Below are 243793 nucleotides of genomic sequence, written 5' to 3'. Positions count from 1 at the left end.
TCGGGGGCCACTTTTGTGGGACCGGAGGTTAGCGGAGGGCCGCACCTTTTAAAATGATTGTATTCATTAGTTAACTTTGCATTTCAGAAAAGGTATAAATTGTATCATAAAAATCAATAAATATAAATTAAATAAAATAGTGGTAGTTTTATTCAATTTATTGTGCTAATTTCATATCATCTATAGCTCGGTTCAAGGCGGGTTTTTCTGACAGTCTTGGTGGGCCACAAAAAACTCTGTAGTGGGCTGCATGTGGCCCGCGGGCCACAATTTGCCCACCCCTGGGCTAGAGGATGCCCTGTCACATATTTTCTTCCCACTAAAAATATTGCAGATATTTATTGACATAACATTTTAAATCAAAATCCATTTTTTTAAAAAAAAGTTTAATAATGAAAGAGTTCGAAGAATGTAAATTCATCATGAGATGCTTATAAAATTCTTGTGGTTTTATGCAAAGGATCTTGCCGACGAGAAGACAAAACACAGCAAATGAATGTTGACAGATTAAGACACTGTACATTTCATTAACGCCCGACATGTCTTTATTGGAATAACTATAACTAAAGAGAATATGGCACTTCAGTTTTCACAACACAAAAAAATATTCACAAGGCCACTAAGCAACTGAAATTGATACAAAACTTAACACTTTTGTTCTCTGTGTGGTTATTTTAAACAGCTTTAAAACTGATTTACGTATGCTGTACTAATGTGCCTTTGAGCAAAAAAAAAAAAGTAGAAATGGTACACAATATATACATTCTACACTTTGTCTATGCATGGTCATATCAGAAGTTGAGTCAAAGCAATAAGTTCAATTTCATATGTCTATTTCACATTTTCAGAAAAAAAAAACCTTTCCCTCTCTGAAGCACGGGGAGTCTACTGAGCCATCTGAGCTTCCATTGCCTGTGCTGTCCATTCTGGGGCAGTCTGGCTAATCTTCTCCAAAAGATTGTTAACTTGGAAGCAAAGCGACTGGATCTGTTTGTCCCATGTTGGCAACGCTTCACGAGCTAAAAGACACAATTAATAACGGATAATAGCAGAACTCATCCTCACACTATGATATTTCTGCTAAGTTTACGTACTGCCATAGATCCAAAGGAAAAAAAAAATTAGTTTCCTCTGTTATCAGGTCTACTCAGTACAGGTATTCCAGATTATTAAAAAAATCATGCAGATGGACAGTACTGCATAGCACAGTAATTTCCTTGGACATCACTGCCATCTGGTGACTATACCAAGAACAACCAAACTATTTTATGCTGATCTTTGCATATCTTTCCCTCGCTCATCTACATAGAAAGGAAAAGAAAACCTCTAATCAAACTTACTTTCAAAGTGAACGATTCCATCTATCTGATCAATAAATCCATTCATGCGGCCTTCTGTTATCATCTGAGAGGCTATTTTTTCTGCCTGAAAAAAACCAAAATGAGTTCCAAAAGTGTCACCACGACGACATTTCAAACATACATGCACGATAGTGGCAGAGAAAAGTTATATAAATCCATGTTCACCCAGAGATTTTTGCATGGGTTAATTATAGAAGTATGAGATTAACCTAGGGATGTGTTGGTCTGATCTCAATATTAAGGGTGAAAGGTAGCATAACTTCATGATTGGCAGAATGTCAGAAAACTCAAAGCGGTGCCACTACCTTCTGATGCCGTTCACGGGGAAAGTGGGCAGGATTATCACAACTGAAAAAGGAGGAAGATTGGAAACAGGACCAATCTATTCTCACTCAGAGGAGAACATCGGGCAGCGTGTGATCCCTTTGATCTATTTTTCACACAAACTATTCCATATGCAAGTGAAGTGGCTCTTAAAAGGAAAGAAAAGATTCGTGGCTCCAAATATATTACTACAAGTGATTATATGTCACATATCCTGCCGTTCCTGTACAGAGACCAGAGGCAGCTTTACAGAAGTCCTGTAAATAAAGCTGAGAAATGTTGAAGTGCATGCAATGAGCCTCAGAGCCAAGCAGGTATTTGAATCTAAGGCTGATTCCGCACACATTGGATAATGCACTTTCAATGCACTTTATCAATCGTTTGAGGTGGATTTTTTGTTCCGCACATGAAAAAATCCATTCCAATTGATCTATAAAGAGGATTGGAAGTGCATTATCCAATGTGTGCGGAATCACTATAAGTCTCCCTAGCCGAAATCAAACACACCGATGTTCAAACTACTGGGCAAGCCCTGCTTGGGGTACCTAGAGGAAGGTGGGTGGGTGCCCAAACAGCAAGGCAGGCAAAGGATCCAGAGTTACATGGAAACTTCCACTCCTACCACGTAAGAGCAGGGTGATTTAATGCCATCAAGCAGAAGGCCCTAAACAATGTACCTTGGCTGCAGGAATTTCTAATAACGCTCCAAGTTCTTCAAAAGTAATATTGTTATACAGCTTGCTTGCAGATAACAAATTATGTTCAATCACAGCTCTGTCCAAGATACTAGAACCTGATGAGAAAAACCAACAGTTTGACATTCAATTCATGCCTGGCTATAAGTCAAACACATATTTGGAATACGATGTATGCCACGCATACCTGCCCCTTTCAAAAACAATCCACTACAAAACAAGAGAAAAACATAAAAAAGCATACTGTCATTAATTTAGAAAGAGCATGATTGTTTAGATAAAAATAAACTACAATTATTGTTTGGATAAAAGTAGACTACAGTAACAATTCTCTCTTTCTACGAATCTGTCTACATGAGACGCCTTGGCACATATTTGTCAAATACAGGGAGATGCAATGTTAGCCAGGAAGCGTAGTTTAAAAAGACAGACCGGCAGAAATTGCTCCTTAAAGTGTTTGTTAATTTCACCTCTCCAGTTTAAAACTGTGTGGGATCACAACCAGAGAGCAGTGAGGAATGGAAATGGACTGGAGCTGCCTTCCAGAGCCAGGCTTGGACCTGGAGAGGTTATAACGGGCTGAAGTTTCCTTTCTGACATTTCATAGCCCCTTCACACAGCTCCAGTTTAGCAAATCCTTTGCCATGCCGCTGTCTCTGCTTTTTTAAACTACCCTTCCCGACTACCACTGCATCTCCTGAGATGTGGTATTTTATTTAGTCTCACTCATGTAGTGAGACTCTAAATAAAATGGTGGTACAAAGCTGGCATTGTTGATGGCAGCACAGAAACAATTAAATTGTACATGATACTCGCTTGAGAAATTGGTAGATATTTAGCCATACCACACCCAGAGGTATAAACAGATAAAAGGCATTACAACAAGTGCAGAAAGTCTCAAGTTCAGTCCCTGGCATCTCCACTTAAAAGAGTCTGGCAGTAGATGATGTGAAAGACCTCTTCCCTGAGACCTGGAAAGCCGCTGCCAGTCACGAGTAGGCAATACTGATCTCGATGGACCAAAAGTAAGGTATATTCATATGTGATGGCTAAGGAAAGCGTTCACAAACTTTGAGTGGCAATCCAAAAGCAGGCTGACGATTCTTCCGTCAAGGGGAAATGATGCCAGGAGAGGAGGAGGAACAGAGTAAGCTAGGAGCTGGGCCTGCCTCCTCTCAGTGGAAAGAATAAGCCAAGAGAGGAAGGATCGGCCATGTCCCTTCATGGGCTTTCAGAGACAGCTCAGCCTCCCAGCTGCCAAACGCAAGTTGAGTTGTTCCACATGCAGGATCCCTAAGCAAGCCAGGTCCTGGTAACACGAGAAGGGACTGCTGTGGTTGTTTATGTTGACTGCCACTCAAGTCCAGGTCACTGCTGGCTGATAACTGTGGGGGAATCAACACAGACAGCCAACGTCCAGTGCTCCTCAGTCAAGCCCCAGCAACGGTGCTGTCACCCTCTCTCAGGAGAGGAAGAACTACGTGCGCTTCCCTGACGGGAGAGGGATATCAAGTGATAGGATGGTCAGCCCTCGCTAGGAGTTGTTGAAGACGATTAGCTCACCTATCCTGCATTCTTTCAACACCGGCATTCAGGTGTAAGTCAACGAAAAACCCTTCCTAATCTTGGCTTCCCACCAAATGGCAATGTGCTCTGCCCCTTGGTCCTTCATTTCCCATGCAAAATCCTATTTCTTCATCCAAGATAGTGGGAGCGACTTCATTAAACCATTTAGATGTACACCTAACCATATAAAATGTGGCTTGCATTCACACATTCTGTAAATCTGAGCACTGGACGGCACAGGAAGGTGTGACTGGCTGCCACTCCTGTTCAGTACATACTTCATGGCAAATGTGGGTTTTAAGATGCGTAAGTGAGATCTAGATCACAACAAGCCCGAATTCTCCCTAGAAGCTAAAATGATGAATCTGAGGCTATTGTTCTTTAGACACATCATGAGAAGACAAGACTCAATGGAAGAGACAGTCATAGTAGGAAAAGCTAAAGGCAATAGGAAAAGAAGAAGATCTAACATCAGATGGATTGACTCAATAAAGGAAGTCACAGCTTTCACTTTGCAAGACCTGAGCAAGGCTGAGCAATGACAGGATATTTTGGAGGTCAATCATTCATAGGGTTGCCATAAGTTGGAAACAACTTGACAACACGTAACACGTACGCATAATGTGTGGAATTATCACAAAACCTTTCTGGCTCAATACTGCTATACAGAAGGTGTGAAGGAAAGAATGCGTAACTTTGTGAAGAAAAAGGAAAAATGGATGCATTCCCCGAGAAATTCAGGGTAGGGCACACCCACAATTTAAGAGTCACACGTACCATCCGCAGTCGTTGCTTTCTGATGTGGCATGAGCATCGCGGCAAATTCTTGTAACTGATTCCCTCGGATAATCCTGTCCAGATACATTTTCTCCAGGATCCCATAGGCCGCTAGCTGCTGGCACCGCTCATCCTTGAAAAGAGTGGCAAGCATACGAGAACGCTGCTGTCCTGGAGAAAATAAGAATGCTCAATTTAATACTTTCGGGTGGGTAGCTATGTTGCTGTGCAGTAGATGATCAAGGTTAGAGTCCAGTGGAACCTTACAGATCAAGTCTTCCTGCTCTTTAAGGTGCTACTGGACTCAAACCTTGCTCAATTCAGTACTGTTCACTTTGGCCTATGATGCACATAGCCGACATGCCAATTCTTCATACATGATGGTGTGCGGAAAGGGTGGGTTTCTTCCTATCAGTTCTCAGGAATGAATTCAAACCATCTGTATGCTGAAACCTCTACACTGTCCTCTCTGGCTCATTAATGAAAGGCTGACCATGTTTCTTCCCCCTACAAAGGAGGAATTAAGACAGTGGCCATTTCCACACACGTTGAATAATGCACTTTCAATGCACTTTTGCAATCCTTTAGAAGTGGATTTTTTGTTCCACACATGGAAAATCAGTTTCAAATGTTCACTAAAGAGTATTGAAAGTGGATTATCCAATGTGTGTGGAAGCAACCACAGAGAACCAGACAAATCCAAATCAAAACCCATCATTCTGACAAGTTGTGTGAATACTACTGACAGTCCTGACCTCCTTCCATTTTGCACTGTCTTGCTGGACTTCTGTTTTCTCAGTATCGTCCCATCTCCTTTGATGCAAGTGTGCTCTGATGTCAGAGAGAGGCTATCCAGCTAAAGAACCTTAGATCTGGACTCTAAATTCCAGGATAAATGTTTATCAAACTGAAGCATACAAGAGCCTTTTGGGTGCAGATTGCTTAAGCAGAGACTTTTTATGGAAACAGACAATATTTTCTGCTTATATATATGATAACCTTGAAGAATGACACCGTACAGTGATTTGCAGTGGAATCCTAAGCAGAGTTACTCCAGTCTAAGCCCATCAAAATCAATGGGCTTAGACTGGAGTAACTCTGCTTAGGATTCCACTGTTGGTTTCAGTAATCATAAGGATTAATCTGAGTATAAAACCTTCCACTGAAAAGAGATCTATACTGCAGCTTATATATCTAACAGATGAATATTTTGTCACTGGAAATACATATTGCTGTTCTAAAGAGACAAAAAAGCAAACTACTCCTTGCCGCATTTCTTTTTAACCTGTTAACAATTTTGGATATTTGTCCAAACAGAGCTTTAAGAATTGATTAGTGCTTTAAAAATATATCAAAGAGGACTTACTGGATCTGCTTAGAAAAGTACTAAAATTAATTTCTCTCTGTTTAGATACAGAGTATGATTAAGGCTGTTAAGTACCCTTGAGAAGCCAGAACTTGCAAGAAGACTTACTCCTAAGAAACATGCATATGGACAAATTAAAATGCTTGGTTATCAACCACAAAGCCCTTCGTGGTGTGGCCTGTGCCCACAAACGCTACGTGCCAAAAGCTCGTAATGCTCTGCAGAGACAGCTCAGGGTCCCCCTTTCCGAAAGGCAGCTGCCCGTACCTGAGCATTCTCTGCTGTGGCTTGCACCTGATGGAATGGCCTGGCCTTACAAGGTAAGATAGGCTCCCACACTATCTATTGTTTTAAAGAATTTATAAAATGCATCTATTCATCATGGCTTTTTATGAACTGTACAGGGATGTCGTAAAACAGAATTATGCAGGAGGGCACTTTTTATAGCAGAAATAGGGATTTGGTTGTCTGTGGACATTTTAGACAGTTCCCCCCTCATACTACATTGCTTTTGAGATGTATTATACTTGTGGAACCCAGTTTTCATAGCATGGTTTGTATTATACGGTGTCATTTTTGTAACTCTGTAATCCACCTGAAGTCTCAATGGGAAAGGTACTCAATAAATAAACTGGCGAAATTCCATAGCATGCAGCCAGCCTGAGCCTGTGAGTCACACTCTCAAAGTTTGCATGAAGAGACCCAAACTAATTTCTGTCTAGTGTCAGGGTAATAAATAGCTTCCGTGGCTTGTCCAAAACTACGGCTATTCACCCAAAAGATTACAAATGCCTTGATCCGGGGTCATACCTGCGGATGCTAAGATCGTGCAGTGCAAGGCATGCTTCAGAGCCTCCAATCTCTCACTTTCGTGGACTATGCTCTTGTATGAGAGTTCATTGTATCTCTGAGCAGCTTCAATGAACTTCCTTCTGTAGTCGAGAACACGAGCGTAGCACACCTGAAGCAGGAAAACAATACAATGGAAATAATTTAAGACAGTATTTAAGGCTGAGAAGACAACAGCATCTTGTTTAAAAAACCACGCACACACTCCTTGGCTTCCGCTTGTGCTGGTTCTCCATTTCAGAGCATGGTCTTCCAAGCTTGTGCTTTCCACTTACACGAAGGCAGCATCATGCAAGAGTGGAAAGTGCCCAGGACTACAGAAACCTGCTTTGCAATGGAGAATCACTCCTGCACAAGCAGAGGGAAGGTACAGGCATCAAGCCAGTGTGCCATATCTGCATATCTAACAGCCAAGGACTAGCCTCTATGCAAACAGGCAAATCTGCAGAATGGGACCGCTACAGCTACGACAGTGTGTTCTGTAAATGTACAGAAAAAAGGTTTTTTTAAACAAAACTATTTCTGGTGTAACCCCAAGTTAATAAGTGTGGAATTTGGGCAGCATTTTAAGTTGCCTTAACACCAGACGCAGGAGACGAGGGGAAGCTGGAATGGATTCCAACTTGCCTCGCCCTGCCTGCTCTCTCCCCTCAGCCCCAGTTGGCAGGGAAGGGGCAAACAAATAGGCAGGAGCAAGTAGAGAAGCCAAAGTAAGCAGAGGGAGGGGAAGGAAGCTGGAGCATTAAGGGGGAAGGAAAGGAAATGGGATTTCACTTCTTATAACACTCATCAATTTTAAACTGGCAAGCTGCAGGCCAGTGTATCAAGTTATGGGTTAGCAAACAGCAGTCCCTAAGCTAAATCTGGCCCCTGCAGGGATACAGTATGTTCCCAATCCTAAATAATTTCCTAACCCCAATGTAAAGAAAAGTGAAGCAATGGGACTTGTCAACAGGACACTTTGAGTGAGCTGAATCTATGCCATTTAGTTTGACCAACACCTTCTCAAAGTTGACCCGAGGTGGTGGGAGGGGAACTGGGTTCTGGCTTTCCTCCTAGAAGATACGTCTCCAAACCCCAGCTATTTTAATGTGATGCATGGCTTGGGGCACTTGCTTAGATGCAAAGTCTGAGGAACAAAGACACAATCTGTTTTCTAGTTCACTGAGCTGCTGTGAAGGCCAATGAGACAGGTGGTAGTTAGTAACTTCATCATCCAGAAGCCGTAATACTCTTAACTAACTTCTCTGTCCACAGACCAAAAATTGATACAAACAATGTCACCTTATAGTGGATCTGTAGCTGCTCATTGGTTGATTCATTCTGCAGAAGGGAGGCTCTGTTGATATACGCCTCTGCCTGAACGGGATCATCGTCTTCCAGATAGAGCCGGGCAATTTTCAGATAGGTTTCCAGTTTATAGTCTACATTGTATTGCCTAGAATGGAGACAGGAGGAAAAGGCAAAGTCTGACACATGATACTTACTTCTTTAAATATCTAGAAGTGGCCAACATGAATTTACAACACACTGCAGCTGTGTAATGTTTACCCCTGACAATTATAATAACAACTGTGCTTATTATACTGCTCTTCTAGACAGATTTGGGCCACATGCAGAGCGGTGAACAACGTCAATGTTATTATTATCCCCACAATACAGCTAAAGAACTGGGGATGAGAGGAATGGCTTACCCAAGGCCACCTGCTGAGCTCACAGGAGTACTAGGATTGGAACCAGCAAAGTGCTGATGTACAACCCAACCACTTTACCACTATGCTATAGCAGAATGGCCTGAATATCCACCAAGAAATTAAGGTGTGGCCCATTTTCCACAATGGCCCCATTTCATCACAAAAGGAGACATGTTAAAGCTGGTTGAAATAATGGCTTTTAAGCTACATTTTTTACCCTGCCACTTCTTCTGAGCCTTAATGCCCCGTTAAACAAGGAAGACCTGTTTCAGGGAAACGAACTCTTTCCTTCCACACAGTTGAAAGGAATGCTCGCTTCCTTGTCAAATCATAGAGGAATGAGTATAAACCCTGTGAGGCTGTTCAGGAACCCTTCTCTTTCTCCTTCAGTATTTGTTCATTTTATTTATTTACATTATTTACATTCTGTCTTTCTCAATGAGACTCAATGGGTTATACAGAGTAATTCAATGTGATCAACAACTGGGATATTCAAGAAACAATATAGTAGGGTATACATTGCAGAAATCTGATACGGAGCTGAAACAACATTGAAACAAACATAATTTCTCATGATATAATAATTGATAGTTACAGACAGTGCATAGTAGTATAGTCTACAGTCCCTATCCCTTTATCAAAGCATCTTTTTGAACCATTTCCTTGCAGAATGGTGCTATTAACCCATGTAACAAAGCCCCCTCCTGAATAATTGAGTTTTGCAGAGTTTGTGGTACGCTAGGAGAGTAGAAGCTTTCTGACCTCATTAGGCATAAGGTAGGGGCCACTTTAGAGAATGCTTGTGTATAGGCAGCTGTTGATTTTGCCCATTTGCGGGGTGATATCTGCAGAAGGCCCTGCTGAGATGAGTGAAGCTGCTCTAGCAGATCACAGGGGGAGAGGCACTCCCATATATAGGAAGAGCAAAGGCCATGAAAGGCCTTTTATGTGATAGCCAAAACCTTGAAATGAGCCTGGTAACTGATAGTAGTTAGTTGGTCTGCAGTAGAACAGCAGGATTTGAGTCCACTGGCACCTTAGAGACCAACAAGAGTTTCAGAGTATAAGCTTTTGAGAGCCAGAGCTCCCTTCTTTAGACATGAGTCTGGTAACTGATGGGTAGCCAATGGAGTGGCGGAAGAATGGGAGAATATTTTTAAATTAAAATATTTATACGCCTCCTTTCCCACTAACTGTGGCAGCTGAAGATGGAATAAAAAGGCAATGCGGAAGAATTAGTCAAAATAAGCCATATTTCTATACAAATTTTTGTAAAGCTACGCAATTGCCCATGAAAGAAGAAAAATTTCATTTCATCTTTACTCAAATAGTTTCCCTCCTTTTCCCAAACTTCTGTGCTGTCATCATAACTGAAAATAACAATACAGACTGATTGACAGTATGATCTTAATCAGAGTTAAATCATTCTAAGTCCAATGATTTCAATGACATTCAAAGGATGAAATTCTGTTTAGGATTACATTGTTAGACAAGTAACGCGAAGTGAATCCAATACAAAACTATGAGCAATTTTGTCATTTAAAAAAGGCAAAAGCTTCAGGCTTTATTGACAAAGAAACAGGAAGTAAAACTTTAAAAGAAAAAAAACCCTTTGAGAGGTTCACAAGCTAATCTTATTGCTTAATTAAAACTAAATGCAGCCCATTACTAAAGGAAAACTAGTGACAAGGTATATCTCGGTTTTTAAGAGTCAAATGTGCAAGACAACCAAGATAGTAAACAGCCTTCTGCTCTGCCATACAGCGGTTAGAAAAGAATGCAAGAGTCCTAGTTAGTGTCTGACAATGCGGGGGGGGGGGGGCATACTCCGCTGCAAGAAGAGTGATAAGAAATACTCTAAAAGGATCCTGTTTGAACAGGCAGGAGAGAAGTGTCCAGAGACAGACAAAATCTCTGTATGGCTGCCACTGCATAAGATAAATCAAACTCCTGGCTGCCCAAGAAGTTAGACTCTAGATACATCAAAATGGAACATTTTCCTCCAACACATATATTAAGGGGGGGGGGAGAGAAAATAAAATAGTAAATTACAACTCTTCTAATCATGGTATTTACTTCTGGCCTGTTTCCAAAGGAATCCCCACCAACACTTGCGCTGCATTCCTCCAATCTTCTTCCTTCTCATAAATCGATGCAAGGTGTTGCCTTATAGAAGCGACCTGGAAAAGAGGGCTTGGTATGAAACATAAATACAGCGAAGCTACCTGGTTGGCACAAATCAGTGAAGGTTCAAAGACTAGGTGGCTAGGAATGCACATACCCTATTGTGATTAAGTCAGTGACTGATGGTTGCTGTTTTGATAGTGGGAAAATGCAATATTAACCATGACTGTGGATGCTGTCCTTAAAGGAGAGTAAGCACAATATTAACCAAGAATGTCTCTGATGGCTGCTATTGTCAGAGGGGAAAAGAGCAAAGCTAACTGAAAGAGAGCATAAAGGATAAGAGCATTAGAGACAGTTATAAATTAAGGATAAAGGCAATGAGTTAGGTATTTAGTTAGAGTTCAGTAATGTCGTGAGTGTGTGGCCAGCTAAAAATAAGGTGAATAAAGGTGGAATGTATTTGAGCTACATCAGGTTATCCCTCAGGTTATCCCTATGGAACTGAGAAATGGGGAAGAGTCTGGATCAAAAACTTTACTTACTTAAATGGGACCTAAGAAGGAGAACAACCTCCTCCTACTTTAGCAACATGCTACCCAGATACCATCAGGAAAATACTTAGTAAAGAATCGATAACATCAGGAGACAGAGGAAAGGAAATGGAAGGAATGCAGGATGGAAGAAAAAGGTTCGAGAAAATTTCAGAGGCGAAAAAGCTAGATATTGGATGTTATGCAGGTGTTGCCAGTCTCAGTTAGCTAGTGCTGCAAAACTTCTGCTTAATTGCATTTCATGGTTTTAAATGCAGCAAGAACAACTTTTTTACTGTTTTCTTTATTGTGAAAGTTGTATATTGGTTATTGTAAATTCTACAATACAATTGTCATGGCTAATCCGCTCTCTCCCCAATATACATTCCTATTGCTCTATTCTTACCTGCTCCTCAAAGGAAATTACACGAGGTTGGATCTTTTCCAAAGTGAAGTGGTAAATTTCTTTGGCTGTGCTGTCTGGAAGGCTTGGAAGATGAGTACAGAAGTCTGTCAGCAACTGCCGCGAAATGACTAAACTGACATTTTCATTCACCACTAGTTTAAAAGAAATAAACCAACAAAACAAAAATCAGAATCAAGGCTGTCACTCTAACCAGAATTCAGCCAAGAACCACAGTTATTTTTAAGGCAAATCAAGGATTAAACCCTATGGATAGACAGCCAGTGTGGCACAGCGGTTAGACTGTCAGACTAGAATCTGGGAGAGCCAAGCTCAAACGCCCACTCAGCCCTGGACGCCATCTGGGTGATCTTGGGCCAGTCACACATGCGCAGCCTAACCTCTCTCATAGGGTTGCTGTAAGGATGAAATGGAGAATAGGAAAACAATGTAAGCCACTCTGGGTCCCCATTAGGGATATAAATGAAGTAAAATAAAAACAAAAGTTGCCAGAATTTCTTTCTAAAATACAAATTCTTATGACTGAGGCCTCAAGGTATTTTGTGCTAATGCCCAAACATTGCACTGAGATCTATTTTTACAAGACAAAATCGGCATACAATTTCTCTGAGAGCATTCATATACTTTGCCTGGCTGCAATTCACCACTTACGAAGCCATCATTCAGCAATCCCTGAATGCCGAGATGTATACTCACTTGCTTCTACGAAAGCTTTCAATGCTTCCAGTTGTTCAGCTCCCGACAGCTGGATGGCTTTTTCCAATATCTGTCGATACCTACCAGAAAATTAAAAAGATACAGATTACTCTTAAATCTGCTTACAACACCACCAAATGTGAGTGTTTTTAAAGTTAATTTTATAGTGTGTGTTTCATATAAACAAAAGCAGTATTTAATCTAACCCAAATCTACCTGTGTTGAAAAGATAAAAGAGTGAACGAGAGAGGAAATGACATATACCTCTATAAGTGTCTGAGAGAAAAGGCGAGAAAAAAATATAATAAATAGTGCCTGCTTCAATTCCCCTCCTTTTTCCCTTCTGGCCATTCTGTTTGACCAACAAATCCCCCCCAACACACATAAACTAGTGCTTGCTTCTCTCACCATTTTTCTGATACCAAGTACATTCTGTATTCCACATTCATGTTATGATCCTGAACATATTCACGTAAGAGTTACACTGATTTCAGTAACATTTAGATGCAGGTCAGTATTACATAGAAATGTAGCCTTAATTAAAATTCTAAAGGAAGATTTTATATTTTTAAGTTAAGTTGGAATGTCTAGGTGCTGCTTAAAATGCTAGCTTTGTTTCTGAATAAAGAATATTGTCCAGCATACCAATTAAGACCCCCTTTTCAAGCTTTGGTCACTATGCCCATGCTTGCTGAGTGAAGCAGATGGCAATGCGAGGGATTTTTCAGTAGTGGCACCTTGGCTTTGGAATGCCCACCCCACTTGCCTGGCACATACCTTTAAGTGCTTTCCTTTAAGTGCCAGGCCAAAATCTCTTTTTCAGTATTGCTTTATGATCTGTTTCTAGCCTGACAGCTAGGTATTATTAAAGGCTATTTAATAATGTTGTCTTTAATGCTTACTTTATACATTGATGGTTTTATGGTTGTTGCTTTTAGGATTTTTTTTGGTATTGGTTTTTCTTTGTTGGTTACCTCAAGCTGGCCTCTGGAGGGCAGCATGTAATTCCTCTACATAATGGAAGCCTGCCTTGTAGGAACAGTTCTGTGCGCAGGGGGGGAAAGCTTCACTTCAACAGCTGCATGACAAAAAGCCATCAGAAGACTGAGTTCCTAATAGGGCAATAGAATGATTTTAAGCTACATTTGTTTAATTTATCTTTAATAGCTGCCCAACAGGCAGACATTCAACAGGGCTCCTGTAGCACCTTAAAGACTGACTTTTTAATCCTAGCACTCGTTTTTGTAAACTAGATCATCAATGTATGTAGTGGACCCAAGCTAAGCAAGCAAGCAAGACTTGAAGCAAAAATGTAAGCAGCAGGGTCAAAGGGCAATGAAATGAAGGAAGTGTGTGGTAAGCGATAATTATGTAAAATTCAAATGTTAAGCCGAGACCATTCATGCAATAACCATCATTGATCAGCTCTGGGTTTTGCTATATACCTAGCACTTTTAACAGCTCAAGAGTCCCAGGATTTGCTAAGCTAGTTAACACCTGAGAAATTTAAAGTCCTTATAGACAAGGATCTAACTTAGTAAGGAATTCTACCTCAGCACTGTCTCCAGTACGACTAACAAGGTTTTATTCCTGCACAAGACTCCATAGGCTTACAGCTACTTTTCAGATGCATGTACAACATGCCATTTTGTAGTGGTTAAGAGCAGCAGGACTCTAATCTGGAGAGCCAGGTTTGATTCCCCACTCTTCCACTTGTAGCCAGCTGGGTGACCTTGGCTCAGTCACAAGAACTCTCTCAGCCCCACCCACCTCACATGGTGATTTTGGTGGGGATAGTAACAACACACTTTGTAAACCACTCTGAGTGGGTGTTAAGTTGTCCTGAAGGGCAGTATATAAATTGAATTTTGTTATTGTTATTATTAATATACAAGGTGATGGGGAAAAGTAGAAAAAGCAGGGTTAAAGGGTCATGAAATGCATAAAGTACAATTGTGTAAAATTCAAATCTTTATAGCAACCATTCACAATAGCAAGACTGGTGTCCAGTAGCACCTTAAAGACCAACAAGATTTCCCAGGGGGTATACACCGTTGAGAATTAAACCTCCATTGGTCAAATATAAGGAGAAATGGAGAAGCCTGAATTTTATCTCCCAGCCAGAAGGCAGAAGTGGTGCAGCAAAGAAGGGAGTCAGGATGCGAAGGCAGCAAGCAGCTTTAATAGGAGGGAAGGACGTAGCAAAGTAGGGAGTCAGGATGCGATGCCAGTCCCTGGCTTGCTTCACTGTTGTTCAGCTAGTCAGCACCTGCGACGTCCTAAGAGTCACAAGGGTCGCCTACTGATTTCTGCAGGGAAAGTGCCTATTAAAGCCTCAAGTGCAAAACCGGACCCTTCTCCCTCCAACGCCCCAATGCCTACTCCTGCCTACAGTTCTGTCATCGCCGTTACTATTAGCAACACAGATAGTACAGCTGCCAACTCCGGGTTGGGAAACTCCTGGAGATTTGGGTGGGCTGGGAAAGACAGGGTTTGGGGAGGGAAGGGACCTCGGGGGGGGGATGCCATGGAATAACCCTCTAAAGCAGCAATTTTCTCCAGGGGAGCTGATCTTTGTCGCCTGGAGATCAGCTGTCATTCCGGGAGATCTCCAGGCCCCATCTGGAGGTTGGCAACCCGACGAGAGCCACTCACTTCCCCGCCAGATCCTTGTGGGAGCCGCTGGAGCTCATGAGCTGGGTCAGCTCCTGCCTCACGGCCGACGACATTTTCCCTTCTCCTCCCCACCGGTCTCTAGTCCCGTCCGGAGGGGAGCGAGGCAGGCAGACGACCAACCGCTCTTCAGCACAGAGCGAGGCGACCAGGCCGCGGCGCGAACCATAGAGAGCCCCAGGGCTAGAAGGACGCGCGCACGCTCCTGCGTCGTGGCGTCACCAACCCGGAAGCTCCCTGCCGACGGGAGCGGGCGGGGGAGGGAGAGCGGAAGTGGCCGCGAAGCTTTGAGGAGGGAAGGCGGGAGAATGGAGCCCGAGGAGTGAAGGCTTCTCGCAGGTTGCCAGGGCGGCGCTGCGGGGCTATTATGGGCTGCGGCGGCCGCGGCGGCGGGGCAATGGCGCTGGGCGCGTGATTTTGAACGGGCGCGGGACCCGCGGCGGCCGGCAGGTGGGAGGCCGCCCGACTGGCACCCCGCGCGGGCGACGCGGAGGCGGTTGGGACCGGCAGGTGAGCGAGGGGCGGGCCGAGGGGGGGGGCGGCTCCCTGAGGGGAAAGCCGGGGGGGGGGGGCTGCGGTGAGGGTGGCGGAGGACAGAGGACAGGGGCAGCCGCGAACCGCCGCCTTCGCCCTCAACTGCCACGGCTGGCTCGGGGTGGGCAAAGCGGATCTCAGTTTCCGCCTCCGTCCTGTCTCCTTTTATTATGGTCGCTCTGTGCGAGCCTTAGAGAGATCAAGATGGGTCGCCGTGTTAGTCTCTCCGTAGCAGTAAAAAAGAGCAAGAGTCCAGTAGCACCTACAAGACTGACAACATTTGTGGTCGGGTAGGAGCTTTCGTGAACCACAGCTCACTTCTTCAGATACCTGAGGTATCTGACTCGCGAAAGCTCCTACCCGACCATAAATGTTGTCAGTCTTATAGGTGCTACTGGACTCTTGCGGGTATCTGAAGAAGTGAGCTGTGACTCACGAAAGCTCATACTCTACCACAAATTTTGTCAGTCTTATGCTACTGGATTCTTGCTCTTCTCTACAGCCTTAGAGAGGCGGCTTTAAAAAGAAAAATGGCCTGCCTCGGTTAGGGGGGTGAAGATTTTAGGCTGGTCCAGATAGGTTAAATGCAGATGGGAAGCCCTGTGGGTCAGTAGTAGAGGAGCCAGGTTCAAGTCCGCTAGCACCTTTGCAAGACAAACATATTTTTCAGCCTGGTGGGAGTCCAGCGGTATCTTCAAGACCCACAAGATATTCAGGGTGTAAGCTAATGACAGCCAGAGCTCCCTTATTCAGATATGAGGAGATCCCTGAGCCTTTCTAACCTGGTTAGGTTGGGAAGGGTAAAGTAAAGAAGGGAGTCAGGATGTCAGGGGGCAAGTTTGTTGCGGAATAGGTCTGTCTTAGAATTGCTTATGCTCTCTTGTAGTATTTCTTCCACTCTGTATTGGATTCTTGCTAATTTTGAATCTTTCCAAATTTGCATTTCAGCACCCTGTTACATTGTTTATTGGCATGTCTTTGAAATGGACTGAACTGGCTAGCACTGTGTAATCTAGGTGAGAAAGACAGGCTACAAATAATAAATAAATACAAATTTCGTAAGGTTGGTAGATTTGCATTCCATGTGGCTTAATGTGGTGCATTCCATGAATATAGTTTCAGGAGGGTAGCCGTGTGAGTCTGCACTAGAATAGTAGCGTTTTAAGTCCTGTGGTACCTTAGAGCCCAACAAGATTTTCAGGGTATGAACTTTTGAAACTCAGAGCTGCCTTCTTCACATGAAGCTTCTTCAGATATTGTTATCTGAAGAAAGATAGAAAGAATGTAAGCTTTTTAGAGTCAAAGCTCCTTCTGTATCTGAAGAAGAGAGCTTTGACTCTAAAAAGCTTACACTCTTGAAAAATCTTGATGGGTTCTAAGGTGCTGCTGGACTCTAATCCTACAGTTGTACTGCAGATCCACACAGCCATCTATACCAAACAATATAAACTTTCTTGGTGACGTTTTGGCTTGCCTGCTTGCTTCCCGTAGAACTGGGTAACAGAGGGTGATGGGGAGTAGGATGGGATGGGAGGGGGCGGTAAACAGGCAAGCCATACTTTTGCAGACCAGTGGAAGGACTTTAGCATCAGTGGCTTATATTGTGTGAAAGAAGGAATTAAGATATTACACACATGTTCTGCTGATCTTTCTTGCAATATGTGGGTGCATATTTGCCATAATTTTTAAGTCATCTTTCACTTGTAAAAAAGCCGCTCCAAAGTGGAAGTACGTAGACATCAATTATTTGTGTGTGTACAGGTGGGGGGAGATGAGGAGTGAATCATTTTTAAGTGTCACAAAAGGGAATTGGATATTTATTCACAAAATTTGTACCTTGTCTTTCTGCCCTCATCAAGGCCACTAAGGTCCTTATACAATCTAATGATTGTCACCTAGGTGACATCCCACCCACCCACCCCGCCTTGAAAAGGGAAAATTTTAAAAAAATGTTTATAACTCCTGGGTAGAGACATTCATTTTCCATATAATAAACACAAAGATTGTGTTTTTGTTTCTGTTATTTTCTTGCAATGAAAAGGAAATAGGATAATGCTATTAAGATTAATCATCTCTCTTTGATACATCGTAACAAAAAGCAAACAGTGATTTAATGTAGTTTCAACCTTTCATACTGTCAATTGAATTGCTTGTGGCCATAGTAAGTGAGGGTACTGGGAAGTTGTTTGTGCATTTCAGCAATGTTTTTCAGACAAAGTTCAGTGGTGAAATTAGCAAGTTGGTGAATTGTCATTACCTGATGGCGTGATAGTATATGTTTTCTTCTCCGGATGCTAACATAGCTTGTCAATCCTGGTTTGTAAGAAAATGGAGTCTGTTATATGCTACTTGATTTGGTTATCTCCCATCTTAACAGATGATATTTATTTTGTTTACTAGTCCTTTGGTTTTATGCAGTATATAGTATTTTTCCTGTCAACAGAATATAGAAAAACTCAAGCAAATTCTTTATTTTTGGTCTTTGAACTGGATCTTAATTAAAACATGTCCTCTATCTTTAAGTATCCTGGTGAGCCCTGATTTTGCAAGTGTTTATACACAAATTAATTTGAAACTGGTGAAACTAAAATTACTTTCAGAATGTGCTCATTTCCTCACAGAGGAAAATCCAGTCATTAGAAGAATAATTTTATGTGAGTGCTTTGTCTTGTACTATGTACAAAAAACTAAGTTATCTTCACCTGTGTTAGCTGTCTAATGTCATGCTAGCAATTGCTTTTCATGTTGATTATGGTACAACTGAAAGAAATGCTGTAGGGAGGGCAGAACTGAATGTGTTTTCCAGTGAGGGTCAGTTTATGCCAAGAAATCAATTCTGTAGAAGCAAAAGTACAAATCAATGTTCTCACTGAGTGTGCTGTTGTCAGATGAGAACCAGTTAAGAACATGTTCTGGAACTATTAACCTTGATACCATCTGTGCAACTTGTTGTGGGGCTTGTCTGATTTGCACTGTTTTATTCCACTGAAGTTCTGATGGTACAAATCTTCCTAGAGGCTGCTTTCTGTGATACAGTTTCTGTGCATGGAGGGATTCAACAGGAGAAAATCTATGGTTGAAAGCTATATTGTATATGAAAGATGCAACACCATGTCTGCTTTTGACACAGTGGATACAGGGATAACTCCTTCCAATATTTTGACTTTCCTCATGGGAATGTCTTGCAAAAGCACGTCAGTGAATTTAACTTGTAATGTGGGAAATTACTCCTAAATGGATAGAATGTTAATCATATTAAGATTTCCAGACTCTTCATCTACTCTGCAACATCAAGCACCTGTATAAACTTTTATGCATTACTTTCTTTTTCATCGAATTGCAAAATGGATTTACAGTACCTGTTAAAATAGTTAATTCCTGTGGGGATCTTAGAATCCATTTTGACCAGCCACACTTTTTGGTAGTTGAAATTGGGGGGATATCCATCCATAAAAGCGTATTTGGGGTGTTACTGTACTATCAGTGTAGTCCTAAACAGAGTTACTCCCTTTTAAGTCCATTCAAGTCAGTTGGCTTAGAAGGGTATAATTTTGTTTAGAATGCTGTTTATAAATTTGTTTTCATTAAAAAAGACATCCTAAGCAAAGTTACACCCTTCTAAGGAAACTGACTTCAATGGACTTAGAAGGGTGTAACTTTGTTTATGATTCCATAATGAAAGCAAATAGTCATTATTTTGTCTAGCACTATAGCCCTTTCCCCTTCAGCTTTGTGTGTTGTGCTATTTGAAGATATATAGGTCCTGTGTATAGTTGGTTTCATATTAACTTGAAGCTTTCTCTTTGCTTCCAGATTGAGGCTGGTTGAAAACTTTATTCTCCTCCCTCCACCCCCGCTCCTGCGTGTGCCTTTTTATATTCAAGTGTCATGAGAGACTTGGATATGGTCATGGCATGAGCTGTTTCTCATACCCCAACCCCCTTGTCTGCCGACAAGATCTTAATCTGCAATAAACTTGAGTCCAGTTGTACCTTAGAGACCAACTAGGTTTCCAGGGTGTATGAGCTTGGAGAGTCATCTGACTCTCTGACATGGGGTATCTTTGAGAAGTTACCATTTTATTATAACCTCTGATGAAGAATTGTATAGACTAAGAAGGGGCTGAGGAGAGGGGGGAGGGTTGTGCCTGATGTGTTTATGCAATGAAAAGAAACATTGCATTCAAAGTTTTAGGTGGGTAGCCATGTTGTTCTATGGTGGTAGAGCAAGATTTGGGTCCAGTAGCACCTTAAAGACCAATGAGATTTCAAGAGAGTAAGATTTCAAGAGTCAGTTCCCTTCCTCAGATACAAATGAATTCAGGATTTAAGTCCAATAGTATAAGTTGCCCAAGTCATCTAGAAGGTTTTATAGCTTAGTTGTCAAACACAGCCTCGCTTTTCCAAACCTGCTATTCACAATACAAGCTATTCAATGTATTGTCGAAGGCTTTCACGGCCGGAGAACGATGGTTGTTGTGGGTTTTCCGGGCTGTATTGTCGTGGTCTTGGCATTGTAGTTCCTGACGTTTCGGCAGCAGCTGTGGCTGGCATCTTCAGAGGTGTGTCACTGACACTAAGAGATCTCTGTCTTTTGGTGCTACACCTCTGAAGATGCCAGCCACAGCTGCTGGCGAAATGTCAGGAACTACAATGCCAAGACCACGGCAATACAGCCCAGAAAAACCACAACAACCACAAGCTATTCAAATAATCCCCATGTGTAATTCATTCGTACTAAGAAAAACACCGCCTTTGTAAGTCTGCCCATTTTCAGCATCTTTTTAGGTGGGTAGCTGTGTAGGTCTGCAGTAGAACTGCAGGATTTGTGTCCAGTGGCACCTCTGAGACCAACAAGATTTTTAGTGTATGACCTTTCAAGATTCAGAGCTCCCTACTGAAGAAGGGGGTTTTGATTCGTGAAGGCTCCGGTTCTGGAAAATCTGGTTGGGGTTTCAGGTGCCGCTGGACTGGGATCTTGCTCTTCTACTGCAGACCAACATGGCTGCCCACCGGAAACCTTGCAATAAACTAAGATGGGTAGCCGTGTTAGTCTGTCTGTAGCAGTAGAAAAGAGCAAAAGTCCAGTAGCACCTATAAAACTAACAACATTTGTGGCAGGGTATGGGCTTCCATGAGTCACAGCTCACTTCTTCAGATAGGGCTAGAAAGTGAGTTGCAAACTGTATCTGAAGAATAGTAAAGAGTCTAGTAGCGCCCTTATGACTAACCAACTTTACTGTAGCATAAGCTTTCGAGAACCACAGTTCTCTTCCTCAGATGCCTCTGCCTTAGAGACCATCTGATGAAGAGAGCTATGGTTCTCGAAAGTTTATGCTACAATAAAGTTGGTTAGCCTTAAAGGGGCTACTGGACTCTTTACTATTTTGCTACTACGGACTAACACGGCTGACTCCTCTGGATCTATGCATCCGAAGAAGTGAGCTGTGAGGCATGGAAGCTCATACCCTGCCACAAACGTCGTCAGTCTCATAGGCGCTGCGGGACTCTTCTACTGCATTAAGCCAGGTCCAGGTGGGCAGCCGAGGCCAGATCCCCCCAGCTCCGCAGCGTGAACTTCCCTCTCCGCCCGCTCTCCCCTGGGCCGGGCAGGGGCGGAGAGAGGCGCCGGGGGAGAGCCGGGCGGGCTCCCCTCTTGCCTCTTCCCTGCCTGCAGGGGGAGGGCCTCCAGCCGGGCCGGAGGCGGGGGCTGCCGCCGAGCCGGGGACGCGCTGCTGGTGATGACGGAGTGAAAATGGCGGATCTTTCGAAATCCTATCCCGGCCCCTGACATACCAGAGGCGGCAGCGCAGCCGCCCGGAGAGGCGCCCGCCGCCCCGCGCTGCCCTCGGGCGGGAAGCCCCCTCGCTCGCTCGCCCCCTCCCTCCCTCCCTCCCTCGCTCAGGCTGGAGCGGCTGAGGGCTCCTGGCCGCGGCCCGCCCGGGAGAGGTACCAGGCCGGGGCGAAAGGAGCGCGGGGAAGGGGGGCCCTGCCGGGGCGCCTTGGGGAGCCCGGCGCGCAGAGGCCAGCTGGCCAGGCCGGACTGGTTCTGCGAGTCGGAAACGCGCCCGGGGTGGCCGGCCAGGGCTTGGGGGTGGCTGTCGCTGATCTTTCCACTCAGCGCAGGGGAAGAAGTTTATTCGGCTCGATTTTCGCTTCTGCGTTGCTTCCGGATCTGTGTTGGAGTTCTGCTGGTTTTCAGCAGGATGCGAGTCCAGCGGCACCTTGGAGACCAACAAGATTTTGGAGAGTCCGAGCTCTCTTCGTCGGATGCATTTGGGTTTGTAGTTTTAGGCGGGTAGCTGTGTTGGTCTGCAGTAGAACAGCAGGATTTGAGTCCAGTGGCAGCTTGCAGACCAACGAGATTTTCAGAGCGTAAGCATCAGAGAATCCGAACTCCCTCCGGGGAATCAATCGGCCTTCAGGGAGAGACCTTGGTTGATAAGCATGCCTGCAGGCATATTTCGGTAGCAAAGTAAAGCCTTCCAGCTAGCCACCCTGACTTCAGTCAAAAGTATCTGAAGAAGGGAGCTCTGACTGTCAGAAGCTCCTACCCTGAAAATCTTGTTGGTCTCTGAGGTGCCACTGGACTCAAATCCTGCTGTTCTACCTCAGACTAACTCGGCTACCTGACTAAAACTATACTGCTGGTTTTCAGTCTTTGCAAATTTGCATGTATATACCACATTGCATTGTTTATTGAAATGGCTTTGGCATTTACTGGACTGACTCAATCTCACCTTGAATCTCAGTGAGAAAGGCAGATTGTAAATAACAAATAAAGAGCAGAGCACTGAGCTTATCCACTGCGAAGAATAATAGCACATAAAAGTGCTTTAGGGTCACTAATGACCGTGGTCACATTCATTATTTTGGTATTAATTCTTAATGTTTTTAAAACAGTTTCACTTTTGGTTTGGTTTGCTAATTATGTCTTCATAGCATGCTCAGTTCTTGATGAGACAAAAACTTGATGAGACAAAAGTTTTACATGAGTTTGTAAGCTTGTTGCATTTAACCTTTGAAAAGGGACAAGAGGATCTAATTGTGGGTTTTTAAAAAAAAATCCAGATTGTTTAAAAAGTTTTAAAGGAACATCTTTTTATGTGAAATGCTATGCTATGGTAGGACCTCATTTGGAATACTGAGTGCAGTTCCAGTTGCTGTATCTTTCTTAATAATTCCTAGCGTGGAGCTTGTCTTTTCCACCTCTCCTTAACCATGAGTTGACATTTTCATTGATCTTTCCATGACAGCCCCAAGATCTCTCTTAATCTCAGTCTCAGCCAGTTCAAACCCGCATCAACATATATTTAAGATCAGGATCTTTTGTTTCAATATGCATCACCTTATATTGAACTTCATTTGCCAGGTTGTTAGAGAGCTGTAGCTCTTCACAATCCGCTTTTGTTTTCATCTTCCTGAATAATTTGGCATCATCTGCAAACCTGGGTCCTGTGCTGCTCAGCCTCAGTTCCAAATAATTTATGAACAAATTAAATAGCTCCGGTCCCAATACTGTACCTTCTAGGACCTACTGCTCACTTCCTTCCATTGCAATTGCTGTTCATTTATTCCTACTCTCTGCTTCCTGCCATTTAACCAGCTTTTTATCCATAAGAGGGCTCATCCTCTCATCCCTTGACTGTTAAGTTTACTGAGGGGTCTTTGGTGAGGTATCTTGTCACAGGCCTTTTGGAGCTCCAAGGATATGATGTCTACTGGATTGTCCATAACCATATGCTTCCTCACTTGATCAAAGAACTCCAAGAGATTGGTGAGGCAGGACTTCCTTTTGCAGAAACCATGGTTTGCTTTCCTGCTCCAGTGACTTGCTCTTGTGCCCATTTGAACTGGTAACTTGCTGAGCTAGAAGTATTGAAGCCTGAGATGATTGCATGTGAGCAGTTCTTAGTTAAGTGTGTGATGTAAGCCCAGAGCATCAGTGGGAGCTGTCAGAATATGGCATGTTACTCGCATTTATTAAATTCAGATTGCCACAAGACTGACATTGTACGCTACTCATCCTTTTTCAATATCATGCCCTTTAAGAAGAAGAAAAAACACTATAGTAATATAAAATACTGAGTATCCAAGGACTTGTTATGCTGTTATTAGTTTATCAGCCTTGTATTCTTATTGCCTAGCGTTAATCAAATTAAGAAGTGGCATTTGGGGACCAAGACTTCCTGTCTGACTCCATGTGAGGTGGGCGAAATTGAGAAATTCGACTTCATGGCCTGGCTCCAAGCCCGTTGTCAAACTTAGTAAAAGGCCACAGATGAAGTCCACAGTTTCTTAACAGTGCAATCTTGTCTACAGTTACAATAGTCTAAGCCCATTAATTTCAATAGGCTTAGACTGGAGTAGCTGAAAGGATTACACAGTTAGCTGAAAGGAGTTTGAATTGAACAAAAGTTTGGTGCGGAGATATCGACTTCTTAATTTTGAAGCTGATGTGCAAAATCTTAGTTAGTGGAAGGAGTATTTGTGAGGGAGAAGAGTGGTAAGGGAGCCTGCCAAACACTTCTGATCATTTAACCAATAGTCAAGACATCAGGAAACATTGCTTCTGTAGTGGACCAAAGAGATTTCTGGATAGCATTCCACATATAACTAGAACAGACAACTAATTTTTAATTGCTTTGGAGGCAGCTATTCCCAAAGCTGCAAGATCTTTAATATTTTCTTAGTGCTTAAGTAATTTCTGCTTGTATTATGTTTCACACTTTAAGTTTAAACTTCCCCATTTCTAATGGTATGAGGCTTTGGGAGGGGCATATTGGTTAGAGATGATGAAGCAATAAGAGCCCACTAAATAGAGAGAGAGTGAGAGAGATTCTTAAGGTGAGGTTTTTCATACTCAGTTTTCCAGTGGGAGAATCGGAACATTTGAGGGGATTCTGAAAGAGCCTCCTGTGATTCTCCCTCCCCCCCTTTTTTTTGGAAAGAGTGAAATGGAGGCCAAGGTTTTAAAACGTGTAGTATGAAATTTTTATGTAAGGCGATCTACATCATTAGATAATCATTCTTAAGTATACTGTAGACATACACATTTTCATGATTTTAAAAAACGTAATAATTTTGGCAATAATTAATGTGTTCTGTGTTTAATGATAATGCATGATTAAAGAGTTCGGTGTTTTCAGGGCTTACTCATTATTACTGTATGAGAGTGTTTCTGTTCAAATAATATACTTTTCGTTTACTACAGAATTTATTTTCTACCTTCAAGTTTTATTTCTTCCTATCTCTCAGCTGCTGCTTACTATGAGGAATGGTAGTATAGGATGTAGTAGTTTGCCGTTCTTTCTCAAGTATGGAGCGTACTTGCAATTTTTCTTATAAAAGATGAAGACACTTAATGGTTTTAAATTCCATAAATATGCCACATAGTACAATTTTAGAATCTAAGTTACACATTTTGCTTTTTATGTTGTTAAATCAGAAGCTTAGGTGTGTCAGGAAAGTATTACATATATTTCAGTTTTTCCTCAAATCACCATTTTTTCATGGGAGGGGGGTATAGTTGTCTTTCCCCATCACTGTGTATGGGGGTGGTGGGGTGCTGCTGCCCCTGCCTAAGAATAAATCTTGTCAAGAGCGTGAGTGAGTGTGGTAGGACTGGAGCCCATACTTCAGTAAGGGCTGCTTTGGTGTATCATGTTCAGTGCACCAGGATGTTTCCCTATGTCTCAGCCGCTATAAATAGTGCTTTTGTGTAGGACGTTCATGCTGAATTAAAATGGGCTTTTGTAAGCTCAAAGGGTGCACCAGCTGTTGTCTCTGGCAGAGCCTTGTGCCAGTGGAAATCAAACAGCAGCAGCTATTACTGGTACAAGGGAATTTTAAGAATTTCAAGGATTATGTTGAGAGATTAACATACACCTTTTAGCTCTTTCACCTGATTACATTGTTGAAGTTAAACATTCGTGCAAAGGGCGTCAGTGGTTTATTGATGAACACTGCTTTCAAGTGTTGGTCTGTAGTAGAAGAACAAGATTCAGGTCCAATAGCACCTTAAAGACCAACCAGATTTCAAGGTTATGAGCTTTCAAAACAAAGAGATCTTTGTTTGTTCGCATTGAATCTAATTCAGAAATGTTTATTTGAGATGCAACAAAATTGCCTGAAACCGATCTGAAATCTGTTTTCAAGTCCTTTCATCTCTTTCTACATATATAAATAAAATATTTTGCATCCTAAATTTGTTACAGCAAGAAAGTGGTCCAGGTCTATTAATGGTGGGTTTTGTTTATGTAGGTTACTTGCAGTCTTACTATACATCATGAATTTATTGAAAGAGGGAATAATAATGGCAACTGCACTTATAACCACTCAGGAAGAATAAAATAAAAAGAAATCAAATGTTAAGTGTAAAGAAGTCTTATCAAATAATAGAAAAGTCACATATTTTCATTTAAACTAATATATCAAAATTATAAAGAATCTCAAATCAGAAGTCTGATCCTGAAAAGGTTATTAGTGCATAAGTCTCTATATAAGAATGTTTTAGAATGAATTGCGCCTGTCGCTAGATCTATTAAGAAATGCCAGGTAGTGGCTGCAAATCAGATTTCCCCAAATATAAGATTATATCCAACCAATGACATTGGTAGATGTTTGGAATTTGAAGATCCAGAGGAGTTAGCCATGTTAGTCCGCAGTAGCAAAATAGCAAAGAGTCCTGTAGCACCTTTAAGACTAACCAACTTTATTGCAGCATAAGCTGTCAAGAGCCACAGCTCTCTTTGTCAGATGCATCTGACAAAGACAGCTGTGGCTCTCGAAAGCTTATGCTACCATAAAGTTGGTTAGTCTTAAAGGTGCTACTGGACTCTTGCTATTTTGGAATTTGAAGAGATTGCTTTTACCCGAGTTGGCCGTTGCTTACTTTTGGATAAACCAGTAAGTTGACGTGAGACAGACTGGAGTACACACAACACTTTCCCTCTCCAACTAAATTACTATTCTATATAGTTTGTTTTTTCCTGAAAAGTTTGTTGATCACTGAATGATACTGGCTTGCCCTTGACTGTTTTAAAGCATTTGCTGCTAGTGAGGTTTATCATTGCTTGGTGCTATGTTATTTGATTATCATATTCTGGAGGAAGAAAATGGCTAGACTGGAAAGCCAGCTTTGTCAAATAAGTACAATACTTCATCTGTTTACGGTACTCCCATTTTTTTAACCAAATATATGAATATAAATGTGTACTTCAGTAGTGACAGCTAGTCTCAAATAAGCTGCTCATAAACCTTGGTTGGCTTAACCAACTTGTGTAAGCGTTACGTCTGATCTGAGGCCCGGAATTGTTTTGCCTTGATCAGATCAGCCACTGAATCTGGGATAAGTTTTTTAAAAGCCACCTTCAAGTCAAGAGCTTTTGGGGGTTTTATCTGTCAAAGGTCCTGAGTTATCTCATTAAACTTAAAATTATCTGTATCTCTTGATCCTGTGTGCGGTGGTGATTGTTCAGTTTGTCTGGGAAAATTCATCCCCCTTCTCTTGTGCTTCATGGGTGAATAAGCTCCACTTATTCTGTGGTCTGTTCTGCCTGTTAGTCATAAAATGATACAAATTGAGACTTGAAACAGCTTTGTAATCAATGAACAAAACCCGCAGTATTTCATTAATGCATAATAATACCTTCTAAAGTGGTAATCCTTTAATTATGCATGCGGATCTTGGATAAATGGTCTGACTGTGGCCTGTTCAGGTACTTAGCATTCCAGGCTTTGAAGAGCTAAGCGCCGCTGTTGCTGGCACCCAGCATCAGTGCTCTGTACAGTTAGTGGGTGCAGAAGTAGCCCTGCATGGAATAAAACTGCTGATGGAATGAGGCAAGTGGGGGGAGGAAGGGGGGCCTGGCCCCAAGGCTCCTCTCTTGTTGAGTGGCACTAAATTGCTGTTTTCTAGTGTAGAAAGCTTTCCAGCTGGCAAGGTTGTGTTATATTCCGCCATAACCCTGTTGCATTGCTTCTAAACTAGTAATTCCAAAACTGTCGGAGCACCTTTGTGTGCCACAAGAGGCACATTAAACAGTCCAAAGCTCCTTTATATCCAAGGTACGTGCTGGTAGGAAGGCTGCCCATTGCGTCTGCATGATTTATTTGGCCTTGCCTCCTTCCGCTCAGTCTCTTCTGCGGGCAGGTGATTCTGCTGGAAGCCTGCATAGAGGCTTCTTAAATGATTAAAATCCTTGATGTTAAAGTTGCAGCCGAAGTAACTTTTCTCAAAGGAGGCCTCCTTTGCTGTCTCTGCATGAGTCACACTCCCTTCTCTTGTATCCTCCACGTTTCTTGACTGTCATCGTTTGTTGATAACTAGGAATCGTTAAAGGCCGGGGGGGGGGGGGGAGGCAGAGGCCTGTTCATAAAAAACGTGGGTTGAAATTACTCCAAGCCACTCTAAACACTCTAAAATGCAACATTTTTCAAGTGTAAAAGTGAAATATGTCTCTGATTAGAATTCAGATAAAATTTGTGCCTCTTATCAAACAGTTGGTAAACTTGGGTTGTAACTCTCTGCTAACAGAAGGCATTTCTATTATTGTAGTGGGGCTTTTTCACCTCCCTCTTCCTGCTACAGAATGAAATGCTGCTCCAGGGGTAAGGACAATGAAAAGGGGAGGAAAAACAACTCTGCAAATGAAAGGTAACCAAGGAGGTTGAGACAAAAGAAAGAAATACATGACCATGATTGTAAGAGAAAAGATTAAAAACACAGGTATATAAATTAATTAGCTAAAATACATAAGTTAGATTAAAAAACATCTGCAATATGGTTCAACATATAAGTACTAAGTACACACACAATAAAATCACTCATTTACAAGTGTATTACAACATTTCATCTCCATATGCGCAGAATCCAAAACCAGATGCATTTCGGCCCCAAAGTCTTCCTCAGTGGTATATATATATCTCATAAACAGCGCTCCATCAATATAATAAATACATCACAAATGCATGACCTAGCACAATATAGACACTGAGATGTAATATAGAACAGCATAGAGTGAATTCATTGATGCTCAGATGGCTCACTGAAGATGTTAACCAGTTAGCCAAGTAAGTCACTGAGTTGTGCTCTTCACACAGTGTTCTTGCAATAACTAGTACTGTTCTTATCCTCTGCTGAACTAATGGTACATTCTTTACTTGGAACGTTTCTCAGTTCATGAAAATTCTTGTTTTGATACTTGTAGCTCTGGAAACATATTTTGGAAATGATTTTCATGTATTGATACTTGCTAGAAACCACATATTGGTAAGCTTAAAGGTGGAAAAGGCTTGAGTTTATTAACAGCAGTTCTTCGGAAATTAATTCTTCATCTTTGCTCTCAACAGATGGTGCCCTGCTATAATGCTCGTGGAGGTGATCTGATGTGAAACCGGGTTTAAAAGAAATTCAGGTGATTATATTAAATGGAACTCATTGTTTTCAAATTTCAGTGTTTGTGGAGCCATAAGCCAGGCAGTCTGTTGTCTGAAAGAGGTGTCAGCATCAGGTATTCTTCAAGAAGCTTTCTGTGGCTGAGATATTTTAGAACTCAGTTGAGAGGTTTAGTGACAAATGTCAGTCGCTGTTAACTTCTGGTCTCCTAGCCACTCTTGATGGGCATAGTGGAGGATCTGTGTTTGTCCTGGCATATTTTGGCCACAACTGATATTTCCACAGTGATGTGGTCTCCTGCAGTGTTGTGTGACGCCTATTCGAGTTGAGAAAACAATTTTCCTTTAAAATGTCGTTGCAGTGCCTCATCTTTGGCTCTCTGTCAACATTTTCAGTATGGAGGTGGTGTCAGCAGAGGTGAACAGCTTGCTCCCAGAGGAGATAATGGACACCGGTGTAACGCTGGAGGACGATGAGAACATCGAGGCTGTTATTGTGTCCTCTCCCATGGGTGACTCCATTCCCATGGAAACGGAACTTGAAGAAGTGGCAAATATCAGCTCAGTGAGCGACCCTGCAACAACTGCCGCATCATCCGTCACCACAGAGACTGTCACGGTGCCCAGCAACTGCATGAGCCTTGTCATGGGCAATACTGCCACAGCAAAAATTGACACTGGCGCGGCTCTGCAATCTTCTTTTCCAAGTGGCCTCCAAAAGCTAGGTGCTCAAACTCCTGTCACCATATCAGCCAATCAGATAATTTTGAACAAGGCAACGGACCTGAAAATTGGTAATCAGACAATAAAACAGGAAGGGCAGAAGCTCATTGTAACAACTCTGGGGAAGCCTGGGCAACCCATTGTCTTGGCACTGCCCCACAACCAGCTGCCCCAGACACAGAAAGTCACATCACAGGTGCAAGCAAGTGACTCCAAAGTTCCCACCCAGCAGTTCAAAGTGGTGACTATTGGAGGAAGGCCAGAGGTAAAGCCCGTCATTGGTGTCTCGTCCTTGACTCCAGGAAGCCAGCTGGGAAATAGCTCTGCCCAGTCGTCAGTGTTGCAGACCCAGCAGTTAAAGGCGGTGCAGGTAAGAGTGGGTTGTGCTAATTGAAATTTGTGATACAATTGCTCTCATATTGAAGGTTCTGTTTTTGGACAGCGTGCATGGAACAGGGCTAGGAGAAGCAACCCCAACAAAGTAGTTCAGGTAGTAATTAGCAAACCAAATAAAATGGCAATTGCCATAGTGGTCAAGGTAGAAAATATCGTGGCTAGGTAGAGTTGCCATACTTAAATGAAGGTCTTGCCAAGGTTCTTGCTTTTATCCATGGCTGTACCACGAAAATCACCACTGTCATGTCTAAAAAAGGAAAGCAACTAATGTTTAATAAATGTATATGATGCAAAGACAGTCCTAGGGCAAAACAAAACAAATTCTTCAAACCTCAAAAGGGACTGGAGGATTAGCTGCACCAAATATATACAATTATTATATAGCATATATGATGAAGGTTATTCTGGAATGATTTTGAAATAATTAGAGGAAACATCTAGGATACTGGATGCTGTGAAACTGAAATATTGTTATGTTTATGGGTATGATTTAAGAAGAAAGATTCAGAACTCGTAAGAGAAACTATGATTCTGTCAGCAGTGGGAAATAAATGAGATAAAATGTACGTTGAAATTTTTTGTCCTTTTCCCACTGATACAAAGTAAGGAGTTCCAAACAAAGGCACTGGGCGGTTTTTAAATCCTGGCTTAATGCTAATGTTTTGAGATACATTGATTTTTGTGATCAGGAAAGATTTAAATATTGGATATAGCTTAGCTTGTTGGTACTATTGCAGTAAGGCAATTTCAGTACTTTCTATTTCCAAATATAATGATAGAGTCATAAGGTTGCACCCACCTAGTGGAATGGCCTACCTGATGAGTTCAGGAAAGCTCCCACTCTCCTGGCTTTCACTAAACTATTCAGAACCTAAATTTTTTAAGAGTGCTTTTCTACACAAGCGGTAGAGTTGTACTGTACAGAATGATTTAGACATACTTGGATAAAGGTTTATACTACTGTTCTAGCTTATGCTGCTGGTTGCTGTAAGTAGGACCCCAATGCGGTATTTTCCACAACATTTAATACGACATGTTAATATTTATGTTCCACTTCAGTTCTGTTTTCAAAATTCTGGATGATTCCAGATTACTAAAATACATACCGTGTTGCATTGTTTATTGGATGTCCCATTCTGTTGATTATATTGGCTTGCTCTGCGTAATCCGCCTTGAGTCCCAGTAAGAAAGGTGGACTACAAATAAGATAAATAAACATATATTAAACGTAGAAGAATTAATGTGAGAAACACCTAATGAACCAGACTTGCTGTCTAAACTACAAGCCTTCTTTCAAGATACTGAAACAATAGGTAATAAGTGTAGAAGTAAATGGCTACTCGATCGATACACATCTGAAAATCTCATAAAAAGCTTATATATAGCTCTTTAAAAGGTCAAGATAATAGAATGATTCTGCAAAGTTGACTGCTCCTACCCACTGGGTCTTCCCGCAGGGCTCTACTTGAGTTCAGAAGTTACTGCTGTGAACTTAACTGATTCCCTGCTAGTTGACTGTCACTCAGCTTTTAAAGATGCAGAACAACTTAATGACATTATAACACTGCATGTAACCTATTAGGTTCTGTGATCGTGAGCTTGTTTAAGTTAAATCAAGCTCTTCATTTTCATGTCCATTCCTTGTTACTCCTCCCCCTCCCCAAATAACAAAAGTACAGTCTAAATTTAGACTTGCAGGGTCCTTGGGCCAGTGATATGAAGAAGAAGCTGGTGCACAGGAGTAGAGAACAGTGCACGAGCAGTATAAAATATACAGTGATGGCTGCCTTTAGTTGTGCAAACACTGCAGCCTTCTTTACAATGGCTCAACCGCTTTTTGTTACAGCAGTTTAAAAACAGATCTATGGTGGCATAAGCTTCTCTGGGCTACAGCCTATTTCATCAGATGCAGGAAGTGTATCCTGAGGTGGCACACATGCACACACACATGGCACACATACACATACATTTATACATGTGGTTAGAAGAAGTAAAACGTAAACAGTGGGGTCAAAAGCTATGCAATGCAAGAGTTACAAGCTGTGACGTCTGATGAAGTGGGTTCTCTAGTCCATGAAGGTTTACGCTGCAGTAAATCTGTCTGTAAGATGCCACAATGCTTTTTAGTGTTTGCCATAACAGACTGACACAGCCCTATAAATGCAACATTTCACTGAATGATTTTGCTCCGGAGTGGTGCTGGCCAGGCCAAAGGTTGTATAGGCATTCCTCTCCACTGGCTGGTGCTTCTCCCAGTGGTAAATGAAGGGGCATCTCAGAAACTTCTGGAGTATTTTCTTAGTTCTTGTGTTGCAGTTCTTCACCGGGGTATACTGAGCAGCTTGGCTTTGGAGGGCCCAGCCTCACTAGCTACAGGCACTGGCCTTCACCGACTGGAAGAAAAATTAAGGAAGGAATGAGTGGGAAGCGGCTTACCAGTGTTAATAGGTGAGAATAGTTTCTGCTCTAAATAAATGAAGTGATTTTTGGATTTTCTTTCAGATTGCTAAGAAAACCAGAACACCAACCTCGGCACCGGTGATCACAAAGTTGATCTTCACAAAACCAATCAACAGCAAAGCAGTTACAGGGCAGACAACTCAAGTGTCGCCAGTCATTGCAGGTTATATATATATTTGTGGCTTCTTAAATCGTGTTGTTTTTAAGGGGTGAAATGTGAATTGCGTCATGGATACGAACCAGGAGCCAAAAGGAAGCATGGCCATGAGGGCTTTTCATTGCTGCCTTTTGGTTCCTCCCAAAAGCTGGTTTCGGAAGGTATGGGGAATTCTCCGGATGTGGTGCAAAGATCTCTACTGTTAGAGGGGACAGTGACAGCTCTCCTTCATGTGCGCCGAAGAGCTTACCATACTATACACAAATGTTTCTATCCTAGTCAGGGTCTTAATCTTCTACTGTACATCTGAGACATGACTCAGGGCACATGAAATGTGTGTCAAATATAATCTCAATAGAAAGGTGATTTTTGAATGGCTAAAATATTCTCAAAATGTCAAGGAAGTTGTCTTTCCTTCAGATGTTCAGATTATGGGCTGACTTTATTGTGCTCCAGTGTGTGTATGTGGCGGGGGGTGGGTGGGTGGGGAGGAGAGATTATAGCATAGTGATATACTGCTTCCTTTTTTTTCTGCAAGTGAACTTAGCCAAAACTGTATTTAGATTTTTAAGCTAAACATTTGTGCTTGTATTTAACTGCCTTTTTATTTTTGTATCTTCAGTTCTTTTATTCTTATGTACAGTCTTTCTCATATGCCTTCATCACAATGCTATGCAAATTCATCAGGGCAGAATTATTCTTAAGATTTTCTTAGCATTTTTAAGAACTTAGCATCTCTCTTGCAGTCAGCAGTGCACACACATAAAATGATAACTAATTCTGCTTTTCTAGAAGAAAGGATCTTAATTCAACCTAGTTGTATCTGCTAAAAAATATAAATGCCCTTTCTCTAATCACCTGAAAGAAATGAAAAAAGTATTATGAAATGTCTTATCTGATGGATCACTGACTGGCTTTTGCCTTCTTTACTACGTTCTAATTTTGTTTTAACAGTTCATGCTATAGTTCAAAATGCTTCAGGTGTTGAAAAAAAGCACCCGTGTTAAATAAAAAAAACACTTAAGTGACTTTTTTTAGTTTGTTTTAATTTATACTCTGTATATCCCAAATGCTCTGGAAACCTTGCAGTTGTGTTAAACTGTAGATTTCACATACACCATGGCACAGCTTTAAGGATCACTGTGATTGATGTAACTTTTAATTAAAAATACAGTGAGAGATTACTAGAAAGCTTTAATGCCTCTGGAATTTCTGGTAGTACCTGCTTTCTGCTCCATCTATGGGAGAAAAATATAAACATGTTAAGAAAGGTACAAACATAAACAATCAAGAAGTATTCATTGACTTAGGTAGCAGTGTCTTTTGCAGCCACTGTGGAAATGTGATGGAAGTTTGTGATGTGGATCCAGCAGTAATTTCTGCAGATGGGAGGGATTTCTGTCTGCATAGCGTGACTTCCTCTCCTTTGCCCTCCCATTGCAGTCCAGTGCTGTTCCTGAGGGACAGGGGACTAGGTGTCACGTCTGTGCTGGTGATCTGCAGCGGGAGTGAGTAATTGGTAAAAATTGCCCACCCCTCTTTGTGTCTGTGTAAATCTCTATTGGATCCAAGCCTGTATCTAAATGTGCATTTATTCATATTTAATAAGTATGAATATGCATCAGACTGCACCTAGTACCTTGCTAACTTTTGAGAGACTCGTCAGAAGACAAAAAAGATTGTTTTTCAGATGTTCAGAAAACAAACATGAGCTAATTCTCATTTACATTTTATGTTCAGAAATGCAGATGCTTTTTTTCTTAATGTGTCAGGTATAACTTCCTGAAACATCTTTAATCTATTATGATAAAAACCCCAAGTTCTATATATATTAAAATCATCCGTTCCAGATGCATGCATTAACCTATTCGTTCAGTATAACACCTTTCAAAGTATGTCAGTGTGACTCATAACAGTTGGATGATCATGACCATATGCGTTTAAAACTCTGTACGATAACATGTTCAGAATCATGAATTGGCCTTCCATAAATGGTTTCTGTACATATTCAGCGGTAACAGGACAGGAAGCAGGCAAGGCATGTCATAAGAGGGATGAAGAGCACATACTCAAAATAAAATAACAAACTTGTTACATTTGTATTAACTTTTAGCCATCTGTCATATTCATGTCAGTGATTAAAGAGGGGAATGTTTATGAACCTGAGGATGGGTAGGGTGAGGGTTCTGCATTTGGTCGTGCAACATATACGCATGGTATCCTACTTGTGGGTGTAGTCTGGCAGCACAGCAGCAAAATACACTGGTTCCATGACTGGTGAAAAAGAAGCTTTGGTATAAAACCCAGGGGCTTGGATAGTAATTGGCGTAGGACTCTATCTGGCTGAAAAAGAACCGAGTCATGTGACTTCCAGTTGCTATCATGTGATCTGGCCAACAGTCACAGCTGACTTATGGTGAACCCCATGGGGTTTTTAAGGCAATAAGGGAACAGAGGTGGTTTGCCATTGCCTGGCTCTGCATAGTGACCCTGGACTTCCTTGCTGGTCTCCCATCCAAGTGCTAACCAGGACCAACACTGCATAGCTTCCAGGATTTGTCAAGAACAGCCATCAGGGCATCCAACATCAAACTCTGTGATCAAGCTGCTGGGAGTGGCTTGATGGGAATTTGGTTATCTTTAATCCCAAGTGATGCCTAATATCTGGAATGAGAGTTGGAGTTATTTTCCTTGATTTAGGAGCATGGTAATGCAGTGTGTAATGATGCTTTGAGAGCTCAGGTGGTACCTGATCAATCAGTTGTTCAGCTGTAAAGAAAGGGATTTGTTTTGTATGTGCCAAAAGCTTTCAGATGGCATCAGTTTGCTTTGAAATTCTTGTTGAATAGGATGATTTTCTGGAACATCAGAAGATATTTTTCCTACCTGTTCAGAAAATAGGTTCCCCTGTGATTGAAAGAGGGCCCTTATAAACCTGCACTCCGGTTGAGCTATATATGAGAGCGCTCCTGTTAAATTAATGGAATCGTCTTAATTTCTTAGTAATGGAGCTGGGGAGGACCTCAGAATTGTGTACAGGCTCATAGGTTTCAATTTGGAAATCATGTTTTGCTGCCTATGATCATTCACAGAACTCTCTTCTTATATACCCCAGTCCCAGAGTTACTTTCTATCCCTTCCAACAAGTGGGAATGGACTGAGATACTAGAAGAGGCAAGATGTACATGAGTGATCAGTGTTCTTCAAGTTGAGCTCTATCTGTAGAAATTTCAGTGTCTTATTCCTCTTTCTAACTTCTAGCTATCACTGTAATAAAAGTTGAAGCTAGAATTGGAAAGGAAACGGTGGTGGTCTGAGCAGGGTTGCAGTTTGCACAGACTTGCCCTGACACACACATTGAACCTTTCTGACTCCCAATCACATGTTTTGTTGCTGACAGTGTGCTATAGAAGGTAAGCTGTGCATATCTAGATCCTGATCAGCTTGGAGGAATTTATGTCTAAGATGATTTATAGGCTTCTTTTTCATTTAGAATTTTAATCTATTACATTACATAATTCTTCCCTCATTAAGGGAACAAAGGATAACGGTGGGTGGGTAGGTAGGAGCTTGAAGCTGCCAACATAAAGTGAGTAGAAAAATAGTCGGCCTTTTTGATTAGCAGTTTCTGTTTTTCAGCTAGATGGTGACCTGGTATATTGGCAACTGGTTTTTTTAATTTCTTATCCTATTTTCCGCATAAAAATTTCCCCCGACTCCTTCAGAGGCTCTACAACTTATAAAATAAAAGAAAGTTGACATGTTTTTGAAGATTCAAGAATGACATATTCTGTGATAAGGGAGGAAGGACAAAATTAGCAGTCTCTCTTGTAGGATGGTACGAAACTGAATTGGCAGGCTGTTTAATGTTTGGTGTGTGCAGCTGGCACCATAAAGGCTTGAGAGACTGTAGCCACCATAATCACTGAGCTGCTGCTGTTTTGCTTCTTCTGCAGGTAGAGTTCTGTCCCAGACTAATCCAGGAACACCTCCCAAAACTGTCACTATCTCAGAAAGTGGAGTTATTGGAGCGTCTACTATACAGCAGACACCGAATAAAATAGCCATCTCTCCTCTGAAGTCTCCTAACAAGGTAACAAAGCAAGCTAATTTGTTCTGTTTTATTCTGTTAATGGCTCCTTATCTACCGTTGGATTTCCCAGCTAATAAATCTTAAGGGACCGTTCTTGCAATCATGATTCCATTGAATTGATGGGTACAGTAATTTCACTGTGTAAGAGTTGTTGCAACTAGTAGGCATGTTTCTCTTAAACTAAAATAATCATTCTGCGGTTGTAACTCTCAAATACGGGAAATGTATGTTAGCCCCTTGAAAAGCCAGACTGTATTGACTTAACATCCAAAGATACTTTATTGGCTGCTTTCTAAAAAGAAAACCGGTCTATGTTTTTCACAACACATTTTCCAACCTCTTCAGCCATGAGGCCTAGAGGCTTAATGTCCAAGTTTCTTTTATTGAAGCTCTGGATATTGCCAAAATCCACTGGCTGAAGCAAAATGCCTCTGGGGCCTTGTTTGACTTGCTGTTTGATGTTGCGTAAGCTGCTATAAATTGTGATATCCAGTTGAGTACCAATTATGGTAAGAGGTGCTTTTATGCTGGAGGCTGTCTGTAGATAGTACATGCTGTAGCCTTATTTATTACTACTTATTGCAAATTGCTGATAGTTTCTGATTGGAGAATTACTATCCATCAGATCTGTATAACAGTACAGACCAGTGTATCACTGTGTGGTGTGTCTTTTAATTGTTATGGTTTATGCAATCCTACACATAATCAAGAGACTTGGGATGTTTTTCAGATAAATTTGTGCAATTTTTGTATAAAAGATCAGAATTAAATTAAACTTGTTAGAAACTGCATTAAGCAGCAACCTGGTTAGGTTAAATCATCCTTGCTAGTAGATCTGGCACAGTTTGTATGAGGCCACTTGTGGCAATTAACAGCCTAAAGGGGGAAAAAGGAACCAACTTCCCCAGTTGTCAAAAGCCTCTCTTCCTGATCACCTGATGCTAGTCTTAATTGCTATATGCTATCAAGTGAGTAGCTATTGACTGGGGAAATGCAAGCGGGGTATCCATACAGACTACTTTTATATGGAATGCATGCACTGATTATACATTTCTCCTACTATATTTTTCTTCTCAACTTTTCTGTTTTGTAATATTGAAAATGCAGATGTTCTATTCATGCTGCATTTGCCATTCTGGAAATTCTCATGGTAGTACCCAAGGTTGAATGACCCAAATGTTTTTGCAAACTCGAATGCTGACGTTGGCTTTCTAAAGATCCCACTGCCTTTAGCTGTGTTGCCATTGTCTGTGCTCGGATCGAAGCAACTGTCCAATCATGGTTTAGGGTCTAGGAACAAACGGTAGCCTCCCGACTCCCCTCTCAACTAGTATTCCTTTACATTTATTTCTTTTTAGCTCTAATTGTCATTTACTAGGATGTCTGAATCTGAAACCACCATTTGTTGAAGTTGGTTTCATGTTGGTAGCCGTACTAATTTGTAGTAGAAGAGCAAGATTTGGGTCCAGTAGCACTTTAAAGATCAACTAGATTTCTAGGGTATGAGTTTTCAAGAAGCGAGCTTTGACTCTCAAAAGCTCATACCCTGGAAATCTAATTGATCTCTAAGGTGCTACTGGACCCAGGTCTTGTTGAAGTTAGTTTTTGATTTGGAAGGAGAACACTAACCACAGTTTGCCAATTCAGAGGTCATGGCAAACTATACTTAATGGATAATTGAAAGCAAAACCACATGCAGAGGGGCAGGGTGTGAGCGCACGCTCATTTCCATTTCTCCAAACCACACATTGGACAGTCATCTAAATTGGACCCATTTTACTGTGAATCTAAGCAGGTTGTGTTGCTTCTTCTCAATGAAAGAATGCTAGCATAGCAATGAGGTAAAATCGGAAGGAGCTGCTATCGTATGGAGCTGTCTGCTATAGAATGCTTTATCTGATGTGTTGTTAATTTGTTAAACAGCTAACAGTGGTGTCAGTCGCCTCACAGCCTCCAAATTCCCCACAAAAAGCAGTAGGCGTTCCTCTAAATGTAGCCTTGGGACAGCAGATTCTCACAGTACAACATTCAACACCCACTTCCCCGGGCAAGGCGGTAACTAACAATACAACTGCTCAGGTATGCTCACCTTATTCACACTCTGGCCACTGCCACTTCTTTTTGTGTCTCCCCTCTGACATGCAGCACTTCAGTCTTGACTATTGCTTCATTTTTATTTCGATGAGCCCAAATGGAATAGTGTAAGGCAAATAACCTAAAGCAAATACAAATGCTAGCTTGTAGCCAGCAAAAAGCACCTGGTGGTGGTATAATAATATGATGATGATGATGATGCATAGTACATTTCAAATGCTTTCCTGTCAGTGCTTTAATCTGAAACGTGAAGGGGAATCATGCCGACCCTTGCTAAAAATAATCATTTGTAAACTGTCAAAGAAAGATGGTGATAGAACAATAACAGGTAATTTTATTATTGTATTGTTTAACAGGCTGTGAAATCTGCAGTGCAGACCCTCACTGTTGGGGGAGTGAGTACATCCCAGTTTAAAACCATAATTCCCTTGGCGACAGCATCGAATGTCCAGCAGATTCAAGTACCTGGAAGCAAATTCCATTATGTCCGACTTGTAACTGCCACAACAGCCAACAGCTCAGCACAGCCGGTCACTCAGAATCCCAGCACCAGCACAGCACCCCTGCAGCAAGGTTGGTAGTCCCCTTGCTGAAATGTTTTGCTTTGTCATTTCAACGGGTTTAAGAGAAGCACAAATAGGAAAGGGGAATAGAGGATTTGTGAAGCAATGAGCAATGTTTGTATTGGACAAAGACGGTTTGTGAGGGTTGAATGCCAGCTTCTGTATTTCCTCATAATGCTTGGATTAATGATTTAGTCAAGGGAGTTTACAGATGATCTTTGTCTAGCTGTGTTACTGTTTTCCAAAAGAACGTGTGGTGTGTGGCTTCTGTCAATTCATTTTATGTTCTTTATGCTTTAGTCCATTCAAATACTAATTGAGACCATGGCTTTATTTGCCTTGTACTTCTTTCTTTAATTTCTCTAAAAGGTGCTTTTAAGAGGTACAGCCTATTAGCGTTAGCTTTTCATGATTTTCATAGCTGTTCATCAAACAGGTAATACTGAAGATTAGATGTATGCAAGTTTTCCATTTATTCAAGATTATGTAGAAGGCCTGTTACATTTGTTGCAACTCTTTGCGTGTTGTGCACGAAGTTTGGTGTGTGTGTGTACTAAATCATGTTAGTAGTTGCTTGTCCATAGTTTTGTGTTGTCCCCTGCCCTGCACCTCCTTTGCACATTCTTAGATATTAGAGCAACTTGTGGAGTTGTGCTTATTTTTAATTTAAGCCAGTTCAGCAAAATGTATGAAGAGCTTTATGGGTAAGTGCTGAGTTGATTTACTGTTATATAAAATATGCCAAAATGTTGACTTTATTTACACCTGTGCAATTAGTTCTTCCAAAATATGAATTGGTAATATGCAGCCCCAGAAAAAGGCATTTGATGTCGTTAGAGGAATACATGTTTTGCAGCTTCTGCCATTTCTCCCCAGCTCAGTGTACAGTGGCAAAACTGCACCTTTCTAGCACAGAAATGTGACATTTTCCCTTTGAATTGGGCGGCTCTTGGCAAAAATCTCTGAACCTCTTATATTGCTTTCCAGTATGAGAGAATGCAGCAAAATGGCCTAGCACCCCAATGAGAGTGAACAACAATGAACTGAAGACCTTGCCACGCATTCTGTGCTTTGCATAGAAGCTTGTGTGTTACATGTCTGATATAGGTTTTTTTCTCAACAGCTAAGCCAATGGTGGTGAATGCAACCCCCGTGCGGATGTCTGTCCCAATTGTACCAGCAGCACAGACTGTCAAACAAGTGAGTTCTCATGTAATTTAGGCTGGTGAATGGATATCAGAGAACTGTGGGTTAGACTACTCAGTATGAATCCGAGGTTTTTCAAAGGTGCTTTAAAAAGTAACTTTCTGCAGAAAAATGAGACCTCGTGTATCATGAAGATTTCCTTCCTTGCAGGTGGCACCCAAACCTGTTAACACAACTTCACAGATAGTTACCACGAGCCAGCCACAGCAAAGACTTATTATGCCTGCCACACCACTGCCACAGATCCAACCAAACCTTACCAACCTTCCGCCAGGCACTGTGCTGGCCCCAGCCCCTGGCACAGGGAACATGGGATATGCAGTTCTTCCGGCTCAGTATGTCACACAGGTAAAGTGTTGGCATGTAGATTAAATTGATCTAAATAAATAAGTCATGAAAAGCTTGTGATTCATATAATTGTTGGGAGCAGGCATTGCGAATATGGCAGTCTGAAGAATTTAGGTTCAAATATCCTGATAGATCTTCCAATTTTTGATGTGTTTTCTAAATCTAAAAAGAAGATAGCCATGAACTATTTTGGAGTTCAAGAAAACAGATTTCCTCATTTCAGTGTTCTATTGGTTGGGTGTATTTGATACAGCATGCAAGTTCCAATTTATTTTCTACTTAAAGTTTGATATGTTGGAAGACAGGTTTTTGTGTGTGTATGTTTTCCTACACACATAATAAAATGGAAGGCATACTAGACTCTTATGCTGAAAACTAACACACATATTTCCTGCATCAGCTCCCATGGTAATACTTCTGGGGTTTTCTTGGACCTGTCTGGTCTTTTGCAGTCTATATTTAGGGATGCTAGTTCATATTCTTTAGTATTCTGTCACTGTCCGTAGCACAAGTGAGAGGCTGTACGTTCTTGGAAGGTGCATAGATTGGTATGGCGAGGGAATATATCTATTTCTTAAAACATTCCTTTCCACCTGGTTCAAGGCAGGTTACAATATTAAACATTTCCAATTACAATCAAAATAAAATAAACCCTATGCTCCCGCACCCCCGCTTTAAAAGATGCCTACCATTCATGCTCCATGATGGAGAAGGCCTGGGCTCTAGTCAATGCCAGATGGGTCACCCTTAATGGTGAGACACCCAATAAATGGCTGCCTGAGGACCATAGTTGGTGCATAGGGACATATGGAAAGTGACAATCCTTCAAATATGTGGGTCCCAGGTCATGAAGGACTTTAAGGGTCATAACCAGCACCTTGAACTTGGAAATAGCTTGACAGCCAATGGAGCTGTTTTAAAATTGGCAAAGTATGTTCCCACTGGCTAGCCCCTGACAATAACTGGGCTGCCACATTCTCAACCGGTTGTAGTTTCAGGGTTGATTTTAGGGGCAGCCTCATGTAGAGTGCATTGTGGTAGAAGTATGGATCAGCAGACTAGATTGGCTGGGTCTTGGTAACTAGAGTTGATGCACCAGGTGCAACTGATAGAAGGTGCTCCTGGCCACCGGGTCCATGAGCACCCCTAAGCTCTTAACCTACTTCGAGAAAGCCAAGTTCAGAACCAAGATGGGTGCACCTGGAGGCTTGGGTAATGAAATACAGAGCTGAGAGTCATCTGCATATTGACACTCCAAAGTTCCAGATGATCTCATTCAGTGACCTCAGCTAGAGATAGAGATTAAAGATCATGGGTGGACCTGTAAATTTCTGCTTTTTTCCTTCAAAGGCTTAGAATAGACAATTGTAGCTGGAACAGCTGCGTGGAAGCTGAATGGAGCACAAACGGTTGAGCTCACCTACTCAATGACGTTTTCCTTCTTTATATCCAGAGAGTGTGCAGAGCTGTTAAGAAATATGAGCTGTTAATGAAATATGAGCTGCAGCAGGGCAATTCATGGGGCAGGTGGAGTTTGACTTGGCAAAGTGGATCTCAGTCCACTAAGCAATTGAAGGAAAAAGTAAGCAGAGAAGAGAAGCCTTTCAGCCCACATCCCTAAAACAAGTCAATACAAAGAAGGAACCACAGTGAACAATCACGACAGCTGAGAAAAGAAAAGTATATGTAACCTAATGCCTGTGACAAATTTTCTTCCAACCAGCTCTTAGGCTACTTTGAAACCCAAACTGAACCCCTTTGCTCTCAAATCAAAACTGAAAATAGAAAGCAGAATTTCTCTCTGCTAGAAAAGTAAACGAGTAGGAAAAACAGAGTTATCAGAAGTGTAGGATACCAATGAATCAGAAAACCAGAATGAAAACCATTAAAATGAAATGAGCATATGCAAAAATTTGGGAAAAGCACATGAATCTGATGAAATTAATTCTGGGGCTGGGCGTGTAATTGCTATGCCATCCAGCTACAGGGATCAAGAGAAGATGGTAACAAAAGCTGCAGAGGAGGTACGGTGTTAGAAGACAGGGACCAAGAGACACGTTGTTGTCCTTGAAGATTTTTCTGAAGGAAGTATGCAGAACTTGGCCATTTCCAAACAGATTTCCGGCTTCTGCAATCCCAGTAGCATCTGGGCTCTGTGCGGAAATGAAGAATACATTGAAAAGCAAATAAAATTAGCTAATTGCACTAGGATATGTCTTCTGTGATAAGCAATGCCCAAACAAGTTAGTTATTTTGTCACTGTTATAAAATATGAGAGGTAGCAGGGAACGTCAGCCAAAATGCAAGGCCAAAGTTGAGAAAGCAGTGTTCCCAGAAGCTCACTTTTGGTTGGTTATCCTCCCTCTACCCAGTTACCCACCTATTTGGCAGCTGGATTTTTTAAAGCTAAAACATACTTTATCCATACTGTTGATAACTTGGTTGGCATTTATTAATTTTTTGATTACAAAATTAAACCCAACAGCCATTGTAGTAAAAAGAGGTGTGTGGAAGTTCCCTAATATTTTTTTAAAAACCAAATAGTATACTTGTGGGGCAAGAAAAAAACATATTGTATGTTTCCCCCCAAATAACAAGATCTAGGTCAGTTTCCTTGGTAATGTGTATGCGGCTGTGTTTCATCAGACCATGAAATCCAGGTATAAGGAAGTCAGAGAACTTTTGAAGTCATAAAATTGTAAACTAGCCTTAGCATCTCAAACCTGTTCTTAACCAGTGTTTTGCTGCCCATGGTAACTGCAGCTGAATTTTTCTGATCTTGGCACCAAAAAATAATATTGGTACCATTATGAGATATTAAAGATTCTTATGTTGGAAAAAGGTTTTTTCCTAGTTACTGTGCTCATCTTTGAACAGAATGTAATGAAAGATGTGTAGGCCTCTTCTACCACTAATTCATGTATCTATTAAATCTGAAGATCCATTGGATGTAATGCAGGACAGAAGTTTGGATTCTAGGAGACCTATAAGCGTAGCTCCCAGAGAAGGAATTTTCTTACATGCTGTCCTGCCACAGCCTACTGACTCTTCCAAAACTCTTCCTGGGGATCAGGAAATACTCATAAATATCTTAGGGTGCGATGTTGGGGTCTGCAGTGGGATGGAGGAATCCAGAAAAATTCCCCCTTCCTGCCAGAAGTAATCTTCCATCACTGGAAATGGACTCTAAGATCAAAGTCTCAGTTTCTAGGAACGTAAATGCCCCCTTACATAAGAATAGTAACATTCAGCATCTTTGGACTTCTGAGAGCAGAATAAGAAGAATATATGATTAATGTAGCTATTTGTGAAAGTACTAATCAACAAACAGCATGTCATGTGCTAACTTTGTGTTTTTGTTAGTTACAGCAGTCCTCCTATGTATCCATAGCAAGCAACACTGGTCTCAGTGGGACCTCTAGCATTCAAACCCAAGCCCGACTGCCGTTCAACGGGTGTGTATTTTTGTAGATAAGTATCAAAAATTTGGTGCCATCTTTTAATTCCCCAATGAAAGAGAAAGGGCTTGTAATCTCAGGGAATTATTTGGTATTCAGCTATTGAAACAGCCGAGATTCCAGCACTATTTAGATTAAGATTTTTTTTCCCCAGAGCACAATGGGTAGTGGTGCCAGAGGCTTTCCTGCTTTCTGTGTAGTGTGTGGCCTTGACTCACTGGCCCATGTCCTTTATTTTATTTGTTTGATGTGTTTAGCCATTCCTCCCACCTCTAAGGCTCAGGGGAAATAACTTCGTATTAAAACCCTGAAACTAGACAGCTAAAATAGATTAAAACCTTATATAAATCTGACATCCAGATATCCAGGGTAAGATGACATTGTTGGCCAATCTTAAGTGAAGATGGGACGTCTGGATGAGGGTAGCCTGTTTGATAAGTTGCTCAGATTTCCATTAGCCTCGGCATGTGTGACACATTAACAGTTCTCTCCTGGCTCCAGTACAGTTTGGGGGAATGACTGTTCTGATATGTCCCCGGTGGAGCTACACTTACTTTGTGATGCTGTTGGCACTGGGTGGGCTAGGTTGTCTAGGTTAATCTGTGGGAGCCAGATGGTCCTTCTCATGGAACTCAAAACGGCCAATATCAGCAACTGATCTGCCCTCTTGTTTTAGCGGAAGAAACTGAAGTTGTTAACATTGTTTGTGTTCTAGAATAATATCCTCCGAGTCTGCAAATCGTCCCCGAAAACCATGCAATTGTACAAAATCCTTGTGCCTGAAGTTGTAAGTATAGCCTTTTGAGTGTTGCTTCCCTCAGAATTTGAAAAAAAATTGTATTTGCACTTTTGTATTTTTGAGCAAGAAATCTCATTTTAGTTTAAGTGTTCCACAGATCTTTAAGGGTGTTGTTTTTGTCCCAAATTCACTTTGCAGCAGATAGTTAGTTTACTTGTGCATTTGCATCTTAAGAAACACAAACTGCTGTGGAGCTTGCACAGTGCTATTCAGCTCTAGGGGTGTGCATCGCAAAAAGATTTGGGTTCGGAAAAAAAGTTCGGAAATACCAGAATTCTGAAGTGGCAAGCCGCTTCGGAATTCTAGTATTTACTCGCTTTGGTATGCTCCATAAAGATTCGGAGCATGCTGAAGTAAGGGGGAGCCACCCCCCCCGGGGGCAACCCCTCCACCCCCCCCCCCACTTACCTGGCCAGCAGGGAGAGGGGGAGGGCGATCAGCTGGGCGGCGGGATGCCACTGCCGCACGTGCGAAGCTGGGATGGCCTGGAGCCAGCTCCTCTGCCTCTGCTGCTGCCTGCGCAAGGCCGGGATAGCCCGGAGCCGGCTCCTCTGCCACTGCTTCACCTCCTCTGGGCCTGCAGGGCAGCGGGGAAGGCCAGAGCCGCTGCCTCCGGCTTTTCCTGCCCCTTAATTGGCCGCCACAGCGGCCATTTGAGGTGCAGGAAGGGCTTTCTCTGCCTTGTCCATCACCCCGCAGCCCTGCAGGGCGACGGGGAGGGCTGGAGCCACTGCTGCCAACCGCCTCTTTGGCAGCAGGGCCAAGGTAAGTGGAGCTGGGGGGCTGGGGCTGGAGTTTGGGGGAGATGTTTAAAGGGCTCTGCTGCTTGCAAGCAGCAGGAAAGAGGCCTTTTAAACTTGGCCCCGAAGCTTTCCTAAGCATTACGAATGCTTCGGAAAGCTTTGTTTCGGGATTTCCGAATCGGGTCCAATTCAGGTATTTTACTCGAATCGGAAACCCGAAGTGCACATCCTTATTCAGCTCTTCATGGATGATAGATTGTGTGAGGCCTTTTGATATGAAATGTTTCTTTAGAGCCGGATACGTTATTGGTCTTGAAGGCAAAATATTGTTGTCAAACTGCATTTTGCCATATTATTAATTTATTATTTACTTCATTTATTCCCCACCTTTCTCCCCAATGAGGACTCAAGGTGGTTTACATAATTCTCTTATCTTCCATTTTATCCTCAGAACACCCCTGTGAGGAAGGTTAGGCTGAGAGTGGAAGCGAGCTTCCATGGCAAAGTGGGGATTTTGAACCTGGTTCTCCCAGATCCTAGTCCAGCACTCTAACCCTCTACCACACTGGCTCTCATATTATGGTTGGTTGGTGGTATGTTTTTGGCAGATCATGGTACAGTGCAAACAACATTTTGGCACAGTAGCCACAAATCACAGTTCTGTACTCTGTGGTACTCTGGAAATTTTTCACTTTGCTGGGAGGTATCTTCAGTTTTACTTAACAGTACTTGTTATGGCAACATTTGAGAGTTTTGTCAGGCAGGAGGCTGGTTGGAAGATCTTCTGGAACTCTTACTAGCACATCCTGTGCAGATGTTGGTGTTCAAGCCCTACCTGGGATCTCTTTTCAGGTATTGTGACTGCTTTGCCAATGGCGAGTTCTGCAACAACTGCAACTGTACAAATTGCTATAATAACCTGGACCATGAAAATGATAGACAGAAAGCAATCAAGGTAAAAATCCTCTGCTTCACAGTGATAGATCCAAGGGAATCCACATTACTAAGTTTGCTGTTACTTCTGAAAGGGGAGTAACTCCTTGTAGGAGAATCTTAGAACATTCATCCTACTTGATGAATGAATGACTTTTTCCTTTATAAGGCTGGGTCTTGAATCTTTAGCGCTTGTTTCCTGCTTGTACACTGATGCACTTTTTTGTGTCTGCCTTGCTAGGCCTGTCTTGACAGAAACCCTGAGGCCTTCAAGCCCAAAATAGGGAAGGGAAAGGAAGGTGAGTCAGACAGGCGGCACAGCAAAGGTTGCAACTGCAAGCGGTCTGGATGCCTCAAAAACTATTGCGAATGCTACGAGGTGAGATTTGAAATCGGCTGTTTTTCTTCTCTCCTGAGTACTTTTTTCTTATTAATCTCTCAAGTTAAATCTTGCAGAAGCTCCACAATGGTTCCGAATTTTTAGAAGCTCTGATCCGCATTATTTTTATGCCCTGTGAATATATATGTTGCTCAGATACCAAAGTTATCTTCAACCACTAACAGCCTGCTAACAGAAAAAACAGTCTTATTGCTCTGGAAAAGGCTTGGTGTAATGATTTTAAGTAAATGTGTGTATGTGACTTTAAGTGCTTGGTGTGGTATAGATGAAGAGTGGGGGTGAAAGAGAGGGATGAGTGAGTGAGATGATTGGTTGATGACAGAGTGTGGGCAGAGTGAATGCAGTTTTAGACAGAGTGGAGAGAAAAGATTGAGTCTGGGAAAAGCAGGCAAGCTGTGTGCTGCCTGAGCTTGTGTATGTTGTCTGAGAGAGAGATAACTTGGTGGAAGCCTGAACTGTGTGTTTGTGAAAGAACATTCAGTCAGGAGAAAGCAGGCAAACTGTGCGCACGCCTGAGAAAAGGTCTTAACTTATACTTGAGAGAGAAATTAATATCAAAAGCAGGCAATCTGTGTGTGAAGCCTGAGAGAAGATCTATGTGACTGGGTTTAAGTAAAGTAACTTTAATTGAGAACTAGTCTTTTGATACAATCAAGTTTTAGAAATAATATGAAACTGCTATGCTTCTTATAAAAATAAAAGTTGGTTGTTGTTTTTTTTAAATCCCAGAGTTATTCCTATATCCCATTCCTATCCTCAGGGCCACATAGTACCACGAAAAGCCTGACCCTTGGGCGCGTTACTAAAAGGAAAAATTTAAGTTATTCTAGAATTTAATTCCTGGTGGCAGCAATCTACCAAGAGGGGGCAAGAATAAAAGACTTAAAGACCAAATCTACCCAAGAGAAAAAAGAGTGATAACACTTGGGCTCTGACTTTGGCTAACCTCCAGGGGGAGAGGGAGTTCTATGGCCAGGAAGTAACTTCAGATAAAACATTCTGCCATGTCTTAACTATTTTGGTCACTTCCATATATCAGGCATCAACAAGACAGTCTACTTGTAAAGTTGCATGACTTCTGTCTTGGAAATTGCTGACTTAGGTTGAGATATAAAATTTCTAAAACATGGAACTAATGGGAGAAAAGTTATTTCCATTTTGGAAAAGGGAAATTGAAATATATGGAATACTAACTTATCAGATCTGAACTATTGCTTTAACAATATCAAATGAATCATTTGTAATATAGTTAACCTATAAAATTTTTGTTTCAAGTGCATAGCCATGTTGGTCTGCAGTAGAAGAGAAAACTTGAATCCAGTAGCACCTTTAAAGACAAAAGGTATAAGATTTTGAGAGACAAGCTCCTTTCATTAGATTTGACGAAGGGAGCTTGACTCTTGAAAGCTTAAACCATGGAAAATCTCATCGGTCTTTAAGGTGCTAATGGACTTTAAATTTAAAAATATAAATGCCTTACCTTTTTTACAAGAAATTTTTTTTAATATTCTTGTGATACCTACCCCCTTCCCCCTTTTTGGGTCTTAAACAACTTAACTGATATTAGAGGCATTTTTAAATTCGAAAATAAGAAAATGTTTTATTTCACATAATGGGGAATAGTCAGGTGAAATCGGGGTTGAACATTTCCGAGGTAATTTAATATAGATACCTCTGAGGTAAAATCAGTACATGCACAGACTTTAGTTCTTAAGTTTCAGACTAATGAGAATTTCTTAAGCTCTTCATAGTTACTTAAATCTTTATGTTGAGAGGCTTTTTTTCTAGTATTTTCCCACTTTCTTTGAGTATTCTTACTCTTTTGGTTTTTAAGAAGGCTGGTACCCTCTTTCCAGTACCAGACCCCTTCTCTTGAAACACAAGTGCTTGTCTTCATTTTCTAACTGACTCTTAAGGTCTCCAAAGGCAGTTTCTTACCACACCAGGTTTCTTCACTCTTCAGAGCTAGCTCCCTGTTGACTGGGTAGGGAAATTCTTCTCTCACTAGAAGATCTATTCCCTTTCTTTGGCCCGAATGGGAGTCTTCACCTACTTCCCAAATTTCCTTGCCAACTTGCCCCCAGTTCTCCTGTCTGTGTTCAGCTGCTTTCAGTCAGGGCTGAATCTCCAAACTGTCAGTCCTCGAGTCCTCTCAGCTAGGGCTGAAATCAGACTCTCAGTCCCGCATCCAGTTCAGAAGTCTTTCTCTGTTCAGCTCATGCTACCCAGTTAGATTCCTTGGATTAGCCTGTCACTCAAGGCTCTCTATTTCTGTGAAGAATTAAACCTTAACAGCCCTTCAACTGTTTGTACAGCACTTCCAAGCTTTTAAAAAGTGCAGTCCATCTCAATACTACAGAGAGCTGCACCTGTATCTTAATTTTTGCTTTATGAGAGTTAGGAAGAAGTAAACACTGAAAATAGTAAACACAAATTTTGTAGAACGCAAAAGAAAGTATATTATTCAGAGGGAAACTGTTACATACAGTCAGAACAGGACTATCAATATATTTGGATATTGTTAAACTTTAAACATTGAGAGCATTGGACTCTTCAGCATCATATAGCATATTAATTGTGTACAAAATTAGTCACATTTAACCACCATATCCTTAAAAATATGTTGTGTATGTCTACAATATTTATTCATCATGATTTAATGTGGTAGCTTTTACATAAAAAATCTCATACTGTTCATTTTGACTGAATAAAAGCTTCCCCTTGGAAACAATTGTGCTGTATACGATAAGTCATTGGCGGAAAGCTTTTAGGTTGAACGTAAAACAGGACTTCAGATCTACAAACAGCACACAGAGCCCAAGATTCTTGGCTCCCTCTCCCGTGGCAGCCCCAAATACCCCCTTTTCCACAGGACCAGGATTTCTAGGGTGGGGGTGGGGATTTCAGATTGATGTAGGAGGGGAAGCCAGGAAATTTGTGCTCAGTTGGCAGGCTTCCTATTGTCTTCAGAAACACTCCACTGGATCCCAGCTGTTGGGAACAATGAGAAACTTGGATATCTGGGAAGATTATAATATAGACTTCCCTTGCTTTATGTTGAGAGTGAGATGACCTTTATTTTTCTCAGCTTGTGTATATTACATTCAAAAGATTATTTCCTTGTTTTGCCCTTATCAGTATAGTAAACCTCTGACTTACCTTTTTTCAGCAGAAGGAAATAAAGATGGGCCTCTTTAGGGTTGTGCTACATAGATTTATTTTTCTATTATGTTCTAGTCAGGGCTGCATTTTGCAAAGGTGTTTGCCAGTTTGGTTTAGTGGTTAAGAGCACAGGACTCTAATCTCTAACATGGTTTGATTCCCCACTCCTCCACTTGAAGTCAGCTGGGTGGCCTTGGGCTAGTCACAGTTCTCTGGAGCTCTCTCAGCCCCACCCACCTCACAGGGTGTTTGTTGTGGGGATAATAATAACATGCTTTGTAAACCACTCTGAGTAGGCATTAAGTTGTCCTGAAGGGCAGTATATAAATCGAATGTTGTTGTTGTTGTTATTAAAATGCAACCGCTTTGAGCACTTGTTGTGGTACACACTTGTAAAATAAAAAACCATGCAGTTCTACAATACATGAGCAATATCTCCCCCCCCCCTTGTATTTCTCCTTCCTAGGCCAAGATCATGTGTTCCTCAATCTGTAAATGTGTCGGCTGCAAGAACTTTGAAGAAAGCCCAGAGCGGAAGACATTAATGCACTTGGCAGATGCGGCTGAGGTGCGAGTCCAGCAGCAAACGGCTGCCAAGACAAAGCTGTCGTCACAGATTTCAGACCTGCTAACGAGGCCGGCACCGGTGCTGTCCAGTGGCGGGGGAAGGTGTGTTCCCATGCTGTGGTTTGCTGATTCAAAATAAATCAGCTTGAATAGAGGATATAAGGAGGGCAAGCCAATAACTTTGTTAGGGGAGACGATTGCCACTTCCCTGGGCTCCTCCTGCATTCTTAGAATCATAGAGCTGGAAATTCACAACTACCCCTGCTCCATGCCCAGAAGATAACAAAAAACTTCCAGGATCCCTAGCCAAACTGGCCAAGAGAAAATTGCTTCTTGAAACCAAAGTGGCAATTGGCATTACCCCGGGTGTGTACGAAGGGGCCATGAGTACTAAGCGCTGATGTAACCCTTCCTGCCCTCCCTCTAATGCTCTGCCTAGGTTCACAGAATCAGCATTGCTGTCAGATGGCCCTCTAGCCTCTGCTTAAAAACCTCCAAAGAGGGAGAGCCCACCACCTCCCGAGGAAGCCTGTTCCACTGAGGGACGGCTCTAACTGTCAGGAAGTTCTTCCTAATATTTAGCTGAAAACTCTTTTGCTTTAATTTCAACCTGTTGGTTCTGGTCCAGCCTTCTGGGGCAGTGGAAAATTGTCTCCTCTCCAGGCTAAACATACTGAGCTTCTTCAACCTTTCCTCATAGGACTTGGTTTTCTTCTCCTATCCGTTCCCCCCGATACTGTCCCTCCAGCCTTTCTTCATTATTGCAGCTTCATTTCCTTAATGGTTGCAGCGATTCCTAGCCAAAGAAAAAGCACAGTGCCATATCCTAGTGTAGGTGTCCCCAACCTTTTCGAGCCTGCTTGCACTTTGGGGATTTTGATTCAGGGTGGTGGGTGCAGCCCCAAAATGGCCACTGCAGGAGGTGGAGCGCACACACTTAGGAAGCCAAAGTGCAGGGGATGAGAGGAGTAATTTATTAAAAATACAATGAGGAAGAAGAGTGTAAGAGAGAATAAAATCTACACGGTAGTGCCAGCTTCTGCTGAAACAATGTTATTTTATGGTTGTTGTGGGTTTTCCGGGCTGTATTGCCGTGGTCTTGGCATTGTAGTTCCTGACGTTTCGCCAGCAGCTGTGGCTGGCATCTTGAAGAGTGGGGAATCTTGAAGATGCCAGCCACAGCTGCTGGCGAAACGTCAGGAACTACAATGCCAAGACCACAGCAATACAGCCCGGAAAACCCACAACAACCATCGTTCTCCGGCCGTGAAAGCCTTCGACAATACAATGTTATTTTAATCTGTACCCCAATCATATCTCCAGTGGCCAATTAGAAGACCTGCTGGGCAGGAACCCCATTTGGCATTTGCCAGGAAAGGTGTGGGTAGTAATCATGGTATCCCCAGGCACCATGTTGGTCTAGTGGCTGCCTGTGTCCCCACCCCTACCCCCACCCCATTTCTAGCTTAAAGAGCCCATGTTAAAATCACATAACAGTGTTATTGTTCATAGATCTTATGGGGAAAGAGAAATGAAAACTTACTGAAGAATCACACAGAGTTTGAAGTATTATAATCCCATTGCTAAGAAATGTTTCTAAAGATTGCCTTCTCCGTGCCCTCTATGAAATGCAGGTACTCAGGCTGTTCTTTCCTTTCCAGGTTGCCATTCACCTTTGTAACGAAGGAGGTTGCTGACGCAAGCTGTGACTGCTTACTTGCACAAGCTGAGCAGGCGGAGAAAGCAGGGAAATCGAAAGCAATGGCGGAACGGATGATCCTGGAGGAATTTGGACGTTGTCTGATGAGAATCATTAATGCGGCAGGAAAGTCTAAAAGTGACACTTGTGCCATGAACTGCTGACTGTCTTGAAAACAAGCCGTCGTCTGAATGGGACACTAAAAGGCACAGGGACACTTTCTGATTTGCAGCAGCTGGTGATAGTGATAGTCTTTCACTCTTATTCGGGTGCTGCTTAGTTTGCATTGGCTTATCTTAATATTGAACCAAGAGACTTAATGAGTACCCTTTTAGCTTAACTTTCTTCTTTCTAGGATGGCACCTGTTTTCTTCCCAACTTCTAATCTTCGGAGAATTGAGATGGCCTTTTTCTTCTTTCTCTTTTAAGAAAAGTTCTTCAAGCAATCTTTTAAATTATTATTTGCAATTTTAGAGTTGAATTTGTAATGGGGGAGGGGGGTAGACAAGACACCAGCCACAGTCTTATCAGGAGCATTTCCTGTGAAAGCCCCAGTGACATGACTGGATGTTCCTAACAAAAAAAATATTGTAGAGATATTTCTAATATATTTTATCAGTATCACAGTGCAGCTTTAGCTTTGAAACAGAGTAAATAACAGTACATGGATGGGTGAGCTAATGCTGAAAGAAATTTTTTTTTCCTAAAAGCAAATCTTGAGGATTATCTTGCTGGTTGCTATTCTGATTTCATGGGGAACACAGTTTGTGGTGGTCTTACAGTGATTTTATATTAAGAGTAATACATTATCAGAAGCTAGGGGCAGAAATGTACAATATTGTTAGACATAAATCAAGGTCAAAATTAGTAACAGCCTCAAATACCATAAAATAATCTTCATCACTTTTAAATGTACCATTCCAAATTGTATCAAGCCGCTTCCGTTTGGGTTCTGAGAGATCAATAGTTTGTGTATTTTGACAAACTCATGCGGACGATCCTCAGTGCTCCAAAGAAGTGAATACGAAAACCTTTCAAGAATTAAGCTGTCATTGCACAGGTAGCAACCAATAGGCTTCTTGTCACCTCCACGGCACACTCTGAGATGCCCCAATAGGATCATCTAGTAGCATTTCCAATATGTAGCTCTCCAAAATCTTTTATACTTAGGCACTTCTGTAACATTTAAGTGGGGAAAAAACCCCTCACGTCTTTAGTCCAACGTTCCAGCATAAATGAACACACACAAGCAATGCTTGAGGATCTTACAGACCGTTCAAAAAGATTACTTTTCAAGCGGAACCTTTTTAAAATTAATGCATGGGGGCAGGGGGAAGCATAGGGCAATCCTTAGTTTGGTTATTTTTGCCTGCTGGTTAGTTGGTAATCAACTGTTCGTCAATGCTGGGCAGGATCCCCCCCCCCACACACACACACAAACATACAACTAGTTTTGTGTGCTCAAGAAGAGGGTCTTGGGTTTCCCCTCAAGTTTCTTAAATAAAATTCCTCATATCACACAGGAAAGCTTTTGTTAAACTGAGGGAACTTCCAAAGACTGCCCGTGATATGGCATGGGGGAAGAATTCTGCTTAAAAAAACACCTCCCTCCCGCCCCCCGGTCCCTACCTAAAATAATTCTGTGGATCCCAGCTGTCATTGGCGAGAATACTTGGAAACGGCTTAAGGGGTTGCAGCAACTCTCTTAATAGGAACGATGTGTGCGTTGTTTTAAGTTGCGCTAAATAGGAGCTGAGGGTGTCGTTTTTAAGCAAAGAGTTTTTAACTATGGTGTTATTTATGATGAAGCTTGACTAGGATAAACATACGGCCACAGTCCAGCACTGAAACCCTTAAGCCTGTTAAGTGCTTCTTCTGCCTCTATTAGTTTGTGGCTGAAATAGATCAGACAGTGGAGGATTTCATTCGGAAATAATATAAAGCAAACTTCATTTGCCTTTTGTGCCTGCAAAATCTATCAAACAAATGTGGGAAGAACTGAACGTTCTGAGCTGACTCGTGGATATAGTGGAAATTTGAATGTGTTCAGCTGCAGTGAGAATCAGCAATAGAGTGCCAGCTATGATTTTCAGCAGACAGCAAACCAGGTCCTGGGAGGTATTAACAGAAAGGTGTTCAAACTAGCTGCCTCTTAATATGAAACTGTTAACCCTAGTCACCTCTGCATTTCTGATTTCATCTCAAATTAGCTTATCTTTTAAAAATAAATTCCAGCAGTGCAGTGGTTTAGCCCGACATTGTATCCAGGCAAAACTAAACATGTTGACCTCTTGATAGAACAGATAGAGTGAAACAACATGGCTTGGGACGGAGATTCATAGAAGTAACCACCTTTCTAACAAATCTTATTAAAACGTTAACAGAATAGCATGGAGTTTTTCAGTATAGTAAATTGTTCAGTATTTCATGAATGGGTGGGATATAAGCCTGATGTTTGAATTGGCAAATGGATATCTTTCTCGATTTCTTAGTTCTCCCCGTAATTATAATACCACAATTCTTTTTTTCAAAAAGGGATATTTTCTCCATGTAACTGTACATATATGTATTATTATAGAACTATGTATGTACACACATAGCAGGCGTACGTATATATGTACACAATCCTGAAAAGGAAGCTGTGGTTCATTTTAGCAGAATTCTTTTATAATTAGAACTCTGACTTGGAGGGTACAAAGTCAGTGCATTACCTTTCAGAGTAGATGACGAAGAGTCACCTTTTACTGATTCAGTATGCGTCCATATGATAACAGTTGTATAAATGTAAATTAGTGTAAGTGGATAAATAATACTTGATCAAGTTATTTTTCAAATTGCAACATGCATCCCTTTTGTCTAGAACTAAACCTGTTTAATTTTGTACATATTCTGTGTCTTATTCTAACTTGCACCTTTTTTGTGATGTGTATTTATAAGTGTGCAGAAACCATTTTGTGAAGTTTGAATTCCTGTTGTAGATTATGTATGACAGAATTGCGTGTAAAGATTTGAAGAAGGTGCAATCAAAGATCTAGTTTTCTCTCTGTATTAGAACAAGCTTTCCCCAGTATTTAGCTTGGTTCTTCCCTCCCGCACCCCTTGACCATTTGCATGAAATTGCTGAAGAAAATAGGCAGTAAAAATCCATGAAAATGCTGCAATTTATGATGCACTCCTGTGCATAACATCTCCATTTCAATGGGGTGACTGTGGAATCCCTGCAAAAAAGCCCTATAGAAATCATTCTGCTCCTGGGCCAGGCCCATTGTCAGTCGAGTGGGGGAGAGTTGCTTGGGGTTAATTTTCTAGTTCTGGTTTACATCTAAAAATAGAATTAAATTTATATTTACTAGACCTATTCAAAGATTACACTTTTCTATATTGTAAAAACAAAACTGTCAGATAAATCACAAAGAAAAAATAAAACATTTATACTATTCTGTATAAGGAGACTTCTGCATGGGAATTTCTTTACAACAATAAGGTAATATAACGATTTTTTTAAACTACCAAATTTTATTAAGAGCCCTGCTAGATCAAACTAAGGCAATAAGGTAATATAAAGATTTTCTTTTTAACTACCAAATTTTATTAAAAGCCTGCTGGGTCTAAGGCTCCATCGAGACCCATTGCCCCCCGTTATTTAACCCCTAAGTATTACATATGTATGAAGCTGTCTTATCTTGATTCAGATCATTAACCCATCTTAGCACACTATTGTCTGTGATGACTAGCTTTTTAATGAGGGAAATTTTCACTACACACTTGTTATGAACTAATCATTGTTTGGTGAGATTTTTACTCTCAAATATTTGGAAGGGCAGGGAGCTGGTTAGCATGGTCGACCATTGGAGGCTGATAAATCCACAAGTCTTCCTGATGTTTCTTGGAGATTTTCCAGTCCTGGCACAGCCCTGGTCAATACATAGATGGCCTGGACAGTAGACACGCTTGCTCTGGAGCCACTCCCTCCCTGCCCACAAGACCCCAAATGTCCCTTGATTTATTGAGCAGCTTGGAATGATGGGCAGACAGAACCATGTGGAAGAAAACAACACACCTGAGCACAGGTGAGAGGATCTTATCTTGCCTACTTTGCGGCAGGGATAGTGGCAAAGCAAACTCGCTTCTCTGCTGCCGTCGCATGTAGGCAATGCCATCTGGCCAAGCTTTTCTGGAGGGCTTTTATTTGAGGCTCCGAGGATGTCGACCCAGCTCGTACAGGCCGCTGCAAATAATTTACAGGGCATAATTTCAGGTAAATTGTTCACTTCTACAGCAACTTAGATGCTATGGTTGGTTCACCAGAATCTCAGGATGCTACTGGACCGCAGTGTTGGCCTAGCTGTGCTTGCAGTGGGCAAGGCCTGATTGAAGCGGACAACAGGCTCGCTGTGTTTTAGCCCCAAACTTGCCCTTCCTCACTTGACAGTATCACGTCAGGTCAGCTTGGTCAAGCGAGTTCAAGAGGTAACAAATGCCCCTCTGCAGGAGAGGGCAATTCTGGCTGCTGTGAAAGAAGTTGCGAGGCCTCCCTGAAAAAGGTGCCTGTGGACTGGAATGACCGAATACTGCCCAGTGGCCAACATTTCATTCCTGGACAAGACGCTCAAGCAGATAGTGAAGGGGCAGCTCCGGGTGATCTTGAGCTGCGTGACAGTTGTACGCCCTGTCAGCCATCCCACCCAATACGCATGTGCAATTCATGTTACTATTAATAGTAAATACATGGCTTTAACTAGAACGTTTTACATTACTACAGTACCTCTGTGCATGTAGATTGTCTCTTCCCACCACTGCTGAACATTAGCCAACCCGTGTTGATCTGGAGTGAGAGGAAGACTTCCCTTTCTGCTTTCGTACGCTGCTTGACATGATGCATAGCTGGTTGGGTAAATAAGACCTCCGAGGGCCGGCCAGCCCTGTGGCCAGCTTGCTCTTTCCTCTGCTGGCTGCTGTGGTGGTTTTATTTTCTTCCCTGTGGCCAGCTTGCCACACTCCCAGCTGTTGCCCAGATGCTGAGATGAGAATGCAGTGTGTGTGAAGGTGGAGGGTGGGGAGTTCTTGGAAAGGATGGACACTCATATTTCCTCCCTGGCATTTGGTCTGCAGCTCAGGGAGTTCCTCCAGCCTTTCTGGTGGTAGCTGTTTCAAGGGGCAAACTGCCCACCAGCCACAATCCCTACTGGAAAACGGCCTTGCCTATTTTCCTAGGACAAGGGGCTAGTACCATATTGGGAAACTGCTCAGAGGAGCCGCGGGTAGCTCTTGAGCCACCGAGCATCAGTGATCAAGACTCATTTCAATTCAGAGTTCAGGCCTGGATTTGGTACAGAAAGAGCCTCAGTGACTCTAACTGATGTTTGCTGGCAATGGGAAGCAACATGTTTTGTTTTCTTGGCTGGCCTATTCCAGAAGGCGATACTTAGGGGACCGATGTGCATTTACGCTACGGAGTCCAAATGGGTCCATCTTGTCACATAGCTGTTTAACATCTACACGAAACTGCTAGGAGAAACCATCTCAGAACATGGACTAAGGTGCCGCCAATAGGTGGATGACACCCAGCCCTAATTCTTAACTGATTTGAGGGGGGTCTTTGGAAGGCCTAAATAGAGCCTGGGAGAAGGTAATGGGATGGATAAGGGCTAACAAATTGAAGTTTAATCCACCATTTCTAAGCCCCTGGCTTGTTTTATTCATAATCGTCTCTTACAATTTTCTTGTATGGTTTATATTTTGTGAGCTGCCTGAAAGAGCTCTGGAGAGTTGATACACACATTTTCTCAGTAATAAGTAGTGGCTCTCAACGTTTCGGGCAAAACGGAAGCGTTTCCCAGAATCGGCTATAATGACAGCAGATTGAAGCTGGGACCTTCTACAAGCCATGTGCCTGTTCTCCCAGAGCTCCTCCCTTGCTCCTTTTGGCACACAGCTTCCACTCACCGCCACTGGTACTGAGCCCATGCTCATGTGCAAACATTTCATGAACACAATCCCAACAAGTCAGATTTTATTAAGGTACATTAAAAACAATATTTAGCCATAGCTAATCCTGATCTGTGTTTATTTAGAAGTAAGCCACATTGACTTTAATGAAATTTATTCCCAAGCACACATGCCTAGGGGTTGTAACCTTATTTGGGATTACATTTTGTTAGCGTGGGCCTCGCGGCTTCTGAGTCAACCTTTTGGGGCTCTGAGAGTGTGATGTATTTTTATTTTAACATTCGATTTATATACCGCCCTTCGGGACAACTGAACACCCACTCAGTGGTTTACAAAGCATGTTGTTATTATCCCCACAACAACAATCACCCTGTGAGGTGGGTGGGGTTGAGAGAGCTCCGAGAGAGCTGTGACTGACCCACGGTCACCCAGCTGGCTTCAAGTGGAGGAGTGGGGAATCCAACCTGGTTCTCCCCGCTGTTCTTAACCACTACACCAAACTGGATGTATTCATTTGGATATATAAAACAGAAATCCCACTTGGCAACAATGCAAGTATGACTGTAAATTAACCAAAAGCAGGGAGCGGAGGCTTAAATGGGACTGATAATGATTTAATATGCTCTAAAAATGATGGTCTGTTGACGGCAGCTGAGCACTAGTTAAAAAGGGATTCACGGAGGGGGAACCCGGCCTGATCACGCTGCTGAGAAAATGATCTCGCAGGGAGCTATTTCCAGATTGTTCCCCCTCCCCACAGTTCTTCATAAGCCCCCAGCTTGCAATGACAAAACTGACCAGAAGCCACTCTTGCAACCAACACATTCTCTCTTCTTCAGGGAAAGCAGGAGAGGAAGTACGCCACTGAATGAGATCTGGGTTGAGGTGGGTTGCTTTACCCACCCAGACATGGCCTCTAAAGCACGCACCAGGACATCTGGGCCAGAGTCATCCATCAACAGGTCCAACTGGGTGTCATCCACATATTGTGGACAACCCAGCCTGAAACTCCGTACCAACTGGGCAAGTGGACGCATATAAAGATTGAACAACAAGAGGGAGAGTATCGCCCCTTGTGGGACGCCGCGCACCGAAGGTAAATGCCAAGATTATTATCTGATGATGGACGGCCGGCCCGGCTCAGCCCGACGTCCTGGAACATGCGTTTGGAGCCGTGACCAATTGGTTGAAACAGAGCCGACTGAAACTGAACCCAACAAAGACGGAGGTCCTGTACTTGAGCCACGGAGGACTGGATTCGGGACTCCGGCTCCCGGCCCTCCATGGGGCACAGCTTGTGCCTGTTCCAAGGGTTAAGAGCCTGGGGGTGATCCTAGATGCCTCCCTGAAAATGGAGGCACAGGTCACAGCGGTTGTCAGGTCTTCTTTTTTCCACCTGCGGCAGACCAGACAACTTGTCCCTTACCTGTCTACCTGTGACTTAACTACAGTGATCCAGGCAACGGTCATCTCTAGGTTGGATTACTGTAACTCGCTCTACACGGGCCTACCCTTGTGCCTGACCCGAAGATTACAGCTGGTGCAAAATGCAGCGGCACGCATCATTATGAAAGCACCAAATAGGGTGCATATTACACCAATATTGCGTGAGCTGCATTGGTTGCCAGTGGAGTATCGGATCAGGTTCAAGGTCTTGGTATTAAGGCCCTGTGCGGACTGGGGCCAGCGTACCTGAGGGACCGTCTCTCCCCGTATATTCCTCAGAGGACCCTCTGATCAGGAGAAAAGAAATTGTTATCAGTCCCTGGCTCCAAGGAGAACCGCCTGGCCTCGACTAGAGCCAGAGCTTTCTCAGTCCTGGCTCCTACCTGGTGTAACGCTCTGTCTACCGAGACCAGGGCCCGGCAGGATCTACTATCTTTCCGCCGGGCCTGTAAGACAGAGTTGTTCTGCCAGGCTTATGGCTGAGGCTGGGCCTCCGCTGGCTGGAGGATACAACATCTACCCCCCCTCCCTATGACAGCTGCCCACCACTGTTCTTAAGCTGCTGCTATGTTCAACTGTACTGTTATACTATTTGTTATTAACTGTATTGCCGCCATCAAGAAAAAGAGTGCTGCTATTTTTATATTTTTGTATGATGCTTTTAAATGTTTTATATGGAATGTTTTAAACGTTCTTAATGCTGTTATCCACCCTGAGCCTGCTCATTGGGAGGGCGGAATACAAACCCGATAAATAATAATAATAAATTATTAAAGTTCAGTCTGGCGTCTTGCTGCTGACCTGCCAATACATTTCATTGCAGGTCAGATCTTACACACATGTTCTGCTATGCAAGAGATTCTTCAGCTAGTAACAGGGAAAGGCACGAGCATTCGCCAAATGGCTCTGTGGGATGCAGCCTCTCAACCTGCCACAGACACCATCCATCGATGCAAAGGTAATGGAAAAATCAAGGCCTGCCCAACAAAATTCATTTCCGTTTATTGTGTAGCAATGTAGAAGTGGACACTCGGGAGCTTTTGAGCACTTTGGCAAGAGACTTGCCCAGCAGCATCTCCAGCACACATCGTTCTACTCAGCTGATACCCCGTTCAGACTCAGCTCAGCCCTTATCCTGCTGCCCGTCACCACTGCAAGACCGCCATGTAAAAAAAAAAATCATAGTTTATTGTGGTACAGGTAGTGCTTGCAAGCTGATGGCGGAGAAGAGTGTCCGCTGAAAAACACCTTCCACTCTTTTGCTCCCCAACAGCCTTCTAGGTCCCATTTTTGCTCTTGCTCAGCTCTGAGGCAGAGATAGCCCTGCACAATTTTCTTCAACAGTTTTGTATAATGATTGGAAACGCTCATCTCGCCGTCAAAGAGATGGTCACTTAAATCTGGGAAAAAGGGACCTTGCCCAGAAAGCTCACGTAAGATTTTCTGTTCTAGAGACAACTGCTGCTGCTTTAAACATATTATAGAACCCTTAAGTTTCGTGTGTGTTCTTAGGACACGCTTTGAGGTTTTTACGATCCTCTGCACACACTCTGATGGTGAACTCAAGCCATCCACCATCTTCATGCGCCAGTCTGAATCGAGTCTGTCCTCAGAAGCGAAGAGGGCCGCGACACACGTCTCACATCTCAGGGCTGCTGCCAGCTTCTTAGCAACTAAGCCAGTGGTGCTGCAGCCTCCCGTGAACACCGGCAGCTCTGTAAGTGCGTTACTCAGTACCGAAAGGGAGAAGCTGGGAGCCAAGCAGGGTAGGTTATCCAGTGACCCTGTCTGCTTGATGCCTGTGCTATACAGCGCACGAACTGCACCCAGGGTTAAGTCCCTTCTTCGAATGAGAGAGATGTCCAAGGTGCTTGTGTCTCCTAAAAGGCTGTCCTCCAGCTTACCCAGCGGAAAACTGTAACACATCAGCAGCTTGTGATAAGCTGCTTGGAATGCAGTACATGTGGGATTACCACTGATGCCATATATTTGTCTGAGAGTTTGGAAGAATGCTTCCAAATGGTCCAAGCTGAAAGCGAAAGTCAGGAGAGACTGGGAAGGCACCGTGTCGACATGTATGTAATTTAAGTAAAGCCACTTCAAGCTCTCGGCATTGAGCAAAAAGCCCAGGAAACCCAGTTTCCATCTTCCTTTCAAGAGGCGCCTCCTTGAACTGTCTTGTAATGCGACAAATGTAGTTTTTGCCTCGCTTAGAAGGCGACTGACCTTGGCATAGGTCCCAGCTGACACAGGGCCTTTCAATCCTTTCCCGTGTCGGTTTCTGCTACTGAACACCTCTAATAAGTTGCTGACCAGGCGCACAAACTTAACAGTCCCCTTGCAGTCTTGAAACGCAGGCAGCCCCAATAATTCAAGATGTTCCAGCATCCCTGCCACGCTGTCGCTGAACAACTGCGTGGCTTGATTCAGCTTCAAGCAGTAGCCGGGTCTCTTCCTGAGCTTGCCGGGCAAGGAGTCGCCATCTAGGACCACCTTTTCTTCCTGCAGGGCTGCAAGCGCCACAACGTGCTGCCACTCCGCAGTGCCGTCCTCAAACGCCAGCCGACTGAAGGACTGGAACGCGTTCCTGATCAGCTTCACCAGGTGGCAAGCATCAAAGAAGTACGCAATGCGGCGGGAAGAACCGGGAGGATGCTGGAAAGTGCACTGGATGCGGCCAGCCTCGATCAGCACCCCCAGGGCCTTTGCTGCAGCCACGCCATGAGCAGTGGCGGCGGATGTCACGGACAGCACCGTGATGCCAAGCTGGCTCAGCTTGTTGACGGCCTGTCGGAGGAGCTGGGCCAGCATGTGCCCTGAGACCCAGCCGGCGAAGAAGTATCCCAATGGAATTCTCCAGGAAGCGAAGACCCCGACGGCCATTATGATGATGGACTCTGAGGCCGCGGGTGCTTCACCTGCGTCGAGTGGGCCTGAGCCCAGGTCAGCAAACCCGGCCAGCTGCTGAGTGCTGAGATCCCACTCGAGGCGATTCCTAAGAGCCACGCTCCCCATCACCAGCGAGCAATACTGGTATGCCTTGGTGTGGCTCTCAATTCTTTGCTGGAGGTGAAAGAAGGCACTGTCACTAAACCCCGGGGTAGCTTTGTCTGTGGACAGCCAACTGAAAAAGGCAAAAGGGGAAAACATTAGGAACTAGAACTGCAGAAGGGGGCAGGGGGAAGGGAAAACAATGATCTCACTCAGTGAACACAGATTTTGACAGGTATTTTTAAAGGTAAGCAACAGGAGTGGAACTCAGCTGTTTTAGGGCACACTAGACATGATGGTGCCCTCATGACCACGAGTCTCTTTACACGAGACATCTGACACATGAAGAACACGTGTCGGGACATGCAATGTTAGCAGGGAAGGGTAGTTTGAAAAGACAGAGCCGGTGGCAGGGCAAAGGCTTTGCTATACACAGGAGTGTGTGAAGGGGCTGTGAGATGCCAGAAGGGAAACTTCAGCCCATTATAACCTCTCCAAGTCCAAGCCCGGCTCTAGAAGGCAGCTCCAGCCCATTTCCGTTCCTCACTGCCCTCTGGTTGCGATCCCCCACAGTTTTAGACTGGAGAGGTGAAACTGTGACAGAGCCTTCCTGAAAGTGAAGATGAAATTAACAAACCCTCTGAAGAGCAATCTCCGCTGGCTCTGAATTTTTAAACTACGCTTCCAGCTAACATTGCATCTCCCTACAGTTGACGAACGTGCACTGAGGCGTCTCATGTAGAGAAACTCCATTTTAAAGTGATTTTAAAGTGCTGTGAGGGTCCAATCCTGATCAGATGTGCAGCATGGTGGGCTGCAGTACTTGTGTCCCCTAAACCCTGCTCCAGGAAATCTGGATTTTCTTTTCTGATGAAACATAAATGTGACCCTGGCTATATTTTATTAGTCACATCAAAACCAAATTTGGAATACCAATGATATCATGGTGAAGTAAAAGTTTAGGGAGGAGAAAACATAGCACTCATAGCATTCCTGCAGCCCACAGGGCCAATCTAGACAACATCAGAGGTGTGTTTTCAAACCCGAATCTGCAGCAATCAGGTAGAAACCAGGGAGCGGAAAATCTGATTTAAGGTCCAAAAGGAGAAGGTGGGAGGAAGAGCCCCTCCTCCCCATTTCCCTTAACTTCCTAACAGCCTTCCTGGGTGGGTTTTTTCTCTCTGTTGGGCGGGGGGGGGACATCTCAGAACCCCAGATGGAAGGGAAACACTTGGAGCCTGGGGTAGCAAGTGTGGGCAAGGGGAGAATTCTGCATTCCTTCTCCAGTCACCCCTTTGGACCTTAAATTAACCCCACCCCCAACTATTCCTATGCGATTGTGGCAGGCCCAGTTTAAACACATGGATCAGCTGCCTTCACATCTAGATGGACCTCAGAAATCCTTAAAAAGAGCTTACATTGTCAGGCTGGAAGGATGAGGCAGAGGAAACCGCTTTCGGACATATTCATACGCCTTACTGCTGTACAAGTGGAGCGTGCAGGCAAACTGCTTCATTTCTCCGGTGTACGCTGTCATTGGCCTCTTGCTGCTCAGCTCCCACGGCAAATCTGTTACGAAAGCATCAGGACAATCTGGGTGAAAATGTTGAGTGACTGTGAAATGCAGAGGGAAACGGGATCACACTTCTGAATGCTGCCCTATGTAAAAATAACAAAACCAAAATAAAAGTCCTCCCTACAAATAGAAAACCAGTACAGCAGGTGAAGTGCCAGGCTTGAACATTTCCGCCAATGTGCTCGTTTTCTTTACTTGCAGGAAATTTCTTTTCAAGTGGAAAGGAGCGATAAATCCCGCCTGAAGCGGTACAGTCCGCTCCACCCACTCCTCCTGCTGCATGTGTACTTCTGTGACTCAATGGTAGCAGGATGATGGAGGACTATCCTTGTATACAGCATGAGACTCAATGCACATGTCTATGGGCCAAGATCAACACTCGCTCATCAGCTGAACAAATGACCAGCGCTGGATTCTGAGCTCTTGGAAATGAGTAAATTGATCAGGGAGATCTTAGTTCAAAATATTTAATTTCACTGCAGGAAAAAAATACCAAAATAGGAAGTTTTGACCAAACTTTCAGCCTGATTTTCTAAAAGAGTACATTTGCTCACCATAGGTGATTAAGTATTTACAAGCCTGACATACACCTGTGTGTTCACACAGTTAAAAAAAAAGGTGAAGCCAGGTATTATGCAGTCACTGACTAAGAGCCAAGCTACAAGAGACAAATTACACGAGGAGGAGCATGTGAAGGGAGTCGCAATGTTAGCCGGGAAGCTGAGTTTTAAAAGAGATTGGCTTTGTCAATTTCCCCTCTCTACACAGCCAGGGAGACTAGGGCTCAGAGGGATTGTTAATTTCCTCTTTGCTGCCCAAAGGCTCTGTCAGTTTGACCTCCCCTTCTAAGAGGTGAAGAGGAAACAAAAACCTTCTGAGCAGTGATCTCTGGGCTCTTTAGACAGGGGAAATTAACAAAGCCTTCCAATCTCTTTTAAAACTCAGCTTTCCGGCTAACATTGCGACTCCCTTCACGTGCTCCTCCTTGTGTAATTCGTCTCTTGTAGCTTAGCTCAAAGATACCTGCAAACAGAGCCTGCAGCAGGCCTGCAATGTCTTCAGAGAGCAGTCTCTTTTCAACAAGCTCTTTAATTACATGGACAGCTTTCTTTTGTCTGTGGAAGAGGCTCCTCCTTTGGGCTGCAGCAGTTTTTTCAGGTAGCTGCAACACATCCTTCATTTTTCTCTGCTGTTCTGGACGGCGTTCAGGACTTCTTAAGCTATAATTGTGATCATTGGTAACAGCTTCCTCCGTGAAGGAATCATCAGGAAACGGCTGCTTGTGCTTGACAAGCGTTTGGGATATTCTTTTCTGACACTTGCTCCAGGAATCCTGTAACAGGAGAAAGGCTTTTGAGTTTAATGGGGTAGTAAGGCTACTGGATCCAAAGGGCCAGAATTCAACAAAAATATGGTGATTCTTGCAGTGCCGTCTCAAGCAGAGAACAGCTTCTAAGCCCACAGACTTCAATGGACAGAGGGGTCAACTCTCCAGGGTACTGGTCTGTTAGATGAGAAACGGGGGGCCTGTGAGGAATTGTAGGGAAAGGGGAAGAAGATATAAATTAGAGAATTTTCCCCATGACCTAGATCCCCTCTTCCAGGATCCTATACTCTTAGGAGTTTTAAAAAGCACATCTTCTCTCTCTCTGTTTTCCTTCTTTTACTCTTTATTTTCCTGACATGGATAGCCCAGGTAAGCCTGGTCTTGTAAGATCTTAGAAGCTAAGCAGGGTCAGCCTTGGTTAGTAATTGGATGGGAAGCCTGAAAAGGGTTGCAGAGGCAGGCAATGGCAAACCACCTGTTAGTCTCTTGCCATGGAAACCCCACCAGGGGTCACCATAAGTCAACTATGACTTGACGGTGCTATCCACAACACAGAAACATTAATGCCATTAAATGGCCGATGATGGTATGATGTTACTTCCTCAAGTGATGTCATCATACCAATGGCGGGCAGGCTCCCGTGCTTTGTAGGGGCAAATTTTGGCCAACCATGAGCTTAATTGGCCCTATACAAAGAGCAGGAGTACACCCACCCCACGCAAAAAGAAGCCTCCCAGTAAGTACGAGGTTCCCCCGCCCAAATCAGGAGGGTGTAGAGACCTGGTTACCCTAATCAGAAGCCTTGCTGAGCAAAAGCCCCATCTAGCCCAACCCACTTTCTAATAACTTGGAGGGCCCTTGGAAAGGTGTCGATGGTCACCATGGCTCCCAGAAGCACCATACTGGGGACTCCTGTTCTAAGAAGTAATCTCAGAAAATATCACCCAATAGCAGCTTGCTTGCTTTGTCTCACAGAACTCAAAGAGGATCTTATGAACACGGAGTGGTGCCCCACTTCTTCATAATGCATAGATGGCTTTAAAAGGAGATTAGGCAGATTCATGGAGTACTAGTCCATCTGTGGCATACTGAGCAAAGAGAATCTTCACATCTAGAGGATCTGACTTTCCAAATACCAGAGCTAGTAAGCAACATCATCTCCACTGGACTTGTAAGACAGAGATGTTCCGCCAGGCGTATGGCTGAGGTCAGGGCGGTGGCTCCCTTGCTGGCCTCCTGCTTAGGGGAGACTGAAATCCCTCACTCCAATTTTCCACTGATAATGGAATCTACCAGTTCTCATCTTACGGGATATTCGGCTGGATTAATGCAATATGGGCTGCCACCTAGAGCCTATATTTATTCATTTTCATACTTCCCTTTTAATGTGATTTTACTGTGATTGCACAATATATGATGTTATCCACTCTGAGCTCGCCTGTGGGGACAGCGGACTATAAATTTAATAATAAAATAAAGGAAGGCCTTGGCCTATGTTGTGACTTTTGCCCCTATAGAGCCACTGGTTGGCCGCTGTATAAAACTGGATGCTTCATTAGATGGATCATTGGTCTCATCCAGCAAGTGTCTCCTTATGTTCATCTCCATCTGCCTTCTCTGGGTTCAACTTCTTGGTCACACAGTGTCGCAGAGATGTCTCCAGTTCTCTCCTCTTAATTCCAAATACACCAACTGAAAATAATTTTTCAGCTAGATTAATGGCACTTCTCCATAACCACAAGAAAAAATGAAGATGGTTTGCTACGTTTTGATGCACTATTTCAGCATCTGTCTGTCAACCTTACGAAGAAAACTACCTTACGCTGGAAAACAGAAGGCACGGCTCCTTTCTTCAGTTTTCTTCTCATTCCATATGACTCAAAGTCGGTTTCTACAAAGTGTTTGGAACACAGGATGGCGCCAGGGCCTGGAATCCAAACCTTTTTGCTTTTGGGATCTACTCTGTTAACAGCATGAATCCATCTGGTCCTTTGTAGAGCGTCAACAGGAAATCTGCAGTAACAAAACATTTCCATTGATATACTGGCAACTCGACTGAATTCTGACCTAAGCTATAATCGTGTGCACCATAAGTGACTTCATTGGCCTTTTTATCCTTGCTTCATAAGACTTTCCCCTGTTTCCAGGATATCCAGAAGCCAGAGGCGATGCTTATTGCAAACCAGCTCATATTGTTAAAGCAATCACAGTATATAGATGTCTAGGTTTTTATAAACCAAAATAGAAAAGATGGTAACCATTAAAGTAGCTGAAGATGAACATGGATTTGTGTGCAGAGAAGGACACTGTTCTCTTATAACAGTGGATGTTTAAGGAAGAAAGCTGATAAATGGACAGAATCTTCCAATAAAGAACACCACAGCTTGATTATTAGCACAAACTAAGCAGAGTACGCTTATTACTCTCATTCTGCAGTCACTCCATTGGCTACCCATCAGTTATCAGGTTCATTTCAAGGTATTGGCTATCACATACAAAGCCCTTCATGGCCTTGGTCCTTCTTATCTATGGGACTGCCTTTCTCTCTATTCTCCATCACAGCAGGTTTGTTTATCTGAACAGGGCCTTCTGTCAGTACCGCCCGGCAAATGGAAAAAATTAACAACAGCCCATGCATGCACATTCTCCACAGTGGCCCCTCTTTTATGGAATGGCCTGCCAGAAGAGATCAGGAAAGTTCCTACTCTCCTAGCTTTCCACAAGCTATGAAAAACCGAATTATTCACGAGGGCTTTTGTACACAGGTAATAGGGTTGTGATCTAAGAAATGGTTCAGAGGGATGCTTGGGTACAGGGATAGGGGCTGTAGACTACACTACTGGGTATTGTATGTTGCTGCAAATATGCCCCTACTGGGTAGTTTCTGCATTGTTTAAAATGTCATATCAAATTTGTTTCAGCTCTGTATTCAGATTGCTGCTTATTTTCAAATTTCTACAATCCATATCCTATTGCATTGTTTACCGAACGTCCCAGCCCTTGCTCATATTGACTTACACTGTGTAATCTGCCTTGCCTCTCAGTGAGATAGGTAGATTACAAATAACGTAAATATAAATATAAATAGCATGTTCATCTGTCTTTGATGAGTGAACACTTCATGCAACTGACGAAGCTGAGACTGGCGAAAGCTTCAGCTTTTTGTTAGTCACCCCTTTAAGGCATCCGTGGACTCGTTTTACTTTGTTGTAATAGACTTAACCCATATAGGGTGGGGGACCCGTATGGACTTTTCTGAATTTCACAACACACAACCTTGTATCTCTCGCCTGTCTTAAGTATTTGTTCTCTAAGCGTTCCATCCCCTCTTACAGGAAGTCAGACACGTGTTTGTTATTCCGCACGATACGCGTGTACGCCGCGTGCCCAGCTATAATGATGTGAAGCAGCTGACACGTGTATTTTATCACCACCCTTTGCTCGCTAGGCAGCGCCTGAGAGGAGGTTGCCGGCATCACTCACTGGTGGAAGGAGATGCCCCTCTCCCGGCTCAGCCCGCTGTCCCGGGTCGCGCAGCCCAGAGCGGAGCAGCTCCGAGTCATCGCTCCTAGGCCACCTTAAGAGCCAGGCGAGGGAACAGGGAACCAGCGAAAGAGGCCATCAACGGCTGCTATCGCGAGAACACACGCCACCAACTGCTGAGACCGACTCAAACAGCCACGCGCTTTCATAGAACTGCATAATGATTGGTCTAGTTTTTTCCCTATCTCTATGATTGGTGCTCTTTTACTTCTGTATGCAACGCATCTTTTCATTGGACAATTTTCTCTTACTGGCTGTCTCATTGGTTGATTTTCTTCCCCTAGACAATCGCCGAGATTGGAACATAGAGATAGAAGTGTTGGGGTTACAGAACCACCGGTAAATTGTCGACATCGAAGAGGATTCTCTACGCGGCAGGGAGGAGGACTCTGGGGGAGCAGAAGGAGCCGCCCCCCCGCCCCCTATTTTCCGCTCCTCTATGTTTTGGTCATAATATATATATAATATTTTGTATATAATACATGATATATAAACATGCATATAAATATATACATACATGTGTGTGTACAGGACATTATTAATTTGATGTTACATTTGTGGATGTCCTATTTAAAAAAACTATAGGATCCGTGAGGATCCTAGTTTTACTTTCTTCCCTTAAAGTTCCGTGAAAATTCTAGCAAGAAGCCCCAATAAGCATCTGACCAAGTTTGTTCTAGTCCGGACAAAAATGTATACGAAAATTCCACAACACTACTGTATAATTTTGCAGCAGCTGCACAGCCACACAGCTGATTTCTACATATATACCTTTATCGTCCTCTATGGGCGTCGCTCTACTGGGCGTTATAATGGACGGTGAGAAAACTGTTCTAACTTGAGACCGGAAGTATTAAGAACTACGTTGTAGCTGACTTTCTCTACGGGCTCATTCATTATTAACTCCCCGAGAGCTATCAATGAAAAGGAAAGGGCAGGAACCAATCAAAAATCGCCGTAGCTTGAGCCAATGGGAGCTTGACTTCGTTCATTGTGACGTCATCAAGTCAGTCTCTTGTAGAACTTCCTCTCTTTTCGGTTTCCTGCCGCGTGCAGCGAGGGCTTGAAGAGGAGGGATGGAGGGAGTAGAAAGGCGCCGAGCTAGGGACTTGGCGGGAGGGTTTTTTTTTTAATCCCCCCCCCCCTTTTTTAATCTTTCGGTTAAATGGACCGAAACTACAATGCCAAGCCCACGGCAATACAGCCCGGAAAACCCACAACAACCATAAATGGAACAAATTTGTTCGATTTTGCTGAGGGGCTTGAAAGGTACCCGTTTCTATTAGATGTTGGCTTGCCAACCTCCAGATGAGGCCTGGAGATCTCCCGGAGTTACAACTGATCTTCAGACTACAGAGATAGTTCCTCTTGGGGAAATGGCAACGTCACAGGGTGGACCCTATGGTTTTAAAACCCACTTAGGTTGCTCCCTTTCCCGAACCCCAACAGGTTCCTTCCCCAAATCTCCAGGAATTTTTCAACCTGGATTTGGCAACCCTATTTGAGAGGGATGCCTTGTTCCAGAACCAAGTCCCCCCCCCCCCCCCGCCGCCGCCCCAAGTATGTCAGTCAAGTGATCAGGCTTCCAGTATGATTAGCAGGAGTGAAGGACAGTAACAGAATATCAGGTAAAGGACTGTCTCAGTGGCAGAGCACGTTTTCCTTGCCTAAGGGAACAGATTCTACCCCTGATAGCAGATTGGAGTAGACAGTACTGGGCTGGATGGACCAGTACTGCCATGCCTGTATAAGGCAGTTTCATATGTTCTTGTGTTGTGGAATATCTTGTATGTTTGATGCTGTGTCCGATGATGAAAACCTTTTATTTGCTGTTCACATAATGATTACAACATGATTCATATTTGGATTGAGGACACAATTCAAAGGACTAGGCCATTTGTGTTATGTAAACCTTTTGTATGTATGTATCATGTCTAATTATGTTTTAGAGAAAGTAATTGCTTGATTTTTGTCTTTGATTCCTAAGGAATTATGCCATAGCCAGAAATGGGACCCCAAGTTTCTTGAGGTGAGACTATTCCACTGGATCACGTTCAACATATTTAAGCCTTGTGTTAATCTTGCTGACTGATGTAGTTCTAAAAATGAGATTTAACGTTCTTTATTTTACTTCAATGGGACTTACTTAAATGACACTGATATCATTACCATGGAATACTCTTAACATCTCTGCTATAAATAATATGGACCCATCCGCCCCCAACTGTAAGAGTAGAGGGTTTTTTTAGAATATGAAATGAAGCCATCTTAGCAGATATTAAGCTTCTGTGATAACACCTGTGGAATAAGTACAGTTAGTAAAATTAAATTTCCTTGTATGCAGAACTTAGCTTTTGGGGGGATGTAGTATAAACGGTTCTTAAAACTGTAACCTGCTATTTAAAGAAAACTTTTGGCCTTGAGTGTTTTTCTTTAAGGATCTAAAATGATATTGACATTCCTGGTGATTTTTATATTCTCCTGTTTCTTCCCTGGTGTCCAATGATTAAAACTTCTGCTGTTCACATAATGATTTGCTGTGATTATCTCTTGCTTGGATGAGGACACAGGATATTAAAAGTTTGATAGGATTCTTGGACACTTCAATTCATCCTGCAGAAGAGAATGCAAAGAACACTTTGCTTGGTGGTAAACTGTATGACGATAAATTGTTTTCCATTTTCAGGAACTGAGGACTGTCTCCAGGATGGCCAAGGTAAACTTGCTAGTTCATTTTTGAGAAAGCAACAAAAGTACAAGCTTGTTCACTCAGTATATGCCATGTCCTGCACAACAGAGCCTAACTTGGGGAATGCACTTGGTGTGTTACTGGGCAGTTGTGATCATGGTCATTAAAAAGTACTTACGGCAGTTATGAGAACTGCAACTATTTCCTCATTTGTGTGGTGAACACACATACAATTGCCTTTTGTTCTGTTGATTAGTCTGTTTCATCCAACGCTTCCTCCAAGGAACACAGAGGTGTATACAGAGTTCTCTGTTTTTTTTTCATTACAACCTGTATGATAGGGTAGACTGAGACAGTGATCAATAAACTTCATGGCTTAGGAACCTGGGCCTCCCGACATAACCTTGCATTCTAACCACTGCTCCATCCTGTCTTTCTACTTAAGCATCTACCATCAAGAAGATATGAGGTCAAAAGTATGTGGGGTTGGATCCAACCAGCTTTTCTGCTGGAGGAAACGGGAGGAGAGCCTCCCCACTGACCACAAAAAAGTCTGTGCTATCATGGGTCCTGCATGAATAAAAGACATGCGGCGCTAGGGCTACAGAAAAAGCATAAGAATTAAGTGAGATTCAGTTAAAAAGCTGTCTGGATCCCAACCCATTATCTTAAACTTTTTGATTTATCTGCACAATTTAAACTTCATATTATCAGCTCATGTTTGCAGAGGATATGATGGCCTATTCTCTAATAGACCTGGGCATGTCTCCACTGAACCGCCCACCCTTTTTGGACAGTGGCAAATTGGCTGTATAAAGTATTTGAGTAGAACTGGATGGTAAATGAGCATCTAATAGTACTTTTTACACTGTTTGCCTATATTTAAAAAAACCCTCCAGATAAAGGCTTTATTGTATATATTGCTCTTGCATCCTGGTCCTGCCGGAGTTGGACTGACCTTCAGCAATAGAACTGCACCATGTACATTCCAGCTATTCTCTGGGCCGCACCTCATTTCTTTTAGAAAGAAAACTCAGTGTTACACAACAGACTGTAAAAGTGCTAATAGAAAAATATTGCTGATATAGGAGTCGGGAACAAACTCCTGAGCTTTTGAAAATAATTTTTGTTTATGATCTGCTTTATTTTAGATCTTTGGAATATATGTGCCGTCTTTAATTTACTTCTGATTCATCCATTTACGTCGAAGATCTGGTAGACAAGATCCTGTACAAAAAGGGAAACCTCTGAAATTATTTAATGACTTCTCCAAAATATATTGAGGGAGTCTAATAAATTATTTTCTACTGGGTTTGATACTTGTAATTTTAAGGTGTTTGCGTTCTCTAATTGTGCTCTCATTCCACAGCATAGTCAGAATCTTAGCAGCATTGGTCTCAATGGTCTGGAAGGTGAAATCGGATAGCCATGGCTTCTTCAGTAATCTCAGATGAGGTAGTTTAAAATAGCCCACTTGAAGGTATTACAGGAGTTCTTTGGTGGATCACGTCTGAGATTTACATTGCAGTCCTAAGCAGAGTAACTCTAGTCTAAGCTCACTGAAATCAATGGACTTAGACTGGAGTAACTCTGCTTAGGAGTAACATAGCCTTAGGAATGAGATTTGCACTGTGGTCCAGAGCATGGATACTCAGAAGTAAATCCCACTTTGTTCACTGATACCTAGTTTGAAGTATGTGTATGCATCTAGTATTCAGCAAGAGTCATGTTAAATGGACATACTTGCTGTTTACTAATCTCCAGGTGGAGTTTCTGGTCTTAAACATTCAAATTGGAAGGATGTGTCCTTGAATAAACTGGGACTTATTCCAAGTAGGCCTGCTTTGGAACAGGAACTGGCTTGTGTTTTCATTTGCAGGCATCATTCAGAACTTAACAAAAATATTTTATCAAATTTATACCCTGCTAACATTAAAAGCATAATAAAACCACCTCTTAAAAACATTAAAAACAATAGCTATGAAATTAAAAACCATTTAAAACAATTAAATCCAGAGCTACAATAAATAGAAAAACAACAGTCAAAACATTGGCCGGGAAGCAGGGATCGCTGAGGGAATGCCAAATGGAACAAAAAAGTCTTTACCTACTGGCAGGAGATGGCAACAGAAGAGGACAGAATAATGTAACTGGAAAGAGTCCCAGAGACTTGATGCTATGATTGACAAGGCCCTCTCCCAGGTTGCAGCCCATGTCATCTCAAAAGGTGGGGGCACCCAAAGCAGATCTCAGAAGATGACCACAGTGGTCAAGTGGGTTCATAGGGGAGTAGGTGATACTTGAGATCCAGTTAGCCGTGTTAGTCTGTAGTAGCAAAATCGAAAGGAGTCCAGTAGCACCTTTAAGACTAACCAACTTTACTGTAGCATAAGCTTTCAAGAATCACAGTTCTCTTCGTCAGACTTCCAGTCTGATGAAGAGTTCTGGAGAGTTTGAAAGCTTGCACACCTTTATGACATTTGGGTTGGGTCCTAAATAAAAGATTCTGTGGCTTTTTACTTTGGACCACTGTGGGTACTCAGAACTTTTATTCTCTCAAGAAATTCAACATTGGGGGAGAAAGAGAAGAAGCTGTTTTGCTCCACGAAGAAAAAAATAGGCACACTGGGATGAAAGCAGTCAGCTTGGCTTATCAAAGAAGGTGCCTCCCCTGCTCTTTAAACCTTTCTGGAGAGGTGACTTAGTCATAAAGGAAATGCACTTTACCCATAAATTAGGGTTGCCAGCTCCAGTTTGGAAAATTCCTGAAGATTTGAGGCCTGGGGAGGGCAGGGTTTGGGGGACAAAGGGACCTCACTAGGGTATAATGGTATAAAGGCCACCTTTAAAAGCAACCATTTTCTCCAGGGAAACCGATCTCTTTGCTGAAGATCAGTTGTAATACTGGGATATCTCCAGGATGCACCGCAAAATTGGCAACCCTAAATCCCCCCTCCACGGCAGCCATTTTCTCCAGGGGAGTTGATCCCTGTGGCCTGGAGATTCCGGGAGATCTCCTGACGGTTGGCCTCCCCTTACGGCTGGCTCTAGGCCTCGCCTGAGGCGAGCTGCTTCAGACGAACGAGGCCTACTGCCATCGAAGCCTCCGCCCTGGCAGGCCTCTCCTCCCCGTCTCCACACAGGCAGGCCCTGCCCAGCCGGCGGGCGGGCCTCATTTGGGCCCGGAAGCCGGCGGGGAGATGGAGGCGGCGCTCCGGTTGCCACGTTGAAGCGGAACGTGGAGGAGCCTTCGGTCCCGGGAAGGAGCGAGGAGGAGCGGAGGCCGCAGCCCAGCCCGGCCATTCTCCGCCCCCAGGGAGGCGACCGGGGACCCCAGCTAGAGCTACCCGGGCAGGTAAGGAACGAGGGGGAAGGAGGACGGGGCGGCCACCCCGCTTCCTTCTTCCCTCCCTCTCGGATTGTCAGGGTCGCTTCCCCTCGCCACAGTGGGGGGACTCCTGGGCTCCCCTCACCCTCTTTCCCCTCATTCCCCTCCTCAGGTTTGTGAGGGGTAGTACGCTGAGGGCTGCCATTATAGTTTGAATTATTGGGTGAAGGGCATGTGGGGGCATTGCTTTTCCAAAGGGGTGCCCCCACCTTAAGCTGGCGAATGCAAGTTTGGGCAAAGGGGAATCCCTCCCTGCACCCCCCCCCCCCATTTCTGGGCTCAGAGGCCCTTCTTTGCTCTAGAATTGGCTGCGCCCCCCGCCCCCCTGCAAACCTTTGGCTTCATGGAGGTAAGAGAGTAAGACCCCCAAGAAAGTAAAAAGAAGGGCTGGGAGCTTCTGAACTCTCTTGCTTGTGTGCCTGGAAGCGGTGGTAGGGGGCTTGCAGTTTATGGGAAACATGAGTCAATGGAGGGGGGGGGTAACTTTATTTGTAAATTTGGAACAATGGCCTCTCCAGGGCTTAATAAAGACAGGATCTTACCAAGAGAGCTTTGACTCAGGAGTTCCTGCCCTGGAAATCTAGTTGGTCTTTAAGGTGCTACTGGACCTGAATCTCGCTCCAAGCTAAACTCTCTCGCTTGTGTGCCTGTAAAGGTGGAAAAAACTTACAGTATATATGGTGCATGAGTCAATGCGGAGCAGCTTTATTTGCAAATTTGGAACAATAGACACCCCCCCCCCCCCCCGTTTAAAGACATAGAATCTGACCAAGAGAGCTTTGACTCTCTGGAGCTCATGCCCTGGAAATCTAGTTGGTGTTCAAGGTGCTACTAGACCTGAATCTTGCTCCAAGCTCTCAAAATTCACTTGCTTGTGCGCCTTGTAAGTGTTGATAAGAGGCTTGCAATATATGTGGTGTCCCTGGCTGTGTTCATTTTTGCATGAGTCAGTCTGGAGTAGCTGCCTGCCCAGACACATATTTACAAGGACTGAAAACAGGTGCACGTCCATACTTTTAGTACCTAACCATGAAATGACAGGCTGCATTAAATACACCCTTTTGCATATATCTCTTGAGTGTGAGCACAGCAAAGGGCCGGGGTTAAGGGAGGAAGCTATCTGCATTAAGGTCTTGAAACTAGCAGATAACTTTTAGCTTTTGCTCTGCTTTAAACAATTGTGCATTGTTGTTAGTTTATCTGTATATTAAGCACCACCTGCCCATGCTAAGATATTTCTGGTTATTTTAATGTTTCATGACATGGTGGGGTTGCCTGTTTAAGACCTATGCAAGACTTCGCTTTTGCTTAGGATTCATTAATTCTGAATGGTAAGACTAACTACCATTTCTTAGGTCCTTACTCAAGATCACTCAAAGCAGATTACTGGCTAATACCCATCAGCCATTATATTGTTTTCACTCTCAGTATGGTTTAAGTGGTATAATGGCATCCCCACCCCTCTGCCCCGGCCACATGCATTTATGAAGTGTGCTGATGAGTTGGGGATCTTGATCCATGTTAATGTGAAAACTGGGAGGATGGTTGCTATTTGGGGTTAATTTACATAAAATTCTAAAATGTCATTCTCTGTCAGTGGTGTTGGTTCTGTATTCCCTGTTACTAATGTGGATTGCAACCGGTCCCTGGGCAGACTTGCATGAGCGTGAGTTGGAAAAATCCACTCCTTAATCAGGAGAACGATTTAAGAACTTGATCAGCATTAAGTGATCTTACGCGTGTCTCTTTCTGTGCCTTATTAATCTCTCTGAAGGAGAGGCTGCCTTTTGAAGCTGTGCCAGTATCAAAAGTTTCAGCTCTGTCCACTCAGTACAGAGTGGACAGTTCTTAACATTCCTGATGTATCCTTTTGAGTAGCAACTAAGGCAAGGTTGCAGTGACACTTCCAAAGTACAATAATTCAAAAGTGCTAAAGTGTTTCTAAGTCTTTTGGAGAAATTTGCCCAGTGCAAAGGGGGCAAAAATCATACTGCTATTTTTATTGCATTTATTTTATTTACTTTATTTATAGTTTCCGTTCTCTCCAGTAGGGACCCACTGTGGTGCATGTTGTTCTTCATTTTATCCTTACAACAGCCCTGTGAGGTAGGTTAGGCTGAGAAAGTCTGATGGGCCCAAGGACATCTGGGAAGCTTTCATGGCAATATAGGGAATCAAACCTGGATCTCTTGGATTTTAATCCAAATAAGAAATAATCAGTCACCATTAAAAAATAAGAAGTTAATTTTCCTGTTTGTTACCACTTAGGTTGCCCAAGGTTCTTCTTTAAGTAAGAAAGCAACATTCCATTTTCTGCTTTTTAAGATTAGCATGTGGCTAACTGTAAATTCCTGTTGCATGATCCGTTGGACATTCTTATTTCAGGAAATATGATTTATGTGGCAGTTACACATTAACTGAAATGAAATAGTACGATTGGTTATTACTGGATTGGTACTAGTGATATACAAGATGTAATGTGCGCATGATAGTGTCTTTCATTGAATGACATGTTCTTCAAATAAATATGCAAGCTTTTAATTAATTCTGTGCAACTTGATGATATGGTCTTACACTAGCTGAAAGTGTAAGAAACTCTTGAAAGCTCATACCCTGGCAATCAAGTTGGTCTTTAAGGTGCTACTGGACCCAAATCTTGAAGAAACTCTTGTGGTTTTTTTTTAATGTAAAGAAACATTGAATACAAGAGCTCTTGAGGCCTATTGTTAATCAGTTTCCTCTTCCAGTTGTTGTGAAAGAACTTAGAAGTAACATTATGTTATATAAGCAGCACAGTATGCGTCTGTTATATAGCCACAAAAGACAGTGCTTACTTAGTTTATGATCCGTTTCATATATGGAATTACTCTCCATGTAAAGAATTGGTCATGTTGGAAGTTCTGGATTCCCAAAATTAATGATTGCAAATGTTTTGTAGTGGCGATATTCCCTGCTAAGGAAAATGGTTGTTCCAGTGCATATATTTGCCAAAGATGCGCTTTCAGGTTTTTAAGCCTCTGCTATAATGCTGTGTTCTATAATATAGTTTTCTGTTTCAGAGACTGTTGACTAAATAAAAAGAGTGAGCAATTGAGGGGCCACTGGCGTAGTCCTGTTAGCTTTGAAGGAAATACTAATTTAAGTGACTGACAGATATCTGCAGAGTAATTTTATAGTGGTTTTCTGAAATCAGAGTCTCTTGTTTACTCTTTCAGCATTTTTGTTGCTTTGTAGTCTCATGAAAGTTAGTGTGAAGTAAGCCAGAGTTCTAACAGTATTTTTAGTTAAAATATTAAGAGGAAGCTGTGGTTATAATGCAATTCTTGGCTGTTGGCCATCAGTATTGAAGACCACATTGTCCTTCTAGAGATGTTTGGGAGGAAGACAATTGCAGACCCTATTACTGTTGTTATAAACTGAACACACTGGCATCCTACACAGAAGACTTCCTCATACTGGTTGCTGGTGGATAATTTTATTCTCTAATCCTGGGCTGCAAGTAACATTTATTAGTTGTACTTTGTTGATCAGCAGATTCTGCAGTTTGTAAGGAAATTTATTGAAAATACTTCTATCCTGCTTTTTTCCTTATACAGAACCCAAATGCAGGAGTTAGAACGGTTAGGGATTGAAAAGCTGTATGCCTTAAAATAAGACATGGCTTTGATCCAACCAGCTTCTCTGCTGGTAAAAACAAAGGCATCCCTTTGACAATTTGAAAAAAGGTAACGCTGAGAACCATAGGAAAGCCATGCGGGCAGTTCAAGTGGATACATGGTAGATACACATGGCTTGCCACGTGGTATATTGTCAACGTTACATAGAGCCAAAAAAATCTTGTTCCGGGGTCCGTAGCGATACTGAGCCATCCAAGAACAGAGAGATTGAAAAGCATATAATAGCATCTTACTTGCTTTCCTCCGTAATTAAGTTCGGTGTGTGTGTGTGTGTGTGTGTGTGTGTGCTTGTATGTAGTGAGTCATGTAGTTTTCCATCTTTAATGGTGGGATGTGAGTTTGAAGGATGCCACAGAAGTGTGATTCAGTCTAGAGGATGAGATATGAGAGAGAGATGCTGAGAGATGTACCATTACCATTTCCAAGGTTTTGTTTGTGCATAGATGGGTAGGACTTGGAGAAAACCAATAGACTGCACAATCACATTGCATCCTAAGTACTTCTCGTCCAGTCTCGGTTGATGCTACACCTGTTGAGTGTCCCTTAGATGGATGGGTAGAGGTTGAGGCATTCTGTAGGTCAGTCTCTACCAGTTAATCAGAAGTAAGTAACAATTACTAGAAGGAAGCTGTATTCTGCTTTTTCATAATTTTCTGCATTGGGAGGCAAAATGAACAAAAATTGTAGGAGTTTCCATGGTGTCTATGCTTGCTATTTGCAATGAATAAAAATAAAAGGAATGTATTTTTTTGTTTCATGCTGCTTTGAAATGACCACAGTATATTTTGCTCGGGATTTCAGCGATCAGTATATGATTTAGAATATGTTTTATCCTATGTTTATTTGAACCTTCGTAAAGTGTCATAAGCATTTCCACTGGGTAATGTGTCTGTAATCTCATTGGTGGAGAGTGGCCCTGTTCTTCTCACGCATTGCAGTCATGCTTTGCTGCTTGTACCAGTGCTCAGCCAGCCCTGATGGGGCTTGCATGGGATCTGAAATAATGTCTAGCACACAGAGAATTTCCCTTTGAGTTACACCTTTAGCAGGTAATCTTTAGACATTGCTTCTTGAGAGCAATTGGATTAAATTCCTGTGAAAATGTCTTTTTTGAAAGATGGTTTCCTCTTGTATTGATTGGTTTTCTAAAAATAAGGTACGGGGGAAGATACAGCAGTAAGCTGTATCCCACTACAGTAAAACGAGCCCCCATCCATGCCTGAAAACTAATATTGGCATCACCTGTCCTTACAAGCGGGCATCCAACTGTCTTTACAAGACCCTATCCAGGCTGCAAGCCCGTTCTCTTGCCACTTTGGGCTCCCTTTGCTGAGAGGTGGGGGTGGGAGGAGGAGAGGAGATGAATCATAAATGGTCTTAAGGAGAATCTGTGATATGATCTTCATGTTATTTCTGACTCAATGAACAAAAAAATTAGCTTTATTTCTGAACTTGAATGTGTGGGATGAGAGCAAAGGTTCTGGCCCACTTTATTATACTTTACATGGCACTGTTTCTGAAAACCATCCATAAGCTTCAGCTAGTTCAAACATGACAGCTAAGTTACTGGCAGGCTTTGGATATAGGGATTTTATCATCCCCATGTTGACATATTTGCACCAACCTCTTCTTTGTTGCTAGACACAAGTCGAAGGTCAAGTTTCTTGCGTTTAAAGTCCTAGATGCTGAAGGCCAGAGTACCTGGAGGACTACCCCTCCAGTTACGATCTCCCTCTCAATGCTTGCTTGGCACCTACCTTGCTGTCTTTTAGGCACCAGGCGGAAACGTTCCTGTTTGCCCAGATTTTTAATTAATGTTTTATCACATCTCTTTTAGGTTTTTTTAGGGACTTTCCCCCTCCTACTGATGCTGATGTTTTATGATTGCCTTTTAAGATGGTTTTATATTAGCATAATCATTCTACAATGATGTCTAGGATTTTTGTTGTTGTTGTTGTTGCTGCTGGGATGTTAGTTTTGCTCTACTCATTAGTTTTGCTCTGCTACTTTTATTATTATTGCTGCTGCCTGGAGACTCTCTCTGGAGAATTGACATACAAATCCACTAAATAAATAAACATTACACATTTGTGTCAGGATGACAAATGGGCCCATTATGACAAAACACAGGACTAGAGATTAGTATTGAATGAAATAATTTGGTCAAGCCTCTTCCAGGTTTATGAACAAGCTGACTTGTTAGACCAAGCTGAGTTGTGAGACCAAGTATTTTTTTCCCTAATTTTTTCAGATTTCTGAAGGTTCTCCATCTTGTGAGAATGTGGAATAAGTGCTTTTTTTTTAAACACATCAGTCTGCCAGAAATGTACAGAGGTTTCATTTCAGCTATTACCTCTTTTAAGCATAATAAGTGAAATGAAACCCTTATGTATTTTGGCAGGACAGCGTGTAAAAAGAAAGCCTATTTCACGTTGTATTAAATTCATGTTGGGGAAACAAGATCCTTGTAGGCACTTAGCTTAAGTTGGTTTCAGACTGCAGTCAAATACATTAGCATATTGTATACACTGTTGAATATTCAAAAGACTCTTTTGACCCACACATGGACTTTAATTTTATTTTTTCTCATTAATACGTGTTTTCTGTGTACTGTTCTTTGTTGGAGATTTGCCCTCCTTTCAGCACCCCTGCCTTCACCTCTGCTTTATCTGCATCGCCACATGTAAATTATATAGTCTGTTTATTATACAGCTGTGTCTTCTTTTTCAGCAGAATGAAGCTCAAAGAGATAGACCGCACTGCTATGCAGGCCTGGAGTCCTGCCCAGCATCACCCCATTTACCTGGCCGCTGGTAAGTTGTAGAAAGTTGTCTTGCTACTCCAATGAAATGCTATTGTAGGATAGTCTGATGCATTATTATCAGGGTTCATTTTGAGGGGGAACGCACAGGAACACAGTTCCAGTAGTTCTCCAAAAAGGTCACATGTCAGGTGGCCCCGCCCACCTGATTTTTGGCCATTTTGGGCCCATTTCGGCCTGGATCGGGGCCCAAAATGGCCAGGATCAGGCTCCAAACAGCCAGGATTGGTCCTGAAACAGCCAGGATCAGGCCTCTGATGGGTGGTGGATCACTCTTCTCCTCAGCACTGGCCCAATCCTGACCATTTTGGGCCCCTTTTTGACCATTTTCAGACTCTTTTTGCCATTTTGGGCCCAATTTCGGCCCTGAATGGCCAGGATTGGGTCCAAAACAGCCAGGATAGGTGATGTCAGGGGGTGGGGCATATGAAAATCAGTTATGCTAATGAGTTGTGCTAATGAGTTCCTGCAGCTCTTTTTCTATGAAATGGCCCCTGATTATTATTCTTCAACTACAGTTGTTTTTATTGTTTTGCTGTAGATGAGATTTATCGCTGCATTTTATTGTAGTTTGCAGTTTAATAGTATTTATTTGCCTGCTGTTGTTTAAGATTTTATGTACTGTGATTATTGCATTTTATTGTCTTTTATGATATGCATTGTATATCTTAATGGAAAGGTGGGATAGAAATATTTAAATAAGCAAGAGTATGTTAATATTCAACTGCAAAAAAATCATCTCTACATCTTTAGTAGAAGCTGGATGGGACCTGCCCATCTAGAAAAGTGATACTAGCAAGCAGGAATGTCAGATATTCAGACCTGTGCTGCCCTGGCACTTAGAAAGTTTAAATGCTTTTTGAGTCCTGACAAAATATCGTTGTCTTGAAGTTGAAAGACTAACTATAAACATAGATTAGATATGTGGAAATTCTCAACCAACTCTCTTAAGAAAACCGTAAGTTTGTTCACCTGGTTTGTCTGTGTGCTTTCAAAGTCGACTTGGAGACTCCAGCTGGTGTAGAACACTGCTGCTCACTTACTCTCAGGAACTAGATGGAGCATGTGTATCATTGCAGTCACTCCATTGGCTTCCCATCATTTACCAGGCTCACTTGAAGGTCACGGCTATTACATTCAAAGCCAAACACGTCCGTGACCCCTCATATCTGTGCAACTGGCTCTTCCCCATGTTCCACCATGGCAGCTTCGCTCATCTGAACAAGGTCTTCTGCAGATACCGCCTTGCAGTTGAGCAAAATCAACAGCTACCTGTATATGGGATCCGGCGCTTCTCCTGCCAATTCTGGATGCTGATCACAGCCACTCCAGCAGTCAGATAGGTGGGAGGCATTCCCTTTTGTTTTGTCAGACTGAAAGCTCTCCTTTCCCAAAGGCCAGGCTTTCCAATCTCAGGGTCTGTTTCTGGGATGTACCTACGCACAAGTCATGAATTCCAGACTCAGCTCAAATAAAACATAATTGTATTAGTTAAGGAATGTTTGCAAAAAGAATGAAGCACTCTTACACAAGTGACAAGCATTAAAACAAGAAAACCTTACTGTTGCTAGATAATAAAACTGCCTATCTAAAACTTGAGAGCTAGCTGCCTAAGCATCTCTGTAAGGCATCCGTTGTTGCATATCTCACCCATCCTTTAGAGTGCAAGTCGTCTCCCATGCTTAGTTGGTTCGGCATAAGGATATGCTGAGATGATGAATAGCATACAGCTTTTCTCTGGCATACTTGCATCATGATCTGAGCTTGGTTGAAGAAACTAACTGGGAACTAATTGAGCTGAGAAGCCATCTTTTCAGGACTCAGTGAATCACCCAGCAACTCCAGAACCAATCAGAGCTAAGCTGTTAATTAGTGTTTCAGCTGTGTGAAAAACTAGGGAGTTAACACAGGTCTCTGAGAACAGTCTCTCCAAGGTCAAGTCTCTGGGGAATTCAGAAACTTTTCCCCAGGTGTTACTAATCAGCTCTGCAACCACATATTTGAGCTAGGCCACAACGTAACAGTACTTACAGTTCTGAACCTAAGTTCAGCTATTTTCTTCAAAAGACATAGTCTCAGGTTAGCAATTTCCTTACAGCCTTGCACACATGCTTTGTCTGTGGTGGCTCTCACCCTATGGAATGGCCTGCCTGAGGAGGTCAGGAAAGCTCCCACTCACCTGGCTTTCCAAAAACTATGCAAAACTGACTTATTCAGGAGGGCTTTCTATCCAGATTATAGGACTGTGCCATAAGATATAGCTCGGAGAAAATTTCTGGTAGGGACATGGACTATATGCTACACTACTGGGTACTGTCTGCTGATGCAGATAAGCACAGCTAGGGAGTTTCCATATCGCTTAATGTGCCATATAAATTAATTATGCATTATTTCAGAAGATTTCATCTCTGTGCTTTACTTTATGCTTGTTTTCAAATTTCCTGCTACCGTACCCTGATGTATCTGTTTCAGTTAATATCCTAAATGTTGTTCATATGGTGCTCGCTTGGTGAATGTTCTAGCTTTTGATTATATTGTATCTCACTTGTACTGTATAATCCATCTTGGATCTCAGTGAGAAAGGCGGACTACAAATGGATAAATAAATGCTACTTGGAGTGATACGCTATGAATTTGTTAGTAAGCCTTAAAAAATGAGAGACTTCTATTAAACCTGAGGAACCCGTGGAGTAGAGTACGTCATACAGCCATCACCAAGAGTGATAATTTTACTTGTTGAACCAGCAAGTTTGAGCAGTGGTTATCAAAAGAGGCTGTTGTCCAGACTGACTTCTGAGTTATACACAGCCTCGACACACAATACTCCTTTTCCCTGAGAGATCAGCATCTTTCACAAGGGAGGGTGTGAAATGTTACAAGTGGTAAAATGTGCTCTGAAGTGGCAGGAGGATCTAAAACCTAATGAAGATTTAAAGAAAGGAAGGCAGCTTAAAAACAAAAATCTGATTCTGCATTCCTGTTTAAATGTGCTGAATTATTTTGGCGGTCAAATGGGACTATTCCTACTGTATGATGATGGTGAGCGGCTGTGTGTTTCTATGCAGGCACCTCTGCTCAGCAGTTGGATGCAACGTTCAGCACCAATGCCTCGCTGGAAATATTTGAACTGGACTTGACCGATCCTTCGCTGGATATGAAGGCTTGTGCCACTTACTCCTCTGCTCACAGGTATAAGAGCAGATTTTAAAGACAGTTGGCCGGTGTGATAGTAGAAGGTTAGAGGAAACAGCACTGGAGATCTGGAGACTGCATCTGTTTTTGCTCCAATTACGCAAATGGGATTTCACTTTAAAGACTTGGGCACAATCCAATCCATGCAGATGCCCAGGTGTGCCTGGGGTTAGGGCAGATATGTATGCATGTGCTCTGGATCCTGCCCTGGGGATCTGTGCACACACACACACAAATGTGCAGCCCTGTTGCTGTGTATGCTATTGTGCATGTGTCTAGCTAAGCAATGAGAGGGCCTCCATGCTGCTTGAAGCCCTGGACCTGTAGCTGTGGCTTGATTGTATGCAAATGGGCAGAGCATGTTGTAGAAAGGCAAGGGTGGGGGAGAATGCTGCTGGCCCAGATTGTGTGTGGAGGGGTGTATCTATAGCCTTGACTACATCTCTTGTATTTATGGAATCACGGATAGGGAAAGAGCTAGCCAGAGCAACACACTCGGGTTCTCTGGGCCTTAAGATGGCTGGTTCCAGGGAAGCCAGACCAAAATTCCTTTTATTGGCTCCTTCCTCCCTGGCTTCATAAGTGCAAGGGCTGTAATAGGGTCTGTAGGGAGCCCCTCCAGTAGCCTTAACGCATAGGCCAGTGCACGGGGATACGTGTGTGCAGTTGTTCCTGATCAGAAACACTGGGTTGTGCTCTTTTTTTAGATAGATGATCTGAATATCTTTCTTTGTTTTGTAGTTCACTGGAGTCCTGTGTAAGTTGACCTAGGAAGAAGGACTCTGGCTGCGCTCCCCTTTAACAGCTTTTGCACTAAGCTAGCAGCAGCTGTTTTTCATAACTAAGCTGTTTTTTCAATGGAAGCAAGAGATGCTCTCCGAAGCATGGTAAAGGAGTTGAAAAATTTCCATTGACATTGGACTGAATCCATGAATCTTTCATGGCAGATACTGTGTCAACAGGAGACATTGTGCATCCATTGACCACAGCTTACACGGTCACTGGAGGTGCCAAGAGTACTTAGACTGTGTTGTATCAAATTATGTTTATTGGCATAAGTAGGTCAAACTTTTTCGTTTCCGTGATCTAAGCCAAATTCAATATGTATAATCCTATAAAAATCTAAACTGTATGGCTTTCAGGTCTCTAAACTGCCTTGCAAGTCTCACTACTTTCTTTTAACTTGAACATCCCTATGAAACGGGTAACTGTGTGGCTTAAGATCACCCACTTTGTTTGATAGCAGAGCAGACATTTAGATCAGGACTGTTTGCATCGACACACAGCACTGTTGCCACTCTTCCGTTCATAGGAGAGGAGATAATTTCATTAACAGCCCGATGGGAGGAACATGTATTCTTTCTATAATTGATTCTCCCCTCAATTAATCTTGCAGGTATCACAAACTAATATGGGGGCCTCACAAAATGGAACCCGACGGGAATCTTTCAGGTGTGCTTATTGCTGGTGGTGAAAACGGAAACGTCATTTTGTATGATCCAGCAAAAATACTAGCTGGAGAAAGCGAAGTTGTGATTGCTCAGAAGGACAAACACACAGGACCTGTGAGAGCTCTGGATGTCAACTTATTCCAGGTTAGATTTTCTCTATTATTTGTCATGTACGAATATCTCTGTATAAAGGACTCTTTAACCCTTATTGATGCATCTGGAGTAAGTGATTTTGTATTCTGGTTTTAAGGTTACAGCTTAAGCTTTAAGGTTAATTTTTTTTGCAAGTTCTGTTTATGCTGTATGCATTGCCTTGGGGCTCTGTGATAATAAGTGGAAGTGCAGTTTATAAATTCAAAGTGTGCTAGTACAATTTTACATGTGGGAAACAAAATGCTTTTGATGCTAATAGCTTGAGGCTGCCAGAGATTTCTGGAAAAATTGTGATTGGTCTTGTAGACCATGTGGACGCCGTTACTGATGTTTCAAAAAGTAATGCTGGCATTTTCATTCATCTAGCCTGTTTTACTCTCTCTGTGTTACACACCTTGTGCTATTTCCAAATTGCTGTTTTCATTATATTCATGTGGCCATTTTTTCTCATGATTTCCTCAAATCATTTACTGCACTTTTGTTGATTTGAAATAGAAGCTTCTGAAAATAGAAATGGAAGCTTCTGGAGTGGTGGGGTGGGATAAAATGAAAGTAAAAACTAAAACTGAGCAACAGTTCTCACGTGTCACCCTCCAGGCACTGCACTGCTTTACTTTTAATTTGGTGAGTGCTAAACCACAATGAATGCTTCACTTTTTACACAATGGTAATCTATCGTCAGGAGCAAAGAATCTTGGCTGAAGCCATTTATAGCCAAGGACTATAATAAATATTGGGGAGGGGCGGCTTTTGATTCTTTTAGTGTTTAACCATCACAGCTTCAGACCTGTTTCTAAAACCGTAAGATTTAGAGAGTTCTTTCTCCTTTAGAGAAGCTGGTATGTACATTTCTAATGCATCCTGGTGGTTGTATACAGAAGCCTCAAGTGTTGCATGTTGTAGCTATAGAATCTAGCACGTGAAATTGTCCGCCTCGTCTCTTAAGCACCTCTGAAAAAGACCGCAATATAAAGACCTGTTTTGCTCCAGCTCTTTTCTATGTCTGCGAATCCTTGACCAAGGCTGCAATCCTAAGAACACTTTCTTGGGAGTAAGCCCCATTGAACAAAATTGGGCTTATTCCAAGTAGATCTGCTTAGGATTGCGCTGCCAATCTTAGAGCAGTCCCATATTAGTTGCTTTGAAATAGAAAGAATATTTTTACTTTGTGTAAACAATTCCTTGCTTTGGCATTCAATGATGAGGAAGGCTGCTGCCAGGAAGGTACATGTATTGTTTTTTCTGTTATAGACAAACTTGGTAGCCTCAGGAGCTAATGAGTCTGAAATTTACATCTGGGACTTGAACAACTTTGCGACACCAATGACACCTGGAGCCAAGACTCAGGTAATAGATGTATATTTTGCCTGAGAGTGAAAAAAACATGCAATTAGTAACAGGTGGGATAATGTATGTGATTGCAGTCAGATTAACTACGTGTTGTTTTCCAAAATATATTATATAGGGGTGTCTTAGAATCTCAAGGTTTTTGACTAAACACTGACTTTTTTGTTAATGCATCATTTAATGGACTTGGAGATTTCTAGTGATCTGCAAACTGTGTTAGTTTGAGAGCCAGTTTGGTGTAGTGGTTAAGAGCACGGGACTCTAATCTGGAGAACCGGATTTGATTCCCCACTCTTCCACTTGTAGCCAGCTGGGTGACCTTGGGACAGTCACACAGCTCTCTGGAGCTCTCTCAGCTCACAGGGTGTTTGTTGTGGGGATAATAATAACATACTTTGTAAGCTGCTCTGAGTGGGCATTAAGTTGTTCTGAAGGGCGGCATATAAATCGAATGTTGTTGTTGTTAAAAGCAATAAGATTTTTAAAAATATATGGATACTGTAGGAATGAATTGGGTTAGCACAAAGCTTTCCTAGGGGCAACAGTGTGCTTTGCCAAATGGATGAAGTGGGTTGAAATTGTCTTGAGAGATATGTGTAGTTCTTCTTTGTTTGGAATGTTTATGTGCTCCTTTTATCCTGGATCACTCAAAGCAGCTGACAATTTAAAATCACATTCTAGTCACCCCAAATCCATCAGGGACATCGATTATTCATACTTCTGATCTTTGCAAAACTCCAACAGGTACAGTACTCAAACTTCAAAAGCTTATTTCAGCACCCGCAGAAAAGCTCTAGAGAAGCCATTGGTCTTGGTAGAAGCTGCTACCCTGCCAGGAACACCTCCTGAGACAAAAATCAGAAAAACTTTATAGTCAGCAAGCCGAGATGATGATAAGCATTCTCTCTCTTCCCAGAACGAGGTAGCAATTCTGTCTACTGTCTCTAGGCAGGAAGTCGAACTGGAGAAGAGGGCAATCTGCCGGCACCATCAGTCATATATTATCCCACTTTTTCCCTGAGGATCTCAAATAGACACGCCTAGTTTCCCCCCTCCTCTATTTTATCCTAACAACAATGTTGTGAAGCTGATTAGGCTAAGAGAGACAGAGTGCCCATCTTAAGGTCAACCAATGGGCCTAATTGAGTAAGGATTTGAACCCGGGCTGCCCAGATCACAGTCTGACACTAATCTCTACACCACACTTACTGTCTAAATACATGTGTGTAATAGTCAATTGCAGTTTTGTTCAGTTATGCTACTCTTTATCAATCTTTCACATCCAGCCAGAACATAACGGTGAGTTTTATAGTTATTTAATAACCCAATAATGTGTTTAATCTGGTGTTTGAGCTGCCTCTTATGGTATTAAAGGGCCAGACATAGGGGTGCCAGTTGCCCACTGGTAGCAAGAAGCCCCTTGTCCCTGTTTCTTGGAGTGGCAGAAGAAAAGCCTGGGGCCAGAAATGACGGCCAGTGACACATGAAGTCACATCCTCTCAAAGTCCCTGATGTGGAATCAGTGACTGTCTCCAAAAACTCCATGATAAGTACCATAGAGTTTTCAGGGATGACCAGAGCATCACCTGACACATTGATATCACATCCAGTATTTTGGGAGGATATGACATCACACGTCGCCAGCCATCATTTCCTCCTATTGCCCCAAAAGTTCCTAGAGATGCTGGCCAATAGCCAGGCATCCCTAGTTGGACACCTCGGGGAGGAGGAGTTCTGGCACATGCTTTAGAATGTGTCTGTTTGCTGTTACATCCTTCAGTGGGGAGATGATTTTTTTGCATAGACCTTTTTGAATGTTTAGTTTACATTTACGGATGCTGGCTGTTGTGAAAAAATGACGTTACATTAGAATACGTTATTCTTCCAACAGCCTCCTGAAGACATCAGCTGTATTGCATGGAACAGGCAAGTCCAGCATATCTTGGCTTCTGCTAGCCCCAGCGGCCGTGCCACAGTGTGGGATCTCAGGAAAAATGAACCTATCATCAAAGTCAGTGACCACAGTAACCGGGTAATTATCCAGCCAATTTGTTGGAGACAGTTGCATTTATTAGATACTATATTTAAGATGGCTTCTCCGTCAACAGCCAGAAATTGTCTTCACTTCATGGAGGAGCCTGTGAACCCTCCCCCCCCCTTACATATGACATATTTCACAAACAGTGTACACGTAGCACTGTTATTTTTTTTTTGCACAATCACCTCTTGCAACTTCTTCAGAGAGATGGAATGGGGTGAAAATTTCAAAGACGTCCAGGTCTCACTAAGGTGAAAATAACCATGAAGGAGATTATATACAACTTCTGCTGAACACAGTATTGCAAGTGATCATCACCCCCTGTTCTCTCAGATTCTGACATAGCAGCCTGTGTCCTAACCACATTAAAGAAAATTTGAGGACATTTAAATTGTCTTAAGAGGGGTGGCTGACTTCTCTCCCTCTGCAGACCTAAATTATGCTGGAACCCCCCCCCCCCAATTCCCCAAACAAAATTTCAGAGTACTCAACTGCAGCAAGGGCAGGGAATTGGTGGAAGTTGCTGTTCCCTCTTAAGAAAATCTAAGGGCACTTACGTTTTCTTAACGGTAGGATCGGATACAAGCCAGTGTTCTGTATCTTTCATAACTTGGTTATCCATCATACTTCATAGAGGTGGATGGTACGGCACCATATTTCTGTTCATACAGCACAATCCATTCATTTGTACTCAGAAGGAAGTCGCACTGTGTCCAGTGGTGTTTACTCTCAAGTAAGTTCACATAGATAAGATTGCATCCTTTAAACAGCTAGATGCACATGTTTTGCGCTGGGCATGATTTGTCTTAGACACGTTAATCATTAGTGTTTTTGGCAGCACCTTTAGCTCTTGTTTTACACTGACATTATAAACTGAGTTTACAAAACTTAAGGGAAGTTAATGGAAATATCCAGATCAGAATTTCATTCGCTTTGCTGCTCCTAAATCACTATGTTGACTTGATTTGATTTATTTGGCTTTTAGCCCGCTCTCCCCATGAACGGACTCAGAGCAGGTAACAATATATTAAAAGGTACATTAAAATTTACATTTTACATGTGACACTGAAAAAATTGTTCACTTAAACTTCTTAGGCAACAAATTACTTTATTCTACGCATCCCATCTTTAATTGCTGTTGTGTTTCTGTATATGTTTTGACCTCCTTTACTCAGCCCCTTCCAGGTGGTGGTGGTGCTCCCACAAGTCTGAGAAATGTGTACATGTTCCACTTGTATGTATGCCAGTGCATTGAGAGCAGCCATCGGGATTGCTCCCACACTGCTCTGGCAGCTGCCGCACTAGGAAGGGGATCCGTGAAGCAGATGCAAGAATAGGGGCACAGCTTGCTTGTGCCTTTTCAAGCCAGCTTGATGGCAATAGAGTTGAGCACTGATTCTTGTTTTTTTCAGATGCATTGCTCAGGGCTGGCTTGGCATCCTGATATTGCTACCCAAATGGTTCTGGCTTCAGAGGATGATAGGTTGCCTGTCATCCAGGTGTGGGACCTTAGGTTTGCGTCATCTCCTCTTCGTGTTCTGGAAAACCATGCAAGGTATGTTTCTTTCCTCCATCCCTTATAAATACTACAGTCCACCTTCCCACCACTCTGAGTCCCCACCTCCTTATTGTTTCCATAACTATACGCTTTTCAGACCAGTGCTTAATTGCCCTGTTCCATTCAGTCTTTCTCCTCTCTTTTCGCCCTTGAATCTCATTCTCCATCCTTGGGCTGTCTACTGTTTACATGCTTCCTCTAGCCTACCACCACCCCCAGGATCCATGATTTTAATACCTTTAATAAGGTACAGGATGAATTAGGGCAAAATTATTCGGCTAGATAGTTAGATAGTGTTACTTAAGGCTTACGTTCTCCGTCTTTGCAAAAGTTCTGAATGTAAATGAGATACCTAGAGATAATTCTTTTTCCATATATGTTGTAATGACACAGTGATGTTTTTTCTGCGAGTTAAAAATTGTCTTAATACAAATCGTGTGTGTGTGTGTGTGTGTGTGTGTGTGTGTGTGTGTGTGTGTGTGTGTGTGAGAGAGAGAGAGAGGGGGGGGGAGGGGGAGGGGGAGGGAGGGAAGGAGGATAATGTGAATCCCCGAGTGTAGAAACTGATTTGATTCAGATAGCAAAGTCATCCTCTTTGACCATCATACTTTGAGATGGGCTGTGGGATGAGTGAGAGAATGGCGATGCTTTCCATACGTTGTGATATTTATAAAGTGTTGCTTGTGTCTCCTCACAAAGGGGTGTTTTGACCATTGCTTGGAGCATGGCAGATCCTGAGCTGTTGCTGAGCTGCGGAAAGGATGCTAAAATACTCTGTTCCAATCCAAATACTGGAGAGGTACTCGCAAGTAATTTTCATGCAAATGGTTTTCTTTTCTAGGCTGCATTAAAAAGCAAGCTAACTTTGCTGACTCCACTAGAATTAGACTTTGTATCCACACGTCTTCTTCCTCCAATATTTTTCTGTTATAAGATCCCCAGTGTGGAGTAAATGATAGGCTTGCGTTATAAATGTGACGGGTTTAAAATGTTCAGTGTTACTTTTTGTAGGGTGGATTTTTAAAAACATTCTTGTAGTTTATTGCTGCAGACTAAAAACGTGGCAGATAAAGCTTTAAAAGAGCTGATCTCTGCCTTCTGGCAGAATATAGGAACTGTTAGGTCTCCTTGGAGAAGCTGTTTTACAGAAAGCACCAGTATCATGAATGTCCATCTTGTTTCTTATTAGTTCATTTTTCTCTAAAGGATATCCTCCTTGATCTCAGAGCCTGGGAAAGAATGCAGACAAATACATTTTTACTTTGATGCATTACAGTGAGCCATAAGAAAACGTTTCAAGATTCCAATAATAAAAGAATACTTTTTTCTTCTTCCCTGCAGTGGTCTTGTCTGAGCTGAGCCTGTTGAGTGTTTCCCTTACAATGCCTCAGTGTGCAACCTGCCCCCGCCCCCACTCCCCAGCACAGTCAGTTCTCCACTGGTACTGTAATTGGAATCCATTGAGAAACTGAGCAAAAGGGTATTGAAAAAGAAACCAGCCCAGGAACTCGTGCTATGTGTGTTGAGCAAACATGAGGGAATTGAGGTGTCAGAAGTGTTTTGAGACCTATGCATGTTAAGTTGCTCCCATATTCTAAACAGTGCAGGCATTTTTACTCATACCTGTCCTGTTTAGTAGATGCCATTGAACTCTCTCATATCTTTGGTTTTGGGCATAGGTGTTATATGAACTTCCTACGAACACTCAGTGGTGCTTTGATGTCCAGTGGTGTCCGAGAAATCCCGCTCTCCTCTCTGCAGCTTCTTTTGATGGGCGGATCAGTGTTTACTCCATCATGGGTGGAAGCACAGACAGCTTGAGGCAGAAACAGGCTGATAAGGTATGGAAAACAAAGTGTCAACGGGAGATTGTGATGAATTGCTTTTGGAATATCTGGCTGCCAAAGTTATTACAGCCCCTTGGAGCTTTTTCACACAGTATTCTGAGGTTATCTTGAGACAGCAATCCTTGTTCCAGTAACACTCTTTTGCCAATTAACCTGTATATTTTACAAGTTCATAGATCCAGAGGAGTTAGCCGTGTTAGTCTGTAGTAGCAAAATCAAAAAGAGTCCAGTAGCACCTTTAAGACTAACCAACTTTATTGTAGCATAAGCTTTCGAGAATCACAGTGATTCTCGAAAGCTTATGCTACAATAAAGTTGGTTAGTCTTAAAGGTGCTACTGGACTCTTTTTATGTTTTACAAGACTCTAGATTTCTATACAGAGCTGTAAGCTCCATCTGCCCAAACAGACAACCCTGTTTCCCTGAGGGAAAAATGGAGCTCCAAATATTAGCAGGGACCATTAACCCTTTAACTCAGCACAGTGGAAGGTCAGCAGTAGTCAGAGGCGAAAAGTGACTTCAAGAGCAGTTACCTCAACCAATTGCATAAATGCTCCCTGAGATGGTCACAAAGTGAGGTTTCAGTTACGTTATGAAGATAAACAGAAGTAACCTTTCTTTTTCAAAGCTCTCGTCGTCCTTTGGAAACCTAGATCCATTTGGAACAGGGCAGCCCCTTCCTCCACTGCAGCTTCCTCAGCAGACGGCTCCACAGAGCGTGATCCTGCCATTGAAGAAGCCACCCAAATGGCTACGCCGACCTGTGGGTGCATCTTTTTCGGTAAGCGGAAGGAGGAATGTCCTATTTTTCTGCATTACTCCAGAGCTTCATCTACTTTATTGGCACAAGCAGTGTGAGAAAGTAATGCATTGCTGTGCATGTTGTCCTACTCGCTTATTTTGAGGATGCAAAGGTGTTTTATCAGCAGGCAGCATCTTCCCAGCCCCTCCAGTCAGCTTCCGCAGCTTTGAACCTTGAGCTTATCTTCCCGTACAATTATTAAAATAATACAAATACAAAACATTAAAACTGAGAATACAATTTTAAATATAAACACAAGCATTAAAACTAAGGACACAATATAATAAGAATACAAACGTTAAAACCCACACATCTCAAAGAACAGCGCCATCACATCGCTGCCTTATACAGACAGAAACCAAGGCTTTAAGTGCCAAGACCGGCACCCCCCACTGTGCAAGAACGGTGCCGCCTTTCGTGCCACTTCTCACACAGCATCCCTTTGCATTAACAGATCAATGCTCACTTGGAGGTGGAGCGCACTGAGGCTTCATCGGACACATTCTGTTGTAAGGATTAATGAGATGCACGCAAGCCTCCTGAGCACTTGCAGAAAGCCATCTGAATACCGTTTAAGTTTCTGCGTTTGCATACATTTGCATTTTTTGAACTGGGGGGCAACAAAGAATGCAGGTTTGGGGCACCTGCTGGGTTTTCTTCCTGAGTTCATATTCCTAACCGGCATTCTTTGTTGCCTCCCAGTTCAAAATTGCCCATAGAGTTCCATGTGATCACATTAAGGCTTTGCTTCAGCTGTGGATTATTCCGTCCCTGCTGAGCAGTGGAACATGGTTGCCAATCTTACGGGTTAGCTTTTAGACTTTGTGTACTTCAAGAACAGCATCTTGTCCTGTGAATGGATTGTTTTCTTGCTTTCAGTAGTTCTTGGCTCTTCAGTGATGGTTACAAGTACATCACTTGTTTGCCTTTGAGGCATGAAGTCATACGCGCACAGTCCATGACTTGTTCCAGAAACATCCTTGATATCAGACTTCTAGTTGTCTTAAAGAGCCCCTGTAACTCTGGTTAGTTTAGAACAACGGCAGATATTCTGCTTTCTACTCTGTGCTTGTTCGGAACAAATGGCAACGTTCAGCGTTTATTGCTGAGAGAAAGCCAGTAGCCCCACCCTTGTTAAACGTCTGGGATAAATACACAGGTAAACAAAGCCTAGGAATGTTGCATGAATTCTGCTTCTCTGGCAATGCGAGCGAAGTGATTTAAGAATGGTATTTCTGTTTGGAAAGCAATGTAGTGTGAAGTAGGTTTATATTTTCCTAACCTCTTAATCCTGAAGCCTTGTCCATTCAATCCTGTGCAGATCCCCCCTCCCTTTCTCTTTCACTATTGGCCACAGTGTAGCATAATAAGCGCCACTAATGCAAAAATTCACCATCATTACCTTTAGCCTTGGTTTGCAGCCCACCTTCAAACCCTGATTGAAGGTTATTCACGTGCCTTGCAAAATCTCTGTTCAGCACATGCTGTCAAGGCAGGAATGTTTAATAGCAAGTGCCAGAAGTGGCGTGTCAGTCCTATCTATGGTGTGCTTCATGTTTCAGTTTGGAGGGAAGCTCGTTACCTTTGAGAACAGCAAGCCTCAGCAGCAGGGGCCAGAGCAGCAGCAACTCCGCTATCATGTCTACATCAGTCAGGTTGTCACCGAGAAGGAATTCTTGAACCGCTCTGATCAGCTGCAGGAGGCCGTGCGGGCAGAAGCTTTCGTCACCTATTGTCAGAAGAAAATTGATGCTGCCAAGAATGACTTTGAGAAGAATGTGTGGTCTTTCTTGAAGGTAATTGCAGACGGTGATAGAATGTTAGAGGTTGTAGTTGTCGTAAAACCCGTTGTTCAGTTTGCTCTGTGTGTGAGAGAAATAGGAAGATCTCATGGTAAATGAGGGGCCTTTGATACTCTAGCTTCTTGGGTGTCACTCCTCCATAAGGAGCCCCTATATGGCTAGTTGAAATGACCCAACCATGTGGTCAGGCTCAGGGACTGATCTTGACCCCTGAGTTGGCACCCTCCAAGGAGGAAGTACCAATTCCATGCTAAAGGCTCTTGTGATGGGACCCCACACCTGCCATAATGACATCTCTTGCCCAGGAGCAGCTCATGGAAGAATTAGTTCTGCACATTTGCAGACAAGATTAGGCATAGAAAGTGCTTGTTAATTTCATTTGTGAAATGATCACTGCTTGATGGTTTCTTGAACAAAATGTGGGGTTGTAAAGTGGACAAAGTCTGTATGTAATGATCACCCTGAGATTGGGCCAATGCAACATTTTTTGCTAGGAGCACTCACACACTTTGAAGTTGTGAAGACAGATCAAAATTCATGAGAGTTTTGAGGGGAGAACAAGACATCGTGGGGGGGCATGATAAACTTCTCAGATTTGGTCCTAGTTTACACACTCCTTGAATATTTGGTATATTCCTCCCTGGTTTACACTCTCACACCCAGTTACCTCTTTCCTAACTCCCAGTCTCATCTGTAGCTTTGACAATGAGGCTTGCAATTCCAGTGGGGACGATGTGTGTTGCATTCATCCCCACCCCCACCCCCGGTTTGAGAACGCTGTGGCTCTAGATTCTCTGTATGCATTGTATCTTGCTAAACCCCACCACGTTCAATTTCAAAAAAAAAATATTTTTAAAAACATGGGATAAGGGAATAGGGCACAATGGAATTTTTTTCCCTAAAGTTTCCCAGTTTCCTCAATTTTTTGTTGGTTTGTTTTACCAAGGTGCATTTTGAAGAAGATTCGCGTGGCAAATACCTAGAACTCTTGGGATATAAGAGAGAGGATCTCGGGCAGAAGGTAAATGAATATGGAAGACGTTATTGGGATATCAGGTGATTTCTTAAAAAGTATCTAGGAACATCTATCTTCATATTGCTTGTTGCAGCAGGTGAGAATTTAGGACGTGCAGGCAGGTGGCTGCTACGTGTCCAAAACTGAATGGTTACAGTGTAATTTTATATAGTAAACACTGTGTACTTATCTGATAAGTAAGCACAGAAGTTTCTTCTGATAACTATTTAGGTAATCAGATATTTCGAAGGTATCTAGTAGCAATGACATTTTTGCCTGGGGCAAGTTAGCAGCCTCCCCTGGAAAAGCAGCCAGGGGGCATAGTACGCAGTTGTCCCACCCCTTCCTCCCAGGTGCATATGCATATTCCTATCTTGTACCCTTCTTTTGTATCACTACCACTTGCTTCTCTTTCTGCCATAACAGTGGCAGGGCTGAGGGTCCGGAAACTAGTTAATCCTTGAACCGGGAAACAAGTAAGCAGGGAGAGGCAGTCTGAGAACAGTCTGGGTTTAAGCAAGCTTCTTCAGACAGAGGAAGCCTACAGCTCATTGGAGCGTCGGCCCTTTGAGTTGCCTTATCCCTGCTAAGTTGGTAGCTGCAGAACCACTCTCGGGATACGTGCAGTGATGGTGCTGTAGCGCAGTAGAAAGCAGGCCAGCAAACCCCCTCTTCGGGCAAGCTACTGTGGTAGCACTGAGAGAAACATCTGGTTCTTCCTGCCAGGGTCCCTGTTCAAGACCTCTAGAACTTTCCAAAAGCGTGCTACCTTTTCCCGATCTGATTAGTTGTCTGTTAACTGAGCACCATCAGAATTTTCTAGTGATGTGGTCAGTTAGTGTTGTGTGCTACTAGTATTATTAGACTTAAACAGCTGGCTGAGCATTTGCAAGGGATTATAGCAGAGCATAGACCAGGCAGATTTCATAATCACTTTTATGTTTTCACATTCCAAGGAATTCGTTATTCCTAATAGACCAGGTAAATTTCATAATCTCTTCTATGTTTTTATACATTCCAAGGAATTGATTATTCCTAATAATCTCAAAGTAGCATTTGTTAAGGGACTGTTAAAGTATGTATTAGAGTTGTGCAGATGTTTGGATTCAGATATATAAAGACCTGCCGCTTAACCCCAGGTCCTTGTGTGTGGGCTTTGGTTATCCACTGGTGAGGGCACATACTCAGAGTTCCCTTCCAGTCAAGCTTTATAGCCCTCCCATCTTAAGTATTTTTCCTGGTATGTCTCTGCTGTTGTATATTCTCTGATTTAGAGCTGTTCTGCTCCACATGGAGAGAATATAATAAACGAGATTTAGATGTAGATGTGTGCCTGACTTTAGGAAACAGCAGTTTCCATATGTGATTAACACTTAAAAGAGTAAATCCTTCACGAAGCAACAGGAATGTCATTGTGGGGTATCTCAGGTGGCATGTAGAAAAGGGGTTAAGCTGTATTTCCAGTGTCATTTGGAAAACTGAGACTATACGAGTTTTGCTTTGTTTTCCAAGATTAACTCTGCGCACTTTCCCCCTCCTTCAGATTACATCGGCACTCAGTAAGGCCAGCCTTCATGACAGAGAGCTGGAGGAGGTAAGAAAGCAAATGCAGCTGTACTTTCACATGAGTTTGAGCTTAGCTTATTTCTGTCCTCAAGAGTTGTTTCCCATGCAACCCCATCCTTGCACAAAAACACAGGAATCCTCTACACTGGTAGTCTGCATTCTGGAAATCCCACATCGCGCAGTAATGGTTCATACCGAGAAAAGGAAACAGCACTTCTGAACTGTGTAAAAATAATTTTCTTTTTGATTTGTCCAGTTACTTGTCCAGTTCATAGGAGAGAGAGCGATCTTGACATGACTTTGTGGTTTGCCTCTTTATGCTGTTGCTTTTTACAAACTCAATGTATTCTCAACTTTTGTGTTTTACGTGAGTGTCTTGACAGCATAATACATCTCTCTAACCTTTCCAGCTTCTCTGGAATTAATGTTCTTTGCCTGCACACAGCTAGTGCTCCTTTCTTGAATGTTTTGAATGTATATATTTTATTTTTATATCAGTTGTTATTTATAGACTGCCTTTCTCCCTGAGACTTAAGGTTTACACAGTGTAAATAAATACAGTCAAGACCTGGGACATTCATATATGCATGCATGTGCATGATGTTGGGTTTGTTTGTTTGTTTGTTTGTTTGTTTGTTTGTTTGTTTGTTTGTTTGTTTGTTTGTTTGTTTGTTTGTTTGTTTGTTTGTTTGTTTGTTTGTTTATAGTCCGCCTTTCTCACTGAGACTCAAGGTGGATTACACAGCATGAGATTAGTACAATCAGTATCAAATACATTTCAATACAGTATTAAGGACATTTCCACAAACAATGCCATAGGGTAAACAGACACAAGTTTAAAAGACATAGCATTAGCAAGAATCCAATATACAGTAGTAAAAATACTGCAACAGAAAATAATCAATTCTAGGACTGACATTAGACAACGGGGAGCACAGGTGATACATAGGAGTACATATTTAAAGCAACAGATAATATGTAAGGCAATATAATGATGAATTCTACAGTCCCTAACTCATTAGCGAAGCATCTGAGACCCCATCCCTACAATACAGCCCTCCCATTTGAATAAAAAGCCTTTTTGAATAGTTCAGTTTTGCATCGTTTGTGGGCCCTCCTGACCTCCTCAGGCAGGTCATTCCACAGGATAGGGGCCACCATCGAGAAAGCTTGTGTATGGGCTGCGGTTGATTTCACCCATGTGTAGGGTGGCACCTACAGGAGACCCTGTTCTGATGAGCGAAGCTGCCGTGGCTGAAAATAGGGAGGGAGGCGGTCCCGTAGGTATGCCGGACCAAAGCCGTGAAGAATTTTGTATGTAATAACCAATACCTTGAACTGAGCACGGTAACTGATGGGTAGCCAAAAAAGGTGGCTAAGGATTTTTCCCCCCTTGAGTTCATTTGCTCCCTTTTCCTATTTCCCCCCCCCCCCGCCATATCTTTCTCATTCTCTGGTTCTCCCTCTCCCACCCACCCCACCCCCATAAGTCCAGCCTCTTCCTTCAGCTCATATATTGTTCCTGTTGCTCTCTTCAAGAATAATGAATCCCAAGCCCAACTTGTGCCAAAACACAACACTTCACATCTGAAGGAAACCTATGGAGACCACCATAATTTGGTTTTGGTTACAGAGGCTTGCGATTCCATTGGTGGAGAAGAATTCAGCTTCAGTACAGTAGATCTTGTCCGTCACAACTGCTGTTCTTGCCAGTCCAGTAATTTTTTCTCAACTTTTGCACAGTATGGCAAGGGAAATTCATTTTAAGCTGCTAGCAGCTCATGGTCTTGGAGTTTCTACAAAACAGCCTGAATCTAAGCACAAGGCGTTTTGCCGTTAACCTGTCACCTCAACAATTCTGCAATTTCTGCTTATTGTTCTTAAAGGATTTGAGTAAGTCAGGCAGTATTTCCTCCTCTGGCTGTCACTTCCACAGGTTTACCACCCACTCAATCCTTTGTGTGGGTCACAAAAGCCCTTCCGCAATTGTACTTTTTGACAACTATTAGTCACTGGCTGCATAAAAGAAAGAACTTCTTTTGTTCTTGCTGCAGCTACAGTGTTACTAACCAGAGATCTTTGGGGGAGGAAAGTTGGTGTCAGGTTGGACCTGGGTCTGCAGTGGCATCTTTCGCTTTGCTTTAAACATCTTTGAAAACTCCTTTTTTTTCTTCTCTGAGAAAGACTCTTGAGGAAGCGGAGCAGTCTGCGCCGAATGATGGTGAAGAGGGTCTGGCTGCTAAGGATCAGCTCTTGGGAGAGGTATTCATTCGCTTCTCTTCTGACTATGCTAGAAAACTGGATGCCAATTAACTGATTCCCAACTCTTCCTTTGCTTTCTAACATGCCTGAATGTGTACATGCTTATGAACACTTAGCTATGCATATAATTGAGTAAGATCAAGTGTGTTTTGGTGTGCGTGCACCCACATGTGTGAAAGCGTCTGTACTATAGAACAGCGGTATGTCTTCTCTAAACGGCTGCATATATTCTGAGGTAAAAGTTTTAAAAATTAGTAAGTAAATATGCCAGTTAATCTAACCTTTATGTATACTTTCTGCGACTGCATCTGTATACATCACCTAAATTGTCAGCCTGAATGCTTTATTTCCTGTTGCATAATATAGTTTCCCTAACTATTTTTTATGGTTCTTTGACAATGAGAAACCAATGCCTAGAAATCTTAACAGAAAAGCTGTGTTGGATAAGGAACATTTCTTCCTCCTCCCAGGCAACAGAGCGCTGAAAGAAAGTGCTAGGAAAAAACTATACCAAGTCCTCGAGTTGTTCACCTGGCAGAAAAGGAGACTGAGCGGCTGGCTTTAGATACGCGGTCCGCATCCAGTTTATCTGGGCTTCCTTCTGTGTATGCATTAGAGCAGAGCAAAAGGACGGTGTTTCCATTTGTCTGCTGTTGGGCTAAGAAAGTCATTAAATTCAGGAGGACTAATCAAGTTTGCCTATGGATTTTGCATACACGAAACTTACCAGCAAGGGATCTTATCTGCGGCCCGCCCTGTATGTGTTTGAGGAAAGAAGACTTTTTTTACTTTTGTCCTTCAAAGTTTTCTGCTACATATTCACTAACAGATTTTCGTTGTGCAGTTCAAGAGGCTTCATTCTGACATCGTCTGGGTGTTTCGATGTGTTTCTCCTGCCTGCTCCTACTGTTCAATGGGTAGCTCTCCAGATTTGTGAACAGCAGGTTTTGATAGGTGGGCATTTTAGTTGAATGGCACGGATATGCACCGTCTTGTTGCTCAAGGATTTGTACTTGTATGTTGGGGTGGGGCAGAGAAGGTAAAGGAAATTATGCTGCTGTGACACTTCGATATCTATGGCAGGCAGTGAAAATACACATAAGCCTATCGGCTTCTTATGAAAAACACTCACATTTCCCCAGTGAAATCTGTATTATTTTGATGTGTTATTTATTTTAAATAGGTTCTTGAAATCTTACTAAACTGCATACCCTCTTCCCATTAGATTGCAAAAGAGGAGACTAGTACCCTGCCATCTACAAAGGGAACCTTTAACATTTCTGTCACTGGAGGTAAAGGAACCACATTTTGAAAAAATATCCTGCTTGTGAAACATAACATGTATTTATTTGTTGTGTTTGATTTATACCCCTCCCTCCCTACAAATGGGCTCAGGGCGGCTCACAACTTGTATACAATACAATAAATTAGTCGTAAAAACTATAAAATCAGTAATAATTTTAAAAGTCATTAAAATAGTTTAGGCGCCTTCTATATATAGGCTATTTAAACAGACAATCAGCAATCCGTATATGAGCCATGAAATATGGGCATAACACATAGTCGAGGGCAGTCACGGAAAAGGTGGTTGTCTTAGGTGGAAGTGGGGAGAGGACACCCACAAACTTTTTTTGTGGCGGTAATGATACCCCGTGGTGCAGAGTGGTAAGCTGCAGTACTGCAGCCCAAGCTCTGCTCACGACCTGAGTTCGATCCTGGTGGAAGCCGAGTTCAAGTAGCTGGCACAAGGTTGACTCAGCCTTCCATCCTTCCGAGATCGGTAAAACGAATACCCAGTTTCCTGGGGGTAAAATGTAGATGACTGGGGAAGGCAATGGCAAACCACCCCGTAAAAAGTCTGCCAAGAAAACGTCATGATGCGACATCCCCCCCTTGGGTCAGTAATAACTCGGTGCTTGCACAGGGGACTACCTTTACCTTTTAAAGATGCAATAGTGGCTGAAAGTAATCTTTCAGTTTCTCTTACTACAGATATTGATGGCCTGATTACTCAGGCATTGCTGACTGGTAACTTTGAGAGCGCTGTTGACCTCTGCCTTCATGATAATCGCATGGCTGACGCCATTATACTGGCTATAGCCGGAGGCCAAGAGCTGCTGTTGAAGACACAGAAGAAGTACTTTGCGAAGACACAAGGGAAGATTACCAGGGTATGTAGGCTTTTAAACAGGAGGTACGGAAAGAACTCGTGAGTGCACAAATCTCATCATTTTAAGTCCTGGCATGTATTCAGAAGAATTGGGTAATCTCAGGGTACGGTTGACCGGTGTACAAAAGTCTGTTAACATAGGATAGCTTTGTGGGCAGAGGGGGATGTAATGATGGATTTGAATCAGAAGGGGCTGTTGTGCTGCTGATAAGCAGTCTCACGTGTTCCCTTCCGACACCCCTTGCAAATGGGAGCCCACCTTGCCTTGCCTTAACTGCAGGGGTGGGTGGGCTGCCGGTGGGTTTAAAGTTTTCTCATTGGCGATCAGCAAACTCATAGTATAGGCAGTTAGGAAAACTTCCTAATTGTCACCCTGGTGTGGAGGGGGTGTCAAAACTGTTTCCTTCAAGCTCTTACCTTTTGAGAGCCCAGTTCTTACTTTATTTGCCCCCCCCCCAAAAAAAAAAAACTGGTTCATGTTGTGATCTACAGCAGGAAAATCCATGCACCTGCTCTTCTAATGTTCCTACCATTTGCTTTGGCTAAGATACGGACAGCAAAGGAGGTAGCAGTGGCACAAAGCAGTCAGGGAAGCCACGTTGCCTAAGTCTGTTCAGGAGGGCCGCTGAAGCTCCCTCCATTGCTACTGTTGTGTGTTGTACAGGATGACTGCCTTGTGCATCTGCCAGACTGAAAGGCAGGGTATAATCTCGGTGGATAGATCAGGAGAAGCAGAGTTATAGACAGCTCCCTGACAGATGTGCGACCTGGGCTCAGTCTGGGGAAATCTTGCTTCAAGCTGTTAAAAGGCACACTCTTCACCTGATCTGGACAGAGTCGGCCCCTCTTCCTGAACAAGCTTCCCCCTCAGTCGCCCCCTTTGTTTTCCCAACGTCTTATCAATCTCTGCATTTGACAGCCGTTCCCACCTCCTCGAGATTGAAGGCTTTGCTGTTTATCCCTGTAGAGGCTTCTGGTGCGATAACTCAAAAGTGAATCAGTCCAGTGGGAGGTGTTGATAAGTAATTCAGGCCCAGCTTTAGGCAATCAGGTTCCTGAGTTAGATTACCAAGATCCTGGAAATTCTAATGATAAAGGCAAAAGGTTCACTTGGATTGGTCCTGTCTTTGTACACTTGGCAGTTCCTGGAGGCAGAGAATTCGAAGAATAAGACGTTTGAAAACGCCAATACACTTACAGCTTTACAGCTTGCAGAATTACCTGCAAGCAAGGTTAATTTGCTATGACTTTGGATTCTCTCCCCTTTGTACCTGTTCTCATTTATTATTTTTTTCTTCTCCGCTGTCCCTGGTTTAGGTACTCAGTCTTATACTTTGTAGTAAACACACATTTATTTGAGAAGAAGTCCAGGGCTACAAAGTTAACAAAATTTATCCCAGCATAAGTTTTTGAGAGTCAGAATATTCTTCATGAAAGCTGGAGGGAGAGGAGAATTTATGGGTTCCACTGGACTTTAGTTTTGCTGCAATGGACTAACATGGCCGTGCCTCTGAAACTTTGTTTACTTTACACCTCTTGGCTTCAGAATGTTTCCATTGTGAAATCTTGATACGTATAAGCTTGAATTTTTAACAAAAAATTCAATAGGCGTTCCTAACAATGTCCCCTCTGGTATAGTCGTGCCAAATACTGGGGCTACATTGAGACGTGTCAACAGCTGTGGTATAAAAATATGGTTTGATCAAAGCCTGGTCAGTTGTGGCATCTGAATACGGACAAAAATCTGAGTGTTGATGATTTGCACCAAACTGGGATCTCAAAGTAGGGTTAGTTGTGAGGCAAGATTGGTGGCAACCTGAGAAAGGGCTTTCTTGGCTGTGGTACCAAAATGTTGGAACTCCCTCCTGGTAGATTCACCTGTCTGTCTCTGTTGTTGTCTTCTGCTAGGGGTTTTCCCGAGCACTCTTCCTCAACATGGCAGCTGCTCCATGTTTCAGGAGGGTAAACAAGACCCTTGCCAAGTGGGGCTTGTGGTTGGCAGGTGGTTCCCACCTTGAAACAGCCACCCCCAGAGGAATGGGTGAACTGCAAGGTGCAGGCCTCATTCCAGAGATGGAAGTAAATGTGGCTACTTTGATGGTAATTGTGACTGTGGCTTTCTGTGAGCCACGGAGTGACTACCACTGGTTTATATAATGGGATGCTCCTTCAAGCAAACAGAAAATCTCTCCATATAGAAACCTAGACTGCCAGGGAGAAAACTGGGTTTAATTTCCTTTCCCTAATAATTTGTTTTTTTTGTGGAAGTACATTCCCTTATGTGAGCCCCCACTAGCAGTCTGAAGCGTTGCAGCCCAGGTATATCCTTATCACCTTTTCTGTTTGGATAACTGGGCCTGAGGGAGAGGAAGAGAGATGGATATTGGCAGTGCTATGAAAAGAAAGCAGTGACGTTTGAGAGTAGGGTGGCTATAGGAGGAGGATAGAAGACATGGCACCCAAGTGCGTTTACTGAGATAGGCAAATGGTAGCTCTGAGGATGTAAAATATATAGTACTACTTCAGGCTCCAGGCTTGAGGGATTTTCCTTGTTTTTGAAGCTTAGCTATATTTTCCCTGTAAGTAAAAAAGGTAACATTACCCAGAAGTCTGAGCTGGAAGCTTTCTGCATGCTGTCCTACTTTTGTGGTTGCTGGAGTTTTTTTCCCCTAGCTGTGGGTTGTGTGTATTTATATATTTATACATAGGGAGAGCATTAAAATGTGTTCCCTAACATGCAGTTTGAAGTAAAATAATCCACTCTGCCGCCTCAGGAGACTGCCGCATGCATAGACTGTGGCAGAAACGTGGCACGGGCTACCCGTGTATTTTAATTAATAATACTGTGCCGTCAGTGTGCCTTGTACATGTTATCGGATACTTCTCTAAAGTAAGATCTGGAGTCCTTTTAGAAATTCTTTGGACCGAGCGTGTTTGTCTCAAGCGTACAGGAGAATGAAGTTACGACTAGGGCCTTCAATCAATAACATCGTCTATTAGTCGAGGATATTCTGAAGGCAGCAGCTCACAGTTTCCCTCTTTTTCTAGCTCATCACTGCTGTGGTGACCAAGAACTGGAAGGACATCGTTCAGTCGTGTGACCTGCACAACTGGAAAGAAGCCCTGGCTGCGGTATTGACTTATGCTAGGCCGGATGAATTTGCAGCTCTCTGCGGTAAGGAAAGTGAACCTGGGCAGAATGTCTCTTGTTCAACCAGTGCAACTGTTTTTCCCCAGTAACTCCTGTTTCAGTAAAATAAGACACAGTCCATTTATTAAGGCTGATGCTTTGACTCAGATGCTCAGGATTTAATTCTTAAGGTGAAGCTGGTGTTCTGAGCCCATACGTTGCACTTCACCAGGTACTTGTGCCATACCATTTGCGAAGTGTGTATGTGTTATATTATTTTTATCATACTTCCCACCCAAATATGGACTTCAAGAATGCTTACAAAATCTACAAAAAAAATTAGTGGTACATGGGGAAGAGGGAAAGACCTAGGGTCCTTTCCCTTGATCGGCCCTGCAGGGGTGACCTATCATCTGTGGGTAAATGCTCTTCCTCCTGCCACCACTCAGAAGCCAGATGTTGTTTGCTGGTAAGATTTCTCCCCAGGTGCTGCTGTTACTCTGCCATAGAACCACTAAGGAGGTATTTTATTTATGTCATTTATACTCCACCTTTCTCCCCATTGGCAGCCTAAGGCCCCTTACATCATTTTCTTCTCACTGTTTTATCCTCACAACAACCCTGAGGTACGTTGAGAGTGAGCAACTGTCCCCCTGTCACCCAGCAAGCTTCCATAGCAGAGTGGAAATTTGAACCTGGGTCTCCTAGCCTGATACTTTCACCACTACACCACACAGGCTTTCCGAGAGGGAAGACAGTGGAAGGAACTGAGAAGGAAGGTGGTTGTTTCAGTTTTCTCTTCCTTTGTCTCTTGTTCTGGATGCTCTTCCTCTCTTGTACTTCAATGCTTTATTCTCATTTTAAGAAGAATGTTCACAAGCTTACAGTGTTTCATTGGTCCATAATAGGAAGGAAACCCAGTAAGATGCAGGCCACCAAGAGCTGCCGGAGTGTACAATCTATTGGCTCATACCTGCGTTGGCCTTTAGGAAATCTTCTCTGAGAAGCTGTTCTGCTCCACTCAGTGTCTTGAGCCACTTCAGTTTTAGAATCAGTGGCTCATGGCACCAACTGGTGAGGGACAAAATGAAGGCTCCTGATACAGTGACACTCTTCTGCCATTTCATCTCAGTTCAGATAACCCTATAGTTCCCTGTGTTCCTCCATGGCAGCTTCGCTCATCTGAACAGGATCTCCTGCAAGTGCCACCCTGCACATGGGCAAAATCAACAGCTGCCCATACACGGGCCTTCTCTGTGGTGTGACCCCCTACCCTATGGAATGGCCTGCCTGAGGAGGTCAGGAGAGACCCCACTCTACTGGCTTTCCGCAAACAATGCAAGACTGAATTATTCAAAAGAGCTTTTTACTCAGGCAGGAGGGCTTCAGTGACGAGTCAGGGACCATAAACTTCACCGCTGTGTTGCCTTACACACCTGTTGCTTTAAGTATATGCTCCTTTGTGCTACCTGTGCTTCAAAGTATGATCCTACTGGGTAGTTCTGTGTTGTCTAATGTCAGTCCTAGAATTGCTTATGCTCTGTTTCAACATTTCTTCAACGCTGTATTGGATTCTTGCTAATGCTCTATCTTTGTAAACTTGTATTTATTTACCCTACGGCATTGATTATGGAAATGTCCTTGGTTTTGATTGTACAAATCGCACGTTATGTAAGGTGGACTGTAAATGACATAAACAAACAAACAAAAATTGTTTGGAAGATCATGAACGTGCCAAGGGCCCATGTACTCCCATGTACTCCTGTCTCCCCTTTCGTATGCTGTGTCTCCTCCTTTTCTGGGTTGCTCTAACCATCATTTGCCATGCTGTCCAAATTGGGAAAACCATGGCTTGCAAGCTAGTTTCAGTGATTTGGTGATGACCACCCACTGTAGTTTGGTCATTTCAGATATGGCAACAACCCGTGGTTGGAAGAAACCAAAGTGATGCTGGTTCTCCTTTCTGTGATGGGCAAATGCAATGCTGTAAATTTGGAAACATTATTCCTAATGTGAGAGGGAAGTAATGAAGCAGAAAAAAGGAAGAGAAAGGGAGGGAGCATGTGACCCTGTTGTACTTTCTTGATCCTCCAAAACGTTTTTTGGAGAGCCGGCACGTCGTTTCTGAACCAGTCGTTGTCTGTCTCTAATGATGCTTTACTTTTATTACGTGGGTTCATTTATATATTTCCTTGGCTCTTCTTCCTAATTCTTAGATTTGTTGGGTACTAGACTTGAAAAGGAAGGAGACAGCCCTCTGCAGACCCAGGCTTGCCTGTGTTACATCTGCGCTGGGAACGTAGAAAAACTCGTTGCCTGCTGGACTAAAGCTCAGGATGGAAACAACCCCCTCTCTCTCCAGGTCTGTATTTTGGGTTAATGAAGACAGATTATATCGGCCCCTTTTTGGTATGTTCCCTATGAGCTGCTTGACATTTGCATTTTTATTTGAAAATTCTGTACGCTCTTGAAAGCCATTTCTAGTATGTCATCTTTCCTTTTGAATGCAAGCCACTCTTCCAGTACTTAAAATATTGAACAGTTTGCTATGTTTCGCAGCCTGCTGCTAAGCTAATAAAGTGTTCAGGTAGCAGCCGCAAAAAGAAGCATTTAAATGCTTGCCTTTTAATAATGATAATGATAATCATTCAGAGCAGTGAATAAAGTCAGTGTTATCATTATCCCAACAATACAGGTGGGATTAAGAGGAGTGGCTCACACAAGGCCACCTGCTTGAGCTCATGGCAGTAGTGGGATTTAAATCAGCAGAGTGCTGATTCCCAGCTCAACCACTTAACCACTATGCTGCACCACTGATGTTCCCTTAAGAGAAAAAGTGCAAGGAAGCTACAGCTTTCCCAGAAGCTCATGCTTCCACCCGAGGGATGCTGATTATCAAAAGCCCCTTGCATGTGTCACAGCTGTGCTGCTGAATCTTGGTAGATGTTGCTGATGCCAAGTGCCTAGGATGTCTCTACTCAACTGAGAGCCAGTTTGGTGTAGTGGTTAGGAGTGGCAGGACTCTAATCTGGAGAATCAGGTTTGATTCCCCACTCCTCTGCTTGAAGCCAGCTGAGTGACCTTGGGTCAGTCACAGCTCTGGCAGAGCTCTCTCAGCCCCACCCACCTCACGGGGTGATTATTGTTGTGGGGATAATAATGGCATACATTGTAAACCGCTCTGAGTGGGCATTAAGTTGTCCTGAAGGGCGGTATATAAATCGAATGTTGTTGTTGTTGTTAGTACCAGAAATATATTTTAAAAATTCATTTATATCCTGCCTGTCTCCTCAGTTGGGACTTAAAATGGCTTACATCATTTTCCTCTCCTCCACTTTATTTTCACAACAACCCTGTTGTTAGGACCAGAGGAGTTAGTCATGTTAGTCTGTAGTTGCAAAATAGTAAAGAGCTCAGTAGCACCTTTAAGACTAACCAACTTTATTGTAGCATATACTTTTGAGAACCACAGCTCTCTTTGTCAGATGCATCTGACGAAGAGAGATGTGGTTCTCAAAAGCTTATGCTACAATAAAGTCGGTTAGTCTTAAAGGTGCTACTAGACTCATTACTATTTTACCTGTCGTTAGGCTGAATGTGTGTGACTGACCCAGGGTCACCCAGCAAACTTCCATAGCAGAGTAGGGATTTGAACCTGGGTCTCGCAGATCCTAGTCCTCTTTACAGCACACACACCCCACACACAAACGTACACACCTCCCTTATTGGAATAGGCTAGTGCAATATCTCATGGCATTGACGCACAATTCCTGCTTGGTCCTTGGGACCTGGAAAATGGTCTGAAGAGCTCTTGACAGAATGTGACAGTGTTCTTCTGCTGAACTCAAGCAGGTTTGGCTCTGTAAATTCCCTAGATAAAGAGACCGCTAGGAAACACATTAGGCTGCTCTGAGCTGTTTTGGAAAAGAGCTGGCAAAGAGTTGTAGTAAATAATTTTTTTGTGTGTGGTACACCCAACTTTTTAAAATGAAAAACTGTTCAGCGACAGGATTGTAGCTTGACATTCTTCTAGCTGGGCTTGTAAAAACCCGTCCTGGGCATGCATTGTGTTTATTGAATCAATGCTTGTGCAGTTCACACAGCGATGGGTGTCGAATGACCTCCCCTCTACAAGAGGTAGCCGTGTGCCGTAGTAAACCTCCAATCCACTGCCTGCTTTCCCTCTTACTGTTGCCTTTTTCTTTTCCCTCTGTCTTAAAACCCTCCAGGACCTCATTGAAAAAGTGGTAGTCTTGCGTAAAGCGGTGCAGCGGACGCAGGTGATGGAGGCTGATGCTGTAGGGGTCCTTTTGGCGGAGAAGATGAGTCAATACGCCAACCTCTTGGCATCCCAGGGCAGCATTGCAGCTGCTTTGGCTTTCCTCCCTGCTGACACCAATCAGGTAAGGGTGTTTAACTCCTATTATTTCTTTGTTTGACTTACACTAGAGTTGAATTGAAAGGGAAGAACTTCAACTGATGGTTGAAGTCAAGCTCCCATCTAGCTTACTGCATTTTGTCGCTTCTATATGTACTGATAGCGTTTTGGGGATTTGGGTGGGGTGGGGGGTGGACAATAGAGGGATCGTAGAGAGAAAACAGTGCATGGTACTCTGTGCCCTAAGGGTAGGTGCGATTTGGGAAAAGACTTAAAGTGGGAGGAAGGACTTGATGGGACTGTGGACCTACTGGCTGACCATATTGCCTTTCATCAGTTTGTTCCCATAATGCCAAACGTTCCTTGCCCCCACAAATTTTCTAGAATGGCTGATGGTATTCCGTTCTTAGTATGTATCTGAAGAGCATTTTTTCTCTCTCTTTCACAATAATTTGCCCTCTTGCAAAATTAGCCCTGATTCAAATTGTAACCGGGGGCCCTGCTTCAGAGACCCTGTTGTATAAGTCCCTGTCACTTTGCACCCCCGCTTTCTCGTTTTATGGTTTATAGCCAAACATAGTGTTGTTGCGGGACAGAATCTGTAGAGCTCAAGGAGATCTTCCCATGGGCCAGGAGGCCCCGAAGACCCCTTACGAGAGGCAGCCTGTGGACAAGGGAAGAGCTGGTCCTGCGGCTGGACAGATGCAGATGCCGCAAGTCCCGGGCCAGCAATACTACCAGCAGGCAAGTGACATTTTCAGCAGCCACGCTCAGGCTGATAGTTACGCTGTTCATAATGGTTACTGAATTTTGTTCACTTCAGTTTTGCGGTGCTGTCAGTGTGGCCGTCAAGCGCCCCTTACGAGCCCCTTCTGAATAGCGACTCATGGATGCTTTTTCAGTTCGGACAGATGCATCTTGTACTCAGTTTCTGGAAAGTGCGAGACTGCCAGAGGTTGCATGTAACAGCATTCCAGTTTTATGAACGCAAAATGATCTCTTCAGCGATCGAGCCCCAAATATTGCTTGGAAATTTTGTCTGATCTTCTCTCTCCTGCCTTCACTCTCTGTGTAATCATATCTACGTTCACGCTCAGAACAATCTAGCTGTTTTCTCATCACTGCTTATTGCTCCTTAATTGCCCAGTAGGCTGTTCTGATGAACTAAATTTGTAAGTCCATGTCGTCTGCTTGTCGGCAGGCTTGTGAAACAGTCACAGGGCTTGATTGTGGAAAGCAAACTCTTCAGAGTGTCCAAACTGGGAAGATTTTGCATACTGGAGTATTTCCAGTTTTTCTCCCCGCTTTCCTTTCCAGCCATTGTGCTAAAATTATTAGCCGTGGGCTTAGTACACTTTGTAGACTCATTTGCAAGGCTGATTTTACGGCTACAAATGTGGAGAGAGGAGCTTGCGCCTCTTTGTTCCATTGTTTTGGATAAGTCAGGGAGACCCAACTCTGGATGTTACTGGATCCCCTAGCAGTAAGTTTTGGGGAAAACTTGAATTTTTCTGCAAGATTTGAGTCCAGTAGCACGAAAGATTTTTAAGGTATAAGCTTTTGAAAGTCAAAACTCCCTTAATTAGAGTCAAAACTCCATTCTACTGCAGATCAACATGGTTACCCACCTGAAACTATCTTCATCAGCTTTGTATCTGATGAAGGAAGCTTTGACTCTCAGTGGTGTATACCCTGAAAACCTTGTTGGTCTTTAAGGTGCTATTGAACTCAAATCTGGGCCTCCGACTGCAGACCAACACGGCTACCCACCTGAAACTTGGATTCTTCTGTGTGCCAACCGTAGCCATGTCTGGGGACGAGGACTGTTAAATGAGGTCCTGTCCCCTCTCTTGTCTTTACTGTCATTCACTTTGCAGTGAGTCCCTTGCACACTTTTGACCCAGAAGTAATATTGGAGAACCAGTGTTTCTTAAGGCCTCACAGGTGGCATAAGGGGACAGCTGAAAGAGAGCAGAGGCAGCCAAACAGTTATTGGCTGGGGATAGTTTTATTGTGTACAAGACATGGTGTGCTGGACATGTAAGCAAGTGAATCTAGATCAGGTAGGTAATATTTAGTGGTCCAGTAGATGAAAAGCAAGATCATGTCACTAGAGTCAATATCCGGTATTGGTGGGTATCGTGACGAGGTAAGGTATAGGAGATGTTTTATGCCTGTGAACTCCAATCTGGTGCCATGGGCAATGGATCATGGGGAATTCCAGTAGGAAGAAAATACTTCTCAGACTCTGTAAGATGTTTTTGTGTGTGCCTCTGAGAAACTACTGAGATTAAGTAATCCCCAGATTAATAAGAATAGCATTTGGGAATAAATTCAAAAACATTTTAGCCCCCAGTGCTGTCCTCACGCAGTGATACCCTTGTCTTTCAAAAACTGAAAAAAATAGTTAACTGTGATCTTAAAGATATTTTTTAAAGGAAAAGTGGCAAGAATCTCAGAGAAATTGGTAATTTCAGGTGCACGGATAAAAGATATTGTTTCCTTTACAAAACAGTGTAGAGAATAAAAGGAACTGAATTTGTTTTCAGGCTCCTTTCTCTTTTTTTGAATTACATGAGAGAGACTTTAGACTGACATGTTATCTCAAGAAAGGTGTTTTTCCTAACTCTGCAGTGGAGAAAGAAAGTGAATAAAGGGGGCATTTGTAGTGGAGGTTTGAGAGACAGGATCGGTTTACGCTTCCCCCATCCACAGATTCCTTCTACAACCGTCCCTTCAAAGAGCTCCCCTAGTATCCTGACTTACTTCTATTTACAGTGTCCAGCTAGGGAAAAATATTAAAAGATGAGGATTTAGGTACACCCTTCAGATTCTCCCTTACAAATATTTCCCGCACGCTCATGTTCAGGTTATCTTGCCATTGTCTCTTTCAATGTAACACAGTGCAGGCAGCATTTAAACCTAACCAGGATTGCCTTTGCTGCCCTGATTTGAAGTGGATTTACATACTAGAGTTGAAAATGAATCCTGGTTAGCTTTAACTGTATTTGTGCCAGTATTAACGTTGTGTTAAACATGGTTAAATTACACCTTGCGAGTGAGAGGAGAACACATACGAATGGATGCATTTGCCAGCTGTAGTTTACAATTTGCTCTGATAAGTCTGCACTCGGTTTTTTGTACTGCATGCAATAACATTGTGGTTCTGAATGGAACAGTATATTGGCTGATTCCGCACACGTTGGATAATGCACTTTCAATGCACTTTATCAGTCGTTTGAAGTGGATTATTTGTTCCGCACACAAAAAAATCCATTCCAAGTGATCTATAAAGAGGATTGGAAGTGCATTATCCAACGTGTGCAGAATCACTCATTGAATGGAAAAGTATGCTGGCACCTTTGAAGGCATACATATATTTTATTTGACCGTCTTGGGGGCAAATGTTACTTGTAGATGGTTCTCAGAGTGCAAGACAAAAGCACAGAGACATGCTTTTGTGTGGCTGAGTCTAAAATGCACACAGACAACCAGACAAATGATACTTATATCTTGGTTCTTGGTCTTTTCCTTTGTGTGTCCTAATACTTTGTGTGTCCTAATACTGTTTTGATTTTTTTTGAAAAGCAGAGGATAAGTGTCTTATTCACGTGTCTGTGCATTGCCATTTTTCAAATTTGGGTGTCTAGTGCTCATGTGCCTACATTGAGTTTTTGTGTGAATCGATGCTGCCTTCCTCCCAAAAATTCTTGATTTAAATACCTGGAAGTTATTGGTACATGTTACAGACAAGATCTTATGTTAAAGGCTGGAGCTAAATAACGCTTGACAAGAACGCAGCACAGTAAAGAGATTTTTTTGTAAAAAAAGAAGAAAAACACTTTACCATAGCAGATGAGCTTCTGTGTGAGCAAGCGTATTTATCATGCTGTCTGCATGGTACCTCTGACTCTAACTTGCTGTGAACATCTATAAAAACTGATAGATCTGCATGACAATCAATCAGACACTACAAGCGTGAACAGATAACAGCTTAACACAACTTAAGCTTCTGTTCTGCTCTTTCTCCCCACCCAATACTTAGTCTTTGCGCTTGGCGTTTTACCCTCACTGTTCAATTCCTGTGTGTTGTGATTGAAGTCTGAAATGATCCTAATTACTTAATGGCATGAGAAATAAAGCATTGTTTTGATGTTTGTTCACTTTTAAAAAAAAAAAAAAGCTTTCTGGCTTATTTGAAACCTTTTGGGTTATATTTATTTTTTATTTTTCCATGATTGGTATCTCTCTGTTCAATTCAGGTTAGAGTTGCCCCTACTGTCACTACCTGGAGTAACAAAACCCCCACTGCCCTTCCCAGCCATCCTTCTGCAGCCTCTCCCTCTGAAACGCAGGTATAAATTAATTATTCCTCTTTGAGCAGGATATGCTCCTCTTGCATATACTGATAATATAGGCAATTGCATACTCTTCCCCTCCCTCCCCCCGCCATGCACTTCATATTCTCAGTGCATTCCAAGCCGTCTGGAAGGCACGCACAGGATTTTGATTCAATCAGATTCCCCCCCCCCAATACCGCTAGTGCTATTTTTCACAATGCTTATTGAAGCCTAAAGGAAACGTCAGCTGGCCCTTGAAGCACATTTGAGTTAAAGCAGTAAGCTCTGTAGCTTCCACTGGGGAACAGATGGGTTTAAGGATATTTAATCTTCCTCCTCCCCAGCCCCAGATTTCTTCCTGACCAACTGAATAAATGGTTCAGTCCTTGAAAATGTCTTGGCTAAAGCAGAATGACCATTCTCCCTGCCTCTGGTAATGCATAGGTCATATTGTACCATCTCTTACTGTAGATATTGTAGACTGGGATTGCTTATATGTTACGTTTGGAGGGGGGGGGCTATAGTTCACATTTGCATTCAGAATGCTTTGATTTGCAAAGTTGGTCACGCCGTAAAGGCGGGATATAGAAAGGAAGTGCAGCGTGGGCTGATGGCTGCTGTGAGTTCAGAACCTCTAACTTTGAAAAGCATAACCCCAGCACAACCCATCTTTGTTGCTACGTGCCAAATCTAACCTTTCTGATTTTTGTCCCCCTGTTTATTTCCTAGGGAGAAAACCCTCCTCCTCCTGGGTTTATTATGCAAGGGACTGTTAATCCCAACGTACCACCACATCCGCCTACATCTTCTGGTTACAACAATGTGTATTCACAGGTGGGAGCGCGGCAGGCATACCCACAACGTAAGTAGCAGCACTTTTCCGTCTTTCCTTGATTGCAGTAGGCTGACACCAATGTGCTTTGTTAGATCAACTGTTGTCAGTGTTAAAAACAAAAAAACAATTCATTTCTATAATTTGCCTTGCATGCTGTGAAGCAGAACTGCTCAAATGGCGGCTTTAGAGGCAAATCTGTTCCCTTTCCAAGGCAATGCCGCGTGGCTTTCAGGTGCCCTAATGTGTGCAAATCCAAGTATCGTAGAAGATGAATCCGTATATAGCTTGACCTGTAAAAGAGAGAAGTATTTTCACATGGTAAGAAGTAAGCGTAGAGTTGAATCCAACCAGCTCTTCTGCTAGTTTAAAAAAAAAAAAAGTGGGGGAGTCCCCATTGACTGCCAGATAGGCTTATGGGATCTACATGGACAAAGACCACATAAGACAAGGGCTGTAGTAAAGAGGAGAGATGGAGTCTGAGTGAAAAAGCTAGATCCAATCCGTATTCTGTAATTTTGATATTTTTAAAAATTTGGCGTGTAAATATTTTTGCATCTAATGCCAGGCACGTTTTTCACAATTTGGAAGCCCGATATGTGTGGTTGCACCAACTTAATTAAGAAGCCAGGCCAGTTGTGAATGGAGTCAATTCGAGTGGCAAGATACACTTGTGGCCTTTGGACTGCTGTCTGATGAATAGAATGGCCCTAAGAATATATTTGTTGGCTATCCCTGGTGTTAAGCAAATCCTATTGGGATTTGACAAGCATTGTGGGATTTAATTTTTTTTAAATGTAGCAGGTTTAGATTTGTCTTTCCCTGTATTATCTCAGAAGCCTGTCATGGTTTGCTGTATATCTGTATCTTATCTTCACAGCAATCTTGAGACGGCGTAAGTCTTGCAGTCTGAGCCAGGGATTTAAAACCAGGTCTCTGGGTCTCATTTAAACCAGCTCTCGATTTACTTGTTACTGGATTGATTGCTGTTAGTATTGACAAATGGCTTTTAGGTCACATGAGAGGCACTAAATATACTTTGCAGTGAAATAACAGCAATGTTGTGAGACTTGCTCGATTCCTCCTCCCGTTGTAGTTTCATTACAGTACTTTTAAAAAATAATCTATTTTTATCTTTAAAACAAATTGAGGACTACAGAAAAGGAAGAGGAAAGGGGAACATAAATTTTAAAAGAAAAGATTACAAACTATGTGTTGCAAGGACTATCAGAATACAATGACCATATAGCATTTAAAATATATTTTTTTCCAGATCAACAACACAAACGAACTCCCTCTCCTCGTCCTAGAGAACCTCATTATTAAATCAACCTATGATTAATAACTGAAATATTTTAAAAATACTATTATACCATTGTTGTTACAGTACTTTTAATATAGAAGATATTTCTATCATACTTCAGGAGCAGGAACCAGTTTCGTTTCTTTTTTTAAAACCCTGTATGCCAAAGAGTTGTGAATCACAGGATTTGGAAGAAATAGCACTCTGAATAATGTGAATTTTGCACGATTGCATTAAGTTGCAGTGCTTGCACTCCCCCCCCCCCCTCTGAGTATGGTTAGATGACACTTGTTACAGCAGCACTGCCCAAACTGAATTCTGGGGCCAGGCCGTACCAGAATGGGAAACCACCTGGAAATCGAATGTGAAACTCAAAGCAGTTTACAAATGAAATATATGGTGCCGTATTGATGCAATACCTAAATAATACCTGGAGGCCATTAAGATGAATTCTTCTCCCCACCCTCCCATGTTAAGTGGCAACCTAATCAAAACCTATTGATCCTTTATAGTTATGAAATAAGGGAAAGCGTGCAGAACCTGAGTGTTATGTACTGTAAACGTGTGTTGGTTTATCTCTGCTAACTAAAATTCTCCTTTTTTCCCCCTTCCTGTGTAGCTTGCCAGCCAGCACAGCAATATTCTTTCAGAACGGGGGGCCCACCACTCTATCAGCCCCAGCAGCCACTCGCCCCTCCTGCTTCAGCCTCTTATATTAACCCGACTCCTCTGTACGTCCCCTCTAATCCTCCCAGTTCCATGCCTTCTCCGTTATATCCAGCCCAACCCCAAGCCTCTCCGACAACCTTGAATCCAAGCTCTTCTTTCCCCCCTCCTCCTTCCGGCGCCTCCTTTCAGCATGTCAGGCCGGGAGCCCCAGCATCTACTATGCCATATGCACTGCCTCCTGGACCAACAGGTACTGAGCCTGCAGCCAGTGAGCTTCCTGCATCCCAAAGAACAGGTCTGCGCTGTTGCATTTTGAAGTGTGTTTGGGGAGAGGGGGGGGGGGAAATGCATTTTTATCTCTTGCATGTGTGCATGCTGCTTTTCATTTCACAAATAATGCGAAATTTTGGTTGCAGTTTGGTGTTTCTAAAAAGCGTTGTCCCTTGCCTGCCTTGTGTCGTCAAGGCCTCGCTTATTTTCTGTTGAGACTAGCTAGCATCAATAGCTTCTTTTCTTGAGTTGGAGGATACAGAAATAGTCTGAGGACCATTTGCAGCATATAGGTAGGAGGCTTTCAGGCTTGCATGCTGTTGTAAAGACACCCCGTCCAGCCCAGCTTCGTGTCCTCATTTTAGCAAGGGTGTCTGTCTCTTTTTTCGGTTGAAGAAGAGGAACCGAAAATGCCAGCCAAAAGGAAGTCGACACCAAAATCAGTATGTGTTTTGTTAAAAAGGGCTGTAGAAACGTAATGGCTTAAAAATGTTTCCTGTCAAGCCCCCAGATTGTTCAGCCAGTTGTCAATATTCTGGTTGCTTGCTTGCTGCTCTTGGAAGGGTATAAAGTATGTTTGTGGTTCCTTGTTCATGGCACCTCCTTAGGTAAAGGTGTTTTCTACCCTTCAGGAGCAGCATGGGAATGCGGCAGCGGCAGTTGCGCCACTCCAGTGTGAGATGCAGCCCCTGCTTGCCCTCCCTAGCAAAGATCTCTTGGTTAACGGGGTTTGAGATGGCTGTAGAGAAGATCCCCTCCCATGTATAGCAGGCAATGCACAGCAGGAAGGAAAACCTTCTCGCATAGCACCCAGTTTACAGTTGGACGTTGAGAACTTCCAGTGAGCAGTGGAAATCTTTCCTTCCAAGGGGGTCCTTCAGGCTGCCTCGATGGTAGAGATCTAGAGTGTTGGACAGTTTTCCCAGCTCTCCAGCAAGCGAATACTCAGAACGGTTCTGCTCCGTAGGCATTTGCTGCAGTGTGTTGTTTTCCCCTCTGGCTGTGGCACGCTTGGGTCTAGGCTGCCCAGATGGAGGTCTTTTAATAGGCTGGTAGGTGGATGACAGCAGGTGCGTTTAGGAGGCCTGCGGTTCCCTCTGATTTTGTCATCAGTAAGCTATTATTTCGCTCGATCTCATAAGCCCACAGTAAGGATAAAATTGGGTTTTCACGAGACAGCTGCTTCACAAATTACATTTGTTACGTGTATATTAACTCACAATGCACAATAAATACACTTTTATCCTATCGATGCCCTTGTCACAAAACTGCTACCCATTCTCGTGGTGGCACCAACCAAGTTGACGCCATGCAGTGTCCGAAGCAGGCCCCACCCCCCTTTCAGAGACTTCCAGCAAAAACACGGCATGAAGTTAAGAGTTCTTGTTTAAAGCAGATGATCTGAGAGTTTCTACTGAGTTGCTGGCTGAAAAAAAATTCTAAAGACTCCAGTTGGGTTTTATTGTTATAAACTTTTTTTCAAGATTCCAACCCCAAAAAGATATATTGGCACAATATCTCCACCCCCTGGCATTTTTGTGTTTCACAGCAAACCAAGTTTTTCCTTCCTACACTACATTAGCATTGAGGCCACAGTTCTCAACTAATTTTAAGGAGCAGTATAGATGAAATCATTTAGAAACACCTTTTTGAAATAGGTTTTCCCCTCCATCAACTAAGTCAGAGCATGTGTGCATGGCTAGAGCTTATGATCATCATTTATGTTGGCACAGCATGAACCCTGATCCAGAACCAAAGGCTGTGGGGGGGGGGCTGCTTTTGTTTGGCTGGGTTGGTTCTATTGCATGATAGCAGACCTGTTTCTTTATCAATGCTTTCTTTTTTCCCCCTTACAGATAAGTCTATTATAAGGGGCAGATGGTTGGATATTTTGTCAGGGATGACAAGTTTTGTGTTTTTGGAGGGTTTTTTGCCAGGAGGTGAAGGGAGCAAGACTGCTGCAGATTAAAGATTTAGTCGAAATAACATTACTTACACAGCAAGCTGCCTGTACAGACTTCTACGACAGTTGCCCTTTTCTGTTAGGATATCAGATTAGTGTCTTTGGGGGATTTACTTCTAGAATTTAGAACCTCTTCACTACTTTGCAAAAGTTGTTGAAGGTGTTTAAAAGTTTTCAGTAATGGTGAGCAGATTCTCTCTCTGTCCAATGAATTAATCAGTTAAATATAGATAACAAGAAAACACCCTCCAGATACCTAAATGTTGACTGTTTAAGAAATTGGTCAAGCTTCAGATTGGCACTGCTTTGTGAGTTGTGTCACACTCCTGGTGTCCCAGTTGGGAGTGTAGCAGGCACATTTATAAGTCTCCCTGTCGTGTGGGCCCCTTCCAGCCCAGAGAGGATCCTTCCACCGACTAACTCTTGGTGTTACGGGAGTGGTGGGGAGTGGCAGAAAGGGTCTTCTGCATGCCTGGAAAAGGCACAGACTTTGTGAGGCACCCCACCACCACCAAACATGTGGCTCTTCTAAGATACCTGGAGCTTTTAGGACCTGACTGGCTGTGCCCCATCATTTGTGTTCAGTTACTTTGGATTGCGTGACACTGCTTGGTGGATCAGTATATTTGACAGCCATAAAAATGTACCAATCAGGGTTGGATCAAAGCACAAAAATTCTCTGTTCCACTAGAGGTATAACATTGTGTGTGTGTGTGGAGATGGGGGCTGCTCATAAAATTGCCAACCAGCTACGTGCCCCTACTTGGGCCAGTGTTAGTTTTAAGCAAAAATATTGTCCTGTTGCATCTCTGATCTCTAGACGAAAAATATCTGTAAATCTAGGCCTTTCCATGAAGAATATATTAACCATCCATTTCACAATAATATCACATTGTTTCAGAAAGAGGCCAGCTTCTAGGAGCATGGGTTTTTCAGGATCACACAGGGAGAGTGGAGGGCAAGCTGACCCATCTTGTTGCGTTTCTGCTGCTGCCGTACATTATAACCACTCTGCAAGGGACTCAGGGTGGTATATGTGGAATTGTCCCATTTTATCCTCCCAACTAGTATATACTTAGATGAAAGATGGTGGAGCCCAAGACTGCCAAGGAATCTCATTGGCAGCTGTAGTTTGTGTCATTTATAGTCCGCCTTTCTCACCGAGACGCAAGGCAGATTACACAGTGTAAGATTAGTACAGTCGATACCAAGGACGGTTGTTGTGGGTTTTCCGGGCTGTATTGCCGTGGTCTTGGCATTGTAGTTCCTGACGTTTCACCAGCAGCTGTGGCTGGCATCTTCAGAGGTGTAGCACCAAAAGACAGAGATCCCAAAAGACAGTGACACTGAGAGATCTCTGTCTTTTGGTGCTACACCTCTGAAGATGCCAGCCACAGCTGCTGGCGAAACGTCAGGAACTACAATGCTAAGACCACGGCAATACAGCCCGGAAAACCCACAACAATCATTGTTCTCCGGCCGTGAAAACCTTCGACAATACATCGATACCAAGGACATTTCCACAAACGATGCCATAGGGTAAATAAACACAAGTTTACAAAGACACAGCATTAGCAAGAACCCAATACAGAGCTGGAAGAAATGCTGAAACAGAACATAAGCAATTCTAGGGCTGACATTTGATCACATGAAGCACCGCTAGCTCATAGGAGCACATATCTTGGGTTTGTTGGTGGAAAAGATAATTAACGGCCAGCTGGCATCTCTGAAGGATGGCTTGTCTTTCCTTCCCAGTCTTCCCTCCCAGAGACTGTTCAGTGAACTCTAGATTGAACTCCCACTGGATAGTGGCCCAAGTCAACGTGGTCTGACAGATGTGGATTAGATGTGCACCCCAGATTATGCCCCAGGATCTTCCACAATGTGTGTGGGTTCCTCAGCAGAGGAATTCTCGTGGAAAGCACCGTTCAAAGATACATTCTGAAACGGTTGTGCTACACCGGCTCCAAACTCTTTAGTAGCAGCTGCAATAATGCAGCCCCCCTTCCATTCTTACACCCATCTACACCCTGTGCCATCTAGGTGCTCGTGAGGACAGCAGTAGAATCACTACAGTGTATTCAAAGCAAATACTTCTCGATGATGGATGTGACGCTGGAGTACTGTGATTTGAACCAGGGAAGGGTTTATCTCTTCGTTTCTGAACAGAAATACCCCCCTCCCCCTGTGCTGCTTTAAAGCTGAGTAGGGGGGAAGTTGGGTGCTGTGTTTGTCCTTTTTCCCTTTTGGGTTAAAACAGCAAAGGTATTGCCGATTGAGGAAACAGTAAGAGGGGAGAAGGAATTAACCACCGCCCTTCAACAGATCAAGTAACACACTAAAAAAAAGAAGCAATCCATATCTGTGTGTGCTCATGATTCTTGTGATTCAACCCAGGCAGCTTTCTGCCGTCCAAAAGGAGTCCAAAACGGAATGTTCTTTTTCAAAGCTCAATTTTTTTAAATGTTCACTCTGGGAACTGTGAGGGTATAGTTGATATAGTGCAATCTAGGCTGGGACATTTGGATGTTGAATAGTCTCAGGTTCTTTGCTCTTGAAGCAAGCATTTTGGAAATGCTTGGAGTGTCTGCTCAGCTGGATTGTGAGAATGGTCTTTTGCAGTGTGACCAGCGGGGTTGGATAGGCTCAGTCTGATGGGCTCCTTTGGGATAGAAAGGAAAGCATTCCATCCAGCCTGGATCAGATTTCTTCTGGAGAGTTTGTGGATGAAGTCAGGGATTATCTCAACCAACCATGTTCTCATCCAAGCAATGCTTGGGAAGCTAATAATAATCGGTTTGTTTTTTAACACTTTCTGAGTTGTTTTTGCATTTTGTCTGCAGAATTTGAGTCCATACAAGACCAAGCCAATATCCTGCAAGGTGAATTAGCTACATTATAAAATGGGAATCACTAAGGTTGCAGTGTGGAAATCGAATTAATCTGCCACTAGTAATGCATGTGATGACAAATTCAGCACCTCGGGCTAGCTAATATACTTGCAAATTCATTGGAAATTAACCCTCATAATGCAGACAAATGTTTCAAGTCAAATGACATAGCTGGGATTTAGACCCAATCTGAACAATGTGTAAAACCCAATCTGAACAATGTGTAAAACCAAAGTGTGTGTGTTCTTAAATACTACTTTCGCCAGTCTGCATTATGGTTACTGAAACAGTCTTTTGAGCAAACAGTGACAGCTGTACTTTGCAATCAGAATAAGCTGAGAAATCAAATCAGGGCTGTGTGTACTTTGCGTTATAAAAATATCTGCACTCCAATCCAAATTCTGTGCCAAACCCCCCCTTGACTTCTGCAACTTGGATAGATTATGCAAATTGAACAGATGCATAACTTATTTTTTGTAACTTCCCTTCTGTGCAAGATAAGAACAGAACTGGGGTGGGGTGGATGGAGAGAAAGGCAGGAATGCTCAGTCTCAGCTTCTCTTAGAGACCCCCCCCCACCCTGCTGAAAAAATGACTCCTGCTACCCTACAGGAGACCACAACTCTCCAGGGCGTGCCTCCTGTGAAGCATCCTAGTCAGGGCTTTTTTTCTGGGAAAAGAGGTGGCGGAACTCAGTGGGTTGCCCTCGGAGAAAATGGTCACATGGCTGGTGGCCCCGCCCCCTGATCTCCAGACAGAGGGGAGTTTAGATTGCCCTCCGTTCCACTGCACGGAGGGCAATCTCAACTCCCCTCTGTCTGGAGATCGGGGTGGGGCCACCGGCCATGTGACCATTTTCAAGACCTTCCGGAACTCCGTTCCACCGCGTTCCTGCTGAAAAAAAGCCCTGGTCCTAGTGTTTCTAGGGATTGCCCCAGGCATGGCCCTCTGCTAGCGGGCTTAGAGCCCAGGGACTGGGATGGGAAGCACATGGCCTGCTGTTTGCTTTCCTTCAGCCCAGCAAAAGCCCCTGAAATCTGTATGGAGCCACGGGGAGTAGAAAAGCACGCTTGTCCTCTTCTTGGAAGCCCTCAGGAGGACTCGGCTGGATTGTGAGAATGGTCTCTTGCAGTGTGGTCAATGGGTTGGATAGGCTCAGTCCGATGGGGCCTAGGTAAGGAAACTTTGAGAGCTGAGGGTGCTTGAGATACAGATCAGGCCTTCCTAGCGTCCGCCCGCTTTTTTGCCATGTGAGAAACTTGTATTGGAAGATATAAAAATCTTCCTCTCTCCCCGTTTACTAGCGCCCCCCCACACACACACACACGGCAAGCACTCATTTGTGTCCCTTGATTTATTGAGTAATTCTAATTTTGTTGTGTTGGGGAGACAAGGGACTACATAGGACACTGAAAATTCTACCACAGCCTCTGAAGATATTGACCAGCAGCCCCTTCTGAGAATTCAGCAATTATTTCTCACATGTTTTTGGCATCTTTTCCAAAGTGCAAGATTTATTTTTTCAGAAATGAGAAAGAGCAGCAGATTCTTGGGAAGCCAAATTTTGTGATCAATAGCCACTTCTGTGCTTTTTGACACCCCTGCAGAATCACAGTTTACACACAGCCTTGACTTCCTTTACCGATGAGCCACAGAGCCATGCAAAACGTCTACCAAATTTCTCAAGAAAATCAAGTGTATCCTAAATATAAACATAACGGATATTGCAGCTTGTTAAAGCATTTTGGTGGGAAAAACTCCAGCTGTGATTATTTTTGCTTAATTAGCAACATTGTATAATATGCCTGCATTTAATTTAACCAGTTTTTATGTTGAGCTTAATGCAGTAGGCCCTAATTAAGGCTGCCATCCCAAAATACACCTGTGAGAAAATCCATGCAGATGTGTCAGCAGGAGCAGATTCCGTAAGGAAGATCTCCTTCACTGGCTATTTTGAAATTTAATGCTTTGTTGTTGCAGGGGATTTACAAAAAGGCTTGTGCTCAGATAATGTCCAAAGAGGAATCAGGCAAGATTTCAACTAGATTTTCATTCACCGAACAGCTAAACTGTGTTCAGGTGTCACGACAAGAGGACATGAATGCAGTTTGTAGCCATGCTCACATGCTCTTCTCCCTTCCCACGCCAAACTTGATTCAAAGCTTCCTGGTTTAAGCAAGGCACTCTTGGCTATGACATCTGAACACAGGCTTCTCTGCAAACTGAAGCTTGTTTTACTCTTCACAAAGCGGGATTCTAAACTTTGGTTTAATCCTAGTTTATAATCCTGATTTGTGGGTAATAAGCTCCCATTTTCTAAAGTGTCTGCATTTGAACATCAGGGCAGGATGTTTGAGCTCTGCGTGCAGAGGGAGAAAAGCTTAAGAGGGCAACAACCTATGTCCATGGCAGATCTCAGTATAATCGTAGTTGGTCGTGGTGTCTGAACACAGCTGATCATTTTTGGATGGTATGTTTTTGGCAAGTCTTTGATCCCTTTGCAGAAAAAACCTATGCGGGGACGTTGCCAGTTCAGTGCTATTCTTGAACCCATTTATTTTAGCCTGGGTTATTTAATGTTAAGCAAACCTGTTTTTGTGCAGCAAAACCAATTATTGTGGATTGCTGTTTTCTCACAAATCGTTTCCCCGTGGACTCAGAGGTGTAAATCCGTTTTGGGGAAGTTTGATCCTTTTAAAGACTTCTCATAGTGACGAAACCTGACGTGTGTGTGTGAGTGTCTGCTTTCATTAAAACACACACTGAGGATTTACTAGAACAAACTGTGCATAGGCTGGCTTCTAATTTTTTTCTTTTCCGCCTTTTATGTAAAATGCATACTTGAACTATTCCTTATACTTTTACACCTTCAAATAGAAGTTTTGCAAATTAGGCGGAAGACCTTTTTGCAGGGCAGAATGGCGCGCTCACACACTGGCAACATTTCCCCATTGAAAAGTTTTTGTGCCTCACTGCTCCAACTGCCTTTGGAACTCAAGGAATTTAAGCAGAAGATTTGGGAGTTCTGGAGGAGTTCTGTCTGTTCATGTACAGACAGAGTGTCTTGTGTTGTGGCCAAGATTGTGAATAATCCATACCCTAAAAACGGCTGCTGCCCAGACCCCTTACTTTGTTATCCAGACCCTGTATGTAGATATGTACATAGAGCTCCTGTACTTATGGATTTCCCCATTCAGTTCACCATAGGAGAAGCTATGTGTACACATTCATCTTTTGTACATGGAGCTTCTTCCTCTGATAAAGTGAATTTGGCTGTCTATAGGTGTGGAAGCTCCATGTATTTTTGAGCTAGAAGGAAAAACCGGATGCGCTCACTGTCGTCTTCTGCCTGGTGAACTGTGAATTGAGGTAGCGCAATTTGCCAGTATGCACTTTGGCTATTAATCAGTCTTTGGGCAAAACTACTGTAAACCTCAACTAAGCCGCTCAGATAAATGCATTTACAACTGCTTTGTGTTTTCTGGTCTTACCAGTTTAATCCGAATTGTGCTTTTAATGGTAGCGCTGCTGTGCATTTACGGCTTGCAGTGAGCCCAGTTATTCTCTTGTGGTATTGATGTAGCAAAATCTCATTATCTTTTTAGCCTCATGTCTACTCAAAGGAATGGTGGGCAATGGCATTCAAGTTGCGTTGAGCAGTAGCGTGCATAAGTGACTTGCTTTCTCCTGTTGTTTTCCTACCTATTGCCGATTTACCTGTAACGTTACCAGAACCATTCCAGAAATAATCCTCCAGCAATACTGACATTTGGCCTTGAAAAATTCTCTGATACCATTGTTGGGGCCCAGTTCTGCGCAAATGACTTTTCGTTTCACAAGTCACAATGTGTATGTCTGAATACACATTTTTAAATCTTCATTTGCACTCAGGGCTGATGAATCTGACGGCTCCTATGCATCAGCTCTTAGTGTGATATTCCGTGCAGTCGTTTCAGCATCAAAAAGGGTCCGTGCCCCCTCAGTCTTCCAGAGTAATAAAGTAGAGGAGAGGTTGATTGGCTTTTTGAAACAGTTCACTACCAGTGCACACTTTCCATTGTGGGGGCATCAGAAGTTTCGAGGCGCATAGTAGTAAGTAGCAGCGCTGCATCCACACGGCACGCAACTCCTAACAAATATTCTAAGATGTCATCTGTTGTGGCAAATGTTAGAATCAATAATTCTGAAAATTCATAGCTCACATTTTTAGGGTGACACTTGTTCCTATATTGCATATTCATATGTTCTTATAAATAAGTGCCAATTTGGCATGAAACAGGCTTAAAATTATTGAAAACAATTCACGATAACTCATGCAGCACTATCAGTGTACGTGACTACAGAATAACAAAAATAAGATGCATCCATGTCCCGAGGGGGTTTCAATCTGCATTTCAACAGAAGAAGAGAAGGAAAGGATGAGGCAATTAGAAGAATGAAGTAACATACACTTAGAGTCTCTCTACACAGGACATCTTACACAGGGACGCTCAAGTGTAGGGAGCTGCAGTGTTAGCCGGGAAGTGTAGTTTAAAAAGAGAGAGCTGGTGGAGATCGCTCCTCAGAAGACTTGTTAGTTTCATCTTTGACTCCTAGAAGGCTCTGTCAAATTCACCTCTCTATAGGAGGAGCTAGCAGAGATCATTTCTCAGAGGCTTTGTTAATGTCATCTTTGCCTCCTGGGAGGTGAAATTGACAGAGCCTTTGGGGTGGTGAAGATGAAATTAACAAACCCTCTGAGGAGTGATCTCTGCTGGCTCTGTCTTTAAACTATGCTTCCCAGCTAACTTTGCATCTCCCTACATTCAAGCGTCCCCATGTAAGATGTCTTGTATAGAGACTTTTGGGCTTTCCTTTGGGGAGAAGGTAAGCCAGAGGGTAAAAGAAGGCACATGGATTTCACTGTTTTGACTTAATGTGTGGAATACATTACAGATGAAAGCTCTTCAGCATTTGGTGAAACACTAATTTACAGTCAAAGTGTGGCAAATTTCTCTCTTTAATTTTGTTGTTACAGGACCTCAGAATGGCTGGAATGATCCACCTGCTTTGAACAGAGTTGCAAAGAAAAAAAAGGTGCTTTTGGGGGGCTAAGCTGTGTATGTAGCTAAGCGACATGCAAGAAATTTGTGGAAGGAATTTGAAAAAGGATTGTTCAGTGTCAGTTTTATTATTCTACCAAGCCTCAGTCTAACTGTGATTAACTTCTTCCTGATTCATTTATTTCAAGGATTGTTGTTGTGGGGTTTTTTTTTTTTGCTAGATAGCAAAATGAATGAACCTTAATTATTACAGTGTGTAGTAATAAAGAGTATGACATGAATTGGATTGCTACCTTGAAGCATAGACATAGACTTTGGACTGCTGATATGGCAGCAGGAAAGCTCAAGATCAGATCTGTTGGTGTCAGCTGTCAGCCTGAAGAGGAATGTTCCTAGCCCCTCTGTGTTAGGGAAGTGATGGTGGTGGAGAGTGCCCTCAAGTCACCTGACTTCTGGTGACCCCAGGTAGGGCTTTCATGGCAAGGTGGTATACCATTGCCTGCCTGCCTCTGCAACCCTGGGCTTCGTTGGCGGTCTCCCATCCAATTACTAACCAGGGCCAACCCTGCTTTGTTTCTGAGATGTGACAAGATCAGGGCTCACCTGGGCTATCCAGGTCAGGGTGTGTTAAGGGAGAAGTATTACAAAATGTGCAGGCTAAGAGCTATGCTACTGAACTTTGGAGGATTCTGTTCTAATGATCCAGTTATTAAGCGATTCTGCTGTTGGAAGCGTCCTATGGGATTCGAGTCAGCAAAATGCTTTCAAGTCCTGTCACTGTTGACCGAGAGCTTATATTGTTTGTGATGAGAGATTTTTCCATCATCATTCTATGCTCCTTATAATTTTGGCCACTTGGAAGTTGTTATAATTCACAATGGATTTAGGGCCCGGGTCCGTGGGTAAAGCATTTCTGAACACTCACGAATCTTCTCCTGTATCCCACCCTCTTGCTGCAACTTCTAGTGCTGTACCGGATGTCACTGGAATGTCCCTGCCCCTCAAATGTAATTTTCCACAGAGGCACGAAGAGGAACAGTGAGAAGGGAGCCCTGAAGAGGCCCAAAGTAAAGATGGAAGGCTGCAGCTCCCTTGGATCCTAGACATTGCCTCTGTGGTGATGTTAGACAGCAGTCTTTTTTTCCCCTCTTTTTGCAATCCGCAAAGAGGAACAATCCAGGGACCTCATATTATGTCGGTGTGTGCTTGTCAGTTCACACAGAGCGAAAGCTCCTTGCCTCGGGATACTGTGTGCAGAGCAATCTGTGAATGACACGATAACATTTTTGTGTGTCCTAGGAATAAGTTGTAGGTTTCCTGGGAGGGATGGCTCGTGCCGTACTCACACCTGCACAAAAGCACAACATGCTCCTTGCCCAGCCCATCTCAACTCATTATTTCTTGTTACGCTTGTTGTGCTGGCAGACTCATCCAGAAATACTACAGTGTCAAGCCTTCATTGATTTTAATCAGGACATTCAATCCTTTCATTGATCGGTGGGGGAATTTTAAACAATGGGACCAAGATTGAAGGGAATGTTTTTTATTTTTCGGTGTCATTTTGGCTGCAGTGTGTGTGTTCTAGTACAAGATTTTTTAAAAAAAACTTTAAAAGATGGCTCTGACTTCTGGGGTCCTGTTAGCTTTTGTTGTATTTACAAGTTATCCCATGCTTTTTTTGAAGACTCAAAAGGCACCTATATTGGCAGTATTCAAATGTGTTTAAGAGTCATCAGTTAATCAGTATAAAAGCAAGATAATTATTCAGAAGAATTTATTTTTTGCATTGGAGGACAACCTTAAATATAGAAATATTATCCCCATTTGTATAATTTTAAAACTACTTGTCATGCAATGAGTTTTCTGTATTTGGTCTTCTCTCTCCTTAGATACCTGACAGCTTCATGCCTCCTGTTCCTATCATGTCCCCAATAATGAACCCTTTGCCAGACTCACAAGGCCAAATGCAGCAGCCTCCGACTTCCGCTATGCCTCCAGCGCAAGCACCGTTCCAGCCCACACAACTTTCTCCGGGCCAGCCGGTTTTACACAACCCTTTCCAGAGTGTTCCACAACCGGGCGGTCAGCCCATCATACCTCCCATTGCATCGGCAACTAGTATGGAAGGAGCCCCGGGAGCTCCAATTGGCAATACCATACAAGTAAGAACCAAGTGCAAGAAGCTATTCAGCCAGCCAGCTCTGTATTCTTACGTTTTGCAGGAACCACACATTCCAGTTTCCAAAGTTAAATTATTCTTTTTGGATTGTAGGTTAAAGCTCCATCAGGGAAGTAGTTTGCAGCTAGGCATATGTCGATACGCTGCCTGTGCAAGCCTCACAATAAATCCTGCCAAAGGCCAAAAGGGATGCCACAACAAGGAAGAAAAAAGGGATGTGTGGGGGGAAAGTCCCCACAAACTCAACCCAAACAAGCAGGGGAACAAAATAGAAGGGTTAAATAACAACCTGAAAGTATTTATTATAAATGTGCACAAATGTAGATTTAAAAAAAGTTTAAAACATAAGGCCTGAATGTTAGGCTACATGTATATGCTACAACTTGCTAAAACATCTCAAGGTACAGATGATGGTACAGTGCAATGTCCAACACAAATAGACCAAGGTACAGTAAAAAAAACCGACCAGACGCGTTTCAGCCCTAAGGCCTTCCTCAGTGGTCCGTTGTAAACAATTTATAATCGAACACACCCACACATATAGAAGCCAGTCATGAAATGCTCCCGGTGTTTTATCTAGAGCTCTAGTATTGTGTGATAAAATACAAATATTGCGGTAGACCCAGGACTGCATTCACACAATGCTCTTCATTTATTGCTGAGGCTTGGTTTCCAATGTATAAGGGTGAGTTACATCAATCTGCAGTAAAGATAGAATGAATTAAATCCTGCCAAAGGCCAAAAGGGATGCAAGCCATTTGCCTTCCTGATGGCTGCTGTTGTCACTGCCACAACGAAGCCTCCGGAAGATTGCCACCCAGATTTCATCTTGGTGGGATGGTAATCTGGGGTTGCCATCTTGTAGTTCCCTGTTGGTTCAAGGTGTTTTGCTGACCTAGATAAAAGTTCAGTTTGCTTACCACAAGGATTCTTTTGGTGCGCAGGGGATCTTATTTTGGTAAGGTAGGCAGGGCAGTTATGCCTCATCCTCTTCAAGTGAAATGAAATACTGCAGACATATACTCTTGGCTGTGGCATATCTGTATCTTGTGACAAGGGTAGAAGTGCTGTGTGTTTAGAAATTGTATTTGCTCCATCCCCAGAGACCTGCTTAAAGGGGCTCACAAAGTAAAAGTGGTAAAATAATAAACAGCATAAAACCATTAAAATTAAGTAATTAAATACCCAGCCAGCACATCAAAAGAACATAGAATATTTAGCGGCCTGTTATGATCATCATAAAACAGTCCTCAGGTGAGAATTAAGACTGTAAAAATAATGTTAAAAGATCAAAGCCCCTTAATTGAAAGTGTAGTTAAAAAGAAATGTTTACCCCCTGCTGCCAGCAAGACTAGTTGTATCATTGGAGTTGGAGGGAGAACATTTCAAGGGCAGCACATTTCTGTATAAGGACAGAGGGTATAACAAAAAATGTCCTGGTTATCTTCTGCCCTGGATATACTGAACCCGTGTCCACAATAGACATTAGAGGCAGGGGAATGAACTACCTCAGGAAGTGTCAATCCTGAAAAAAACCCAACCCACTCTGATTTCCTTTTAGTAAAAAGTTTGGACGGGGATGCGGGGGGGATGAACCCATAGTAATATCCCCAGTGACCTTTTGTTTCTTTAGCATGTGCAGTCATTGCCGACAGAAAAGATAACGAAAAAGCCAATTCCTGAGGAACATCTTATCCTAAAGACCACGTTCGAAGCTCTGATCCAGAGGTGTCTCTCTTCAGCTACAGATCCAGTACGTCCTTTGGGGCAGCGTTCTGAGTTTGATAAACCTTTTTAGATAGGATAACATCATGTGCTCAAGCTGATGGCCTCTGCCATTGTGTAGCAGGGAACACCAACTAGGACTAGGTTTTCATTCATTCACGTTATCAAGGCAACTACCATTACCATAGAATCTGTACAGTATGTGAACGTAAACGTAGGTGGCCTTTCTTGTAGGTTTTGTGGGGTGGCTTGAATTAAGGTGCCTCCCAATCTAAATTTTCAAGAGGACTTTGCAGATGGGAAAACATGTCAGCAGTAGACATTTGACAAGCAATACTAAGATGTGAAGGAGTTAACTGTATCCTGTGGCCTAGTTTGGTCCTTAAGTTCCATAGCTTGTTAATAAGTACATGCTCTGCACATGGATGGATCCGTGCTTCCAGTTAAGTCTCAGGAAAGACCTGTGCTTGGGATGCTGGATCATTTCTTCTCAGCACAAAGGTTTGATTTTTGAATAACGCATCCTTACATTCAGATAACCCACGTGGGAGGAACACAAGTCATAGATGGGTTTGTCATCAGTAACAAGCCATCCCTCCATCTTGGTGTTGGTTATAGTCTAGATATTGACTTCTTCTTTTCTCCACCAAGAAGTGAACCTCTCAAGAAGTCTGATTCAGGTGGAAATGAGGGATCCCTTCCCATTTATCCCAAAGCCAGTTCTCCATAGCCTTTATGCAGTTCCACATATTGTCCTTGTGCATGCGTGCGTGTGTGTGGGGTGCCCTCAAGTAATAGCTGCCTTATGGCAACTCCGGGTGGAGTTGTCATGGCAAGAGACTAACAGAGGTGGTCTGCCATCGCCTGCCTCTGCAACCCTGGTCTTCGTTGGAGGCCTCCCATCCAATCACTAATCAAAGTCAACCCTGCTTAGCTTCTGCGATCTGATGAGATCAGGATCACCTGGGCTATTCAGGTCAGGGTGCTTGTACGACTTACTGCTTATGTAAATAAGGCTGTGGTCTTGCATCAATAAAATCCAGCAGTCATTTTTAATAATTTCCTGTATTCCATTCTGGCCTGCAGCAAACAAAGAGAAAACTAGATGATGCCAACAAACGCTTGGAGTTTCTGTATGACAAACTTCGAGACCAGACGGTAAGCTTTATTATTGTGTGATGGTTGTACACCATTCTTCTAAAGACTGCAGAGTAGCTTCCTTGTTAAGGGGGCATTGCACCCAGATACTACTCCAGGCCAGCAAAACACGCTTACCGTCAGCAGTGGAACTACCTTGTCCATTTCAGGTTGTTCTTTGAGCGCTTTCATTTACTTTAGCTTTATTTCTCTCTTCCCCCTTCAAGCTCTTACAAGAATGGCACAGTTGCTAGAAAACATTTGCTGCGCTAAGCGTGATTCCTGTGATGATTCAAAGAGGACATAAAATGCACTCTTATGGTGGGGTTTGGGTGTCTGTTTTGCACAAGTTATTTAAAATATTTCTAGCACGTGGTTGCTCACATGCTGATCATGACATCTGTTTTAAATAACTTGTGTAAAGCACTGAGAGGCCTTTACCTTGGCCAGGCAGACCCTAAATTTCTTCCTTTGTCAGAGCTAGAACTTGGTTCAGTAACTTGGTTCCTACCTTACTTCACCTCCGTGGAAGGAGGCAGCCCTGTGTGGTTCTAGAATCTGAAGAACGGCGCTGGCTGCCATCAGTCACTATTTTGAATGGCAGGGGAACTTTGGGAAACGGCAGGCTTATTCCCCCCCCCCAATAAACAGTTTATTGGAAAAGAAAAAGACAATGACGATACACAAAAACAGAAAATATAGAATATATAACCGCACATTTAAGCTAGAAGATACTGCTCCTTTCCATCTCCTTACTTGATTCTCAGCATGTTATATTCAACGTCATATTCAATATTATTAATCCAACATTTTAAGATACTAATTTTTTAATTAGTCTGCTTCCCGAAAAACTATGCTTAGTTTTTCTTAATTACCAGCTATATAGTCAAAACGGACTTTCCGTTTTTCCTGAAATTCCAAGATTGGTCTGTTAGGCATATAGGAAGTTAATTTAGGCTTATTTATTCCCTTCATTTATACTCCCCCTTTCTCCCCAGTGGGGACCCAAAGCAGCTTACATCAGACTCCTCCATTTTATCCTCACAGCAACCCAAGTGTGTAACTGGCCCAGGATCCTCCAGCAAACCTCCATGGCAGAGTGGGGATTTGAACCTGGGTCTCCCAAACTCTAGTCTGACACTCTGACCACTACACCACGCTGGCTCTGTGTGCTGTGCTGGGTTCTTTTTATAGGGGGGGGGGGGAGGAGAAGCTGCTGTCTCTGCCTCATGTCAGCCTGTCATCTTTGCCACTGCCAGTGTTCTAAAGAAGCCGCTTATTGGCCTGTCTATTACCACTCTGCTTTGGGCTGACACCGTAGCTCAGTGCTAGAACATCTGCTTGGCATGCAAAAGGACCCAAGTTCAATTCCTGGCATTTCCAGTTAAAAGGATCAGATAGTAAGTGAATAGGCCCTGAAGAGCCACTGAGAGTGCCCTGAAATGGAAGGGCGGGGCTTTGTCAGGAACTCATAGAAGGGAATGGGGTGTCCTCCTCATCTCCTCCATGCTATCCCTTTTGTCTTTTATCCAGCTGTCCCCGATGATAATCAACGGCTTGCACAACATCGCCAGGAGCATCGAAACCCGGAACTACACGGAGGGTCTGAACATCCACACTCACATAGTCAGCACTAGCAACTTCAGTGAGACGTCGGCCTTCATGCCAGTGCTGAAAGTAGTCCTCACCCAGGCCAACAAACTGGGGGTGTGAAGTGGGCTTCTGCAGAGAAGGAAGCACGTTGCTTTGGAAATGCGCAGAACACAGCTCTACTTGGCAACAAACTGGTCACTACAGTATCCCTACAGATGAGCTTTCTCCACTTTTAGAAGGGCCTGCAAGCCCCGGTGCTTTTCTTTTATCCTTTCACCTTTTATGATTCTTGACTACAAATAGTGTAACTAATTATGCCACCCCTCCCCACCATTGTCCATTTTAAATGCATGTTACCTTGCTGCTTTGAAAGCGGCTTTTAAAAATACCAGAGGGCAGTTTGTGTGTAAGGGTGACCGCAAAAAGTACTCTTTGCACATTCCTCGCATCAACCAAATTAAAAGTTGCTGATTTTATTTTATATGCGTGTACTTGCTTTTTAAGATTGCGTTGATCGTTGTTAGCTACATTTCAGTTGGGCCCGTGTGTATGTGTGCGTGGTGTGTCCTTTAAGCTTGAAAAATATAAACCCCAGTGAGCCTGGCTTCCTTTTGTTTTAGATGAGCACCAGAAAAACCAAATCAGAATTGTGCTAAAGTTGCTCTTGATAGATAGTTAGAACACAGCAATGAAGTTGGTGACTTGAATCACAGCACTGAACTAATTATGCCTTTGGAATTCCATGCGTGTCTGAAAACTGTGGTCGTAGAAGCTCAGATTTTAGCGCACACTTTACATCTTGGCTTGTCCATTGTGCAATCCCTGATGCAGAGACTTGTTCATGGTGTCTGCTTAGGTCCTGACTTGGAACTTGGCCCAGAACACACACAGCATTCCCTTGTGTCTGTGCACTGCAGCACAGAGTGGTAGTGGAGGACAAGGTCACCTTTTGAGTTTTGGGCCATCATTACCAAGCTTCTTGTTATTGATCTCATGCAAGGATCCTTAGACCAAAAGGTGATTTTTTTAAAAAAGGAATTTCTGCTTGTGTAGAGTCAAGAGAGCTATGAATATATTTGCATGGTTTGCGCTGACATGGGTATAGTGGCTTTTGACGCAAGATGCCAGCTTCATGGGAGGGGCTGTGGCTCAGTCGCAGAGCAACTGCTTGGCGTGCAGAAGGCCCCAGGTTCGATCCCTGGCAGCTCCAGCTTAAAAAGATGAAGTGGCAGGGTAACGTGCAAGACCTTCTGCCGGAGACCCTGGAGAACTGTTGCCAGTCTGAGTAGACAAGACTGATCCTGATGGGCCTGTGGTCTGATTCTGTATAAGGCAGCTTCACTGTCACTTCATAGGCCTTTCCAATCGACTTTAGGTTGGAGTAGGTGGTGGTGGTTCCCATTCTCCTTCTGAAAAGTCGTATGTTTTCATGGTCCGGGGTCCTCAACCTGCACCACCTCACAGGCCCCCGAGGTTCCTTCCTCACTATGAAAGGGAGCAAGCGGAGAGGGCGCCGGGGCAAGGATCAGGAGACTCGGACAAAACCTTGATTAGCTTTGGTTGCTGGAGAGCTCGAAGGAATAATTTCTCCCTCTTATTCACCAGTTCGTATCCTAGTTTGGGATATGAGTCAGCTTTAGGACAGCATATTATAATTATATACATAGGAAACTGCAGGAAACTGTCGGCAACTCAAAGGCTAGTTGAAGCCTTTGCAAATTAACAAATAAGCATGCTCTTGAGCAAGAAAGCCTGTGCAGCTCTCTTGCATGTTAAACTGAAACACTCTTCCTTTGCATCTTCGAAGCTAGCAAAAACAGACCGGTTTCACGTTGTTCGCCAAGTATACCTTGCATCTATATAAATCTGCTTTTTTTTCCACAAGTGCATCTGTAAGAATAGCTGGAATAACCCCTCCATATTAAATCATATTCTCTACTAAATTAAATTTAAGTGATAGAAGTTGGTTAGATCCAAGCAGCATTTCCACTGAGGAAAGGAATGGTGGTGGTTCTTTGACTAGCAAAACAGCTGTGCCAAGGGTAAACCTCTGAATACCAGTGCCAGGCAGCAACTTTAGGGGTCTGTGCCCTGTTGGCTTTCCAGTTGGCCACAGTGTGAGACAAGTTGCTGGATTATATTATTATTATTATTATTATTATTCAAATTATCCAAAACAAAATCAACAATAAGCAGAGGTCACATGTTATTATAGATTGGCCTTGCTAAGCTGATACACGTTTCCGCCAGAGACTTAGGTATCAACCAGATATCAGCATAATATGTACGCTGTTGCAAGTAGTGCCATCTTTTGCAGTTCTGTAGGTGTTATGTCAGAAAGCGGCAGTTTTTCCATATGAATTGCAATGTTTTTCGAGATGGTTCCAAGTGCCCTGATGACAATGGGGACTACTGTTGCATTCTTCCACAGTCGGGTGGTCTCTATTGCCAGATCTCTATATTTAATAATTTTTTCTTGTTCTTTTTCTTCGATTCTGGCATCCCAGGAATTGCAATGTCGATTATCCAGACTTTTTGATTTTCCACAACTGTTATGTCTGGTGTATTATGTTCAAGGTGCCGATCAGTTTGAATTCTGAAATCCCACAAGATCTTGACTTGTTCATTTTCTAGCACCTTTTCCACCTATTATTATTATTACGATTATTATCACTATTATTACTATTGCTATTATTATTATTGCTATTCTTTTTGTAGTCTGCTCTCCCAGCAAGCAGGCTCAGGTGGATCACATCAGTTTAAAAATACAGAAATAAACAATCCAGCAGGGCTCTTACGTTCTCCATCGACAAAGGCCAGGGGAGCTGTAAAGAGGAAAAGAATTGGGTATGAGTGAGTCAAAATGCTGAAGGGATCTAACCTAATAAAACCTCATTTGCTTGACTGGAGACTCCAACTTCAGCATCCCATATCTTCTGGCCAAACCTTGTGTTGGCTCAGAGGTCATACTCAGGCCCTAAGAAGGTCTCAGGTCTTTCATACCGTCAAATAGGATATAAATGTGCATTAGTGTGATATCAATCCATATCCACACTCGATCACTGCAACCTACATTGAAGTCTGGCACTCAGCACGCTGGACCATCCTGATATTATGTTCTGTTTCTTTTCCACAGTCACGTAGAAATGGGGACTACATACAACCTGTGTTCCTCTAATAATAATACTTCGCATTTTCACTGTTCAAAATAGGGATGAGTGAAGTTCAAGTTCAGTAGCACCTTAAAGACCAATAAGAGTTTCCAGGGTATAAACTTTTGAGAGTCAAGCTTCTCTCATCAGATATGAGAAGGCATGGAGATGAGTCTTTTTTTTAAGTTTTACATTTTATTTGAGAGGGAAAAAAATAATAAACAGTAAAGAGTAAACAATGCATAAAATAGCATAAGCAAAATAACAGTGCACAAAGACAATAGAAACAATATATGACAGCATATCATACTACAAACTATTTCTCCTCTCCATCCCCTTACTTACATACACTCAGCATTTTCTGTTCAAAATTTTAAAATGTTAATTTTACAGTTGGTCTACTAATAGCTATTCTTAGTTTTTCTTAAATTTTAACTACATAGTCAAAAAAGTCCATTTTAAAAAAATTCTAAGATTGGTCTATTATGTATATAAGAGGTTAATTTGGCCATAGGTGCATATTCATACAATTTGTTCATCCACTCAGTCACATCTGGGCAAGATTCTTCCATTTTGCTGCATATCCAACTCTTGCTGCCTTTACCATTACTAGATAAAATATTTAATAACATATTTTTAGGGTTCAGCTCAAAGTGAATTTTTAATATCTTTTGCATCTCTTCATGTATTTTTGTCCAGTATCTTCTTGCCTTCTTACATGTCCACCAAGAGACCAGTTTGGTGTAGTGGTTTAAGAGCTCGGGACTCTAATCTGGAGAACTGGGTTTAATTCCCCACTTCTCCACTTGAAGCCAGCTGGGTGACCTTGGGTCAGTCAAAGCTTCTCAGAGCTCTCTCAGCCCCATCCACTTCACAGGGTGATTATTGTTGTGGGGATAATAACAACATACTTTGTAAACCACTCTGAGCAGGCGTTAAGTTGTCCTGAAGGGCGGTATATAAATCGAATGTTGTTGTTATTACATATGATAGAATGTTGCATCCTTATATTGACATTTCCAACACCTTCCACTATGATGTTTGTTAGCTTTTGCAATGTCCTTTAGGGGTAATATACCATCTAAAAAACATTTTATACCTATTCTCTCTTAACACCAATTGTCTTTATCGAGTCAGAAGGTGGGAGGGGTGTTGCAAAGAAGTAAGATAGGATGAGGTTCCATGTGAACTGTAATTAGCTTGTGGAAAATTAGCGTCTGTTCTGAGAGGAGAATCTTGTGTCCCTATTCAGTTCCTAGGGAGTGGTGTGGGGAGGGGGGGGGGGGACATTGTTCTGAATTGGTGAATGAACTCAATCTACACTTTGGTGTTTCCAGTTTGGAAATATACCTGAAAAATACCTTACCAGTGTTTTGTAGGTATATTCAGGAATTTGGAAGTCTAGCCAAGGTTTTCAGATATACCAGTATTCTGATCCTGATTATTCCCCAAAATATTTGGGATAACGGGGGCCAGCCTTTCAAAGGTTGCAGCAAATTTGTTTTTCTTGGAGGGTTTTTTTTTTTGAGGTTTCCCAAGCTAAAAAAAAGGGAGAGGGGAGAAAGGCAACTCTCACAGGGAAATGGCATCCACATGTTAGGGGGAGCTCAGCTGTCCAATCGGGAGGATTCTCTCGTAGCCTACAGAAATGCTGGCCTGGCTAAAAGCAGCTTTGGGATGAGGTTTTTTGGAGTTTGTGTTTTTGGCAGCTCAGGTCTGTCTCTGCCTTTTGTCTGCTGCAAGGTTGGTTCTGCTGGGGTTCTCTGGTTTGCCATTGGTTTTGTAAGACTTTGTTGGTTTTTATTGAGTTGGGAGGCTTTGGATCTGTGGTCGCTCACTGTTGTTTCTTTGGCTAAGGTTTCTTTCCCCTGGAAAAAAACGGATTATTTCCCCCAGAGGAAACAGTGGAGAATAGCTGGGGCACCTTGTCCAGGGGCCTGTAGAATTGTACCCCTTGATCCAATCTGCCTGAAACTTGGGAGATATTTAGTGAACAGTAACCCCTTGCAATGCTGCAATTTTTGTGTCATTTGTTTCAAAAACAGCCATTCCAGCTCCCTGGTAATATTCCCCCATAGGGAATCATGGACCGAGTTAATTTTGAAATCCCCCCCAAAAAAGATCCAAATACCAAACTGGTATGGAAGGAGCCAAATATCAGGAATAGTAATATTTAAATGGTCCTTGCGCTATTACGATATCTATGTATACAAGGGGAATCATACTGCAGGGCTTGGTACATTGGGTCACTCAGCAATCAGACTATCAGTCTAGGAACAACATTGAGAACGGAATGCAATTTCCGATTTTATTTTAAACTAGCAATAAGGCCCGTTGTTTGGGAAAATACAACTGGCCCTAGCAGCGCTTCCCCCCTGTGGCGTCAGTCAAGGGGGAGTCAGGGAAGAGAGCGGGGGCTTCCTCCTCCTCCAACCCCTCAGCTGCCATGAATCTGAAACATGCCAATTTTTAAAGTGCACATTCCTAATTCAGATGGTTTATATACATTATTTTCTTGTAATCCTTACAACAGTCCAGTAAGGTAGGCCACTATTATAATTACTGAATGGGGAGCAGAGAATGAGTGAGAGCCACTTGCCTAACCCCCAGTGAGGTCTTGGCAGAGGCAAGATTGGAACCGGCATCTTTTGGATGACTGCTTGTTCCTTTAACTGCTTCACTGCACCCGCTCTATTATAGCTTCCCTACCTTCTACTTAGGCAAGCTTTTCAAAAAAATCTCCTCTCTGCTTTCTTACTATGGATATTCCGGAAGGCCTTTCATCAAACCTATGTTAAGACTTTGGTTTTAATTATATGCTCTCATGCAGTTGCTTCAGGAGACCGAGCTCATAATTAGCTCATTCATGCGCCGCACTTTTCCTTGGTATGCTTCATAAAATTGCTTTTTACTGTCTTGCTGTCTGCCGCACATTAAAAGGGTAATAAGTGGCCTGCGACATGCTGTGTTCTAAAGGGGGGAGCTGAGTCGTGACTTCTACTTCACATCTGAAAGTTTCTCTGTAATTTCCAGAACCACATCTGTGCATATAGAATTTCTTTCAGTACTGGGGGGGGGGGGGGATTAGTTTCCCTCCCGCCCCCTGTTTTGGTACCCTTGTTTCTGTGTCTCCACTGCTGCAGTCGTAATGAAATCAAAGCCAGCTAGGATGCCAGGTTTTGATAGATGAGCACGACAGCCGTAGGCACCCTTACTGCAGCCATTCATTTCACTGGGTTAGACTCCAATAACTCTGCATAGGTTTGCACTGTAATTGAACCAAAAATAGAATCATGTTTTCTTTAATTCGGATTGATTTTTATCCCAACTGTCCTCCAAAGGAGCTCAGGGTGGTGTGCATTGGTTTCTCCTCCCACCCCCATTTTATCCTTAAAACAGCCTTCTGAGAGCAATGAACCCACAGTCTTGATGGCTGAGTCTGGCTGAGTCGAGTAAGGATCTGAACCTGGGGTCTTACCTAGTTGTCGACTGGCATACAGTCACCCTCTCTTATTCAAACTATAACATTTTTATCCTAAAACAAGCTGCCTCTCATTTAGGTAGTATTTTAGAGTGTCCAGATGCATTTATTTCAATAACCTGTACAACAAATGCATTTATTTCAATAATTTGTACAACAAACCTGTATTGGTTATCCTGTATCACAAGTGCTAAGGCTGAAAGGGAATAGCATCCTCACTGTTAACAGCAGGGTTCATTCCGAGGGGGAATGTGCAGGAACGCAGTTCCGGTAGTTCTCCAAAGAGGCCACATGTCAGATGGTCCCACCCACCTGATTTTTGGCCATTTTGGGCCCCTTTCAGCCTGGATTGGGTCCAAAAGAGCCAGAATTGGTCTCCAAACAGCAAGGATCGGGCCTCTGATGGGTAGTAGATCACTCTCCTGCTCAGCAGCAGGCCAATTCAGCCATTTTCAGCCCCCTTTTGCCATTTTGGGCCCAATTTTAGCCCTGAATGGCCAGGATTGGGTCCAAAGCAGCCAGGATAGGTGATGTCAGGGGGTGTGGCATATGCAAATCAGGTATGCCAATGACACACTTCCGGTGGTGGCAAGGGGCGTGGCATATGCTAATGAGTTATGCTAATGAGTTCCTGCAGCTCTTTTTCTACGGAATGACCCCTGGTTAAGAGACAGTATGGTGTAGTGGTTATAATGTCAGACTAGATCTGGGAGGCCCAAGTTTGAATTCTCCTCTGCCATGGAAGCTTGGTGGGTGACCTTGAGGAGTCACGTATACACTTAACCTAACCTACCTCACCGGGTTGTTGTGAATATAAAATGGAGGAGAATGATGGATCCCCAGTGGGGACAAAGGTGTGATATAAATGGGATACATAACGGAGAGGGAAAGGTTTAAAGAAACAATACCCCAGACAGAAGCCCACCTCGCGAGTTCATACTGCAAGTGTGGTTTGGGCTGAGAAATTCAGAGTTACAGCTCAGTCACTTCACCCCAAAGATGCTTCCTCTGAAAAACCCTCTACTTCTCAATGAGTCAGTAGAGCAGAGGCTGGAGCTTGCAGCCTTTGAAATACCCTCTGCTGTGCAAACTGCACAGGTATTGCTGGCTCTCTGCCCCAGATCGGATGAACAAGAGCTGGCATACAGTTTGCTCGTCAGCCTAGAATTGCTGTGGTTTTTCTCCTAACAAGTAAGTGCCCAAACATCCGAAGCTGAGAGGACTCTGTCGAAATCCTTGTTGATGTCATCTGTCCTTTTCAAAGATGTTTCAGGACACTGTATTCTTGCATAATCCCATATTTCTTAGCTAAATGAAGAAAATCAGGATTGTTTTAAGAATGAAAGGATATTTTTGCTCATATTGAATGGCCGATACGTATTTTTGATCTGCAAATAACTTGTCAGTACTGCAATAGAAAGTGTGACCATCTCTGTCTCTCCGCCAGCCCTGGGTATCGCTGTCCTCTAGTTCCATTGAACTGGCTTCATTGGTCTGTGAATCTGGGTCATCCTTTTGACATTCATGAACTCCATATTAACAAATCCTGCAGCACGATACAAAACAACAGAAGTGCTGTCATTTTTTTTTCTCCTCTAATGACAGCTTTGAATGTGACACAGTGGATAAAATGAGGCCAGAGAAAAAAGCAATAACTGAATGGCATCATTTAGTAAAATAGCAAGGGGGCGGGGGCGGGCTAGGTGGCCTAAATTCTTACCGCATCTTGAGCACACAAGTTGTGCTCTGAACAACAGTATCTGAGTTTTAATATTATAATCTTAAAGAAAATGTGGATTACATTTTCCAGAATGGATAAATGCCTGTACTGCCGATGCACAAACTGTTCTGTCCTAACTGGTGAACAGTTTAGATATCTGTCCCAGGTGCTCTTCGGTGGGGTGAAGGAAAACAGGACAAGAGAAGCAAAGTTTCCATTTTCGAGGCTTTCTTTAACCCTCTTCAGCCAAGATTGTGTGTCAAAAGCCGCTTCTCTAAACACTGGAGCTGTTGGCTGCCTTTTCTGCTCCCTTTTCCTTTCTGATGTTCCCTCGCCTTGAAAGGAACAGAGAATTCAAAGCAACACTATAAAAAAAAGTGTTTTGCCCCTGCTTTTATGCTTCCTAGCAGATAAAGAATGGAGTTGTTCTTTTAACAACTGGAATCAGATTTGTTACTGATTTCTATAAGAAAGCTTTTCTAAACCCAGTAGCCATGTAGCATCAGTGATTATCTGTATACTTCTACATGCATTCTTCAGAAGTGAGTCTCAATGGGTTTAATGAGGTTTACTCCCTTGTAACTGTGCTGATAGGACTGCAACATCAAACACATGAAGCTGCCTTATACTGACTACACCATTGGTCCATCTAATGCACCTTTGTCAATAGCCGAGGTCTCTAGCTTTGTTGAGCTGCTGGGCACGTCTGGAATTTTGAGAATAGGGAGTAGGATCCACCGAAATGATTGCCTATGAAGGAAGCCTACCACAGAATGACTGCCCATAGGGATCAGGGCCAATCAGAATATATTGGGTGGTTCCAAGCCAAGTATCTTCCTACAGCTGTTTCCCAATGCTTTTTTATCTGCTTCCTGCAGATACAAAAGTGATGCCCCCTGGAGTACTGTGAAGCACCTTCCACTCCAATGAGATGCAAGGAAGTCTTGGCTTCAGGGAATATATTGTTTGGGGGGGGGAGAGGAAGTGGGCACCAGAAAATACACTTGGCTGGTGCTATGGTACCCATGGGCACCATACTGGATATCAAGATCTCAACTACAGATTATGCCAATGCTTCTGTCAGAGTTCCACTTACCTGGAGATATCATTATTATCTGGGGTCCTTCTGCCACTACGTTGTTACCCTCACCTTTAACCTGGAAAAACTGAGTCTGAAAAAAGATGAACTTTGTGGACTCTTGGTACCAAAAATTGGGTAGTCTCTAAGGTGCCACAGAACTCCTTGTTCTTGAAAAGCTAGTCAGCCCTTTCCACTGTTAGAATAATTTATTTTGGATGGGAATTTCAAGCAAGAAGTAAAAGAGTATATAACTCAAGTCAGTAAGAACACTACACCATTTACATTATTAAGGAATTAAGCAATAAAACCCATTCTGGAAAACATTTCAAGGACATTGTTTGGTGTGACTTGCAAGTATGGTGTAGTGGTTAAGAGCGGGACTCTAATCTGGAGAACTGGGTTTGATTCCCCACTCCTCCACTTGTAGTCAGCTGGGTGACCTTGGGTCAGTCACAGCTTCTAGGAGCTCACTCAGCCTCACCCACCTCACAGGGTGATTGTTGTTGTGGGGATAATGATAACATACTTTGTAAGCCACTCTGAGTGGGTGTTATGTCATCCTGAAGGGCGGTATATAAATCGAATATTATTATTATATGTGGAACAGCTATTCACCTGAATACAGTGTGGTGGATCCAACCAGCTTTTTCATTCAATCTTGGTCAATACCCCTCCTTACTACAGCCCCCACCCCATATGGCTTTTCTCTACGCTGCTCCCCTTATCCCCAACATAGCCTTTTTGTTGGTCAGAGGGGATCCTCTCTTCCCTGTTTTCACCAGGAGAAAGTAACGCTTATTGGATCCAACCCAACATTTTCCGTTGGCGCCACTCTTACTCCTCGGCTTTATTCCTGGACACATGGTCTCTGTCCCTGGGTCTCCCCTCGCCCCCGGGCTGTTCCCAGGATTTATTTATTTTTAATTTCAAAAGTTGTCAAGACAATAAGATATCATGCCAGGAGATAATGTTTACCCCATAGGAGATGGGATGACAAGATTATAGAGGAGACCTGCTGTCATTCCTTGATTTCATGAGGTAGGGTAAGGGAACCTGGCAAATGAAGGAAGAGCTTCAGCTGTAGGCGTTGTAGGCTGCGGCCTGAATGCTCTGAGGAGGCGTGTTGAAGAAGCTGCCTCTTACCCACGTGGAGACCATTTTCTCTGCCAGCAGTGAGCTGGAGTGGGCTCAGCCCTCTCCTCTATTTTGTCTTGTTTTGTTGTATGCAATTGCTAATTTAATTTTAAAAATACTTGTATCTTGCCTCATGAGGGGGGAAAGGCATCTGTACAAAGTTAAAGCGACACAAGCTATTTAAAATACTGTACAATAAGATAAATAGATCCACAGAAGATTCTGAGGAGATGGTTTTCTTTGCTAGCCATGGGTGTATACATAGTTTTGCTTTATCTACACCTATACTTGTTATAGTTAAAGCTCAACCATGTTGTCCACAGTAGAAGAAGGTGGAGTGGGCAGAGGCCTCGGTTGATTTCTGTTTGCCTTGGCCAAAGTCTTGCTTTTCTGTCACGTGCTATTTCCTTATCGCTAGGGTTGCCAACTGCTGCCTTGGAAGTTCTTGCAGGTTAGGGCCAGTAGTGGTGCCTGTGGAAAGGGAATTTGGGGAGGGATTTCACCAAGAATCTATGGTATATCATAGAGTCTGGCCTCTGAATATGCCATTTTATCCAGGGGAACTGTTCTCTGTAGTCTGGAAATCAGCTATTCAAAGGCCCTCTACCTACTTGGTTTACACTGGTGTTGGATGTACGGCTTTCTAAAGCCACTTTTTTCTCCTTGCCTTTGGTGTGGTCTACTAAATTTCAGCTCAGACAAAAAAAACAATTGACCTATTTTTTATTGTAAGTGGTGGTGCTGGGTTACATGTTTGAACTGAAACTAGAGCCCAGAAGAGTAAAGAGCAAACACTGATTGATTCCCGTTTCAATGAAAAATAGAGGAATTGAAACCTGCAACTAACAGAAAAACAAAACAAGCTGAGAAAAAATAAAATAAAATTATCTTAACAAAAAACATTAAAAGTTCCAACAAACATACGAGACAATCTAGATAAAATGAATATTCATTTTATCTAGATTGTCTTGTATGTTTGTTGGAACTTTTAATGTGTGTATATATAAAAATAAAATTAAGAATAACCCAAAACACTGGAAACATGCATAAAACAATTGCTAAATGCAAAAGCTTTGAACAGGAGACTAAACACATTTGGATAACAAAGTTATCAGTGCTCAACAGTAATGATGGTAAATGTTTTATAAATCAGAATTAAAACTTCCACTCAATCTGCGTCCAGTACTAATGAACAATTAACGGAGCTCTTTTCTTAGTACATCACACCTATTTGAACATCTGTAGGATAATCCAAAAATTAACATACAAAAATGCTTGGCTTGAGATCTATCAGAAACTTGTTTGTAGTAACTAACAAATAGCAGTTAAATAAACTTAGGTATTGTAAGCATTACCAAAAGAGTACCACAAAGAGTGCTACAGAACACATACTGAGATGCCTTAAAATACCTTTAAAAACAATAAATTCCCCAAGGATAATTTTGCTGAAATGGAAGACACAACTGCATCTCTTAAGCGATACTGTCTGTTCAAGATCCCTATGAATAATCCAGAATTGGTTTTTCCACTGCTGGTAAGACCAGGGCTTTGTTGCCATGAAAGCATTAAACCTTGCATTAGTATTATAGAATCTGAATGATTTCAGCATGGGAAATACTTTCATTTAAGAACATAAGACCAACTTTAGGATGCAGAAGTTATGGTAAGATAGAAATGACTCTGTTTTCTGTGTCTCCATGAGACTGTGAGTTGAATTGGACGGTGCCTGAGTAAATCACCAGATATTTTCTTGAACCTTATAAGAATTGACACTTACCTTCATTACAGCCACCGGATATCATACTTGGACCCTGTATGGTTGCCTTCCTGTATTTTAAACAATAAACTTCAATGCAATTTTAAAACTGTTAACGTTAAATTGGAATCCTTGGCAAACACATCTAATTTGGAGGGGGGGACCCAGTATTTGATTAGTAAAGTGTTTTTGGTAATCGTAGGTGGATAAAAACAGACATTAACGTACAAAGCCAGTGTAAACAGAGTTGAAGTATGTGTGAAGGATTTTCGGTGACACCAAGAGCAAGCCCAGTTCCCTTGCAAAGGCTTGGAGGCCTGGTCTGAAAGTACCAGCTGCCATGAGACATCATAACTCAAGTATATGTTCCCTTTGTTGGATGAAGAAACATATATAATCATTTTTCAGTCTGGCCAATATGTGGCAACAGTGGACAGAGATGCTGTAATTCTCTCTCTCTCGTCCTCCCTCCCTCTCTCCCCCTCTAAGAGCACCGCATGTGATTCTGATTGGCTGTAGCTATGCAGGTCTTTTCTCTCATTCTCTTTCTCTCCCCCCCCCTCCTTTTTTTTTTCATCCTCTGTTGCTGTGCGGAGTTTGGCTCTGCCTCAACAGCAGCATCATGGATAAGATGCCAGCAACAGATGCTGCACTCTGGGACTCGCGTCCATAGACCGTCTGCAAGAAGCAGTCCCAAGAAGATCAGGGGGACAGAGAGCTGACACTCCCCCCCCCCCAGACGAAAAGCAAGAATATCCCTTCGTCACACAAATTATTAAACACCATCAAACAGAGAATTCCTTCAGCGTGCTGGTCTCTCTTCAGCCATGTCAAACCAAGGAGCCGACAGCGTGATGGATGGAGAGAGGAAAATGCCCTCTTGTGATGGAAGAGAAGAAACCTCACCGGGAGCCATGGCAGCAAGGACCAAAGGGAAAGTTGGACAGCAGCAAGAAATTGTCTGGAGGAATGTTATCTTGATGGCCCTGCTCCATGTCGGAGCGGTATATTCCCTGCTCCTCATTCCCAAGAGCCATCTCTTCACTCTGGTCTGGGGTAAGGGGCTTGGTTTGGTTTTGCTCCCCAGCTGCTAGAGGAGACGAAAAGAGGCGTCCGCTTATAATACAGGGGTCGGTTTTTAAGTATCTGCCTGTGCAGTCCCCAGGGGATTAATTCATTTAATACAGGGCCTAGTTTGGGTTTGCTTTTCTTCGGTATCAAGGACCGATTTTTATTTAAGGGATTCGTTATGAGGTTACCGGTTTAGTTATGCTTCTGCTCAAGGAAATTTCCTTCCACCTTTGGGAATGTTTGCAAGATTGATTAATCCAGAACAAATATTCATGAACATCTGAATATTTCCTAACGTCACTTAGAATCACCATTTTGCTCTTAAATGGGCAAAATCGTGGGATTGAGGGGAAATCTGTCCTTTAATCACCTTGATTGTTTGGAATGAAAGTATGCTTTAAAGGTGAACAATTGGTGTTTTGCCGATCTTGTGAACGCCCACTTTTTGACAAAGCCCTAGTATGTGCTAGATTTATGTTCTAGCTCTGAAAGGTGGTGAAACACCCACAGCTGCTCTCACAATTATTATGGGAAATTGGTGTGCACATGGTGGGGGGTAAATATATGCCTCAATGTGTTTTGTGGAGGGGAGTGAGTCAATACAGAAATTGTCCCCTGATTCTAAGGTCACAGATTGAGGGGCAGAAGTCCCATTGATTTGAATGAATTTTTAAAAAGTAATGAGTTTGGGATTGGAGTGTTTCATTTATTGCAATCCAGAGGCTGTTCTTATAACAGACTTCTTATTTTTAACTCTCTAGCACTGATCCAGGTGCCTTACTTTAAATTCATTCCTTAATGGAAGCACGAATAAGACCTTCGATGAAATAATCAAGGAAAGCAATGGAAATATCAGGCAACTGCAACTCTTGAAGCCATCAGGAAAATGGCTAAGCCTTGATGTTTTTGCCGGATTAAACCATAAAGAGTTTCTCATTCATATCTTGCTGCTACTGTAGATTTTATTTGTGATTTGTGAATCCTACTCGGCTTTCTACAATAGCCTTATCTGTTTCATCATGGAAATACCATTTTTCTGCTTGTGATATGGCTCAAAGTCAGGGCTAATCTTGGAAACCATCCTCCATGCCAGGATTCCTTTCTTTAGATGTGACTTTCCCTTATGTCTTCAGGCTGGGAGGAGTGCCTCTGAGCATGCTGAGAGTGTTTTCCCCCTTGCCACTTAGTCACCACGCCTGTAGGATTATTATTTTAATTATGTTTGCTAATGCATGTGACACTTTGCAGATTTAACATAAACAAAAGGAAAGATACGCCCTTTAGGGAAGAGAAAGAAAGAAGAGAGATCAAGGAGAATTAATTCAGGTGCACACCCTTAACTGATGGTGAGGGTGGATTTAAGTCGAAGAGGTTGAGGGAAAAGGTTCTGAAGGGCAAAAGAGGCTTGGGAGAAGCCTGAGAATTTGACTGTTTTCAGATTTGATACAATCCAACGTCCCTTTTACGTGACACCTAAGCTTGGCGTATTGACGTTGTTGTGACCCCTCAGTTCCTTAGTTACAGTGCCATCCATTGCCTTTGTGTTAATATGCACCGCCAGGCTTTTCTTGGGCGCAATAAGTCTGCAACTGCAGTACCAAAGCCCACCGTCCCAGGACTTCTTTGTTTCTTTTGCACAGAGCTTCTTTTCCCTGCCTGCACTCGAGTGGCGCAATCTAGGAAGGACTAATGCCACACGTGATATTTCCCAATGTGTCAATTGGATCTTAAGCTTTACATTTACTTTCAGAGGCTGTGCTCTCCCCCTCTGTGTCACATCAGTTCGGGAATGCTCAGACAGCATTTTTAAAAAAATGGTTTCTAGAATATGTCCAACCCACAAAGAGCAATGCCCTGTCAGCTCATAACTTCTTTGGCTTTGATTTTATTTCCTTTCAGCAACTTAATTGTTCATTTGAAGGCTGTGCACACACCCTCTTCAATGCTGAAAAAAATGGGGGGGGGGGCGTAAAGAAGAGAGAAATAGCAATATGTATGTAGCAATATCCCTGTACAGGGATGGGATTTCATGGTATCCCTCTTGGTGTTATAGCTGCAGATTAAGCACAGCTGCAACAGGGCTTCCACGTGGCAGGTTTCCCTGTAGTCCAATCTCCCCCAAAGTGTTCACCTCCAGGCCCCCAGGGGTTTTGCATTTTTTAAAAAAATATCAGTACTAGAATATTGTCCTAGTCAGGGGTCATTTTGTAGAAAAAGAGCTGGAGGAACTCATTAGCATAACTCATTAGCATATGCCACGCCCCTTGACATCACCAGAAGTGTGTCATTAGCATAACTGATTTGCATATGCCACACCCCTTGACATCACCTATCCTGGCTGTTTTGGACCCAATCTTGGCCATTCAGGGCCAAAATTGGTCCCAAAATGGCAAAAGGGGGCTGAAAATGGCCAAAAAGGGGCCCAAAATGGTCAGGATTGGGCCGCTGCTGAGTGGGAGAGTGATTTTTCGGCCCCAATCCAGGCTGAAATGGGCCCAAAATGGCTGAGAGTCAGGTAGGTGGGGCCACCTGTCATGTGACCTCTTTGGGGAACTGCTGGAACTGCATTCCTGCGCGCTGCCCCTCGAAATGAGCCCTGGTTCTAGTTATTATACCATTGTAATAACAGGTGTATCAGGTTCTCTGAATTCCCAGCTTTCATTTTTTTTATGTTTTAATAATTTTTTAGAATTTTATTTGAAAGAAAAAATACAAATAGTAATAGAAAGTGCATAGAACTTTATACAAAATACAGAATACTACATTTAAGCTACAACAGAAAAGAGTATTTAGAATATGTGGTCATACAGCTAATTTATGGAATATTCTCCTCTCCCTCTCCTTAATTACTTATACCTAAAATTGCTTATCAATAATCTTTAATCTATAAAATCTTTTTCAGATTTTATACTCTATATTTTTAAGGCCTCTATTTTATATATTATCTAGCCTCTTCCCTCAAAGAGAGAAGCCCTTTTCCTTTTGTCTACGCAAGGGAAAGGATGGAGACTTACTTAAAAAAAATTAAATCTGAGAATGCACACAGAATCTGCTTCACCTATCATTTCAATGGTATACCAATATAATGATATTCTAGAGCTTTTGGTTGCCATGTGAGCCGGAAAATCCAAATCCTCCCCCACCCCCAACAGCTATCCTGGTTTTACTGTGATTTCCCCCAAAGCTTCAGAGCAAAGCAGTGTTGAGAAAGAATGGAGAAAACCTGAGTTACACAAATGCACCACAATACTGTGAGGAAGCAAGGAAGGGGGAAAAAAAAACTTTCCAAAAGCACTGAACTCAGGGCAGGTATCCCGTGCGGAAGACGCCTCCGCCTATACTCTTATCAGCAAAATTATCTTCCCACCCAGTGCATTGTGGAGACTGCAGATCTTGCCTTTGTTTTTGTACTGGGAAGAAGACTGTCCCATAAAAGACAATGTGTTGTGAGCAGGGGATGCATTTGCTGATCATTAAGCTAAGCCCTAACATGCTCTTTTCACTCACTGGGAAAACAGAGTAGTAAGTCACTTGCACAGGGATTGCCATTAAGAACATAAAAAGTTAAGAACGGGCTCGCTGGATCAGACCAGAGGTCCATCTAGTCCAGCGTCCTGCCTCACACAGTTGCCCTGGAGGGCCAACAACCGGGCATAGAGGACAAAGACTTACCCCAGCGTTGCCTCTTTCAGCACGGGTATTCAGAGGTTTACTGCTTCTGAATGTGGAAGTTTTCTTTAGTCATCATCACCATGACTAATAGCCACTAATAGAACTATTCTCCATCTATTGATGGCCACAGGCATAGCTGGTCCTTTCAAAGCCATCTATGCTTGTGGCCATCGCACGGTCCCCTGGCTGTGAATTTCACATTTTAATAGTTCATGGAGTAAAGAAGTATTTCCTTTTGCCCATCCGGAATTTATTGCCCATCAACTTCATTAGGTGCCCTCAAGTTCTATATTCTGAGAGCAGGGGAAAGTTCTCTCTAGCCACTCTTTCCCCCCCTATGCGTAATTTTATAAATCTCTGTCACGTCCCCTCCCAGTCATTTCTTTTCTAAATTGAAAAGTCCCAGACCCTCATGGGAAAAGTGCTCTAACCCCTTAATCATCTTAGTTGCTCTCATATGAACTTTTTCCAGCTCTGCAAAGTTCTTTTTGAGAGACATTAGCCAAAATTGGACACAGTATTCCAAATGCTTAAACAGGAATGACGCCTAATTGGGATTTTGCACTCATTCGGCCGCATAAATTGTCCTCAATCAGGGAAGAAAGAGAAAAATCAGTTCAGGCTTCCTAACAATGAGTTAGATCCAGAGGAGTTAGCCGTGTTAGTCTGTAGTAACAAAATAGAAAAGAGTCCACTAGCACCTTTAAGACTAACCAACTTTACTGTTGCATAAGCTTTCGAGAATCACAGTTCTCTTCGTCAGATGCATCTGACAAAGAGAACTGTGGTTCTCGAAAGCTTATGCGACAGTAAAGTTGGTTAGTCTTAAAGGTGCTACTGGACTCTTTTCTAAGTAGAGTTATAAGCCTTCTAAGCCCATTATTGCACTGTGAGAGTCTACCTTTTCTATACTGCCTATACAAAACTGGATCAGATCAAAATCTCTTGGGTCCTGTGTTTCATTTCCAACACTAGTCAGCCAGATTTTTCTGGGCACTGCGTGAAGAAGATGGCCAGCTACCCCTTCAATTTATCACCACTGCCTGATATTCTGAAGTGCAGATTTCTATTAAACTTCCATGGTGAATAGCAGTTCATAAACCCATCCTCCACAATTTTAAGTAAAGTCATGATGCATAGCTGTGATGAATTTTATTTTGGCCTACAGAAGCTAAGTAGGGTCGGCCTTGGTTAGTAATTGGATGGTTTGCAAAGGCAGGCAATGGCAAACCACCTCTGTTAGTTTCTTGCCATAAAAACCCCACAAGGGGTCGCCATAAGTCAACTCTGACTTGGAGGCACTCTCTACCACCACTTGACACACTACTAACTTGCATTTTAAGATCATCCAAGCTCCAAGGTGGTAAAGTTAACTTGTCTGTCTTAGTATATATGCCCCAGTGTCTGTAACCTACGTAACCAACACGTTACCCTCCTGTAATTCCACAATGTAAAAGCTAATCAGCTTTTGCCTAGTGGAAGAATATTGAGTAGAAATTCTGTCCTTCCTCACAATTTAAATCAAGCTTCATTAGATGGGGAATGGAAATCTCATGTTTTAGATCCCCCGATTGACCTTTCACAAGCCCTGCCTCTAGCAGCCTGTCTCTCTGACATTTAAGTTATCGATTGGTTTCCATCACCATCTCTGAGACCCCTTTGCACAGTACTGAAGGATTTTGTGCTTGCTTAAGGCAGACTTGAATTGCTTTCTTTGCCTATTTGTTCTTTTGGATGACTGTTATTAATATGTGGATTAGCTGCTCCACTTGTTTTTGACACTGTTACGGTTATGCCAATAAAGGTTCTGTCTTGGTGGATGTGGATTAGCTGGAGCCAAGAGATCATCTGGCTGGGACCATCTTGAAATAGGCTCTTAAAAGATGTTCAGAGCTGCGACTGATGTGACAGTACAATCCTATGAAGAGTTACTCCAATCTAAGCCCATTGAAATCAATGGGCTTAGAACTGGAGTAACTCCTTTTAGGATTGCACTGTCGGTTTAGGACGGTGTGTAAAACATATATTTGCCTTGTCCCATTATAACATAATGCAACAAAGAGAGCTTGCTTTTTAGTTTGATTTAGAAGTACGTTCTTTTTATGTTTGGATATTTCAGGTGAGGTGGATTCCTAATAATAAGGCTGCTCTTTATCTGTTGCATTAAACCACTTCTGGATAAAAATCCTTTGTGCTTACCTATTTTAAAGACCTTATGCTGGATATATGCTACTGGTAAACAGACATTTTTCTTGTATGAGAAGCTGGGGCGCACCTCCAAACATCCAGAGGGCAGAAAGAAAAGTATTTTTGTTGAGCGTTACTTATTTAGGGCCTGTTTGGGGCTAGGACAGTGATTACTATATTTTTTGCACGTTTTTAAATTATTAACCAAGAAAACAAGCAGACGATTCAACTCTTAAGAGGTTGGTAATAGCCCCTGCTGGATGTTGGCTTTCCCAGAGGAATGAATCCCATAAGCTACTTATACATTGCATGGAGAAATACCCTCTTTTGTCAGTCTTGAATCTACAGCCGATAACCTTCAATATTCGGTGACCCCTTGTTCAAGTATCATAAGAGAAGGAGAGTAATTTCTCTCTTCAAGTACTTTGCTTTCAAAGGAAATACTTTGTAGCTTAATCCCCACTAATTTCTTTTAGATGAAAGACATCTTTTAAAACCTTTTTACCAATTCTGTAATTAAAAAAAAAACAAAAAACTACAAACAAGAAAACCAAATCAATAACCGTATAAAGGAAACAATAACATTTTAAGATCTAAATAAGATGCATGCATTACAATCTAGCATAAAGCAAATGACAAAGAATGAATGCTTTAAAAAAATGGTATTTATTGGCTACAGCCATATTTGAGCATGATGCATCAGCATAAGACAGGTGACATAAAAGTTCCTGGTTAAGCCTTTAGATGTTCTTATTTGGTGCGGCAGCCTGTCCGCAATCATATGGTCCCGTAGCTATCTGCATTGAGAGCTGCATGTTTTTTTACTTTGACCTTTCCTGTCGATAGCAGTTTCTACTGTAGCTGCTGTTGGGAGATGCGAAATAAGTTGTCTATGTAAATTTGACTCTGTCAAGCTGGGACTGAATAGAGACTATGAATGGTTATCACATTATCACAGGTAACAGATTTCCTTTACAGAGGCGTGGTCTGGGGGAGCCCAGTGACGCCTGGTGTGGGCTTTCAGGGACCACAGTTCTCTTTGTCAGATGCATCTGGCAGGGAGAGCTGTGGTTATCGAAGGCTTATACTACATAGGAATTGGAGGCTTTTACTGCAGCAAACTAACACGGCAAACTGACTCCACACCAAAAGGAGATGTTTACATTTACTAGCAAAGGAATGTTTTGGTTGCCTCCCCGCTAATTGCATCCTGTCCCCTTCTGATATATGTCTCCTCTCCCCTATCTCCCCTCCTCTGCTGTATTTGACCAGTTGGGATCATGCATCTGACGAAGAGAACTTGATTCTCGAAAGCTTATGCTACAATAAAATTGGTTAGTCTTAAAGGTGCTACTGGACTCTTTTTGATTTTGCTACTACAGACTAACACGGCTAACTCCTCTGCATCTATGTAAATACTGTTGCCCTAGTCTCTGGAAAAAATGACTTCCCCGTATTTCTTCACCAGAGTCCTTACACATCACTCACCTTCTCCAACAATCACGAACTCAACCACAACAGAGGAAGGTTCTTAACCATGATTCAAGGCCATCTCCTTCCGTCTGTCTGTTTTTCCTACCCTGAAGTATGAACGGTTCGTCAAATCCCTCTTTAAAGACAAAAATGTTTGCTGTTCTTAACATTCTCTGTGTGTCTTTCTCTCTGCTGAGTATACACCTACACTTTTTATTTTGGGAAGGGCTGACACATTTTATCTATAAAACATTTGATAGATAAGGAGTGGCAAGAGCTGGATGTGAACATGAGGAGTAAGATTTGAGGCCATCATTTTTTTCTTTTTCTTTTTTTGCTGCAGATGGAAGGAAATTTCTTTGGAAGGTAGTTTCCAGAACTGCCACCGTTCAAGGTTGTGTAGTCCACTAAGAAAGAAAGATACTATATATAGTTGGTCTAAACTCTTTTCTTTTTCCTGGCAGGACTTTCCCCTTATAGATGAAGAAATGGGGGGAACTAGCGGAATTTCCACCTCTTGCTCATCTGTTAAAGACACAAGAACCTAGTTTTAGGGGGACGAAACACCAATAGAAATCCTCAGGGCTTTTTTTCAGCTGGAACGCAGTGGAACAGAGTTCCAGAACCTCTTGAAAATGGTCACATGGCTGGTGGCCCCACTCCCTGATCTCCAGACTGAGGGGAGTTTAGATTGTTTAGATAGATCTAAACTCCCCTCTGTCTGGAGATCAGGGGGCGGGGCCACCAGCCATGTGACCATCTTCTCCGAGGGCAACCCACTGAGTTCCACCACCTCTTTTCCCAGAAAAAAAGCCCTGGAAATCCTAGTGATGGAGCCAGTATCATGAATTCCTTTTTATATATTTTTATCTCATGGTGTGTTTTCCTACTTCATGCAGCATGAATCATGCCTCATATTCCAGAACGGGCAAAATTTCTGTCCTTTTTAAGTGCAACCAGTATTTTTCAGCATTCAGGATAAAGTCATGACCTCAAAGGTATTCATTCCTGTTAAATAGTGGGTTCAGACACGAGGTGATTCAATAGCTCTTTATTTAGCAGGAACACAACACACACTGACAGACTGAACAGAAGTCCTCAATATATATACAGCAGCTCCACCCCCAGAATAACTGATAGCCAATGAGAATACATATTTTAGAATACCATCATCTGCATAAACTATATACACTGTTTGAAGTAGACAGGCCACTGATTGGTCTTTATTATAGAGGACCGATTGGCTGCTGTCATGAGAAAGTAACCAGTGATATTGCAGGGATTATGGACCAATGAGAATGCAGGCTTTGGGAGCCTTGACTGAACCTCAAGCTCAACACAGTATAGTGCATTACAATCAATACAGTAACTACTTTAGAGGCCTTGCTCGGCCCAGTACACAACACCCCTCCCCCCTTAGTTTGGAACACCCTGTTGTTCGCAGATAGGCTGGGGAAGGTGAGCCAGAATACATTAGAGGCCCTGAGACCAATACATCACACCCCTTCCCCCCTAGTGTGGAACTACCTGATGCCAACAGAGTCCTGGAGTGGGAATGGGGAAAGGTGAGCCTGCCAGAGCCTGCACGGTGCAGTCGCTCCAGAGTTCTTTGGGGCCGACAGCCCCGTGTTCCTTGCTGGCTTTGCTCTGGAGGTGCAGTCTCTTGTGGGAGTTTGCGAGCCACTTGAGGCCGTGGATTGCGGAGAAAAGTCCCGGTTCTGTTTCTGCTCCCATAGCAGCCAAGGCAGTTTAAGCTGATGTAATTGAGTGCAGAGTGGACCTGATGCTCCTTCCAATGGCTTGTCCTCACTGCTGGCGTGGAGACGGGCAGCCCTTTGCGGCGCCCTGATGAAACGTGCCTGGCAGGGAACTTGCTGTGTGCCGCTTTGCTTATGGCTTGGCTGCCTTGTTGGACTCCGGTAACGCGGATGCCCAATGCCTTGAACCAATCAAGTCCCAGCAAACTCGTGCAGTGCCCCTTAACCACAACAAGAGGAAGGAGGCCGTGAAAGTCCTTGTAGCCGACCACAACTCGGCCAGCTCCAACCACTGGAACCCGACGACCCTGGAGATCCATCAGGCGTAGACTGCTGGGCTTGAGCGGCTGGTTCTTGCCCTTGGAGCACAGGCGGTTGTAGGTGTCCCTGGAGACAATTGAGAGCGCTGACCCGGAGTCAACCTCCATGACACACAGTGTTCCCTCAATACAAACCGTGGTGTAGATCTTATCTTTGTTGCCTGCTTGTGTGTGCATGATGACAGTTGTGGTGTGGCATTCATTCAGCTGGCACTCTCTTCCTCCTGGCCTTTGGCAGCGCGGAGTGAGGCGAGGAGACTGCTGCGGAGAGCCTCCTTTCCTGACAGTTATGCAGGCCCGAGCGATGTGGCCCTTCTTTCCGCATGCCCGGCAGTTGGCATCCCGGAACCGGCATTTCCTTCTTTCGTGGTCTCCCCCACAACTAGAACAAGGGGAACCGTAGTATGGCTGCCTCTCAGAGTGCTGGGCTTGCACTGCATGGAATCTGTGCACACCGTCTTCTTCCTCAGAGCCACTGTCAAAATCTCCATAGTGGACTGGCTCCTCGTTCAGGGGCAGGTCTGGACTCCGCCAACGTCGCACCTCCCGGGTGGACTGGTCTGCTGCTTCAGCTGCTAGTGCTTCTTTGAATGCTGTTTGGAAGTCGAGGTTCTTCTGCGTGAAAAGCCGGCGCTGTAGCTTCTCATCACGAAGGCCACACACCAGGCGATCACGTAGTGCCATCTCAAGGACAGGGAAGTTACATTGTCTGGCTGCCTGTCGGAGGGCTGTGACAAATGCCGCTATCGATTCACCTTGCGCCTGGTCTCGGCTGTAGAACGCATGTCTGCAGGCTATCTCAGATGGCTGTGGTGAGAAGTGCTCCTTGAGTCTGTTTTTTATTGTGTTGAACGCTGTAGTTTGAAGCTGGGCTGGCGCCACTAGTGCCCGTGCTATATCAAACGTGGAACGCCCACACACGCTGAAGAACGTTGCTCTCGCGAGATCTGTGTCTTCAATCTTGTTCGCCTCAAGGTAGAAGTCGAAGCGGGTAATGTAGGATTCCCAGTCCTCGGCTGTTGAGTCAAACGGTTCGAAGTGGCCCTTAGCGGCCATGTCTGCCTTCTGGACGACGCGAGCGTATGTCGGATGGTGGAGGTGACAATTCCTCACGCTTAAGATTTCAGCTTAGGTCTTGGGGCTGCCTACCCAAGCACCTTGTTAGTGATATCGCTCTGGTATTGGGGCTGCATACCCAATCAGAGATCCCATCCTCGTCGCCAGTGTTAAATAGTGGGTTCAGACACGAGGTGATTCAATAGCTCTTTATTTAGCAGGAACACAACACACACTGACAGACTGAACAGAAGTCCTCAATATATATACAGCAGCTCCACCCCCAGAATAACTGATAGCCAATGAGAATACATATTTTAGAATACCATCATCTGCATAAACTATATACACTGTTTGAAGTAGACAGGCCACTGATTGGTCTTTATTATAGAGGACCGATTGGCTGCTGTCATGAGAAAGTAACCAGTGATATTGCAGGGATTATGGACCAATGAGAATGCAGGCTTTGGGAGCCTTGACTGAACCTCAAGCTCAACACAGTATAGTGCATTACAATCAATACAGTAACTACTTTAGAGGCCTTGCTCGGCCCAGTACACAACAATTCCAAAACAAGGTTGCCAGCTCCAGACTGGGAAATTCCTGGAGATTTGGGGGGTGGAGCCTGGAGAGGGGGTTTGGGTAGGGGAGGGAATTCAGCAGAGTTTAATGCCATAGTGCATCCTCCAAAGCAATCAGTTTCTCCAGGGGAACAGATCTCCGTTGCCTAGAAATCAGTTGCAATCCCAGGAGATCTCCAACCACCACCTGGAGGCTGGCAACTCTATGTTCCAACATAGACCAGTTTTAAACACATGAAATGCATAGAATTATAGTGATATATTAATGATTTTTTATATATTTATGCCTATGCATGCATGGCAGTGGAAGGTAGGGAAGATTGCCAGGGCTTGGTAGTTGTGCTGAGTGACAAAGTTATCCAGAGTCCCCAGAAATGTTGAAAAGGAGGGAAGGGTGAGATTAGCATCTCAAGCCCCAGAGAGCAGATTGCATTCTGGAAGGGGAGAGTTGGAAAGGAGTGAATTGTTTCTCCACCCCCCCCCCCCGATTCTTTGCAGGCAGTCAGTTCATTTTAACAAAACAGTCACCTGATTTGAACAGGAGAGGCTCCTCTCTCTGTAATTGGGCATTCGGAAGAAAGGTATCTGTAGCTTTAGACCATCTATGCATCTATGTTCACTTTCTTTTGGCTCCTCTCCTCTATAGAGACCCGTTCTATGATGATGTCTTGGAAGTCATCCAGTCTGAAAAGGCGCCTTATATCTCCCTCATCTCACATTTGTCCAGCTTGCCAGTTCAGGCCATAAATTGACACAAAATGTTGGTCAGAAAAACCAGTTTCTCTTCTCCGCCCCCACCCCCCGCCCTCTTCAGTCTTGGCATGAGATACTTCCATTCAATGATATTTATGACTTCTTGGATGAGTTCCCCAGACAATGATTAAAAAGAAAACTAGAACTTCTACAGGAGAAATATCCAAAATTTTGCTGATTATTCATCAGTAACATACAGTATATGACGGGCTCAGAGCAGAGTTTATGAGCTAGGGTTAGATAGTGGCTAAGAGACAGAAAACATGTAACACCCAAAGAGTGAAATGATGCCCCGTGAGGTGTTTTCCCCACAGGGAAGAACCATGAAGTGATTCGGAGTGGGTGTGAAGTTTTCCTGAAGGGTGATATATAAATTGAATGTTGTTGTTATTAAATGGCAAACTCTAAGCACCCTCTCTGTTGTTTGTCCACTCTAATTCTAAATACTGCATCACAGCAGGTTATTGATTTGATTGTTTTTCCTCTCCACCCTTCCTTCATGTCATACACGGTCTCCTCTCCTCATGTTACAACAATCCTGTGAGGTAGGTCAGTCCGAGAGGGTGACAAAGCCAAGGTCAACCAGTGAGCTTCATGGCTGATGAGAGATTTGAAGTTTGGTCTCCCTTGTGGGGTAGCTAATCTCCAAGTGAGTCCTGGAGATATCCTGGCATTACAACTGATCTCTAAATTGCAGAGATCTGTTCCCCTGGAGCAAGTGGCAAATTCTGAGTGGCATTATACCCCACTGGAATCCCCCCCTCCCCCAAACTCTACCCTCAAATCTCTAGGAATTTCCTAACCTGGAGTTGGAAACCATATCTCCCGATTTGTAGTCCAATGCTTTAACTGCTAAACCATGGACTCATCAGGTGATGTTTGGCAAGCAGGGCTTTTTTTCTGGGAAAAGAGGTGGTGGAACTCAGTGGGTTGCCCTCGGAGAAAATGGTCACATGGCTGGTGGCCCCGCCCCCTGATCTCCAGACAGAGGGGAGTTTAGATTGCCCTACGCGCCGCTGAGCGGCACAGGAGGGCAATCTCAACTCCCCTCTGTCTGGAGATCAGGGGGCGGGGCCACCAGCCATGTGACCATTTTCAAGAGGTTCCGGAACTCCGTTCCACCGCGTTCCAGCTGAAAAAAAGCCCTGCTGGCAAGGCATACCCCATCTGCAGTGTAGAGATAATCACGTTGGTCACCGTTATAGAGCTGCAGAGATTACTGAGGTAATGAAAGTGAAACCCTTAAACAACATTAGATTAACGCCAAACCATTAGTATTACCTTTCAGTTGCCATAGTATGAAACTTGCAGATCTTATCTTGGGTACTGTAGCAACGGAAGCTTTTTTTTTTAATCTGAAGATGTTAGTAAGGCTTTTTTTCTCTAGTACCTTATGAAAGCTCATCTTACACAATGGAAGTCTAGAAGAGGCATTTGTCAAGGGACATTAACACTGTTTAACATGCAAATTGGTTTTCAAATGTGGATACTCTCTTCTCTTTTCATTTCATGGGAGGTGGGGGTGCACAGGAGAACCAGGGTACTATGTCCCTTCTGGTCAGAGGCCTGGTTTTAATTTTTTGTTGTTTCACCCAGTTGGTTTATACGATGTTTCCATTCAGTCACACTGATGATCTTTACAGTGGCTTGTATGCGCGTTTCCAAAAATGTTCAGACATTTACTGGTAAATCTTTACACATACCACATCAAATAACTGCAGTAAATAAATGTTTCATCCTCTATTTCCATAGGTTGCCAGCTCAGCTTGGGAAATTTCTGGAGATTTTGGGGGTGGAGCCTGGAGAGGTTGGGGTTGGGGGAGGGGGAGGGAAGGCCACCCTCCAAGGCAGCCATTTCCTCCAGAGGAACCAATCTGTGAAGTCTGGAGATCAGTTGTAATTTCAGAACTCCAGGCAGCATCTGGAGGTTGACAAACCTAATAATAAATCAGTAAACGATGACCATCTCCCATATCTGATTTGTAAATATGTCAAAGATGCCTCACCTTTCTGATATATATTGTTTAAATATCAAGGCCTACCAACTGCCCTTGCCAAATGAACAAATTACATTCAAATTTCCTTCATTTGCGATACAAGGATGATATTTGCAAATATCAAAAACAACTTTTTTTCAAAGTTATTTTTATTTTATTAATAGAAATAAAAGCCCATAGAAAGGGCAGAAAACAAGAATAAAGAAAAAGTAAGTAGTAACAGAACTTGGAACTTAGAAAATAAAAAGAACAATAATACATATTTCATTTCCATTATCCTCTACACCATTTGCCTTTTGTTTTAGCAAAATTACAACCTCTCCAAAATTTTCTTTTCCACTACTGCCTCCCTTCTACTTGTTTTATATCCCCCCATTATCTTCTTAATGATCAAAACCAAAAATCATCAAGTCACTAGTCCTCATTTCAGCAGAAAGTCAATAAAGGGTTTCCAGTTAGCCAAAAAAATAGAGTGGATTTGAACCTGGGTCTTCCAGGTCCTAGTTTGATACTTTAACCAACGCATCACTCTGGTTCAGTAAATGCTACATATCCTCTTGAATGAAAACTGTTATACTAGAACTGGCCTGTGGTTGATCCTGTGTTATTCCAAACACTTTTCTGTCATACATTTTTCCAGATTCGTTTAAGTTAACTTCAAGCCTTGCATTCATGAAAACACGCTTTATGAAATAAAATGGTGTAATTTTAGTAGTACCTATATTACAATCAATCAGCATACTGGGTTTATTAGTGACTCTCTGAAATGCAGCCACACAATATCTTTCTATATAAAAGGCAAGCTGTGTTGGCGATGACTCACTTTTTATCCTGGTGCACCTGCGCAGGAGCACCAGGATAAAAACTGAGTCGTTGCTAATACAACCTCCAGAGGGCACCACAATGGCAGGAAACCCAGGCAAGGCGGCCCATCCCTCCAGAGGGCGCCACTGCAGCAAGTTAGCTGCTGCAGCAGGTCCAGTCTTCTATTGAAGGTAATTCCATATTTTTCAATTTCTGTGCATACAACAGCCTAGATGCAGTAATCATATATAGAAATAAAATCCCACGCCCATTTTCCAACTGTTTGTCCATTAATCCCAGCAAAAAAGCTTCTGGTTTAAACTGTACAATAGTCTTTAGTATTTTTGTATTACCATATGAATCTGGGTCCAATTTTTTTTGGCTTTACAGCAAGTCCACCAGAGATGATAAAATGTTCCTTCTTGTTTCTCACATTTCCAATACTTATTTGACATACCCTTGCTCATTTTGGCTAATCTATCAGGAAATACATTCCACCGATACATCATTTAATAAAATTTTTCTTTAAGTCTAACACTCAACGTAAATTTAAGCCCCTTTACCCACATATTTTCCCATTGGTCCATCATTATATTAACCCAAATTTTTTAACCCATTTTACCAAACAGTCTTTCACAGATTCTACTTCCATTTCAAATTTCAGTAACAACTTAAACATTTTGGAAATAACATGTTCATCATTTGAACAAAGCTCTTTTTCAAACTCTGTTTTTTCCTGCTCAAAGCCCCATAGTTTATCTAATTTAAATCTTTCTAAAAGCTGAGCATATGCAAACCATTGACATTTATAACCCTTAGCTACTAACTCTTCTCTTGAATTCAATTTTCAGTCTTCTTGTGAAAATTCTATTAAAGCTCCATAAGTCAACCATCCCTGTTTGAAAGTCATCTCCCGTCTGTAGCACACTGTGTTGAAATCCAAAGTGGTGTCTTCTGTGTTAGTCTCAATTTATATTTATTCCAAATTCTCAAAATAGCTCTCCTAATGTAATGATTTTTGAAGTCTGCATTGACCTTTACTTTGTCATACCACAAACAGGCACGTCATCCAAATCTCAAGTCATAACCTTCCAACGTCAAGAGTCTCGTTTCTCAAAAGCATCCTTTTTGACTTTTATTGTTTCTGATGATTACAGGTACATCTGCAGACCCACCAAATACTTTCAATAAATGATCCAATTTCCCTCATTTTTACCTCAGTAAGAGTAGCATTAATTTCCCACGTAAAAAAAAAGGATGCTCAAAGTTTTACCACAAAGATTCTTACTAGACCAGACCAGAAATATCAGATTTCAAGCTGGATTCAGGAAAGGCACTAGATATCGTATTGCAAATTTACGTTGGTTACTGGAGCATACCAAAGCATTTCAGAAGATCTGTTTGTGTTTTATCATGAAAAGAATCATGGAAGACTATGGATGGTTTTGAAAGAAAAGGGTGTGTCATCACAATATCTAATTGTTTTGATGGGCAAACTCTGCTCTGGACAAGAGGCTACTGTTTGGACAGAACATGGGGAAACAGAAAGGAATTCCCCTTTCCCAAGGAGTATCCAAATTAAATTTCAATCGTGCCATTTGCATGAGTTTCGTATTCCCGTGAGCCTTTGGAAGTGAGATTTAGCTGAAAAGGAGGATAAAAATATAATTAATAAATAAAGAGCTTCAGGTTTGCATGGAACGTGCAGGATGCAATTACAGGAAAATGATCCCACAGAGAGCTTAACCCAGCTATGATTACAAAGAACTTGACAGATACTGAGTCAAGATAACTGGCTAAGGTCAAGTTCTTGTCTTGGCGTCTCATATGGTAGAAGTCCTTACATGGCCTGGAACAGGGTGTTCAGGAGACTGACCAATCACCATGGTCAACATCTAAAACCAGCTGTATGTGCCACCATGGTCTAACACTGGTAGGTTTGCCAACCTCCAGGCATGGCTTCGGCTTCTCCTGGAATTGTAACCAATCTCTAGCATATAGATATCCGTTCCCCTAAAGGAAATGGCAGCTTTGGAGGGTGAACTCTATAGCATCATAGCTCCACATAGCTCCCTCTCATCCCCAGACTCTGCCCCCAAATCTCCAGGAATTTCCCAAGCTGGAATAGGCAAGCTGGAGTTTACAGAGCCAGTGTGGGGTATTAGTGTCAAACTAGGATCAAGAAGACCCAGGTTTGAATCCCTATTCTGCCATGAAAGCTTGCTGGGTGGCCACAGGCCAGTCACACAGTCTCAGCTTAACCTACTTCACAGGGTTGTTGTGAGTATAAATGGAGGAGAGGGAAACTGTCCAGCAATACCATCCTCCTGCCCGCCCACCCCTGCAGCAGCAGGCCTCTTCTACAAGCCCTGCAACAGCTTCTCTGGAAATACCTCAGCTGCAAATGCCTCTACAGGGCCCCAGGCCTTCTCCACCATTAAGCCAGCAGCAGCGGACACCCAGGCACAGCCCCAAGGATCAGCCTGCAACCACCCAGCTGACTCACCCTTTTCCTGCAGTTGCCTAAGCAGCCCCACCTCAGCCAGGTCCACAGGGGATTGCCAGCAGCTCAAGCCAGGCAGGTACAGGCCCCAAACTGCCAAGAGAGCCACTGGAGAGGATCCAGAAGCAGCAGGGAAGCCAGGCAGAGCAGACCAAATGCCCCACCCTAGGCTGGGATGGAGTGGGTGGGACCAGAAGACTGCAGAGTCTACCCAGCCCTCCCATCAGATAGGTTACGAGCACGGCCAGTAAGGGAGGCTGAGTGGAAATTGGGGGAAGAGTCAGGTTGGCGGGGCAAGGGGAGGACTTTAAAGTCAGGTTCCTGGGAAGGCCGGGAGGAAGTGAAGGAGGAGGCAGCTGAAGGGTGCTGCTGAGACTCCTAGGGCAGGCAAAGGAACAAGGTGGTGCAACCCCCTTCTCTGCCCATTTGAGGCTGGAAGACGTCCACCTGGGGAGCTGACAAGATGGCAGACTGTCAGAGGGGGGCGCCAGTGAGGGAGGAGCCTCACAGAAATGGTGTAAGTTGCTTTGGGTCCCCATGTGAAAGAAAGGTGAGGTAGAAATGAAGTAAATAAACAAACAAACCCTAAAGAGGGCTAGCCACAGGAAATGGGGCTTTTTCAGTGGTGGTACCTTCCTAAACCTTGTAAAGAAGCCTTATATGTGTATTGGTGATGTGGTAACAGGAGGGAAGCTGGCATGGTACAGCCTGAGCTCATCAGATCTCAGAAGCTAAGTAGAGTCAGTACTTGGATGGACAACCAAGGAAGACTCTGCAGAGGAAAGCCCTGGCAAACCACCTCTGTTTCTCATTTCCCTTGAAAGTTCCTTGCCGGGATTGTCGTTAATCAACTGTTACTTGATGCCCCCCCTCCCCACAATATGGTAAGAACTTCCACTGTAGACACACCTGAAACAATGGACATATATACACACCAATTTTTTTTAAAAAACAGTGTATTTTCAGAATATTTGCTATAGATGTTTTCTTTTTTTGTATACTTCATAATTAGCAAGGCAAACCACAATAAGTGATCTATAGGGTTGCCAGGGACTCCTTGAAGACTTTGAGGCAGGGCATGGGGAAAATAATATTGTAGATGCCTCAACATCACTTCCGGATAAAAACCCAATGGTGTTTACCATAGAGAATCAGTGAAATCCTAGTGCATCAGTGACATCACTTGCATTATTTAGCCAGAAATGACATCAACCGGTCAACGACATCTGCTGCCCCCCCCCAGCCACTTTCTTCCTCTGCTTTTTTGAGCACCAGTGGGAACAGGGATGCTTTGCCTACTGAAAATGGGCAAACGGCGCCCCTGCTGGCCTGTGAGTCAGTTTTAAAAAATACAAGGATTTGTGCTTTTGTCAACCATATTTATTTTTATTTTATTTCCATTATTACCTGTCTGCCTTTCTCTCTGAGACTCACTCACTGCAGATTACACAGCATAATACATAGCCCTTTCTTAGTTTCTTAGATCAACCAGCTTACTAGAAATTCTCAGGTTTCTGGCAAACTGCAGCTTGCTGCCAGCAATCTAAGGTTTATTCTTGCTCAGCAAACTAGAATCCCAAGGCATAATTAAACCACAGTTTGGGATCCTGATTTGCAAGGGAATAACAAACCATAGTTTACTGATTCAGACATGAAAGGTAAACTGCTGCAAAACTGGAAATCGCTCATTAGCTGCCTATGCAAGGGGAAAAGGGGGATGCCTGAGGATTCCTTTGAAGCAGCCGGCGAAGGCTTGCTTTTGTAACCAAACCAAGCAAAGAACCAGTGAGCTAGCCAATGATACCGATATTCCAGAAGCACCATCGCACTGTGGTCTGAAAGCAGTTTCCTGTGTGTTTCATGCTATTCATAATTTTGTAGATGGAAACTCTTGTTGATTAATATCCCAAGCAAGCAGAGCCTCTCTACTGGCAGACCTTTCTGCTTCATCAGTAAAAAAAAAATCTAAAGAATTGGATCTCATTAAATAAAAATGGAAGCGGCAGGCTTTCATAGGCAGCTTAATACCCGTCGAGAACGTCAATCTAAGATAAATTACACCAAGCTGCTGAAACAGAATAATCAGCTACAAGGGGATCAAAGAATAGAAGCTCTATTGTCTTTTCTCATGAAAGCCAGCCCCCAGTTGAGCGGAAAGATGATATAGCAAAGCACTTGAGGTTTGCCTGCATCAGGTTCAGGCAGCTTCACATTTGGAGTATATGTATTTTAAATATTGAAATGGCTTTGAATTTTTGTTTTTAAAGATGATGCAATAATAGCCCACTCCAATCATGAATATTAACTGTACTAATTTCACACTGTGTAATCCGCTTTGAGTCTCAGTGAGGAAGGTGGACTATAAATGACATTAATTAATTAATGAAATAATAACCATCGCTGAGTGTTCATAGCTCTCAGACACTCAGGTTAACAGGCAAGACTAGAACTAGGGATACCTTGGTTCAAATAGCCGCTCAAACTTGGCGTTTCTAAGCTAGTTGACTTCAGTGGTCTTAGGGCCAAATTAGATTGTTTTGCCCCAAGTTAGGTAGGGGTGTTTCTGGCCCACCTCAGATCCTCTTGCCATCAGATAGCAGCTTCTGGGAACTCAATTCCCAAGCATGCCAGGACTCTGGACTATGGCATGAAGGTTGGAAGGGCTTCAGCCCTTGACCTGAAGCAACTGTGGCAAATTCTTTGCCCTGGTGGGTGGCCGCATGTGCACCGAATACTATACAACACAATACTGAACAACAGAAAACTTTGCAAATGTAAATTCTGAGTTTAAGCTTTTGGTGAGTATGGGTACTGAGTGAGACCCGAAATCTAGGCTGAAACTGAAAACTGGAATCATTGCTGATTTTCCTGTTCTTCTCCCCATGTGGCTGAATTGGTGGGACTGAATAGCAACTGGACGCAAAAGCTGTTCACATAGGGTTGTCAAGCTCCATGTGGGGCCTGGAGAGCTCCTGAAATTACAACTGATTTCCGGAGCACAGAGATCATTTCCCCTGGATAAAATGGCTGCTTTGCAAGACAGATTCTATAGCATCACATCCCCACTGAACTCCTTTTGCTTCCCAAACTCTACCCTCCCCAGGCTCCATCCCTAAATCTCCAGGAATTTCCCAACCCGGAGTTGGTATCCCTAATAAATCCTCTACGGAGAGATATAATTGAGTCCAGTGTGTGTGTGTGGGGGGGGGGGGTGTCTTTAGCAGGGAGAGGATCCAGATCTACAGTTCCAGAGGTGCCTGGGCCAGTCATTTTACATTTCACATGATTATCAACTATATTTCTACATTAGTTCATGTAATACAGCTTTTGCATGATTTGGATTTTTGAACTACACCGGTGTTCTTTTGAAACGGCATGATTTCACCCTGAAACAGCACATTTTGTGTCTGGGTACCCATTTTAAAAAGCCCTAGATACAGTTCTTCAGAATTATGCCTCCTTAGTGGTAGGAGTTTGACCTCTAGATATAGGCTCAGGTGTTCTAGAATGCTTTGCTATTTGGCTGGGCTGCTTTAGTCCTTAATCTTCAAGAGTATTGTGTTGGCCGCAAAAGCAATCTAGTTTGTAATGAGTGATATGATACCAGACCCTGGCTGCTTTTACTCAATATTCTTTAGAGCTGAAGAATCAACGGCATTCCCGCAACCTTCCAGCAGTAGAAAAGCTGCATTAAAAAAAAAGAAAAAAGGATGTGTTAGTTGCAACGATGATCTTAAACTGTGAAATTTTGCAAGTAACAGATACAATTTTATTCACAGGAAACAAAAGAATTGGTACGTTCAAGATTATGTTCTTATTTAGTCATTAATATTTTAATGACTCAACACATTTTTATCTATGGTGCTATTCTTGTGTCTGTGTGTGTTATGTGCCATCAAGTCACTTCCCACTCATGATGATCCTATGAATTTATGACCTCCAAACCATTCTATCATTTACAGCCTTGTACAGATCTTGCAAACTGAAGTTCATGGGGTCCTTTATGGAGTCAATCAATCTCATGTTGGATCTTCTGCTTTTCCTACTGCCTTCAAATTTTCCTAGCGTTATTGTCTTTTCCAGTTAGTCTTGTTATCTGGCGATATAACCAAAGTACAATAGCCACAGTTTAGTCACTTTGACTTGTAGGGAGAATCCAGGCTTGATTTCATCTAGAACCTGTTTATTTGTCCTTTTGGCCATCCATGGTATGCGCAAAACTCCTCCAACATCACATTTCAAATGAATCAATTTCAGTTTCTTCATTGTCAACCTTAAAACTGTGTAATTACTCCATTCCTTTTTTGTCTTTTTGGTGTTCAGCTGTTATCCAGCTTTGGCACATTCTTCTTTAGCCTTCACCAGTAGTTGTTTTAAGTCCTTATTATTTTTTGCCAGTAATGCGGTGTCGTCTATACATCTCAAATAGTTAATGCTCCTTCCACCAATTTTCACTCTACCTTCATCTAAATCAGTGTTTCCCAATCTTTTTTCCATGAAGGAACTGTTGGCAGAGTGCCAAATAAACCGCGGTAGTTACACAGTACAGGTTTAAAGGTGTAAAAAAGAGTTTATTTAGGGACTACATTTCAGATAGTAAAGAGGAGAGAGAGAGAGCTGCTGGCTATCTAGCTACATAGTAGAGAGAGTGTTTTTTCTGAGAGTGGAGAGAAAAGGAGGGCATTGCCCCTGTTAAGCCCAATAGGAGACAAGACAAGAAAGTAGACCCAGAGGAGTTAGCCGTGTTAGTCATAGTTGCAAAATAGTAGAGAGTCCAGTAGCACCTCTAAGACAAACCAACTTATTTGTAGCATAAGCTTTCGAGAACCATGAAGAGAACTGTGGTTCTCAAAAGCTTATGCTACAAATAAGTTGGGCCGTTTCCACACGGCTTTCCTCAAGCTGGGCCATGTCGCAACGTTGCAGATCATGCCGGGGAAAACGCGAAATACCGTGTTTTCTTGCACGAGTTTTGTGCGACGTCTTTGTATACCAGACATTGCTACTACCAACAGGAACCTCTAAATTAATTTTTCAAATCTCGAGGAACCACTAGCTATGAAAATGTCTGCAGACCAGAAAAAGTTGATAGTGGGGAACACAATTCAATTTCTGCTAAATTACTGTCATTTGTATTGTCAATGTTCTGTAACAATATGAAACAGACACTATTACAACTAAATATCATCTTAGTAACTGTGGTATTTTGAGAGTTATTTGGATTTTTTCAGCATTTCAAAATTGTTATTGAAATGCTCCTGGAACCCATAACGATGTCCTGCGGGACACTGGTGTTCCATGGAACCCTAATCGGAAAAGTGGCACATCTAAGACCCTAGAGTTCAGACTGAAGTGACATCAGAATGCCTTGATTTCCTGACTCATAGCTCAGACTCTTAACCGTTATACTATACCAGGAAGAGTCAATGGGATGCCTGTCAGCTAGGCGTGGCCCCTGCAGAAATTGGTGGCCTTTGTTGGCCCCAGGGGTCATTTCATAGAAAAAGAGCTGCAGGAGCTGATTACCATAACTCATTAGCATAACTCATTAGCATTTGCCACACCCCTTGCGATCACCGAAGTGTGTCATTAGCATAACTGATTTGCGTATGCCACACCCCGACCTCACCTATCCTGGCTGTTTTGGACCCAATCCTAGCCATTCAGGGCCGAAATGGGGCCCAAAATGGTCAAAATTGGGCTGCTGCTGAGCAGGAAAGTGATCCGCCACCCGTAAGAGGCCCGATCCTGGCCATTTTGGGCCCAATCCAGGCCAAAACGGGCCCAAAATGGCCAAAAATCAGGTGGGCAGGGCCAACTGACATGTGACCTCTTTGGAGAACTACTGGAACTGCGTTCCTGCGCGTTCCCCCTCAAAATGAGCCCTGGTTGGCCCTATTATAAACAGATTCTCTAGAATTCCCTCCAAGTTGCATTATATCAGCCCCGAGAATCATCCCAACAGATGCTGGCTCAGTGCATTTTGGAATGTCTGTAGGGCATTTGTTTCTGGGGAGAAATCAACTGATGATGGCCCAACAAAACTGAGATCGGGTTAAAAGAACCTCTGAATACTGACAATGAATGAATGGGCTACATTGCTTCTTTTCTTAGCTGAATGATCTATGAAAACACCAGTGCAGCTCTGCTTGCAAAAAATATTTGCACTTCTGTTCATATCTCCCACCTTATCAGAAAGCTGCAATAAGACACTAATGGAAATAGAAATGGAATCTCTAATTCAGAGGAGAAAGAGAGAAGCTGTGAAAAAGGAATCGCGCATATTTGGAAAGTAATTAGATTTAGGGATGGGGTAGCAATTTCTGGTTTTTGTTTGCGGCTTAGAGGCAGCTCTGACGCAGAACTGAAAGCACTTCAGCTTAGTTGTCCTTGAAAAAAAATTATCTGCAACTCTCTCTTTTAAAAATATCCTTTTCTCTAAAGAAAGATAACAAAAGTAGAAAACAATGACAAATGGGATAACTGCTGTTCTTGCAAATAGTAGCAAAATGTCTGGTAGTGATTTCTACAGCGAAGGCATAAACATTGTTATGTTTATCCTCTCCTCCAAATAGCCATTTTATGAGCCGTCTTCTGGCTCGACTACATATGATGCTGAGTTCTACGCATGGAGTTCCCAGCATTCCAACCGTCCCTAAAAATCAGACATATATGACACCCTGTCTGGATTGGCACTGTGGTACACTCTAGCCCTGATCACATGTTACAGTGAACTGAATGAATGCACATCCTACCTGCACATGCGTACATCTCTTTGTTAGAAAGAGTCAACACAAGTTCACTTTAAGAATGAAGCCTGGGACCAGTACCTGGATAAATGCAGGGTTTGTATCACATGTTCGGCTGTACATGCATTCAATGTAACATGAGAATTACATATGAAGAACGATCAAGTGTACACTGTTCATGGATTGTACATGAGTTCACTATAACTTGTGAACAGGGTCAGGGAGACAGGGCTTAAACCTTCCCCTATACTGTTTTTTGAAACAGCCTTAGGTAGCTGCTACGTGATGGGCTATATGTAAGTTTCCCCAATGGGGATAATAGCAACTCTTCGGATTGGAAGAACAGTGATTCTGATCCAAATTAGGCCCATGCATGCCTAGGAGTTAAGTTTTGAACAGGGAACTTCCCAGAGAATCACAGAATCACAGAGTTGGAAGGGGCCATATAGACCTTCTAGTCTGACCCCCTGCCCAATGCAGGATGAGCCTAAAACATCTCCGACAGATATTCATCCAGCCTCTTCTTGAAAACTGCCAGTGAAGGGGAGCTCACCACCTCTCTAGGCAGCTGATTCCACCTTTGAACTACTCTGACCGTGAAAAGGTTTTTCCTAATATCCAACCGGTACCTTTCTGCATCTAATTTAAGCCCATTGCTTTGGATCCTGTCCTCTGCTGCCAACTGGAACAGCTCCTTGCCCTCCTCCAAATGACAGCCTTTCAAATATTTAAAGAGAGCAATCATGTCCCCCTCAATCTCCTCTTCTCCAAACTAAACATTCCTAAGGCCCTCAGCCTTTCCTCGTAGGGCTCAGAGCCAAGCTACAAGTGACGCCTTACACAGGTTGGATATTTGTCAGCTTCCCTCAAGTTTTGATGGGAAATGTAGGCGTCCTGGTTTTACAGCTTGGCTCTCCATTACAGCTGCAAGATGAGGACGCCTACATTTCCCATCAAAACTTGAGGGAAGCTGACAAGTGTCCAACCTGTGTCAGGCACCACTTGTAGCTTGGCTCACAGTCTCTAGAGCCCTGATCATCCTCGTCGCTCTCTTCTGCACCGTCCTGGTTTCAGCACCTGCCGAAACCAGGAATGGTTTACCGTGCAGTTCGGCCCTTATTTCCATCATGCTATAGGTAGCTTTGTGCAACCATTGAATGCTTGGCAGTTGTGTGCAGCAACAGCATGCCCCTTTATGCTGCCTGAGGAAAACACTTAGGGTTGGTTTTATTTTTATTTTTTACAAATTTTTATTTTACAAATTTCATATATTTGGGTTACACGTGTTTGTGCATCGCTTGATTTCCTGACATGCAAATGAGTATGATGCACAGCACTACTTGTTAACCAGGCCACTTGAAATGAATTTTATTAGAGACAGGGCTTTTTACAAAGGACCATACAGAACGGAGTTGCATAGTAGCATATAGTCATAATTCCCAAGTACAATGTGCAGTGCTAGAACACACCAGGACATTTTCTCTGTTTGTGTACATGTTTCATTGGAGATCACCTGTAATTCCAAGAGAACCCAAGAATCCACACGGAGGTAGGTAATACTAGACTAAGAGGGTCTTGGTTCAAATCCCCATTATGCTACGAAACATCCTTAGGTGCTTTTAGCCTAACCTATTTCACAGGACTGTTGTGAAGTTAAAACGGAGAAAGAAAGAACAGGAGTGTACACCACCATAAGTTCCTTGTAGAAAAAGCAGGATAAAAACACACTAGATAGGTACATGCCCCTGGGGTATATTTTCCTTTGCTTACTGTCTGTGAAACGAACTTAAGGACAAGAAATAACACTGACATTTTTTTGCCTGCTTTACTGTGTATATCAGCACTTTAAAGATCAAGAAAACTGGCTAGGCAATAATAAACTTGTTAAGCTCAGGAGCTGAGCTTGCTATTCTTCCAGGCACAGTTGTAATTGTGGGGGAAAGCACCTACAAAGCTCTTCATGGCCTTGGTCCGGCATACCTACAAGACCACCTTCCTCCCTATGTTCCTCCATGGCAGCTTCACTTATCTGAACAGGGTCTCCTGCAGGTGCCAGGCTGCACATGGGCAAAATCAACAGCAGCCTATACACAGGCTTTTTCTGTGGTGGCCCCTACCTTGTGAAACAGCCTGTCTGAGGAGGTCCAGAGAGCCCTCATTCTCCTAGCTTTCCTCAAACGATGCAAAATCAAATTATTCAAAAAGGCTTTTGTATTGTAGGGAGGGGCTCTCAGATGCTTCGCTAATGAGGTAAGGACCATAGACTTCACCACCATGTTGCCTTACATACTATATTTTGTTTTAAATATGTGCTCCTATGAGCTACTTATGCTTTATTTGGTCTAATATCAGCCCTAGAATTGCTTATGGTCTGTTTCAGCATTTCTTCTACTCTATATTGGATTCTTACTAACACTATGTCTTTGTAAACTTGTGTTTATTTACCCTATGGCATTGCTTATGGAAATGACCTTGAAATTGACTGTACTAATCTCATGCTATGTACTCTGCCTTGAGTCTCAGTGAGAAAGGTGGACTATAAATGACAAATTTAAAAATAAAAAATGAAAAATATTTGGTTTCTTAGAGCCCTAATTTGAGGTGGCATTCAGAGACACATTCATCGGGTGTACCAGAGCTGGCACATCATATCGGTGAAGGGATTAGATGAAAAAACCCTGATTCAAACGTTTCCTCAGCCATCTGTCATTCTCATAACCTCAGTCGTCTCCCCAAACAGTTTCTGTGAAATGGGGTCACCAGTGCTGACCTACCTTACTGAGCTGTTGAGAACAGTTTGAAATTCACTTTGTTAGATTTATATTCTGACTAGCTTGATAGCCATGCTTTGCTATGGTATTTAACTACTTTCAATCCAGTTATAATTCTATATAATAATATAATAGTTATAATAATATAGTGGCTGTGTGAGGTGGAGTTGGACTGAGGGAGTGGTGGTGTGGCGGGCACTTTGGCAGGTTCGTGTGAGAGGTTCGCATCAAAATAGCCCCTAGAAAGGTTGTGTACCATCTCCTCATGAACATTTAAAAACTCAGTTGCCATACTGACTTTTATATATAATCCCTATTCAAAAGTCTTAGACCACCTTTCTTCAACTGTTTGCAGTTTCCTTTGCCTGATTTTTACCTCAGAACACAGGGTTCCACAGCTGACCAATCAGAGGGGGGCGGGTACAAGCAGGCAGGAGCCTGCCAGCCACACAGGAAAGCCAGGCCCCACAGGGAGATTGGCAATCCTAGTGAACTTTTTGGGCAAGACTGGGAGGAGCATTTGACTTTAGGACACATCCAATGACTCCCAATAGCAACTGCATACTGTTTAGAATCTGGGGGGTGAGGACCAATCCAGCTGCATATGCAAATTAACTCTGTTCCAACTGTCTCTGGGGAATGAGGTGTAGAATGTTGTGAGCCCCAATCAGCCCACATATGCAAATGACCTTGAAAGGCTGGCTCAATCAGGGAAGAATGGCCTAGCTGGCAGTGGGTGGAGATGTAAGCAGGCAGCAGCCTGCCAGGCACACAGGGAAGCTCTATTCCTTTGGGGAAATGCATTTCACTCCTTTTTACTCCCTTAAGGGGTGAATTTCTTAAAATCCCTTCTTAGTGGGCATTTACATCATGAAAGGAATGTTCTCTTCAAATTTCATGTTTCTAGGTCCAGGGGTTTGGGCTGGGCGTTGATGAGTCAGTCAGGACTAGAGGTGGGCACGATAAAAATTAACGATCCAGCTGATCATGGATCGGTGCCGGCAATGATCCCGAATTAACGATCCACACCGATCATCTTCTGTTCCTGAACCGTGGATCATGGATCGTGGATCGTGGATGCCAAAGCGGGGCACGCTGGTATTCCCAGCTATGTGGGAAGGTGGGTTGTGGCGGCGGCCGACTCTCTCAGTCTCTCTCTCTCTCTCCAAAGGCTAGCAAGTAGCAAGCAAGAGCTCTGTCCCACTCCACTGCTCGCAGAAAGTGAAACCCAGGCTGGGAGCCCATGGCATGGGTCCTATTCAGCAACACAGGAGGTCTATGTTTGGCCGTCAGAGCTGCCTATCAGGGTTTGCAGGGATGAGATTGGAGTGCCCATGGCTATAGAACACCCCCTTCCCCCTCCCTCCCCTGGGTGTCTTCTGCCAACTTGTGACTGCTTTGCTGCTCCGTGGTTGGAAGGAAGCCCTGCTGATCAAGGAAAGCTGGGCTTCCATTTGGGTTTCCAGGGCGACAGAAGGAGGGCAAACAGAGCTCAGGCATTTTAATTAAGTGGCTTACATACATCTATGCAAAATTTTAAAAAAAAGAAAATGGCAGCTTTTGGCAGATGAACTGTGTGGCACTGCATCTTTGCTGAGCTTCTCTTCTCCCCCAAACGCCACCCTTCCCAGGTTCTGCCCTCAAATCTCCAGGAATTTCTCAGTGCAGAGTTGGCAGCCATAATTTTAATTAAGTGGCTTACATACATCTATTTTCCTTCATTTTTTTCTTTACAACAACCCAATGAGATAGGTTAGGCTAAGATTACGTGACTGGCCCAAGGTCACCCAGTAAGGCATCGAACATGGAATCAAACCTGGCTCTCCCAGATCTTAATCCTTCAATCTACACCACACCAGCTCAGATCAGTTGTGTAATTCCAAGAGAACCCCAGGCCCCCTTGGAGATTGGTAGCCCTAAAAATAGAGAGTACTATGGTAATTCAGACTGTGGGTAGCAGTCTACTTTTGAATAATTCTCTATGCAAAAAAGGCTCTTTGAAAATCAAGGCCCAGTTTATAATGCTGGAGTAGATCTAGGGAAACCCAAGTTCAAAGCCCTACTCACCACATAAAAGATCAGAAAACCATGGAGCAGTCATTGTCTGTCAGCCTAATCTGCCTTGTAGGGTTGTGGAAATAAAAAAGAGAGGGGAGAAACATATACAATTTCCCCCAAGTTCCTGGAGGAAGGGTGAGGTGAAAAAATGTATGAAATAGTATGGCATGGACAAATGTTCTAGCTAAGCTTGCCACCTCCATATTGGGAAATTCCTGGAGATTTGAGGGTAGAGTCTGGAAAGAGTAGGGTTTGGAGACAGGAGAGGATCTCCAAAGGAGCCATTTTCTCCTGAAGAACTGATCTCTGTCCTCTGGAGATCAGTTATAATTCTGAGAGCTCTTCAATCTCCACCTAGAGGCAGGCGACCCTAATTTCTTGCTAAATCCTTTTCATTTTTCTTGCAAGGAGAGTAAGTTTTTTTTAAAAAAAAAAAGTACAGTAGAGCAATAGGAAATATGATCCTTTACCCAAAGCCTGAAGTGTTTAAGTTCACTTCAGGATTCCACCCTGCTGTGTGCCCAGAACAGGTGGTGAACGGGACCACTTCAGCTAGTGGAAGACCTCATTTTGGAATGCTCCCAACTGCCGGCATTTTTTTAAAAAGCACCACAAGGGGCTAGAATTTTCCTACTGTGCTAGTTTTCTACTTTCTTGGAATTTATTTTTTATATGAGGTGACATGACAAACTGAAAGCTTTGGTTTGAGAAAAATAAGGGAGTGGGGAGATGTCACCTACATCTAAGAGCGAGACCACAAGTGACGCCTGACACAGGTTGGACACTTGCCAGCTTCCCTCAAGTTTTGATGGGAAATGTAGGCAGCTTGGCGGAATGTTGGACAAGTGACAGTTGAAAAGTCCATTGGACAGCAGTCAGAGAGTCAAGCTGCAAGACCAGGATGCCTACATTTCCCATCAAAACTTGAGGGAAGCTGACTAGTGTCCAACCTGTGTCAGGCGTCACTTGTGGTCCCGCTCTAAGACACTCCCCATATCTCTACTTCCAGTGTCAACTAGACCTCAGGGTTTGTAGGTAAATAACACTTGGTTAAGGCTGTCTTTAACAGCCCCACAATAGCAAGACTCAGTCCACCAGCACTTTAAAGACCAACTAGATTTCCAGGGAATGAGCTTTCGAGAGTCAGAGCTCACTTTGTCAGTCTCTTGCCCTTCCACTACACATAAGCAAGACTACCAACCTGAAGCAAATACCAAATGGTGCTTTTCAGACTGGCAGGTTATCAGTGGCAATGTTGTGAATACATAATTAATTTGTTTCACAAGAGGCTATTTTTTATCATTTCTTTTTTGGCCCCAGGGAGATTTTTTTTTGCAGTTTGTTCCTTTTATAACTAGGTTACCTTTGATCTTTGGAATTCACCAGAGAGCTGTTAACTGATACAACTTTTTGTAAACTCTTCTAAGAAGCTGGTCCCCCCCCCACTCTATTGTTTTAAATCTCTTTTAGGAGCTACTTAAATTGCACCTTGCATAATCGTAAAACGTTAACTCTTTTCTGTTCATTCTTTATCTGACCTGGGGTAGCTTGTTCTTCTGTGTGCTATTACTGACAAGGAAGATGTGTGCAAATGCCAGGTACAATATTTTGTCAGTGACCTGTGCTTGGATCATTTCAACGTTCTTCCAGCCTGTGTGGGAGTTGCTCAGGAATGCGGCTTTCACAAAACTTTGAGAATATCTTAAAAGAACCCAAAGGTCAGCCCAATTGCATGCCAAATGCCCATAATACTATGTATTATGCAAATATTTAGAATCAAGATTCTTACATTTCCATCATCCAAACTGGAGAGCCAGTTTGGTGTAGTGTTTAAGAGTGCGGGACCCTAATCTGGAGAGCCAGGTTTGATTCCCCACTCCTCCACTTGAAGCCAGCTGGGTGACCTTGGGCTAGTCACAGTTCTCTGGAGCTCTCTCAGCCCCACCCACCTCACAGGGTGTTTTGTTGTGGGGATAATAATGACATACTTTGTAAACCGCTCTGAGTGGGCATTAAGTTGTCCTGAATGGCGGTATATAAACTGAATGCTGTTGTTGTTGTTGTTGTTGTTATCCCCTATTGTTATCTAACAGCATTGATAAGCTTATGCTTAGGAGTAGAATTTTCCCTTTTTCACCTGGTGCAGAATATTATTATGCTGAGAAAATGTGCTGTCCCTAGTCCTGTTCACAAGTTACAGTGAACCCACATACTATCTGTGTACAGTGTACACTGGATTTTTCTTTATATGTGTGTTGAGTAGTTTTCATGTTACATTCAATGCATATACAGCTGAATATGTGATTGAAACCCCAGGAACTGGTCTGTGGTTTCATTTGTCAAGTGAATGTGCATTGGTTCTTGTTTTTACAAACAGAGGTTTGCATGTACGGGTAGGATGTTCATGCATTCATTGTAACTTGTGAACAAGGCTCCTGCAATACAGGAGGTCAAGGTGTAAACTTGAGGAGGGAGAGTGCAAACTGTACTTAAATTAAATACTCACTTGTATTAAATACTGATAATTTATGAGGGTCTTCAGCTGAAAAATAAATGAGCCACCCTACTCTATCACGAAACTTTTTTTTACGTTGTGGTGCCTAATTTGGAACTGGTCCTCTGTGTTGTTTAGCGAAATATTGCACCAAACCTGCAGAATTATTTCCAAATATTTGTCATAGCAAGTACTCTGCAGTTTCAATGTGAGGAGACAAAGAGGTACGAAGCAGAGATTAGCTGAGACTGTGATTTCACAATAACAAAATAGAAAAGAGTCCAGTAGCACCTTTAAGACTAACCAACTTTACTGTAGCATAAGCTTTCAAGAGCCACAGTTCTCTTTGTCAGATGTATGGAGGGTATGAAGAAACTGGTCATATATATATAGGTGATGAGGGGAGCAGGGAGGAGATGCAATCAGTAGCTTCTGATAATGGGATCAGTTTGTTCTGATAACGAAATCCATTACTTCTGATAATGAGACAACCATTCATAGTCTCTATTCAATCCAAGTCTGACTGAGTCAAATTTGCATATGAATTCCAATTCAGCAGCTTCCCGTTGGATTTTGTTTTTGAAAGGTTTCTGTTGAACTATGGTGACTTTTAAGTGCTTAACTTAAGGTTGAATGCTTTGGTTGAATTCTGATGCTTTGGTTGAATTCTGTGCCATTTTGCAGTTGACTTTTATTTATGCAACCCGGCGTATTGAGTCCAAGACTTTCTAATTGGTGCGGTTCTTGAGGATGCTGTCTGCAGACAAGCTAAGACCAAGACAGGACTGAAAAGGGGTTTTTTTTTGTACATTCTGCAGGAAGATCTCAGAGGCTATTGATTGTGGAAAGGGAAGGTATCATCTCCTCTCCCGTTATGTAGCTCATCAGACACTAAATTGTGGTGGTGACATCCTGGAACACTTCACAAAGTCACATTGAGAGCAGTTTCAGAGAAATCAGATATGATTTCTCTTCCTCCTCTTCCATCAGATTGAGATTGTTTTTGCACTTCTTATGTGTGTGACTGCAATGCCTTTGTGGCATCGTCTCTCTCTCACTGAAAGCAAGCTCCCACCACCTTTTTTTCAGTGATTAATTATTCTTTCCCAGATGTATGGGGAGAGCCGGATATAGGGTTGCCAAATATGGCTTGGGAAATTCATGCAGATTTGGGGACAAAGTCAGAGGAGGATAAAGCTGCTATTTCCTATAAGAGAACTGGTCTGTGCAGTTTGGAGATCGGTTGTAGTTCTGGGAAAACTCCACGTCCCACGTTCGATCCCCATTTTGTCTGAAAAGAGCAGTGTGTGTATTTTCAGCTTCTGTACATGTAGACCAGAACCCTGTAACGTGTTCTCCCCATAAACAAGGTAAAATGTAATGACCAGAAAAGGGCTAGTATTCTCAAATAATAGATTGTATTTGAGTGTGACCAGTTCCTCACCACTGAACAACTGCAAAGAAACAAGCAAATGCAACCTGCCTACTCAGGCCGGGTCCACACCTACAGGAGAAAGAGAGAGGTCAGAAGAGTAAAGAAGTAGAATGAACAGAGTAAAGGCGGAGGATTGCATTTTGTAATGCTCCCCTATATAAAACTCTCTGCAACAAAAACAGTTGCACAACTATCAAAGAGTGGCTGTGGAGCCTTTCTCCCTGCTGTGCTAGCTTTCTATTTGGTGTTTTTTAATGAGGAGGAAGTTCAAAGTTGGGATCTTCCTCCTGTAGCCTGAAGTTAAGGTTGCTAATCTTCAAGAGCTGCTTGGCGCTCTTCTGCAACGTTAACTGATCTCAGGAGGACTACAGAGATTGGTTACCTAGGAACAGGGCTTTTTTTCAGCGGAAACACGGTGGAACGGAGTTCTGGAACCTCTTGAAAATGGTCACATGGCTGGTGGCCCTGCCCCCTGATCTCCAGACAGAGGGGAGTTGAGATTGCCCTCGCAGAGGGCAATCTAAAATCCCCTCTGTCTGGAGATCAGGGGGCGGGGCCACCAGCCATGTGACCATTTTCTCCGAGGGCAACCCATTGAGTTCCACCACCTCTTTTCCCAGAAAAAAGCCCTGCCTGGGAAGAAATGGCAGTTTTAAAGGGTGGACTCTATTGCCTCACATCGCTGATGAGCTCCCTCCCACCTAGGGTTCCCAGGTCCCTATCTCCTCCTAGTGGGAGATGGGGGACCCAGGATTTACCTTCTGAGACCTCCTTGCACATGCGCTCCCAGGCAGGCATGATGACGTCACTTCCGGGGCTAATTCTGCCCCCCCCAAATTTCTGGCCCCCCAAAGCATGGGAAGTGACATTGCTGTACTCCTCCGGAGTGTGCCTGGTGTGTGCTTTCCCAGATTGCCTGCTGGTGGTGGGCGATCGCCAGGAGTTTTGCCATCTCCCAGCAAATACCCCAGGAGATATTCTACCACCGGCGAGCAACTGGTATGTCTATTCTCACCCCAAAGCTCCACCATCCACAGACCCCACCCTCCAGGAATTTCCCAGACTGGAGCTGGCAACCATAAATGAAGTCCATTGCGTCATATTTGGGTTCCTCATTTCCATTGTGTGAGAACAAGGCCTTGCTGTCGACACAGTCTGACTACTCCCCCCCATTGCATATCGAAGAAGACTCTGATTTGCTATATCCATTTAGTTTGCTAAAACCTGTTCTGTTTGTTCTTTTGATAAGATAGTCTTGAAAAACAAAATTGTCCTACAATCTATCAACAAAATGAACTTCACCTAAAGATGTAACAATTGCTGGATGTCTTGAATCCCTGGGGGAAATTTCCCACGGGGAGGAGGGGACTCTTAGGGCTAAACTGAAACATGCACAATATTTATCTTATTGCTTTTAGCAACATCAAAATGCATCATAATATACAAAATCACGCCGTTTAGTACGTCTGTGAAATTTAAAAATAGAAACACTTTAGTTTTCTACAAGCAAAATTGTGACTATACACAGTACCAGGAAACAGGTACTATACACAGTACCAGGAAGCTGCAAACTGCTGCACATAAAGCTACCTTCACATCAGGTCAGCTGACAATGGCAAGTAGCAATCTATTGCTGCCACTTTCAGAGATCTTTGTCACATATCCTAGAGGGAGTTTTCCAAATGCAATAGAATTTCTGTAGACTGGGGTTGGCTGTAAACAGAGCACATCACTGTGCCTTCAGTCTAGCCTGGAGAAGAGTGGATGAAAATGGCCTCTTACCATTTCCTCGAGCAATCATTGGTCTATTACACTTCTAATTATTTTTGGTAGCTCACCATTTAATAACCATTTGGTTATGAACTCCTTCAAATGGCTTTTGTAATCGTATTTTGTGCAAGGGTGGCTGGGAACTGTATCATTCCACTCTAAATAAAATAATTTACAGTGAAGTTAGTGACTTAAATTGTTGAGAGAGCCGTTCTGAAATCAGCAGAGTGCAACATTATGACCTGACTTCCATGCTTCACATTCAGTGCGGGCCTAGCTGCCTAGCTGCTGGTCTGAGTTCTTGGAAAATCAGAAACTGGCGATACTTTGAGACAGAAACCCCAGGGGCCTCAGAACAAATGCTGTACCCTGTTTCTTGTGTGGCACTTGGTTTATCACCTTAATGAAAAAACTTTGGCTCTGTTCTCACAAAGAACTCTGGCAACTAGCAGAACAGCTGACTGTGGGGATATGGGGGGCTACAATGCCAACTGCAGCATTATGTCACTTCTGGTAAAGAAAAAAAGGAAGTGACATAGGGTAGTGCTAGGAATTGCTGGAAACTTTATGGCAGTGATTCGTAGAGCTATCTTATATCATTTCCTGTTTTTTACTGGAAGTGACATGACATTGCATCTGACACTGCAGGAGCAGGGAGTGAGGGACCCCCGCACCCCCACTGGGTGAATGGGACCTCTAGTTTGTAGTTCTTTTCAAATCCCACCAGTGTGGTGACCATAGGCATGAGCCAAGAGATTTCCTTTCCTTGGATGAACCATCTCAGCAAACCCAAGACATGTCATTATTTTTCTTTATCTGGCTTATTTATATTGTATTTTTCTTTTGTTTACTTTGGGGTTCCTTCAAGGAGAACAATGGGGTTATAAATAAAGGGGCAACTAAATCCAGCCCTTCTCCAAAACTGGCAAATTATTTCCTTTCGAAAGGGCTACTACATGTGCACAGCCCTGGCTACTGAATGGGGTTGGGAGACTGTATAAATCACCCCACTGCATGCTTAAGCCACTTTCCTGTCTAGGAATATACAGGCGGGAACATGTTTCTGTGCACATACCGTCCTTATCCAGATCCAGGTGCATTATCCCCGATTCTTGTATTGGCTTTTAATGGTTTTAATGTTGCCATAAGGCAACTGCAGGAAGAGCAATAAAACACAACAAGCCCAAGCTGATAGATCTATCCATGTCTCTCTCTGAATGGATCTACCCACAATTCTGCATAAGCATAGGGAAAATGCACAATGTCGTATTTGCCCCAGTGCAATTTGGCCAGCTCTGTTTGCAATAGAGTAAAATATATCCATGGTTTCTGTGAACACATGGAACAAAATACGCAGGATAATATGATGAAATCCTGGGTTCAAACTTGTTTTGATGTCCTTCTGATATCTTTTTCAGATTGAATGAAGACCAAGGGCCACGTCCTTCACAATAATACAGTAGAAGCAAACAACAAGCTATTGATAGTTCATGCACATGTGACAAGAACAAAAGAACTCAATAATACTAGCCAAAGAGACAATATATCTTTGTAGTAATCATAGAATCATAGGGTTGGAAGGGACCTCTAGGATCATCTAGTTCAAGCCCCTGCACAATGCAGGAAATTCACAAATACCTCCCCCCGCATACCCCCAGTGACCCCTGCTCCATTCCCAGAAGATGGCAAACACTGCCAGGATCCCTAGCCAAACTGGCCTGGGGAAAACTGCTACCTGACCCCAAGGTGATGATCAGCCTTACCCTGGGCATGTAAGACAGGACCATGAGAACTAAGCACTGATGCAACCCTTCCTGCCCTTCCTCTCATGGTCTGCCTAGGTTCATACCTTCTGCATTGCTGTCAGATGGCCATCTAGCCTCTGCTTTAAAACTTCTGAACACCTCCCAAGGAAGCCTGTTCTAATCTTATAGATGTGAAGGTGGAAAACAATAATTAAAACATTAAATTGCAAATGTAATTAAGTTGTAAATGTGTTGCATTTCCTTTTTAAAACACAAAAATCTGACCGCTCCGTCCCCTTCAGCCCAGTGCACCTGTCTTCAGAACCAAGGCTGAACTGCTACAGTTCAGATTTTGATTAATCGATAACTTAGTCTCCATTTCTGTTAATACACTGACATTTTCTCTCCGCTGTTAGCATTTTCAGGGACCTTTGTGTTGCATTTGGCACTACAGGCGCATTTGATGAATGACTGATTTTGTATTTTCAAATGGAGGCTGCTGCTTTCCTCCAGAAGACTAAAGATGCAACCTGATTCCAGCTCAATGCAGCACCAGGTTTTAAAGCTAATCGGTGGCGCCACATTCTGCACAAGATGCAAACATCATGGCCGAAATCAATCCCCCTTCCCACCATTTCTTACATCCAGCTTGATAAAGAGTTCTGGAGAATCTGAAAGCTTGTGATACTTTTCATTAGGAATAATCAAAATATCACACGGCTTGGATTCACTGATTTTGGTGTATTTTGTTTTTATATCTACAGCACAGTCAGTATTGTAAAAACTATTAACCACACTGTAGATGGAAACACAACGTCATATAATGGAAAAATCAAGTAAAATTTAAGATAATATGACAGAATATAAACAGAATGTCGTGTACAAAGAAGAGGACATTCTCTATATGGGAGAGGAATATTATACCTTTCTGCATGGCTGTTAGTATTTCATTCCGTCCTTTGTCTACCTTCCACTTTCCTGAGAACAATACCACCATTGTCAAGAAAGGGGAAACATGAATGCAACTTCAGTTACGATAAATAAATGAGCTTGTACATTTGGGGTGCGGGAAAAAAATCTGCATGTTTGCATCGGTGTTTGAAACAAAAAGTAACTAACATTTCTAAGAAGGAGTTGTGTTTGTCCTTTTGCTGTGAAAGATTTGTTCAGTGAGTTTGCTTAGAAGCTTGGTATCCATTAGTAACATTTCATTGTAAATGTTATCTTTCATCTTGCCGAGAAATACATCCTAGGAAGTTCAATGGGGCTTACTTCTGAGTAAGCATGTTTTCAATCAAGCTGTCTTTAGGATCACAGGCATTGCTGGCTTGGGATTGTTTATTCATTCGCCCTTTTCAAATCATGAAAGTCTAAACATTATAAGAAAAAAGAGGGGAGGGGACCCTAACAACTGAATAATAAAAAAAGGAAGGACTCAAAATTCTCTTCATGTAGCGAATATATTCCTCTGGTACTAAGTTACATATAAAGGAAATTGTGCACAAAATTGAGCAAGAGTCTTGGAAGTCAAGGCTATGTGGACACCTGGATCACAGAAACAGCCCTAGCCCTTCAAGGTGTGAGTCTCAGCTACACATTATGTTTCCCTGGCATCCTTCCTGGGTCTCTGTAACCAGACATACATTGCCATTTCCATTCTGGGAACTTAATTCCCAGACAAACAAGGAAACGATTAGGATTGGAACTGTGGTACCCATAGGGAGCTTAAGCTACACCATTTTCTCAACCTGACATGGCTGCAGGACGCTGTTTGCCCCATTGGAGTGCCACATGCGTACGTAGGTTTTTCCAATGGGCCAAATAGTAGCTCCCAATGCCAGCTCAGAAAAGAACAGTATACAGAGGGAAGGCTTAAGCCATCTGTGATGGATTGCATGTTTTAAAAAGCCTAAAAGTGCTGTACACAAACAGCTGCAGGGGTGTTAAGGGTTAATCCCTCATAGAATCAGAGAGCTTTGAGTGACAGGGTACTCCAAGGGATCTGATTGGGCAGCATGAGCTGGAGAGAGGCGGGTCTGTTTTCAGTCCTAGCTGAGAAAGATCAAGTGGGAAGAGTTGGGAGATAGGGTCCTAATGGAGAGCAGTTTTAACACTGACAGGAGAACTGGGGGAAAGTTGGCAAGGAAGTTTGTGAATAGATGCAAACTCCCAAACAGGCCAAAGGGGATAGATTGTTCCTTCCTACCCAGTTAAACAGGGAGGTTGCTCTGGAGAGTGAAGAGATCCCTGGCTGAGTGTGGTTGGAAACTGCCTTTGGAGACCTTAAGATTCAGTTAACAACTGAAGGAAAGTGCTGGTGTTTGAAGGAAAGAGGCTTATGATACTAGAAAGTGTACTAGAATAGTGTACTAGAGTGCTTAAGGAAAAACAAGGGAATCAAAGCCTCAGAACAGAAGCCTTTAAGTATCTATGAACAGCATAAGAACTGGTCTGTGAATGTTCTGATTTTATCTGAGAGCCAAGCTACAAGTGATGCCTGGCACAGTTTGGACACTTGTCAGCTTCCCTCAAGTTTTGATGGGAAATGTAGGCATCCTGGTTTTACAGCTTGGCTCTCCATTACAGCTGCAAGACCAGGATGCCTACATTTCCCATCAAAACTTGAGGGACACTGACAAGTGTCCAACCTGTGTCAGGCATCACGTGTAGCTTGGCTCTAAGACATATATACTTCAGAAAATTTCAATCCCTGATTTCCCCTGTCCTTTCTCCTCTAAAGTAAATAAACTAGTTATTTTTGAATTTTAAAAAACATCTCTGGTGCCATTTCTGTTTTTTAAGGATGAGGGAACATCCTACCATCTCTCCCGGTATGCCGTGATCCTGATCTGAGTTGGTCTGTGCATGCCTGGGGATCTAAATCCCCAGCAGAGTGTTGCCAACTCCAGCTTGGAGAATTCCTGGAGATTTATGGCAGAGCCTGGAGAGGGTGGGGTTTGGGGAGGGAGCTTAACTGGGATGTGATGCCATAGAGTCCCCCCTCTAAAGCAGCCATTTTTGCCAGGAGAGCTGAGCTCGGTAGTCTGGAGATCAGTTGTAATTCTCGTCAGTCTCCAGGCACCACCTGTACGATGGTGACTCAGTCCCAGCAGAGACTTAGAAACACGTGCCCGATTGTTTAGTCATGTATCGTTAGGCAATCAAGAAAGCAGTGGACCTTCTCAGTCCATTTTATTTGTGATTACAGGAATTGGTCCTTGAAAATTTGGCAGAGGGAAGCGACACAGTGACAACAGCAAAAATTCCTGGATATCCTCCTGAGCAGCAACTTGAAGAAAATAGTTGTATAATTTTTTTTAAAAATGGATAAATCCAAAGAGCTATTTTAGGGGTCACCCCGCCCCTGACATTATTCATTGCTTTTGAAACCCTCCTAGCTTTAAAAGATGTAAGATGGAATATATTCCTCCTTGGACAAATGGAATAAATAGCTGGGATCTTGGCCAGTGACAACTCCTGCCCCCACTCAAAAAAACCTGCTGATGTTGTCATCCTATATCATTATTTGGGGGGGGAGGGGCAGGGGAAATAGCCATTCAGCATGTTCTCGGTGTTCATTTTGGTTCCCAGCAGAGTTTCCCCCTTGAGTAGCTGCATGGCTAGAAAAAAATTGACAGCTGCAGTATTTCCCTTCGTAGATTTCCAATGCTAGCAAAAGCTGTGCCTATATCATTTCTTCAGCCCTCTGCTATTAAAGGCACACAAAAAAGGCAGAAAATCGACTGGATGCCCTTGAAAAATTCTTTATTATTTGTATCATTTATTAAATGTACTAACTGTTCTTTTTTACCCTGCCCTTTCTCCAAGGAGCTTAGGGCATATGTGGTTATCTGCCTCTCCACTTTGCCTTCACAACAGCCCTGTGAGGTAGATGAGGCTGAGAAAGAATGAATGGCCATGGTCAACCAAAGAGACAGTGTGGTGTAGCAGTTAGAGTCTTCAGCTAGGGTCTGGGTTAACATTCTCACTCTGCCGTGAAGCTTGCTGAATGACTTTGGGCCTGTCATTCTTTCTCTGACTAATCTTCCTCACAGGATTGTTAAACGGATAAAATGGGGAAGGGAGAACCACATATTTTGCTCCGAACTCCTTGGAAATAGGGTGTGATAAAAAGTATAATTATATAGCTAGAGATTCACAGCTGATCACAAGCATTTGATCTTCATTCTCTCTAGAAGGCCTGGTCTGAAACTCTAACCATTCTGTCTTGGAGAAGTCAAAGAGGACAAAAATGGTGGCTGGGAGAGCCACCATTTTTCAAATGTGACCTCCAGGCATCTCAAGTTAAAGTCTGTGAGCAGATCCAGGGGAAGTGTCTCAACCTTATAGTTTGTGGTACGGAATTCACAGGAACCCCCCACTAATTTAAATGTTTTTAAGTATTTTAACCACTGTTTTAACCATTTTATGCTGTAAACTGTCTTGAGGCCTACAGTGAATAGCCAGAACGACAGCTTCATATATGGTCAGTATAAAGACTTATGGTTAGCATTTCACACTTGCCTCTCTGACAGAAATGGCTGGAGAAAGTTGAACCGATCTTTATAGCCTTTCCAAAAAGAATGCGAGACAGAGGCCGTTTTCACACTGCTTAACACTCGCGGTAAGCAGTGTGAAAACGGCCAGAGAAAGGCCTGGAGAGTCCCAGGAAGGGGTCCTTATCCCCACAACCCCTTAGTCCAGAAATAAACCTTTGGCAACACCAGTTGAGGGAGAGGTGTATAAAAGGTTTTAGCTGTTCAAAGAAGCACTGATCTCTAAGTGCTAGCTTTATTGCTGCCTAGGGTAAAGTACAAAGGCAAAGCTGCAAAAATTGCCGCTGAGGAATGTTTGCTGCCAATTTTTAGGCAGAGGAAAATGGACACCCTTGACTTCAGAGACCTTGAATGTTAAATGTCAGTAGATAGTGAAATTTTATTGCCAAGTTCTAGATAGCAGAAGGTTTCATATTGAAAACATTTGCATTTTCCCTCTCTACCTCCAATGGCTGAGACTGCTTCCCTCAGTAGCGTAGGAGAATCCAGGGCTGCCCCCAACCGAGAAACTCCAAGAAAGAACAGCCCAGGGGCTCCCAAACGGGCAAGACAGCAATCAAAGTCTGGTAGTGACTACCATCAGCCTCTCTATTTACCTCCACAGCTTAGACACTGAGAGGCAAGTCTCCAGCCCTCGGGGTGCTAAACAAACAAGTCAGCCCTGTGAGGTGGGCACCCCCACAGACTGTGTTCTGAGACAAATTAGCTGAGTAACACATGGCAAAGTGGCCAAAGAACTGGACTTGTATTGGAGCTCCAACACAATGAATTCCACACAAATTATGGTTAATAAAATTTGTTAGAGTACAATCCAAATACCCAGAAGTCTAGAATAGTGCAGCAAACAAGCAATATAATAAAACTAACCTAGCATATAGGTTCAGGATGACAAGTCCAAAAGGAATCAAAAGGTCCGAAAACCGGAGAAAAGACCAGCTATCAAGATGATCTTTCAAAGGCAAGAAGGCAAAATGGATCTTTAGGGAAACCATGATGGCACACAAAGAAGGAGCAAAGACTAGAGTCAAAAGGCTATCTTTTAAAGACATGGCTGCCAGCGGGGTACCCGTTGTTTAGCCAATCAGAGGGCAAGCCTGTGAGACTATTCCTGCAGTTATTATGCCTCATAGGTGTGAGGGAGAAAATCATTTTTCAAGTCCCAGGAAGCCATGCTAATTAGCTGGGATGCAAGAGCCACACCGTCCAGGCTTTTGACCTTTTAGATCCAATTCCTAACACCTCCAGAGACAGGCTAGTCCTTATCAGCCGAGGAGCTGTGGTACCAAAGGCTCCGGCCTACAAGGGAACATCCTTCTTTCTCAGATCTCAAAAGGAGGGGGACGGGCCATCAATAGGGATCTCAGGTTGCCCGGTGGGGGCGGGGGATCCCCCACTTCCACCCTCTGCCCCCCACCACCACTCACCTGGCTGGAGTGGGAGAAAGGCATGGGAACGGGCATCCTGGGTACAATGACATCACTTCCCGAGAGTGATATCATCATACCGCCCAGAGGGTGCTCCTGTGCTTTGTTGTGAGCCAATTTGGGCCCCAAATGGGCTGGATTGAGCCCATTTGGGGCCCAAATCAGACTGCTGCAAAGAATGCACCCCTGCAACTGCACAATGATGTAACTTCCTGCAAGTGATGTCATCACACAGGCATGGGAGTGCACTTTGTGTGTGCACGAGGAAGATTCACAATAAGGTAAGTGCTGGGACCCCCTTCCCACCCAGAGGAGAAGGGGACCTGGCAACACTAGCCATAAAGGAAAAATACCCTAAACTTAAGTGCCTTTGCCAGCCATAAAACCAAATCCCAGTTGATTTAAAACCAAATTCCAATTGATTGGTTTGACAGTTGTTTTGACAGAAAACTGACAAAGTGAGTTTCCTGACAAATAGTCTCCCGCTCATTTAAGGTTGCCAGCTCCGTTAGGAAATTCCTGGAGATTTGGAGTGTGACACCTGGAGAAGGCAGAGTTGGTGGAGGCAAAGGACCTCAGCATGATATAATTCCATAGAGTCCACCCTCCAAAGCAGCCATTTTCTCCAGGTGAACTGTTCTCTGTAGCCTGGACATCAATTGTAATTCCGGGAGATCTTCAGCCACCACCTGGAGGCTGGCAGCCCTGCTCTCATTCTCTTAGAGCAGAACCACAAGTGACAAAAGGCACAGATTGGACACTTGTCAGCTTCCCTCAAGTTTTGATGGGAAATGTAGGCAGCTTGGTGGAATGTTGGACAAGTGACAGTTGAAAAGTCCATTGGACAGCAGTCGGAGAGCCAAGCTGCAAGACCAGGACGCCTACATTTCCCATCAAAACTTGAGGGAAGCTGACAAGTGTCCAATCTGTGCCTTTTGTCACTTGTGGTTCTGCTCTCACACTTCAAATCCTTTTTCAAAACCCACCTTTTCCACAAGGCCTTTGATTAACTTTCAGTCTCCCTTCTCAAAAATGAATCTGAATGTATGCCATGGAGCTGCTTCTACTGAATCAAAGCATTAGTCCATCAAGGTCAGCGTCTTCTCAGATGAGCAGATTCCAGGGTCTTGGGTATATAGGTTTTCACTTACTACCTCATCCTTTCAACAAGGGATGCTGAATATTGAACCTGGGGCCTTTTGAATGCAAAAAAGATGCTCTACCACTGAGACGCATACTCTTCCCCCTCTAGATCGTGTGCTCTTTCTTCCCCCCCTCACTTTAGATTGTAAATCCCTAAGGGCACAGGCCTACATCCCCCCTCTAGTTACTCTACGTCGAGTAATATTATCAAGATCATGTATTAAGATTGTCAGAACAGGCTCTACCGGAAATGCTGCCACCATCTGGGCAGTGGCACTAATCCCTCTGGGATTCCCTGCCCGGGAGACATTGCATGGCCACCTGGATTCTTGCATTCAAGTAAATGATACACTTAGCTCTTCAGGGGGGCGGCTTCTGTCTCTGCTCACGTTCATATCATCTTGTGCTGCTTCGAGGTCTATTTTATAATTTGTATTGTGTTTAAAGGGTCTGTGAGCCATTTCAAGTATTTTCTCCTGGGAAGTGGGATCTAATCAATCAACATATATATTGATGGCACGGTATAAATAATGAATAGGGCTAAAACTTTGCAACGGATAGATTAATTATTTAAAGCCTTGGTTGATTTGGTAGGAGCTAAACTTAACTTGCAAGGTCAAACTTTAATTGGTGAGGTTGCAAGGTAATCATAATGCTTAGCAGCTGTAGAGCATATTCTGAGTTCCAAGCAGTTCAGTTATGTTATTACAGTAATCTTTGCAACAATCCTCTAAGGTTGGCTTGTACCGCTATCTCCATATTGCTCTTGGGGGGCTCAGCCTGACAGAGCACTTTGCCCAAGGGCATCTAGGAGCACTGTCTTTTTTAAAAAGCTCACCATGTGTTCAGGGATCTAATTCAGACTGCGACTGTGGTGTGAGAAGGGACAGCTTTAAAGCCCGGGGGGGGGGGGGGGTGCTATTTTCCTGATCAAAAACAGCTCCCATGTAATGGTATTTCTCCACTGTCAAAATGCAGTTGCACTGGTATCAGGTGCTCGTGCATTTTCATAATATAGTGCTTCCCTACGGTTGTCAACTCTGGGTTAGGAAATTCCTGGAGATTTAGGGGGTGGAACCTGGAGAGGGCGGGGTTTGGGGAAGGGAGGTGCCTCAACAGAGTATAATGCCATAAAGTCCACCTTCCAAAGCTGCCATTTTCTCCAGGGGAACACAGTTCTCCTCTCTCTTCCCATATGGGTAAAGGAAATACTCATAAGTATCTCCATGGGATTCACGTTCGGGGAGCTGTTTCTTTGCTTACCTGTTTTTTGGAATCCATTCAAAGACTTACGGAGGAGTTTCCATTTACTTTGAACTTTTGGAGTTTTGTGAACTGTTGGGTATTGTTGTGTGTCACTCATATATCATGATTAAGCCTTTGTATATTGTATGCTCTAAGAATTGGTACTGTGTCCTTTAATTTACCGCTGTAGGTTTTTGTTCCTCTGCCACCTGGAGGAGGGCAACCCTATGCTCTCCTAGGACTAGTTTTGGTCAGAAAAACGGCACAGGGGAAAGGCTTAAGGACCTGCTCCTCTCATGCTGTTCCCAAACCAAATCAGGGCCCCACATGCCTGGGATTTTTTTTAAAAGCTGGGTGCTCTATGCAAGGAACTCCCAGTGTATTGTGTAGCTGGGCCTCAGTCAAGAGACTGGAATCCAGTACAAAGCCTTAGCTGATTACTGTATAGTAAAGGGGAGCTCATATGGAAGAAGGTGGGCTGAAGCCAAGCTTTAAAGGTCAATGGCAGCACATTAGAGAGTGCCTAGACACTCATAAGGAGCCATTTTAGTTCTGTCAGCACCACTGTTCTATGTCAATATATATCTAAGGTTGCTGGACCAAACCTGGGCCGATTCCAGACGACTAACCTTAAATCGCTCCATGCCGCCCTCTTCCGGATCGCGACGGGGAAAATGCGAAATATCGCGTTTCCTCGCGCGAGTTTTGCACGACGACGCGCAAAACTCGCGCGAGGAAACGCGATATTTCGCATTTTCCCCGTCGCGATCCGGAAGAGGGCGGCATGGAGCGATTTAAGGTTAGTCGTCTGGAATCGGCCCTGGCAACCAACAGGAGGGCTGGGTGTAGGGACATGGGTGGGTGTAACGCTGGTGATGTCACTAGGAGCAGAACTACAAGTGACAAAAGGCACAGGTTGGACACTTGTCAGCTTCCCTCAAGTTTTGATGGGAAATGTAGGCAGCTTGGCAGAATGTTGGACAAGTGACAGTTGAAAAGTCCATTGGACAGCAGTCAGAGAGCCAATCTGCAAGACTAGGATGCCTACATTTCCCATCAAAACTTGAGGGAAGCTGACAAATGTCCAACCTGTGCCTTTTGTCACTTGTAGTTCCGCTGTACATCTCTTCCAGATAGAACCCAGAAAGTGACAAGGGGTAGTTCTAGGATGTAGTTGCTCAATCAGAGGAGTAAGCCGTGTGTAGCAAAATAGCAAAAAGTCCATTAGCACCTTTAAGACTAACTTTATTGTAGCATAAACCTTCGAGAGCCGCAGCTGTCTTCATCAGATGTATGAAGAGTATGAAGAAACTGGCCAGAGATATATAGGGGGAGAGGGTGCAGGGAGTGAGGGCCATGTAGATGCAAATCAGTTGCAAAAGTCATGGAAGAGGTGGAGTGCACCCTCTCCCCACTCCCCTCACCATCTATATATCTCTGGCCAGTTTCTTTATACCCTCCATGCATCTGATGAAGAATGCTGTGGCTCTCGAAAGCTTATGCTACAATAAAGTTGGTTAGTCTTAAATGTGCTACTGGACTCTTTGCTATTTTAATACAGAACGTATCTGTGTGTCTGTATGTATTCATTCAATTCTGTTTGTCTTTCAGCTTACTTCTGTTTCGTAGTGACAGCCCTGGGTGTGACAGCAGGTGCCCACCGCTTGTGGAGTCACAGATCCTACAAAGCTAAGCTACCTTTGCGGATATTCCTGGCTATGGCCAATTCTATGGCCTTTCAGGTAGGCACATTGCTCAAGCTCCCCTTTGCATGCTTATCGCTGGATTTCTCCACTGTAGTTTCGATGACTGGCTGCAGAATGAAGTGGCTAGACCGAAGCCTCGTGCCCCTTATGAAAGTTGTATCCGTGGGCATTGAGCGGCAGTTGTTCTTTCACATATGTACACTCTTTGCCGTCGTTGTGTGAACAAGCCTGCAGGCTGCAAAATTCTTGTCCTAGGGATGGCTGACAGAAACAAGTAGAACAAGAAAAACTTCCTCATTATGACTCAGCCAAAGGATAGTTCACATGACCGGTTTGCTGTGCTAAGGAAGAGGGGTTCAGTGCATTGCAGCTACACAGACATTATGGTTCCCAGTGCAACCACAGACTAAATTAACTGTTCTTCTCCTGTGAGCATGCTTGAGGTGCCGATGCCTCGAGTGAGCAAGAGTGTCCTAGCTGCTATCATGACTCTGCATGAGTGACTGAGCAAACAGTGATGGCATCACTGGGCAAGTGATGGCGTCACTGAGCAAGTGGTGACGCCAACCATCACTTGCCCGATCACCTTCCCTCTGGGCAGAAGGGGGACAACATACTGCTCACAGCTCACAAGTCCTCAGCCAGGCATCCATCTTAGAAAATCACGCCACCAGCCCCACCCTTCCTAGGAGCATGCATCCTCTGACTTCTAAACAAAACTATCTTAACATTGGCCGCTAGTTGGCAACTAACATGAAAACATCTCTCGGTCGCCTCTCTTTGATACAAAAAAATGATCCTGAATCTGAACTTGTGGGGTGACAATGGTGACTCTCCATGCCATGTTCCCAACACAAAACCAGCTTTGCACACTGACCCTTATTAAAAATTTTAAAACATGTTCATTTTCTCTGTGAGTATTTATGTTCTCGAGATCTAAGTAAACATTTCTTGCAAGTGTGTATAATATAAGCCCAGTGGGTCACTTCTTTGCTGCAGTGCAGAGGGGGAAGGGGTGGTTCCGAGTAGAGAGGGGAGAGGGTGCCCAAACACCCTCCTACCCACTGTTCTTTCAGCAGAAAACTGAGCCAGATGATTTTTGCACCTGTTTTGTTCCAGGTGTATTTCACAAACTCATTTTTGCAGCAGCAAGCCATTGTCTTGGTAGCATTTGATATGACACAAATTATTGCTCTGCTGCTGTGGTGAGTTTTTAAAATGTAGTTTAAAACTATAATCTGGGCTAATGAATAATATAGTCTTTTTGCTCTGTGAATGTCCTAGCTATTGATGATGATGATGATAGCGCTTATATACTGCTCTTCTAGACAGATTAGTGCCCCATCCAGAGCGGTGAACAAGTTAATGTTATTATTATCCCCACAATGCAACTGGGGAGCTGGGGCTGAGAGGAGTGGCTTACCCAAAGCCACCTTCTGATAATAATAATAATAACATTCGATTTATATACCGCCCTTCAGGACAACTTAATGCCCACTCAGAGCGGTTTACAAAGTGTTATTATTACCCCACAACAATCACCCTGTGAGGTGGGTGGGGCTAAGAGAGCTCAAGAGAACTGTGACTCACCCAAGGTCACCCAGCTGGCTTTGTGGAGGAGTGGGGAATCAAACCCGGCTCTCCAGATTAGAGTCCCGTGCTCTTAACCACTACACCAAACTGAGCTCATGGCAGTACAGGGATTTGAACTGGTAGAGTGCTGAGTCATAGCCAAACCATTTAACCACTGTGCTACAGCAGCTTATATTCACTTGCAGTATGTAATCTTCCTTAGCTTTCCATGAGAAAGGCTAAATAAACAACAACAACAATAAAAAGGAGTATATATGACTCCCTGCAGTGATTCAGCATTTACAACTTGGTAATGCCTCCTGTTTTCCACCTAGAATGACATTTTCGAATGGAGCCGAGACCATCGAGTGCACCACAAGTACTCTGAAACAGATGCTGACCCCCATAATGCCCAACGTGGATTCTTCTTCTCCCACATCGGCTGGCTCTTTGTTCGGAAACACCGAGATGTCATAGAGAAAGGAAGTAAATTAGACTTCAGTGACCTGCTGGAAGACCCTGTTGTTCGGCTTCAAAGGAAGTGAGTGAAATGGGGGGGAAGCCCTAGTGAGAGGAGAAGACAGGCTGAAAAGAGTTGCTTAAACACCCACCCACTGTTCTTTTGGCAGAAAACTGAGCCAGATTACTTTTGCACCTGTATATTCACTATATTCTGGCCTGTAATATATTAAGGTTTTACACAACTTAGGGCAAATCCACACTCACTCATCTTCCGCTTATCTTGCGCTGTCGTGGCAATCGCCTTCATTCCGCTACCAGGCTGTGCATCCTCACATCCACCCTTCCAGTGCATCTTCATGGCGCAATCAGTTCTCCACACGCCACTGAGTAAAGTGTCACAGTGGGTGGTTCCATCCTCTGCTGTGAGAATTGACTGCGCTCGTCACTTCCCCCTTTTTTTAAAAAAAAGGGTCAATTATCCGGTATACCGATATCTTGACTCCGGCAAACCGCTGCTCACTACGGTTGGTTTACCAGTATACCGACCTTTATGCACTGTGAAAAAAAAAGGGTAGAAAACGGATTTCCGCGAATATCACGTGGTTTGGAGGGAAGGCGCAATAGTGGTGCGGTGATGGCAGGGAACACGCGGAATGGGAAAGGGTGTGACTATCTGCATGAATAGCACGCCAATTGCGAAAAAGCCGCAGAAACAAATAGGTAGTGTGGATTTGGCCTTAGTGTACAAAACCTCAGAGCTTCAAAGCAAGGGGTTATTCATTTGCCAGTTTGTTATGGTTTGTTCATGGAACTTCTAAGCTGCTTTTCAAAGGGGCTTGCTTATTTATCTAATATATTTGTAACCTGCCATATCTCCTTGGACTCAGAGCAGCTAACAGAGCAACAAGTTGCAACACATGAAAGCAACATAACACTCTGCCAACAAGATAAAAAAAATACATCCTAAAAATGCAGCCAGATTTTCCAAAACACTTTATTCTCCGCCATATGCCGTCTGAAATAAAACCATCTTATGTACCTTTCTGAATGCATAGTGTCAGGGCTTTTCTTCAGCTGGAACGTGGTGTAATGGAGTTCCGGCACCTCTTGAAAATGGTCACATGGCTGGTGGCCCCACCCCCTGATCTCCAGACAGAGGGCAATCTAAACTCCCCTCTGTCTGGAGATCAGGGGGCAGGGCCACCAGCCATGTGACCATTTTAGCTGAGGGCGATTTAAACTTTAAAAAACTCCCCCCTTGTTCCAGCTGATCCAAAGTGATGTCATTGTGCGGTCCTGAGTTCCACCACTGAGTTCCACCACCTCTTTTCCCAGAAAAAACCCTGCATAGAGTGAAGGCACCCTCCATACACACATTAGTAAGTCATTGCAAAGGAATGGACCAACCATATATAAAACCTGCAACTTGACAGACAACCCTAAGGGAGGCAACTACAAGGAGACGGCTGTTTGAAGAACGCAGCTGGTAAATAAGCATATACTAGCTAATACAGTTCTCATAACAAAAAAACCCCACAACCATCGAGGAATAATAAAAACTTGACTCCGTCATGATACGAAAATCAAAATAATTTAGATCAGAGCAGCTTTATGGGCTTGAATACTGTAAAAGGCTGTAGGTAGGACTGCCCTTGAAGACTGCTCCAGAGTTAGAGTTGGTGGGTACAGAATGTGACAGCCCATTTACTGCCAGAGGCTAACCACTGTGAGTGTATCACTCCAACTGTTCAGTCTCTTTACAAGCTGCCTGTTTGTTTCTGGGTCCTATTCAAGGTGCTAGTACTTCCCTTTAAAGCCCCTCATGTCCTGAAGGTCCAGCTGTCCCAATATGTGCTTGTCTGGCAACTCCATTCAGTACAGCATCATTTTAGGGCTGTGCTCCCCCACACATTAAAGTGCAGTCAACCATCACCCATACATTGCCTTTTTTGTGGCTGCCCCTTACGGAAAGGCCTCCCAGAAGAGCTGAAGAAGGCTCCCGCCCTGATGGCATTCTGAAGGATGGCTTACACAGGAAATAAAGCCATCCATAATGAGTAACATCATAAGGAAAACACAGATGGCACAGGACAGCCAATCTGCTAATAACACCTGTGTTGCAGGGCGGCTATGACATCTATTTCCATAGATGCTTAAAGATAGGTTAATTGCAGATTGAACTGAAAATGCTTTAAATTGATTCCTGAAAACTTGAGCTCAAGAATCCCTGTCAATGAGTCCCATAGGCCTGTAGCCCATTTCCTCTTATACCTGCTGATCAAGCCCCATGTTTAATGCAAAGCACATAAAGCTGCTGTATTTACGCGAGGAGAATGAATGGTATAATCTAGCAAGTTTGTTAGGCTGTCTTCTTCTCCATATCATCTCACTTCATCCTCTACCCACCAGCCGGGTTGCCCCATCTCTTGCTTGAGAAATTCCTCGAGATCTGAGTACAGGGCCTGGGGCAAGGAGCTCAGCACAGACATGTCATTCTAGGGCTCCCATTTCTCCTAGACTCTGTGGTATACCATAGAATCCATTCTTCAAAGCTGCCATTTCTTCCAGGAGAACTGATATCTGTTGTCTGGAGATCAGTTGTAATTCTAGGAGAACTCCAGGTCCCTTTGGGTCATGGGTAACCTTATCCATCAGTTGGGTAACAATCACCTTCATGGACGGGACCTGAAAGATCAACTGTGTCCAACACTGATCCATTGGAGAAGACCCATAAAAACTGACAGGGTCCCATAAAGCAATGAATTAACAGTGATCCACAATATATCATCACAAAACACGCACACGAACACACACACATCACAGCAGCACTTCTCCAGCCCCTTGTCAAAAGATCACATCAAACCAACTGGAAAAGTGCATTTTTTGTGGCCACAAGAATTACAAGTAGCATTACCTGTGATGTCCCAGTTCCCTTGCACAGCCTGGGCAAACAATAATGTACCAAAGAATGTCAAGGGGGTGTGCCTGGAGGGGAAAATGGATTGTATGATCCAGCCCTGATCAGTGTTTTAAAAACTGAACGCATGACTTCAGAAACTGCCCTGGCAGAATGCAAGAGGGCCAAGAGGATATAAAACAAAAAAACTCTTACAGAGAGGGAGAAAAACCCCATAGCATCTTGTATATTCTCTTCTGAAAGGCGGGCAAGATCACCCAGCCACCAACCAATACCATTTTGTGCCATGAGCAGAGAGGAGACAGGTGCACCATAACAAAGATGTCCGCAGAACAGATTAGTCCCGATGACTTATACATGGGGGCCAGCAGCCACATGCAGGGGGATGTTTTATGACATCCTTTTACAGAATCTATTTTTTTTTGTAAGAAAGGAAGCGTCAGAGATTTGTGGTGTTGCTTGTAACACATATTGCTGCCCTTCAGGGACCCAAAGATTTCTTCATGCTAGCCGTTTTTTAAAAAAAAACCCTGAAAATAATTGTCCCCCCCCTTTGTTCAAATTGGAATTGCAAGGCAGACTAATTGAAAGAAAGGAATAGGAAGGGCAGCATTAGGGTTTTAAGATAAAGATAGCCTGCTATGTCTGTAGTGGCTATTAAGAAAACATCTATTATTCATCATTAGCAGCAAAGTTATACAAGAGAAGTGAGGGTGGCAATTTTAGCTGCTTCTTTTGTTGGCCGAACAGAATGGCTCACAAGAAGGGACCTTGGCCATAGGTGGATTTCCCACATCACATCCTAAATGAAGGAAGAGCCTAAATGAAATTTGTTTAATGACATCCTCTTAAAAATAAAGGACACCTGATTCATATAACAAGGAGCAGGGCTTCTTTTCAGTGGGAACGCGGTGGAACGGAGTTCTGGAACCTCTTGAAAATGGTCACAATCTCCAGACAGAGGGAAGTTTAGATCTCAACTCCCCTCTGTCTGGAGATCAGGGGGCGGGGCCACCAGCCATGTGACCATTTTCTCCGAGGGCAACCCACTGAGTTCCACCACCTCTTTCCCCAGAAAAAAAGCCCTGACAAGGAGCAAAAAATATAATCAGGCTGCAGAAATCAGTGTTTCATGTTCTAATCATGCAATCATGTCTTACAATAGACATTGAGTGAAATAAAATTTTCAGGTATTTTAGGGAGAGGGCGGGTATTGGATGAAATCTTTAAAATTCATTACTTGCTCTGTAAACTATTGAGTAAAAAAAAAGAGAGAGAAAGATCATTAAATTCTACATTGCATAGTTATGGGAGAGAAAAATGCAATAGGAAAGCTTTAATGCTTATAAGCAATCAAATTCACCTCTCCAGTTTTTCACCCTTCTTGAAGAAGATTGCTATAATTATAGCTACAGTTTCACCTGATATCTGTCTGCACGAGGAGGTTATAAAAAGACACAGTTTAAGAAAGATTTGGGGGGGGGCAAGAAGCTTGCCACCTTTATGCTTGGGGTGCAGTTCTCTGAGCATTGGCATTAACGAAGAAGAAATTTGCACTTGGTGACACAATTCCGGCAAATTGCAATTAGTTTAAGTGATATTATGCTGAAGAAATCAGCAGAAATTCTTTCGCAGTGACAGGTTAGGTTCCAAATGGCTGAATGTAATTAATGACAACCTGGAGAGGAGTGAAGCTTTTGTGGCCATTTTGGTTGGGGATTGGTAGAGGTCCACGTTGGTGGTCCCCACGAGTACGTAGCCCACCAAATTCTTTGAGCCTCTTGTGCACTATTTTTGCACATGAGTTAATGACTGTGAAATGTAATTTAGCATGAGTAAGAATCCAGTTTTTCAAATTCACTGGGAACCACACGGGAAGATGGGACTCCCATTTCAACTTTTCTACCAACTATGAGCAGAAGGTCTCAGCCTGAGGTACCTTATGGGTCTCCCATTTGCTGTTGTTACTACACAGAGTTTACCTTATACTAAAAGGAGAGGTGGGTGGCAACGTTTTCAGTGGAAGACATTTGGTAAGCAGCAGTAAAGTGACTGTGGGCCAAACTACAAGTGACGCCTTACACAGGTTGGACACTTGTCAGCTTCCCTCAAGTTTTGATGGGAAATGTAGGCATCCTGGTCTTGCAGCTGTAATAGAGAACCAAGCTGTAAAACCAGGATGCCTACATTTCCCATCAAAACTTGAGGGAAGCTGACAAGTGTCCAACCTGTGTAAGATGTCACTTGTAGTTTGGCCCTGTGACAAAGATTTATGGGCAGGCATTATAGTAGTGTCCAAACTACTGTACTGTGAAAATTCCCAGAGTGCTGGATATGGGCTTGTGGGATCTGAACATATATACATGAACATATGGCACTGCTGTTCCCCCAAAATGGTTGAAGGACCTAGAAACAGCATCTATGTCACAGAATTATTCACCTGTACAATCTCCACAGATGTTAAATTGGTCACCGTCTGCCAGCAAAACCCTTCTTTCTTTTGGTGGTGGAAAGTGCCATCAAGTCACAGCTGACTTATGGCAGCACCAGAGGGTTTTCAAAGCAAGAGACCTTCAGAGGTAGTTTGCCATTGCCTGCCTCTGAGTAGCAACTTCAGTCTTTCTTGGTTGTCTAATCCAAGTACTAATCCAGGCTAACCCTGTTTAGCTTCTAAGATCAGGCAAGATAGGGCCATCCTGGGCCATCCTAATCAGGGCTTCTTTGTTTCACACTTGTTTAATTTAAGAAGTCTTTACTAAAAGGAATGGATGGGTCTGCATTGGACAATAAATATAGGCATGCTGGGGCCCACTCAATGAATATTTTAATTTCCCTCAATGCTTGATTTCTAAACTCACTTGTAGACATTATACATTGGCTGATTCCACACATGTTGGATAATGCACTTTCAATGCACTTCATCAGTCGTTTGAGGTGGATTTTTTGTTCCGCACACACAAAAATCCGTTCCAAATGATCGATAAAGAGGATTGGAAGTGCATTATCCAACGTGTGCGGAATCACTCGTAGTTGGAAAAAAAGATAAAGGGCAGTTGAAATTGATTTCAGAATCTGATCTCAGTACCACATTTGATATTTATTTATTTACAGCCGGCCTTTCCCATTGAGACTCAAGGCAGATGACCTAGTGTAAGTCAATGCCTCTAATAAGCAATGTAATAGGATTAGGAAGCGGAGATTTAGAAACAAGTAAAAATCTGGAACAAAGCTGAAATAAAGCATAAGTATTAATTGGTGTATTAAATGATACAGAAATTGAATGACAGGACAATACATACTGCAATAGATAGTACTTACTACACACAATAGTATAGTCCACACTGCCTTTCCTTTCATTAAAGCATTTTTCCAGAATCATTCTTTTATAATAAAGCTCTAGTTCCTTAGTAAAAATACCCCCCTGAGTAATTCCATTTTGCATAGTTTGTGAAATGCCAAGAGAGGTGCAGCCTTCCTGATAGCATTTCTTGGATCTGGAATACAGGTTGAAGGTCGTTCTTTCAATTTACTTTGTGTTCTGCATTGCCCATTATTTGGCTACATGCCCACACCTGCTTTAGAAGCAGGTTCTGTTATCCTTCAGTCTTACTCGGCTAACTTGGATTTCAGCAACTTAGGCAATATTGTCTTGTGTGCTGCAGCCTGGTGAGGCTTCCCTTCTTCTTTCTTCACAGGTACTATAAGACTTCGGTAGTGGTAATGTGCTTCGTTGTTCCTACTCTTGTGCCTTGGTACTTCTGGGGGGAGAACTTGTGGAATTCCTACTTTCTTGCTTCGATCCTCCGTTATACCATCTCGCTCAATGTCTCTTGGCTAGTCAACAGCATAGCTCACATGTATGGCAATCGGCCATATGACAAGAACATCAACCCTAGGCAGAATACATTGGTCACTATAGGGGCCATTGGTGAGTACCAAGAACATTATCTCCTCCGTTAAGGTCTTTCCCCCCACCCCCCGCCTGCCCAGATTCTTGTGTGTATGTTGCATGTCAGGTGTCAAATGACCTTCCTTTTATATATATCATTTTAAATTCACATATTTTTACTTGGCCTTTCTCACGAAGACTTAATGGGCCTTATAATTCAGTGTACGGCACATTAAAAAAAAAACCAGACATTTCTCCTGTTAACTGATACTTCAGTCTTCACCGTGGCTTTATGTATCCTCTTAGAGTGTCTCTTCTTTCCAAAACCCCGCTGCTGTCTTCCTTTGCTTCTCTTTGAGTGCCTCCTGAGAGCAAGATTCCAGACTTGCCAATTGTATCTTAATGTCTTATGGTTTCCTGGGAATCACCAAGGCCACAAGAATTCATTATTGGTAATAGCTCTTAGGTAATTGCAGGAGATTGATGAAATACAGCTAAGTTTCAAATTCTCCTAAGCATCTACCATTGTCTGCAGAGAACCATTTGTTTGGGATCTATACGTTTATTGAAAACATTTCTAGCCTACTATTGCATCAGAGAACAGATCCTCAAGATGGGTTACAATAATTTAAACATACACAGAGAAGCTGCCTTAGACCATCAGTCTATGAAAACTAGTATTGTCTACTTGAATGAGCAGTGGCTAGATAAAAGATCACATCACCTCTTGCCTGATCTTTTTTATCTGGAGATGCTGGGGATTGAACCTGAGACCTTCTGCGAGCAAAGCTGAGGCTTTACCACTGAGCAGGGGTCATTTCGTAGAAAAAGGGCTGGAGGAACTCATTAGCATAACTCATTAGCATAACTCATTAGCATATACCACGCCCCCTGACATCACCTATCCTGGTTGTTTTGGATCCAATCCATTGGGCCCAAAATGGCAAAAAGGGGCTGAAAATGGCTGAAAAGGAGCCCAAAATGGTCAGGATCAGGCCGCTGCTGAGCAGGAGAGTGATCCACCATCCGTCAGAGTCCCAATCCAGGCCATTTTTGCCCCAGTCCAGGGCCGATTCCAGATGGCCCTCCCCATCCCGAAATGTCGCGCGTCAAACGCGAAATACCGCGTTTTCTCTCGTGAGTTTTGCGTGACGTCGTGCAAAACTCACGTGAGAAAACGCGGTATTTCGCGTTTTCCGCACAACGACGCACGACGTTTCGGGATGGGGAGGGCCGTCTGGAATCGGCCCAGGCCGAAACAGTTCCAAATGGCTGAGAGTCAGGTGGGCGGAGCCATCTAACGTGACCTCTTTGGGGAACTGCTGGAAATGCATTCCTGCACGTTGCCCCTCAAAATGAGCCCTGCCACTGAGCCACAGCCCATCCCACTTTGAAACAATCATAAAACCATAGGTAGAATCCTATGCTTCTATGAATGGAAACAGGCTGATTCCGCACACGTTGGATAATGCACTTTCAATGCACTTTAGCAATCGTTTGATGTGGATTTTTTGTTCCGCACACAAAAAAATCCATTCCAAATGATCTATAAAGAGGATTGGAAGTGCATTATCCAACGTGTGCAGAATCAGCCCATGTGTACTGGCTTCTCCTCATCACATGTCCTTGTGCCCCCTGCAAGCTTCTGTTGAGGGTTAAGGGACCTTCCACCACAGTACAGCATGTAGCTGGGGAGGCTGCACTGAGAAGGGAGTAGGAATCACTCTTCCTTTCTCTTGTGCGAGGGAAGTAGACTCTGCAAAGTTCAGCTCTGCTCAGGCAAGAGAAAGGAAGGGCAATTTCTGAAAAGTCTCTCTCCGAGTCCTGACTGCCATTCCCAGTTCCTATCTTCCTTTCCTATCCTATCCAGTATTCATATGCATACTGTCACTTGGCATGTGTTCAGTGGAGACCTGAGTTTCCAGGGCCGTTATCACACAGGCCCTTATTTCATCAGTTTTGCACTAGAAATGGTTTCTTCTGTTATCGTTATTAGAACGGATTCTCCCATCTTTTGACAACTGCTTGCGCTTTTAGTCAGTCACATTAAAAAGGAAAAGCGCAATTCGACTGTCAGTCAAGGGCCTCTGGAAACGGGGCCCTAAAAATCCCGCCCCTTAAAAAAAAATTTTTTCGCATATTTGTGCTATATCATTCTTCTATTATACCAATGTTGTGCTGGTGCCAACCCAAAAGCCAACCGTGATAGGTAGCAGAGGTTTCCTGCCCATGGCAGAATAGTGCTATAGCACTATAAGGCTGATTTTTTTAAAAAAAATTACTTTGAGGCTTAATTGCGGGTTGCGCTGGGGCTTGTGGGAGTGTAGGGCAGGAGAATCAGTGTATGGTGAGACAGATGATCGGGGAGAGTGAGCGTTTTGGTGTTGCAAAGCGTTCATAGTTGATCCAGGGCATTCACATGGAAGTGGATAAAGATAACATAAAAGAGTCACAAAGTGTGAATTGGGGAGAATGACGAAATCGCAAGAGAGCCAGAATAAGGTGAGCATTCAGCGGGAGATGGCGCTAGTTTGGCGCTAAATTTATGGCCGTGTGACGACAGCCCAGATCTGCATTTCCATTGACCATATAGTGCTGTGAATGAAATAAACAATAAATATTTAAAATGCTAGTTATTTTTATTGTAAGTACTTCCCAAAATGCAAAAGCCAAACCCTATCTTAGACAAGATTGTGCTTGCTGTGACATAAATGCATACGCTAAACCAAGGCTCTTCCTTTTTTCAAGCAGCCAGTCATATGCAAATATCTATAGATTTACAGTGTAATCCTCTGTAGAGTTACTCCAGTCTAAATTCACAGTGTTCTGTGGGTTTAGATTGGAATGAGTCTGCACAGAATCACCTTGTTAAATTGATTAATCAATTCAATCCCAATCAAGAGTTCTGTAACTGGGTGAGTGCCTTAAAAACAAATTCACATGGGCAGAGATTAAGTGATTCCCCAAAATTCCCAGATACATATCCTGCCAAAAACATTCTATTGTACAATCATATGAATCATCTGATATTGCAAATTGATTTCTATGCTACAGAATACAATGGACGAAGCCAGCTTTGCCCCTTGGAAGCTCATACCCTGGAAATCTAGTTGGTCTTTAAGGCCCTACCAGACCTCAATCTTGCTCTTTTACTACAGACCAACGCGGCTACCCACCTAAAACCATTAACATGTATGAAATCATAAGATCAGTAATAATGGCTCTATATGAGGTGTTTAAACTGTTTTTTAAAATGGTGAACATCACATAGTTTTCTAGAACAAACTTTCCTGGCACCTTTCCAGTGCTACCCTCCATTTTTTTCTTTCCCTTAACCTTTGACCCTTTTCTTTGTTTCCTTTGGGTTTTGTTTCCTAGGTGAAGGCTTTCACAACTACCACCACACCTTTCCATTTGATTATTCAGCTAGTGAGCTGGGCTTGAAATTCAACCCAACCACATGGTTCATTGACTTCATGTTCTGGTTGGGTTTGGTCACCGATCGAAAGCGGGTTCCCAAGGAGATGATCCAGGCCCGCAAAGAGAGGACTGGAGACGGCAGTTCTTGAGAAACGAAACTCGTCTCTGAACATATGCATGCTGTATGTGTTGTTTGTATGTTTCTTCATTGGGGTCCTCCATGCCTCTCCCCCTCCCCTTAGGATGGAAGTAGTATTTTTCATCTAATATAGGCCAAATTAATTCCTGGATTAATTCCATTTTACTTTAGTGCAATGGTTTTCCAATGTCCTGTTTTCCATGAAACTTCCATTCCTGCAAATCTTCCAAGGAACGCCTGTGTGTTATGGGGAATTCTTGGGAAATTCAGTCCTCACAGGTCACTGGCCTGGCCAGTTGGATTTAAGCATTGCTCTGTGTGAATTGAGAACACAGTCTAGAACATATCAGACACTTTCCCAGTGGCTGTATATTGAAGAAGAAACTTGGAAGTGGGAGGCAAGCTTTATTTCACGGAAGTTTGTCTGCCATTACTGGTCTTCTCTTTGAGGATCCCTCGATTAGCACATGAGGGATTTCAGGGTTCCCCAGAACACAATGTTTGAAATCCTCTTCTTTAATGGAATTAAATCATGAGTGGATATAGCCTAACTTCTTAGCTGTCTTAAGTACAGTGTTTCAGAAGATTACATATCATTTAATATTAGAGTTCAATGTTGTAGATGTTTTGACTTCCGTTATTATGATGATACCCAATGGACAGATTTTGGTTGCACATGTGAACTCTTGGCAGGACAACGGAACTCACAGTTCTTTAACAGCATTGATTGTGCAAGTGGATGGTTTCCATTAGAGGAGCAAAATCAAATATTGTTCTGCACTCGGTCTAGCAGTTCTTTGCAGGCATAAAGGGCCAGGTGCGTATATATTTGCCCATTGATTTCAACAAAGGGAGAATTTTGCAGGCGCAGAGAAACGTAGGTGTAGAGTTGCCTCTCATTGGAAGTAAATAGGGGAAGCACATGCAGGGGATCTGAAGTGTAATAGATTTGGATGTTAAAACAGCACTGAGGCAAGCTGAGCCAAAGTGCCCCTGCTGTCCTGGCAGTGCCACAGCCTCTTGGCTTGGCTTGGGTCCTCTGCAAAATGTACACTGCCATCTTCATGGCCATGATCTGGGACCAACTAGAGTGATCCCAGGGGTCTTTCATGCACCACAGGGTTCCCTTGGCTCAGCTTTCTCCTGGCCAGGGCTTTTTTTCTGGGAAAAGAGGTGGTGGAACTCAGTGGGTTGCCCTCGGAGAAAATGGTCACATGGCTGGTGACCCCACCCCCTGATCTCCAGACAGAGGCCCTGGTGGCCCCGCCCCCTGATCTCCAGACAGAGGGGAGTTTAGATTGCCCTCTCAACTCCCCTCTGTCTGGAGATCAGGGGGCAGGGCCACCAGCCATGTGACCATTTTCAAGAGGTTCCGGAACTCCGTTCCCCCACGTTCGCCCTGAAAAAAAGCCCTGCTCCTGGCTGCTCTCCAACAACTTTCTCCAAAAAGTTAAAGGGCCAGTCCTCCCATAGTAGCGAAAAGGGAAGTCAGTGAGACCCAAAAGCATATAAACGAAGCATGAAAAGACAGGGATGTTAAAATAAATAGTATAGTCCCCCCCACCCACTTCTTTGGGCCATGTTTCAGGGTGTGGTTATCTGCTCCAAACTGATCTTTGACCTACCCGCTGTCAACACATCCAAACTGGTAACAGATCTGTCCCACTATTTAACATCTGCATAAAAGAGGATCGAAACAAATAAGGAATATTAAAATTAATTTTATATAAAAGTGAGGGGGTGTATACCCAAAGTATAGGAGGGAGACTACATTCTTCAGCCCTTCCACCCCTTTGGAGGCATCAGTAATGGACAGGTGGACAGTTCATGCCACCCAGGTCTTCCACTTCCCATCGAGTTGTTCCTTGCCATCTTGGGTATCTCTGGGGCTTCCTGGAAGCCAGAGGAGCAGCCCTAACCCAATCCTCTTCAGCCCAGGGTTGCCGGCCCTTATATTGTCCAGGCCAAGCTCTCTGGGTTCCACCGCCACCCCCAGGATTGCCAGGTGGGGGAGACCTGGCACTCACTTTTGGAATTCACTTCCAGGAGTGACATCATCACGCAGGCCCCGGGAGCACTCCTGCACTTTGCGCTGGGCCAGTTCTTAAAGAATCAGCCAGTTCATGGCCCAAATCAGCACCAAGCACAAGGGTGCTACTGGGGCCTGCACGATGACGTCACTCCTGGGAGTGGCATCATGGTGCCCCGCTGGGAGCGTGCCATGGGAGGCTCATTCCCCCTGTTTTCTCCACAGGCCAGGTGAGTGGTGGTGAGGGGCAGAGGCTAGAAGGGGGGGATCCCCACCCCCACCAGGGAACCAGCAACCGTACCCCCCCTTCCCTTCTTGCAAGGACTCCTGATCTTGGGAAAGAGGCTATCAGACAACCTCAGGTGGCCTCAAGACCCACTGCATCTGCAAGGCCTGGATGGGGACCGCCCAAGAGCTGGAGGGGTGTGGTTCTGCCAGCCTGCTAATTCCCATCTTCTCCACTGGGGCCTTGTCCCCTGAGTCACTGTTGGTGACTCTGGCCTTTTAAGGAGGCGTGGTGGTGGGCTGCGGTTGTCAAGAAACGGACGACGCCTAGTCTGTTCCTTGGCTTATTCACACTTTGGTCCAGGCTTTTCTGCCTCGTCAGAAGCTAATTAGAAGCAAGGAAGCCTTCTTGGGGAAAGTGCAATCAGGATGACTATGCAAGTGCTCAGAGAGTGAGATGGAACCAGTCACAGGTGCAAAATCGGAAAGCTTCAAGGACAGAACACTGGAGGGCATTTTCGTACCCACGTTCCAGCTTATTAACACACAGCACTCGGGGAATGGAGTGATTTGCTCCACCTGTGCAGATGTGCGGACTGCAGCAGCTTGTCATCACAGGATAAGCCTTTCACTGATTGGTTGAGCTTAGCATTGACAGGTCTCTGTACCCTCCCGGTACTTGGTGGTACCCTTATTCTAGTTTTAGACTCCCTTGACCAGCTAGGCATAGTCAGAAACGGGCTAGGCTTAATCAGTTTCTTAACAGCAATTTCCCCAAAAGGATGAATGTTGATGGTGGGAGGGAGTCCGAAGCCCGGGTGGATCCAGCGGTGCCAACACCTGTTACCAGAACTGCTATTTTCATAGGGGGAAATTAGCAAGCACTTTGGCTTAAGTTAGTGCGGATCTTTACCAATGTATACCAGAGTCTGACTTCCAGATTGCTCACGCAATAAAGAGGAGGTGACTAATCAATACAAAACGTGTTTATTAAGATGTTGCATAAGTCTACAATAACACATACATACAAGAGACATACAGGTTAGAAAAACAGAGCCGTTTGCATTAGCAGATATCCACTTGAGATCGATGGAACGGGGTGATACTTCACCTGATCACGGCAAGAAGCAGAGATGGTAGCAGCAAAGAGGGGCAATATCGAATGCCTGCAACTAGATATGTGGAGTGATGGTCGGGGTCGGGAGAGGAATGGTGTGTGCCTCATGGCAGGCAGAGCCTGCTTAAGTACCCAAAAATGTACCCTGAGGTGAGAGCCTTCCAGGTGGTTCTTGGGAGGTGAGACAAAAGCTTGATGGTTCTATAACTATCGCTAATACGTCACTTTAGGGTCTGAATGTATGATTGTGACACCTTAGGAAAAGGGGACAAAGGAGGGGAGGGAGTGCCAGGCGAGTTGATCGGATCTGTCAGGAAGCTGGAGTTGTCTTGATGGGATCTGTATGGAATGCGATGGCTGTATTGATATGCGTCCATTAGGTGCTCTGGACAGTTGGCACGCAGCCTCCATCTCAGGGCGGCTTCCAGCGATATGCATATCAGGGCGAGGCTGGACTCCGTGAACGTGACAGGAGCCTGGTCTTGGAATGGCAGCCTCAGAACAAACTGTCCATGGTGACTCTCTGCTGTCTGGGAACATGGCTTCTCCTGTGGCTCGCATCTTGGGCTGACTAGCAGGCTGCCCAGTGGCGGGGGCAGACCCAGGGCTGTCCTGTGAGGAGCTCCCCGTGGGGACTGACCAGAGAGTGCCTGGCCAGGCTCACGGGGGGTCCCCCCAGTGACATTGTGGGGTTTACGTCCAAGGAGGCAAGAAACAGGTGTTGGTGACACAGTCCATAATAGCAGAGAGGCAGGAGGCAGGTATGGGCACACTGACCCTAACAGAGTTCTTGGCAGAGTCTTGGAACAGCAAGCCAGGAAGCTGACATAGTCCATAGCAGACTCCATAATGGGGGGGGAGGGGGGGTCCACTGGCAACACACCTCACAAGACAAAAACGCATTCCTAAACAGTTCTGGTGAACTGAAAAACTGCCGTGGCTGGGAGAAAAAAAGAGCGATCACCCTTTGTTGCAAGTCCAACGTTCCTCCAGTTTTATTTGTTTTTAAATTCTTTGCTTTGTTTTGTTGTTAAATATGCTATTAAGTTATTGACGAGCAGGTACTTATAGTAACATCAATATGCTTTGAGGGCCAAAAAAAAAAAATCAGTATGTTTAGATGATTAATTTTATGGTCACATATACATTGTCTTTTGTAAATGTGTACAGCTAAATGATGTCTTAAACCAAATAAAGCTTCGTTTTAAATGTTTGGATACCTAATTTCTATTCTAGCTGCTCAAAGCTCCTGGCGCATGCATATTTTAAGTATTGTATATTTTGTGGGTATCTTAATTCTTCCCCTCCCCGCCAAAACAGATCCTATGCTGTGTTAACGCTTCAGATGCATGCAGCATTCATTGGTTTCTGAGCCAAATGTATTTTAAAAGTTCATTTATGTAGTTTAAAAAAAATTATTAGACATGTTGTAAACAGCATGTTAGCTTAATAGGGGCATTGAGCCCTCTGTGTCCAATGTTAGCCACCAAGGGATAAAATGAATTCAAATGGTATTGAATGGTGGCAGATGCCCATTGCATTGTGCAGTTTCTATATCTAAGCAAAAATTCTTCAACTTCATTTCCACACTAATTGGCATATCTGAGATACCAAGGAAACCAACTCCAGTGCATTAAAGTATATCATTTATTCTGAACAGGAAGAAGAGCCCCGAAGTGTGCTTCCTGGGGATATGTGGGCCAGGATCCAAAGAACTTTGTAGCTAGTTCAATGAGCCCAAATGTTTTTAGAGTTGTTTTTCCTCCAGTAATCTCCTGCCCCCCCCCCCGCCACCGGTCATGCTACAGGGCAAGCTGCTATCAAAAAGCGGGGTGGGGGGGAGAGTTTTCAAAAAGAATTTGCGGTATGGCACAAATAAATGTTTTTAAAAAATTTACTGGGTGCAAGTAAGCCTTGGGTGAATTTACAGTAGATGTTTGGATCCTGGCCTTGGTGTTTAAAACTGGGGGAAACAGACCTGTATTTTTAAAAGAAGACAACAGGAGGGGCTGAATCTCAAATCGGGTTGCTAAAATTTGAGCGTGCACAAAATGAGCTCTTCCACCCCCCCACACTTCTAAAATTTGACATTTATTTAGATTTTTTTTTAAACCTCAGTTTTGAATTTTTTGAAATGTTTTTTCTACTTTCTAAATTCATTCCAGCTCTAGAGAAAAATTGTCACAATGTTCCTAAGGAAGCTATTAAATCTCTTTCATTGGAGTTTTATAAGAGATGAATGGATGGCTCTCTCTCTCAGGAACTGTTTTGGTCTTGTGACTCCTTCGAGTGCAGGAGATTTTGATTGTGACGACCGTTGAAGTCCCTTCCAACTATGATTCGATGATTGTTGGCACTAGGGCACTTTTGAAAACTGAAGGAAGGCCTGGTTCTCATTTATACTACCCCTGGAGACTGTATACTTTAGCCATCCTGTGATGACAGCTGTAGGAATTTCCATTTCATTTACAGAACATATAAAACAAGCCAAAGGATTTACTAAAAAAAAATAAATCACGATTTCTCTCAACAAGAGCATTAACAGACATTTTCCCAGTTGCCCAATTTCCAGGTATAATATTCTGGCTTTGACAATGAGCTTACTGATATTTGTAGCCTGGCCATCTTGACTTTTTCTGTGGAATCATGTCGGCCATTCTATTCACATTCTACCATATCTTGTCAGGTAAACAAAAGATCTAAAACCAAGATGTACGAAAGAATTCAAGATGGTAGCTAGTAGTTTCATATTTATTATTCACCAGTGTTCATGGAGTTGTATAGTTACCACAGACAGTTCTCTACACTCCCAAGAATTTTACAATGTAAAACAATGGAGATAAACTGGGGAAGGGAAAGGAGACGTAAGCGTAAGAAGAAAAGGAAGTGACCAAATACACTTAAAAGTTGCCACAAATGGGAGTCGGAATAGACCAAAGAAAGGTTTATGAGGAGAGCTTTCATGAAATGAGGTGGGTGGCACCTGTATATACAATTAGGGAAGTAGTTCCACAGGTAGGGAAGTAACCAGAGAAAATAGTGATGTCAGTCAGACAGGAGACAGTGGGCTGAGGGCAGTAGAGTTGGAAGGGTAGAGGTCACGGGCACTCACATGATAAGAAACAAAAAATATAGAAAGATTTAGAAAAAAGGAACAAGATGTAGAAGAAGAATGGAAACCAGTGAAGAGATATGAGAAGGGGCATGCCGTGTGCAATGGCAGAAGTGGTTGATTTTAGACTGAGGTGTCGGACCAAGTTATGGAAGAGGAAGACCAAAGAGAAGAAAGTTGCTGTAGTCAAGGCTGGATGGAAGTGACCAATACATGAGCATATTGCCAGATTTTTGCAATGTTATACTGGGAGAAACAACTTGGCTGCTAATGCAATGTGGAGATCAAAGAAGAATCAAAGGTAAAGTCAATGTTAGGAGCCTGTCCAGTAAAGGAGGGTCTATGGCTCAAGGGTAGAGCATCTGCTTTGCTTCCAAAAAGTCTCAGGTTCAATTCCCTGTATCTTCGTTTAAAAGGATTTAGTAATAGATGGTGCCAAAGACCTCTACCTGACACCCTGGGGAAGCGTAGACAGAGTAGACAATTCTGCCCTGAATAGGCCAAACAGTATCAGGCAGCTACATGTGTTCATAAATGTCAAGCCTGAGAGATATAAAGAAGGATCAAGGGAGGAAGGCTTTAGAAGGAAAGATAAGTCTTGACATACTGATTTAGAGACAATGATATATATCCATCAGACAAGCAACTGGAGAAATTTAGGGTAAAGCAGTACATCTGGAATTATCACAACACAGGTGGTAATGGAATCCATGAGATTTGATGAGGTCACTCAAGGAAAGAGTGTAGAAAGATAACAGCTTGCAGCAGATAGTAGATTTACTGCAGTGAACCATCTTAAATTCTGCTGTGAATTTACACTGGCAATAGTACACATGTACCAAATCCATGGTGTTGCAGACCAAGATGTACAGGAAAATCCAGGATGGCAGCTCAAACATGGCCAACTTTTGTAATAGCCCTCTCAAAGCCAATCAAATGAGCCTGGAATTGGTGGGAAAGTGGTTTGTGTGGAGATTTTTTTTTAAACTCTCGAAAGAAACAGCAACTTTATTGAACAGGCAGAGATGGAATAAGGAAAGTGCTGAGGTAAATGAAAGTGCTGAAGCAAATGAAAATGGTTTGTGTGGAGATTTTTGATGGCATCGAAATAATGAGTCTTGGGTCAAGAACATTGTGGATATTCAGTCCAAAGCCATAGTTTATATCTGCGTGTAGATTGCCCTCCTTCCCATATGTTGAATGTTTGACTGGTAGGAGGAGGGAAAGATGTACTTTTCTCTCTACTGGAAGGGACAGGGATCCACAACCATAATAGCGGGCGTGCATTCTACGGTGAATTCATTGTTCTCTGGATTGGGCAAAGAACTGCATGCAAATTTGGGCTGCTGAATTCAGCGATTCTCTACTGTGCAATTCCTGTTTTCTGTGAACAAATATATTGTAGGTGGTTTGGGGCCGGTGCCTGTGTTTTATAAATAACCTGAGGAGTTTGCATCAATGTGGCTGACTCAAGTGTGTTTTTTGACCCACTGTTTGACACTGTCCACAGTTGTGCGAAGGCTTATTTGTAGTGTAAATGAGAATCAAGGTCAGACTTTATATGATGGATATTGAATTTTAAATATATATATTTTAAAACCCTCAGTTTGGTTTGTTAACATCTTCTTATCAGTTTGTTAAATGATGATTGTATACAAAAATTGCCATCTTTCTGTTTTTCAACAGGCATTTAATGGCGGTAGTGTGTTATGAATGACATGTAAATGCTTGAGTGATTTATAATAAACAGTTATTGATGAATTCAGCTTCTTCCCATCTTTATCTGAACAAGGATTGTCCATTTACAAACAGATGCTGTAACTAGGCTTTTCACTTTCTGTCCTCAGGTGGCTCCTGCCCTGGTCTCGTGAGGTCACAATTAGTTTTAATTCAACATTTGGTAGATTTTCAGAATTTGAGTCCGCCATTTTGAATTTTTAAAAGTACATTTGTTTTTGAAATTTAACCCAGAGGGATCGTGAAAAATGTGAGTCTCATGGGACCAGTTGCAGCTCAGTCCCATGCAATTGAAGCAGCCATACAGTGATTCCTCCCTATCCAAGCATTGCTACGCTTTCCAGAGGCAGCACTGGACTAGGGGTGAATTTCAAGACAAGCTATTCCCATATAACCCAAGGATTCTCTCTGACTTTTGGTGGTGTAGGAGAAAGCAGTGCTGCTGCTGTTTCCTGGTACAGTTGTCAAGTGCAATTTTCTTAATTTTGGCTGTCTCTACATGCCCTTAAAGGGATGGCACACAAATGGGACACTGTCAACGTCTCCATTTGTTAAACGGATGCAGGCTGCTTGGCTTCTTTTTTTCCGGCTCCTTTTCTGGGACTGCGGAAAGTGCTTTCCCGGAAAAGGCGTGGAAAAAAAAAGAAGCCAAACGGCCCGTGACCATTTTGCAAATGGAGATGTTTGGATTCGTGAGGAAGAGCTGCCAGCTTTCGGTGAGCGGGCGTGTCAAAACGACCTTTGTCTTTAAAATTGACTGTACTATAATGCCTGTACTGTAGTGCCTTCACTGAGTAATATGCCTTGAATCTCAGTGACAAAGGCGGATTATATGTAACATAAATAAAACAAAATAAAATAATGTATAATACCTCTTTGCCAAATTTCTCCAGGAAATCCAGCAATCTACTTCTATCCCTCGTTTAGGAATTTGAGTCAGTTTCAAATCGTTTGTGAAAAGGAAGATTCACTCAGATCTCAAAGAAGGCATGCATTCTAACCACTATACAACACTGTCTCTGATATCATATGAAAGTTCTCCTCCCACCCCAATTATGTAAAGATTAGGATATTTCCCACCCTCCTGCTCACTGCTGCCTTTCCTCCTAGCAGCTTATCTCTCTCTCTCTTCTCCATTTTATCATCACACCAACCCTCTGAGGTTGGTTAGGCTGAGAGTGTGTGACTGGCCCAAAGTCACCCAGGAAGCTTCTGTGGCAGAGCTGAGAATCCACCCAGTTGGACATCCTAACCACTACACTACACTGTCTCCATTTTTAGTCTCACAACAACCCTGTAAGGTAGGTAAGACTAAAAAGGCAGAAGTTACAATGGGCACCTAGAGCACCACGACATGGTATAAACACAAACTGCACTATCACATGGTTTTTAAAAAGCCCCAAATCCAAAATAAATGGATGAGAAATCAAATTCTTCTTTGAAAGAGGAAAAGAGAATAAGAGGAACCAATTGCTATATCTAAAAAAAGAAAAAAAATGGAAAATGGAACCTCCACCCCAGATAACAACCCTACAACATAAGAATTGTTTTAAACGTGATGCTGTTGAGGCAAAAGAACTCTCTGGCAAGGCTTTGCCCTTGCATGAGGACTTCTTGAAACTGGGCTGCTACCCAAGCAAGGCAGCTAAGCAGACAAGTTTCCTGCTCAAGGTCAAAGCTCCATGGGAAAGTGCTTTCTCCTCAGGGTGTCTCGTATTCAAAGCAAGCCTTCAAAGTGGGCCTCCTGAGCTTCCCTGTCCCAGTGTGGTCCCCCAGATCCCGCTGACACTCACACACTGAAGTCAGATATCCAGTGTTTTACCGTTACAAAACTTGCTTCTCATAACAGTTAACCCAAGTCTTTTACGTGTCTTTCCGAGTCATTGTGGGAGAAGCCGCTTCGAATGTCACAGATCCGTCTGGACTGGCTACTGCTCTGGAATAGACAGGATTTCCTGGGAATCAAAATGTGAGCTGGAGGCTGGGGGTGGGTGGGACGTGGACAAGGAGAGAGAGGCTGGCTGCCTTGGCTGTTGCTAGCAGTGGCCGGGCTAAAGCCATCTAGGCTGCTCTTCAGGATATTCAATAGCACAGCCTGCACTTATTCACTCCTGTGCTGGATACCTCCTGCCACTATCTCACCTTGTACATTTTCAAATCCTTAAGGACCATTTGTGTAGGTGTGTGTGCTGTCAAGTCACAAGTGACTTACGGAGACCCCAGCAAGGGGCTTTCAAGGCAAGGGAGAAGCAGAGGTGGCTTGCCATTGCTCTCCTCAGCAGAGTCTAACTTGGTGGTCCCCCATCCAAGTACAGACCCTGCTTAGCTTCTGAGATGTGATCAGATCGGGCTATATCATGCTGCCTTTCCTCCCCAAGAACTATTTACATGGATATATTTTTAAAAATAAATAAATAAAGGTATGTCAAATGATAGAATCTCCACATTCAAAGACAGTATACCTGAGACTACCAGTTACGCTTCCCTGAGGTTATTCAGGTGGACACTGCTAAGCTTTACTACACATTTAGATTCCGTACAGGTCCACTAAAAGAACTTTCAATCAGCCAGTTTGGTGTAGTGGTTAAAAGCAGTTGGACAGGAATCTGGAGAGCCGGGTTTGATTCCCCACTCCTCCACTTGAAGCCAACTGGGTGATCTTGGGTCAGTTACAGCTTTCCTAGAGCTCTCAGCTCCACACTCCTCACAGGGTGATTGTCGTGAGGATAAAGATGATAACACATTTTGCAAACCATTCTGAGTGGCATTAAGTTGTTCTGAAGGGTGGTATATAAATCAAACGTTGTTGTTATTATCAGGGTTTTTTTTCTGGGAAAAGAGGTGGTGGAACTTTCAAGAGGGAAATGAGGAAGAAACACACGGGATTCTTTGAAATAATATTATTTTCAAGAACTATTTCCAAGTATTTTCAAGAGGTGCCGGAACTCCATTCTACCACACTCCCCCTGAAAAAAGCCCTGGTAATTATTGTTATTAAATGTGTGCTGCAGATCCTCTGCTGGTAATTCCCATATGCACAAGAGCCCAATTTGAATTGGGACTGAAGGGCATGGAGAGACAGGGCTTATTTATTTGTTTTATTTATAGTCTGCCTTTCTCACTGAGACTCAAAGTGGATTACACAGTGTAAATCAATGCAATCAACAGGATGTGACATCCAATAAATGATATAATTGGACTAGGGTAACAGAAAGACATGATACGTTAATCAGTGAAGAAAATGTTATTACATAGAGGACAAGGTGGTAGGAGCAGGATAAAAAAAGAACAAACAGATAACAGCCCTTGGGAGGTGCTATATCTCCATTGGATGAGGGTTCACATGAATTGACGATGTACACATAGTTTTCCCCAATGAGAAAAAACAGCACCCCAATTTCAGGTTGGGAAAATGGCTCAGGAGGAAGGCACCTTTCCCCTTTGTGCTACTAGGTCCCACATATGTCTAGGAACTCCCAGTGAGGAACTTTACAGGACTGAAAGTGCTCATGACAGGCCTGGACTCAACCCAAAAACTTTGTAATGTATAGTTAAGCCCTTAGACTCTACACTGCTCATGCTCTGAATAAATTCCTTTTAAATAGAGATGAAAGTAACTTAAATTTCTTACCAGTGCTATCTCTGGCTGAATCCACATAGCAAGGATTCTCTGTTTCCTTGTGGTCATCACTGCAAATACAACAGAGCACCAAAACAGGAATTTTATGAGCACTTACCTCCATCAGTTACTCTTTCCCTTGCATTTTCCCCACCACACCATCAGATGGCTTTTTGATAGTTTTTAAAAAAGTAATTGCTATTGTGCTATAGCACAATATTTCAACACTTTACCAATCTGTTGGTACAATCTACAGTTTCCTTTAACCCCCCCTTTCTTTTTTTAAAGAGTCTCTAGTACTTTTTGTTGCAGTGATATAAAGGGAAAGGTGTAGCTCCACAATTAAAAGGGCTGGAGGCTTACCAATTGGGAATTCAGAGCAACTAGAAGATTGTGGCAATAGACAGTTGTCACATTATAACACTATAGCAGTTATCAATTTTAAACACACAGCCGCCAAAGCCCAGTGGCATCGAAGGAGAAATGGTGCTTATGGGGGAGGGGGGGCTGAGGCAAGGAAAACATACCCAGGAACAATAAGATCTTCAGAAATGCATGCCTTACAAGATGGGATCTAATCAATAGCCTATTAACAGTAGCAAAATCATTAATAGCCTCATTTTGGAATAAACAAATGTCCCCTGCAATAAATCATTGGCTTTCCAAAGTGTGGGATCAATTTATAAATGAAAAAAATAACAGACACTCTACACCATTGCTTATTGTATGTTAGTATTTATGAAGTGTCAATAAAAAAATTGAAAGAAAGAAAGAAAAAGAAAGAAAGAAAGAAAGAAAGAAAGAAAGAAAGAAAGAAATGCCTTCCCATCCACATGACATGCAAATGACCATTTTTCTATAAGGTATCAAACCAGGTTTGGGAGAGATCAGAGCAAGGGAAAGAAAAACTCTCAGAGCCAAGCTACAAGTGACGCCGTACACAGGTTGGACACTTGTCAGCTTCCCTCGAGTTTTGATGGGAAATATAGGCCTTGCAGCTGTAATGGAGAGCCAAGCTGTAAAATTAGGATGCCTACATTTCCCATCAAAACTTGAGGGAAGCTGACAAGTGTCCAACCTGTGTACGGCATCACTTGTAGCTTGGCGCTCAGTGATTAAGGGACAGTGTCATCATGTGTATGTTCTAAAAAACCTCTGTGCAGAAGCAAGATCTCATTTCGGGGATGGGGCTTGGAACAGAAGATGGGATGTATCAGGGCTTTTTTTCTGGGAAAAGTGGGTTGCCCTCAGAAAAAATGGTCACATGGCTGGTGGCCCCACCCACTGATCTCCAGACAGAGGGGAGTTGAGATTGCCCTCCGCGCTACGGGGGAGGGCAATCTCATCTCCCCTCTGTCTGGAGATGAGGGGGCGGGGCCACCAGCCATGTGACCATTTTCAAGAGGTTCCAGAACTCTGTTCCACCACATTCCAGCTGAAAAAAAAGCCCTGGGATGTATTATTATGGCGGCTTTTTTGCTGGTACTCTGAACTAGTCCATTCCACTGTTTGTAAAGATTCTTCCCATCGTCTGATGTCATTTGGTTCCTTCTTCTTCTAGTTCTGGCAATGACATTCTGCCTACAAATACCATCTCTGCACAGGGAAGCAGCTGTCCTAACGTTGCATCCTTTTCATATGCATCCTAAGAGATTTTGTGATGAGATACAATTGCATGAGAAACGTTGCCGTTCTCTTGTTTCGGTGAGGCTCTTATTAAATAAGTGCTGGCCGACAGATCTATCACCCAGGAATAGTTTGAGCTACTAAGAAGCATCTCATGTCTCGTGGGATTAATCGACAATGTGTTTGAAGGGTCTGATTTCAAACCATTAAGGATTGGCTGTAAACAAAGAGACGTGATTATTTAGCACAATGCTGCCTTGAGCTCCTTGTAATAGACAGATTACATGTTATATTGAACTTGTCCGGGGTCTGAGCCCCAGCCCCCAGACTTAACAAGAGGGAACAGCAGGTCAACCGGGCTGACAGGCAAACAGAGGGGGCAGCCAGCAGCCAGCAGGTCAACCGGTCAGCCAGCAGGCAGTAGGTCAACCGGTCTGACTGGCAAGCAGAGGGGGCAGCCTGGGGACAGCAGGTCATCCCCTCCCACGGGCAAATGGAGCCAGAACCTGCTGGCGCCAGGGGCAAGCGGCAAAGGCCCAGGGCCTCAGGAGTCAGGGGGAGACAGAGAGAAGCCAGCGAGTCCCACTCCCCTGGGGAAGGAAAGGGGACTAAGCAAGGCAGAAGGGGGCAAGGGCAGAGGGATTGGGGGCCCAGCAGTCACCCACCCAAAGACCTTACCTAAGGAGGAGAAGCAGCAGCAGCCCCAACAGCCCAAAGCCACGCCCCAGCTAGAAAATAGTAGCCTGGCCCAGGAGTTGCCAAAAGCCAAGCCACTCCAGGTGGGGCTATTGGAGGCACTCTGCAGGAAGCCCTGGGCAACCAGCCAAGGAGCCGCAGCTGGACCCACCTTCAGCCATCAGCTCAGCCAGGGAGGCCGAGCTGCTAGCCAGGGGACTGCAGCTGGACAGGCCTTCAGCAATCAGCCAAGGCAGGGAGGCTGGGCAGCCAGGGAACAAGGCACAGCTGGTGCTGGTCAGTGGGGCCAGATCAGCTACCCCAGCTGCAACTGCTTGGTGCAGCCCAAGACTGGGCTGGAAGAGGGGTGGGGCAGTAGAAGGAAGCCCTATAAAAGCTGGCTGGGAAGAGCCCTGTGGTGGTGGATGTGAGTAAGGAGTGATAATGTGGAGTGAGAGCGGTGCAATGCAGGAGTGGAGGTTTGGAGGAGAGTTCTGGAAGGAGGGGATGAAGAAGGACACAGGGGGCAAGCAGGCCAGGTTGAGCAGGCCAGCGAGTGGACTGAGAGGGAGTCTGGGTGAGGTATACCGCCCCTCCTTTCACAGAGCAGGGTCCTGCAGCATCCCTGGCCCCCCTATGACGTCAGGAGCAGACCGCCCAATGCCACGCCCAGCGGCAGCGGCGGCAAGCCCTGACAGAACTCTCTATCTTGTGGGACAGACAGAATATGTAAACCTGGATATATTTAGATCAAAACTAGTTACCTGTTTGGTATGTCATGCTCATCAAAGGAATCCCTGCCCCAATTTCATTTTTAGAGGATACTGTCTGGAAGTCTCTCAAAGACAGGGCCCTTTTCTTCATGGCACCATGACTGTAGAACTCCCAACAGGTTTTTAACAGACACCTATTTGGCTAACTTTAAGCATCATTAAGCTGTTTTAAATCATTAGAGCTGAATTTCCTTTCTATCTCAAGCTCTCTCTGCATATTCCTAGTCTGGAATTGATTGGTTTAACTGCTGGTTATTTGTGATTTTTATATTAATGATTTTAATGTTTTAGATTATGAAGCCTCTCTAATGCCGTGATAAAAAAGCTTAGAAACAAAATGTGGAAGGAAGGGGGGGCATATTTAAAACTAAGCTGGAGGGAGCAAATATGGGCTGAAGAGTTCACGTCCCACTAGCCCATATTTCCCTTTAAACCCACCACCTATTTTTGTCGTGATTCAGGACGACTCAGAGTGGGTCTTTCCACCATTAGGTCTAGTCTCTGAGTGCAGCAAGAGAATAGATTTTTTCTTCCCATTGGTTTCAGATGCTCACAGATAAGCTTGTGCACTGTTATATTATAAAATGCGTAAACGAGAAGAAGAAACATGGAGCAAGTATCACCATGCTATCACCCTGATCTTGGCAACCTTGCACTGTAGAAATAATAGGAAAGCGGCTTTAGCATCTGAGTTTTCTATTTCAGTTTTGGCGTGCCAATTTTAGCAGCTCTTAGATGGTTTCTTACTTGCATTGTTAAATACTTAAATGCCACTCCCAAGAGCTGTTTGCATAGTACTCTCCATTTCCTTGTCCCTGAATCAATCTGTGGCGATGCCAAGTCTTGAGACAGCATACAAAATGAAAGAAAGTGAAGTCGGAGTGCGGGAAAGGAGGGCAGATCGCATGTCTTCGGTGCCAATTTTAAAAGGACACAAAAGATATGCACACGAGAATGAGTTGTTGGCCAGTTGCCTAGGTTCAACCTTTTTTTCACAATGGCTCATTGTTTCCTGGTTGCAAATACAAGCAAAGTGCCCTTCGTGGTGCTTAGGTTAGTAAGCTCTTAAAGTTTTAGTTAGGCAGATTTTAGTTTAGCAGCAATATGGTGATTTGTATCATATCTGTTGCCTGTTTCTTCAAGTGTTTTCATGCTTTGCAACATTTTCTAGAGTTAATAAAATATATTTTAGACATTGCAATGCACGGCCAACAGCCCAGATGATGGGCCACTTCCTCAGGATACCATCGGATCAACCCTTCTGTGACTGCCTTTTAGCTGAAGTTGATTCACTGTCCCATACTTTCACTGTCCAAAGTACAAATGAGCCAGAGAGAGACTCTTAAAAAAATGGCTACTGAGTAGGGTTGCCAGTCCCCTGCTGGGGCGTGGGACCCCCTGCACCTACTCGCCACCCTCCCACCCCTGCTTATCTGGCCAGTGGCGGGGTGGGGGGGAGCATGCCTCTCAGGGTGTGCTCTCAGGCCACTGTGGAGTGCCGCAGTATTCCCATGCGCCGCAATGGCCCTATCTTTGGCTGAACCAGCCCAATCTGGCCTGGATTAGGCTTGAATTGTCCCAGATTGGGCTATAATCGGCCTGAACCAGGCTGCTATGGAGCACAGCAGCACTCCTGTGTTCCACAGCGGCCCAATCTGGGCCAAATCAGCCCTAATTTAACCTTAATTGGACCCGATTTGGCCAAGATTGGGCCCAATTTGACCCGATTCAGGCACCTGCAGAGCTCAGGAGTAGACATGGGCATCAACCCAAAAAATTGAACAAACCAGTGGTTCGTGGTTCGGTGCCGACGACGAACCTGAACGAGCGAACTGCAATGAACTTTTCCCGCTGATGAACCGGTTCGAGGTTCATGGGCGTCAGAATGCCCCCCATTGAACTTAGAGAGCCCATATTTCCAGGGAGTGTTTAGCAGGCTCTCCTCCAGCCAGCAGCCAAGTTTGGTCAAGATTGCAATAGGGATCTTGGAGTTATACCCTCTCCAATCTGAGGCCCCCAGGAAACTTCCATTCGATACAAATAGAGCTACCAGTTGATGTTGGCCCAGTGTAATGCGGTTCATGCCCATGTCTACTCAGGAGTGCTCCCAGGGTGGCCCGTGGCCTCACAATGTCACTTCCCGGAAGTGACATCATTGCACAGGTTGGGAGCGTGTGCACAACTAGTGAAGCAAAGGTAAGTGCCAGGTCTCCTACCTCCTGCCCAGGGGGGGGGGTAGGGGTAGGGGGACATAGCAACCCTACTACTGAGGCATTCAAACATTCCCAATTTCTCAAAATTAAGACTATTACTGAGTAGCCTTTGTAAAAGCTGCATTGTAGATGCGGCAACCTTTTCTTTAACTGTTATTTTTAATTCTTAAATGTTGTTAGAGTGTGTGGCCTATAGGCTGTTAAGCTGAATAAATTGAAACTGAAGCTGAATATATTTTAATCAAGCTGTGTCTGGGATTACTGAATGAGATGTGAGTACAGCCCAGGAACAAAACCAGGAACTGGAAAGCCGAGGCCTTGGTGAAGGCAGAGCTCTAAGTCCTATTAAGTAAAAGGTTAGTGCACCTTGGAGTGGCTGTTTTCAGCTCCCAAAGTAGGAGGTTTGAGGGCCTGAACCCTACAGCTTCCCTGGGTGCTTCTCTACAGGCAATGAAGAGGCAGCCAGGCCTCTGCTGCCAGTGTAGCGTCAGAAAATGCTACCTGTAAGATTTTGTCTCATTGATGCATTTCCTGCAGGGAAAAGGGGAGGTGAAAGGGCAAAAGGACCTGTCGGCAAGCAAATAGTTTCCTCCTCCCTTCTTCCATTACTTCACCTTCCCCAACACACACGTGCACACTCACATACCCAGTCGGCAATCAAAACACGACAGTTTAAACAGCCAATACTGGCAAACAGTTGCAAAATTCAAATTCAAAACAGATTCAAACAATTCAGAACAGGTTTCAGAGCTTGCAGTTTGCAGGTTTCAAAATGCAATACAGAATACAGCGCCACAGACAAACACAAGAGGGGAGGAGGCTCTGCATCCGGTCGCCTGTTCAGTCACAACAGCCGCTCACCAGGTACAAAGCAAAGGAAAAGGGGAGTGGACAAGAGACAGGGACTTTATCGGGCTAAACGGTGGCACACAGACAGTTCATTCACTACACATTCACTCCCACACCCTCTTGCGGCCACAGTAAAAACAGACAGTTTTAAACAGGCTGTCGTCACATGGCCCCTTATTTCATCAGTTTTGTGCTAGAAATCGTTTCCTCCGTTATCATCAGAACGGATATTCCCATCTTTTGACGACTACTTGCATTTCCAGTCGGTCACATTAACAGGGAAAAGCACAATTTGACGGGCAGTCAAAGTGCCTCCAGAAACGGGTCCAAAAAATCCTGCCCCCCCCCTTTTTAAAAATTTTGTTCATACATTTGCTCTATATTGTACTTCCTTTATACCAATGTTGTACTGGGCCGACATTGAGAGATATATATAAGGGGAGAGCCAAGAAATGTCAATGTACTCAATTGGTGTAAACTGCTTCAGTTGTTCTTGCATGGCAGAATATCACAATCGCGCTATAAGGCTTACCTTTAAAAAAAATTACTTTGAGGCTTAATTGCGGGTCGCACTGGGGCTTGTGGGAGTGTGGGGTGGGAGAATCAACATTAGGTGGGACAGGTGATCGGGGAAGGGAGCGCTTTGGCGTTGCAAAGCATTCACAGTCAATCCAGGACATTTACATGGAAGCGGATGAGGACAACATAAAGAGTCACAAAGCGTGATTTGGGGAGAATGGCGAAATTGCAACAGAACCAGAATAAGGTGAGCATTCAGCCGGAGATGGCGCTAGTTTGGTGCTAAATTTTTGGCCGTGTGGTGATGGCCACAAACAGATGCATAACAAATTCAATACATTTCCCAAATTCAGCTGCAGATGAGCGCTTCCAGAAACAAACTTATGGAACCTTGTGGCTGGGCCAGAGCCGGTTCCATGATTGGTGCAGGCCGAACCCCCACCCTACTGCAGATTGGAAATACCCTGCTCCCCCGTTGAAGAGACTGACCTAAGGATTCACATGCCCAGAACAGAACAGAACAGGTACTTGCTTTGCCGGCTTCGTGACCCGGACCCTCGTCACAGGACTCTAATTGAAGATCTACACCATCTTTTGAAAGCACCACTCCTATGAGTGAGCTCGAGAAATCCGTGGGCAACTGAAAACAGTTGAGGTGCACCTTTTTCTCCCGTGGATCCTTGGTCTCACTCAAACCGTAGCGCCTCCTTGTGGTGTGAACTGGTTCTCTCGGTGAAACCTCCAGTTTGTTACACGCAAACACGTGTCCTGAACTGCTTCTAGGCCAGGCTCAGAAAAGAAGCAGACGGCAGAGTCCAGTGACAAGAGTAGAACTTACTGGTTTATTTGAACAGACAGAAGAGAGTGGGTAGAGAGTGTAAGACCCCTCAGAACCCAAGTGCTCTTCAGGGTTTCAAAGCCATTACATGAATTTTTATAACCTTTGGTTCATTAGCAGAAATTATGCATTCAATTAGTTACTGGTCAAGTTAGTTACGTGTACATATGACCTAACATCATTCCATTGGTTTGTTATAATTAGGGGTTGCCCCCTTACTCAATTAACACTTGTAAAAGTTGTTTATCATTTCAAAGAACAAACAGTCCTTTTCTGGCACCTTTAGTATCAATAAAGTAACTATCCGGTAGCCGTGTGTCATCCCCAAGGCCTTCAGTTTGCCTGTTCCCATCCCTTAACTCTACAAGAATCCATTGTTAGTTTTCAATCTGTTACCATAAACATAAACAAGTACCCCAATATGTACTTGCTTGGCTATTCGTCTTTCCCAAGAAGACAATGAAGACAGTTTAGCTAGAGCTAGTCCTCTGTTATCAAGGTTTGAACATTATCTCTTGTGACCAGGCAGAGACCAAGCAGGAGGGGCACGTTGTTTTGTATCTCTAGAATGTGCTTTCGGCTTTACAGCCAACCCAGGCTGAAATGCAAAAGAGATGAAGACAAAGGGCCTCTTTATTGTATCTGTTACAGAAAGTTAGGCCAATACACAGGTATATTCAGGGCATTTTTCAGGGAAAAGAGGTGGTGGAACTCAGTGGGTTGTCCTCAGAGAAAATGGTCACATGGCTGGTGGCCCCGCCCCCTGATCTCCAGACAGGGGGGAGTTTAGAGGGGTGCGGAGGGCAATCTCAACTCCCCTCTGTCTGGAGATCAGGGGGCGGGGCCACCAGCCATGTGACCATTTTCAAGAGGTTCCGGAACTCCGTTCTACCGCGTTCCAGCTGAAAAAAAGCCCTGGGTATATTAAAGCTTCACACTAGAAAACTGTTGGGAATTAGCAAGTGTTTACATTCAATCATGAAAGATTTAAACTGTTTGTGTTACTTAGCAAACCTATTTGCATGTAACCACTTAGGCTTCGAGTGAGGATTCCCACCATAGAAAGGGGAATCTCTATTCTTAATGCAGTAGAATTAGAAATTTCTATTGGGCAACCAGTTTATTGGGAGGAGCAATTAAGTAGAAAGATATACTGAAGTTTTATTGCTGTTTGTTCAGTCGGTCTTTTTTCAGTCTCTAGTCTAGAAGCTAGAAAGACGTAGCTAGGAAGACATTTATTATTTTCTTCCAATGTAACCTTATTTTTATCCTTTATGTAGTAAACTTTTTAATAAAGCAAACGCTGGAGTGTGTGTGTTCTCATTGATCCAGTGGAGTTAGCTGTGCTCAAGGCCAGCCTGCCCATTGAGGCCAGCCCGGCAGCCGCCTCAGGTGCTAAGGCGCTGGAGGGGGTGCCGGCCAGTGGGCGGGGGTGTGGGCCACGAAGCTCATTTGCTCTGTGCTGCCGCCGCTGCCAACAGACATCTGTGGGCCAAGCGTGGCAGGCAGCTGGGGCAGCATGTGGAGCATCTGAGCCAGAGGGCTGGGAGGATGCAGGCCACCGTGTGCCACCCCAGCCACCTGCTGTGCCTGGCCCACAGCTGCTGTGCCCAGCCAGGAGTGCATGCTGGTGGTGGCAGCGTGGGGCAGCTGAGCGGGCAGCCTCCCATTCAGTTGTTCTGCAGGCAAGGCACAGCGGGCAGCCAGGGCAGCCGGCTGTGCCTGGCCCACAGAGCAACTGAACGGGAGGGCTGGAAAGCCCCCCATGCGCGCTCCAGCCCTGCATGATGACGTCACATGCAGTGATGTCATCACGCAGTCCGGAGTGCACAGCGGCAGCCTTAAGCTGCTTCAGGTGCCAGCAACGCTGGAGCTGGCCCTGTCCATGTTAGTCTGTACTCGCAAAATAGTAAAGAGTCCAATAGCACCTTTAAGACTAACCAACTTTATAGTAGCATAAGGCTTTCAAGAACCACATGCATCTGACGAAGAGAACTGTGGTCCTCGAAAGCTTATGCTACTATAAAGTTAGTTAGTCTTAAAGGTGCTACTGGACTCTTTACTATTTTGTGTTCTCATTATAGCCTATGTGCAATTCTGCTAAACTTTGCTAACCAAGGCCGTTTCCAGATGGCTTACCTGAAGCCGTTCCATGCCACAATGTTGTGGATCGTGCCGGGGAAAACGCGAAATATCGCGTTTTCCCCGGCATGATCCACAACATTGCGGCATGGAGCGGCTTCAGGTAAGCCATCTGGAAACGGCCCTTATTTAAGAATATTTTCCTACCAAACAAAAAACAAGGGGTCACATACGGTCCTCTTGTACTCCTGTTGCATCCTCTGCAACCCCACTCCAAAACTCAAAGCCAGTGTTCATTGGTAGCAGCCAAGTTCAAAAGTGTGGACACCAGCACACCCTCTTGAGGAACTGCACACACCCTGGGTTATTTTTACGGAACAGTGTGTGTTTTCGAGCCCCAGTGCAGCAGAAAGCTTTCTAATGCACCAACAACTGGAGCTGCCCCTTGTGATCCATGGATGTGAAACTCTTCTCCTGTCTGTCACTGCCCCCCCCCCCCGCACTGCCCCCGGCCAGTAGGTGTACTGGAGGGAGAGGTTTTGTTTGTTTGACATACAATGGTGCTGCAAATAGCGGCGTGTGAAATGTAAAAGAAGTTGTGTCAGCTAAGTCACCATAATGGAAAATTGTTGTAGACAAAGGTTAATGTTCCAATCTTGCTTTGTTTGCTGTTTAAGAAACATTCTCGAGCAACATCACATTTCCAGGATCTCAGGCCGGCTGCTGGCACAGCATAAGGAACTCAGTCTCTTAACGACCTCAGATTTCAATTTTGAGTAACAACCCCCCCCATCATATTCTCAGCTGCTTCTCTCAGGAGGCAGAAGTCATTTAAACCACAGCATGCATTTCCTGGTTTAAGCTGTTGTGGGGGTTTTTTTGTAAAAAATAGCTTCCTGCTCTTCCCCCAAAGTTGCACTCTGGCTTTTGATGCAATCAAAAAAGAAACATTGATGGGATATAATAAAACTGTTTACGGCTTGATGCGTTGCTTACTCGTCTCATAAACCTTAATCCCTACTGGTATATGAATTTTGTACGAGTTGTTAACATGTATTAGGCTACAATTTAAGAGATGATTCAATAAAAACTCTAAAAAAAATTGGGGGGGGGAGGAAGGAGGGGAAGCCGGGGTTTTAGAGTAAAAGCATTAGGGAGCTAGCTGACCAGAATGTTAATAAATGAGGCTGTAATTCTGTGAGGACTTATTTGGGAATAAATCTCATTGGTGGGTTTTACTCGAAAGTAAACATGGCTAGGATTTGGGCTGTGAATCTTATTAAAATTATTTGGATGTATATATAACCAATCTGGCCAGCCTTCTGTATGTCGCTATCATTTCAGGTCAAGTGCCACAGGAACTGTTGTCAAGGAAACGAGCAAGACATGACTTTTCTAGTAAGCAATTCATTGTATTCGGTTGCTTGATGCTGGCAGCCTCAGTCTGGTGACTTTAATTTTTGTAAGCCCCCCCTCCCCCGGTTTCTTTTCAAAAGGAAATGCATATTCCCTAAAGAGATGCATACATTATAAAATACGTTTTCCCATTCTACAGAAATGGCTGCAGTGCAGCCGACTATCCCACTAGTTTGCAACACTGATTTGCTTTGTCCAACGCTTCCGTACACGTCTCTTCCAAAGATGTTTCTAGTTTAATGCTAAAGCACTAAACCAACACCCTAGACAGCTGACACGCAGGTGTGAACCCAAACTTAATGATTTTAACTCACTTCCCTTTTAAAGAATGGGGTGACACAAGCAATTAAATGGGATATAATAGGACTTACAGTAAAATCCTAAGCAGCTTTATATTGTCTAAGGAACCAAACTGTCAACCAGTCCTGCACTAACAAACCAAGTGCAAATAAGCAATAATGGAAAGCATTAAATAATTGGACTGGAGGACTGATTGAATAAAATATAGATCCTGTGGCTGGCTGACTGTGCCATGGGCTTAAATATATTTTGTTGTACAAGAGCTGTAATGAGCTTGGCTCCTTAGGACTGCAGAGTCTACAGCGAAAGGCTCTTAAGTGTGAGACTGGAGGAGCATCTCCCTCCCTATGCTCCTCCACGGCAGCTTCACTCTCCTGAACAGGGTCTCCTGCAGGCGCCACCCTGCACATTGGCAAAATCGACAGCAGCTCCTACATGGGGTTTCTCTGTGGTGGCCCCTACCTTGTGGAATGGCCTGCTTGAGGAGGTCACCCTCCTGTCAGGACTGTGACCCACAGCACTTCCATCTTTTTTCCCTCTTCTCACTTGTTGTACTTTTCCAGTGTTGTTTTTGTGTGCAGGTTAACAGAAGCAGCTTTGGTTCCCAAGACAGCCTTATCTGAGATGGCTCACCGCAGCGACCTTGGAGAAACTACTTCCACATTCCCAGCTCTATACAGACAAAGGGCGGGGGGATGGACTGGAGGGTTTGATATACTGTACCAAGCAATTAACACGTCGTTCTCAACAAGGGCCTTGTGTACAGCCTAGGGCTGCCAGCCTCCAGGTAGCGGCTGGAGATCTCCCGGGATTAAAACTGGTCTCCAGGCCACAGAGATCAGTTCTGCTAAAGAAAATGGCTGCTTTGGGGGGTGGACTCTATGGAATTATGCCATACCAAGGTCTTTTCCCTCCCCAAACCCCACTTTCTCCAGGTTTCTCCAGGTTTCACCCCTCAGATCTCCAGGAATTTCCCAACTTGGAGCTGGCAACCCTAGTACAGCCAGAAGCTATCTAGCCTTTGGATTAACTATGGACACTTGTACTTTGAATATATACTCTCTCAATAAATAATCTTTGATTCAAGAGACCTTGGATTTCTTGCTGCAAGGGATGGGAGATGAAAACAGAGTAACCTGAACTCCATAGACTGACACCTCCTGGCTTTCATAACAAACAAAAGGTGGCTCCTGATTGGACACCAAACTCAAAGGCTGATAACACCGAGGAACCTGTAACATCAAATTTGACCATCTAATGAAATATCAAACTCATATGTAGCAAACTTTAGGCAATGAATTTAGTCAATATCCATGTGTATATACAATAAACATTTCTTACAACCATATGATACAAATACTTTAGACAGTTTACACAGGTCCGTAAGCCCTCAATCACATCTCTCAACAGAATATGCAGTCTATTTCCTCCAAAGACACAACATTCAATGAATCATATACTGAAGCCGCACATTGAGAGTCATTGCCAAACGGCAAAGACGTTGAGGGTTCCGATGAAACGATGATGAGAGGTGAAGGCGCCCCCGATGTAAGGTGCGCAGTTGGAGAGTAAGATGTCACCAGGTGGAGTACAAAGAAGAAGACTAGAGGACCCAAGCGGCGCCCCCCTGCCCTACAAGTGACTAGTAATATCAGCTTTTTTCATGGTATCCACTTCTTCAGGGGACAGGGGACAAGCCACCCTGATGTAATATCCTCTACAAGTGAAATGAAACATTCTTACCATCAATACAAACATGTCAATACCCATCTCAAAGCATTTCTTCACTTAAACACTTACCTGACTCTCATACAGAAAAGCAATTTCTCGTGCCTACATTCAACGCACTGACAGGAATGGTCATGAATTACATACCCCACCCCTTGACTTAAGTAGTACCAACTAAATGAAAATTTAAAGCAGTGGAGTAAGAAGTAATCACAGCTACATACATTAAAAGACAAGCCCTTGTGCCGTATGCTCAATCAAGAAAGCAAGGCAGGTTGAGTTCGGAATTAAGTCCCCTAGGTTGCAGGGTACCCAGTCGATGTATCTATTCCGCCTTTCGTCTTAGTAAATCCCTCTGTGTGTCTATCTGTTCTTCTCTGCGGGACACATATAATGTGGTGAACGGAAAGTCGACTAACCCTAAATGATATGTACAATAATGTTCCACTAAAGGAGCTTCAACTACCTGATGTTTAATTCTAGACTGATGTTCACACACCCGTGTACGTATTGGACGGGTAGTATTCCCTATATACAATTTGTCGCATGGGCACTTTATCAAGTATGCCACATTATCCGTTTGGCATATAGAAAAATGATGAAACCTTATATCTTTAACCCTCTGGTCAAGTTGGAAATCGGCAAATGGCCAAACTAACAGACAAGCTATGCAATGTCCGCAAGCATGATGACCTGTCGGGAAGATCAACCACCAACACACGCTACACAGAGCGGTTTTAGACCTAAGTCAGTGTTCACTCCCAATGTTGTAGATCCTAGAATTCAAACTTTTGAACATTTAGTCTGTAGGGAAAAAAAACCAAATAGAGGTTGGCACAATTTATCTAAAGCGGAGTGGGGCACTTTAAAAAGTTTAGACAAGGACACCTCAATAGTGATCAAGCCAGCCGATAAAGGTGGGGGTGTGGTTATATTGGATACAGCTGTATACGAGGAAAAGATCCAGAATCAACTAGCGGATCGGCAGAATTACCTCCCCATCTCACAAGATCCAACCAAACATATTTCCTGGTTGATTAAGCTGGTACTAGATGAGGGCTTGGCTATGGGAGAAATTGATGATAATGCACTCTTAACCACTACACCAGATTAGAGTCCCGCTCTCTTACTCAGATTGGAGGGCTGTAGAGAGGGGATCTCAGATGATCCACTAATGAGTTAGGAACCATAGACCTCACCATTATGTTTTATTGGATTCCTACTAATGCTATGTCTTTGTGAATCTATCTACCTTATGGCGATGTTCCTGATATATTGACTGTACTAATCTTACACTGTGTAATCCGCCTTGAGTCTCAGTGAGAAAGGCGGGCTAAACAAAATAAATAAAATAACCATGGTAGGGAGCAATCTTTGCATGCTAGTGCATTGTCCCCCTACAGCCACTCAAAAGACCACAGTCCTCCCCCACTTAAACAGTGTTTTTCCTTTCCTTTTCCCATGCAACACAAGATACCTACAATACAAACTGGAGTCTGAAAAAGGAGAAGTTCCCAGAGAATTACAGCAAGCCCCTCCCTCTCCATCCTCCAGTACAGAGGATAATAAAGGATCAAGAGTGGGCTGGGACTTCAAAATAAGCCTGACCAAGTAGCCCCTGCAAGCTAGCAGTGAACACAATGGCACTGATAAGCACGAACACCCGACTTACTGGGCGATCAGTTTGATGCCGCGGATGGGGAGGCACAATGGAACATGGTGGCCGCCATGCTGGCTTGCCCAGCATTCACTGGGTGAGCTGGCAGCCAATGATTTTGAATCCTGGCCGCCCAATCAGCAGCAGCCAGGGGCAGGGGCAGTGCCTGCTGCCGGGCCTCAGGCAGGCTGTCTTCACTCAGGCTTTGCATTTAAGCAGCTGCCGCCCCACTCTTCGCCACTCTACTCCTGGCTGCAAAGAAGGCCTCGCACAATCCTAGAGCCAGGTGGGACCTCATCAGCCAGAAATTGTGGCTCTGGCTGGTGGGCCCCCACATGAAGGAGAAGGCTGAGGGCCCCTGGGGTGTGTGCTGGTTTGGGCGGCGGGACAGGTTTCAGGGGTTGTGCTCGGAGTTCAATCAGGGCAGGTGCCAGCAGTCAAAGTGCCACTATGAGCACAACTGTGAGTCATGTGGGGGCCCCCATTCCCACCAGTCCTGTTCCCACCCCCCACCCCACTTCTGCACCTTTTCAGGGTGGCTGGCCCTCCAACAGCAGGTCCCATAAGGATGGGGGGTCTGGTGCCACCGCTGCCCAGGCTGCCAGTGACAGTAAATAGCCCTGGTCCTCTAGTATCGGACTCAGCTTACTCCCCCGTGCATCTAAGGCCCTCTGCTAGCTTCTATCTTGGTACCCCAACAAGCTGGACTTTGATTCATTCGTTGTCTTATTCCATAATACGGCAGCAGTGTAGGAGGAGACAATTGATGAGCTGACACTGATCCAGAGGAGTTAGTCTGTAGATGCAAAATAGTAAAGAGTCCAGTAGCACCTTTAAGACTAAACAACTTATTTGTAGCTTAAGAACCAATTTCAAGAACCACAGCTCTTTTAGTCTGACGATGCATCTGATTACAGTGATTACACAGCACTAAGAAGTGGTTTTATGAATGCTTACCTATGAGTGATACTGATGGATTTTTAACTTGAGTAAAATATCTTCTTTGTATTTCACATGTTGTATTTTAATGATGGTTATATTTATTGATAATTACTTTTGAATTTTCAGTGTTGTGTACTCCTTGACAAAGATTGTAGGAAACGGGGCACATTAGGATCTGGATAACCCATCGGAGGACTACCTTTGGATCTTCTACAACCAGAAAAAATAACAAGAAACAATATACAAGAGATTGATTTTGTTTTACTGGAACTCTCCACTTGTTGTTGGAGTGTTGCATACAAGGACCTGTGAAAAAAGAATATGCTGAGTTGTTACAATGCACTTGCACTTTAACAATATACATGTGCAATGAATTTTTGTAGCAGTCTGTAGCACCAGCACTTTATCAATTTCTGGTACCAGTAGTTTAGCAACTTTTTTAATGATATTGTATATGTGGACTGTAGTATTTGTTTTATGAATTGCTATTTTAGAACTATGTGTTTTACTGTGTAATGTGTTTTATGTATTAAATACACTGGTTCCATTGCTGTCAGACACGTCACGTGGTTTTTTGTTGGGGGGCTTGGCCACTAGCAGCCCAGCGACCGACCAGGAAATTTCCCTGTAAAATAAATGGCCATTCTGTCCCCTGAGAAGGACTGCAAGCCCAGTGGGAGAAATTTGCAAAGAGATACATATAACTCACCTTATCAAGCCAGGTTTCAGGAGAGCAAGCCAGAGCCACCTTATCTTCTCCTAGATCATGTAGGAGCAGGGATTTTTTTTCTGGGAAAAGAGGTGGTGGAACTCAGTGGGTTGCCAGCACAGGACCACACAATGACATCACTTTGGGTCAGCTGGAACAAGGGGGAGTTTTTTAAAATTTAAATCGCCCTCGGCGAAAATGGTCACATGGCTGGCAGCCCCGCCCCCTGATCTCCAGACAGAGGGGAGTTTAGATTGCCCTCCAAGCTACTCCAGTGGTGTGGAGGGCAAGCTAAATTCCCCTCTGTCTGGAGATCAGGAGGCAGGTCCACCAGCCATATGACAATTTTCAAGAGGTTCCAGAACTCCATTCCACCATGTTCCAGCTGAAAAAAGCCCTGTGTAGAAAGTTTTATTTCCAACTCATCCGAGGTTGCTCAAGGTCAAAGTGGGAATGAAAACCTCTTTATCTTTCAGCTTGAGAGATCAGGTAACTGGCAAGCCCTAGCATGTCTCTTCTCTTGCTACCTACACCCTTCTCACCATCAAACCTCCAAAGCTTGTGTAACCCGCCAACACCACTCTTTTTGCTCCACCCCTGCTGCTGTGAGAAGTCTTCAGACTGTGATATTTCAGCAGTCAGTTATAATATGTATATATGCTTCTATGTTTTATAAAATCTTGCTGTTCTTGACTGTCTAAACATGCAAACTGCCTCTGTATTGTTTTTGTGAAAGAATTTCCTGAGATCAGTGTTATAGGGTGGGATGTATGACTTTTGAAATGCTTATTTTCTTCATATGCTCAGTTCTTTCTGTCGTATAAAGGTGTGTTTTAACTAGTGGTTTAAAGTTTATTTATTCTTTCAGTTACTTCAACCCCTCCTGATGAAGTACATGTGGAAGGCATAGCGGTCTCAGCAAGAATTAAAACTATTTTCCCACTGTACCAATTGTCTCTTGGATTTTTTTTTGCTCTGTGCAAACAAAGGGTGCAGCCCTCCCTTTCTTGCTCAGATGGAGCATGTCAACAGTTACTCCCTCAGCCAGATCTTACCTCCTTTCACTTTGTCTCCTTTAAGCTAATTTCCTCCAACTAATTAGGAGATTGCCTATTTGGGTCACAACATCCCTCCAAAATTTCCCTTAAAACATAGAAAAAAAGATAAAGGTAGACTCAGTGCTTGCACAGCACTGAGTCTACCTTTATCTTTTACTGATCATTACTTTATCATTACTGATCCATGGGGGGACATCACATCACAACATTTTCTTGGCAGACTTTCTGTTATGGGGTGGTTTGCCATTGCCTTCCCCAGTCATCTACACTTTACCCCCAGGAAACTGCGTACTCATTTTACCGACCTCGGAAGGATGGAAGGCTGAGTCAACGTTGAGCCGGCTACCTGAACATACAAATGAAAAAGTAAAATTCCTGGGACTTCTGGTTTGGGATCATGGTGGTCTGACACAGCTCAGAAAGCGGAGCTGTCCGAGCCGCTGTTTGTGAGGGCTAGTGGGGTGCTAGATCACCCGTGGCCCCCGTTCTCAGGTGGAGAACAGGTGTGAATGCTCAGGATCCAGAGGGTGCGTTGATCTCGGCTGTGGGGGGAGATGTGCGCAACGATCACCCACCCAGCCTTGAGGTCCCGCTCTATGAAGGATGGCAAAGATCTCCGCAGAGGCTTTGTAGTCATTGAATTGACATAAGATCATCATACCCAAGCTTCAGCAATTAATTTGGACTAATTTGGAATATTTGGAGCATTGAAACAGTGATTACAACCCGCAAACAGAACTGTTAAGGTAAAGATTGCTATCTCTCTTTCCGAGAAGAAATTTGATAAGAGGAACTGAATTAATTTGGAAGATAAAGATTGCTAAGTTTTAAAGACTTATTGGTTATGCTCCGGTAAAGTGACTGAGTTAAAAAGAATTAGAGCAGAAAAGTAATTATTGTTTACATACCTGCGGTCTAAGAGAGAGAGTGAACTGTGGGAAACTTGAAGAAAAGCGAGAACTGTTGTGTGGATGTGACGGAACAGGAAGTGCATCAAAGTAATAGAGTAACAGGCTGGAAGCAGCGGTTAAAGGAAACCCGGAAAAGGAAGTGCGCCATTTTGGAAAAGGGAAAGGGCAAGATCTCAACTTAAGTGGAAGTGGGCCATCTTGGAGAAGGATAAGGGCAGAAGCTTCGAGTCAAAACCATAGAGAAAAGACGCCCGCCAGTTTGGAAACTGGAATTTTTTAATTGGAGAAGAATTCATTTTAAATAAAGGACTTAAGTTTGAAAATAATAAATTATTTTCGCCACGGAGTTGCGGAAGAGAGCAGACTCGTGGGAGCGAGGTAAAGCTAGCCCCACGATGTCGAAGAAGGAGTGGCAGTCGGCATTGGAGAGCTTGGACAAGAAAGTGGCGGATGGAAATAAAGAGATTAAGGATATGATAAGGGATATGGCAAAAGACTTTAAAGAGACACTTAAATGGGAGGTGGCAGAAGTAACTAAGAGTATTGATGAGGTCAAGAAGGAGTTACAAACGATGCAGTTGAAAGTGAAAGTAATGGAAGATGAAGTTGATAAATTGTCTGCTTCTTTTAATATAGAAACCAAGGGATTGCAAGGAAGAATGGCCGTGATGGAATGTAAACACATGGAAAGACAACTTAGATTTCGCGGAGTCCCGGAAGTAGAGGGAAAATCAGCCCAAGAGCAGATATCAGAAATACTTGCAGAATTTTTGGACAAGGAGGTGGAAGAAATTGCGGCTCTTCTGGATGTGGCGTACAGAATTAATTCAAAATATGCAGCTCAAAAAAATCTACCAAGAGATATGATAGTGCAATTTACAACAAAACGGACAAGAGAGGATATTGTGAGTAAGCAGTTTCAAAACCCTTTGGAAATTGCTGGAAAGAGAGTGCGAATAATGAAAGAGCTACCTAGGGGAGTCTTGTTGGAAAGGAAGAAATATAGAGAATTGGTTCAAATGTTGAAGGATTTGAATATTAGATACAGATGGGAGATACCAGAGGGTTTGAGTTTCGAATTTCAAACAGTCAAGAAAACGATTAGGTCCAGTCATGAGATGGAGAGGTTTTTTATGGACAATGAAAAAGACTTACCTAAAAGATCTAGAATTTGATCATGGAATGCAAAATCATATCTTGGAATGTAAATGGACTGAACTCACCTTCTAAATGTAAAACTGTTTTCCATTGGCTATTTAAACAGCATTGTAATATAATTTGCTTACAGGAGACCCATATTAAGAAACAAGATGTGAAGCATTTAAAAAATGTTAAATTGGGAAGGGAATTTGCAGCTTCATCGCAGCAAAAAAAAAAAGAGGAGTCGTTTTATATGTTAAAGATGAACTGCAACCTAAAATGATATTTAATGATGTGGAAGGCAGATATATAGCCGTGGAAATTATTTGGAATACGGAAAAGATTTTGCTGATTGGGATTTATGCACCAAATGGGGCTAAGGATCATTTTTTTAAGAATCTACAGAAACAACTGGATGGACTAGCTTACTCACAAATAACTTTGGCAGGTGATTTCAACGGAGTTACGGCTTTAGACGTTGACAAAAAAACAAAGGGTGCACAAAAGAAAAGAGGACATTTGCCAAAATCCTTCTTTGAAATTAAGGATCAGGAGAATTTGGAGGATACTTGGAGAAGGAATAATCCTAAAGTAAAGCAGTATACTATTTTTCGCCAAGACATTCGACATTATCAAGAATTGATATGATATGGGCCTCTAAGGACTTGGTTGTATGGACAAAAGATGTGGAGATAATGCCAAAAATAGGCTCAGATCATAATCCAATTATGTGGAAATTTGGAAAATGCACCAAAAGACGAGGATGGAGAATAAATGAGGATTTGCTGCAGCAAAAGGGTAATTTAGAACTGCTACAAAAGGAGACCAAATTCTTTATACAGTATAATTTGAATAACACCGTTCCAACCTACAAAGTTTGGGATACTTACAAAGCAGTTATTAGAGGAGTATTGATGGATTTAAATGCAAGAGATAAAAAGAGAAAAGAGGAAAAAAAGAAAGAAATTGTGGAGAATATAAGAATTAAGGAGGTACAATTGAAGAAAAGACCAGGGAAAAAGAAATTATATCAAGAAATTAAAATCTCGCAAGAACAATTGAAAGCAATGGAGAATAAAGAGTTGGAATGGGAATTGAAGAAATTAAATCAAAAGTCATTCTAAGGGGCAAATAAACCTGGGAAATATTGAGCGTGGCAGCTGAAAAAAAAAAGAAAAGAAGGTGATAACTAAGATTCAAGAAAATGGAATGACATTGATGGATCAATCAGCAATTAGTAGAGCATTTTTTAAATTCTATGCAAAATTGTATCAAAGGAAAGAAGTAAATTTGGATGCTATTGAACAATATTTAGATAAAATTAAATTACTATTGATATCAGAAAAATGGAAGGAAAAGCTGAATGGAGAAATTACAGAGACGGAGGTAAAAGAAGCTATTCAGTCGACTAAATTAGGCAAGGCACCAGGTCCAGATGGAATTACGGCTAAATTCTATAAATCATTGGCAAATGAATTAGTACCCTTTTTGAAGGTGGTAATGAATGAAATTTTAAGAGGACAAAAGGTTCCAGAATCTTGGAATGAGGCCATTATATCATTGATACCAAAGGAAGACCAGGACTTATGTAATGTTAAAAATTATCGACCTATTTCGTTGCTGAATAATGATTATAAAAATTTTGCAAGAGATTAAAAGAAGGGCTTGTGGAATTTATTGCAGAAGAACAAGCAGGTTTCCTTCCAAATAGGCAAACCAAAGACAATTTGAGAACTGTTTTAAATGTGATAGAATACTATGACAAACACTGTCAAAAAGAAGTTGGTTTCTTTTTTGTGGACGCAGAGAAAGCTTTTGATAATCTAAATTGGAGTTTTATGTTCACCACAATGGAAAAACTGCAAATGGGAAAAGATTTTATTCAAGTGGTAAGAGCGATTTACAAAGACCAATGTGCAGCAATTGTAGTCAACAATGACTTAACGAAAAAATTGGAAATTAGAAAGGGTGCAAGGCAGGGTTGCCCATTATCTCCATTGTTGTTTATCTTGATTTTGGAGATGCTATTGATTCAGATTCAAGAGGATGAGGCTATAAGAGGCATAAAGATCAAAGACTTTACCTACAAAGTTAGAGCTTTTGCGGATGATGTGATGGTTATTGTGGAAGATCCAATACAAAATATGCCAAAGCTGCTAGACAAAATAAAGGAATTTGGAGATCTGGCTGGATTTTATGTCAACAAGAGAAAGTCAAAGATATTATGTAAGAATATGACCAAACAAAAGCAACAAGAACTGAAGGAAATCACAAATTGTGAAGTAACACATAAAGTAAAATGTTTAGGAACTGAGCTTACAGCCAAGAATATTGACTTGTTTAAGAATAATTATGAAAAGCTATGGCAGCAGATTGATAGAGACTTGATTAAATGGAATAAATTAAATCTGACATGGCTGGGAAGAATGTGCAAATTAAAGGAAAGAAAACTCCACGGGGGTTATAGTCAGTACTATATACAGTACAGCATGTAAACTCTAAAAAAAAAATTTAATCACTGTTAAACTTTTACAAATAACCAAAGTTACAATGTTCAATGTATATTTACACAGTTTCACTATCACAGTATTCAGAACAACATTCAAAGTATCCAGAATGAACCTGCAAAGTAAATTAACCAGTGTCCCAGTGACGTATCTTCTTGAAAGTCACACAAGAACCAATGTCCTCTTTGTAGTCAGTTGAAATGTGATGTCACAATGAAATGACTGCGGGGATAAATTATTCCTCCAAACTTGTTCCAACGCAAGCTACTTGTCCTAAACGGAAAAAAGAAAGAGACACGCCCAATCTGGGGCCGGCTGAAGCTCAGATTTCATCAATGCCTCATTAGGAGCGTCAGTCTCCGTGGTGTTCTATTCTTACAACATGCGTTTGAACATCTGTAAACACAAATACCTTTATGTAGCCAAACCTTCTACTCACATTCCATGACTTCAATATGAAAATAAACTTACTCACTCATACGTGCACCTCTTAGTATTCCCAATCGCAGTGAATCTTACACTTCCCACTGGTAACGTACGGCGGCCGTATCTTCTCAGGCGCGCCCAGTGTGAATCCAACCCAATGCTCTTAAAGGCCACCCACTTAGCTCATACCCTAAACTTTAAAGTAACCACCGCTTCCTGCTGCTAAACAAAAACTAAAGAAAGCAATTTAACACCAGCTCATTGTTTAACCCCTGAGGTTTCACAGTGTGCAAGCGAATGATCCAAAAAGCCTCCCTGCGTAAAAGAGCTACCTGGTCCCTTTGTACTACTTCCAAAACGGCAACCCGAAGAGAGTTGCTCTCATGATCACACTCAATGCAGTGCTGCACCAAAGGTGCTTCTAAGACCCTGTTCCTGATCCTTGAAAGATGTTCCAACATCCGTACCTTTAATGGTCTACCCGTGCACCCTATATACAATAACTTGCACGGACATTCAATCAAATAAACCACCCCTGCAGTGTAGCACGAGGCAAAATGAAAAAACCTCAATTTCTCTCCTCTGACCCCCAGTTCATCACCTTCCACCATGAGATTACACATGGCACACCTGCCACATCTAAAGTTACCTCGAGGTAGGTGTGCCTTCTCCTGTCGTCCCTCCAGACGGGCATGAACTAAAGTGTCCTTGAGGCTAGTAGTTTTCCTAAAACCACACAGTGGTCGTTGTTCACAGCCCCTAATATCCTGAACCACAGTCCAGTGTCGATCCACTATCTTCTTAATGGGGTTGGCAAGTGGTGTATAGTCTAACGCCCACTTGATGCTGCCCACAGTGTCCCGGGTTTTACTCTGGAACAACCCTGTCCAGTCTACTTTCTTGACACGCTGGAACACAGCATCAAGGGTTCTTTGGGGATAATTCCTATTAAGGAAATGACGATACAAGGTTTTTCCATCCCTTAAGAAGTCCTGGAGGTTAGAGGAATTCCTTTTAATACGCAGTAGCTGCCCATATGGGATGTTCTCTTTCAGATGTCTAGGATGAAAGGAATGGAAATGCAGATATGAATTGCGGTCCGTGGGTTTCGTGAACGTTCTCACCTTAACCTTATTGGAGGGGTCCCTATACGTGACCACATCCAGAAAGTCAATGTGTCCTTTAGCAAATCGCCAGGTGTACTGAACCTTAGGGTCCCTATCGTTTAACCACTTACAAAATGGTTCTACCTGATCCTCTCCACAAAATAAGAAATAAAGGTCGTCAATGTACCTCCTGTAAAAGGTGATACATTTCCTAAAAGGGTTTGTCTCGCTCATAATAAAGGTCTTTTCCCACCGTGCCATGAAAAGATTAACAATGGACGGTGCAGCTGAACAACCCATAGCCACACCGCTCCTTTGGAAATAGAATTGTTCCTGAAATTTAAAATAATTTTTCTCTAATACTAAATCCAACATCTGTAATAGAAGCGGTGTGGATAGGGGGCAACTGTCCATATTATCCCTGAGAGAATCCTCTACCACCTCTCTCGCTGCCTCATGCGGAATAATTGTATATAGTGAATTCACATCCATTGTTAAAAAAACAACGTCCTGTTCTAAAGGAAAACCCTCTACCTGCCTGATGAAATCCTTGGTGTCACATAATAAAGCGTCAATTTTCCGAACTGATGGTTGCAAAATCACATCCAAGAGGATGGCCAGAGGTTCTAACACTGAACCACAGCCTGACACGATTGGCCTGCCAGGTGGAGGAAAAACCTGTTTATGCATCTTAGACAGTACGTAAAACAATGGGATTCTGGGAGCTTTCACCTGCAATGCATGATAAAGATTATCCTCTAACTCTCCCATCTCTCTTGCCTCATCCAACACTATTTTTATGTTTAGGAATTGAGCTTACAGCCAAGAATATTGACTTGTTTAAGAATAATTATGAAAAGCTATGGCAGCAGATTGATAGAGACTTGATTAAATGGAATAAATTAAATCTGTCATGGCTGGGAAGAATAGCGGCAGTCAAGATGAATGTGTTACCACGGATTATGTTTCTATTACAAACAGTAAGCAATTTGAAAAGTGGCAGAGGAAGATTTCTGATTTTGTATGGGTGGGCAAGAAACCTCGAGTAAAAATGAAAGTGTTGTGTGATGCTAAAGAGAGAGGTGGACTGCAATTGCCAAATATTAGACTATATTATGAAGCAGTTTGTTTGGTCTGGCTTAAAGATTGGATGTCATTGGAGAATTGTAAACTACTAACTTTGGAAGGCTATAAAAAAATGTTTGGATGGCATGCCTACTTGTAGCACGATAAATTGAAAGCTGATTCTATGTTTCTGCATCATTATGTTAGAAGAAGTCTCTTCACAATCTGGAAAAAATATAAAAGTCATTTGGGTGAAGGTATCCCCTCGTGGGTGGTACCATTCGAAATTATTGATCCAAGAGCTATTTATAACAGAGACCAATGTCTGTCCTATAAAAAGATTCTTATCCAGGAGCAGAATATGATAAGAATTAAAACAGAAGAAGAGCTAGCTTCTTGTTATGGATGGTTTCAATATAGGCAGATAAAGGACTTATATAATTCGGATCGTTCAAAAGATGGAATTAAATGGAAGGATTCAGAATTGGAAGAAGTTATACTACAAGAAAGCAAGAAGAAAATTTCAAAAATTTATAAAATACTTT

At 43.2% G+C, this 243793-nt stretch overlaps 5 protein-coding genes and 1 long non-coding RNA gene across 20 annotated transcripts; 4 read left to right on the top strand and 2 right to left on the bottom strand.

Moving 5' to 3' along the window:
* Positions 1-522: 522 nt before the first annotated feature.
* COPS4 (COP9 signalosome subunit 4) lies at positions 523-15254 on the bottom strand. 2 transcript variants are annotated; one of them, XM_054989963.1, is made up of 11 exons: positions 15065-15152; positions 13384-13487; positions 12410-12489; positions 11696-11847; positions 10709-10812; positions 8223-8376; positions 6900-7050; positions 4724-4894; positions 2363-2478; positions 1341-1425; positions 523-1019 (listed from the first exon to the last, which is right to left on the bottom strand). In XM_054989963.1, coding segments are annotated over exons 3-11 (1068 nt in total). In that variant the 5' UTR covers positions 12411-12489; positions 13384-13487; positions 15065-15152; the 3' UTR covers positions 523-885. The 2 variants fall into 2 exon arrangements, with proteins under 2 accessions (XP_054845938.1, XP_054845939.1); XM_054989964.1 differs by lacking the exon at positions 13384-13487 and having other exon boundaries at positions 15065-15254.
* A 237-nt stretch (positions 15255-15491) lies between these two features.
* On the top strand, positions 15492-56235 carry LIN54 (lin-54 DREAM MuvB core complex component). 6 transcript variants are annotated; one of them, XM_054990089.1, is made up of 17 exons: positions 15492-15592; positions 16565-16632; positions 28175-28273; positions 28969-29033; positions 29376-30106; positions 32635-32755; positions 36706-36842; positions 38766-38921; positions 39293-39509; positions 40623-40699; positions 40856-41053; positions 44417-44508; positions 45227-45298; positions 46906-47008; positions 47228-47365; positions 51015-51217; positions 52777-56235. In XM_054990089.1, the coding sequence occupies exons 5-17, from the start codon at positions 29411-29413 to the stop codon at positions 52976-52978; spliced, it is 2412 nt and encodes an 803-aa protein (XP_054846064.1). In that variant the 5' UTR covers positions 15492-15592; positions 16565-16632; positions 28175-28273; positions 28969-29033; positions 29376-29410; the 3' UTR covers positions 52979-56235. The 6 variants fall into 6 exon arrangements, with proteins under 6 accessions (XP_054846064.1, XP_054846066.1, XP_054846062.1 ...); XM_054990091.1 differs by lacking the exons at positions 15492-15592; positions 16565-16632 and adding an exon at positions 21357-21564 and having other exon boundaries at positions 44423-44508; XM_054990087.1 differs by lacking the exons at positions 15492-15592; positions 16565-16632 and adding an exon at positions 21357-21564.
* Positions 56236-60907: 4672 nt separating this feature from the next.
* THAP9 (THAP domain containing 9) lies at positions 60908-69714 on the bottom strand. The gene is made up of 5 exons (XM_054990227.1): positions 69587-69714; positions 67921-68116; positions 65800-66109; positions 64619-64769; positions 60908-63333 (listed from the first exon to the last, which is right to left on the bottom strand). The coding sequence occupies exons 1-5, from the start codon at positions 69664-69666 to the stop codon at positions 61389-61391; spliced, it is 2682 nt and encodes an 893-aa protein (XP_054846202.1). The 5' UTR covers positions 69667-69714; the 3' UTR covers positions 60908-61388.
* Positions 69715-70675: 961 nt separating this feature from the next.
* On the top strand, positions 70676-73661 carry LOC129336836 (uncharacterized). 2 transcript variants are annotated; one of them, XR_008597753.1, is made up of 4 exons: positions 70676-70915; positions 71634-71675; positions 72333-72362; positions 73487-73661. It is a non-coding gene; the product is annotated as an uncharacterized LOC129336836 (long non-coding RNA). The 2 variants fall into 2 exon arrangements; XR_008597752.1 differs by having other exon boundaries at positions 70676-71274.
* A 1873-nt stretch (positions 73662-75534) lies between these two features.
* SEC31A (SEC31 homolog A, COPII coat complex component) lies at positions 75535-135357 on the top strand. Of its 8 annotated transcripts, none has more exons than XM_054990160.1 (29): positions 75535-75690; positions 82134-82213; positions 85287-85410; positions 86810-87008; positions 88269-88364; positions 90256-90396; positions 91815-91957; positions 92660-92759; positions 93640-93801; positions 94436-94588; positions 96172-96405; positions 97358-97432; positions 98970-99020; positions 101177-101254; positions 102480-102546; positions 103247-103425; positions 106473-106599; positions 108771-108916; positions 110784-110957; positions 111503-111676; positions 115195-115287; positions 116002-116134; positions 118027-118371; positions 123153-123191; positions 128218-128276; positions 130132-130404; positions 132055-132174; positions 133233-133304; positions 134817-135357. In XM_054990160.1, the coding sequence occupies exons 2-29, from the start codon at positions 82135-82137 to the stop codon at positions 134994-134996; spliced, it is 3816 nt and encodes a 1271-aa protein (XP_054846135.1). In that variant the 5' UTR covers positions 75535-75690; position 82134; the 3' UTR covers positions 134997-135357. The 8 variants fall into 8 exon arrangements, with proteins under 8 accessions (XP_054846135.1, XP_054846137.1, XP_054846134.1 ...); XM_054990162.1 differs by having other exon boundaries at positions 82131-82213; positions 118027-118326; XM_054990159.1 differs by having other exon boundaries at positions 82131-82213.
* A 12670-nt stretch (positions 135358-148027) lies between these two features.
* SCD5 (stearoyl-CoA desaturase 5) lies at positions 148028-206879 on the top strand. The gene is made up of 5 exons (XM_054990274.1): positions 148028-148256; positions 194376-194506; positions 196378-196583; positions 203117-203349; positions 206689-206879. Exons 1-5 carry the CDS (start codon positions 148028-148030, stop codon positions 206877-206879), a joined length of 990 nt encoding a protein of 329 aa, XP_054846249.1.
* Positions 206880-243793: the final 36914 nt, after the last annotated feature.

This window comes from Eublepharis macularius, chromosome 10 (genome assembly GCF_028583425.1).
Source record: "Eublepharis macularius isolate TG4126 chromosome 10, MPM_Emac_v1.0, whole genome shotgun sequence".
Lineage (NCBI taxonomy): Eukaryota > Metazoa > Chordata > Lepidosauria > Squamata > Eublepharidae > Eublepharis > Eublepharis macularius.
This window is presented reverse-complemented; position numbering and strand designations above follow the sequence as displayed.

What these genes read in the sequence shown, in the direction of transcription:
- SEC31A (XM_054990160.1), top strand. Translation starts at nt 82,135, where the DNA reads ATGAAGCTCAAAGAGATAGACCGCACTGCTATGCAGGCCTGGAGTCCT. An exon ending in ATGTGTGGTCTTTCTTGAAG is followed by an intron (nt 96,406 to 97,357) that starts GTAATTGCAGAC and finishes TGTTTTACCAAG; the next exon opens with GTGCATTTTGAAGAAGATTC. An exon ending in CCTCTCCCTCTGAAACGCAG is followed by an intron (nt 115,288 to 116,001) that starts GTATAAATTAAT and finishes TTTATTTCCTAG; the next exon opens with GGAGAAAACCCTCCTCCTCC.
- LIN54 (XM_054990089.1), top strand. Translation starts at nt 29,411, where the DNA reads ATGGAGGTGGTGTCAGCAGAGGTGAACAGCTTGCTCCCAGAGGAGATA. An exon ending in CAGCACAGACTGTCAAACAA is followed by an intron (nt 40,700 to 40,855) that starts GTGAGTTCTCAT and finishes CCTTCCTTGCAG; the next exon opens with GTGGCACCCAAACCTGTTAA. An exon ending in GCCCGACTGCCGTTCAACGG is followed by an intron (nt 44,509 to 45,226) that starts GTGTGTATTTTT and finishes TTTGTGTTCTAG; the next exon opens with AATAATATCCTCCGAGTCTG.
- COPS4 (XM_054989964.1), bottom strand. Translation starts at nt 15,138, where the DNA reads ATGTCGTCGGCCGTGAGGCAGGAGCTGACCCAGCTCATGAGCTCCAGC. An exon ending in CCTTTGGAAACAGGCCAGAA is followed by an intron (nt 8,377 to 10,708) that starts GTAAATACCATG and finishes TCTCCATTCTAG; the next exon opens with GCAATACAATGTAGACTATA. An exon ending in TGGAATCGTTCACTTTGAAA is followed by an intron (nt 1,020 to 1,340) that starts GTAAGTTTGATT and finishes TGTGTCTTTTAG; the next exon opens with CTCGTGAAGCGTTGCCAACA.
- SCD5 (XM_054990274.1), top strand. Translation starts at nt 148,028, where the DNA reads ATGTCAAACCAAGGAGCCGACAGCGTGATGGATGGAGAGAGGAAAATG. An exon ending in GTTGTTCGGCTTCAAAGGAA is followed by an intron (nt 196,584 to 203,116) that starts GTGAGTGAAATG and finishes CTTTCTTCACAG; the next exon opens with GTACTATAAGACTTCGGTAG. An exon ending in GGTCACTATAGGGGCCATTG is followed by an intron (nt 203,350 to 206,688) that starts GTGAGTACCAAG and finishes TTTGTTTCCTAG; the next exon opens with GTGAAGGCTTTCACAACTAC.
- THAP9 (XM_054990227.1), bottom strand. Translation starts at nt 69,666, where the DNA reads ATGACTCGGAGCTGCTCCGCTCTGGGCTGCGCGACCCGGGACAGCGGG. An exon ending in CTTCTGTTTTCCAGCGTAAG is followed by an intron (nt 66,110 to 67,920) that starts GTAGTTTTCTTC and finishes CTCCTGTTACAG; the next exon opens with GATTCCTGGAGCAAGTGTCA. An exon ending in GCTGCAGGCTCTGTTTGCAG is followed by an intron (nt 64,770 to 65,799) that starts GTATCTTTGAGC and finishes CTTTCGTAACAG; the next exon opens with ATTTGCCGTGGGAGCTGAGC.